At 42.8% G+C, this 219393-nt stretch overlaps 2 protein-coding genes across 7 annotated transcripts; both read left to right on the top strand.

The window, feature by feature from the left end:
- Window positions 1-2733: 2733 nt before the first annotated feature.
- LOC137320973 (zinc finger protein 474-like) lies at window positions 2734-26394 on the top strand. The gene is made up of 4 exons (XM_067983021.1): window positions 2734-4355; window positions 5456-6285; window positions 12296-12476; window positions 23047-26394. Exons 2-4 carry the CDS (start codon window positions 5932-5934, stop codon window positions 23187-23189), a joined length of 678 nt encoding a protein of 225 aa, XP_067839122.1. The 5' UTR covers window positions 2734-4355; window positions 5456-5931; the 3' UTR covers window positions 23190-26394.
- A 38479-nt stretch (window positions 26395-64873) lies between these two features.
- sncaip (synuclein, alpha interacting protein) lies at window positions 64874-205626 on the top strand. 6 transcript variants are annotated; one of them, XM_067983024.1, is made up of 12 exons: window positions 76255-76291; window positions 77984-78066; window positions 122258-122361; window positions 135410-135482; window positions 151242-152116; window positions 160332-160511; window positions 172145-172258; window positions 182666-182791; window positions 184511-184680; window positions 186116-186205; window positions 190474-191533; window positions 198313-205626. In XM_067983024.1, exons 3-12 carry the CDS (start codon window positions 122305-122307, stop codon window positions 198325-198327), a joined length of 2760 nt encoding a protein of 919 aa, XP_067839125.1. In that variant the 5' UTR covers window positions 76255-76291; window positions 77984-78066; window positions 122258-122304; the 3' UTR covers window positions 198328-205626. The 6 variants fall into 6 exon arrangements, with proteins under 6 accessions (XP_067839124.1, XP_067839123.1, XP_067839129.1 ...); XM_067983023.1 differs by lacking the exons at window positions 76255-76291; window positions 77984-78066 and adding an exon at window positions 64874-65006; XM_067983022.1 differs by lacking the exons at window positions 76255-76291; window positions 77984-78066 and adding an exon at window positions 65289-65475.
- The last annotated feature ends 13767 nt before the right edge of the window (window positions 205627-219393 follow it).

Consider the following 219393-nt stretch of genomic DNA (forward strand, 5'->3'; position numbering starts at 1 on the left):
TTTACTGCTTTATGAGCCCTGCCCTTGCAGTGCAATTGGCCATTCTGCCTCCCAAAACAATAATGTTAAAACATGCAGCATGCAACTAGGTGTTGGTGGAGTCTTTTATGGCGGTACCCCCCATCGCTGAAAGGTTTCCTTGAAATGTGGAAGGTGCATCATTCATAAATATGGGCTGCCTTGTGATAGTTTAAGATAGGCCAAAGGGCTCCCTATGAGGTGTCCCATGTGAGGTTGCAGGATGCTGAGGTGAAAGTGTGCAATGTTGCCATGCAATACCAGAGCACTGGAAAGACTTAAATTCAGCAGACACTAATGCTGTTAAACTTCTTTGAGGTGTTAAACATATTCTGCATTTGCAAAGGGGACTTCCTGAGTGCAGAAAATTGCATTTACCTGCCACCTTCTGAGGAGGATGCCTCTCCAACTCAAAAATAACAACCATCCTTTGCTTCATCTCTCTGAGCACAACCTTGACCATCCCTGTCCCTGGGCCGTTGCAGTCTCCTATGGCATCTTCCAAAAATCCAACAGAAACAACTGACAAACTGTTCACTTTTGTAACAAAGGAAGTGCATATGCCCCTTTACCAGATATTTTCCCCTCTTGGACACCACTCTCCCAGCACATTTTACAAGCAGTGCTGAGAACGTTGAATAGTTATTTAAATGAGATAACTCAGGTAATACCGGGAGGCCCTCTCCACGTACCTGAAATGCAAGATACTTCCAGTTGCACCACACCTATGCTTAAAACATAGCATTGGCCCTATAATCTTTTCAGTGTTTAGATGTCTTACTCTACGTAATCGTGATTAACAGATGGCAATTGGACATACGGAAGGTGCTAATTCCATTGTTGTAACGTTTCGGAGGGCTATCACTGAACATTTGAACACACAAATAAACCAACATATGAAAATAAAGGACACGGAAAGACCAGCTGGTCCACTGAGCGTGTCCTATATTGTCACCCCCATCCGTCTGCCACCAGCCACACAACCTCTTGGGAGAGGTAAAAACCAAAGCACAAATCTTTGGCCAATTTAGGAAATAACTCTGGGAAATTCCTCTTTGATTCCATAGGCGATCAAACCAGTACCAAAAGACAGTGCAGACTGGGAGACCGACCCCCACCCCTCTAATAACTACCTTCCATATGAGATTATGTTGGCCACATTCAGGAACCCATCCAGCTCCCTTTTGAATGCTTGCAGTGAATCTGCACTCAGTGCCTTTGGCAGAAGCTAGTTTCAGAGGATGACAGCCCTCTGTGAAAAGAAATACCTTCTAATATCTAATCCAGTTCAATATTTACATAACTTACACTCATGTCCCTGGTCCTCCCTAATCTGTATAGCTGAATAGCCTATCCACATGGACTAAGTCTAATCCTTTCATTATTTCAAGGACCTCAATCAAATCTCCTTGAAGTACACGCTTTTCTAGAGTAAAAAGCTCCAGCTCTCAGATGATAACTAAGGGCTTTTAAACTAGGTATAAATGCAGTGGCCCTCCTCTGAAACGTTTCCAAAGAATGGGAGTGTTTGAGCTCATTGCTGACAATCCAGTTGTAGGATCATTCCAGTTCAAAGACAGCACACAGTAAAACACCCAAATTTCTTCTGCAGCAATCTCGACCTATTTTACTTTGTTGAGCTCAAGTACTTCTAGATAGAAAGGAGGCAAGTGGAAAAGTTTAAGCAAGATGAGCAGGTTTATGAATAGTGACTGACTTTACTGCGTAATTTCTTTAAGCACTGCTGCCTTCAGTATAAACACTGACCACTGAGTAGCGCTATTGCCTTTTGATGTAGCATGAATATGCTGTGGATGTGGAAATTGTGTCCATTTAATTTAAGCATCGATCTATCTATCTATCTCTTGTTTTATAAGTAAAAGTTTTTGAAGTCACAGTGGTGTCATCAGCCAGAATATCATTCTGTGTGGAAAACATATGCTCACAGCCGGCAGAAAATATTTCCTATCCCCACTACAGCTATTTGGCCTTCTGGTGGTAAGTGTATTATTTTAGTATTTACTCTTGTGGTTTTCAGGCATGTTAACATGTAAATTGATGGATACCACAATCTTATAGGGTAGGAAAGAACATCTAAACCTACAATGAAGTATGGGTCCAATGAAAAAAGCTTTTTCTAAAACTTGCATTTGTTTGCCATATAAATAAATAGCTGGAGTGCTGCCCCACTGAGGCCATGACTCCTACTATAACCATGATGAAGAAAGTTGGTTACCACAGTTTTCTTCCCTTTAATCAGTATGCTTTTCTTTGTATTTTTAGCCAATTTTCTCTGTCTGCTAAAGAAGCTGATACTTGCTGAGTATGATTCTATCATTGCTGATAATCCCTTCTGTACTTCACTCGGTAGCCATTCTTCATGCGTGAGCCATAGGCATTGACATGTTGAGAGGCTGCTCATTCTGGGGGAGGTGGTCATCAGAACTAAGCCCAATTCTGTTCTTACCCAATGTCCACACATGTACACTTTCCAGTTTAAGTCATAAATGTTATAGGAAAGCAAACTACACTTGTGCATCTAATCAACATCACCTATGCAAGGAGTTAACATTCAGGACATTTTTGAGGGGTGACTTCAAAACCTTATACTGAACATCAAAGATTCAATGTTGTGCGGCCTCGCCAGCAGTGGGTGCAAGTTACAAATTCAGGCATACATAACCGATCTATCGCCCATTTCTCACCCGGCAGGAACAGTTCAAGTCAACCCCATTTGATGAGGACCATTTCAGTACGACAGGAGAGGTGGAAACCCATTTGGAGAGATTTCAGCAAGAGTTGCAGGAGAGATGGACATGGACCTTGGGGATGACTACACATTCAGTGCCTTCGGAGAGGAAAGGGAGGTTGGAGTTGGGACAGTTGTTGGCAAGGGCAGAGAAATCAACGGTGGGCTTTTTGAGAAGGGGTGTGATGACGGAAGTTTTGAAAGGGCAGTGGATAGTGCCTGAGGAGTACAGATTACGTTCCAATTAGCTTACAGTGTGTGCTAATAGAGTATATTTGGCTATATTCCTTCAGAAGTCCACCATGCTATGTAACATAAATTGACAAATTTCACCCCTACTTTGTCCAAACCTTCAACACTGGCTGGTATTGATAAGTTTGGTATCATTCAGTATAAGATAAATGAAGTCCATGGTGCCGAATAGTACGACCGTCCATGTAAAGCAGAAGAATGTTTACTATCCAAGACCCTAGTACTAGTCAGCACCAGGGACGTCTTTTGTCTGATCTTCTTGGTACTGAACTTCTCAATCAGATGCAAAATATCATGGATGCTGAAAATCTGAAATAAAAACAGAAGTTCTGACGAAAGGTCTTCGACCTGAAACGTTAACTCTGTTTCTTTCTCCACAGATGCTGCCTGACTTGCTGAGCTTGTCCAGCATTTTCTGTTCTTATTTTTCAATAAGAAGCCTTATCCTCTTAGTGTCGAACACATTAGCACCAAGTTAATGTGCTGTTTTTTTCCCAGCACTACGTGCAGTGCCAAAAAGCACCAAGGCTGTTTATAGCAAGCACCTGCTATAAAATTCAGGTCCACCCATAACAGCCACAGTTGATATCCTGTAACACACCTTTTCTACCACTAGCTTTCCCAAAATTTAACCTTTGCCCTGTAGTGACCAGAGGAACCTGCCCCTTTTGTGAAATATTGTCCTGGCAAGTAAAAAAAATTCTAGAATGGAATTCCACAATGAGTCACATTATTTGATACTGATTTCTACAGAGCCATGAGTACATGACCGCATTGTTATTTTAATTTTGATAGGCTCATCTAACCTTCCTAACATACATCAGAGAGTGCAATATGCTCTATTCACGCTACTTTCGGTATAGTTATGATTTGAACAGTTTGCCATTTCTGTCATGTACATGTGTTGCAATCGATAGCACCAAAAACCTGCACACATTTCCAGACACTAATCTGACTTTTTTGTAGAATTTTGAAATGTTTAAATACATTTTTGATGTAATGATTTGGCACAATTAAGATAAAATCTTTCAGTAAACAAGCACTACATCTTCCAGACTCATAGAGGAGGTGTCTTCCTTTCTCTTCGTGCTGCCCACACTGGATGTAACCATGGGGATCGACATTCTCTATTTTGTTGATTGTGCTGCTGGGGAACGGCCAATACATCGAACATTGCCCTGGAAGCCACAATCGTTGCCGTGGCTGCAATGGAACACTGACTCTTTGTGACAGGTGAACCCTGCTGATGTGATTCAGTGCCAGTCTTAACTCCAAATCCACCGTTAAAGTTATGGGCAACTTGGAGGGAGTGACAGGAGGATGACGGTTGTGTAAGGTCAGTAAACTTTGTAAATTATAAGTAAAACATTTACATTTGTGAATATGTGTACTAACTCCTAACCTTACCCTAACCACGAACCCTAAAACCAACCCGTAACCACTAACCCTAACCCCTAACCATTGACCCCTAACCAGTATCTCCTAACCATAACCATTATCCCTCACCCTAACCCAACACTAACCCTTAACCTTAACCACTAATCCCTAACCACAACCCCAACCCTAACAAGTAACCACTAACCCCAAACCCTAACCACTAATTCTAACCCTAAACTGAAACAAAGTTGCGCAGTTTCAATAGCATGATGCAGGGCCGGCTGCGGTGCTAATAGTCATTACGACGCCATTGATGATGCAGGTAGTCTGCATTGTCAATAGTCACTCCGATTTTGTTTTGCTTAGCTCAGACGTCTGATGTATGCAGAAACCTATCACCACGTTTAAGATTCTCTGAACCAAGCTAATCAGAAATCTGCACCTGTAGAATTTCACACCAGGGTAAAAATTAATTTAGGTCCATTTTCGGGCACAGAATGGCCAGCCCACTTCCAGCATGCATCAGAGGCCTGAGGCTCACCAAAAAATAAGCCTCAGGCTTCATTGAATTATTATCGACGCGCGCTGGGCGCCTGTCACATTTTCAGAAGTATCTCGCTGTTTTAAAGATTGCCAATTGATCTTCAGATAAATCGTGGGAGGGGGCTAGCACAGGCCATCAGCGGCCCTCGGGAGTGCTCCAACTAGAACATAAAATAACCTCAAAGGTGTTGGAATTTCAGACCTAACATTTCCTCAATCAATTGTGAGCAAGACCATAGAAAATTCAATAATATGAAAAATATATATAGCGAACTGTGGTATGAGACTGAATTTGAAATGTGTTTCCTGTTGATAATTAAAATGTTAATTACCTTTTTTTTATTTTCATCGGCTTATGTCAACATTATGTTGCATAGTTTTCTCAAAAATAATTATTTAAATATTGTACTTGAACAGTACTATAAATAGTAGATACCCTATATTTGATGATTTTATAAAATTATTATTTCCCAATGGTGCAACTATTTAATTGAATACAGACTGTCTCTTTCTCAGACATCTTCCTGTGAAGCCTCAGATTCTTCCATCTTTTTTACCCACTACAAATTCTGATACAGCAATGCTTGGTAAATTAGTCTAAGTGCAAAAGGTCAACTTACAGCATGTGCAAACTGCGAAAAAATATTCTTGCCAGATGCCCCTATCCATGAACACAGCTATAAAAGGAAGCAAACAATTGAAAAGAGGTTTATCCAAGATAAGCCATCGGAACATTCCAAATTTTTCATCAGGTGGATCCATAATTAACTCATTAAACTTATCTCCATATCCATTTACAAGGCTAACATCTAGAACTATTCATGTGTAAGCTCAAATCATATAGTTGTCATCCACTGGGCAGTCATTTGTCTAACATATTTGGTATCTACGGCAAATCTGATGTCAAATCGAGAATTGTACAACTGAAAAGAAAACACCACCTACAGCAGTAGTTCAATAACTTAAGATTAAAGGATTTGAAAAAGTTAGCTATGTCAAAACTCTTTAGAGTGTGCCATATCTGTGGTAAGCAATTTGGATTAAATTCAATTGTCATACATGAGCCTCAGTGTCTGGAGAAATGGCGCATTGAGAATGAGAACTTACCAAAGCACCAAAGAAGGCCAGAACCAAGAAAACCAGAGGCTGTTAAAACTCAAGGTTCGTACGACACTAATGCTTCAAATGCAGCAGCATTCGCAAGTGCAAATGCCCAGCTTATTTCCTGTGAAAACTGTGGTCCAACATTCCTACCTGATCGACTTTCTGTACACCAGGGAAGCGGTAAACCAAACGATGGAGGCACATCATCCAAAACACCTCAGTCAAGTACAGGTTACAGTTCTGTAAGTGTTTCAATACCTTTTCTAACACATACTTCATGTGTCCAGTCTAGTCAATGAGGGAGCAGTGCACAGAAAGCTAGAATCAGAGGAATGGATTGCATGAGAAGAGATTTAAATCTGGAGGAGATAGTAAATAGGGTAGGCCAAGGTCACAGACAGATTTGAAGATGAGTATTTTAAATTCAATGAGAATATTAACCCCCCCCCATAACGTGCAGGAGAGGTTCGGGGGTGGGGTGGAGGGGGGGGTTGCCGGGGGGGGTGGGTTACAATGCTAAAAATGTGAAACCCGACCCCAACCCGTCTATGTTTAACTGAGGCTGGTTGAGGGGCAGCTGACTAACCTGCTCTGGAGAGGCCGGTCAGTGATTATAATATTTAAATGAGGCTGGATTCCTCACTTTTTGACAGCCATTTAAATTTTACGCTGGCCGGCCGAGTTTATCAGGATTTTGGAAACCTGGCAGCTGAAGAGAGGCGAGAACTGCCGGATGCACTGGTTAAGTGCTTTTCCATCACTGTTTGTGGGCCAAGAGGAGTAGGAGTACTTCCCCTGGCCCCCCAAGCAAACCTTCTATGATCTCCCCCCCATGATATATCCCCTCGCGATCTCTCCCTCCTCTCTGCTGCACTCTGCGCCCCTCCCCCCAAGACCCCCGATCATCTTGAATGCTGGGGACCGTTGCTGGCTACAGTCTTCTACAGCAAACTTTGCTGCCATCCAGCCGGCCAGCCTCTCAGTCTGCCCAGCTGCCGAGCGCAAAACAGTGTAAAACAATGCTAATGAGGTTCTACTGTTAAATTCGCCAGGGCCTCCGCCTTCCTGGTATTTCCATGTTTGCCAGCCATTGACACGAGTCCCCGCTCCCTCCCTGCCTCCCCGTGAATATCATGACCAATGTGTTGATGGACAGGGTGCCAGTGTAGCTTGGCAAGGACAGGGGTAATGGGCAAATGGACTTAGTGTGGAACAGAATACAGGCAGTGGAGTTTTGGATGAATTGGAGTTTGTGGAGGGTGGAACTCCGGAATCTGGTGAAGCGAGCATTTGAGCAATTTTTATGTACTGATGTAAGTCAGTTCTAAATGATTAAGAACTGATGCAAACCCCACCAGGATGATAAAAGTGCAATTTTCCTTGCTACTTTTCACAGCACTGGATGCAGACTTGGATGAATTTTGGGAACACTTAAGTGGTGAGAATGGAAAATTGTATGTCAGTGAAATGTAAAAGGTTGGAAAAGCTAAAAGGAAGTGTTACAATAAGGGGTAAAAATTCTGCATGCAATTGAAGAGCTCTCAAAAAGTATTTCAACCCATTAGCAATCTTTTCCGAGGTTGATGGGGCAGGGGACTAAGAAACTAAGACAAAAATAAAGGGAATGGAAAGCTAATGGGCAGGCAAGTGATAGAACAGCCCAGCACACAACCTTGTGTTTGAAGCTACTGAAATCAAGGTAGTGTTGTATAAAGTGGTTTCAAAGGGGATCACCCTCTGTACCATTCCATAACACTATCCTCATAAGCCCCTATTGCAGCATGCCTGATGGAAAGTGGAAGCAGGCTTGATGCCACAACTGACCATTCCTGCCACTGGTTGTACCAGATCTAAGGTGCATGTTAGCAGCATATGTCAGATAGGACAGCTCTGCCTCTGGCTTTTTGCTGACTCAGACCCTGTAAACTCAGCTTCCCACGGTCATTGCCAGGTAGGTTCAGCAATCCCTGTAGATATGGTTGGTGACAGCTTGGTGCGGCAATCAACCAGGCTGGGAGATGGTCATCCTGACATGCCTTTCTTCATGCAGTACCACTTGGGAAAATCAGAGGTGACCACATTGAGGTGGAAGAAGATGTCATTGCTGGAAATCTACGAACTGTGTTGGGGAAGATTGCAGTAAAATTAAGGGTAATCCCACGGAGCTGAATTACAAGAGCGCTGATGGAGGCCAGTGGTAAGATCAATCATACTGAACATCACAGAAAGGTTGAGAGCCCCACAGTCACAATCACAGATTATATCGTTAGTGACTTTGACTAGGGTGGTCTCGGTGCTTTATGCAGGTCAGAAGTTGGACTGAAGAAATTTAAGGAAGGAGTTGTGAGGGAGATGGAAATGGATATGGAAGGCAAAGACACATTCAAAAACTTTAAAAGAAGAAAACTAGGATAATAATTAGACAGGGTGAGAAATGCTACTCCATGGGATGGACGGAGTGTTTATCAGAATATTGTGATATTTTTGTCAGTGTTATATTTTGTGTATAATCAATTCATACTATTAACATAAGTCTGATATGAACAATCCATTAAAATTGGGTGACAACAATTGCAACTGAAACAATTTCTCATTCCCCCATTACTTATTAAGTTGGACTGCAACAGTACCATATTTATGATTTTCTGCACAGAACTGAAGCCCTAGATGGAAGTTTTTTTATTTTGTTTCAATGTACTGATGAATTTGGAATTATATTTGATTGTTTTGTCTTTATGCTGAGTTACAGGGATTAACATTTACAGCTGTGTGATTTGATGATAAAGGAAGTAATTGTGAGGCTTGAGATTGCCCCACAATTGAATTTATGGCCATTTTCAGGATTTTCAAGATGGTGCCCATAATCTCTGTAGAGCGTAATGAGGTCATGTGATACAGTGGGGAAATGAAAATGTTTTTATTTTTAAAAATGGGGAAGGTTTGAGTAGAATATACAATGGGGAGCAGGAGATTTATTCTTTTTGTGAGAAAATCATTTATAACTCACTGAGGATTTTGTTATTTGTAAGTTATTAGTTCTTCTTTACTTGTGGAATAATCCTGACATCCTAATGTTTCCAATGGAAATAACCTCTATATATACAATCAAACTTTTATTATTAGAATAAAATGAAAATTGATGGAATTAATCTGGATTAGTACTTTTAAAAATAATAATACAAATTTTTCAATGTTATTGCATTAATAAATTGTGTTCCTCCAACTCTGGCTTCTTACGCATTCCCCACTCCTTTTGCCCCACCATTGGAAGCCGTGCCTTCAGCCATCTAGTCCCTATGCTCTGGAATTCCCTCCCTGAACCTCTCCACATCTCCATGTCTTGCTCTTTCTTTACGATCCTCCTTAAAACCCACCTTGTGGAACAAGTTGCCCCTCTCAATAGCTCCTTCTTTGGTTTTGTGCCAATTTTTGTCTGATTACACTCCTGTGAAGTGCCTTGGGATGTTTTCCTACGTTAAAAGCACTATATAAATGCAAAATAGTAAACATGATGGGCTGAAGAGCTAACAAATGCAGAAAAAAAGTGTTTTCATAAATTGATGTTTAACAGGAAATAATCTTTAGTATCATCAATGTGCACTAGAACATTATCTATTGAAGTCAAAAGCACAAGCCTACCCAAAACAGAAAATAGGATTTCTTCTTTTTAAGTAAATTTAGCTCGCCCAAGGGTATAATCAAACAAATACTGACTGCCTTTTTTACAGTGTATAATTGGTAAACCATTGACTTTGGCTTTATGCATCACACCATTCTCTGTCAGTTCTATAACTCGTAGGTCAATACTTTGTTGTTGTTGACCTCAACTACAGTTAATTTTGTTATAATTCAGAAGGCTTTAAGAAGCATGGAGTTGTTCCATAGGTCAAATTTTAAATACAGATTTCCATGTTTACAGTGGACTTATACATGTTTATGATGCAAAACAAAAGACCCACTACATGAATTTAGGCTTTTGTTAGACTATAACTACCAGACAGTTGGATTGTGATGTGCATCCCACAGATCAGAGTTATACTGCAGTCTGTATGTCACTGGGTGTTGCACTGAGTTCAGCCAGGATAAAGTTCTGCACTTGTGTGCTTACATGCTTGCAAAGATCTCTGCTTCTCAGCCAATAAATTTTAAATGTTTTTAGAGCACAATTCAGTCTCAGCCTTTCTGATGGAGACAAGTCTCCTCAGACACTGGCAGGTAAGTGTTAATGCCAGACCCTTAGGTGTAAGCGCACCTGCCTTTCGTCCCTTTGCATGAACTCCTCTTCCTGTTCCAAATCCAGGATAGCCATTGCAAGCCCAGTGAAATGCCTGTGCTGAATAGTGTGGTTGGAGCTGAGGTTGACAGCTGGTTGCAATGGGGGTCTGTGCAATATAAATCCTGTAATGCGAAACAATCAGCAGTGAACTGAAGAAAAATATTATTGCACATGTAGTAATGCAGAAACATTTTTATGGCAAGTCATAAAAGTAGTGAAATTCCCCAAAACTGGTCAGTTTTAGGAATGGATGTTCTACAGTAAGCAGTATGAAAACTCAGAAGGACCCAGTTTAAACAAGCTGGCAGCACACAAAAAGTGGACCAGTGAAGAAACACAGGGAATTTGACATTTGACTATTAAGATGTATTTACATAACTTTTGGAACGATAATGAGGCTCATGTACGTTTGCAGCATGCCCTCCAAAAAACTTCAAAAAGCTTGTGCTGAATCAGGCGTGTGGCACTGCCTGCGTTCAGGCCTACCAGCCCCCAGTGCTCACTAATTGGGTGCAAGGGATTACTCCCCGGGCTTGAAATTGGCCTTACTATGTCCATAATTGAGGTAAAGAAATCCTTTCCATGTCATTTGCGGCACAGCATTGTGCCCAGCACACCTAAAGTGAATAAAGACCCAATTAGTGGAAAGCCAGCAGTTCTGCAAAAGTGTATTGCCCTCTCATATTATTGCTGTTGGTCAATGGCATAGGTAATGGAGTTGCTGGCCATGTTGAATAATGTGCCTGTAACCTCCCTGGAACATCTGTGAGCGGGAAACTGGTTCACATTGCAGACATCCCAGTAGTAGCCTGGAAGTAATCCAACTCTGTCACGCTCACATTGACAACCACTAACAGTGCTGACCGAATGTTACATATTGTGTGGAGGTCTTTGTGTAGTCACTGCCTCCCCAGGTACTGTCATTAATAGATGGCTCTGCCTGCTACAGGAGACCCACTGCTTAGCTACCTGATATTATACACAACCCTTTCCTACTCTTGTTTGGCTAAAAACCTGGAAACTAGGAGAAAAATTAGTATCAATTTACTGTAAATGAAGACTCTACCTTTGGTCCTGCAGCCTCTCCCATAACACTTATTTCATCTATTGTAAACAATTTTACAACACCAAGTTATAGTCCAGCAATTTTATTTTAAATTCACAAGCTTTCGGAGGCTTCCTCCTTCGTCAGGTGAACGATGTGAAGGAGGAAGCCTCCGAAAGCTTGTGACGAAGGAGGAAGCCTCCGAAAGCTTGTGAATTTAAAATAAAATTGCTGGACTATAACTTGGTGTTGTAAAATTGTTTACAATTGTCAACCCCAGTCCATCACCGGCATCTCCACATCATCACTATTTCATCTATGGGAGAGGAATGCATTGCATCGAATGTGTTCCTACCACAATATTGATGAGTCCCCCTAAAGACACAATTAGACCACCCGATGACCTGAGCACATTCGTATTCTGGCTTTTTGTTTTACTCATTCATGCAATGTGGGCGTCGCTTACAAGGCCAGCATTTATTGCCCATCCCTAATTGCCCGTGAGAAGGTGGTGGTGAGCCGCCTTCTTGAACCGCTTCAGTCCGTGTGGTGAAGGTTCTCCCACAGTGCTGTTCCTGGATTTTGACCCAGAGACGCTGAAGGAACAGTGATATATTTCCAAATCAGGATGGTGTGTGACTTGGAGGGGAACGTGCAGGTGGTGTTGTTCTCATGTGCCTGCTGCCCTTGTCCTTCTAGGTGGTAGAGATCGCAGGTTTGGGAGGTGCTGTCGAGGCTTGGTTTTTGCCTTTCAGCTGTTTCGTTTAGGTTGGCAAACGTGAGGTATGGGTGTACAGTACTGCACTGTCAACATTGTTACCCAGCCTAGCTCAATTCTAGGCTAGTGTTTTAAAATGCCTTCTAACTAGTGCATTATGCAGTATCTTTTAGTGTTAGAATCGAATGACTAAAACTTAACAATTGTCTTCAGCCACCAGTAAGTAGACGCCCACGAACAATTATCTGCTATCTTTGTGGCCGAGAGTATGGAACTACATCTATAAGTATCCATGAGCCCCAGTGTTTGAAAAAATGGCACATTGAAAATGATAAGCTTCCAAGGCACCTCAGGAGGCCTGAACCCAGGAAGCCAGAAGTCAGGCTTATCAAGGGTAGGTGCATATTTGATGTAATTCCTTAATGTTTCATTTGTAACATAATTATAATGAGTTTATAGTAAAGCTTTACTATTTCAGGTTTGATTCTGGATGGTTTGTTTCAATAAGTCGCTCTATATTGTAAAAATGGTACATCCTGCCTGTCACACTTCAGCCATCACACTTCCTGTATCACATTTTGCTGCATTAGGCAGATTTCTATATCACATTTACAGATGATTGGTTCACATTTACATTTTCCCACCTCAAGTCAAATTTTTCCCGCCTGATTGGCTACATGCAAATTTATTAATTGTACATTTATTTGAGAGCAGAAGGCAAATCCAATCCTCCTCAGATATGGGAGTGGTGCCAGAGGACTGGAGGATTGCAAATGTTACATCCCTGTTCAAACAAAGGGAGAGGGATAAATCCAGCAACTACAGGCCAGTCAGCCTAACATCGGTGGTGGGGGAGTTTTTAGAGACAATAATCCAGGACAAAATTAATTGTCATTTGGAAAAATATGGGTTAATAAATGACAGACAGCACAGATTTGTTAAAGACAAATCGGGCTTGACTAACTTGATTGAGTTCTGTGATGAAGCAACAGAGAAGGTTGATAAGAGCAATGTGGATGATGTGTATGTGGACTTTCAAAAGGCATTTGATAAAGTACCACATAATAGACTTGTTAGCAAAATTGAAGCTCATGGGATTAAAGGGGCAGTGGCAGCGTGGATAGAAAATTGACGAGGGACAGAAAGCAGAGAGTAGTAGTGAACAGTTGTTTTTCAGACTGTGGAGGGGGAAGTATACAGTGGTGTTCTCCAGGGGTCGGTGTTGGGACCACTGCTCTTTTCGATATATATTAATGACCTAGATTTGTGTATACAGGACATAATTTCAAAGTTTCCAGATGACACGAAACTCGGAAATGTAGCAAACAGTGAGGAGGATCGTAACAGACTCCAGGAGGATGTAGACAGCCTGGTGGAATGGGCAGGCACATGGCAGATGAAAATTAATGCAGAGAAGTGTGAAGTGATTCATTTTGGTAGGAAGTAAGAAGAGAGGCAATATAAACTAAATGGTACAATTTTAAAGGAGGTGCAGGAACAGAGAGACCCAGAGGTGTACGTACACAAGTCTTTGAAGGTGGCAGGACAAGTTGAGAAGGCTGTTAAAAAGGCATATTGAATCCATGGGCTCGATATTACCATGGCCGCGGGTTCGTGGCGGGGGGGCTATTGGGCGCGTGGGTAACGCGCCCGGTGAAATCAGTCTGCCCCCCGCCCACGATCGCAGCCTAATTGGATCCACTTACCTGGTCTTCTGGGTTCCCCACTGCTGATCTGCGCGTCGGGCGGACTGAGCATGCGCAGTAAGGTCTGTCAGCTGGAGGAGCTCTATTTAAAGGGGCAGTCCTCCACTGACAGATGCTGCAACAAATAGAAAAAATTACAGCATGGAGCAGCCCAGGGGGAAGGCTGCTCCCAGTTTAATGATGCCTCACTCCAGGTATCATTAGATGGGGTGAGGAGGAGGGGGAGGACAGAGATCTTCCCCCCGGTGGGCGGGAGGAAGCGGCTTGCCTCTGCCACCAGGAAGGCCTGGCTCGAGGTGGCAGAGGAGGTCACCTGCACCACCAACATATCGCTAACCTGCATACAGTGCAGGAGGCGCTCCAATGACCTAAGTAGGTCAGCCAAAGTGAGTACACTTACTCATTCCCCTACACTCCATCTGCCACATCACCGCCCCCACCCCACATCTCCTTCTGCACTGCCAACACTACTCTGTCACATCACTCCTCACACCCACTCAAAGCTCACCCTCATCTTACCTGCACTTACTCACCTCGCCAGTACTCATCCCGCCACTACCACTCAACCCAATCCTCATACAATCTCATGGCTCTATCTCATACTCACCCTCTCATGCATCTTTTTCACAGTCAGCCTCACTCAACCTGCCACTACCTGTGCTGCAGCCACAGGGCATGCATCACATATGTGCAGTAGGCAGCGCAAGGCAAACGTGTCGTGAGCATGAAGGGGATGCACAAGGGTGTTTGAGGGTTTGTCATGGTTTTTACTTATATTTAATTTCTGACCAACTCACATTACAACTCACATTGGCACCACTACTGCCATGTCTTTGCGAATCCTGTCTGGTTTGTGCAATAATGCCCTTTCCTGAGGATCACAATGAAGACCCACAACTGATGACACTCATTGTGTCACTGCAGAGTGGTGTAGGTGTATTTGCAGGGCTCTTTTGTGCAGACGACTGAGAGACGTCGGCGATGTCCCCGGTGGCACCCTGGAAGGATGCGGAGGAGAAGTTGTTGAGGGCAGTGGTGACTTTGACAGCGACATGTAAAAAGATGGTGCTCGGGCCAACCGGGAGCAGCTCGGCAGATGTCCACGACTACATGTGGAGTGACTCTGAGCCTCCGTGTGCACTGCTGCTCAGAGAGGTCCAGGAAGCTGAGCCTCGGTCTGTGGACCCTGTGGCGAGGGTAGTGCCCTCTGCGACGCATCTCTCTCTGCGGTTGCCCTCCCTCCTGCTGTGCAGATGGATGTGTCACAGCACTCTGTTGTGGAGCTCCACGTGTCAGAGGTGGACGGCGTGGCTGGCGAGGCTAGTGAGGCTGGTGATGCTGTTCGCCCTCCGAGGAGGTCATGACTGCAGCTACGGCGCCCCCCATCCGGAAGATGTACATCTGAGGGGGTCTGCAAGGTAGGTACATGCCTCTGGACCCCGGGGTAAGTGTGCAAGTTGGTGAATTTTCTTGTCAGGAGGAGGGTGGTGGAGGCCAAACTTTGTCCCAAGTGACAGAGTGGCCTCCTGCAATGAGTGAAGGTCTCCCCCCCCAACCTGTCAAATGGACCTTTGCAGCTGCCACAGGCTGACAGCTGCAACACGTCCATTTGAACTGGGAGTGTTTCCCCCAGTATGGGAAACAGTCTCAGTTGTCTATAAAATCCCACCCGTCCTCACATAATCCCTTAATCAGGTCAGTTAATGACCTGAAATAGCATGATAAATACTTTCAAGTGGCATCCTGCTGGCTTTAATTGCCTGCGGGATTCCCACATGCGGGGGCTGCGCGTGCACGTCGGTGCGTCAGTGGGGAACCCGGATGTGGGCGGGTTGGAGCCGGGCTCCGGACCCGCTCCAGCATTCCCCCATTTTCGGAGCCCCCCCGCCAGGAACGCACCCGATAGCGGATGCTAAAATGAAGCCCCATGAATTTATAAATAGAAGCATAGTGTACAAAAGCAATGACGTTATGCGTTACCTTCATAAAGCACTGGTAAGGCCCCACCTGGAACATTGTGGCCAATTCTGGGCACCGCACTTTAGGAAGGATGTCAAGGCCATAGAGAGGGTGCAGAGGAGATTTACTCGAATGGTACCAGGGACGAATGACTTCAGTTACCTGGAGAGATTGGAGAAACTGGGATTGTTCTCCTTAGAGATGAGAAGGTTAAGGGGAGATTTGATAGAGGAGATTCATGAAGGGTTTTGATAGAATAAATAAGGAGAAATTATTTCCAGTGGCAGAAGGGTCGGTAACCAAAGGAAACAGCTTTAAGGTAATTGGCAAAAGAACCAGAGAGGCAACATGAGGAAATAAAAATTTACGCAGAGAGTTGTTATGATCTGGAATGCACTGCCTGAAAGGGTGGTGGAAGCAGATTCAATAATAACTTTCAAAAGGGAATTGGATAAATACTTAAAGGGGGGGAATTTGCAGGGCTATGGGGAAAGAGCAGAGGAGTGAGACTAATTGGATGGCTCTTTCAAAGAGCCAGCACAGGCACAATGGGCTGAATGGCCTTCTTTGTTGTATCATTCTACGATTCTATGAAATGAAATAAACCAATTTAATTGACCAAAATACTTCTTGGAAATGTTTTTTATCCTAATTTTTTCCTCAGCCTGCCAACTATAGGTTCAAAGTTTTTGAACTTGTTTGAGGTAAGATTTGATAGGAAAACCATTTTTAAGTCCTTATTTTTACTTCAGGGAGAAGAATTCCTTTGTGCACTACGCATCCTGACCCCCCCCTGCATTTACAGTGCTGCCAACAATCTTGCCCGGTCCTGCAAATTTCCTCTACCCCACACCACAAGGAACATTTACTGCACAACTACCAACAAAACCATCTCCCCTCAGATTCCAAACAACAAAGCTATTTTTAAAAGAATCTCTATCTTTCTTTGGGAGTCTAGGCCATGATGCAACCCTGGACCTCCAGGTGTGTCCCACATTTCTGCCATTTGGCAGTACCTGCGCTCGTGCTCTTTAGAGCCTGTGAAACGGTGGTAGATGTGATTTTACGCCTGTGGCATCAAACCGTTCTCTTCATCTCATGAAAGAGCACAAGGGGAAAAATAAGCTCAGCATACATGCTGCAGTGTACCCCTGGTCAAAGCAATATCATTGATGTAGAAGGGGGATCTACATGGCTTTGAAAGCTGACTAGGCCTACCATTCTTTTATTAGACACCATTGCTATACAAACAATAACTTACACTCATATAGCATCTTTAACATAACGGAATGCCCCAAAATACTTCACAGAGGCAAAAATTAGCCCTAACCAAGAAATAAAGGAAGAAGGGTTAGGGGACATAGGTTTTAAAAGAGGGGAGATGAACAGCAAGGTCAAGGAGCTTAGCAAGAGCATTTCAGAGTGTGGGGCTGAAATAGCTTCAGAGTCTGTAGCCAAAAGTGGAGCAAAGAAAAGGGGGATACAACAGAGGCCAGAATCAGAAGAGTGGGGGGTAAGTCGATCTCACAATCTAGAAGTGGAAGGTCTTCACCATTATGTTTGATGATCGCCCAACTTTAGGGGCCAACTCCAGTGAGTGTTGCAGCCCATGCTTAATGCAAAAGGGATCAAGGGATATGGGGAAAAAGCGGGAACAGGGTACTGAGTTAGACGATCAGCCATGATCATTTTGAAAGGCGGAGCAAGCCCAAAGGGCCAAATGGCCTACTCTTGCTCCTATTTTCTATGATTCTATAAAGTTAAACGTCTTCCCACAGGTGCAGGAGTTTCTCATGGTAACAGCCATCACCAGTTCTCCTGTCCATGCTCTTGAATTGTGTCATTGGCCTACAACAAGCAGAATGATGGCAAGATTATTTAATGAATATTATGGCCCATAGATTACATCTTGCATCTATTTAGTTACATGTCTGCTACTTTGTCTAAGTGTCCTGCAGCTTCTCACATGGTTCCATTTTACAACAAGCTTTACAAGAATATAAAGATTAGCTGTCCTTGCCCATTTTATCATTACATTGTGGTCCAGTATATGGACAAAATGTTTAGCTATTTCATGCTGCATACTTCCATAGTTCATGTACTCATCCATTCATAAGTGCTGAGCCCACATCTTTGTATGGTAAGTCTTGAAATGGCAGCTTCACTCATTTTTTTCACTTAAAGCATACTATATTTGCCAGCTGTGGCTGTAGCAACAGGATTTTTCTAACCATATTGGCTAACTTTGGTTGTTGTGTAACCTACTGACTCACAAATTTGTTGCTTGCTAGCCAAGACTTCATCGACAAACACAGTGATGGTGCAATCAGTGAAATGTGCTTTCCTGCCATATTGTCTCTGCTTCTAGGCTCCCAACAGCTGTTACAGCAGCCAAAGCTGCTTTTATCTCAGATATTAAGGCTTTTAAGGTACTTAATGTGTGCCTAACAGTCTTCACACTGATTAGCTTATTTGTCACTGCTAACATGAACGGCATAGGGAGTTAAATATCACCCAGTGGAAGGCTTGGGCCACATCTGTGTTGTGCCTGCAGCCGCTAATTATTTCCCTTATTAGCAGCATTACTGGCAACAACTCCAAAAGCAGAGGAATTAGCTTCAGATGTTTGTAGCTTTGAAGTTTTGAATTCCAGTGCAACCAGTAGAAGATCAAAATCATAGCTGACAGAGAACCAACATCACAGATGTTGGAAGCTGAGATCACAAGCAGTGGGAGACATAGTTATGGAGAATAGGCTTCATTGTTGGAAGAAGATCTGATTCACAACCAACCAACCAACAAGAATCTAGTGGTTGATGCTTTTTAAGCCCAGTAAATGATGGCTGAAAACTTGGTACTTGTACAGACTATGAAGATTTATTACATTCTTTATCAAAACCAAAAATATTCCACCACAAATCAATTTACATCCACATAAACATTCAGTGAAGTAATCCATTACCAAGGTTACAATCTACCACTAACAGTAAACATGGTAACATGTATAGCACTCTTTTGCTGATGCATCTTCCCCTCCCTCACTCATTTCACTCTCCACACTGACAAATTCACTCTGTTACAGAGTTGTTTGTATTCACAGATCCAAAACATAGTGCACATCAACATCTCAAAAATGAAATGTACTTAACAGTAACACAAAGAGTGTTGGATCCTCATCCTTCTATTAATCTTGTTGGTAATGCACAGAAATTGTTAGTCTTTTGATGGAACTTTAACTGTGTGTACATCAGGTCTGCTGTATTACCATAAAACTGAATATACACACCTAGACTGAAAATCAACACGTAGACTAAATAATTTACGTACATGGTCAAATGTAACCTGCTACACATGTGCATCTATACATTTTCAGCTCACCCCCTTCTCAGTTGGGAGAATCAGCAAGATATAGGGCTCAATTTTAAAACAGAGCTAGGAAGGGGGCGGGGAGTCAAATTGAGGTCGGGAAACCCATTAGTACGGGTTTCCCGGACATCTTTATGATTTTGACGTAAGGACGTTTTTATTTTTTTTTGTCAGTTTCCCGTCCGACTGACTGGCTGATTGACAGTCTGGTCTCAGTAGGATGGGAGACCAACCAGGGAGAGGACATCTTCAGTTAAGTCTGTAGGTAAGTCTTTGTTTGTATGGAGGGGGGGGCAAGGGTGGGCACAGGGGCATAGGTGGGCATAGGTTGGCGTAGGTGGGCACAGGGTCACGAGTCATGGGGGATGGGATCGGGGTCAGTTGCGGGGGGGGGGGGGGCGTTGGGAGCAGGGGTCATCGTGGGGGTCCGCGATCATTGAGGGGGAGGGTTGGGGGTCGGAGGATCGGAGTGGGGGTAGGATCGGGGTCAGGAGATCAGGATTGGAGGTCGGAGGGGGAGGATCGGGATCGGGGTGGGAGGATCGGAGTTGGGGGGAGGATTGGGGGAGGATTGGGGTCGGGGGTCTGCGATTGGGGAGGTCTGCGGTCGAGGGTCCACGATGGTGAGGGTCCGCAAGCGAGGGTCTGCAATTGGGGAGGGAGGTCCGCAATCGTGGTCGGGGGTCCACGATCGTTGAGGGGGTCGGTGCAGGTAGACTTGTTGGGCCTGGGGGAAGCATTCCTGCTCCTCTGAGCTGTAGGCACCTACCTGTTAGTCTCAGGCCTTTTCGCCTCCTTTCACAAGGCGTAAAACAGAAGGCATGGGAATCCCGGCCCCCCGGGTTGAAAATGGGAATTGGAGCATAATGGAGGCCTGAAGCCTTCTTGAAAGGTTTTAAGGCCCGACCCGCCTCCTGGGAGCGGGTTGGTCACCCGCCCCTCGTCCCGTCCCAGTGAAAACCGGAAATGGGCGGGTTGGAGGCGAGTTGGGGGCGGGTCTGTAATGGTGGCAATTTTCAATGCCCCCGCCCCCGCCCCCAACCCACCCATTTTTTACTTTGAAAATTGAGCCCATAGTGTGGAATGTACTAGGGATTCAGTAGAATCCCAGAACTTTAGCTGTCATGAATAATGCCCAACAGCTGGCACATATGACACTGATGCAGGCCAGATCCAGCAGGTCAGGCCTATTCATAACATTCCAGCAGATCGGAACAAGAAAAAAATCAGATATTACAGTAAGATCATTTTAAAAATGAGCCCTGTGGAGGGGATTCTCAGGGTGGAGAGATTTGAATAGTTAGTTGATATTCTACAACTGTTTCTACCAAGGGCACAGATTTTATTTGAAGATAAATTCAGTCAGGTTATAAAAAGGTTTGCTGTGAGACACATTTAACACAATATTTGCATAGAATGGAATGTTTTGCTTCTATTTTGACCTGGCCTTCTATCCTTAGGGCCTCTATGCTGGGGCCCTGCAATTGGCCTGCAACTGCCGCACATTTTAGGGTGGACTGTAGTGCTGAGAAGCCATCCATCATGATGCCACAGATATAGTTAGTGGACTTTTGCCTTGATATCTGTTGAACAATCTCCAATACCATCCCCAGTGTCTGCGTGTATGTGTAATGTTCTGCAAGCATCCTTTTAAGCATCAAAAACCTATGAAATCTGAATCTCAAGGTTCTTTAGCCCGAGGCGATATCTCTTCATCCTCCAGTCAACGATGTTTGCCTCCTCATCTTCCTCACCAGCTCCTGCTGGCTAGTCTGTGCATCACCCACATCCCACTGGCTCATTGTTTAATGCACTTGCTTGATATCTCTGGACTTGTGCTTTGCAGGGAGAGGGTGAATGATGTTGTGTGATGCAATGCTGGCAGTACCAGAAACAGAGTGGCATGACAGCTCTTGTTCCTCATCTGCTTCTTCTTGCTGTATGACACCTAGAGGAGGAGAAGAGGGATTAGAATTGGTTGCTGAGCAGCACAGTTTACTTCTGATTTGCAGTAGAAGAAGTCACATCACATTTTCATGACATAGCTTGCTGGCAGTCAAATGTGACCCAATAGTATGGGAAGGAACAGAAGCAGCACATCATCACTTACCTGCAGCTGGAACCTGTCCTCCAGCTTCCCGTGTAACTCCTTTTTCTGTCTGCCTTCCCAGCAAGTTGCACCAGACTTTCTGGCATGTTGGAGCAGGTGGGTGCCCTAGATGTGCCCCGAGTGGCACGGGCGGCCACCATTCACATGTAAAACAAGAGACCTTCCCCAATTTCACCAAAGCTTCCTCCTCATAGGGATGAGGACAGGGGTTGGGTGGGACTACTACCAGTGCTAACCTCATTCTGATGTTATGGGTTGTCTTTGCTAAGAAGAATAGAAAAAATGAGAATGATCTCATATGCAGTCCAGATGTCAGCAGGTAGACCATAATAGTGGTGATGACAGAAGGCATGAAACAAGCAATTACATATCACCCAGGACCCCTGCAGCTGACTCTGGCAATGTTTGCAGGGTTAGGAGAAGTCCCTTGTTCTTCAAGTGAATGATGGGCATCCGTGCCACTAGGGGGACCCTCCTGCCCTGAATTTAGTGCAACCTGATTCTGAGGGGTGCTGGGTTCCACCCCTTTGGAAAGAACTGAGATGCACCCCCTGTAGCTCCCTTTGTAAGAAGGACACTTTAGAATAATTTTTAAAAGGATCTCTATTTTTCTTTGGGGATCTAGACCATGAATCCAGTGTGCTGATCAACATTTATCACTCAACCAACACCGCCAAAGACAGATTAATTGGCCATTCATCTCATCGCTGTTTGTGGGATTTTGCTGCGTGTAAATTAGCTGCCATATCTGCCTACAAAACAACAGTGACTACACTTCAAAAGTAATTAAAGTATTATATAAATACAAGCTCGTTATAGACTCCCCTACAAAGGTAGTGGAGTCTATAACGAGGGGGCATAGATTTAAGGTGAGAGGGGAGAGATACAAAAGGGTCCAGAGGGGCAATTTTTTTCACTCAAAGGGTGGTGAGTGTCTGGAACGAGCTGCCAGAGGCAGTAGTAGAGGCGGGTACAATTTTGTCTTTTAAAAAGCATTTGGACAGTTACATGGGTAAGATGGGTATAGAGGGATATGGGCCAAGTGCAGGAAATTGGGAATAGCGTAGTGGTATAAACTGGGCGACATGGACATGTTGGGCCAAAGGGCCTGTTTCCATGTTGTAACTTCTATGATTCTATAAATACAAGCTCTTCTTCTTCAGATTGATACAAGAGAGGGTGCCAAATTGGAGCCGGCTGTCTCTTCTGTTGCAGACAAGCATCATGTAGGGATTCACTGATCTCATTGGACTATTAGATCTGTTTTTTTGCAAATCAATGCATTGTCATGGAAGCCTAGGCCCGGTAGTTAGTGGCATGGCAGGAAGTTGCACAGATAATGGCACTGCATCTTACACCGTACCCTCTCACCTATATACCTGCTGGGCTCTTTAAATTTATTCTCACTTTATTAGTAGCGTCAGCTGACTTAAGACATCCATTTTATTTGGGTGGGAAGATGAGTGGCCACCAGTGAGGTAGAAATGCCAGAAAATGGGGCAAATGGTGGCACCACCTCATTTCCATAGAACTGCCCCAATATCAGCAAATGCTTCCCTGACTGCTGAAAATGGATTAGCTGAAAATGTGGATGGAGTTGCAGTGGGGTGGGTTCTCTGCCCACTTTCTGCTCCTGCCTGCCTATTTTATGCTACCTCGACAGGCATCTTGGAGCAGAAAATATAGGCTGAGATTTTTTTTCAGTTAAAATGATTTGATTAAGATGTTCACTATTTGGGTATTTCCTGGATGGATTTTCCACAAAGCACTCTTATATTTTTGTCCAAAATAAAAATTTAGATCCCTTTCCCTCAATTTTCCAGGTAAAGGTGCTTATGATATCGATGCTATAAATGAGGCAGCATGGCAAAGTTCCCTGGATCAACTGGTGCCTTGCAACGTCTGTGGACGTACTTTCCTCCCAGACAGCCTGATTGTCCACCAGCGTTCATGTAAACCAAAGTAACCAAACTGATGGACCAAGTCAAACTGTTGTGGAATGAAATTTGACTGTAAAGAATAGTTCATAAACTCCAGTAAAATAACACAATGCAATAAAATAAAAATAACTCATTTTTTGTTTGTGGCTCTTTTGCAGTAGTTACGGGTCATGCCACTGCTTACTGTAAATTCAATGGAATAACGTACTTTAAAAATTAAATCCGCTACTCATTTATCGTTGCTTTGGAGGTTGGGGCTGAAATTCCACAACTTCTTCCAGTGCACTTCTGCAGCAACTTTACCCGCCCCAAACAAAGGCCACTGATGTGGAGGGGCAGGACCAGGGCAGAGATTCCCTACGCTGTACCCATGCCCTCTCATTTCAAGAGGCCAGTATTCTGAGAAGAAAGAGGCATACTGGCCTCAGAGATGGTAGAAGTGAGGTCCACATTGGGGGTCTCAGCCTTGTTCATGGCCTGGATTTCTAAAAAGGAGGTAAGGAAACAATTTATCATTTTTTTAGAGTAGTTCCCTGGGCACAGCCTGATAAACCCCCATCCCTCCCCTAAGCTCAGCCACCAATGCTGCATTTTGCAGCCTCGTGGCATAGATGGGCCCCAGTGGCACTGATGCCTTCGGGTCCCATGTAAATTAGGTGCCCTCCCCCTGACCTGACATTCTCTGATGGATCAGCACTGGAGGGTACCAGCGGGTGCATTCCGGTGTAAGTGTTGGGATTGTGCCCTGAGTAATTTTAGGGCTATCATGTTTTACATATTATTGAATATATCGGAAAATTGGAGAGATGGTAGAATTAATATGGTTTTACATTAAACAGTAATCAGTCATTAAAGAAGTATACTCTTCTGAATTGACACATCATCCTAAATGTTACAAAAGGCGTATCTGTATATTTATCAGTTTCTCAGTCACCTCTTGTTACATTTCTTACTCTTAGGATTAGAAGTAGCCTTGAAGAAGATATTTTGTACAGTCACGGGGATCCAATGATTTGCATGGAAGTATTTCGCATAAGGTTTTGGAGACATCTATGCAAATTATCAGGTTGGCCCAACTTTGTTGAACTTCAGGTGCTCTGCAACACAAATGCTGTCCATAAAAAATATACATTTCTTGGCTACCACAGTTCATTTCACAATGTCACTGGAGCATGTCTTAAGTTCCATAAAGAGCTTCTGTATAAAATGTTCAGATTGCATGTAATATAATTCTAAAGCATAAAATGCACATTTCATGCAATAGCTTCTTCTTCTGCGCTTCACAATCACCTTGAGTGTGTCCCAAGGCTCCATCTTTCCCAATGTGACATAATTTTTAGGCTTGGTATACTGATAGCATCTGACTCTATCTCTCTGCCACCACCCTGCTGACCACCACTGTGCTACCCAATTGATTAGTTCTAGATAAGCAATTCAATACACGTGCAAGACTGAATCTATCCTATTTGGCTTCCACTAATAACTCTGCATATTATCACCATACTCCTTCTCCTGAGTTGAGCTTCAAACCCTGGATCCTAACCTCCAACAAGATTGTCTATTTCCCCCTCCCCAGCATTGGCTGCCTCTGCCCCTACTGCCTCCCACTGCTGCTGAAACACTTATCCATGCCTTTGTCATCTTTAGACTTAATAATTGTAACACTTACCTTGCTGACTTCCCAAGTTTTGCCCCTCACAAATTGTACTTGTCCAAAACTCTGCTGCCCATATCCTATCCTGTTTCCCCATCACCTTGCCAACCTTCATCTCTCCTTCCCTTTCCCCAAATGCATTTATTTCAAAGTTCTTGCAATCATCTACATGTCAATCTGTGGCTTAACCCTACTTCTGCCATTACCGTCAGCCCCATGTTCCTGCACGTGCCACCTGCCTCTTCTGATTCTGATCTCTTTTGCATCCTCTCTTTCCTCCAGTCCCCCTATAGCCACAGATCCTTCAGCTGTCTCAGCCCTGCCATCTGGAACACTTCCTAAGCCCCTCTGCCTTCCTATGTCTGTCCCCTCCTTCAAAAGCCTTATCAAAATCTATCTTTTTGATCAAGCTTCAGCCGCCCTCTTCAATCCTTCTCACATGAGCGCTCAGGGTTAAGTTATTTTCACCTCCGTGAAGTGCAATTTGTCACCAGTAAGGGATTATGGACAATTTAGTCGATTTTATGAATGAGCATGATCAGGGGGAGCCTCACCTGTTGGGAGCACATACTGGGAAATCATGGGCGTGCCATCCACAACTTTCCACAGAAACTACAAGATGACACACGAACTAATAAAAGTTCTTGCTTGTATTCATATGAAAATTATCATTGCAATAATGAGCATATATGTTATTTTAAGAAGTGGTTGTAACAATTAAGAATCTGATGATATAGGGTAGAATTTCCACGGGGTTCTCCCGATCTCCCACCGTAACTTTGACAGAAGATCAGTGGAAACCCTGGAGAAATGCTGTAAACCCCTACAGATATTCTACTCCATAATCTCAATGTTAAAGAAAATGATTTTAAAATGTTCACTGTGATCAATTCCAGTACTGTCTGAATGATCAGTACTAAATTGTAATTGTTTGGAAATTTAAATTAAAATCATAAATTAGCAAAAACAAATTATAACAATTATTTGTATTTTGATTTTTTGGACCTTTTAATAATGAATGTATCCAAGTTTTATAAAATAAAATATTTTAAAGCCTATTTCATATCTGTCAAATATGAATGATTTTAAATGTATATAGCACATGGTGGATGGGGCAGATTTTCCACAGGAGTTTCCCCAAACTTCTGCTGTAAGTTTGGCAGAAGATTGGTGTATATCCTGGAGAAATGGCAAAAATGGTCATTTATGCCATTTGCTGAGGTTTCCATGAAGTTCCAGTGCAAGATCAGAAGAACTCCTGCGGAAGTTCTACCCCATTGTGTAGCTAACCAACATGTAAATTTTCTTTTTCCAAATGTTCTCTTCTTTCTTCCTCTTCTGCAAGTGGTAATTTATGCTGGGGTATGGTTTCACAGGCAATGACAGTCCTCCAATACCTCATCAAAATGAAGAGAAAACATGATATAATTTCATTTTATCTACTTTATAATTCTTATTGCTAAGAAGTTCAGCCTTGTTCTTCACTGAGCATTTTTATAAAAATACTGCTTGAATAACATTAAGTGCAGTTTATGGAAAATTTAAGTCATGGCATATAAATTTCATTTTACATTTTAATCCACACGATATAAGGTTTAATTCATATGAAGGTAATGTAAAGTTAATGATCACTTTTACAGTTATGAAAAATCAATATAATGCTCAGAATTATTGAAATAGAATAAGTAAGCAATGGACAATTCATATTGCTTTTTGTGCAATTAATTTTTTGAAATGTTGCTATTAAGCCATACCGTTCTTTCTGTTATGAGATAATCAGCTTTTAACTAATTTTTTATTTTCCTTTAATAATAAAATGTATGTTGAGTCATCGGTGAGTGTTATTATTTTGCACTTTATGAGACTCGGGGGGCTAAATTCAGCCGTGTAGCATCCATTTTGTAGGCACTACGCAGATACTTAAGCCCCGAAAATGGCGTGCGAGATGTGCGCGCATATTTCTGGCATGACGTGTGCAGGCGCCATATTGGTAAAGGTGGTTGTACCTAATGAATGCCGGAAGCTTGTAAAGTAGGGAGATTATGACGTAAATCAGTGTGCAATGCTGATTTGAAGCAGCCGGCGGCATTTTCAAACTCCCCGCTCCAGCCAATGCATTGTCCTAACCTCGCACAGCTGAACAGGAGTTAAAGGGCAAGGACCCCCCACCAGCGCTATTTAAAGGGATCAGGCACGAGTTACAGGTTAGTTGCTGGATTAGTTATTCACAATTGTGGGTGTTTGTGGAAGTTTCCTATACTTGGAGAAAGCTGCAATGTTCTGTAGAGAGTGGCCTGGGTGGTCTTGCAATACTGGTAGTGGCATTTAAAATAGTGTGCTGAAAAAAGTTGCTTCCCGACATGGGTGGCCTGCTGGAGCTTCCTCTGGGAATTGAACATGACTCGGAGCATGCAGTGAGGCCACGCAGAGCAGGACAAGCTGCGAGAAGAGGGAGGAGGAGGTGCAGGACACTCAGCAGGAGGCCATATCCAAGGAGGGTCTTCAGGGACCAATTCTCTTACCTCAAGTTCCGCAACGACCATCGGCGTCCTCAAGCAACGCTTCCGCTGCCTGGACCTCTCTGGAGGAGCCCTCCAGTACTCATCTGAGCAGGTATCAAGATTTGTCGTTGCATGCTGCATGCTGCACAACCTCGCCATTATGAGAGGGCAGCCCTTGCCACCGGCCATCCAGCGAGAACCTGACAAGAGGCAGAGGAAGAGGAAATGGAGGAGGAGTAGGAGGAAGTGGAGGAAGAGGCAGGGAGGCAACAAGGTAGATGGGCCCTTTCTGCCAGGGCTCTGCATGATCAGATTATTAATGAGCGATACCAGTAACCTCAACGACACCTCCCCATTCACCAACAGTCCCACGCTCCTTACCGTTCCTCTCCCTCATGACCATCAAATCGTCCTCCTTATGATTACACATTGCTTCCTCCCTCAGCTCATCGAAGAAACAAAAACCAACACCAAATACAAATTCATAACCACATTTATAGATTTACACATGAAATGATTCAAACAAACTGATGCTATTCACCATTGTGCATTCCCTTAGTGCCTGTCGCTCGTGTGCCTTTACCTATCCTAGTATTCCTACGAGGTGCATCACCTGTGGCTGGAGCATGGTTGGTGGGAGGCTGCTGGCCTTCAATGGAGGAGAGTGCAGATGGCCTTGGAGGATGACCTTGAGCAGCTCTGGGCCGGGAGGGCCCGGCTTCAGACTGCACCATCTCAGCCTGGGCAGCAGCAGTCTGGGCTGGCTGGCTGACAGGCAACAGCAAGGGTACTAGAGGAGAAAGTAAGATATGCGTGTTGACACCATCTGCAATGTGAGTCATAAATGATTGTGGGATGGGGGAGAAGTAGGAAGCAAGAAGGAGGATTAGGTATGCAGAGACCCTCATCATTGATACCTCCAGCACCGCCAGTGGCCACAGCCGCAGGGACGGCCCATCCAATGATAGACAGCACTGTCTCCTCCATGTGGGTGAGGACGTGTAGGGGGCCTGTCCTCCCTCAGTTCTTTCCTGCTGCCTACTGTTATGCGCCACCTTCTCCTGCAAGAGGGAAGTGCGTCAATGAGTGTCCTACAAGATGTTCGGGTGATGTGGCCATCATGGTTGAATAATTGCTAGTGTGTGTGACCTGTGAGTTGTGGGCGTGCGGCTTGCAAGAGTGGTAATGTGTGAGGGTAAGATGAAGCATCTGATTTGAAGAGTTGCATACTGATGGAAAGAGTTTATTGGTAGGTGGGTGACCGGGGGTGTAGTGTGTGGAACAGTGGATGAGGCTAGTGGTGCAGTTGGTAGGATATGCTACTTGACAGTTGAACTTACTCACCTTGACCACTTGTGTCAAATCATTGAACTTCTTCCTGCACTGCATCCATGTTCGTGGTGCAATGCTCCTGGCATTTACCTCATGCGTGACTTCCTCCCACTGCCTCTTGAGCATAAATCTGGAGGGCCCCCTGACCCCTGTAGATAAAGGATGCCCCTCCGTGTCTCCACCTCTTTACCAAGGCCTCTAGTGGACCGTGCGAGAAACTTGGTGCTCACTATCCTGCAGCACAGAGTTAGTTGCCAAACGAATTCCAGCTCTTTCTGCAGCCACAGTGCACCTCCCCTTCAAGAGATGCAGACTGCCTTTAAGTAGTGCTAGCTACTCCCGATATCGGGGCACCCTGCTGGTGTGTGCAACCAAAGCGCAGGTAGCATTGGCGGCACGCAGCAATCATTGAAGTCATCAGGCAGCACGAATGTTACATGATGCCTGCGTGCACCGTGCTCCCAGTGCTCGTTTTCGGGGGTTAACCAATTTAACCTCCATCCCCTGTAGAGAGTTTGATAGGCAAAATATACATCATTTCCAAACTTGATCATGGGCAGCTTTAATTTTTCAATTTTCCCTCCTCTCCTAAAGGTGGTGACTCACACTAGTGTATGATTCCACGGTAGTCAGCTGACCTCTAATACCTCTTCCAAAGTGGAAAAATTGTTATACTCGCTTTGGTAACAAAATTGTAAACATGTTTGTTTTGAAGGTATGAGCAACCAGAGCAATTCTTCTTTCCATGTAATCAGTTTTCATATGTAAGGCCAGTCAATGATTATTTGACCATGAGAAGCAACACAATTGAGTCCAATCCTGTCCTCACCCAACATCCACGAGCATGCACTTTTCAGCAGGATAGTAAGTAGGAGTTAGATTTTAACTTTCACTGCCAGGCAGTAAACTGGCGGTAGTGAATCATGTTCTACACCCCACTGGATTTTCCTTTCCATTAACTCCACTACTGCCCTGTTTACCGCCTTAGCGGTGAAAGTTAAAATATAACCCCGGGGTAAGAACCTAGCTGATTTCACCCCATCCTCCACCCCAAAGTCCAGGAGCATTGAGACTAATTTTATTGTCCCATCTCAACCTTAACTGGAATCACTTAACCAAGTACAGACTACAAATAAAACCTAGGACCTTCCTGGTTTGTATGGATTAATACCATATGGCAGGAAGTGCACAGGATGCCATCTTGATAAAGGTATTTGCATGCCACCTAACAACTGCCAGCAGCATGCAGAGCAGGGAGATGTTGACACGAATCAGTGTGCAATGCTGATTTGAAGATACCACTGCTATTTTGCAACTACACACTCCAGCCCAGTCTTAACCTTGCACAGCTAAACATGACATGAAGGATCCCTCACCAAAGCTATTTAAAGGGATCATGAAGTACTTACAGGTTAGTTGCTGGATTATTTCTTCTGGCTGCTGGTGCAATTGTACACGTTTTTGGAGGTTTCCTATACTTAGCTAAAATTTAAGTAATCTACAGGGAGTGGCTGGTCTTGCAGTACTTTTAGTGGTATTTAAAATATAGTGCTGAAAAAGTTGCTTCCAGACATGAGTGGCCTGGTAGGGTTCCTCTGGGAATTGAACAAGACTGGGAGAAGGTGACTGAGAGAGGCCACGCAGAGCAGGACAAGCTGCTAGAAGAGGGGGGAGGAGGAGGAGGACTGCACTCAGCAGGAGGTCATATCCATGGAGGGCCTTCAGGGAGCAATTCTCTTACCTCAACTTCAGTGACCACCAGTGCATCAGATGTCTTCAGTTCACAACAGAGGTCGTGACTGAAATTTGTCAACTGCTGCAGCCACAACTGCAACCTCAAAGCAGGGCAAGGACAACATTGCCTGTGGCTATCAAGGTGACTGTAACTCTTAATTCTTTTGTCTCTGGCTCCGTTCAGGCTGCTGCTGGAGATATAAGCAACATCTCGCAGTTTGCAGTGCACTGCAGTATGAGGGAGGTCACCGAGGTTCTCTATACAACAAGAAACACATTCATCTCATTCCCTCTTGCCAGAGACAAGGAGGAGCGAGCACAAGGTTTTGTACGGAATACAGGCTTCCCCATGGTGCAGGGTGCCAGTGACTGCATGCACATTGCCTTGCGTGCTCCTCATCTGAACTCGGACATATTCATGAACAGAAAGTGATTCCATTCCCTCAATGTGCGACCACAGGCAGTGCATCATGCAGGTCAATGCCCATTATCCTGGCAGCAATCATGATTTGTTAATTCTGTGGCAGTCCTCTGTTCCACCTGTATTTGAACCAGCACAGCAAGTCAAAGGTTGGCTACTGGACGACAAGGGTTATCCCCTCATGACATGGCTCATTACTACGGTCAGGAGTTCATGCACACGTGCATAGCAGACCTAAATTGAGAGCCATACTACCACAAGGAACATCATAGAGCACAGCATCGGTGTCCTCAAGCAAAGCTTCCACTGCCTGGACCACTCTGGAGGAGCCCTGCAGTAACCGGCTGAGTGGGTATCGAGATTTATGATAGTATGTTATATGTTGCACAACCTGGCTATTATGAGGAAACAGCCCTTGCCACTGCCTATCAGGCAAGAACTGAGCAGCATGAGCAAGAGGAGGAGGAGGAGGAGGAGCAGGAGGAAGTGCAAGAGGAAGTGGAGGAAGAGGAGGGGAGACTAAAATGTAGACAGGCCTTTTCTGCCAGGGCTCTACATGATCAGATTATTAAAAAGCAACACCAGGAACCTCAACTACACCTCCCCATTCACCAATAGTCCCACACTCCTTACCTCTCCTCTCCTCTCACGACCATCACATCATCCTCTTTATGATTACACATTGGTTCCTCTTTCAGTGCACCGCAGAAATAAAAACCACACCAAATGCAAATTCAAATCCACATTTATAAATTAACTCATTAAATTATGCAAACAAAATGAAACTATTCACCCTTGTGCATTCCCTTAGTGCCTGTCTTTTGTGTGCCTTTACATTTCCTGGTGCTCCTATGAGGTGCTTTCCCAGTTGCTGGAGCATGGGAGGTGGAAATCTGCTGACATTCACTTGAGGAGACTGCAGATGGCCTTGGAGGATGACCTCGAGCAGCTCTGGGCTGGGAGGGCCTGGCTTCAGACTACACCATCTCTGCCTGGGCTGGCTGATAGGCATCAGCAAGGGCATGGCAGAGTGACAGAGTTGGGAGCAAAAATGCTGTCATCCTGAAAGAAGACAGCAAGTTTGTCTTCCATGGCGCCACTGCCACTGTCCCAGGGCAGCGCCTCAGCAATCCTAGTGATCTGTTGGAGAACAGATTGCTGGACTGCTGTATTGCCCTAGAAGCCCCTTTCAACAGTGGCATCCACAGCCATGTTGGCAGCAGTCTGAGCTTCCAAGGCAGCAGTCAGACCTTGATGGAAGCTGTGACATAGGTCATCAGACGCTGCATCATGTTGGGTTTCACAGGTTGGGTGTGCTGATGGAGGTGATCACCCGGTCCATGTTGGAAAGGATGGGCTCCAAGCTCTGCGCAAAGCCAAGTGCCAAGTTGGAGTTGGACTCCTCCATGCCCCTTGACATTACGCGCAGGCTTTCTGGCAGGCTTTCCAGTGCACGAAGCATTTGGTTGTGTACGCCCATCAGCCTTCTTCTGTAACCTGGGCCATTGAAGTCATCATCTGACTTTTCTGCAGCAGAACTAATGTGTGACCTCTCCCTCCGGCGAGCTGGTGCCTGCCGTGTCTGCTCCCCCCGCCCTGTCTCCTGCGGACTTGTGCCCGGTGTCTCACCACTTGCAGATCTCTCCTCTATCCTAGCCTCTAAAATACGCACAGTGTCAGTCTCTGAGCTGGTGGCTGCGAGCTTAAGTTTGAGTGATGGTGTCTCTTCATCGTCACTGTCTTCTTCCTCTTCCTCCTCTGACTAGGAAGGTTCCAGTTCTTGGGTATCTGAAATGACAAAGGGACAAGGGTTGGGTTGTGGTGAGAGGTGTGGAGAAAGTAAGACGTGCATGCTTACACCATCTACAACTTGTGAGTCAGAAAAGATTGTGGCATGAGGGAAAAGTGGGAAGAGAGAAGGACGATTAGGCATGCAGAGACGCTCATCATCGATCCCTCCAGCACCGCCAGTGGCCATGGCCTCAGCGATGGCCATTCCCACGGTGGCCAGCAATGGCTCTTCCATGGGGGTTAAAACGTGCAGGCACACTTGTCCTTCTCCAGTTGTTCATTGCTGCCGCCTGTTAGGCACCACCTTCTCCTGCAAGAAAGAGGGAAGTGTGTCAGTGAGTGAACTGCAAGATATTTGGGTGATGTGCCTGTCATGGTTGAATAGCTGTCAATTTGTGTGTCAGCTGTGAGTTGTGGGTGTGAAGCTTGCAACAGTGCTAAGTGTGTGAGGGTGAGGTGAAGCATATGAATTGAAGAGTTCTGGAATTCCCTCCCTAAAGCACTCTGCCTCTCTACCTCTCTCCCCACCTTTAAGACGTTCCTTAAAACCTACCTCTTTGACCAAGCTTTTGGTCACCTGTCCTAATATCTCCTTATGTGGCTCGGTGTCAAATTTTGTTTGATAATTGCTCCTGTGAAGCAGCTTGGGATGTTTTACTATGTTGAAGGCACTATATAAATGCGAGGTGGTGTTGTTGTTGTTGTTGTTGTTGCCGTTGACGACCTTCTCCGCTATTTCCTCCCACTACCTCCTGAGCATATGTCTGGGGGCTTCCTGCCCTCCTGCGGATACAGGATGTCGCTCTTTCTCTCCACCTCTTACACCAAGGCATCCAGTGCAATATCAGAGAACCTTGGTGCACGCTCTCTCACAGGTTGAGCCATCTTCGCAAAATGACTTCCAAAGCAATCCACTTCCTGACACCAATTCCATCAGCCACAGTGTACCCCCCCTTTAAGAGGTGCAAGCTTCCTTTAAGTAATTCTCGCCACTCGCAATATCAGGCCCCCTGCTGATCTGTGCAGCCAGTCAACAGCTCAGGTAGTGCTGGCTGCACACAGCAATCAGGTAAAACGGCAGGCAGCACAAATTTAAGATGTTACCTGCAGCCCGATGAACGGGCACAAGTTAATCACATACCCCCATTCCCACGTCCTTTTTCGGGGATTATCCAATTAACCCCCTAAAATTATTTTTAAGTCATTAATTTTTATTTCTCTTACTTTACATAAATGTTTATCCAAGAACAATCACTTTTAATGTAAATATATCACAGTACACATTTTTGTCAAGTGATCAATTTTACTTCAGTTTAGATTTAAAACAATTAGTCCCCTTTTTGTTCTGATCTGTCAACATGGAATTTGTTGTTTACCTGAGTGTTCGAAAAAAGTCTTTTCATGAAATTATTTATTTGCTACTTTGAACAGATAACTATTCTGCATAAATCTTTTGAATGTTGCATTTTCATCATTAATCATTTGTGTCAACAATTTAAATGAACATTCTATTTCTATGTTTTATATTTAGAGCCTTGATTTGTCCTTTATACAGTTGCATTCCGAAACCTCAGAATGCTGTGTAATCTTAAAACTTTGGCCCAACTGTTTTTAATTTTCTTGTTTTCTTCAATCTATTTTACTAGTATTTACTTCAGTTACAAAATGAGGTTAAAAATAAGTTGTTATTTTTTTCTTATGGTTAAGGTGGTTAATTGTGCCTCTGCTTCTATTTTGCTAGGAATCGTTTAGTCAGTTTTTCATGATTTTGTTCCTTTCTAACAAGTTTGCACCAGATTTGATGACTATTTTCCACTCTTTCTACATTCTTTATGCCCCTTTCCTCTGTAAAACGATTGGCAGAAACAATCATGTTGACCTTTTCCTGTTTGGGGAGGTTCGCATATTTAGGGTCTGACTTGTTTGAATTTAAAAGTTTGTGCCAAATATGACAGGGTTGTAACATGAGTCTCTACACAAACAAAATAAAGCTTACATTTGAAGATTTTATTCCAGTGATGAATCATTTGAAATCTAGATGTTTTCCTATGTTCAGAACAGTATATTTAGGTATATATCACATCAAGAGAATGCAATTTAATTTTTCTTTTTTTCTGCTTAACTTGTCATTGTGAGTTAAAAGATTACAGATGGAAAATTAGTAAAATTATCTGCTTAGCATCAAAATGCTGTCCAATACCTTAAAAAGGACCAGCATTTGACATAGATTAATATTTTTCACGTGGAACCTTTTTTGCAGGCACACAAGTTAAAGGGAAAAGCTTACCACACATTTACCAGTTTATCATAGACACAGTAAGAAAAGTATAATGAAATAGGAAGCATGCCAATTATGGAGTGTAAAGCAAGAGCTTAAGATTTAGCAAGAAAGGTATATTTTTAATATGCAACTATGAGTGTGCATTTTCATTTCTTATGACAATCAGGCAACCATACTTATTCACTTTATTACAATATTCTGTTTAACTTTAAAAATAATGGGATTGATTTGATACTCTGGTACAAATTGAAATTTATATACATTTATGCCAATTGTCATATGAATATTTTTAGTGAATTTATAATTTAATTTCTGGCACACCTCTGTAGGATCAGGATGAATATTAGTTCACAGCATAAGTAAACCTGGGATTATTCTTTTCTCCTTCCTCTTTTCTATTGTATACTTAAAAGATTATTTTCTTCTATCATTCTTCTCCAGAAGAGAGTCCTCTATTGGCAGTTTTTGTTTAATTGTTAAAAATTAACTAATCCATGTGTACCATTGCTACACAATGCATTAGTCTTTTGTGTGTAATCATGAAAATACAATTGCAATGGCTTCAAAACAAAATACTGTCTATAGTAATGAAACACATCGGGGGCATATTTTTGCCGGGTTTTAAATGTAACCATCATAAGAGATGTGCCTTAAAAGACATACAAAACTAAGTAAAAACCAGTAATGGCCTACATAATGATTCACATTCTCCACCTGTTATAAAAAAAATGTGTGCTGCAATGAACAGAAAAGAAAGCATAAGTTTGAACCTGTTAGACTTATTAAGGCCTTATTGATGGACTAGCATGAAAAAATCAATGCAGAACAGCAATCAGCAAAGCCAATAGAATGTTGAACTACAAGAATATAATTCATAAGAAGTCATGATCAAACTGTGCAGTGCTTTGGTTAGACCACGCCTTGAAAACTGCATTCAGTTCTGGTTGCCAAGGCACAAGGGAGACATTCAAATACTGGAGGCAGTGCAGAGTCACAAAGCTAATCCCCAGTATTAGGGGTTTGAGTTATGAGAAAAAAATGGGTCAACTTGGCCTTTTCAGCCTGTAAAGGAGGCATCTGAGCAGTGATCGCAGAGAGATATATAAGGTAGTAAAATGGTATGGAAAAAGTTAATCTGGAATACTACTTTGAACGGCGGGAGTAGGAGAAGGAGGCACAAGTTCAAATTAATAAAAGGTAGATTTAAGACTGATATCAGGAGGTTGTTCTTCACACAGAGAGTGATCAATACGAGGATTGGACATCCAGGCAGACTGGTGGAGGCAAAACCCTGCAATCATTTAAGAAACAATTAGGCGCAGCAATGGGGGAAGTGGAGGGTTATTCTGGACGGATGAATTAAGATGGGCAGAATGGCCTTTCTCGTCCATAAGTATCTAATGATCTTGGGAACAACTGAACAACAGCAAGATCTGGAAATAATCAGTACAGAACTGACAGAAGGATTAATTGAGCTTCCCCAAGTATATGTAAGGCCTTCGTGGGCAGGAGAGGGCAACTCGGAAATGTGAACTGCATAGAAATCTTACCACTCACAGAACAAATTACACCAGGTAGTGGATATACCAGAACAGAATCAGGATTACTTCAGAAAGGAGCAGTGCATGATGAGACTGAGATTCTGCAGAAATGCCATGAATATGTTGTGCCTCTTTTGCATGAAAACCTGCAGAGAGAATCAACCAACCATACTGCACTACCAGTGGTAAAGATGATCACTACTGCACTCAACCTTTATGCCACAGAATCCTCCCAGGGACTCACAGGGGATATTTTGGCAGTCAGGCGCTATAATAGCCATCACTCTATTAAAAAGGCAACTGAAACCCTGTTGCACCAGGCAAGATCAACCTATACTTCAAATGTAGGAGTAGAAGTCAAAACAGTTACAGTTTTAGCACAATCCTTACTTTCCCAAGATACAGGTCGTAATTAACTGCACACATACAGCCATGCAATATTCATGAGGCATACCTAAATAAGAAGGGTTGTTACATATAATTACATATAAATTAGAACACGGCAATAGGCCGTTTGGCCCAACCAGTCCAGGAGGGATCAAACAGGAGGCAAATGCGAGATGCATGTGCATAAATGCATGTAGCATGGTAAATAAGGTTGGTGAACTGCAGGCTCAAGTCGCCACATGGGACTATGATATAGTGGCAATAACAGAGACCTGGTTCAAAGAATGGGAGGATTGGGTAATATATATTCCTGGCTACAATGGGCTCAATTTTAAAAGAGTGGTGGGATGGCAGCAGGGGGGGGGGGGGTCAACGGGCGCGCAGAAAACCCGGATAATAAAATCTTACCTTTCCCCACGTGATCGCAACTTAATTGGTGGCCCTTAATGTGGCTTCCGGGTTTGCCGTCCAAAAGCTGAGCAATGGGCGGACTGCACACCCGTATGACAAGCTGTCAGCTGCAGCGTCTAGATTTAAAGGTAGTCATGATGTGGAGATGCCGGTGATGGACTGGGGTTGACAATTGTAAACAATTTTACAACACCAAGTTATAGTCCAGCAATTTTATTTTAAATTCACAAGCTTTCGGAGATTTTCTCCTTCCTCAGGCAAATGTTTCATTTGCCTGAGGAAGGAGAAAATCTCCGAAAGCTTGTGAATTTAAAATAAAATTGCTGGACTATAACTTGGTGTTGTAAAATTGTTTACAATAGATTTAAAGGGCCTTTGCTCCAAAGGATTTTGCTGGAGCAAAGAGCAAGAAGACCCAATGGAGCACCACAGGGGCAAGGCTGCTCCAAGATTTAACGATGCCTCACTTCAGGTGCTACTGGCCAGGGTGAGGAGGAGGAGGGAGTTATTTTATCCGGCTGACGGGAGGAAGTGCCCTGCCTCTGCCACCAAGAAGACCTGGTTCGAGGTGGCAGAGGAGGTCACCAGCAGCAGCAGCATCTCCCGCACCTGGGTCCAGTGCAGGAAGCATTTAAATGACCTAACTGGGTCAGCAAAAGTGAGTACACTTACTGATTCTCCTGCATTCCGTGTTCCACATCACCGCCCTCCCCCCTGCCCCGCAACCAACTCATTCTACACTGCCAAAACTATCTATCACATCACTCCTCACACCCACTTAAGGCTCATCCTCAACTTACCTTCACTTCCTGAGCACTTCCTCACCTCCCCATTTGTGACCCCACCACTACCACTCACCTCAATTCTGATCCAATGTCTCATACTCACACTCTGATGCATCTCTTTCAGGGTCAACCTCACCCAAAGCAATGCATTCATCAGCTGACCACTTCACTCTCACTTCTGAACTTTCTCCCCTTCTAGAAGAGAGTGCAAAATGCACGTGAGAGGGCGAGGACTGGAGGGGGGCCACAACAAATAGTGGTCCTCACAGAGGTGGAGGAAGAGGCCCTGGAGATCAGCTGCAGCCTTGAGTATCTGTCTGTTGGGGACACCAAGACTGGCACACCACAAACGTCTGGTGACACAACTTTAACATTCATCACACACAACATGAATTGATGTTAACAATGATTGGCATGTTGAACACCTCAGTGTGCTCATCACAACATGACACATTTGTGATGATGGTTAATATTGCCTTCTGTTCTCTTACAGGCCCGCAGTGACGGGAGAGGGCGATTCCTCAGAGGAGCTCCAGGCTCCTGAGGGCGAACATCATAGCGAGCCATCCACCAGCGCAGATACTCATACCTTGGTGGGTCCTAGTAGTCGGTTAGTTGGGTTGGCACCTGGTGAGTCACCACACACAAGTGAGCACGAGCAGACACTGATGGCAGGGGCAGCTGTGGAGAGTCCGCGTCGGTGGGCGCACTCCTCTCCAGGCTCTGCTCAGCTGGATGCAGATGCTGGACCCCAGGGGCCATCCTTTAAAAGGAGAATGATCGAGGGACAGCAGCACATTTGTGAGGTACTGGAACAGGTGCCAAGCACACCCTCCACAATCGCGCAGAGGATGGAGGAGTCCAACTCCAGCATGAATGGAATGGTGGCACAGCTACGTGAGGGAATCTCTGAGATAGTGTTGCAGGGATGTGAGCATCTGCCTGAGATAGTGTCACAGGTAACTGCGGAAATGTCTGAGATAGTGTCGCAGGTAACTGTGGAAATGTGTGAGATAGTGTTGCAGGTAAGTGCGGGAATGTCTGCGATGGAGGGAAGGCTAGCCTCTGTTGAGCTTCAAGCACGGCTCACAAATGACTCCATTCAGGTCTTGACAACGGCCGTTCGGACTCAGGGTGAACAACATTCTGCCGCCTTAAACAGGCAGACAGAATCTTTATAATTGGGCTTCCAAGGCATCATACATGTCTGCCAAACTGTTGTCCAGCAGGGTGGTAGGAGAGATGTGGGCCTGGCCCAGAAGAGCGATGATGGCGAAAGGGGACATGGAAGTGGGGACACCATTCAAAGAGCTCCCACGTCTCACCAGTTTCCCCCCTCTCAACCAGTACCCGCAATGCTGCCTCCTCTCCAGGTGGCCAAGTCTGTCCCTGTACATGTGCAGGTGGAGCAGTCTTTGGAGGGCCCTCACGGTCCAAAACCCAGAGGGCGTAGGCCGAAAGCAACTAAGCAGTCCAGCCATGGACATGAGCAACCTGCCACTACCTTGGCTGCAGCCACAGGGGATGCACCAAGTAGAAGTGGTAGGAAGAGAAAGGCTAAGGATTTGTGATCACGAAGGGTATGCACAAGGGTGTCTGACAGACTGTCATGTTTTTCATTCATATTTGGTTTATGTTACAGTCACATTAAAAGTTATCATTCTCACCACTACTGCCACGTCTTTCCCATTCTTGGCTGGCTTTTGTGATAGGGCCCTTTCATGTGCTTCACCATGAATGGCGACACTTGATGCCACCCAGTGGGTCATTTTACAGTGGGTGTATGTGTAGTTGCAGGACTGTTTTGTGCAGGGGGTGGAGGGTGGTGTTGGTACTGCTCTTTCCAGGTGGTGTGAGGACTGGACTCTTCTCACTTTCTGATATTATGAGAACCGTTCATATATGAGTGACTCCCTGGCCTCACAAGCAACCAGGTGAGCCGCTGCTCTGCCCGTGGGTTTGTCCTCCTCCTCCTCAATGTGGATGGCAGATGTGGATGGTGGATGAGGGGATGGGGCCTCCTCAACTGGTTGTGCAGGGCACAACACAATACTATAATGCAACCCACTCTTGCTGGTGCGTATTGACGCGCTCCCCCAGAACGATCGAGGCACCGAAATCGCATCTTCAACAGTCCTATCGCATGTTCAATTATAGACCTGGTGGCGATGTGGCTGTTGTTGTATAGATGCTGTTGCTCTCTGATGGGGTTCCTCAGAGGTGTCATCAGCCATGTGTGCAGGAGGTATCCCTTGTCCCCGAGGAGCCAGCCCTTAAGGGTGTTTGATGTGTCGATGAGGCCCGGGATGTTGGATTCCCTCAGAATGAACGAAACGTGCCAGCTGCCAGGGAATTTGGCGCACACGTGAGGAAATCTTTTGCCGTGATCACAAACGAGCTGAGCATTGATGGAGTGATACCCCTTTCTGTTGATGAACAGTCCTGGCTTATGTGGAGGTGCTCAGATTGCTATATGGGTGCAATCAATTACATCCTGTACCCGTGGGAAGCCAGCAACAGAGTGGAATCCCACTACCCTCTCCGTCTGGCTGAGGTCGTCCATGGGGAAGTTGCGAGACCTTGCGAAACAATCCGTCGGTGACCTGCCTTATGCACTTGTATGCAGATGACTGAGAGATCCCAAAGATGTTACCAGTGGCATCCTGGAATGATCCAGAGGCGAAGAAGTTGAGGGCAGTGGTGACTTTAACGGTGGCAGGTAATGAGATGCCGCCTGGCCCAGCCAGGAGCAGCTCGGCATGAAGGAGGCTGCAGATGTCTGTGACCACCTGGCAACTCACACTCAGTCTCTCTATGCACTGCTCCTCAGAGAGGTCCAGGAAGCTGAGCCTCGGTCTGTAGACGCTCTGACGAGGTTAGTGTCTCCTGCGACGTCGCTCCCTCTGTTGTTCCCCTCTATGCTCTTGTGCAGCACCGTGTTGTGGAGCTCCAAGTGGCGGAAGTGCACGCCCTGCCTGGCGAGGATGGTGATGTTCCTCATCCTCGGATGTACTGGTGAATGCAGCCATCGTGCCCCCCATCCAGATGGTGTCAGTTTGAGGGGATCTGGAAAGTTGGTAAATATGTGTAAACAGGACAATTCTGAATGGAAACCAAGAATTCTCAGTCTAAACATAAAGATTGTCTGTGAGAACTGAGTGCCCTGCAGCAAGAACTCACCTTTTATCCCCCATCTGTCAAACAGGCATTTAAATGATCAAATGGTTGCTGGCTGAAACACGACTCCTTCACCATGGCGTGTTTCAGAGACCACTGAGGCAGCATTAAAATCCTTTCCATGTCTCAATCAACATAAAATTAAATGCTTTAACAAGTTCAATTCCCTTAATTATTGGTTGAAATACCTTCCCGCTGGCTTTAATTGCCAGCGGGATTTCCAGCTTCTTGAAGCGCACGCACCCAGATGTGTCTGGGTCAAACCCGGAAGTCGGTGGGTTGGAGCCGGGATTTGTTCCCGTTCCGGATTTCTCTGATTTTCTTTGACCCCCCCCCCGCCCCTACCCCCACCCCGCCCCCCATTTGCACCCGGACTTGGCTTTTAAAATCGAGTCCAATGTATTCAGGAAAGATAGGGAAGGAAAGAAAGAGGGGGGAGGTGCGGCAATATTAATCAAAGAAACTATTGTAGCACTGGAAAGGGATGATGTAGTTTTGGGGTCAAAGACAGAATCTATTTGGTTAGAATTAAGGAACAATAGAGGAGCTATTAAACTACTGGGTGTATACTATAGGCCACCAAATAGTGGGAAGGAGATAGAGGAGCAAATTTGCAGACAAATTACAGAAACATGCAAGAACTATAGAGTAGTGATAATGGAGGACTTCAATTATCCTAATATAGACAGGGACAATAACAGTGTGAAGGGTAAAGAGCGGGAGGAATTCCTGAAATGCGTACAATAGAACTTTCTGGAACAGTATGTTTCCAGCCCAACCAGGAAGGAAACAGTGCTGGATCTAGTTCTGGGAAATGAAATGGGGCAGGTGGAGCATGTTTCAGTGGGGGAGTATTTGGGGAACAGTGATCATAATATCATTAGGTTTAGATCGGTCATAGAAAAGGACAAGGAACAATCAAATGTGAAAATACTTAACTGGAGGAGGGCTAATTTCAGTGCGTTAAAAAGGGATCATGCCCAGGTGGATTGAAATCAAAAATTGGTAGGCAAAACAGTAATTGAACAATGGGAGGCCTTCAAGGAGGAGTTGGTTTGGAAACAGAGTAGACACATTCCTACGAGAGGGAAAAGAAGGGCATCCAAAGCTAGAGCTCCCTGGATGACTAGAGATAAAGAGATTAAATTGAAACAGGAGAAGGAGGCCCAGGACAAATGTAAGTTTCATAATACAGTGGAGAACTAGGCTGAATACAGAAAGTTCAGAGGAGATCTAAAAAAGGAAATCAAGGGCAAAGAGTATGAGAATAGATTACCGGCTAAAATAAAAGGGAACCCAAAAGTCTTTTATAAACATATAAAGAGTAAAAGGGTAGTCAAAGGAAGGGTGGGACCAATTAGGAACAAAAAAGGAAATCTTTTTTTTAATTCATTCATCGGACGTGGGCGTTGCTGGTAAGGCCAGCATTTATTGCCCATCCCTAATTGCCCTTGAGAAGATGGTTGTGAGCTGCCTTCTTGAACCACTGCAGTCCATGTGGTGAAGTTTCTCCCACAGTGCTGTTGGGTAGGGAGTTCCAGGATTTTGACCCAGCGATGATGAAGGAACGGCGATATATTTCCAAGTCAGGATGGTGTGTGACTTGGAGAGGAACTTGCAGGTGGTGGTGGTGTTCTCATGCGCCTGCTGCCCTTGTCCTTCTAGGTAGAGGTCACGGGTTTGGGAGGTGCTGTCGAAGAAGCCTTGACGAGATGCTGCAATACATCTTGTAGATGGTACACACTGCAGCCATGGTGGTGGAGGGAGTGAATGTTTAAGATGGTGGATGGGGTGCCAATCAAGTGGGCTGCTTTGTCCTGCATTGTGTTGAGCTTCTTGAGTGTTGTTGGAGCTGTACTCATCCAGGCAAGCGGATGGTATTCCATCACACTCCTGACTTGAGCCTTGTAGATAGTGGAAAGGCTTTGGGAAGTAAGGAGATGAGTCACTTGCTGCAGAATACCCAGCCTCTAACCTAGTCTTGCAGCCACAGTATTTATGTGGTTGGTCCAGTTAAGTTTGTGGTCAATGGTGACCCCCAGGATGTTGATGGTGGGGGATTTGGCGATGGTAATGCTGTTGAATATCAAGGGAAGGTGGTTAGACTCTGTTGGAGATGGTCGTTGCCTGGCACTTGTCTGGTGCGAATGTTACTTGCCACTTATCAGCCCAAGCCTGAATGTTGTCCAGGTCTTGCTGCATGTGGACATGGACTGCTACATTATCTGAGGGGCTGCGAATGGAGCTGAACGCTGTGCAATCATCAGCAAACATCCCCATTTCCGACCTTATGCTGGAGGGAAGATCATTGATGAAGGAGCTGAAAATGGTTGGGCCTAGGACACTGCCCTGAGGAACTCCTGCAATGATGCCCCGGGGCTGAGATGATTGGCCTCCAACAACGACTACTATCTTCCTTTGTGCTACATATGACTCTAGCCACTGGAGAGTTTTCCCCCTGATTCCCATTGACTTCAATTTTACTAGGGCTCCTTGATGCCACACTCGGTCAAATGCTGCCTTAACGTCAAGGGCAGTCACTCTCACCTCACCTCTGGAATTCAGTTCTTTTGTCCATGTTTGGACCAAGGCTGTAATGAGGTCTGGAGCAGAGTGGTGCTGGCAGAACCCAAACTGAGCGTCGGTGAGCAGTTTTTTGGTGAGTAAGTGCCGAATGATAGTACTGTCGGCGACACCTTCCATCACTTTGCTGATGATTGAGAGTTGACTGATGGGGCGGTAACTGGCCGGATTGGATTTGTCCTGCTTTTTGTGGTTACGGTAGCATAGTGGTTATGTTACTGGACTAGTAATCCAGAGGCCTGGACTAAAATCCAGAGTCATGAATTCAAATCCCGCCACGGCAGCTGGCGAATTTAAATTCAATTAATTAATTAAAATTCAATTAATTAAATAAAAATCTGGAATTAAAATACTAGTATCAGTAATGATGGCCATGAAACTACTGGATTGTCGTAAAAACCCATCTGGTTCACTAATGTCCTTTAGGGAAGGAAACCTGCCGTCTTTACCCGGTCTGGCCTATATGTGACTCCAGACCCACAGCAATGTGGTTGATTTTTAATTGCCCTCTGAAATGGCCTAGCAAGCCACTCAGTTGTAAAATCTCGCTACGAAAAGTCATAATAAGAATAAAACCGGACGGACCACCCGGCATCGGACCACTAAGCACCGGACACGACAACGGCAAACCAAGTCCAGTCGACCCTGCAAGGTCCTCCTTACTAACATCTGGGGACTTGTGCCAAAATTGGGAGAGCTGTCCCACAGACTAGTCAAGCAACAGCCTGACATAGCCATACTCACAGAATCATACCTTTCAGCCAACATCCCAGACTCTTCCATCACCATCCCTGGGTATGTCCTGTCCCACCGGCAGGACAGACCCACCAGAGGTGGCGGTACAGTGATATACAGTCCGGAGGGAGTGGCCCTGGGAGTCCTCAACATTGACTCTGCACCCCATGAAATCTCATGGCATCAGGTCAAACATGGGCAAGGAAACCTCCTGCTGATTACCACCTACCGTCCTCCCTCAGCTGATGAATCAGTCCTCCTCCATGTTGAGCACCACTTGGAGGAAGCACTGAGGGTAGCAAGGGCACAAAATGTACTCTGGGTGGGGGACTTCAGTGTCCATCACCAAGAGTGGCTCGGTAGCACCACTACTGACCGAGCTGGCCGAGTCCTGAAGGACATAGCTGCTAGACTGGGCCTGTGACAGGTGGTGAGCGAACCAACACGAGGGAAAAACGTACTTGACCTCGTCCTCACCAATCTACCTGTCGCAAATGCATCTGTCCATGACAGTATTGGTAGGAGCGACCACCGCACAGTCCTCGTGGAGATGAAGTCCCGTCTTCGCACTGAGGACACCATCCAACGTGTTGTGTGGCACTACCACCGTGCTAAATGGGATAGATTCAGAACAGATCTAGCAGCTCAAAACTGGGCATCCATGAGGCGCTGTGGGCCATCAGCAGCAGCAAAATTGTATTCCAGCACAATCTGTAACCTCATGGCCCGGCATATTCCTCACTCTACCATTACCAACAAGCCAGGGGATCAACCCTGGTTCAATGAGGAGTGTAGAAGAGCATGCCAGGAGCAGCACCAGGCGTACCTAATAATGAGGTGCCAACCTGGTGAAGCTACAACTCAGGACTACAAGCATGCCAAACAGCAGAAGCAACATGCTATAGACAGAGCTAAGCGATTCCACAACCAACAGATCAGATCAAAGCTCTGCAGTCCTAACACATCCAGTCGTGAATGGTGGTGGACAATTAAACAACTAACGGGAGGAGGAGGCTCTGCAAACATCCCCATCCTCAATGATGGCAGAGTCCAGCACGTGAGTGCAAAAGACAAGGCTGAAGCGTTTGCAACCATCTTCAGCCAGAAGTGCCGAGTGGATGATCCATCTCGGCCTCCTCCCGATATCCCCACCATCACAGAAGCCAGTCTTCAACCAATTCGATTCACCCCACGTGATATCAAGAAACGGCTGAGTGCACTGGATACAGCAAAGGCTATGGGCCCCGACAACATCCCGGCTGTAGTGCTGAAGACTTGTGCTCCAGAACTAGATGCGCCTCTAGCCAAGCTGTTCCAGTACAGCTACAACACTGGCATCTACCCGACAATGTGGAAAATTGCCCAGGTGTGTCCTGTACACAAAAAGCAGGACAAATCCAATCCGGCCAATTACCGCCCCATCAGTCTACTCTCAATCATCAGCAAAGTGATGGAAGGTGTCGTCGACAGTGCTATCAAGCGGCACTTACTCACCAATAACCTGCTCACCGATGCTCAGTTCGGGTTCCGCCAGGACCACTCGGCTCCAGACCTCATTACAGCCTTGGTCCAAACATGGACAAAAGAGCTGAATTCCAGAGGTGAGGTGAGAGTGACTGCTCTTGACATCAAGGCAGCATTTGACCGAGTGTGGCACCAAGGAGCCCTAGTAAAATTGGAGTCAATGGGAATCAGGGGGAAAACTCTCCAGTGGCTGGAGTCATACCCAGCACACAGGAAGATGGTAGTGGTTGTTGGAGGCCAATCATCTCAGCCCCAGGACATTGCTGCAGGAGTTCCTCAGGGCAGTGTCCTAGGCCCAACCATCTTCAGCTGTTTCATCAATGACCTTCCCTCCATCATAAAGTCAGAAATGGGAATGTTCGCTGATGACTGCACAGTGTTCAGTTCCATTCGCAACCCCTCAAATAATGAAGCAGTCCGAGCCCGCATGCAGCAAGACCTGGACAACATCCAGGCTTGGGCTCATAAGTGGCAAGTAACATTCGTGCCAGATAAGTGCCAGGCAATGACCATCTCCAACAAGAGAGAGTTTAACCACCTCCCCTTGACATTCAACGGCATTACCATTGCCGAATCCTCCGCCATCAACACCCTGGGGGTCACCATTGACCAGAAACTTAACTGGACCAGCCATATAAATACTGTGGCTACGAGAGCAGGTCAGAGGCTGGGTATTCTGCGGTGAGTGACTCACCTCCTGACTCCCCAAAGCCTTTCCACCATCTACAAGGCACAAGTCAGGAGTGTGATGGAATACTCTCCACTTGCTTGGATGAGTGCAGCTCCAACATCACTCAAGAAGCTCAACATCATCCAAGATAAAGCAGCCCACTTGATTGGCACCCTATCCACCACCCTAAACATTCACTCCCTTCACCACCGGCGCACTGTGGCTGCAGTGTGTACCATCCACAGGATGCACTGCATCAACTCGCCAAGGCTTCTTCGACAGCACCTCCCAAACCCGCGACCTCTACCACCTAGAAGGACAAGAGCAGCAGGCACATGGGAACAACACCACCTGCACGTTCCCCTCCAAGTCACACACCATCCCGACTTGGAAATATATCGCCGTTCCTTCATCGTCGCTGGGTCAAAATCCTGCAACTCGCTTCCTAACAACACTGTGGGAGAACCGTCACCACATGGACTGCAGTGGTTCAAGAAGGCGGCTCACCACCACCTTCTCGAGGGCAATTAGGGATGGGCAATAAATGCTGGCCTCGCCAGCGACGCCCACATCCCATGAACGAATAAAAAAAAAGACATACCTGGGCAATTTTCCACTTTGTCGGGTAGATGCCAGTGTTGTTGCTGTACTGGAACAGCTTGGCTGGAGGCACAGCTAGTTCTGGAGCACAAGTTTTCAGCACTACAGCCAGGATGTTGTCGGGGCCCATAGCCTTTGCTGTATCCAGTGCACTCAGTCATTTCTTGATATCACGTAGAGTGAATCGAATTGGCTGAAGACTGGCTTCTATGATGGTAGGGATCTCGGGAGGAGGCTGAGATGGATCATCCACTCGGCACTTCTGGCTGAAGATGGTTGCAAACGCTCACGTACTGGGCTCTGCCATCATTGAGGATGGGAATGTTCACGGAGCCTCCTCCTCCCATTAGTTGTTTAATTGTCCACCAGCTTTCATGACTGGATGTGGCAGTACTGCAGAACTTTGATCTGATCCATTGGTTGTGGGATCGCTTAGCTGTCTGTAGCATGCTGTTTCCGCTGTTTAGCATGCATGTAGTCCTGTGTCATAGCTTCACCAGGTTGACACCTCATTTTTCGGTCTCCTGGTGCTGCTCCTGGCATGCTCTTCTACATTCCTCACTGAACCAGGGCTGAACCCCTGGCTTGTTGGTAATGGTAGAGTGAGGAATATGCCGGGCCATGAGATTACAGATTGTAGTGGAATACAATTCTGCTGCTGCTGCTGATGGCCCACAGCGCCTCATGGATGCCGAGTTATGAACCGCTAGATCTGTTCTGAATCTATCCCATTTACATGGTGGTAGTGCCACACAACACGATGGACGGTGTCCTCACTGTGAAGATGGTACTTCACCTCCACAAGGACTGTGCGGTGGTCATTCCTACCAATACCATCATGGACAGATGCATCTGCAACAGGAAGTTTGGTGAGGACGAGGTCAAGTAGGTTTTTCCCTCGTATTGGTTCGCTCACCATCTGCTGCGGGCCCAGTCTGGCAGCTGTGTTCTTCAGGACTCGGCCAGCTCGGTCACTAGTGGTGCTACGAAGCCATCTTGGTGATGGACATTGAAGTCCCCCACCCAGAGTACAATCTGTGCCCTTGCTTCCTCAGTGCATCCTCCAAGTGGTGTTCAACATGGAGGAGTACTGAGGGAGGGCGGCAGGTGGTAATCAGCAGGAGGTTTCCTTGCCCATAATTGACCTGATGCCATGAGACTCCTTGTGGTCCAGAGTCAATATTGAGGACTCCAAAGGCCACTCCCTCCTGACTGTATGTCACTGGTGATAGTGGAGTCTGGGACATTGGCTATGTCAGGCGGTTTCTTGACTAGTTTATGGGACAGCTCTCCCAATTTTAGCACAAATGTTAATGAGGAGGACTTTGCAGGGTCGATTGGGCTTGGTTTGCCTTTGCTTTTGTCGTGTCCGGTGCCTGGTGTTCCGATGCCTGGTGGTCCGTCCGGTTTTATTCTTATTATGTCTTTTTGTATCGGGATTGTACAACTGAGTGGCTTGCTAGGCCATTGAAGAATCAACCACATTGCTGTGGATCTGGAGTTACATATAGGCCACACCGGGTAAGGACGGCCTTCCCTAAAGAGCATTAGTGAACCAGATGGGTTTTTATGACAATCCAGTAGTTTCATGGTCACCATTACTGATGCTAGCTTTTTCTTTAATTGCAAATGCTTTTTTTTATTAATTGAATTTAAATTCCCCAGCTACTGTGGTGGGATTTGGACTCATGACTCCGGATTATTAGTCCAGGCCTCTGGATTACTAGTCCAGTAACATAAGCACTATGCTACTGTACCCGTAGAGTACACCACTTGTGGAGGCAGAGGGCATGGTTGAGGTACTAAATGAATACTTCGCATTGGTCTTCACTAGAGGATAGTAACAGACTTCAGGAGGACATAGACAAACTGGTGAAATGGGCAGACACATGGCAGATTAAATTTAACACAGAGGAGTGTGAAGTGATGCATTTTGTAAGGAAGAATGAGGAGAGACAATATAAACTAAATGGTACAATTTTAGAAGGGGTGCAGGAGCAGATAGACCTGGAGGTGCACGTACACAAATCTTTGAAGGTGGCAGGACAAGTTGAGAAGGCTGTTAAAAAAAGCATATGGGATCCTGGGCTTTATAAGTAAAGGCATAGAGTACAAAAACAAGGAAGTTATACTAAACCTTTATAAACACTAGTTAGACCTCAGCTGGAGTATTTTGGTCAATTCTGGGCACCACACTTTAGGAAGGAAGTCCAGGCCTTAGAGAGGGTGCAGAAGAGATTTACCAGAATGGTACCAGGGATGAGGGACTTCAGTTATGTGGAGAGGCTGGAGAAGCTGGGGTTTTTCTCCTTAGAACAGAGAAGGTTAAGGGGAGATTTGATAGAGGCGTTCAAAATCATGAACGGTTTTGATAGAGTAAATAAGAAGAAACTGTTTCCAGTGGCAGAAAGGTTGGTAACCAGAGGACACAGATTTAAGGCGATCAGCAAAAGAATTAAAGGCGACATAAGGAAACATTTTTTTACGCAGCGAGTTATAATGATCTGGAATGCACTGCCTGAAACGGTGGTGGAAACAGATTCAATAGTAACTTTCAAAAGGGAATTAGATAAATACTTGAAGTGAAAAAAATTACAGGGCTATGGGGAAAGAGCAGGGGAATGGGACTAATTGGATAGCTCTTTCAAAGAACCAGCATAGGCACAATGGGCCGAATGGCCTCCTCCCGTGCTGTACCTACTATGATACTATGACTATCCTCCGCATAAGCAGTAGTCCTGATCCCATGTATCTGCCCAGTTCCAATATCCCTTAATTCCCCTTTCATTCCACAACCTATCTAATCTTAAATGTTGGCATAGTATCTGCTTCAATCACTAACTCCAGTAATACATTCCACAGCCTCAGAATCTTGTGTAAAAAAGGTTTCTCCTGCTTGAATGTAATCTTATATTCATGTCCCATTATTTTAGACCCCTCAATCACTGTAAACAGTCTTTTTCTATCAACTTTGTCCCATCTCTTCAAATTTTAAACACTTCTATCAAATCACCCTGTAATCTCCATTGTTCTTTAGAAAACAGACCTAATTTCCAACTCTTTCTTTGTATTTATATTTCCTGATATCAGGCGGCATCCTAGTAAATCTGTGCTGTGCCCTCTCTATTACTTCAACAGCCAGTGTGGAGCCCAAAAATGCACACAATACTTCAACTGTGGTCTTACTAAAGTTTTATATAGGTTCACCATTACATCTTGATTTTTATATTGTATAACTCTTGCAATAAAACCCAGTATTCTTTTAGTTTTTTTAACAGCCTTATTCACTTGAGGTGCTGCCTTTAATATCTTATGAACCTAAACTCCCAAATCCCTCTGCTCGTCCACATTGCCCAACCTTCCCCCATTCGAAGTATAAATATTATATTTATTTTTTTTTACCAAATATGTCTCACATTTACTGACATTGAATTCCATCTGCCACTAATTTTTGCCCAGTCCACCATCTTATCAATATTTATTTGTAACATCCTTTAGTCCTCAGAAACCCTATTTCCAAATCAATTATATATACAGTTAACATAAGCAGACTCAGAACAGAACCCTATGGGAGACAATTACCTGCTTCCAACCAATCTGAGAAACTGTCCTTAATTTATATTCTCTGTTTCCTCCCTTCTAACCAGTTTTTAATCCAATTTGCTACTTTCCCCCTAATTCCATACTCCTTGATGTTCTCCAATAGTGTCCTGTGTGGTATCTTGTCAAAGACTTGCTGAAAATCCAAGTCTATCACACCCTCCCCCATCTACTATATCTGTCACCTCCTTAAAGAACACTATCAGATTTGTGAAGCATGATATTCCTCTCTGAAATCAGTGTTGGCTACTTCTAATTATTTTTTCCTAATCTAGATATTTGATAATTTCATCTTTAATTAAACATTTATATATAGTCCCTACCACTGTTGTTAAACAAACTGGTCTGTAATTACCCGGATTAGCTCCGTCTCTATAAAAATGGATATTACATTGGCCACCCCAGTCCTCCAGCACACATCTACTCTCAATAGAACCCTGAAATATAATTTCTAGGATGTCCACTATTTCATCCACCATTTCCCTCAGCATCCTCAGATGTATCCCGTCATAACCCTGCACTTCTTCCTCCTTCAGCTTAACTAACTTCTCCAATACTTTCCTTTTATATACTGCAATATCTCTCATCTCACTTTTAACCAATTCATGATTTACCTCCTCCCGAAAACCCTTTTTTGTAAACATTGATGTGAAGAGCATGTTAAGTATTTCTGCCAATTTCCTTTAATCCTCCACAAACTCACTATTCTCTCCTCTCATCTCACCTTTAACAATTTTCTTTTTATTGATATATTAGCAGAATACTTTATTGCTCTTTTAACATTTTTGAGATTTTCTCCTCATACTCCCTCTTGGTTTTCCTTATCCTTCTTAACCTCTTTCATCATTTTTATCAATTTTACAACACCAAGTTATAGTCCAGCAATTTTATTTTAAATTCACAAGCTTTCGGAGGCTTCCTCCTTCCTCAGGTAAACATTTACCTGAGGAAGGAGGAAGCCTCCGAAAGCTTGTGAATTTAAAATAAAATTGCTGGACTATAACTTGGTGTTGTAAAATTGTTTACAATTGTCAACCCCAGTCCATCACCGGCATCTCCACATCATCATTTTTATCATACATATTGGCCCCATATGCCCTTCGTTTTCAATTTTAGTTTCATTCTAACCTCTACTTATTCACGGCATCCTGGAAGTTGAAGTAGTCTCTTTTCTTTAATTGTATATTTTTATTCTGCACCTTTGTAATCTTTTTAAAAATATCCCATTGTTGATTTACAGCCTTGTGTGTCCATCTTTCTTTCCACCTTACCACAGCTAGCTCGCTCCTCATCTTTCTAAAATCCCTGTTCTGGTGCCTTTGTTTTTATAGTAACTTTATCCTCATCTGCTTTGGACGGTAAACCTTAATCAAATTATAGTCACTAATCGTGAGGTGCTCAACCATATTTAACTCATCAACCAGATCTATTTCATTACTCATAACGAGATCTAGCAACGCCGCTCCCCACTATCACTTGGGGCTCGATTTTAGGGTCGGGTTACCTGCGGGTTTCCAGCGGGGGGGCCCCGAAAATCCCGATCTCCGATCACGTGACCGGATTCGGACGAAATCCCGGCCACTTCCGGGTACCGCGCTGACGTGTGGGGCTGCGCGCGCAAGCCCCGCTGGTGGGAATCCCGCAGGCAATTAAAGCCAACGGGGTTCCACTTGAGAGCACTTAACTTGCTCGTTGTGGTCAGTTAATGAGCTGAAGCAGCTGTCAAAAGAGGAAGTGTGGGATTTTACGTTCAAAGCAGTCAGTTTCCCACACTGGGGGAAACAGGACCCATCAAACCAGGCGTGTTGCAGCCAGCAGCCTGTGGCAGGTGCCAAGGTGCGCTCCACGGGGGAGCGCCCTCACCCACGCAGGAGGCCACCGCGTCACATAGGGCAACCCCTGCCCCCCACCACCCCCCGGCCAAGCCAGAGGACAGACCGACACGAAACCGCAGCCCCAGTCCGAGGACCCACACACCTACCCTGCACAACCCCTCAGACCAACACCTGCCAGTTGGGTGGTGTGTGGACACCCTCGGAGGACGAAGAGCATGACCACCACCAGCAGCCTCGCAGTCCACGCCGTCCGCCGCAGAGACGTGGATCCCCCCAACACGGTGTGGTTGCACGCCCACCTGCACAGCAGGAGGGAGGGCTACCGCAGAGAGAGACGCGTCGCAGAGGGCACTACCCTCGCCACAGGGTCCACAGACCGAGGCGCAGCTCCCCGGACCTCTCCGAGCAGCAGTGCACAGGGAGGCGCAGATTCGCTCGACATGTAGTCGTGGAGATCTGCAGCCTCTTTCATGCCGAGCTGCTCCTGGCTGGCCCCAGCACCAACTGCTTACCTGTCGCTGGCAAAGTCACCACTGTCCTCCACACCTTCTCCTCCGCATCCTTCCAGGGTGCAGCCGGCAACACCGCCGATGTCTCTCAGTTGTCTGCGCGGACGAGCCCTGCAAATACACCTGCACCTACTCTGCAGTAACACGATGGGTGGCATCAGTGGTGGGTCCTCATAGTGATACCCAGGAGCGGGCATTATTGGACACAATGGACAGGATTCGCGGAGACATGGCAGTGGTGGTGTCAATATAATGTGTGCTGTTTGTGGCTCTGAAATTCAATATGGGTAACACCCATGACAAACCCTCAGACACCCTTGTGCACCCCCTTCATGCTGACGAGACGTTTGCCTTACCCTGCCTACTGCACATATGTGATGCATGCCCTGTGGCTGCAGCACAGGTGGTGGCAGGTTGAATGAGGCTGGCCGTGAGGGAGATGCACGAGAGGGTGAGTATGGGATGGAGCCATGAGATTGTATGAGGATTGGGTCGCGTGTTAGTGGCAGGATGAGTACTGGCGAGGTGAGTAGGTGGAGGTAAGATGAGGATGCGGTGTGAGTGGGCATGAAGGGTGATGTGACAGAATAGTGTTGGCGGTGCCGAAGGAGATTTGGGGTGGGGGCAGTGTTGTGGCAGACGGAGTGTAGGGGAAAGACTTCGTGTTCTCACTGTGGCTGACCTACTGCGGTCATTGCAGCGCCTCCTGCACTGTATGCAGGTGGGCGATATGTTGGTGGCGCAGGTGACCCCCTCTGCCACCTCGAGCCAGGCCTTCTTGGTGGCAGAGGCAGGCCGCTTCCTCCCGCCCGCCGGGGGGAAGATCTGTGTCCTCCCCCTCCTCCTCACCCCATCTGATGATACCTGGGGTGAGGCATCATTAAACTGGGAGCAGCCTTCCCCCTGGGCTGCTCCATGCTGCAATTTGTCCCATTGGTTGCAGCATCTGTCAGTGGAGGACTGCCCCTTTAACTAGAGAGCCTCCAGCTGACAGATCGTACTGCGCATGCGCAGCCCGCCCGACGCGCAGGCCAGCGCCGTGGACCCCGGAGGAGCAGGTAATTGGATCCTATTAGTGGATTGCCTGCTACGATCGCGTGGGCAACCCACTAATTTCGCCGTTCGCGTTTTCGACGCTCCCGGAGGACCACCCGCTGGGAACCCGCAGGCCTGCTAAATTCGAGCCCTTGGAATTTCTATAGGGGTTCTCTGGCGAGAGATCAGCAGAACCCCCGGAGAAACAACATAAATGGCTAATAACGGGTCTTTGGCCCTGAATTTCCTAGGACTTTCTGCCACTGCGCTACTGTAAGTTTGTTGGAAGTGTGACGTAAATCCTGTTTATAAGTGTAAATGGGGTTTCCGCTGTACTTCCAAAGTTACAGTGGTGTAGCGACAGAAAATCTGAGGAAATTCAGGGCCTATGTTTCAGTTACCAGACTGCTGAGACACTAGGAATGTATTTTATCCCTTGGAAAGTAATTTGACCGCTTGGCAATCATGCACTTTGCTCATGTATGTGTTCTTTTTTAGAGCTTTTCTGGCATGCATCGCACAATTGCTTATTGAATTTCAATTCTTCTGTGCCATTTAATTCAGACTGGTAATACCTTGCAACAACTCTGAGCTTTTTGGAGTTATAACTTTCTTAGACATCATAATCCATCCATGTGTCCACCCTGCCATGTGAAAAGTGCTGATTTTATTTGAAAAAAGCATCTCTTTATTTAATAAACTGTTTCAAAAATAAAACAGTTTACGTTCTGTAAAACATAGTTGCCTTTTTAATTTGATCTTAATGTCTATTTTGCCATCTTTACTGTCACTAGCTTATGGAAGTCATATATTCTGATGAAATTTTGTTTTATCACCCGTACCTTATTGAAGGCAATATTACATAATTCAACTGGTGAATGGCAACTAAATAAAACTCAGCCAGAGCTGCTTTAGAAGTAAAACATGACTTCCTCTCCTTCTGTAACCAAACAGAATTTGAAGAACAGAATGATTCTGGCACAAGCGCTCTATGAGGCTGAATAGGATAAGTGAAGCAAAGATTTGCTGGGAAGTTTACTTGCAAGAAGAGTTTGCTTTCAAATTGGGGTCTTAAAATATATCACATATGTCAATGTTGGATAACACTTTTAGGAAATAAAAATAAACTACAAAAGTATCTCACATTTTTGAAACATGGGCCAAGAATTTACTCAGAGCTGGGTTTCTGCTGCATTTCCAGCGAAATGGGAGCAGCTTTGAGGAAATTGGTAACCGTTAGCTATCAACAAGGACTTCTACAATAACAGAAAGCCCAGTCTACTTAAATTTCAGTTAATCAATTGTAAGTTAAATTGAGTATCACAGTGGTATGCTGCACTGATGGTCCAGTGTTAGCACAGAGCACTGGAATGAGGGGTTTGTGGCCACAATATTTCACATGGTGAGTTCCCAATGTAGGTTGTGGTCTCATTGTGAGGCACAGAGCAGTTGTGAGGGAATGAGCATCAGCAAGCAAGTTACTCCAGGAACTCTTGGATACATTCCAAAGTTCAAGGGTGCGCTGGCTGAGGCCTGACAAGGTGAGACCGAAGGAAAGGAGAATTTTTTTAAGTTTTAGTTTCATTAATAAGTATAAATTGCTCACGGATTCTGCTAATACAGTCCAGCAGAGGGCAATACACTCGCTCAAAATCAGTCCTAGTCGGATGCAAATTTTATATTGTTTATAAAACAAGTTATGTCAACTTTAGTATCAATTGTGAAAATCAAATTATTTCTGTTTATGAATTTAAGTATCTTGCAGAAACAGTAAGGTAATCAATAATTTAAAGCAGGAAACTGCAATAAACCTCAGATTCGATCATCCTATTTGGTTTATTGTTATTGGTAATTAAAAAACAGCAACTTACATTTATATAACACTTTTAATATGGAAAAATGTTGCAACAGAAGTGTAAGGAAAAATGGACGCTGACCCAAACAAGCAAAGATTAGGAGCAATGACCAAAAGCTTAATCGAAGAGATGGGTTTTGAGGAGCATCTTAAGCACATTTTGAAGGCGGACGAGTTTAGGGAGACAATTCCAGAGCATGAGGCCAAGGGGGCTGATGGGTGCAACTGCCAATGGTGGATGGGGAGAGGAGAGATTCACAAGAGGTCAGAGTCAGAGGGATAGAGAGTATGGAGGAGACAGGTGTTGTAGAACTGGAAGAAATTTCAAAGAACAAGAAACAAGAATGAGAATATTAAAATTGAGGCATTTGGGGTCCAGGAGTCAAAGTAGCTCAGCGAGGACAAGGATGATGTGCTGTTGGCACTTGGATGAATTGAAATTTATAGATGATGGCCAGGAAGGCATTGGAGTGATTGGGCATGATTTTTACTCAGAGCCAGGTACCCTGTGGCAAGTCTGCGATCACAACTCAATTGAAGATGAGTATTTGAGCTTCTGGGTTTCCCATGCACTAGGCAGCCATATTGACAGGCTGGCTGTCTGTCGGCAGCGAAAGGAGCTGCAAACCAGAGAAGGGGTTGAGAGAGAGAGATCATCGGCACTGCAAAAAATCGGAGGTGGTGTGATGGGAAGTGGGGGGACATAGTCAACATTGGGCGGGTCCTGCCAGCATCGGGGATCGAGGGGGATCAGGCAGCATCGGGGATCAGAGGGTGGGGAGGCTCAGCCAGCATCGGAGATCAGGGGCGACAGCCAGCGACAACATCGGGGAGGATTAATCAGCATCGGGGATCAGAGGGGTGGGGGTCAGCCAGTATTGGAGATGGGGTGGGGGGTGGTCTAGCATCGGAGGGGGGTTCCATCATCTGGGGGGGGGGGGGGGGAGGGGGTTCAGTCGATCGCAGGGGTCCTGTCAGCCAGGTGAGCTTGTTGGGCCTGGATGAAGCACTCCTGCTCCTCCGGGCCCACAAGCAGTGCAATAAAGGCACTCACCTCATGGATCCAGCCCTCATGGGTGATGTTGCTGTCATTTTTTAAAAAATTCGTTCATGGGATGTGGCCGCCTCTGGCAAGGCCAGCATTTATTGCCCATCCCTAATTGCCCTTGAGATGGTGGTGGTGAGCCGCCTTCTTGAACCGCTGCATTCCGTGTGGTGAAGGTTCTTCCACAGTGCTGTCATGGTTGAATAGCTGCCAGTGTGTGTGACCTTTGAGTTGTGGGTGTGCGGCTTGTAACAGTGGTAATGTGTGAGCACTGATTGAAAGAGTTTGTTGGTAGGTGGATGATGGGGGGTGTAGTGCGTGGAGCAGTGCATGCGGTTAGTGGTGTAGTTGGTAGGAGATGCCACTTGACAGTTGACCTCACTCACCTTGACCACTCGTGTCAAAACATTGAACTTCTTCCTGCACTGCATCCATGTTTGTGGTGCTGTGCACCTGGCACTGACTTGGTCCCCTACTGCATCGGGAGCATATGTCTGGATGGCCTCTTGTGCCCTCCCCCCCACAGATAAAAGATGTCCCTCCTTCTGTCCACCTCTTGCATCAAGACCGCTAGTACATCATCAGAGAACCTTGGTGCACCCTCTCTCGCAGGCCTGGTACAAACTCAGATTGGCAGATTGGTGGGGTCTGGCGTGCAGATTGGAGGATGTGGGATTTAATAGTGTGCAACCTTTATTCAATGTTTTAAAATAACTCTTGTAAACAATTTTACAACACCAAGTTATAGTCCAGCAATTTTATTTTAAATTCACAAGCTTTCGGAGGCTTCCTCCTTCCTCAGGTAAATGTTCAGGAGCTCCTCGAAGCCTACGCATTTATACATATAGAACAATACATGGTGTTTACAGAATGCCCCTGCAACTGCCCGTTGCCAAGGCAATCACCGTGTTCAGACAGAGAGGTGTTAAAATAACTCAACAGTTTGTAAACATAGGGACGGGACCTGCATCTGCGTTTTCCATGTGCAATGTCTGATCTCCTTTCTCCGTGCGGACCCATATCTTATATTTTGAAAATATCAGAGTCCCACAAATGTTGAGCAGCCCAGTTGTTGCTCATTAAAAGTTCCATTGTTCCCATCATCACCATGCTGCACTATATTGCAGCACAGGTTCACTTCCCAATTGACTTCCACCACTTCGTGCGGCCACAATGCACTTTCCCTTTAAGAGGTGCAGGCTGCCTTTAAACGGTGCCAGCCGCTCGCGATATCTGGGCCCCTTGCTGGTATGCAGCCACTCAACAGCACAGGTAGGGCTGGCTGCAGGGAGCAATCATAGAAATCACCAGGCAGTACGAAAGTTACATGCATTTGTACACCACGCGCACTGTGACCCCTATGCCCGGTTTCGGGGGTTATCCAATATAACCCCTTAAGTACCTCAAATATTTCAATCTTTAAGAATCATCCTGCCAGCTTTAAGTGGGGGCGGGACTTCCTAGTGTCTGCTGTGCACACGCACATAAATCTGCCTGGATTGAACCCAGAAGTGGGCACGTTGGAGCCGGGATGCGGTCCCGCTCCAAGTATCTACTATTTTGACTGCCCACCTGCCCCAAACCCACCCGTTCTTGGGGGTTAGAATTACCCCCACTGAGTCTGGAGGTGACAAAGACATGAATAAAGGCTTTACTGGCACATAGGCTGAGCTAAGGGCAGAGGCGGGCAATATAATGGAGGTGGAAGTAGGCAGTCTTTGTGATGAAGGGGATATGAGGTCAGAAGCTCAGGTCAAAGTCACATAGAATGCTAAGGTTGTGAACAGACTGGTTCACCCTGAGGCAGTGGCCAGGATCGAAGATGGAGTTGGGGACGAGGATACCGAGTTTGTGTCGGGGGCCATTAACAATGGCATTAGTCTTCCCAATGTCTAGCTGGAAGAGATTATGTCTGATCCAACAGCAACAACTTGAATTTATATAGCGCCTTTAACATAGTAAAACGTCCCAAGGCACTTCACAGGAGCGTTATCAGACAAAATTTGACACCAAGCCACATAAGGAGATTTGAATATAATGGTCAAGGAGGAGAGGTAGAGAAGCACAGAAGTGTAGAGAGAGAATTCCAGAGCTTAGGGTCTAGACAGCAGAAGGGACAGTCGCCAACAGAGGAGCGAAGGAAATCGGGAATGCGCAAAAAGCCAGAATTGGAGAAACGCAAAGGTCTTGGAGGGTTGTAGGGCTGGAGAAGTTGCAGGGCTGGGAGGAGTGAGGCCATGGAAGGATTTGAAAACAAGGATGAGAATTTTAAATTTGAGGCATTGCCGAATCGGGAGCCAATGTAGTTCAGCAAACGCAGGACCCCCGGCCCAGTTTCAGCCGGGCCCCCCAAGTAGTCTGTCAGCACAAAGGCAATGGAGAGGTCAAGAGAAGTAGTGAAGAAGTAGGGTGGGATGTCAGGCTGAAAAGTCCGGCACCTGCTGCCATCCAGGGTGGAATGCTTGATCCACTTCCAAAAGACAAATTTATGATCCCTTCAGGACCTTTGTAGGGTAGAAATACTAACAACAATTTAAAAAAATAAGCTTATCTTTTCTTGGAGGTCTGGGACACTTACATGGAGTCCATTTGCATCCTTCAGTAGGCCAGTATGCCTCAGCTGACATTGTCCCAGCCTCCAATCTCACGTGGGATCCCTTTAAGGCTGAGGGCAGGAAATTCTACTGTAGGGAGAACCTGGCCTCAGCAACACTCAGCCGTGTCAAAAGCTTTGCTTGGGCCGGGAAGAGGGTCCACCTCCAGCAAGGCTTCTGGAAACTCCATCATAACGTTGGGAGTTATGGCAAGAGTCCACTGGAACAGCCGAGCATAGGGTTGCCAACTCTGGTCTGATGTATTCCTGGAAGTTTCATTACATGACCTACCTCCACCAACCTATCTGCCCAGTTAAGCAGTCCTTTTTTTTAATCCTTCTCCAATATTTTAATGACAAATAAACAGGAATGAAAAATACACACAACCTTTTTCATGCCCGTATGATTTTTCTCCCGGGTTGCTCGCAGCAGTGTCCTGGAGATTAATTTTTAATTCCTGGAGACCCCGGGACAATCCAAGAGGATTGACAATCCTAGCCGAACAATTTTGGGGGCACAGCCTTTATCTTATTTGCTGGTATATATAGAATTTTCAATATTAACTGCCATTTGCAGTTGTCTAGGTCTCTCCAGATCAGTTTGAATCCTGCTTACAAATACAACTTAATATCATCATGGGAGATTCTACTTTGAATAACTTAATTATGTTTATTTGTAAACATTATGAGTGGCAGAGGACTGCAACTCCATGGTAATCTGCTGGTCACAGCTGTCCAATCAGAGCCATTGATCCTATTATTATCCTTTGTTTCCTATTTTTATTTGGCCAATTTATTATCTAATTTTCAGCTTACTCCCTGATCCCAATAGCTTTCACTTTGGCTAAAGTTACATTATCAAATATTAACTGCTTTTTGAGAATCTACTTATGTTAATATCCAAAGAACTGTTTAATCTTCAGAAAATTCCAATAAATTTGTTAGCTATGATCGGTCTTTCATAGAGTAGCCAGGAATTTCCACAGAGCTACTTCTGCTCCGCCACCATAACAGAGTATCCACCGCACTTCCAGCAAAGTTACGGCAGTGGAATAGCAGCAGCTCTGAGGAAATTTCTGGCCCATGTTAGTGTAGAATGATCTTCTATCCTTCTGTTAAAAACTCTTGAATTGCTGCTTTTAGAACAGCCTCCAACATTTTCATACTATACATGTCAAAGTAAGGAGAGCTTTATTAAAGAAAAAGAAATGGAACAACATTAGTTTTTTTCTAATTATCTGGTTCTATCCCTGTATTTGAAATATATATAGTCATGGCTCCACTGTGTCAATATGCATTTGCTTCCTGAAGGTATTCCATCTCGGTCCTGTCATCCTAGATTATTCAAACATGTTTTTAATGACTATTTCATTCATCATTTTTATTTCTTCCATAAACTTGGCTAGATCTCCTATTTCTCTAATTATTGAAAAGGGAATAATTTTTTGTTGTGAAAACCATTGGTAAAAGCCACTGCTCTCATAATTTCTCTCTCCCACTTTCTTTCTTGTCTTATTTATTAATAAAAATCTCATTTTATTTAAATGTAATATTTATAATTTTCTAATGCATATAACATCATGTTCTAAAGCGGTGTGCTGAACCAGTTATTTACAAATAAAGTATACTTGAGAATCCTTGTTTCTCTTGACTCTCCATGACTATGTCCAAGGATTGTACAGGTTAATGCATGACGAGTCTCTTGAGTACTGAATAATGCGTTCAACTTTCCAAATATGCAGCTTTTCATGCAATGCATGCAAAAATAATTTTCTTCAAATGTCTAAAGATTAAAATCATAAAGACTGGAACTAGAAAAATGTAAAAGCTATAAAACATTCTTTGGATCTGAGCAAGTGTACTTTCTCTCTTTTTGGGTCTTTCTATACCATATACCTGAGTATGTGAGCAACTTGCTTCCATACTTCTCTCAATGTCATTCCAATACTGGTCACTAGAAGATGTGCGAGAATGGCCTATATGTTTAGCTACATGCTCAGACAGAAGTGAGAAATAATGAAAGATTCCTATTTGCCAACTGGTGATTATGAATGCTAAAGTTAGTCAATGATTCATTAGATTAATACTGATTTGGTGAGGAAATGGTTATGAGATGGCAGACACTGGGGTAGAAATTCGTATAGTCCCATTTTTGGGCCGAGAATTGGCACAGCGCCAGCAGTGTGTGCCTAATCACATGGGCAGGACAAGACTGTTAAATTGGTTGGGGACCCTAATTGTAATTAAATAGACGGGCTGCCAGAGTTGATTGGTAGCTTGCCTTCAATTTCTATGCTCCTGCTGCTATTTAAAGGCAGCATGCATCTCTTAAAGGGGAGGTGCATTTTGGCTGTAGGCAATTTGAAGGGAGCTCAAAAGATGGCAGGAGAAGTGGATGCTTCAAGGGCCTCTCACTTTTACAATACTGCAATGGAGGTCCTGGTGCAGGAGGTCGGTAGGAGGAGGGACGTCCTCTTCCCACCAAGTGGCAGGAAGATAGCCTGCCAAGCCACTCAGCAGCAGTGTGCACAGGTGATGGAGGGTGTTAGCGCCAGGAACACTGCCCCCCAGACCTGGCTCCAATGTAGGAAGACGTTTAATGACATGACCAATTTGCTAAGGTAAGACTCGTAACTCTGATCTTGCATCACTCTCTGCGCAACCTTGCACTACCTGAAGTCCCAGCACTCACTATCCTCCCCCCACCCCCACGAGTACCAGCAGTCTCCTCCATTCACTGCGGCATACTTTACTCCACCCCTTTCTGCTAATAATGCCACACTCTGCACCTCCTACTCTCTTTGCTAGTACTGCTTTCACCTCCTCACATCTCTGCCACCCTTCACACACCAGCACCACTATTCAACCTTGACGTGCACATTCTCAAACCATCTCAGTAGGTGACCACTAATACTCCCTCTTTTTTGTAGGTAAAGCTGCCGATCAATAATCGAGAGGATGAGGCAGAGCATCGATTCAGGTTCTCTCCCCACTCGAAGAGCAAGTCATGGAGATCGTGGGACTGGGTCGTGTTGGGGGCGTCGTGAGTGGCCAAGCTGGAGGACATATCCTGCGGGGTTCTTGACTATCTTACACTCAGTCCCTTCTCACACCCTCAGACACTAAGCGTGACAAAGTGCAGCTGCTTCTAGCAGCCACTCATCTGTCTCTGCTTATCCTTTACACTAAAACCTAATCCTTGTCCCTCTCTCCTCCTTCAGGTCACCAAAATGAAGAGCTGACAGAAAGCATCACAGAAGATGGCACTGCATCAGTCGACCTTATTTTGACAAGCAACAGCTCAGAGACTGCCACTACGCATACGTTAGAGGATAGGCTAGAGGGGTCTGCAGTGGGAGACTCACTGAGCAATGATGCGCATGAGTATGGGCAGAAGAATGGGATAGTCCAGGAAGCAGCTCGACGGAGGGACAGCTTGCATCCTAAGAGCTTGAGACCTTGAGTGCACAGCCTACATTCAAAGACTGATCCCTATACACCAGGGCCTTTTAAGTGCACTGGGCAGCCTGCCAGACAGCTTGCATACAATGGCACAGAGCATGGGGGAATGCTAGTGTGAAGTCGTCCAAAAAGGCATTCAGACCATGCAGTCAACCATGGAGCACGTGGTCAGCTCTATGAACACTGCAGTGGGGTCTAAATGATGAAGCCTTTGGTGACAGTTCTGGGAGCTCAGACTACTGCCATCGTGACTCTTGGGTCTCGCATCTCCTCAGCCTTTCAATCCATGAAGGAGAGCACAGGTTGGAATGTGGAGAGCATGGATAGGGCCTTCCAGAGCATCACAACACTCCTTCACTCTATTCTCACGCAGAGCAGATGGAGTGTAGAGACACAGTCCCATGACAGTGGCATTGGCTCCATGGGAGAGGCTTATGCTGTCCTCTCTTAGAAGGACAGCACACCTGCTCCCTTGCCAGCCTCTGACCCAGTGCCTTTATTGAGTGATGGAATGCAATTCACTCCAAAAATACAGTGTCTGAAAGATATTTAGTACTTGCATAATGAATTGTACCTGTTTTTGACTGGGATAGCCCTGGTCAGGATTTGCAGTTCCAGAGAGAAAACACTGAAGTGCATACACAGCTAAAAAGAAGACAATGCCATTCTTTTATTATTACCTCAGCATTCACAACCTAATTATAATACTATTATTCAGCATACATTGCTAACATCTTAGGCAATTCTTTTTAATATACAAAGTCAGAGAGAAAACACACTTTTTGTTAAAGTCAAAGGTCTGTTCTTTAAAGTCAAATTTCCAAAAATGAATTGAGTTGCTCTTTAAGAATCCTTGCTCATGATCAACATAATTAAGATATATCACTACAAAGTTATCTGGGGGAGGAAATGTGCATTTGAAAATATATTGTATATCTAAATACTCATATACAATGCATGCCTAGATGTTTGCAACTTTTTGCTCAGAGAAACTAATAGGCAATTACTGTATCAAAAACACACATTCTAAAGGAATACTCCAGGATAAGGCTCAATAATGACTTTACTCTCGTCTTCATCTGAAAAATACACTAATTGTATTTTAATATATATTTTAACAATTGTATAACCAATAATACAGGTAATAATATATGGCCAGATTTAACTGATATATGCTGATTTTGAAGTTGACCTGCTGTTCTGACTTTAGCGTTTTTTTTCATATGCTTGTAGACCTGCCGTGTAATTCCAACATTTTGTGGGATTAACACCTAAGCATATTTTGATGTACATGGTTTAAAGTTTAAAATACGTGCCATCAAAATAGAAAATGTTAATCCTTCTGATTGAGAAGTGTAAATAAAAAAAATAAACTAACCGCATTTCAGATTGAAGCTCTCTTCATTTTTATTTGTGGAAGCCAAAACTGCATTGAGCTCATTAGAAACGAAAATAAGTCAAAACGAGAAAAAAAATGCGTTATTTCAATATTCATGGAGCTAGGCATAACAGAATAAAGTGTCCCTGTTTTTAAAGTTCACAAGCCGAGAGGTTAGACAGCTACAAACTCTTCGCTTTTCCTGCAGGAACGCTGTCTTCTCTCTGGTGCGTGATCCGGGGCGGACTGCACCGGGGTTGGGTTGGGTTGGGCTGGCGCTCAGGGGAGGGGCGCAACGGAATAGCGAGTGGAAACCAAGAGCCGAGTGTGTTCGGATCGAGCGGGGGAAGAGAAATCTTACCGACGGAGGTAGGGAGCTTCTCGAATCACATTCACCTGAGACGGTAAGGATTTAACTTAATTCCGTTATCGAGGTCACGCAGAACCCTTTTTAAATTCGAATACAGAATCTCGTTCTTTCCGTTTATTGTTGGAACTGTTTACCGTTATGAACCGTAGAGGTAATCGCTTCGACTCAACCTAACTTGAAACAAAGGAGCGGGGCGGACCCTGTCACCCTTCTCTTCGCGCGCATTATGCGGTGATTGGCTATCGAGCGAATAATTCGGCCAGTGGTTGGCTAGGCTGCCTGTCAATCATCCACGGATCTGGACGACGACCTTTCCTCTGAGATTAGGTTGAGGCGGAGAGGGCAGATAGTGGCAGCAAGTGTTGATGCGTCGGGAAGGTGAAGCGCCCGGTGTTCGTGCGGCCATCTCCCCCTAATTGGGGCCGAAGGCGGCGGTGGCAAGGATTGTTGTAACGGTGAGCGGCTCCCCAGCGGAGAGGAGAGGGTGTTACTGCTGGAGACAGGTCTGAGCACACGGTCCCGCCTGGGGAGGTGGGGAGCGGAGTTTAAAGAGAGAGGACTGGGGGTGGGCGAGCCTGGCTGGGCCCCCGGCCCATCTCACGGTCCCTACAGCCCATCTCACGGTCCCTACAGCAGCCAGTAACCTGCCTCTGGCAATGGGTTGGGAGGTCAGGAGATAGACGGTAACGGGGAGGGCGAGGCAGATGTCGCCGTTCCCAATGTTCGGGGCTTCGGTTCCGTTCGCCCAGGGCGGCCCGTCCAATGTTAGTGGCTGGACTTGCGGGATCCGTTGTCTCGGACTACGGCCGCACCGAGATGGGAGAGGCAGAGTGTGAAACAGCACTGATTTCATCGGGCAAACCAGACTCGTGTATTAAAGTAGCGCGGGCTGGGTCGGGTCTGCGAGGAATGGAAAAGCCCCCAGTTAGAACTTCGGCTTCATCTGGCGGCTGGGACCACCGTCCTGGAGAGAGCGCCTGGACGGACTGACTGGTATTGGGACGTTTTTGATATTGGTGCTCGCCGATGTTTGTCACTTGATAGCCCTGCTCATATGCTGCATAAAAACCTCGCGCTGGTTCTGAGCTAGGAACAATGCAAGAAAGACTTGCACTTAAATTTACATTTACATAGCACTTGTTATTGTCCTCAGGACATCACGAAGCCAACAAATTAAAAATTTGGATATGGGGTTATCAGGCGTCCAAATATGCAAACAATACTAAAAATAGGAGGTGTGGTAAGAGGCATAGTAAGTAATTCTGGGGACTAAAGGAAGCTGCAACGGATATTGATACGATGATAGAATGCGCAAAAAACGTGGAATATGGGATTCAATAAATTTAAGGTATAGTTATAAAAAATAAAAGCGGTTATACTTCGGGGGAAAGCTGGGTGATGTGGAAGAGCAGAGAGATCTGAGGGTTTGCACTCATGACATTGAAAGCAGCACCTGAAGCGAATAAGGTCCTAAAAATGCTGTTGGAATACTGGGTTTTATGGCAGGAGATATACAATATAAACATCAAGATGTAGAGTTGAACCTATATAAAACTTTAGCAAGACCACAGTTGGAGTACTTTGTGCAGTTTTGGGTTCCACACATAGGAAAGATGTTGAGGTAACAGGGCACAGCAGAGATCTATGAGGATGTTGCCTGCTATCAGAAAATACAAGGAAAGACATTAAAAATTGGGACTGTTTTTGATTTGAACAGATATAGGATTAAATATACATAGAGCAGGAGAAACTTTTTTTTTACAGAGAGGATTGTGAGGCTGTAAAATGCACTACTTGGTGAAGCAGCAACCATGTCAACATTTAAGAATAGGTTAGGTAGGTGGTTGAAAGAAAGGGCAGTAATAGGACATGGGAACTGGGTGGGCACTTGGTATGAGGACTGCTGCTTGTGTGGAGGATAAATGTGAACATGGATTGGTTGGGGCAAATGGGCCTGTTTCTTGTCATTTCTATGTAATTCCATGTAAAGTATAGTCATTTTGGTTTTCTAGGTAAATATGACATTATATTTGCACATAGCAAGGTTCTACAAACAGCAGAGATAAACGTTTTGGTGGTGATGGTGGTTGAGAAAAAATGACGGCTAGGGCAAACTCTTGAAATTGAATGAATGAATTACTTGCGTTATATAGTGCCTTTCACAATCTCAGGACATCTCAAAATGCTTTACAGCCAATGAATTGTAGTCACTGTTGTAATGTAGGAAAGTGCCATGGGATCTTTTACATCCATCTGAACAGGCAGATAGGGCCTAAGTTTAATGTGCCATCCAAAAGATGGCACTTCTGACAATGTGGTACTCCTTTAATACTGCACTGAAACAGTAAAATTAATGGATGGAAAATCATGGTTTGATGGTGTGTCATTTTGTGATATGCGCTTCTGCATTTGCCAGGAGCGCAGGGCACAGTTTTAATCCTAATGTTCTTTTGCTCCACAGTGCTCAAACTTTGGTCTGGTCAGTGACTCTTATACTGTTATATCATATATAGATATATGTCTCAGTTATCAGTTTGCAGACAACATTACAATAAAGAGTGTGAATAACTGTGATGAGTCATAGACAAGTTAGTAAATTGGGCAAATACGTGTTGAGTGAAACATATGCTAAATGGAAATAAGAGCAGAGAAATTTACAGATTCAGATACATAAATCTTTAAAAGTGGGAAGGCCAGTTGAAGTTTTTTTTAAAAAATGGGTTCCTGAGTCTCAGACATAGAAGCATAGAGTATAAAAGCAAGGAGGTAATGCTAATCATAGGTTAAGCTGCAGTTAGAATATTAGGCTGAATTTTCCTCCTTCTGCCACAGATTCCACTGACTCATTTTCGTGGGTTGGCGTCAGTATCTGTGCAGAATGGGATCCCTGCCACAAAAAGGAGACTACCACTGCTGAAGAGGAACGTGTGGTAGCACTGCAGGGAACTCATTTAAAGGTGGCAGAAACGTTCTAGAGTATTTGGAAAGTTTTTGAATGGAGGCCTCAGACTAGACAAAATCTTTGGGAGATGAGTGGGACCTTTTATGGATGGCGGGATGGCCACTACTCGGCGCTGTCCTTCCAATCAACAAACTAGCAGACCATTTGCCACTTCCCTGGGATTGGTAGCAGCAGCGGCAGGCAGGGTTTACAGCCCTGTCTTCCTATTAAATTTGGGTGGCATAGTGGAGGAAAATTCAATGCATTGGGTCCAGTTTAAGAAGGATGTTTTGGAGATGGAGAGGGTATAGAAGAGATTTACCAAAATGATACCCGGGATGAGGCTTCAGTTATTACTAGAACAGAGAAGGTTATGAGGAAATCTGGCAGCAATTTTCAAAATCATGAAGAGTAAATAGGAAAAAAATTATTTTCACTGGTCAATGAATTGTTAACGAGGGCATAAATGTAAGGTCATCAAAAGAATGAAGGGAGCATTTTTTTTAGGCAGAGGGTTGTTAGAATGTGGATGCCCTACCAAAAACAATGGTGGAAGCAGAATCCGCAATAGGCTTTAAAAGTAAAGTGGATAATTATTTGAAAAAGAAAAATCTAAAATGGCTTGCAGAAAGGGCCAAGGAATGTGAGCCAACACAGGCGCAATGATCGAAAGGGCCCCCACCTTGTGTGTGTTGTTAAATTCCATGTAGTGGGCTGCATAGCGAATTTTTAAAATTGTTTGGTCAAAGTATTCCAGGTTGATCGATTGTAGCAACATGCGTTTTTTTCAGTCAGGTACTGTTAATTACTTGCAAACTGTTACATTGACTATTTTGTTTAAGCCATCACTGCTCAATACGTTACATTGACCAAAATTATACTTTGGCTGGCACTGAACACCAATACAGTGGCTACTTGGGGTTTTAATAAAGGATTAAACACTAATAAACTCTAAGAAATTTGCCAGACATTTATGGCCACTGGTGTATATGACCAGCACTTTTAATGTGCTTATCTTTCAAGTATCTTGCCACGTTTTGCCAGTCCATCTTTTTGGTTCAAAACTTCAGATGAAACACTAATCGGTGTCAGCAGTGTTGCATCAAAGAAAAGTCCTCTAATCAGTGTTGGTACTGTACCATATAGGATCTGCCTGGTACTGATTTGTCCTTTACCAGCTTGATTGATTACTCTGATAGCTTCAGACAAGGTTCCAGACATTGGTCCTCCTTTGTGCCTTACAGAATCATAGAATGGTTACGACACAGAAGGAGGCCATTTGGCCCGTCGAGCCTGTGCCGGCTCTCTGCAAGATCAATCCAGCCAGTTCCACTCCCCCGCTCTTTCCCCGTAGCCCTGAAAATTTTTCTCCTCAGGTACCTATCTAATTCCTTTTTGAAAGCCACAATTGACCCTGCTTCCACCACCCTTTCAGGCAGTGCATTCCAGATCCTAACCACTTGCTGCATAAAAAAGTTTTTCCTTATGTCGCTTTTGGTTCTTTTGCCAGTCACCTTAAACCTGTGTCCTCTGGTTCACGACCCTTCCGCCAGTGGGAATAGTTTTTCTTTATTTACTTTGTCTAGACCCTTCATGATTTTGAACTCCTCCTATCAAATCTCCTCTCAACCTTCTCTGCTCTAAGGACAATAGCCCCAGCTTCTTCAGTTTATCCATGTAACTGAGGTCCCTCATCCCTGGAACCATTCTGGTAATTCTTTTCTGCACCCTCTCTAAGGCCTTCAGCTCCTTTCTTCATAAAGTGCGGTGCCCAGAATTGAACACACTACTCCAATTGTGGCCGAACCAATGTTTTATAACGGCTCAACATAACCTCTTCGCTTTTTGTACTCTATGCCTCTATTTATAAAGCCCATGATCCCGTATGCTTTCTTAAACATTTTCTCAACTTGTTCTGCCACCTTCAACGACCTGCGTACACGTACCTCTAGATCTCTCTGTTCCTGCACCCCTTTAGAGTTGTACCCTTTAATTTATATTGCCTCTCCTCGTTCTTCCGACCAAAATGTATCATCTCACACTTCTCAGCGTTAAATTTCATGTGCCACGTGTCCGCACATTCCACCAGCCTGTCTATGTCCTGTTGAAGTCTATCATTATCCTCCTCACTGTTCGCTATGCTTCCAAGGTTTGTGTCATCTACAAATTTTGAAATCGTGCCCTGTACACCCAAGTCCAAGTCATTTAATATATATCACGAAAACCAGTCGTCCCAGTACTGACCCCTGGGGAACACCCCCGCATACCTTCTTCCAGTCTGAACAACAGCCATTCACCACTACCCTTGTTTCCTATTACTTAGCCAATTTCGTAACCATGTTGCTACTGCCCCTTTTTATTTTGTGGGCTTCAATTTTATTTGCAAACCTATTATGTGGCATGTGATCAAACATATTTTGCAAGTCCACATAGACAACATCAACCACATTGCCCTCATCGACCCTCTCTGTTACCTCATCAAAAAGCTCAATCAAGTTAGTCAAACACAATTTGCCTTTAACAAATCTGTGCTGGCTTTCCCTTATTAATCCATACTTGTCTAAGTGACTATTAATTTTGTCCTGGATTATTGTTTCTAAAAGCTTCCCACCACCGAGGTTAAACTGACTGGCCTGTAGTTGATGGGTTTATCTTTACATCTTTTTTTGAACAAGGTTGTAACATTTGCAATTCTCCAGTCCTCCGGCACCACCCCTGTGTCTAAGGAGGATTGGAAGATCATGGCCAGTACTTCCGCAATTTCCACCATTACTTCCCTTAGAACCTAGGATGCATCCCATCCGGACCTGGTGACTTATGTATTTTAAGTATAGCCTGCCTTTCTAGTATCTCCGCTTTATCAATTTTAGCCCATCCAGTATCTCAACTACCTCCTCTTACTGTGGCTTTGGCCTTATCTTCTTCCTTGGTAAAGCCAGATGCAAAGTATTCATTTAGTACCTCTGCCTCCATGCGTATATCCCCTTTTTGGTCCCTAATTGGCCCCACCCCTCCTCCTACTACCTGTTATTATTATGCCTGTAGAAGACTTTTGGATTCCCTTTTATGTTAGCTGCCAGTCTATTTTCATACTCTCTCTTTGCCCCTCTCTTATTTCCTTTTTTATTTCCCCTCTGAACTTTCCATACTCAGCCTGGTTCTCACTTGTATTAACAACCTGACATCTGACATACGTCCTCTTTTTCTGCTTCATCTTGCTCTGTCTCTTTCGCTATCCTGGTTGTCCTACCTTTCCCCCTCGTGGGAATGTACCTAGACTGTACCCGAACCATCTCTTTAAAGGCCGCCTATTGTTCAATTACTGTTTTGCCTGCCAATCTTTGAATCCAATTAACTCGGGCCAGATCTGTCTCAACCCACTGAAATTGGCCCTCCTCCAATTAAGTATCTTTACTCCAGATTGCTCCGTGTCCTTTTCCATAGCTGATCTAAACCTTATGATAGTATGATCACTGTTCCCTAAATATTCCTCCTTTGGGAATCCTATGTTGAGAAGAATTGATGTGGGCAGATTTTGACCACCATTATAGTTCTGGATCTCCCTTTGTCTGCCACCCTTCACTTCCTCAGCGCTACTTTCCATGTAATAGGAACAGGAGTAGGCCATTCAACCTCTCGCCTGCTCTGCCATTCAATTAGAGCGTGCCTGATCTGTACCTCAACTCCATTTACCCGCCGTAGCTCCATATCCCTTGATATCCTTACCGAACAAAAATCTAGCAAGCTGTGTTGAAAGCTTGGATTGTCTCGGCATCCACAGACTTCTGTGGGACAGTTTTGAATAATCTCTGGAATGTTCAACTAATGAGGGCTTCTCACCCAAAAGAGGCCACGATTCCTCCTAGGGCAATCCTATCTGATAGTTATAATTTCCTGTCAGTCAGATTTGATTCAAATCAGTCAAGAATATAAGATCCAGAGCAACAAAAGACCATTGGGCCTATCAAGCTTGCTTTACCTACAGTCTGTGTATGACTAATTCTATCATAGACTTCCTTTTGATACCATCTGTTGACCCATTACTTTAAGGACACTAAAATGTCCCTATTTGTGAACTCAGAATTAGTAGGGCCACACTTACTTTGCCAGTACAACCCAAGGAAACTGCCCCAGAGACAATCCATGTGAAAGGTTTTGAATCCTCTCCCCAGATGGGCAGCCTGTTATGGACCTTGAAGAATATATGTTTGATTAGAGTACTGAGTTCTTTGACACTTTCACTGCTACAGTGGCCAGACTTTGAGTCTTAAGGCGGAGCTCCTGTTGAAGATTTTGTAAAGGTCATATTCTTTGGCCTTTGTGGGGTTTGTCATGCCCACTGCCTTAAGAATCTGAGTTGACATGCGTAAACAATGCAGAGTTATAGGTCCTTCTTATTCTGCCTAATGGGTCCATTATGTCTCTGCAGACCTGTTTCATACCTCCCGGCCAGTGACTTGGTGATCAATTTCTTGGTGTGAAGGGTATGATAGTCTAGTGGTTACGGTATTGGACTAGCAACCCAGAGGTCATGTGTTCAAATGGCAAGTTGTAAAATTGAATGCAATAAATCTGATGATTCATGGGTTAGCATCAGGAAAAAATGACCATGTTTTTCATTTGAGAAACTGGGCAGGCACCTACCACCCTACCTGGTCTGGCTGACATGTAATTCCAATTCCACATTATGTTGACTCTTAATGTCTTCAGGGGAACTGGCAAAGGACATTTAAATACTGTCTTGTCGGTGTCGTCCACAACCTAAGAACAGATATAAAAAATAGGGCTGTTGACGACACAAATGTTGACCCTCCTAATGGGGAGTTCTAAATGTTTGGACTTATGGGGTAGATATCTGTTACAAGAGGCTCAGCAGAACTCCACATCATGTGCCTCTAATTGCCAACATGTATGTCTGTTTTGCACTGTGTCAAAGACTAGAGGACACAGAGTCTGCAAAGGGATATAGACAGATTAGGTGAGTGGGCAAGAAGGTGGCAGATGGATTATAATGTGGGGAAATGTGAGGTTATTCACTTTGGTAGGAAGAATAGAAAAACAGAATATATTTTAAATGGTGAGAAACTATTAAATGTTGGTATTCAGAGAGACTTGGGTGACCTCGTACAAGAAACACAAAAAGTTAGTATGCAGGTACAGCAGGCAATTAGGAAAGCAAATGGCATGTTGGCCTTTATTGCATGGGGGTTGTAGTACAAGAGTAAGGAAATCTTACTACAGTTGTACAGGGCTTTAGTGCGACATCACCTGGAGTACTGTGTACAGTTTTGGTCTCCTTATCTAAGGAAGGATATACTTGCCTTGGAGGCAGTGCAACGAAGGTTCACTAGATTAATTCCTGGGATGAGAGGTTGAGTGGAATGGGCCTATACTCTCTGGTGTTTAGAAGAATGAGAGGTGATCTCATTGAAACATATAAGATTGAGGGGGCTCGACAGGATAGAAGCTGAGAGATTGTTTCCCCTGGCTATAGAGTCTAGAACTAGGGGGCATAGTTGCAGGATAAGGGGCCGGCCATTCAAGATTGAGATGAGGAGGAATTTCTTCATGCAGAGAGTTGTGAATCATTGGAATTCTCTGCCCCAGAGGGCTGTGGATGCTGAGTCATTGAATATATTCAAGGCTGAGATGGATAGATTTTTGGTCTCTAGGGGAATCAACGGATATGGGGATCGGGCGGGAAAGTGGAGTTGAGGTCGAAGATCAGCCATAATCTGAATGAATGGCGGAGCAGGCTCGAGGGGCCATATGACCCCCTTCTGCTCCTATTTTTATGTTCTTAATCCTCAAATAGTGAAAAGCACTGGTTTTAACTCCGGACCATAATGCAGCTGCAGGAGCACCATGGTATAGATACATATTCCATGGCCCAAGGCATGCCTATTTGGCATTTTCTATGGAACTGCAGAAGATGCCCTTGACAGCATTGTGTTATTTGGGGAGAAATTGCTGAAAATCGTCAGTTGCCATGAACAAAGCTTTAAAGTTATTCTGGTTTTGGCACGTGGGCCAAGGGGTTCTGACAACCAGATATACAGGTCCAGATGAGGTCTACCATTTTATGCCTTTTATACTATCAGACTTCCATTCCCAGTCAGGGCCAAGCTCATGGGATTCTTGCTGGATCAGGACATCTAGCCCCACAGACCAAATCAACTCTGCTCCCTATAGCCATATGACCCTGGGTGGAAGGCCAAAATTGGGCATGGTAGCCTAGTGGTTATAATACTAGACTACCAACTCGAAGGTCGTGATTTCAAATCCCACCATTGGAATGTTGTGAAATTGAATTCACTGTGAGTTGGCACCAGAAAATGACCATGAAAGATGCTGAATTGTCCTAAAAACCCAACTAGCTCACTAATGTCCTTCAGGGAAGGGGACCTGCAACCACTACCCGTTCTGGCCTACATGTCACTCCAATCTCACATTACGTGATAGTTTCTTAATGCCCTCCATTGCCCCAACTAAGATGAGCAATAAATACTGCCTTGCCAGTGTTGCCCACATCTCGAGTAAATTTTAAAAAAAAGATTCCAAGCAACTTGGGAGTGATCAGCAGTGATGCTTGGATAACAGGTCATCAGCAAAGGGTACTCTATTTTCAGGCTCAACTGCAGTGACGTTTCAGCATGGTCCATTTAGACCATCAGAGATGGTCTTGTATCATCCATATCCTGACTTGGATCTCAGAACATTGAACTGATTCCTCAAGAGGAAGTTTTAGATAGTAATGCTGCATTGAGCCATTGAGACAGTGTGTCAGGAGACTGGCTTGTCAGAATTGATCTCCAGGATCCTGATACTTATGTACTTAATTTTTTTTTGAAAACATGAACAATACAAACATCTGTTCAGTGTCTTTCCCCATCGCAGTTTGGACATTACCTAAAGCATCTCCAAACTTTCGGAAGTTTAGGGAAGTCTTATTGGGTCTTGTGGTCACTGCAGATGAGTGTGATGTTCTCTGTCTCTCATTTTCCTGTTTGCTATTCATGAAAGACAGACTATCTGTACGGTCAAATATGTAGGTAGATGTCCTGTACTCTTTATGACCCTCTTAACAGCACTTTGCCGTTGATGCTTAGAGGCCATTCTGTGTTACTGTTGAATTGCAAAAGGGGTCAAGTGCACTAAAAGATTTTAATATAAGTTATAAGGTCAGTTGAGGATGCTTTGTGATTTGAGATTCGTCTTGAGCCTTCGTCGCATTATGCCTCAGTTCTGTTGAATATGACAGTCAAGGGACTGTACACTGAATTGCTGAGAAACTCTGCACTTAGTTTATAAGCCTAATGCATGTTTTTTTAACTCTTCCCAGCTGTAAAGATTAATGACAGCAAGCCTGTTTTTTTCTCCCGCCCACAGTCTTTTTGAGTCTGATGATACGGAGATAGCAAACATGAGTAAGAAAACAACAGAATACACACTTCCACCATAGAGACTGTGCTTTTCTTTTTAAGTTACTGTTGATTTGAGCAACAGCCACTACTATTAGGACCTGCATGCTACACTGGTAAACAGTGCTCCTGATTGGCCAGTAATACTGTGTTGATTTATCAGATGATTTAAGAATTTGCAGCTTTCTTTTCATTGTAGGAAATCCAAATGGTTACACATGGTCCAAGATAAAGGAATTTTATTGAGTTAGTTATTCCATATCATTATTTTACTTTTTGTAGCAATTCTTTATTGTTGCCCCTAATTTAGTTTTGCAAATTGAGTCAAGTACAATAAAAGTTTTTATAATGTCAGTTGGAGGGTCTCAGCAAGGGAAATAGAGCTTTCTATCATTTTTCTTTATAATTTGCTCTCTCTAAAATATTCAATTTTATGGTACATGCTTACAGCAGTCTGATAGGAATGGGTGCAGTATTGGTTTGAGCCAGGCAGTACGAAGTTTAAATTGTCTAACTTGAACTAAAATGCTCCTGCAAGTAAATGCATGTGTACAGAGCACGAATGGAAGCATATGCATTGTAAACATTTCAAATGAATTCTGGATGATTTCAAAAAATGCTCGGGGAATCCAAGGGAAACCCCCTTCACCATCCTTTAAACCAGATTTAACACCACATTAGAATTCTAGCTTGCAGTTCAGTGCACAAACCAATTTGCAGCAAAGCTAAAGTTGCAATGTAAATGCAGCTATAAATTCCTGATCCGCAATGCTTCTTTGGCCGTAGTGTAACATTTCTTTAGGCTCTCGAGACTCTTGTAGACGGTCTAGTGAGTCTGGCAACATTGTATCCTCTTACTGACCAACTCTTAAATAATTGTTTTATAGCTGTCCCCTGCAACTTTGCTGATATCTGCTAATGGAGCACAGAGTGGATGTTGAACGTGGGACCTTCTAGGTAAACTTAACTGAGTCATCAGGGGAAGCTTGGTACTTGTGTTTGTCAGTCATGATACTGGACCATAAATGGCCCAAAACCTTGCCTTTTCTCTGCCAGTTCTTAAAGCTCTCTGCCAGTTCTTAAAGCTCCCTACCAGTTGTTACTATTGCATTCAAACTTCATATACACAGTACTGCCATCTCAACTTTGGCCTACCAGGCAGTTTTGCCAGTTGGCATCCATTCCATCACCTTTTGTAGGTTACCAGTCTTCAGCCATATTGAATGACCTGCCCATTGCAACTTTCTTGTAATGCAATATATTATTGCACCCAGGCCACCTTCTCTGATTCTAGCTGCTGCCCATCATCCTCCTTGCACAACATGTTCTGTAGCATCCAGTCTCTCAGGAATTCGTCAGGGTGTGTATCTTTGTGTTGACGGGGTTCTCTTTCACATTTATTGACCTGTGGCTTTTCCAGAATGGGCCATTGTGTGTCAAAAACTCTTCCAGCCAGATCAACGGTTCTTTTTGCTGCTTTTTTGCATTACCATTGCCATACATAGAACTTTCCAGGTATATAAACTTGTCTGCTACTTTGCGGTCCTCATCATAAGTACCCAGGTTCGTCAGGCTTTCTTAATCTCTGGATTTAATCTTGATCTTTGGGAAACAGATGTTGAGCGCACATTTCGTATATCACTCAATTCATTAGCATGGCAGCAACCAAGAGTTTAGAATGGCACCATTATCCACATAATTTAGGTTCTTTACTGGGTTCTGGTCTATCCTTGTACCTTCATACTTACCCCATTGGTGTCTCAACTTCTCAGTATATTGCTTATGATTTGATCGTAATTGTATTGAATAAAATGGGAAATTTAAGATAGTGCCTTTGTGGACTCCTGGCTTAACACTTTTGACAGGTATTTTAAATCTGCAAGCATTGCTTCTGCTCAGCATTTATTAGATGCCTTTCTGTATGATTAAACTTGCTTTGCTTTGGTTGAATAATGAATTGCAGAGGTTATTTTCTTTCTGCAAAATACTGGTATGGAAAGTAAAACCAGTATTTTGTGTAGTTTTTTTTTTAGTTTAATTGTTACCTTCCTTCTGATCTTTGCAAATTCCAAAAGCCAGCTTAAAATGAAGCAATCAAATGTGTATGGCTAAATTTAGATATTTCCAAAAATGTATGATTTATGTTTGCAGATGTCAGGCTGTTATTTTGTACCTCATAAAATGCCATGTTCTTAAGGCTGTAGCACAATGTTGGCAAATGCACAATTTCCACAGGAAATGCTTACAGTACATTCCTAACTGCACCATACTTGAAGGTATTGCATGCATCTGCAACAAATATACTCTATGGAAAATGTTGCACGCTATGCAGTTGTTTTAATATAGTTAAGCATGATAAATAAGTTTCTTGGCAGAAAGATAAAGATTAAGCAAAATACAGTTATAGAAAGAACACTACATAAGAGAAACCAAACCCATTTACTGTTTGGAGTAACTAATTTTATATTTTTGGAGTAACTATTTTAAAACCACATTTTTATGGATGTCTGCTGTAAGGAAAGTTCTTTTGGTGATTTTGAAACAAAATGATTTGAAATATTGATATTCTTTGCATATGATTCTAAATTTCTGAGAACCGCAAATAAAAAGTAATTAAATTGGCCTTGTCTATCATTTTATGCACTATAGTCCTTCATGAAGATAATGACTCTTATTGGAAAGGAAATCCGTCTTGATGGTGCGGACAATCATTGAGGCTAAATTAGAGAGAGGTAAGTTCGTCTGGGGTCGACAGGCTAGTGCCATTCATGTTTCAGCTGTTCAGGAAATGAAGGTGCTGCTGCTTGTACCCATTGACAGTACTGAGTATCACTGCTTGTCAGCTTGTATGATCAGCCGGAAGATCTTCTCAGCACCTACTTTCATATTATATAACTTCAGGTTGTACTTGAGCAAATTGCATCTCTTTTGCTGCCCTCTCTGCTTCTGCTTGCCTTGTTCTAGAATATTTTTCTATTACTGTAATTTTTTTTGCTGAATGAACGGTTTTAAAATTAGGAAATGTTTTGTCTTAAATCTGTTATTTTCAAGCTGAAACTTAAAAATACCTTATTTTTATTAGTGGACTTATACTGCAGCAAATTATAAAAGTAAACTAAAGGCAATGAAGTATTTTTACATTGTTTCCTTTGCCAGCTGTTCTTAAAGTATTGTTCTCTAGGACAACATATCAAGGCCTACTGAAATCAAAAGTACAAAACAGATTTCCTGTAAATGGGCATATGTTTTTCACGAGTAATACACATTAACAGTGAATGTTGCTAATTTGCAAAGTGTCCTGTCCCTTTTTGTGTTTTAGGTTTTACCAGTATTTCTCATACTTTGTGCCAAGGACTGTCGCTTCTGTAAGCGAGCCCTCATTCCCTATGAATCGGTGTGACTTTGTATGTATATCTGATAATGCAGCATTGTCTAGATGTTGAACAGAAACCAGTGTTACTTTAAAAGCAAAGTGGATATGATACGACCCCTCTTGTGATTACCTAGACCTCAGATAGTTAACTAATAAACACACTTACTACACCGTGGTAAATAAGTAGTAACAAGAGTAAATACAGAAGCTTGCAGTATTTTTACAGAATCCTTAAGTTGAGTTTTTTTTCCTTGCAAAAATAAAATACATGACGCTTAGCTGACTCTACTGATACTAAAATGGACTAGGATGCATGCTATAACTCACATACATGTGGATTTGTATGACCCACAGAGCTCCATGAGGCCACCTCCTTTAGTTAAATTCTTTCATCTAATGTCAGGATAAAGGGAATCAAAGTGGTATTTATACAAACAAATACAGTTGTCACTCAAAGGCATAAAACCTGACTCTCTGATTCTTGTATTCAACTAAACAAGGTGACAAATTATCAGTCTTCCAGAGTCAAAGGCCTAATAAATATGCAGACTATCATGAAGTGCTTCTATTGAGATCATTGCTAATGTCTTTGCAATTAAAATACCGTAACACATTAAGGTCACAATATAATTGCAAGCGTTTATGTGATTATTAGGAGTTGAAAGATACCACCCTGGGATCACTTTCCCTCCTGAATCTGCTTATCCCGCTCTCTTTGCCAGAATGGAAAAGCTTCTTCACTTGGCATTTCCCACAATATTGCAGCTGAGATCAGTACTTTAACTGGGTACGTTAGTGTAGTGGTTATGTTACTGGGCTAGTATTCCAGAGGCCTGGACTAATTCAGATCCCACCATGACAGTTTGAAAATTTGAATTCACTTTATTTTTTTTAAAAACCTGGTATCTGTTTTTAAAAAAGCAAAGTGACCATGAACCTATTGGATTGTCGTAAAAATCCACCTAGCTCATTAATGTCCTTTTAGGAAAGGAAACCTGCCGTCTTCATCCAGTCAGGCTTATATGTGACTCCAGTCCAACATGGTTGACCCTTAACTTCCCTCTAGCAAACCTTTCCGTTGTATCAAACTGCTACCAGTGTTTCATGAAGGCGGGATTGTCAATAAATGCTGGCCTTGCCAGCGATGCCCACGACCTGAATTTAAAAAAAACACTAGGTGTTTATAATGACTTGTATGTTGATATTCTATTATAGCATAATACACTACCATGCTTCCATTATTTTTCTCTCCATTTAATTTCTAATGCTGCATATGTCATATTCTAAGCAATAAGTACAAACCAGCATTCATTCTTATGTAGTATATAATTTCTGCATTGATTCACTTTGAGAGCTTTTATGCACTTTTTTTCTGCTCAACCTTTTTGAAAAGGCTCGTCAAATGTTATGAGAATTTATCATTGTTTGGGGGACTAGTATGCTACAACTACAGTTTAGAGAACAGTACCTATTTAGAGTGACTGGGGCGCTCGCAGACCAGAATTATAGTTCTGGGTTATTGTTGCTCTTTATCTGGGAAAATGGGAACTCTATACAGGTGCATGACGTTAAGTTAGGAGGGACAGTAAGTAGTGCAGAAGGGAGCAGGAAGTTGCAAAGGGACACAGATTAAGTGAGTAGGCATATGGAGTTCAATGTGGGCAAGTGTGAGGTCATCCACTTTGGATCTGAGAAAGACAAATCCGAATATTTACTAAATAGTGAGAAACTAAGAACTATAGAGGAAGAGATTTGGGAGTCCCAAGTTCACAAATCATTAAAATCTAATAGACTGGTTCAAAAAGGCTGTTGGAATTCTGGCCTTTTATCACAAGGGGGCTGCAATACAAAGGGGAGGAAGCTATGCTTCAGTTGTATAGAGCCTTGGTCAGATCCCATCTGAAGTACTGTGTTCAGTTTTGAGCACCGCACCAAAGGAAGGATATATTGGTCTTTGAGGGGGTGCAGCGTAGATTCACCAGAATGATACTGGGGCTTAGAGGACAGGTTGCATAAACTTGGCTAGTATTCCCTCGAGTACAGAAAGTTAAGTGGTGATCGAATCAAGGTGTTTAAAATGATAAAGGGATTTGATAGGGTGGATACAGATAAACTATTTTTTCTGGTGGTGGTATTCCAGAACAAGAAGGCGCAATCTTAAAATTACAGTTAGGCCATTTAGGGTTAAATTTGGAAGCACTTTTTCACAAAGTGGAGTAGAAATCTGGAACTCTCCCAAAAGGTGGGGATACGATGTTAATTTAAATTTTCAAGACTGAGATCGATAGATTTTTGTTAGGCAAGGGTATCAAGGGATATGGAACAAAGGTGGGTAAATGGAGTTGATGTGCGGATCAGCCATGATCCAAATGAATGGCGGAGCAGGCTCGAAGGGCTGAATGTCCTGTCCTATGCTCTGTGCTTAGTTTCCTTTATGAGTATCCAAATGCTGGTTAAACTTAATGTTAACAAAGAGCTGATAGCAAAGTCGGTTCTCTAATGTTAAAAATAACAGCTTACATTTATACAGTGTTTTAAACATAGAAAAATGTCCCAATATGCATAACAGAAGGGGAATAAAATGGATGCCTGACCAAAGAAGGGCTGCTGACTAAAAGCTTGGTCAGGGGTGGGTTTTAAGGAGGGCCTTAAAGAAGGATAGAAAAGTGGAAGGGTTTAGGAAGAAAAGTTCAGAGTGTGGGGCCTAGCTAGTTGGAGGTATGGCTGCCAGTGGTGGGGGAAAAAGAAGGTGGGAGGCACAAGAGACTGGAGTCAGATAAACCAAGTTCTGGGAGGTTTTAGGGCTGGAAGAGATGGGGAGGGGCAGAGCCTTGGAGCGATTTAACGCAAGAATTACAAAGCTAATGAAGGTGGTAGATCCAAAGCTGAGGAGGATTTGAATATACTTGGGAATTGGGCAAACAGGTTGCAGATGAAATTCAGTGTAGAGCAATGCAAAATGCTTCTCATGGGGACAAAAAAATCCAGGAAGGGACTATTACTTAAATGGAAAGAAAATAATCTGCATGGAAAATGAAAGATCTGGAGGTTCTGATTGACAAAATATTGAAGCTATCGCAACAATTCTCAGTCGCAGTAAGTAAAGCAAATCAGATGTTAGGATGTATTAAAATGTCAATATTGAGCTGAAATAGTGAGGCAATCCTGCTACTTTGTAAATCATTGGTGCAACTGCACATAGAATATTGTGAATAGTATTTGTCACCGCAGTTCTGTCAGGATATAGCAGTCATTGAAAGGATACAGAAGAGAGCAATCAGAATGATTGAGGGGTTGGAGTGATTGGATTATGAGGAGCGATTATGTAAATTGAGCATGCTGTTGCTGAAAAAGAGGTTAAGAGATGATAGGATTGCTGTTTTTAGGATTCTAACAGGACGAGTTAATGTAGACCATGACAAGCATGTCACCTGGTCCAAAACAGTAGAACCAGAGAACACTACACTTGCTTGAAGGAGGGTAAATTCAAAACAAATCTGGAATCATTATTTCAGTGAACAAGTGGTAAATCTATGAAACAGGCTCCCTAAGGAGACGGTGGAAGCAGATTGTACTGATTTTATTCAAATGCAAATTAGATAAATTTCCTTTGGAGAATAATATTTTAAGATACAGTATATGAGTAAATTGAGACATGAAGTATGTCAAGTGTAGCATGCTTGGGAGGAAAGGGTGACTTTGGATCTATGGTTCCCAAAGTTTTTCAATACTGGAGGGTTTCCTTGCCTCAAGTCTGAGTCTGTCGTAGACTAATTGATAAAAGATTGATTGCCATGATTAGTCAACAACTTCATTATTGTTGTATCATGTGACTGTCGGGATGGACCTTGGTCTTTTATCGTCTAGCAATTCCTATGTTCCTAATGTAAAATTTAAGGTGAGGACAGGGGTGACAGGGCGAGCGGGACTTGGTGTGAGATAGGATATATGCAACCGAATTTTGGATGAACTGAAGTTTGTAGAGGATGAAGGTTGATCAGAAGAGCTTTTGAATAAATTGAGTCTGGAGGTGACACAGACGCAAACAAGGGTTTTTGGTGGTAAATGGGAGGTGGTTAGACTCTCTTGTTGGAGATGGTCGTTGCCTGGCACTTATCTGGCGGTGAATGTTACTTGCCATTTATGAGCCCAAGCCTGGATGTTGTCCAGGTCTTGCTGCATGCGGGCTCGGACTGCTTCATTATTTGAGGGGTTGCGAATGGAACTGAACACTGTGCAGTCATCAGCGAACATCCCCATTTCTGACTTTATGATGGAGGGAAGGTCATTGATGAAGCAGCTGAAGATGGTTGGGCCTAGGACACTGCCCTGAGGAACTCCTGCAGCAGAGTCCTGGGGCTGAGATGATTGGCCTCCAACAGCCACTACCATCTTCCTTTGTGCTGGGTATGACTCCAGCCACTGGAGAGTTTTCCCCCTGATTCCCATTGACTTCAATTTTACGAGGGCTCCTTGGTGCCACACTCGGTCAAATGCTGCCTTGATGTCAAGGGCAGTCACTCTCACCTCACCTCTGGAATTCAGCTCTTTTGTCCATATTTGGACCAAGGCTGTAATGAGATCTGGAGCCGAGTGGTCCTGGCGGAACCCAAACTGAGCATCGGTGAGCAGGTTATTGGTGAGTAAGTGCCGCTTGATGGCACTGTCGACGACACCTTCCATCACTTTGCTGATGATTGAGAGTAGACTGATGGGGCGGTAATTTAGCATTGTGGTAGTGCCACACAACACTAGGCACCGGACACAACAACGGCAAACCAAGCCCAGTCGACCCTACAAGGTCCTCCTTACTAACATCTGGGGACTTGTGCCAAAATTGGGAGAGCTGTCCCACAGACTAGTCAAGCAACAGCCTGACATAGCCATACTCACAGAATCATACCTTTCAGCCAACGTCCCAGACTCTTCCATTACCATCCCTGGCTATGTCCTGTCCCACCGGCAGGACAGACCCACCAGAGGTGGCGGTAGTGATATACAGTCAGGAGGGAGTGGCCCAGGGAGTCCTCAACATTGACTCTGGACCCCATGAAATCTCATGGCATCAGGTCAAACATGGGCAAGGAAACCTCCTGCTGATTACCACCTACCGTCCTCCCTCAGCTGATGAATCAGTCCTCCTCCATGTTGAGCACCACTTGGAGGAAGCACTGAGGGTAGCAAGGGCACAAAATGTACTCTGGGTGGGGGACTTCAGTGTCCATCACCAAGAGTGGCCGTTGTTGTGTCCGGTGCCTAGTGGTCCGATGCCGGGTGGTCCGTCCGGTTTTATTCTTATTATGACTTTGCTGACTATACAAAGTTGGTGGGAAAGTAAGCTGTGAGGAGGCTGCGAAGGGATATTGGCAGGTTAAGTGAGTGGGCAGGAAGGTGGCAGATGGAGTATAATGTGGAGAAATGTGAGGTTTTTCACTTTGGTAGGAAAAATAAAAAACTGAATATTTTTCAAATGGTGAGAAACTATTAAACGTTGGTGTTCAGAAGGATTTGGGTGTCCTTGTACACTAAGCACAGAGTTAGCATGTAGGTACAGCAAGTAATAGGAAGGCAAATGGTATGTTGGCCCTTATTGCAAGGGGGTTGGAGTACAGGAGTAAGGAAGTCTTGCTGCAATTGTACAGGGCTTTGGTGAGACCACACCTGTGGTACTGTGTGCAGTTTTGGTCTCCTTACCTAAGGAAGGATATACTTGTCTTAGAGGTGGTGCCTCGAAGGTTCACTCGATTAATTCCTGGAATGAATGGGTTGTCCTATGAGGAAAGATTGAGTGGAATGGGCCTGTACTCCCTGGAGTTTAGAAGAATGAGGGGTGATCTCATTGAAACATGTAAGATTCTAAGAGGGATTGACATGGTAGATGCTGAGAGGATGTAACCCCTGGCTGGAGAGTCGAGAACTAGGGGGCATAGTCTCAGGATAAGGGGTCGGCCATTTAAGACAGATGAGAAATTTCTTCACTGAGGGTGGTGAATGTTTAGAGTTCTCTACCCCAGAGGGCTGTGGATGCTCAGTTGTTGAGTATATTCAAGACTGAGATTGATAGATTTTTGGACTCTAAGGGAATCAAGGAATATGAGGATCAGGCAGGAAAGTGGAGTTGAGGTCAAAGATCAGCCATGATCTTATTGAATGGCAGAGCAGGCTCAAAGTGCCGTATGGCCGACTGCTACTGTTTCTTATGTTCTGTGATCCCAAAATGGTCTGAGGTGACTTTATCGTCATCTTACATTGGTAGTCTCAATTTGATTCAGGAAACTGCACAAGCAGAAAATGCTGGAAACGCAAAATAGGTCAGCCAGTATCTGTGGAGAGAACGGACAAGTCAATGTTGTGGGTTCAGACCCTTCTTCAGAACTTTATCACAAGGCTTGTTTCTCCAATGCCCTCCTAGCTGGCAATTATGCCTCCACTCTCCACAAATTACAACATGCTCAGAATGCTGCAGCCCATATTCTCGCCTGCACAAATTCCTGAATTCCATCACCTTGTCCTTGCCAGACTCATGTGGCTCTCCATGCCCTATTGCAGTGGCTTCAAAATCCCTCTATTGGTTTCAGATCCCTCTGACATTGGCAGCAGTCTGTTCTAACTGTATGTCCTCGAATGCATCCTCCACTCTGGTTTACTTATTGATTTTAGCTCCCTCTTTGCCATTTTTCAGACACTGTCTAACTTCCTTCCCATATTCACTGGGGTGCCAATCAAGCGGTCTGCTTTGTCCTGGACGGTGTCAAGCTTCGAGTGTTGTTGGAGCTGCACTCATCCAAGCAAGTGGAGAGTATTCCATCACACTCCTGACTTGTGCCTTGTAGTAGGTGGAAAGGCTTTAGGGAGTCAGGAGGTGAGCTACTCGCCACAGAATACCCAGCCGCTGACCTGCTCTTGTAGCCACAGTATTTATGTGGCTGGTCCAGTTTAGTTTCTGGTCAATGGTGACCCCCAGGATGTCGATGGTGGGGGATTCGGCGATGGTAATGCCGTTAAATGTCATGGGGATATGGTTAGACTCGCTCTTGTTGGAGGTGGTCATTGTCTGGCACGAATGTTACTGACTAGTTCTCAGATGTTGGCGAGGAGGACTTTGCAGTTTCAACCCAGGTCAGGATTGCCTCAATCTTGTCTTAATCCAACATCTGGGTCTGATAGATCCAAAGACTTTCTCTTATTGTTCTGTTTAGTAGTAGTTGTTTTACAATTGTGAGAGTTGCTGGGCCATTTCAGGGGCATTGAGAGTCAATCCCCTTATCTATTGCTTTCTGCTTCCTCCTTGTGTTTTTTTCCTCCCACTGTCATTTAATTTAAACTCTTCAATTTAACCAAGTAAAAATGGCCTTATTTGAGAATCTATAACATTAAGTAAATAAAGTGGGGCATGGAAATTAATTTAATAGGCAGGTTCTAGGATTTAAAAGTGGGCATACGGAGATTGGGTTGGGGGCGGGGGAATATCAATGATTAATGGAAGTGTCAACTGGAAAGCTGTCTTGCACAGATTCTGGATCAGAAAAAATGAATTGAATAGTTGACAATTACATTCAAAGATGGAATGCAGTAAAATGAATTACATAAAGATATGGGATTCACGAAAACTGAAGAAAATGGTCGTGAGGATAGTACTGAGACACACAGTATCAGGGGCGCATGAGATGTAGAAGGAAAAACAATAAAAATGCAATCTAGTATATTGGAAAATTAAATGGGAAATATGGGCATAGAGATTTACAATGAGAAAAGTCAACACAAAAATGTGACAATACTTCAAAAGTACGAACCTGCATGCAGTAAGACCTGGACCACATCCAGGCTTGGGCTCATAAGTGGCAAGTAACATTCGTGCCAGATAAGTGCCAGGCAACGACCATCTCCAACAAGAGAGAGTGGGAGAACCGTCACCACACAGACTGCAGCGGTTCAAGAAGGCAGCTCACCACCACCTTCTCGAGGGCAATTAGGGATGGGCAATAAATGCCGGCCTCGCCAGCGACGCCCACATCCCATGAACGAATTAAAAAAAACTTCTTTGTACATTTCAGCCAATGTCCCAGACTCCTCCATCACCATCACGGGTATGTCCTGTCCCACCGGCATATTTTGTAACCTGTCTTGCCCTAAGCTATGTCTCTGCTAATGATATTGTATCATAAACCACCCCATAGCTCACCAATTTTATTCAGAATACTTTGTGCATTAACAATTCAAACTGTGGTCCGTCTGTTCAGCAATCTTACACTATTTATCATTCCTACTTGTGTTAACCTTTTTGCTTTGCTCTCCGCTTCTGCACCAGCACAAATCTGTAAAAGCGCACGTTTTGTCTGCAAGGGATTTTGTGTAAATGGAATCTCAAAAGATGTTTGATAAGGTACTGTGCAGGATGCTGGTTAAAATTAAGGTGCATGGATTTAAAGGGAATGTGGCAGCAAGAATTGAAAGTTGGCTAAAAGATTGAAAACAAAGTAATGATTAATGGCTGTTTTTTGGATTGCAGGGATCTAAACAGTGATGTTTCCTAGGGGTCTGTGTTATAACCATTGCTTTTAATCTAGAAACATGATTTGGACTCAGGAATGAGGACACAATATCTATGTTTGCAAACAAAACAAAAATAAAATGAAGAGGACTGTAAGTGACTTCAGGAGGACGCTTACAGGTTAGCAGATTGGGCAGATAGATACTGGATGAGATTCGATGTGCAAAAATGTCACATATAATTCATTTGGGAGGAAGAATGAGAGGAAATAGTCAAAAAAATGGTAGGGAGTAGTAGAAGAGCAGAGACACTTGGGGTTTCAGATACATAAATCTTTCAAAGTAAGACGAGTGAATAAAGTTGTAAAAAAAAACAGGTTTTATAAACAGGAGCACAGAGTACAAAAGCAAAGATGATGTGCAGTATAGGACAGGTTTGATGCACCAGCTGGTCTTTACTTGTCCCTTTTTGTATGTTCGTAAGTAATGCTAAACCTATGCAAATCATAGGTTAGGCCGCAGTTAGAATATAGTGTTCAATTTTGGATGCCCTACTTTAGGAAAGATATCAAGATCATGGAGAAGATACTAAAGAGATTTATTAAGATGACTGCAGGGATAAGTAGCTTCAGATATAAGAGACCAGAGAGGGCTCTTTTCACTAACAGATAACGTTACAACATCTGAGGGGTTTTGGTAACATTGCTAAGGAAAAACTAATTCAACTGGCTAGTAAGTTAGTATCTAGAGGGCGTACATTTAAGATCACCACCAAAAGAATGAACGGAGAGATCAGCAGAATTATTTTGTTTTGTATTGTATTTATTGCTGTTTTCTTTGGAACAAAGGAGGCTGAGGGGAGATTTAATTGAGGCATATAAAATTATGACTGGACTGGATAGAGTGGATATGGAGGACCTATTGCCCTTAGCAGAGGGGTCAGTGACCAGGGGGCATAGATTTAAAGTAATTGGTAGAAGGATTAGATGGGAGCTGAGGAGACATTTTTTCACCCCGAGGGTGGTGGGGGTCCAGAACTCACTGCCTGAAAGGCTGGTAGAGGCAGAAACCCTCAACTCATTTAAAAAGTACTTTGATGCGCACTTGAAGTTCCATAACCTACAAGGCTACGGACCAAGTGCTGGAAAGTGGGATTAAGCTGGATAGCTCTTTTTCGGCCGGCATGGACACAATGGGCCGAATGGCCTCCTTCTATGCCGTGACTTTCTACGATTCTATATATTTTTTTACACAGAAGGCTTTAAAACATGGAATACCCTACTAGAAACAGGTGGAAGCAGAATCCATAATAGCTTTTAAAATGAAAGTGGCTAAATATTTGAGAAGGAAAACTTTTTTAAAAAAGGGTATGGGGAAAAGGGCTTTCAGATCGTCAGCGTAGGCGCAATTGACATTCTTTTGTTCGACACGATTCTGTAATTCTATACTTTGTGAAAGAAAACACTGGTCCCAGTACCAATCCCTGTGGCACACCACTAGTGACCCCTTACCATGTCAACACAGTTCCATTCACATCCACTTTGCTTTAGCCAATTCTCAGAAGCCTATCTTCTGTTCCATGCCTTTGTGATCTAATTGCTTGCTTCCTAAAATCTAAATAATCACATCTACAAAATTGCCATTGGCAACAAGGTCTGTCATTTTCTCAAAGAACTTCAGTGAATTTGTTAGGCAAGACCTCCCTCCCATAAATCCATGCTGACTTACTCTTGCTATACCAATCTAGGTTTCATTACCCACCTTCAGGATGCTTTCTAATACTTTATCCACAAAAGTCTCCTGGGTTGTCCCTACGCCCATTTTCAAAAATTGATGTTATTTTAGATATTTCCAATCTTTGGGCACTTTTTTAAAAATAGAATTACATAGAATGTACAGCACAGAAACAGGCCACTCAGCCCAACAGGTCAATGACTGTGTTTATGCTCCACACGAGCCTCCTCCCACCCTATCAACATATCCTTCTTTTCTCCCTCACGTACTTATCTAGCTTCATTTCTAATAACCCTCTAACGACAGTGGTAAGGACCTAACCAATTTTGCTAGCCATTTCTTTTAACTACCGTCGTATAAAATCAATCTGGGCCCAGTCCACTGTCTTCTTTTAACTTCCTCAGTCTAGTGATAACCTTATCTGAAATTTCTATCTCTCTTAGTTACTTCTTTCGTCCAACCCTGTTTTGTACTTTTTATATATAATTCTAAACATGACCCACTTTTATTCCATGCTTTTCCCTACCAACAGTACTGTCCAGTCTCCTTACCTCACTTCTCATCCCTTCAAATTCTGCCTTTCTAAAGTTGAATGTTTCTATTGTACTTTTACATCATAAACCTAACCTTAAACTTGACCATATTTTGGTCACTGTTGCCACTGTTCTCTAACTCTGACCTGCTCTACCATCTCCAGGTCGTCACCTAATAAGTGGTCCATTAGCAGCCCTGCTTAAATGGGTTCCTTGACCAATTGTTATTTACCTGTTAAAAACACATAAAATAATAGGTAATGCTCTTTCCTTGCAATACCTTTGCCTTTGTAACATTCGCAACAGAACTTTCAAGCAGTTGTCATCACACGAACACGGACAAGAATGACATCCATCATTTGGACTTATATAAAATTTAATTGTTTAAATGTTTTTTTTTTAAGTACATGCAAACAAATCTTCATATTAACAGAAAACAAAAATCACTAAGTTTCATAATTTGCAGCCTCTCCTTCAACTCTACTGTCCCAATGCCTTTACACCCCAAGTTACTAACGCACAGGGATGTAGGCTAGGAGGCAGGTGGGGGGGGGGGGGGGGTTATTCAAAGACCCCATGAAATTTCTATGATTTTTTTTTAATATCAGACCTCTCACTGTTTCGACAGAATGTGCTTTAGATCACTTGATTGAACATCCATTTTTTTCAGTGTTCTTCCACAGCTAGTCAGTTAATCAATTAAACCAGTGAAAACCAATTAGCTGGGTTTGCACTTCTGAAATATTCACTGGGATATTTCAGTGAATAGCAGCAAAGTTACTGATAGCACTGGTTATGTTTAACGAGCCATTAACTTTGTGCTTTATATTTTTTGTCCACGGCTGTTTTTCTTTTAAGTTAAATTATTAAATAAATGGAAGTAATAATGTTTCTATTTGAACTTTATTGTGAAATTCCTATTTGAAAAACAGACCTTTTAAGGCAGTTTTGTTCAGTCTAGCAGGCTCATATCCAAACACCTCTACCTCCCCTCCACACTCCGAGAAAAGTCCTGCTAACAAATGCATGCATAATGTTTTTATTGATTCTCTGGATGTGGGCAACACTGGCAAGGCTGCATTTATTACCCATCTCTATTTGCCCTGAGGTGGTGATGGACTTTCTCGAACTGCTACAGTCCTTGTGGTGATGATGCTCCCATGATGGGGTTAAGGTAGCGAATTCCAGAATATTAACCTAGTACGATGAAGGAATGTGTGTCCAAGTCAGGATGGTGAGAGTTGGATGGGGCACTTGTAGGTTACGGTGTTCCCATGATATTGCAGCTCCAGTCCTTCTCAGTGGTACAGGTCGCAGGGCTGAGAGATGCTGTTGAACTAAGCTTGGGTTGTTGCTGCAGTGCATTCCATAAATATAGACAATAGCCACAGTGCAGTGTTGTAGGGGGTGAACACTTTAGTTCAGTGGCAGGAATACCGATCAAGCAGACTGCTCAGTGCTGGATGGTTTTGTGCTTTTTGAATGTTATTGTGGCTGCATGCATCCAGACGAGTTGTGTATTCCATCATGTTCTTGACTTGAGCCTTGTAGACAGTGGAGCCATTCAGTGATAAGGAGATGAGCACTTGTCGCAGAGTACCCAGTCTCTGCTTTGCTCTTGTAGTGCTGATATGGCTGGTCTAGTTCAGCTTCTGATCAATTGTGTCACCCAGAACGTTGATGGTGGTGCCACAGAAGGTCAGGGAGCCTTTTCATGTTGTAGATGCTCAATGCCTGGCCCTTACATGACACAAATGTTACCTGCTTGTTGTAGGCTGGCATGGGCTGCTTTATCAGAGGACATAAGAACATAAAAACTAGGAGCAGGAGTAGGTCATATGGCCCCTTGAGCCTGCTCTGCCATTCAGTTATATCATGGCTGATCATCTACCTCAAATCCACTTTCCCACCCTATCCTCCCATATCCCTGGATTCCCTGAGTGTCCAAAAATCTATCAATCTCAGTTTTGAGCATATGCAACGACTGAGCAACCACAGCCCTCCGGGCTAGAGAATTCCAAAGATTCACAACCTTCTGAGTGAAGAAATTTCTCCTCCTCCTCAGTCCTAAATGGCCGACCCCTTATCCTGAGTCTGAGCCCTGGTTCCAGACTCTCCCGCCAGGGGAAACACCCTGTCAAGCCCATTGAATCTTGTGTTTCAATGAGATCACTTCTCATTCTTCTAAACTCCAAAGAATACAGGCCCATTCTACTCAATCTCTTTATAGGAGATTTGAAGGGAGCTGAATATAGTGGAATTGTCAGCAAACATCCACATTGCTGACCTTATGATAGAGGGAAGGTCAGCAATGAAGTAGCTGAGGATGGTTTAGACCAAGGATACTGCCCTGAAAAACTCCAGCAGGGATGTTTTGGGGTTGTGATGATTGGCCTCTGACAACCATGACCACCTTTCTATGCATTAGGTGTGACTGCAGCCACTGAAGAATTACCCTATTGACCCCCACTGACCTCAGTTTTACTTGGGTTCCTTGGTGCCATATTCAGTTGATTGCTGCCTTGATATCGAAGACTGCTACTCTCTCATCTCCTCTGTCATTCAGTCTTTAGATCATATCTGCAACAAGGTTCTGACAAGTGCAGAATTGGTTCGGGCAGAATCTGGACCGAGCTTCAGTGAGCATGGTATTGTTGCTTGATGGCATTATTGAGAGCGGGGGGTGGGGGGAAGCTTGCTCTGGTGCACAGGTATTCAGCAGTACAGCTAAAATGTTATCTGGGCTCATCACCATGGTGTCCAACACCTTCAAGTTGCTTCTTATTGGCACATGAAGTAAACCAAATTGACTGGCCATTGGTATATATGATGATGGGGCCTTCAGAAAGGGGCTGATTGGATCATCCATTTGGTTGAAGATGCCTGCAAACAATTCAGCCTAGTCCCTTGCCATGCTTGATAATGGCGATGTTCCCATCTGTTGACCAATTGTCCATCACCACGGTTGTGGTAGGGCTAGAGCTTTGCTAGATCGATTGGTTATAGGACTGCTTAGCTGTCTATAGCAACTGCTTTTGGTTTATAGCACACAGGGACCCTAGTGTAGTAGCTTTCCTAGGTTTGTGCCTCATTCTACGTTTCCTTCTGCACCTGGCAGGCCCTTCTACACGCCTCATTGAACCAAGGGAAACAAGGGAAGGTGCTGGAGGAAACTGGGATGTTGGTAGAAAGATATGACACTGAGTATAACTGTCAGGTTGTTACTTGACTTTTTTTTAATATTCATTCATGGAATGTGGGAGGCGCTGGCTAGGCCAGCATTTATTGCCCATCCCTAATTGCCCTTGAGAAGGTGGTGGTGAGCCGCCTTCTTGAACTGCTGCAGTCAGTGTGGTGAAGGTTCTCCCACAGTGCTGTCAGGTAGGGAGTTCCAGGGTTTTGACCCAGCGACGATGAAGAAAGGGCAATATATTTCCAAGTCGGGATGGTGTGTGACTTGGAGGGGAAGGTGCAGGTGGTGGTGTTCCCACGTGCCTGCTGCCTTTGTCCTTCTAGGTGGTAGAGGTCGCGGGTTTGGGAGGTGCTGTCTAAGAAGCCTTGGCAAGTTGCTGCAGTGCAGCTAGTAGATGGTACACACTGCAGCTACGGTGCACCGGTGGTGAAGGGAGTGAATGTTTCGGGTGGTGGATGGGGTGCCAATGAAGCGGGCTGCTTTGTCCTGGACGGTGTCAAGCTTCGGGTGTTGTTGGAGTTGCACTCATCCAGGCAAGTGGAGAGTATTCCATCACACTCCTGACTTGTGCCTTGTAGATGGTGGAAAGGCTTTAGGGAGTCGGGAGGTGAGCTACTCGCTGATGAATACCCAGCCGCTGACCTGCTCTTGTAGCCACAGTATTTATGTGGCTGGTCCAGTTTAGTTTCTGGTCCCAGGATGTTGATGGTGTGGGATTCGGCGATGGTAATGCCATTAAATGTCAAGGGGATATGGTTAGACTCGCTCTTGTTGGATGTCGTCATTGCCTGGCACGAATGTTACTGACTAGTTCGTAGATGTTGGCGAGGAGGACTTTGCAGTTTCGACCCAGATTAGGATTGCCTCAATCTTGTCTTAATCCAACGTCTGGGTCTGATAGGTCCAAAAGACTTTCTCTCATTGTTCTGTTTAGTAGCTGTTGTTTTACAATTGAGTGAGTTGCTAGGCCATTTCAGGGGCATTAAGAGTCAATCCCATATTGTAGGACTGAAATCAGATGTAGGTCAGACTGGGTTGGGGTGCCCTTCCCTGAACCAGTGAATAATCCAGCAGCTTTCATGCTCATTTTTCTGGTGCATATTTATTGATTTCAATTTCATAATTTGCCATGTTGGGATTTTGAACCAAGGGCCTCCAGGTTACTGGTCCATTCCAAAGCCACTATTGTCATAACAGCTGTGGATTTGACCACTGCAAGAGGCTGAGAACTACCCAAAACAATAAAGCAGTGCTACCAGCACTGCAGTTTTAAAACCAATTCATCACTTCAGACAAATTATTAGAAATTTTTATTAGAGTAGTTTATAGTGGCAGGCAGTTTCTTCACAGCTTAATAACAGGAAGGTACACATCTAAATTAACTATTGTGATCTTGCCATCACACATTTACTAGCAGATTTTTTTCCCCTCACCGAGGAAATAAAAACAAAACCATGGAGGATTTAGACTCGACAGCAATGATGCAGATGTAGCATGTGTGAATTTCACAATTATTTGACCTTGCATTCTTCTGTGATAAAGTGAATGTACTCACCAATGACTGTATGGAGCAGGCCAGCCACCTACAAGTAATCTCTAGGGCACAATCATAATCACAACCTTTGGCTTCATGCACAACACATTCCTGTTTTTTTTTAAACAAACAGTCTAGAGGGGATTTTGCATTCATAAAAACAGAACAGTTGTAATAGTGCTATGCAATCATGCTGGCTACTGAATTTACTTCTGTAACTATAACTGCAGATTGAATTAAATATGTTATTTCACTTTGTTCTTAGTGAGCAGAAGTAGCAATATATAGTGCTATGACTAAGTAGCAGTAAATTATTCTTGAAGAAAAAGGCTTTCTCCATTCCATAAAATGCGCATTTGCTATAATACATAGCAGAGAGATGGGGGACATATTTGCCATATTTCAGGTCAAGTATACTGATAGGCAAACCCCAAAGTTGAGTTATAGTGTGCTCTGCATCACATTATATTTCAGGATGCTTATCAGAGAATGACTTTACCCAGCTTACATTAAACTGATACAGAAGATACCCTACAAATGCAATGAAAGAAATAGAAAGATGTTTTATCACTTAATAAATTCTGATGGAAAAAGCCAGATAAGATTCAGGAAAGTATCAACCTAATATTAGGCAATGTCTCAAACAATTACTGACATCAAGCTAAGAACCTTGCAGGCATAATTTAATGGGCAGTTACAGTACAAGTTTGTGCCGATGCAAAGCCAAAATCACTTCAGTTCAAAGCAAACTACGTAATGTAATGCAATGCAAACACCACGATCAACTTAACTTTCTAACCACTGCTAATAAACATCTTAAAACATTTTACAGGAAGGAGGGAAACTGAACATCAAGCAGGAAGAAAAACAAAACAAAAAAATTAGGACTGGGAACTAAAACCCATGTTGAAGAGAAGGGTTTTGAAAGCAAATGGTGAGGTGGCAAGACAGTGAATGTGGGAAGGAAGTTAGACAGTGTTTGAAAAATGGCAGAGAAGAGGGAGCAAAAAACAATGAGTAAACTAGAGTGGAGGATGCATTCGAGGACATACAGTTAGAACAGATTGCTGCCAATGTCATAGAGGGATCTGAAACCAATAGAGGGATTTTGAAGCCACTGCAATAGGGCATGGAGAGCCACGTGAGTCTGGCAAGGACAGGGTGATGGAATTCAGGAATTTGTGCAGGCGAGAATATGAGCTGCAGCATTCTGAGCGTGTTGTAACTTGTGGAGAGTGGAGGCATAATTGCCAGCTAGGAGGACATTGGAGAAACAAGCCTTGTGATAAAGTTCTGAAGAAGGATCTGAACCCACAACATTGACTTGTCCGTTCTCTCCACAGATATTGGCTGACCTGTTTTGTGTTTCCAGCATTTTCTGCTTGTGCAGTTTCCTGAATCAAATTGAGACTACCAATGTAAGATGACGATAAAGTCACCTCAGACCATTTTGGGTTCACAGAAACAGGAACAGGAACAGGAGCAGGAGTAGGCCATTTGGCCCCTCGAGCTAGCTATGCCATTTGATAAGATCATGGCTGACCTGATTGTGACCTCAACCCTACTTTCCCGTCTACCTACTATAACCTTTGACTCCCTTGTTAATCAGGAATCTTTCTAACTCAGCCTTAACAATATTCAATGACCCTGCCTCCACCATCCTCTAGGGAAAGGAGTTCCACAGACTCACGAACCTCTGAAAGAAAAAAATTCTCCTCATCTCTGTCTTAAATGGGAGACCCCTTATTTTTAAACTGTGGCCCCTAGTTCTAGTATCTCCCACAAAGGACAACATCCTCTCAGCACCTACCCCTTCAAGTCCCCTCAGAATCTTATGTTTCAATAAGATCACCTCTCATTCTCCCAAACTCCAATGTATACAGGCCCAACTTGTCCAACCTTTCCTCATAAGATAACCCCCTCATCCCAGGAATCAGTCACGTGAACCTTCTCTGAACCGCCTCTAAAGCAATTATGTCCTTAAATAAGGAGACCAAAACTGCGCACAGTATTCTAGATGTGGTCTCACCAATGCCCTGTACAACTGTAGCAAAACATCTCTACTTTTATATTCCATTCCCCTTGCAATAAGTGACAACATTCCATTTGCTTTCCTAATCACTTGCTGTACCTGCATACTAACATTTTGTGATTCATGTACTAGGGCACCCAGGTCCCCCTGTACCTCAGAGTTCTGCAATCTCTCTCCATTTAAATAATATATTGCTTTTCTATTCCTTCTGCTAAAGTGGACAAGTTCACATTTTCCCACATTATACTCCATCTGCCAAATTTTTGCTCACTCACTTAACCTATCTCTCTCCCTTAGCAGACCCGTTATGTCCTCTTCACAACTTACTTTCCTACCTATCTTTGTGTCATCAGCAAATTTAGCAACCATACATTCAGTCCCTTCATCCAAATCATTGATACCACTGATCCCTGTGGCACTCCACTTGTTACATCTTGCCAATCTGAAAATGACCCATTTATGCCTACTCTGTTTCCTGTTAGCTGACCAATCCTTTATCCATGCTAATACCCCCTACACCATGAGTTCTTATTTTGTGTAGTAGCCTTTGATGTGGCACCTTGTCAAATGCCTTCTGGAAATCCAAGTACACCACATCCACAGGATCTCCTTTGCCCACGTTGCTTGTTACTTCCTCAAAGAACTCCAATAAATTAGTCAAACACGATGATTTCCCTTTCACAAAGCCATGTTAACTCTGCCTGATTGCATTGAGATTTTCTAAGTGCCCTCCTATAACCTCCTTAATAATATATTCTAGCATTTTCCCGATGACAGATGTTAAGCCAACTGGTCTGTAGCTTCCTGCTTTCTGTCTCCCATCTTTCTTGAATCGTGGAGTTATATTTGCTATTTTCTAATCTGATGGGACTCTTCCAGAATCTAGGGAATTTTGGAAAATTAATACCAATGCATCTAGTATCTCTGCAGCCACTTCTTTTAAGGCCCTAGGATGAAGTCCGTCAGGACTTGGGGACTTGTCAGCTTTTAGTTCTAATTTTTTTCAGAACCCTTTCCCTGGTGATTGTAAATGTTTTAAGTTCCTCCCTCTCTTTCACCTCCTTGATTCACAATTATTTCTGGCATGTTATTTGTATCCTCTACAGTGAAGACAGATGCAAAATATCTGTTCAATTCATCCGCCACTTCCTTGTTCTCCATTATTAATTCCCCAGACACACTCTAGAGGACCATCGCTCACTTTACTTATTCTTTTCCTTTTTAAATACCTGTAGAAACTCTTCCTATCTGTTTTTATATTTCTAGCTAGCGTTCTCTTGCACTCCAATTACTCCCTCATTATTCTTTGTCATTCTTTGCTGTTTTTTATATTCTGTCCAATCTTCTGACCTGCCACTAATTTTCGTGAATTGTATGCTTTTTCTTTCAGTTTGATGCTATCTTTAACTTCCTTAGTTAGCCACAAATGGTAACTCCTTCCCCTAGAGTCTTTCTTTCTCATTTTTTGCTGAGTGTCGTGAAATGTCTCATTAAATGTCTGCCACTGCATCTCTACTGACCTATCCCTTAAACTAATTTCCCAGTTCACTTTAGCCAGCTTTGTCCTCATGCCCTCACTATTGCCCTTATTTATGTTCAAAACACTAGTCTTAGACCTACTGTTCTCTCCCTCAAACTGAATGCGAAATTCAGTCATATAGTGATCACTGCTACCTAAGAAACTGTCCCGATGATTCTCTCCTTTCCTAAGCATTCACATTCCAAATGGCAGTCTGATGACCTGGTAGTTCTTCATAACAGTGGCTAATGCACATATGCTCTGTGGGAAATGACATGTGCCAATGCATATGATGCAGCATATTAGAAATCCTCCATGCTACGCTCCCATGCTGTTCAATAAAGCATTGAAACTTTTGCACAGCTACATAAAGTAATCAGAAAGGCTAATGGAATGTTAGGCTTTATCGCAAGGGGGTTGGAATTGAAAAGTGAAGAGTTGATGCTTAAGTTGTACAGAGCCTTGGTCGGACTCCATCTGGAGTACTGCGTTCAGTTTTGGGCACCACACCTCAGGAAAGATATATTGATCTTGAAGGGGTACAGCACAGACTGATCAGAATGATACCAGGATTTGTGCTATATTATGAAGACAGTTTTCATAAATTTGGTTTTTATTCCCATAAGTGTAGAATGCTGAGGGGTGATCTAATTGAGATGTTTAAAATAATAAATGGATTCAATAGGGTAGATACAGAGAAACTATTTCCTCTGGTGGGGGAATTGAGAACAAGAGGACATAATAAAATAAAAGCTAGGTCAAAAGCAAAATACTGCGGAAGCTGGAAATCTGAAATAAAAGCAGAAAATGCTGGAGAAGTTCAGCAAGTCAGGCAGCATCTGTGGAGAAAGAAACACAGTTAACGTTTCAAACTAATGAAGACCTTTCATCAGAACTGGAAGATGTTAAGAGTTAAAGTTTTTGAGCAAGTACAGAGCCAGGGAAAGCAGGGGGAGGGTGGTGGTGGTAGGGGAGGAAAGAACAAAAGAGAAGGTCTGTGATAGGGTGGAGGGCACGAGTGATTAAATGACAAAAGGGATGAAGGTGCAAGGTAAGGAAGATGGCAATGGGGCAAGTTAAGAAACAAAAGATTCATCAGGCGTAGCTGTAAATGGCAACAGCTGACCAAAAAAATGGGAGCAGTGATTATAATCTGAAGTTATTGAAATCAATGTTGAGTCCGGAAAGTTGTAAAGTGCCTAAGGGAAAGATGAGGTGCTGTTCCTCGAGCTTACGTTGAGCTTCATTGGAACAATTGTAAACAATTTTACAACACCAAGTTATAGTCCAGCAATTTTATTTTAAATTCACAAGCTTTCGGACCTGACGAAGGAGGAAGCCTCCGAAAGCTTGTGAATTTAAAATAAAATTGCTGGACTATAACTTGGTGTTGTAAAATTGTTTACAATTGTCAACCCCAGTCCATCACCGGCATCTCCACATCATTGGAACAGTGTAAGAGACTGAAGTCAGAGTGGGAAGGGGAATTAAAATGGCAAGCGACCGGCAGGTTGGGGTCACATTTGTGGACAGAGCGTTCAGTAAAGCGATCACCCAGTCTGCGTTTGGTCTCCCCAGTGTAGAGGAGATCGCATTGTGAGCAGCGGATACAGTATACTAAATTGAAAGAAGTAAAAGTACAAGCTGTTTTACCTGGAAGGAGTGTTTGGGGCCCTGGAAGGGAGGAAGTGAAGGAGCAGGTGTTGCATCTCCTGTGCTCACACGAGAAGGTGCTGTGGAGAGGAGAGCGGGTGTTGGGGTGATGGAAGAGTAGACTGAGGTGTCGCGGAGGGAGCGGCCCCTTCGGACTGCTGAAAGGGGAGTGGAAGGAAAGATGTATTTGTTGATGGGATCACGCTGGAGGTGGCAGAAATGGCAGAGGATGATACGTTGAATGTGGATGCTGGTGGGATGGAAGGTGAGGACAAGGGGGACCCTATCATGGTTCTGGGAGGGAAGGGAAGGGGTGGGGGCAGAAGTGTGGGAAATAGGACGGATATGTTTGAGGGCCCTGTCAACTACAGTGGAGGGGAAACCTCGGTTGAGGAAAAAGGAAGACATATCGGAAGCACTGAAGTGGAAGGTGGTATCGTCGGAACAGATGAGACGGAGAAACTGGGAGAAGGGAATAGAGTCCTTACAGGAAGCGGGGTGGGAGGAAGTGTAATCACGGCAGCTGTGGGAGTTGGTGGCCTTATAATAGACATTAGTTGACAGCCGAGCCCCAGAAATGGAGATAGAGAAGTCGAGGAAGGGAAGAGTGGGAGATGGACCATGTGAAGGCAAGGGTAGGGTGGAAATTGGAAGCAAAGTCGATGAAATTTTCCAGTTCGGGGCAAGAGCAGGCAACGGCACCGATACAGTCATTAATGTATGGGAAAAAGAGGTGAGGGAGGTGACCTGAGTAGGACTGGAACAAGGAATGTTCCACATAGCCCACAAAAAGGCAGACATAGCTGGGACCCTTACGGGTTTCCATAGCGACACCTTTTATTTGGAGGAAGTGAGTGGAGTTAAAGGAGAAGTTGTTCAACGTAAGAACAAGTTCAGCTAGGAGGAGGAGGAGGAGGAGGAGGAGGAGGGTGGTGGTGGATGGGGACTGGTTGGGCCTCCGTTCAAAGAAGAAGCGTAGGCTGTACTGGTGGGGGATGGAGGTGTAGAAGGACTGGACATCCATGGTGAAAAGGAGATGGTTAGGGCCGGGGAACTGGAAACTGTTAAAGTAGCGGAGAACGTCAGAAGAATTGCGGATGTAGGTTGGAAGAGACTGGACAAGGGAAGAAAAAATAGTAAAGATAGGAGGAAATAAGTTCCTTGGGGCAAGAACAGGCTGAAACGATGGGCCTCCCAGGGCAGTCCTGTTTGTGGATCTTGGGAAGGAGGTAGAAGCGGGGTTGGGGGAATGAGGTTGGAGGCCGTGGAGGGAAAATCTCCAGAGGAGATGAGGTCAGTGACGGTCTGGGAAACTATGGCTTGATGTTCGGCGGTGGGGTCACGGTCCAGGGAGAGGTAGGAGGAAGTGTCGGAGAGTTGGCATTCAACCTCCGCAAGGAGAGGTCTGTTCACCACACAACAACGCCGCCGCCCTTGTCAGCAGGTTTAATGACTGTCAGGGTTGGACCTGAGAGAACGGAGTGCTGCGAGTTCAGAGGGAGGTAGGCTAGAGTGAGTGAGGAGAGTAGAGAAATTGAGCTGGCCAATGTCATGCCAGCAGTTCGCAATGAAAAGATCAAGAGGGGATAAGAGGCCAGAGGGAGGGGTTCAGGTGGAATGAGAATTCTGAAGATGGGAGAAAGGGTCTGCTGGCAGGGCGGGGGAAGACTTCTGGCCAAAGAAGTGGGCGTGGAGGCATAGGGGACGGAAGAAGAGCTCAGCGCCCTGTCAAGCTCGAAATTCATTGAGGTGGGGGTGTTAGGGGATGAAGCTAAGGCCTTTGCTGAGGACTGATCGTTCAGGGTCAGAGAGGGGAAGGTCAGAGGAGATGGTGAAAACAAAGGGTGAGATTGGAGGGATAGGGTCAGGAAAGTGAAGGAGAAGAAGGATCAGGAGGGGTGTTGGTATCGAAGAGTTGTTGAAGCTTGTGGTCCTTGACACCTGAAAGGAAGACAAAAAGGTTTTTGGTTAATGCGCCGGATGAGGCGAAGGATGAAATGGAACTGCGGACTAGGACAGCTCTGAAATAGTGATTCGGTACTGCTGAAGAGAGAGTTTGAGAGCATGCATGCAGTGGCGCATGGCGTTGAGCTCAGCCATTTAGGAATGAAATCAGGAAGCGTTTTTTACACAAAGGGTAGTGGAAATCTGGATCTCTCTTTTACCCCCCCCCCCCCCCCCCCCCAAAAGAATGTTACTGGGTCAGTTGAAATTTTCAAGATTGAGATTGATATATTTTTGTTGGATAATAGATATGGATCAAAGGAGGATAAATGGAGTTGAGGTGCAGCTCAGCCATGATCTAATTGTAAACAATTTTACAACACCAAATTATAGTCCAGCAATTTTATTTTAAATTCACAAGCTTTCGGAGGCTTCCTCCTTCGTCAGGTGAACGATGTGAAAATGAAATCCTCGAAATGAAATCGCATTTATAATTCACAGAACAATGCTTGGTGAGTACAGACAGTTTTTTCAACTGCCCGTTGCCAAGGCAATCAGTGTGCAGACAGACAGGTGTTACCTGCCAGGTCTCACAGAATATACAAATCACCAAAAAAAAAACAACAAACAAAAAAAAAACAGATAGAGAGGTAGAAACATAGAAAAGACAGCAACTGACCCGTTATATTAAAAACAGATAACATTTGTTCGCTGGTGGGGTAACGTGTAGCGTGACATGAACCCAAGATCCCGGTTGAGGCCGTCCTCATGGGTGCGGAACTTGGCTATCAATTTCTGCTCGACGATTTTGCGTTGTCGTGTGTCTCGAAGGCCGCCTTGGAGTACGCTTACCCGAAGGTCGGTGGATGAATGTCCATGACTGCTGAAGTGTTCCCCGACTGGGAGGGAACCAGCAACGGGCCACAGCAAAAAATCGCATAGACCTCCTCAGGAGACTAACACGGGACGCAACCAACAGAGTACCCTTTGTCGTCCAGTACTTCCCCGGAGCGGAGAAACTACGCCATGTTCTCCGCAGCCTTCAACATGTCATCAATGAGGACAAACACCTCGCTATGGCCATCCCCACACCTCCACTACTCGCCTTTAAACAGCCACCCAACCTCAAACAGACCATCGTTCGCAGCAAATTACCTAGCTTTCAAGAGAACAGCGTCCACGACACCACACAACCCTGCCACGGTAACCTCTGCAAGACATGCCAGATCATCGACACAGATACCACCATCACACGAGAGGACACCACCCACCAGGTGCATGGTTCATACTCCTGTGACTCGGCCAACGTTGTCTACCTCATACGTTGCAGGAAAGGATGCCCCAGAGCATGGTACATTGGCGAGACCATGCAGACGCTGCGACAACGGATGAACGGACACCGCGCAACAATCGCCAAACAGGAGGGTTCCCTCCCAGTCGGGGAACACTTCAGCAGTCATGGACATTCATCCACCGACCTTCGGGTAAGCGTACTCCAAGGCGGCCTTCGAGACACACGACAACGCAAAATCGTCGAGCAGAAATTGATAGCCAAGTTCCGCACCCATGAGGACGGCCTCAACCGGGATCTTGGGTTCATGTCACGCTACACGTTACCCCACCAGCGAACAAATGTTATCTGTTTTTAATATAACGGGTCAGTTGCTGTCTTTTCTATGTTTCTACCTCTCTATCTCTGTTTTTTTTTTGTTTGTTGTTTTTTTTTGGTGATTTGTATATTCTGTGAGACCTGGCAGGTAACACCTGTCTGTCTGCACACTGATTGCCTTGGCAACGGGCAGTTGAAAAAACTGTCTGTACTCACCAAGCATTGTTCTGTGAATTATAAATGCGATTTCATTTCGAGGATTTCATTTTCACATCGTTCACCTGACGAAGGAGGAAGCCTCCGAAAGCTTGTGAATTTAAAATAAAATTGCTGGACTATAACTTGGTGTTGTAAAATTGTTTACAATTGTCAACCCCAGTCCATCACCGGCATCTCCACATCATGATCTAATTGAATGGCAGAACAGGCTCGAGGGGCTGAATGACCTATTCCTCTTCCTAGATAAAACATGGATGACGAGTCAAATGGAAGATTAACCAGTAAGTAAACAAAAGCAAAATACATACATACTGACCTTGCTATATTTGATTCATAGTAAATGGCATTAATGGCCAAATACTTCTGTGATTCACTGTATTCATTGAGGATAGATACTATTTGCAAAATAAGCAAAAATATGTGTACAGATACCTTATAGGGGGATGCAAGAAAAGTTCATTTATACTGCTGAGCTCTATACCTACTACCCTAATTATACTGATGGTTAAGAAAATAGATGGTTAAAACAGTTATGTAATTTTAAAAGGAAAGAAATTGGCGATACTTCAAACTTATACAAAAGTGATCAGATACCAGCAATCAATTATCATGTATCTCTTTTTGATATATATTGCATAGAGCCATTGTTGTACAAAATTGTGAAGTATATTTCCAAAATATGAAGGTTAGCAAATGTTGCTCAGTGATGGCACTCATGCCTGAGTCAGAAGGTTGTGGTTTAAGTCCCACTCCAGAGTCTTGAACACAAAATCAAGGCTGACACTCCAATGCAGTACTGAGGGAGTGCTGCACTGTGGTAAGGTGTCGTCTTTCAGATAAGACATTAAACCTAGGCCTTGTCTGCCCTCTCAGGTGTACATAAAAGATCCCATGACACTATTTTGAAGAGGAGCATGGGGGTTCAACTTTAGGACTGGTAATCAGGAAGTTCTTTACGGAGTGACCAACACTTGGAATGGACTTTCCAGTAGAGTGGTGAAGGCAAAAGCCTTGGATGCATTTAAGAAATAATTAGATTTTGCATTGGGAGGACTGTAGGGTGCTTCAGAATGGGTGAACTAATATATGCTGGGTAGTCCTCCTTATTCATAATTATCTTGTGTTCGCTAAGATATTGTGGATCATAACTGAAATTACACTTGCCATGAAAAGCCAAATCAAAAAGTAATCTTTTTTGTATTAAAAGTGCAGGGCGATATTTTAGATGCTTTGGATGTAAGCAGACAATTAATGAAAGCAGATCGGGGTTTAAATAGTTGCAAAATATTCCATAAATGCATGTGGTATGAGTTACTATTAAATTGGGCATAACAGAAGCATTTAACTTTGCCGTCCAGAGTTCTTAGCTCATCAAGCTTTTCTTATTAGTTGAGCACCCATTTCATACTGCTGTAATCACCTTTTTTGAGCTGTGGCAGTCCACAGCCATTGTATTAATTAATTACAGCCACATACTTGCCAACGTTAGGGCAAAGTTATGAAAGTGGGGTATAAATTCACTTTCCCCCCCCCCCCCCCGGACAGAGTAAAATTTATTCAGTTGGTAACAGGAATATAAAACACCATGAATTGGAGTGCAAAAATGTGTTCTAGCTTTCTTTTATAGTTCCAGTACAGAACACTTACTATGACGTATTCTCTTTAGGTGTAAAGTATTCGCCTGCTGTGAAGTTCTATTGGGCCAAGTTTCCAAAGTGTGCTGCTCCTGTTGAGGCCAGGGATAGTTGTAGTTAAATTGCCTGTTCTGGGGTCTTGGGAGCTCCAACAATATAGGCCTCCCTCAGCTAGGCCCAGTGCAGTAAAACAGGGCATGATAAATTAGCACTGCTGCCAGTCTGGGAGGTCAGCAGTTGTGTTCCTGGTCATTGGTTTTGAGACCTTTTGAAGATCCCATGGCCTAAATATCTGTTGGAAAAGTTTGAAAAAAAAATTAAACTGATCTTGGGGCTTCTCTCCAGCTTGCTGCTGGGCCATTAGACACCCTTCAATTTGAGGTTGGCCCTGGCCCAAGCCCCCAATGCCAGCTTCTTGGAGTGCCCAATGGCTACAGGAACTAGAAATTGAGGAAAGGGCTTGGTGCACCCCTTCCTCATTAGGGTGCCCTACTCTGTCCTTCCTGGAAATCTGAGGGCCCCCCTTTTCTTGACCTCTGTACCCAGGGAATAAATGTTCCCTGGGGGCAACGGTGAAGAAAATTGGCTCCATAAAATGTTTCATATTGCATTTTAAAAAAAAGTTTCTCTATATTTGGAAAAAAATGTACTGTTGGTTGTAAAATATATTACAGTAGGAACTTGTTGCTTTGCAATAATCAGAGAGATTGCATAACTCATCAGATTTCATTAGCTATATTTCATGGCTGCATTATATTCATAAATTGAAAGGAATTCATCTCCACTTATTTTTCCTTTAAATTTAACAAAACACCTTCCTGCTCATAATGGTCACACTTAAATGTTCCAGTAATACCAAACTATTTTCTTAACTCCAAGATTGCCAAAATAAAATGGCTGGATAATAGTTTTATTTTCTTCAGTACCTTAACATTGACCGGCACAGGATAAAAGGAGACTATTAAACGTCTATATAAAGCAAACTTTCCTTCTGCATTTGTTTCCTTCTAGGAAGATATTGCCTAACCAGTTCTCCTCCTTCCCCCCCCCCCCCCCCAAACTCCATGTTGCCTGGCTAGGTTAGTGTTTTGAGATTCAATTTGTGGATTTGCACTCATACTGATTGTTTTGGGTAAATATGGAGCAGGCGTGTTCTGAATCTTTCTTGTCCACCGTGCCATTTATTTCCAATTCTGTGGTGTTGCCTTCAATGCAGATTTATTCACCAATTGGCACCACGTTGCAAAGGTAGAGGAATGCCTGTGGTGAATCTTGTGCTTCTACATCTATATCAATTTGCCACTGTGGCAGAATCCATTGCTGGAAGTCAGCCACATCTGTTTGTGGCGGGATTATGGAGAAACATGAAAATTTATTTTTCATTTAGGTATACTATTATGTTTAAGACTTGTCCTTTGGTTGTGAGGTGATCCTGAAGAGGATCAAGTCTATAATTGTAGAGACACTGGGCTCACAAGTGTTTTCAGAGTACTGGTGCAAATTATGCATAGGGAGACTGATCAGTTTTTTTTATTTAGCCAGATGGTGTACACTAATCCTATGGCACCAGACAGCCTTCTCAAACAAGGCTGCCTACATCCAGAGGTTGTAGCAAATTGCATGTTTAGAGTGACTTGTGTTTGGTGTGCCTCAAGTTGAGAAATTCCTGAAGATACAGCTCCATTACATGTGGCACTATTCTGGAGGTGATCCACTTTTCCTGTTTTGACTGATTTACCATGGTATAATTACAGAATTGAAATGTTTTTTTCTCTCTGCCCTTGTTTCTTTGGATCTATATCTGAATCCTTTATTCCTGTGAGGATCAGACAGTAATATGTACTGATTTTAACACTGACTGACCTCAGCCTTATGCCAATTACATTGACAGATTGGGAAGGTTTTTTTTTACCTTGGTTAAATCACTTTCATTTATAAAGTGTACTCATGATGAACGTGTAAAGTTTTCTTCATTTATCAGTGTACATTGCTGTAATTTTCATATTTTAAGATAAAAACTTTTACTTTGAGGATGTGACATGAAGAAATATCGTATTGATGCTGATGCCTGAACTTTGAATCTTAAAAAATAAAGCATCAAGCTAAAAATAGCAAACATCCCATTATATTACATTACATGAAGTAAATTTATGTCCTGAACAAATGTTGTGGTCCTTAAAGTAAATGTAGTGCTGGGGTCTATATTTAAAATAATAGCATTTTTAAATATCTTAAGATGTGTTTGGTCAATTCTGAACAGTCAGCTAATGTTTTTGGCTGATGGATCTCTGATGTGGAGGGCAGGGTATCCTATAAAGAAAGGAAGTAGTAGCCATAGACCCACCTGGAGGAAGCACATTTAGTAAACTAAGTTTTTTACTTATTTGGACTTTCAATTACAAACAAGGTTAGTGATAATTCCAGCTGATGTTTAGGTTTGGCACTGAGTTTTAAGATCTGCGTCTGTGTGCAAATGAATATGACCATACAAGCAATCTTGCTAGCTTAACAATGACTCAATGTGACATTGTTTTCCTACCTAACAGTCACTGCACTCAAAAAAAAAGTAATGTGTGATGTGAAGCATTTTCAGAGATTTCGATCAGGGTTGGCTGGGGGACACCGTTATTGAGCCACAAATCTTGCACAGCTCTGATTTATCTTTTTTCAATTTTGCTAAGTTGCTAAATAAGCATAGCTGTTCAGGGGCTGGGAAATGGAGGAGCGTCTTATACAGTATATTAATAAGTTGCTCAAGGGGAGCAGAGTTGGGAGAGGTTGTTGAAGGAAAAGATAGCAGCAGTTGAGAGATATCTCGAGTAACGCAGAAACCATCAGGAGCAGTCAGAGTAACAAGATATGGACACTGAGAAAAACAGTTAGTGTAACAGAGAGGTTTGCTACAATGAGCAAAAACTGGCACATCAGTCCTATGGAAAGAGTAACAGAAAGAGGAAGAGTAACAGATACTTCTAATGACCCCACAAAAAACATAATTGAGCAAGTTTCCCAACCAGACCCTAATGATTGAATGAGTTAGGTGGACCTGCTCTCAATATAATTGCAGAACTCCTATTTTAATGTGTTATGTTGTGCACTGGAATAAAGATCAATAAATAGAATAGGGGAATACATAGGAACAGGAGTAGGCTATTAAGCCCCTTGTTCCTGCTCCGCCATTTGATAAGATCATGGCTGATCTGTGATCTAGCTCCATATACCTGCCTTTGGCCCATGTCCCTTAATACCTTTGGTTGCCAAAAAGCTATCTATCTCTCATTTAAATTTAGCAATTGAGCTAGGATCAATTGCTGTTTGCGGAAGAGAGTTCCAAACTTCTACCACCTTTTGTGTGTAGAAATGTTTTCTAATCTCACTTCTGAAAGGTCTGGCTCTAATTTTTAGACTGTGCCCCCTACTCCTAAAATCCCCAACATCAGAGTGCGCAATTTTAGATATAAAGTTCAAAAAGTTGCCCTGGGCTCACCTGGAATAATACCTCTCTCCCGTGAAGAGATTGAAGAGCAGGTCATGCGTGGGCTCCCTGAACTTCTTGAACTCACCTGATGCACTGTATAACTTTTTTTTTAAAGAGGTGTAATAAACTCTAACAACTCTGGGTAGATTAATATGATTATGTTAGAACTATTCACCAGTACAGTTTACTTTAGTATACACTACAGGATTATATCATGGTGAGACCCAAGTCAGCAGTTGCATTGGCTATCTGTTTTAAACCTATGCTGTATATAGCAATATCCAACATGTACTGAAGTTCACAATCTCTGATGCATCCTGTTTAACATCCTTGATTGCTTATCAGTGATAACTTTGAGAAGTAGTTACTAATGGAATCATGGCTGATGTCAGTTAAGTGGATTGTCAGAACTGAGGAATGGTCTTTTGACCTGAAACATTGACTGATTAACTTCTACATCTCCACAGATACTGCCTGACCTACTGAGTATTTTCAGATTTCCAGCATTTGCGGTATTTTGCTTTTGTTTATAATGTGGAAATTACTTTGGACCCACTGCCTGCTTTGTCTTAAAGATCTATTTAGGTTTATTGTTGGTTAACTGATAGGTTGGCAAGACAACTGCACTTACTATTCAGTTGTTCAGGAATCTAAATGCCTTGGCTCAGTGGTGCCACTCTCACCTCTGAGTCAAAAGGTTGTGGGTTCAAACACCACTCCAGCAACTAGAGCACATAATCTAGGCTGACATTTCAATGTAGTAATGCAGTGAGAGCGCTGCACTGTCTTTTGGATGAGATGTTAACCTGAGGTCCCATCTGCCTCCTCAGATGGATGTGAAAGATCTTATGACCCTATTAGAAGAACATGGGAGTTCTCCCAGTGACCTCAAGCGACATAACTAAAACAGATTATCTGGTCATTAATCTCATAGCTGTTTGTGGAACCCTGCTGTGTGCAAATTGGCTGCCGCATTTTTTTTATTCGTTCATGGGATGTGGGCGTCGCTGGCGAGGCCGGCATTTATTGCCCATTCCTAATTGCCCTTGAGAAGGTGGTGGTGAGCTGCCTTCTTGAACCGCTACAGCCTGTGTGGTGAAGGTTCTCCCACAGTGCTGTTAGAAAGGGAGTTCCAGGATTTTGACCCAGCGACGATGAAGGAACGGGGATATATTTCCAAGTCGGGATGGTGTGTGACTTGGAGGGGAACGTGCAGGTGGTGGTGTTCCCATATTTGAAAATATTACAACAGGTAGAAATAAATAACTTGCATTTATGTAGTGCCTTTCATGACATAGGAACAGGAGTAGGCCATTCAGCCCCTCATGCCTGCTCTGCCATTTGATCAGATCATGGCTGATCTGTGATCTAACTCCATATACTTGCCTTTGGCCCATACCCCTCAATACCTTTGGTTGGCAAAAAGCTGTCTGACCTCAGGACATCCCAAAGCACTTTACAGCCAAGATGAAAGAATAGAAAAACAGAATATTTTTTAAATGGTGAGAAACTATTAAATGTTAGTGTTCAGAGATTTGGGTGTCCTCGTACAAGAAACACAAAAAGTTAGCATGCAGGTTCAGCAAGCAGTTAGGAAGGCAAATAGCATGTTAGCCTATATTGCAAGGGGGTTGGAGTACGGAAGTCTTACTACAATTGTACAGGGCTTTGGTGAGACCTCACCTGGGGTATTGTACACAGTTTTGGTCTCTTTTTATCTAAGGAAGGATATACGTAGAGGCGATGCAACGAAGGTTCACTAGAACTGTTCTAGATTCACTATTCCTGGGATGAGAGAGTTGTCCTTTGAGGAGAGAATGGGCCTATACTCTGGAGTTTAGAAGAACGAGAGGTACTCTCATTGAAACATACAAGATTCTGAGGGGGCTTGACAGGGTAGATAGTGAGAGGTTGTTTCCCCTAGCTGGAGAGTCTAGATCTAGGGGGCATAGCCTCAGGAAAGGGGTTGGCCATTTAAGACTGAGATGAGGAAGAATTTCTTCACTCAGGGTTGTGGATCTTTGGACTTCTCAATCCCAGAGGGCTACGGATGCTGAGCCGTTGAATATGTTCAAGGCTGAGCTACATAGATTTTTGGGGTATCAAGGGATATGGGGATCAGGCGGGAAAGTGAAGTTGAGATCGAAGATCAGCCATGATCTGATTGAATGGCGGAGCAGGCTTGAGGGGCCGTATGGCCTTCTGCTCCTATTTCTTATGTTTAGTTACGTATTTTTGAAGTGTAGTCGCCTTTGTAATGTAGGAAATTGGTATTGGAGGGATGGTTCAGATTTCTGGGATATTGAGATCAGTTCTGGAACAGAAGTTGCTTGTAAAGGAAAGATGGGCTTCATCTGAACAGGGTAGCGACCATTGTCCTCACTGGAAGAATAAATGTGCTGTGGGCTAAGAGTTTAAATTAAATGACACGGAAAGGAAGAAAAACAAGATGAGGAAATACAGCCAATAAATGACTTTTAAAGTTTAGTCACTGTTGTAATTTCTTGTTGTCATACTTCTGTGTTGACTTATCCCATTGTGAATTCCTATGCCCATATTTCCCATTTAATTTTCCAATATATTAAATTGTATTTTTATTGAATCCCCTTCTAGGTCTCAATCTCCCCTGATACTGTGTGTGCCAGTACTATCCTCCCTACCCTTTTCAGCTTTCATGAATCCCGCACCTTTATTTAATTCATTTTACTGAGTTCCATCTTTGAATGCAATTGTCAACGATTCAATTAATTTCTTCTGATCCAGATTCTGTGTAAGGCAGCTTTCCTGTCTTCTTTTCCATTTTTCTTTATTCATTGGCATTCTTTCCCCGCACCCCCCCCCCCTTCCCCATTCTCTGTAGGCCCATTTTTTTAGCTCCTGAAACTTGTCTATTAAATTAATTTCCGTGCCCCACTTTATTTACATCATTTCATTGATTCTCAAATAAGACCATTTTCTACTGGTAACTCCCACCTATTTGTTTAAATCAAAAATTTAGACTTCGGCCCCTCATTTTCTTTTCTTAATTTTACTGATTCTCTGAGGAAACCAATTTTAATTGATGAAGCTTTCACATTTATTTCATTAATTTATTCATATTTATAATATCAGCCATTTATGGTTTTCACAATAATGGACAAAATTCTGAAATTTAATCTTCAAAACACCTGTATTACTGTGCTTACAAAAAAAAGCAATTTCAGTTATTCAATACTGTTGATCAATGACCCGACTATAGCATGATATGGCATAACTCCCCTCTGGTTATAAAATAGCGTATCCTTCAACTCCGAGAGAAATGCCACAGAAATCTAATACAATTTCAATTTTGTAACAACAGCATTTGATTAAAGAGAATGTAGAAAGGTGTATGACATACACTTATTCTTTAGCCTATTATAGACACAAGCAAAATGGAAGGAGTTACATTTAAATAAAAATGTAGAAATCCTAACTTAGATGCAGTTTTCTGGGACAGCATTATGTCAAAAGAAATAGAATTACACCTTTGGTGATATTTGTTTTTAAAAAGATGACATTTTTGGGTAAGCTTGCAATTTTGGCTTCTTCATTTTACAGTTATTTTTAACTTTTTTCTCTTCTCCTTGCCTTTTTTCTTTTCCTTAAGGCATTGATAGCTTGCTGAGGTAATGTTTTACATGCACTAATCTCTCTCTGGTACCACGCTCACATCGCTGTTAGTTATGTGTGAGCGTGGACAGTCTCAGTAGGTTATTGCTGTGCATGGGACATTGCAGCCAAATGTAAATCTATTCTTAGCTGTTTTCCACATCCGTGCACTTTCAGCAGGGATCACTGAATAGTAATCAGGAGAAGGACTCCTGACCAATTCCTGCTACTGTCACTCAGCAGAGACTAGGGATGAAACCGGAGACTGACCTGGTCAGTATGACTTGATCAAGTTTCCCTCCACCATCCTGATTTGGATATGTACTGCCATTCCTTCATGAGTACTGGTCAAAATCCTGGAATTTCCTTCCTAACACCATCGTGGAGGCACCATCAACACAAGGATAGCAGCGGTTCAAGGTGATGTTCCATTGCTACAGCCCAAACGGATGAGTTATAAATTCAATTTTGCCATTATCCTCCATGTGAATTTTTTTTTTAAAAAGCCATTCACCAGCTAGACTCTCCAAGTTATTGGGAGAGCCACAAATGCCTTAATTTCTTAAATTGTATCTTTATAATTTGGATGGTGATGCAATTTTACTTGTCTTAGATTTCCTGAATAAATCCTTGTTAACACTCTTCCAAATTATATACTCGTATCCCTCATAAATTGAACTTTTAGATGATTAAAAGCAGCATTGTGCTGCTTGAAAATATCAGACTAGGCTATTTCAAGTCGAGCTAATATAAACTTACTGTTTTTTCTGCTTGCTGACTTGTCGTTTGAATCAAGTTTAATTTCTGATAATACAAATTCCTGCTCAAATTGATTCTCTCGCAGATCACGGTACCATATTTATTATGAAGTGAGCTGCCTGTAAATGCATAAACATAATAAAACAAATTCTTTGGCTAATTCAAGTGAAGCGGCACAAATGAGGTTTGTTTTCATTATGAAACTGCCAAAATTAACTATACGGTGTCCCAAACACACCACGACAGGTCTTAATATTATCCATCTGTTCGATTTAGACAGCTTGTGATTTAGTTATTGAAAAGCTAGTGCAAGTATGCTAGGAATAGATGATGCTTTGGTAAGCCAAAGTTTGAAGAGTAATTATGAGCTGGTGAAAGGTTATATATTCCGTTAAATTGATCCCGTGAAAGTACTTTGACCATAAAATTAATGTGATCATAATCAGGCTATTATCTTTGATCATTAATCTGTTGTGTTGTAAAAAATCTACTTTTCGCTAAGAACTTCGTTCTGTTAAAAGCCACATATTAAATTCAGATGGATCATTATTAAAGTGTTTTATATATGCATAACTTTTTTTTAAAAAGAAAACTTTCTTTTTACCTGAGTTACCAGCTCCATTGACCACTGCAATATAACTTTCATATTGGAACTCCAATGTTAAAATGTCCACACTTAACTGTTACACTTGTCTATTACATTTCCCTGTAACTTCAGCTGATGCCGCACCAGTAGTATTTCAACTGATAACTGACTTGACATGGCTCGCTGTCACAGATTCTTGTCAAAAGCAGCATCCCCTCATTGATTTCTCCTACGTTTATCTGGCCGCCTTGGGGTCCACAGCTAGCGTCCCTCTCCTTCTCTGTTCCTGATCCAATCCCGACTCTTCTCGCTGGCTATTGCCAGCTCCAAATCTTTGTGGCCTTCCACTGCTGTTTCTGGGCAACCCCAGCACAATTTGCAATTTGGTTGGAGCTTCACTCCCCTCTTCAGGTTCTATGGCCTGTAGATCTTTTCCTCCCACAGGCTCCATTTTAAAGACCTGTTCCTGGTCTTCATCAGGAACGGACTTTTGTACGCCGGTGACCTGGATTCTCTAAAAGGAAGGCCCTATTATTTAACTCCTTTCATTTTGAAAGCAGGGATTTTCCTTTGGGAATTCTCTCCCTCTAGTCCAAAAGCCAGTTTCTGGTTAAGGCCTAGAGCTGGCTTTTGAACTTGGGAGTTCCTGCCTCCTCCACCCGTTCCTTACCATCTTTCATCCTTTCACACTGCTTCCTATGCCTCCTGTCTTGAATACCTCAGGCACTCATTCCTTCTTTGCCCTCATCCTTTCAGTCTCCCTGTTACCTCATCTCTCCTCTGGCCGTCTCCCTCCCCATCCAGCCCCCTGCATTTGCCACTGGAAAATACAACCTTCCTCCCTCACCTGCCACCCAAGACCTGCAGCCCAAAAGGCAGCAGTGACCCACTAAAACCCTACCCAGATCACTTCCCACCCAGCAATCCCATACCCTTTCCCCCTCTCTCCAACCACGCCCAGCCTGAGCACCCATTACTTCCTACTCTTCGCTTTTTCATTTCCATTCTAATGCCTTCCACCCCCAGCACCCCTGTCATCCTCTCCCTTCCCCTCTCAATCCTACTGCCTCTCTGAATTGGCTGGTTGCTTCACTCATTCCCGGTAACGAGAGGACACAGATTTAAGGTAATTGGCAAAAGAACCAGAGGCGACATGAGGGGAAAAAAAAAGTTTAGGCAGAGTATTGGTCTGGAATGCACTGCCTGAAAGGGTGGTGGAAGCAGATTCAATAACTTCGAAAAGGGAATTGGATAAATACTTGAAGGGGAGGAAAAGTTTTCGGGGCTATGGGGAAAGAGCAGGGAGTGGGACTAATTGGATAGCTCTTTCAAAGAGCTGACACAGGCATGATTGGCCAAACGGCTGCCTCCTGTGCGGTAAGATCATATTAATGAATCTTTAACTGACTTGTTCCTTTTCGTTTTGAACATTAATACAGGTAGTACAATCCACTTTATAGTTGGGCCTTACAATTCAGATTGTTGTCAGTTTATGTCATCTTGATGAGGTGGAATAAATACAGTAAATGAAGCAAACATCACCACCGTCCACCAATTATGTTATTTGCAGCAAATCTATTAAGCTAGGTCACTGTTGGCGTTTGTCATAAATTGCAGACCCAGCACAGGCTTCCTGTGTTGTATCATTCTATGAGAGACAGCAGGAGCAATTTAAAAAAAGAAAGATTAAAGGAAAAGAGCAGAAATAAACAGAACAAAAAGGGGGGAGGACTAGGTAAAAAGAGAGACAATCAGAAGAGCAGATAAAGAAGGAACTTGCAGCAGGTGGGAAACCCTTTGCTCTGACTTTCCATTGGTAACTCCATGGGAGATGCACTTTTTAAAAGAAAAGTTTGCTTGAAGAAACTGCCAGTATCAAGAGTAGTTTGTTTTTGCATCCTAATAATACTATGGTCATAAATATCTGGTATTTACAAATTAACTGGTAAGCTTTTCTGCTTCTTATCTCTTCCTGTCGGGGCATTGGTTTGCATGGTTATTTCGAATAATGTAGAATCAAGTTGGAAAAATTCCAGCTCCTGGTAACAAGTCTACCCCTCCAGCTCTTGTTACTGAATCAGGCTGGATGATTTCATCAACTGTGCTCGAGCGTACTATAAGTTTGCCTGGCTCAATTATTGGATTACCAAGTTTGCCATAGAGAATTGGCTCTGTCTTCCATAGCTAGGCACGATCATTTGGCGCCATCTCCACCCTGAAGATATTCCAGTTATCTCCTCCCAATGAGGATAGTCACTAGTTGATCGTCGGACAACTGAGAAATGTGGGTTTGAGATCTTAAGTATCATGGTGAACAGCACAATTTGCTGTAAAACATACAAGTGCATTGTCACCATTCTGCTGATCACACTGTACCTCATTAAATAGCATTTCCATCAGGTGGAGGTGTAGAGTTCAGCAGCAGCTGCTCATCTCAATATTAGGTCACATTTGTATTTTGAAATGAACAATGGGAAGGAGGAAGTGTCAGAATTTCATTTATTTTTCCACAAATTATTTCCTGGTCTATGGGAACAAATTACCCAACACCCCTCCACTGGGGAAGATATATGGCACAGAGAGACCCTAGAAATGGAAAAAGACAAAAATATCTTCTGTTTTCACCAAAGCTCAGAATTTTAATTTTTAAATTTCCTGTTGAATAATTACAGCATATGAGATCTTTTAAGTTATACAGGCACTATACAATCATCCGCGGCCCCCCCCCCCGCTTCCTCCACCCGTTCCTCCCTCCCAGCGCCTCCGCCTCCCTCCCTCGTCCAAAGGGATCTGTACCCCAGATCCCTTTGCTTCTCTATCCTGTTTAAACTCTTATTATCCAAGCTGTATGTGGCCTCCTTATTCTTCCTACCAAAATGTACCACCTCACACTCGCCTATATTAAAATTCATTTAAAAACATAGAAAATAGGAGCAGGAGTAAGCCATTCGGCCCTTCGAACTTGCTCTGCCATTCGGTATGATCATGGCTGATCCTCTATCTCAATACCATATTCCCACTCTCTCCCCATACCCCTTGATGCCTTTTGTGTCTAGAAATCTATCCAGCTCCTTCTTAAATATATTCAGTGACTTGGCTTCCACAGGTTCACCACCCTCTGAGTGAAGAAATTTCTCCTCATCTCAGTCCTAAATGTCCCACCCCATATCCTGAGACTGTGACCCCTCATTCTGGACTCTGCAGCCAGGGGAAACATCCTCCCTGCATCCAGTCTGTCTAGCCCTGTCAGAATTTTATATGTTTCAATGGGATCCCCTTTCATTCTTCTAAACTCTAATGAATACAGGCCAAGTCGACCCAATCTCTCCTCATATGACAGTCCTGCTATCCCAGTCTGGTGAACCTTCGCTGCACTCCCTCTATGGCAAGTATATCCTTTCTTGGGTAAGGAGACCAAAACTGCACAGTACTCTAGGTGTGGTCTCATCAAGATCCTGTATAACTGCAGTAACACATCCTTGCTCCTATCCTCAAATCCCCTTGCAATGAAGACCAACATACCATTTGCCTTCCTAACTGCTTGCTGCACCTGCATGTTTGCTTTCAGTGGCTGGTGTATAAAGACATCCAGGTCTCTTTGTACATCAACATTCTCCAATCTATCATCATTTAAATAATACTCTGCCTTTCCGTTTTTCCTCCCGAAGCGGATAACTTCACATTTATCCACATTATAATGCATCTGCCATGTATTTGCCCACTCACTCAACTTGTCTAAATCGCCTTGAAGCCTCTTTGCATCTCCTCACAACTCACGATCCCACCTAGTTTTGTGCTGTCAGCAAACTTAGAAATATTAAATTTGGTTCCCTCATCCAAATCATTGATATATATTGTGAATAGCTGGGACCCAAGCACTGATCCCTGCGGTACCCCGCTAGTCACTGCCTGCCACCCGAAAAAGACCCATTTATTCCTACTCTGCTTCCTGTCTGTAAACCAATTTTCAATCCATGCCAGTATATTACCACCAATCCCATGCGCTTTAATTTTGCACACTAACCTCTTATGTGGGACATCCACTGGTTCTTCTTTATCTATTCTACCAGTTACATCCTCAAAAAACTCCAGTAGGTTTGTCAAACACTATTTCCCTTTCACAAATCCATGTTGACTTTGTCTAATCCCGTTTATATTTTCTAATTGTCCTGTTATCACATCATTTATAATAGATTTTAGCATTTTCCCTGCTACTGACATTAGGCTAACCGGTCTGTAGTTCCCTGTTTTCTCTATCCCTCTTTTAAATAGTGGGGTTACATTTGCCACCTTCCAATCTGCAGGAAATGTTCCATAATCTATTGAATTTTGGAAGATGATAACCAATGCATCCACTATTTCCATGGCTACCTCTTTTAGAACTCTGGGATGCAGATTATCAGGTCCTGGGGATTTATCGGCTTTCAGTTCCATTAATTTCTCCAGCACTTTTACTAACAATTTCTTTTAATTCCTCCTCCTTGGTTCCCTAGCATTTCTGGGAAGTTATTTGTGTCCTCTTCCGCAAAGACAGAACCAAAGTATTTGTTTAATTGCTCTGCCATTTCCCTGTTCCCCATTATAAATTCTCCTGTTTCTGACTGTAGGGGACCTATATTTGTCTTCACTAATCTTTTTCTTTTTACATACTTTATAGAAGCTTTTACAGTCCACTTTTATGTTCTTTGCAAGTTTACACTCATACTCTATTTTTCCCCTTTTAATCAATCTCTTGGTCCTTTTTTGCTGAATTCTAAACTGCTCCCAATCCTCAGGCTTGCTACTTTTCCTGGCAACTTTACATGACTCCTCTTTGGATCTAATACTATCCTTAATTTTGTTTGTTAGCCATGGTTGGGCCGCATTTCCTTTTTGTGTTTTTGCACCAGAAAGGAATGTATAACTGTTGCAATTCATACATTCGTTCCTTAAATGTTAGCCATTGCCTATCCACCGTCATGCCTTTTAATGAAGCTTCCCAATCTATCATAGCCAACTCACTCCTCATACCTTCGTAATTTCCTTTATTTAGATTTAGGACCCTAGTTTCGGATTGGACAACTTCACTTTCCATCTTAATGAAGAATTCTATCATGTTATAGTCACTCTTCCCTAAAGGACCCCGCACAACAAGATTATTAATTAACCCCTTTTCATTGCACAATACCCAATCTAGGATAGCCTGTTCCCTGGTTGGCTCCTCAAAGTACTGGTCTAAAAACCATCTCGTGCACACTCCAGGAATTCATCCTCCACAATATTATTGCTAATTTGGTTTGGCTAGTCTATATATGCAGATTAAAATCACCCATGATTACTGTAGTACCCTTGTTACATGCTTCTCTAATTTCCTGTTTGATGCCATCCCCTACATTACCACTACTGTTTGGAGGCCTATAAACAACTCCCACCAGTGTTTTCTGCCCCTTGGTGCTTCTTAACTCCAACCAGACTGATTCTACAATTGCAATTACAATTTGCCAATTACATGCAAGTTTATTAATGTCCTCTTGCATTTTGACAAATTTTGAAATTGTACTTCCGATTCCCGAATCCAGCTCGTTAATGTAAATTGTGAACAACACCACTTCCCATCTTTTGCCAGTCTGAGTAGCTACCCTTAATCCCTACTTTCTGTGTTGTAGCCAACTTACTATCCATTCTGCTACTTGTCCCTGACTCCACATGCTCTGACCTTAGTTATGAGTGTACAATGCGGTATCTTATCGCAGGCCTTTTGAAAATCCAAATATATTACATCTACTGTATACGGTATACATGGAGAATTTTTTCTTGAATTTGTAGTTACTCCTTGTAACAGTCAGGAACCCTAGTTTGGTACATTACTGAAATGTCAAATCTAATGGTTTGTTCTGAATATTTTGCAGTCTATTGGTGTTTTTACAGCAGTTACTGTGTAGATTTAGCTTCATGTAAACTTGTGAAACCTAGTCAATCAAAGTTGGTCAATTAAAAATAAAACAAAGGATGATACATACATGGAAGCCATGTAATGACCATCTCGAACCAGAGAAAGCCCAGAGATCTTCCCCTGACCTTAGTGGCACCACCTCTGAAGCCTCCACTGTCAATATCTTGGATGTCACCATTGATAAGAAGTTGAACTAGACCAGCCGGATCAACATTGTTGTTACATGAGTGGTTCACCTTCTGACCCCTCAAAAGCCTCTCTGCCGTCTACAAGACTCAAGTGAGAAGCTTGATGAAATATTCACCATTCATCTGGATGGGTGCAGCTGCACAACATTCAAGACAGAGGAATTTGCTTGATTTTTGTCCCCAGGGACTGGACTCAAAATCCATCCCCTCCATTATGGCTGCATTATATATAATCTACAGAATACACTGCAGCAACTCACTGAGGTTACTTTCATAGCACCTCCCTCTCCTGCAATCTTTACGACTGAGAAAGAGCAACAATGTGCGAATACCATCATCTCTATCTCCAAGTTGTGCAATATCCTAACTTGAATGTATATCGCCATTCCTTTATCATCTCTGGATCAATATCCTAGAATTCCCTACCTAATACCATTGGACACTAAGGGAATCAAGGGATATGGGGATAGGGTGGGACAGTGGAATTGAGGTAGAATATCAGCCATGATCTTATTGAATGGTGGAGCAGCCTCAAGGGGCTGTATGGCTTACTCCTGCTTCTATTTCTTATGTAATTGTGGGAGCACCATCACCATAAGGACTATAGTGGTTCAAGGAACAGGCTCATCTCACTACCAACTTCTGAAGGCACCTGGGGATGAGCAATAAATGTGGCCATGCTAACTTCACTCATATCCTGAGAACAAATATAGTTTTAAAAAAACATGGAAGTAAAAATTTCTTGGGAATTTTATTCCTTGCTTATATGTTCTTTCATCGCTCCCCACAATTTGTTTTCTCCTTTAATTGATTTTTATTATTTGTACATGGGATCTGGATGTTGCTGGCAAGGCCAGCATTTATTGCCCATTTCTAATTGCCCTTGAGAAGGTGGTGGTGAGCAGCCTTCTTGAACCGCTGCAGACCGTATGGTGAAGGTTCTCCCACAGTGCTGTTAGGTAGGGAGTTCCAGGATTTTGACCCAGCGACGATGAAGGAACGGCGATATATTTCCAAGTTGGGATGGTGCGTGACTTGGAGGGGAACATGCAGGTGGTGTTGTTCCCATGTGCCTGCTGTCCTTCTCCTTCTAGGTGGTAGTGGTCGCGGGTTTGGGAGGTGCTGTCGAAGAAGCCTTGGCGAATTGCTGTAGTGCAACCTGTGGCTGGTACACTCTGCAGCCATGGTGCGCCGGTAGTGAAGGGAGTGAATGTTTAGGGTGGTGGATAAGGTACCAATCAAGGGGGCTGCTTTGTCCTGGATGGTGTCGAGCTTCTCCAGTTGGAGCTGCACTCATCCAGGCGAATGGAGAGTATTCCATCACACTCCTGATTTGTGCCTTGTAGATGGTGGAAAGACTTTGGAGAGTCAGGAGGTGAGTCACTCACCGCAGAATACCCAGCCTCTGACCTGCTCTTGTAGCGACAGTATTTATGTAGCTGGTCCAGTTAAGTTTCTGGTCAATGGGGATTTGGCGATGGTAATGGCGTTGAATATCAAGGGGAGGTGGTTAGATTCTCTCTTGTTGGAGATAGTCATTGCCTGGCACTTGTCTGGCGTGAATGTTACTTATGAGCCCAAGCCTGGATGTTGTCCAGGTCTTGCTGCAGGCGGGCATGGACTGCTTCATTATCTGAGGGGTTGCGAATGGAACTGAACACTGTGCAATCATCAGCGCACATCCCCATTTCTGACCTTATGATGGAGGGAAGGTCATTGATGAAGCAGCTGAAGATGGTTGGGCCTAGGATACTGCCCTGAGGAACTCCTGCAGCAATGTCCTGGGGCTGAGATGTTTGGCCTCCAACAACCACTACCATCTTCCTTTGTGCTGGGTATGACTCCAGCCACTGGAGAGTTTTCCCCCTGATTCCCATTGGCATCAATTTTAATAGGGCTCCTTGGTGCTACACAGGGTCAAATGCTGCCTTGATGTGTAGGGCAGTCACTCTCACCTCACCTCTGGAATTCAGCTCTTTTATCCTTAGGCAACACACTGTTTCTAGAAATCGATCTAACATCATTCTTGAGCCATGAGCTACAATATGTGCATGAGTTGTCCCAGCTCACCCACCAGTTTGTCCCTTTTACCTGTGGAAGAGTACCTGCCCTCTGGAAAACGCTCCCTACCCTCCAAAGTACTCTGTCACACATTGTGTTAGAATTGCAGTGTATCTTGTCAGTGTGACATTGCAGAATATTTTATATCTTAACATAGAATTGACTCAGTTGGTCATTAACTATTAAAATTACTAACCACATAAACATAATTTGAAGTGCGAATTTATTTTCCAAAGGAGGAAAGTTGAGTTTGTCTTCATTTACTAAAATTTTATAGCCATCTTTTAAGCTTCAATAAACACAGCTCTTATTCAACAACAGATGTACAATGTCTTTGGAAGAGACATTAAACCCAGCCCCTGTTCATGTGGATGTAAAGGGTCCAATTACACTTTTTTGAAGAGCAGGGAAGTTCACCGTGTCCTCGCCAATGTTCATCCCTCAACTCACACCAAACCATATCAACTGATTATTCATCTCACTGCTGCTAGTGGGAGCTTGCAGTACACAAATTGGCTGCTGTATTCATCTATAAAAGAACAGTAATTACATTTCAAAAGAAGTTATTTTGGGACATCCTGAGGTCGTGAAATGTGTTATATAAATGCAATTTATTTCTTTGCATTAAATACAATAATGTTGAGGGAAACCTGGAATTCCTTCATTCTTGGAACGAGGTTTAGGATTGTCTACAGTTTCTCGCTTTTAACTTCATTCAAGTGTAATTATATTTTTGGGTTGCGCAAAATCTTGGAAAGAGTAAAAAGATCAGTCGTGTGTCTGCAATTGTGTGTGTTTTACAGTGTGATTTCATCTTTCCAGGATATCGTACTTGGTATGCAGTTACCCAAAATGTGCCTTGACAAACAATGGATACTCCTGAGTACTTAGATTTGGATGCAATAGATTTTAGTGATGATGTTACTGTAAGTAATGTTTATTATTCTTTGTCATTTTTACCTTGTTTTAAGAAAATTCTGGACTTTGACATTAAGGCTAGACTTGCAAACTCATTTACTGTGGCTTTTTTCTAATTTTGGTAGAGAAAATGGTGTATCATTATTTGCATCCAACTTTATCTTTACCTCAAATTTATTTCAAACCTGCAGAATTCATTCATAATTCACAACTTCTAAATGTTAGTTTAAATAGAACTGCCAAACGAACAAAGTACGTCTTAAAGTCTTAATATTTAAAAATCCACAAAAGACATTAATGACAGCTTCAACTTTTAAACTAGTTTTGTTTTATTTATTTATCTCTTCAGAGCGTATCCACTGGGAAACTCAACACAAATCAGGTGGTTTACAAACTTTATTCCCCAAAGCGTCATTGTTTTACAGACCATGCATGATCTTTTAAATGTGAATTTTTCATCTGTATCCATGTGTATAAGATGTTTGTTAAATGTCAAATTTTCATGGAATATTTGTGCAATTTAAATAATCAATGTATGTTCTGTTCCTTTCATAAAAGCTGGAAGAGCAATTTTATTTTAATTGTCTCTACTGAGGTTATTTTAGACTTCCAAATATAGTCATTTGGTAATCAAAGGGCAAATTTGCTGGGGGCTTTCTGATTAGTAACTTCAATTTATTGATTTTATGCTCTTGATTGTGCTAATAAGGAACAAATGACTGCCCTTTTTCTGAACTTTAAAAGATTTCTTATCTTAACTTTCATAAACAAAAGATGATTTCTGCCTAGAGTATTAAGCCTAGACATATGTACCTAGATTATTATGCTAATAGCTGCTCCAATACAATAAAAATAAAACCAGTTTCCTTCTGAGGGCAACTATACCCTAGTGATGAAATTATTCCTCTCATTTGTGCATTGCTTGTTTTTTTTTTAATTGTTGAGGTCTTTTTGCAGCTGGTCTTGCATTACTGTGCTCAGAGCATTCTGTTAACCTAAGTAGGTCTCTTTGGCTTGTGATTGTTCTGTGTATGTACTGTAATTTATTTTCTTGTCTTGGGTAAATGTCATCATGGATTTTATCTTAACCAGTTCAGATGGTAGCTTAAGACAAAAGGGATAGGATTTACATAAGGAATAAATAATGGGAGAAAGTGTCGCTACAGTAAACTGCTGAAGTGATTCTGGGACTGCAAAGTCTTCCAAGCCCACTCGATAGTTTATTCACTTTTCACCATACATCTGTGCCATTTCATCGTGAATCTCTCTCTGCAAAATTACTTCAAATAGTCTTTTGGGTAAACCAGAAAATGTGCAATGCAAACAGAAACTAAGGGCTCAATTTTGAAATGGTGGTGGATTGGGAGCGGGGTGGTTGAAGGTACGTGTGGCAAACCCGAATAAACAAACCTTATGGTTTCCGATGCGATTGCATCGTAATTGATGGTGAGTGACGTGCCCGGGTTTTGTGCCCGGCAGCCAGCCCGATTGAAAGGCAGGCTGCCATCAGGAGCTGCAACGTGGAGGAGGGGGAGGTCGAGAAGGAGAGAGAGTGAGACGTCATCCGGCGCTGGAATGGAAGGTCGGGGGGCTGGAGGAGCGGTGAAGGTGGGGGGGGGAAGAGAGGGGAAGATTGTGGCGGGGGTGGGGTGGGGGGGGGGTGGGGAGAGAGAGAGGGGAAGATCGGGACGGTGAAGTAGGGGAGATCGGGGTGGGGGGGGGGGAGGGCACAGACATCAGACATCGGAGCAGGGTGGAAAGGTAGGTTGATTTTGTGTTTTAACTTCACGCAATGGTTTTTCATATAATTTATTTTGTTTCCTTTCGCCTGATCCGGCCCTTCATGCCTGGTTTCACCAGGCGTGAATCAGAAGCCGTGGGAAAGCCGCCCAGGTAATTTAAAAAAATTGTTGTAAGTACGTAATCTGTCACAAGTAAAGTGCCTTAAGTACCTCAATGAGGTACATTTGGCTCTTAAACTATCATCCCGCCGGCTTTAATTGTTGGAGGGACTTCCAGATTCGGGACGCCTGCACGCACGCATATACGTCGGTGTGGAACTCTGAAGTCGGCGGGTTGGAGCCAGGCTCCGAACCCGAATGGGATTTCTGCGATTTTCGGAGCCCCCAACGCACCGGCATTTTCCGGGAAAATCGAGCCCCAAGACTCCTAAATTCCACAATTTACCAGCAATCTTTAGCAACTGCAAGATGTATTGACCCAGGTGGCTTAAATAAGTTGATACAGAGAGTTGTGAGCAGAGACCAAGAGTGAGCTGTGAAACAGTCCTAACATGGGTCGTGGTATGGAATTGCATTTAAACAGTGAGTGGACCCGAGCATGTAATGCATCAGTGACAAAGTTATACGTGTACATGTCTGGCCTTGTCCACAGACTGTCTGATTTGATACCTGCGTATTCTTTTTGCACATTGGATAAGTAATGTTGGGATTTCATATGTTTTAAATAAAGGTACTCATTCCCAGTGCCACAAGTCTCTTGTAGCTAAAGAATTCTAGTAAATTGTTCAGGAATTACTTGCCTTTCATAAATCTGTCTTGACTTGAATTTATTGGCTTTACTTGTCTTAAATGCGCTTGAATGGCTTCCTTCATAAGAATCCAGTATTTACCTACTGTGGATGTTGAGCTTCGGGTTCTGTAATTCTGCTTCTGATCCTTTTTTATATTTGGAACATTAGCTAATTTCTGATAGTCTGCCGCAACCCTTGTTTTTAATGAATTGCATGAGATTTCAGCAACAACTTGTACCCTAATTTCCTCCAAGTATTCTTGCATGTATTCAATCTGATCCTGTTGTCTTTTTTGAATGTCCAGGCACTCCAATTTTCTTTAAACTACCATTTTATTGCTAATCTAATTTTTTGCATGAATTCTGCATCTCCCAATACTGTTTTATTTTGTGAAAACTGGTGAGGATAGAGAATTTAAAATTTTCATATTTTTGGTCATCTTTATCTTTATAACTTTTATGTCAAGTCTAGTTTATAATTTCTAAAATGTATTGACTTAATGGGCAGCTGACCTGCCTAACCAAAAAAACCTTCTAACCAGTAAGTCATTAGATTTGCCAGTGCTGCCATTTATATTTTACAGCTCAGTGGAAGGGTCAGTATTGTTAAGTGTGTTGCTTTTACTGCACTAAATCAACAGCTGCAAATTTTGTTGGTTGCTAGGCCTTTGCACAATAAAGAGACTGGAATCAACCATTACATTTTTGTGTACTAGGAAAAATATATTGCATTTTAAGCAGGAATGGCAGCTAAATACAGCAGGAAACATAAGGGAATTATATAGATTACCCATGTATTGAGATTCTGAATGAGAGTCTCATATTTTTAATGGGGAATGGCCCTAGCTAAAGCCACAAATGACATTCCTTATGACAGTCTGGAGTGCATTATTCCTCCATGACCTCTCTGCTGTGTTTGGCACAGTTGACCATGCCATCCTCTTCCATTGTCGCTCCTCCATTGCCCAACTTTAGGAACTGCCCTTGTGTGGTTCCATTCTTACCTGATTGAAAGAAGCCAACAATCTCCAGCAATAATATCTGCCATCCCCTGCACAGTTACCTCTAGTGTTCCTCCAAAGATATGTCCTTGGCCCCTTCTTTTCTTTATCCAAATGCTGTATCTTGGCAACATCAAACACAGGCACTTGGTCAGCTTCCATCTGCATGCTGACGACATCCACTTATCTCGACCCCAGAATCCTGTCCATGCTCTGACTGCCTGTCTGACATCTGGTCTTGGATGAGTTGCAACTTCCTTCACTTGAATATTGGGAAGAGTGAGCCATTGTTTTCAGTGCCTGCTATAAACTCTGCTCCCATGCCACTGATACCATCCCCATCTCTGCTCACCTGCTTAGGTTGAAAACTGTGCAACCTTGGCATTAAGTTTGCCTTTCACAAGCACCACTGCAAAATTGCTGATCTCAGCCCTCAACTCAGCCTCCCACTGCCAGTGAAACCCTGATTCACACTTTTTTGTCTAACTCGATTATTCCAGTGCTTACCTCACTGGTCTTCCATTGTCTATCCTTCTGAAACTCCAGCTTGTCCAAAATGTAGTCACCTGCATCCTGTCCTGTATGAAACCCGGCTTGCCCATCACTCTATTCTTGGTCAAATGTCCCTACTTTCAGTTTAAAACTGACTAAATATATATTAATTGCCATATTTAGACAACCCCTTTCCCAGTAGTTTTGTAGTTCCTTTATTATTTTAACTCCTACATTGATTGGGGGATGGGCTCTTGTTTCAGATACTAATAGGTGGGCCACTATAGAGATTGTGTACCTCAGTATATATTTTCAGATACTGGAGTATTAAGAATGTGCTGGCTTTTCTGGATCATAATTTTTAAGTGACCGGGATCCCTGTGCTGAGTATTGAATGACTTTCATCTTGGGGAATTCATTGTTTACAGGGTTTGTGACTTTACAATGCATTTGCTTGATTTTTTTTGTATATATCATAATGCACTGTTTTTCGTAGTGTACTACTACATTAAGTTACATTGAAACTACAGCACAGAATCAGGCCATTCGGCCCAACTGGTCTATGCCGGCATTTATGCTCCACACGAGCCTCCTCCCTCCCTATTTCTTCTAACCCAATCTGGATACCCTTCTATTCATTTCTCCCCCATGTGCTTATCTGTCTTCCCCTTAAATGCATATATGCTATTTGCCTCAAGTACTCCTTGTGGTAGTGCGTTCCACATTCTTAACATTCTTTGGGTAAAGAAGCTTCTCCTGAATTCCCTATTGGATTTATTAGAGACTATTTTATATTTATGACCTCTAGTTTTGGATTCCCCCACAAGTAGAAACATTTTCTCTACGTCTACCCTATCAGGTCACCCCTCAGCCATCTCTTTTCTAGATAAAAGAGCCCCCACCTGTTCAGCCTTTCCTGTTAAGGATATTTTCTCAGTTCTGGTATCATCCTTGTGAATCTGTTTTGCACTGTCTCCAATGTCTCTACATCCTTCTATAATATGGAGATCATACTCTGTGTGGTCTAACCAATGTTCTGTACAAGTTTAACATAAGCTCTTTGCTTTTCAATTCTGTCCCTCCAGAAATGAACCCTTATTAACCTCCGTCGCTCCTTCTAGTGACTTGTGTATCTGTACCCCTAGATCTCTTTGCTCCTCTATCCCGTTTAGACTCTTATTATCCAAGCAGCATGTGGCCTTCTTACTCTTCCTACCAAAATGCATCACCACACACATATCTATATTGAAATTCATTTGCTAATTACATGCCCATTTTGCAAGTTTATTAATGCCCTCTTGCATTTTGACACATTCTTCCTTTTGTATTAACTACATCCCCCCAATTTGGTGTCGTCCGCAAATTTTGAAATTCTACTTCCGATTCCCGAATCCAAATTGCTAATGTTAGTTGTGAACAACAGTGGCCTCAGCACTGATCCTTGTGGAACACCACTTCCCACCTTTTGCTAGTCTGAGTAGCTACCCTTACCCCTACTCTGTGTGCTTTCTGTTTTGTAGCCAACTTACTATCCATTCTGCTACCTGTCTCATGACTCCACATGCTCTGACCTTAGCCATGAGTCTATATTGTAGTACCTTTATTGAAGGCCTTTTGAAAATCCAAATATATTCTATCTACTGTTACCCTCGGCTAGTCTTTCTGTTACTTCTAAGAATTCAGTAAAGTTGATCAAGCTTGACTTTCCCTTCTGAAATCCATGCTGACTATTTAATATATTTACGTTCTCTAGATGTCTTTCTATTGCACCTTTTTGATAAAGATTCAGTTATATTTCCTACCATCGACATTAAGTTAACTGGTCTATTGTTCCCTGGACTTATTCAATCTCCCTTTTTAAATATAGTAATAACATTAACTGTCTGTCTGTCAGTCCTCTGGCACTTTTCCCTTTTCTAGTGAATTATTATATATATATCTCTGCTATCTCCTCCCTAACTTCTTATAATATTCACGGATGCAATCCATCCGGACCAGGGGTTATCCTCCCTTAGTTTGTTTAGTTTATCAATTATCTCCCCCTTTGCTATCTTAAATGTTTTAATATCTTTTTCTTGCTTGGATTGTTATTTCTATTTTTGGATCATTTCCATTTTTGCTAAAAGAAATTACAAATATAAAGTCTAAAAAATGAATACAGCTCCATATATTAATACATTGGTTGCATAGTCTTTTTTTGGAATATTCCTTTCTCTGTTCCATTTTAATTTAGAATAATTAGAGCAGTATAAATTGATAACTAAAAGCTGTTACAATTATCACCCTCCCCTTTATTGTACTTTTTTGTAGTCAATCCAAATCTTGCCCTGATGGCCTATGATACTTTCAAATGATTACTTTTTCAGTTACAAAGCTGTAGCTTAGTTAAGGGGTGCTAATTAGACAAAGGATGAGAGGGCATTCATATACCAGGTTTTTACCATATCAGTGTTTCTTCCATTGTGACCTATCCCTCAGTTCCTTTTCATTCCAGAAACACATCTACTTCCCCTTCAAACCATTTATAGTGCTGCCCTGGTAACTTCAATCTATTATCCTCTTATTTTTTAAAAGATCTTCCTGACTTTCCTTTTACTTCTGACTTATTAATTTTTAATTTGTCTTGTGTTATTTGAACGCTAAACCATAATGATTAATTCGCCAGGATTGTAGAATCATAGGATTTGGCCCAGCATGCCTGTGCCAGCTCTTTGAAAAAGATATCCACTTAGTCCCATTACCCTGCAGTTTCTCAGTACCCTTTTAACTTTTTTTTGCAAATATTTATCAAAATAATATTTTGTCAATCCTCTTCATAATTTTAAATCTTCAACTGCCTCACCTTGATGTTTCCTCTAACTTTTTCTCACAACTCATTCCTAACATGGGATTAACAACAGTGGAGGGCAGCTTAATACTCTTGTAATCATGAGATTTTTTTTTCTAATTAGAGAATTTTGGCCACCACTGTAAATCCCCTAAGTGGACCTTTTGAAAGTTGCATTCTCTCTTGGCTTTGCTTGGATTAGATCTGTAATTATCTAGAGAATTCAAACTTACTTTAAATTCACTCCTATAGGTTTCTTGAACCAACAAATGCAAACAAACATATTGTATACAAAACTGTTTGGACATTAGTACCCAAACTTAAAATGTTATCTAATTATTCAGTGTTTGATTTTATTTACTATTAAATCAACTGTAATCGTTCAACTACAAGCATCCAGAAATTTATATTGTTCCTAGTGCAAAGCTCCTTTTGGAAGCGACTCTAAGTCCACTGAGCTGGATAAATATAGGGAAGTAAGTAGCTTTATAAAACACTCCAGCCGCAACAGCGCACACATGCAGTTTGCTGATGTGTGCGTTTAGTTTATATAAAAAAATACTTTTCCTAGATTAGACAGTTTGTGTAGAAGCTACGGCACCAGTAAATTGCCCTAAAACCACTTCAATTGCAGTGTGGGGAGAAGTATGATACAGTTTGTGTATCACTAACTTTACTTTCAGTGCCACAGCAGTTTATGGTAGCGAGAAAATAAAATCAAGAGGTCACATCTGGTGCCTTCAAAATTTCAAAACAGGATTTTGTTTAAGTCGGCTCCTTTGCATTTTCAACATTCATGGTGTGAAGCAGAAACCAAGTCATGTGTTCATTCAGCTCCAGTTTAGTACAATGAACAAGGTAATGGATACCTAAACACTTTGTGTAAAATATGTTTTTATTTAATATGGATTGCTGAATGAATGGTAAATGGATTCTAATGCAAAGGCTTAAAATGTATTTTTTTGTCTGTGGTTTATAGAAATCCTAATCTAAACATGTCTTTGCAAATTAGTGCAATTATATGTTTGGGTTTCAATTATTAAAGAATATAAAACTTATACTCTACAGTCAGAGTGCACAAAAATTTGTGTGTAGCCAGATGTCCATTATTTAAATGGGCACTAAAATTTATACAAAAGTTGAAAACTTTTTCTGTGCCAACACAATAACTTAAGTTATGTCAAATGGTTCAGTGTATTAACTCTTCATGGGTTGCAAATGAATTATCTCATCTGAGACAATCATGATACAGGTATAACAAAACAACTCTTTCCACATTAGGCTTTCTGATACTTTAAAATTGATCAAAGATTACAAGACTAGGTCAGTCTTTGTGTTTTGGTAGTGGACTAGCCTTTGGACCCAGTTTTCAGTCAGTTAGTGGCTAGTGTTTCCAAAGTTGCTTCCCCCTCCCTTTCAGAAAGGCAGTTAGGACCCAGGAGGCCTAGAAAATCAGGTGAAAGTGTTTTGAACTTAAAACATGTTTAAAGGAGCTAATATAAGTTATATTAGTTAGAAATGTACAGAAAAACAATGGGAGTTGAAAAGTTAAGACAGTGCAAGCAGAAGCAAGATGTTAATTCAATTTTTTAATTAAAAATTGTTTATTTGTGTAAAAGGTTAATAGAACATAAGAATGGACCACTTTTGGCATTTGAAAAACTAACTAATACTAACAGATCTCCCATGGCATTGGTAACAAATGACAAATTGAAGTTACCAACTTCATCTCCCTGGGTGAGATTGGTCACTGCACAGTCTTATTTGACAAAGAAAGCATTAAAAAAAAAACAAATTCTATAAGTAGAAGCTTGAATTGACTTAGGACGGGTTGCATTGCTCAGTGTTGGAGAGGAACCGAGACCGGTGCCCTTTGCCACACTGTGTGCTATTGCTCCAGACGCTATTCCAAATACTCAGGCAGTGTGAGTAGAACTAATTACCGTATAGCAGACACAACACCACCCCCACCCAGACTGAACAAATGGGAGCTGGAATGGATAGTGGGAGGGATGGCAGTGAGGTTGCTAAACACTGGAGGTCACACAGGCATAAAGGTCTGAAAGATCACATGTGAGGGGCCTGAAAAATATTGGGTGAGTAGATCCAGTTCAAGAAAGAAACAATACTAACAATACAACCCAGGTAGACAGGCCTCTGGGTCAAAACTTACATCGATTTCAATCAGGATTTGGGAAACTCTACGGCCAATTTTGAACACCTATATAGTAAATTAAAAATGTTGTCTGCATGCACTTCCTGTCTACAAACCTTGCTTCCTGTAGTCACTTTTTGTCACACTTTTGTGTCAACTTTTTCCATTCTAAATTCCTGTTTATAATTCACATTTGTAATGGAAACTGCTTATGTGAACTTGTCAAACTGTAATTAAACCCTCCTGCCAGTGGTGTTGCTGTAGCGCCTCAGTTTTGCATCTCAGCTCTGCACTGCTATATGTTCCAACCAACTTTACTCCTCTTTCCCAACTTGCCATCAATTTTACTATTTAACTATAAATAATACAAAATCAAATATATAAAAATAAGGGCAGAATATCTGACATTAAAATAGGGGCTGATACATCTGTGCACTCTGGTACAATTATACCCAATTCTAACCCCATTTCACCTGAAGACTACACTTTGTCTTAACTCACTGTGTGCAGTGCCACAGTAGATCGATGAGTTTTTTGCGAATTGTTTAAATGCCTAAGCTGTATTATAAATTGTACTTTTTTATGTGTATATATTTGGCTAGCTGAAGAAATAGCATGAGCAGATTCAATAATAACTTACAAAAGGGAATTGGATAAATACTTGAAGGGAAAAAAATTGCAGCGATTATGGAGAAAGAGCGGGGATGTGAGACTAATTGGATAGCTCGACCGAAGAGCCAGCAAAGGCACAATGGACCGAATGGCTTCCTCCTGTGCTGTATGATACTACTATCCGAAGAAATGCAGAATTTTTTTTTGAATGATTGGTTAGTTTGTGGAAGTTGCTGGCTTCTAATAACCTTACCTTTTGAAAAAAAATAAGCGACTAGTTGATTTCTTCTGGCATTACACACTGTATCAAGATCAGTTGTAGTCTTTAGGTGAGGCAGGATGAAAAGCCAGGACATAATTCGACCAGGATGTAAATGTAATTCAGTCTCCATTTTAAAGTCATATTTTGTCATTTTTATAATTGTATTAACAGGGATGCAGGGACCGGACAATGGCTCAGCCTTCCCAATATTTAGTTGGAGGAAATTCCTGCTCATCCAAAAGTGGAGGGGTAGAGAGTTGGCAGTGAGGTGGGGCTAGGTGTCATCAGCGAACATCAGGAACCTGACGTGTTTTCGTATGATGTCACCGAGGAGGGCCAAGGATAGATCCTTGGGGGACTCCAAAGGTAGCCGTGTGGGAGCAAGAAGAGAAGCCATTGCAGCTGATTCTCTGGCTACGACTGAATAGATAGGAATGGAACCATGCAAGAGCAGTCTCACCCAGCTGGACAACGGACGAGAGGCGTTGGAGGAGGATGGTGTGGTCAACTGTTTAAAAGGCTGCAGACAGGTCGAGAAAAATGTGGAAGGATAGTTTCCCATGGTCACGTAGGATGCCATTTGTGACTTTGATAAGGGCCGTTTCAGCACTGTGGCAATGGTGGAAACCTGATTGGAGGGATTTAAACATAGAGTTGCGGGAAGGATGGGATTTTTTTTTTTCGTTAATGGGGTGTGGGCATCGCTGGCGAGGCCAGCATTTATTGCCCATCCCTAATTGCCCTTGAGAAGGTGATGGTGAGCTGCCTTCTTGAACCGCTGCAGTCCGTGTGGTGAAGGTTCTCCCACAGTGCTGTTAGGAAGGGAGTTCCAGGATTTTGACCCAGCGACGATGAAGGAACGGCAATATATTTCCAAGTCGGGATGGTATGTGACTTGGAGGGGAACATGCAGGTGAGTGTTGTTCCCATGTGCCTGCTGCCCTTGTCCTTCTAAGTGGTAGAGAGCGCGGGTTTGGGAGGTGCTGTCGAAGAAGCCTTGGCGAGTTGCTGCAGTGCATCCTGTGGATGGTACACACTGCAGCCAAGTGCACCGGTGGTGAAGGGAGTGAATGTTTAGGGTGGTGGATAGGGTACCAATCAAGCGGGGTGCTTTGTCCTGGATGGTGTGGAGCTTCTCGAGTGTTGGAGCTGCACTCATCCAAGCAAGCAGAGAGTATTCCATCACACTCCTGACTTGTGCCTTGTAGATGGTGGAAAGACTTTGGGGAGTCAGGAGGTGAGTCACTCGGTGCAGAATACCCAGTCTCTGACCTGCTTTTGTAGCCACAATATTTATGTGGCTGGTCCAGTTAATTTTCTGGTCAATGGTGACCCCCAGGATGTTGATGGTGGGGGATTCGGTGATGGTAATGCTGTTGAATGTCAGGAGGAGGTGGTTAGACTCTCTTGTTGGAGATGGTCATTGCCTGGCACTTGTCTGGCACAAATGTTACTTGCCACTTATGAGCCCAAGCCTGGATGTTGTCCAGGTCTTGTTGCATGCGGGTATGGACTGCTTCATTATCTGAGGGGTTGCGAATGGAACTGAACACTGTGCAATCATCAGCGAACATCCCCATTTCTGACCTTATGATGGAGGGAAGGTCATTGATGAAGCAGCTGAAGATGGTTGGGCCCAGGACACTGCCCTGAGGAACTCCTGCAGCAGTGTCCTGGAGCTGAGATGATTGGCCTCCAATAACCACTACCATCTTCCTTTGTGCTAGGTATGACTCCAGCCACTGGAGAGCTTTCCCCCTGATTCCCATTGACTTCAATTTTACTAGGGCTCCTTGGTGCCACACTCGGTCAAATGCTGCCTTGATGTCAAGGGCAGTCACTCTCACCTCATCTCTGGAATTCAGCTCTTTTGTCCATGTTTGGACCAAGGTTGTAATGAGATCTGGAACCGAGTGGTCCTGGCGGAACCCAAACTGAGCATTGGTGAGCAGATTATTGGTGAGTAAGTGCTGCTTGATAGCACTGTCGACGACACCTTCCATCACTTTGCTGATGATTGAGAGTAGGCTGATGGGGCGGTAATTGGCCGGATTGGATTTGTCCTGCTTTTTGTGGACTTGACATACCTGGGCAATTTTCCACATTGTCTGGTAGATGCCAGTGTTGTAGCTGTACTGGAACAGTTTGGCTGGAGGTGCGGCTAGTTCTGGAGCACAAGTCTTCAGCACTACAGCCGGGATGCTGTCGGGGCCCATAGCTTTTGCTGTATCCAGTGCACTTAGCCGTTTCTTGATATCACGTGGAGTGAATCGAATTGGCTGAAGACTGGCTTCTGTGATGGTGGGGATATCGGGAGGAGGCCGAGATGGATCATCCACTCGGCACTTCTGGCTGAAGATGGTTGCATAGTTAACTTTGGGAGGATTTGGGAGGCATAGTTAACTTAACAGATAATTATTTGAGACAAATCAGGCAAATGGTGCAACTAGTTTGGAACTGTGACAAACACACACTTTGAAATGTGGTGGACAATTTCCCAAACATAATGGACGTGCTAGAAGCAAGGTGTTTAGCTCTATAAGTTTGTGTTTGTGTTACAATGTCTAATCTCAGTTTTATCTCGAGGCTGGCCTGTGTGATTGTAATTTACCAGCAACTATCAGTAGTCTAAGGGTTAAAACACGATTGCAACAAATAACTTGCAGCTCTACTGGTTTTCTGGAAACAATATTGGGACTTGGTTGCAATTTCATTGTATTGCCATCAACTGTGTGCGTATGCAAGCATGCTCACAATTACAATCTTTACCCATTGGTAAAGCATTAAAAGGATACATATGACTTCTCAACATTTTGCAAACAGCTTATTTTAACCAGTTGGGAAGGTGATGTTGGGAAGGCACTTTAGTTAAGACAACTCAACTAGTGCTGCTGCTCAAGTAAGTGGTACTTGGAAAATTATGTAAAAGATTGAAAGGTTTTGTTTGATGTTTTTGTTTTCAGCGATTGTTGAAGTATGACTTACTGCAAAAAGTTTCTATCTCCTGTCTTGTCGTGGAACCTGAAAAAGCTAAATTCTACGTTCTGGGATATGTGGCATCACACATAGCTTATAATGTGCAAGTTTCTTTACTTTTGCAGAAGGGTGGAGAAAGGTGGTGTATATGGTGTGTGCTCCTGTGTGTAATTTTTCTCCACATTTTGTGTCTGTCTAGTTTGGAAATTCTTCAGCAAAAGCCCTTCCTGAACTGTACAAGAGATCTGATATGCAAAATGAAGACCGAATAGGTAATTCATATATTTAACATATTTTCATCTTTGTCTAGTTTGCATTGTGTGCATGTAGTCGATTGGAATTAAAAAACTAGTTAAGTAGGTGAAGTATGTTGTCAATTATCCCATGTATTGCACCAAAAGTAAAGAACTAATTGCATTCAAAACTCCGAACAGGACGTGGATCAATCCTGCTGAATGATTGTGAAGACAGCAGAAAGAAAAAGACAGAGGGGGTGAAATTGGATAGTGCTGCTGGTGTAAACTTGGCACAGGGAACAATTCTTGCTCTGGACAGTTCAGGCTCAAAGCACAGTTGATCTAGGGCCTCAATTAAATTAGTCCGGTGAGCTAAGGACACCTGCTATGTGCCCCAGGTAGCTCGCTGGTGAATGGGATTTAAATTTCAGACTGATTCCTTACCGGCAGCGGCCCCGGATGGTAATCGGGAGGGAGCTGGCAAGGGTCTTTATGACATCGATCGCTCCTGCTCCTCCTGGCTCCACATTCAAGTAAGTATTTTCTAAAAAAAATAGTACCTTTTTGGTGGCGGCCTCCAGCAGTCCCCTTACGGTCACATGTAGACTTGGTTATCCTGAATGTAGCAGGCCCAGCACTGGCAGCGATCAGGGCAGCCAATTTCGGGAAGGGGTTTTGAAACAGGCGTTAGCCTCCCCATGGGCCTGATGCCTGTTTCAGGCGTGTGCCCTGGATGGCTATACTTCAGCCTCTACCAATATGGTGGGCAGTGAACTTTTGGTGCGGAATGTGATTACGCATGCCTGCTTGCCATATTGGACGCTCAGGCGCCTGTTTTCTGCTAGGGGCACTTCACAAATAAGTTTTTAATCTTAAAAAAAAGAGATTTTGCATTAACAACAAACTTGCAAAAAGTTGCCTCAAAAGTCACTTTCCTATGTTCTGTTTCCACCCCCGCCCCCCCCCCCCCCCCAACCCAGTATACAGACCATTCTACTTCCTTGGACCGAGTTCAGAGACACTGCCCCCATCCAACTTCCCTTTCACCGAGAAACACTCTCCTCCTTAACCCTTCCCGTTTCACACTGGCACTCTTCTCTCTTTCCTCTGCCCCCCCTCCCCCCAATTCAACTTTCCCCTATCAAGCCAGTCATAGAATGGTTACAGCACAGAAGGAGGCCATTCAGCCCATCAAGCCCGTGCCGAGCCAGTGTTCCTCTTCTGTTCCCTGCCTCTCAATTAAACTGGTACTCTGCTCTACTTCTTCCTGCCCCTTTCAGGCACTGTTTTTCCCCCTCCCTGCAGTTAATACTATCAGTCTTTCTCTTTCTCCCCTCACAGTAAACACTGGTGCTCCCTTCCCAACCCAAATCACTGCTTGCACCTGCCCTTTTCCCCCTCTTCCCTCCACATTCGCTTCAGTGCTGCTGCTTCTTGAGATTCTGGCTACTGAATACTGAAGGTGGGTTCCTGTTATCACATGAAACCCCACGTACCATAGCGAGAGGTTGGAAATACTTCTATTAGCGGAGTTGAGTAGAGAGGGGCCCAGTCCACGCTGATTTTTGTTAGCAAATGCTGACGTAGATTGTGCTCCCAAAATGCTGACAGCATGAATTGCTTATTGTTGACACGAATAAATTCATAGAATCACACAGCACAGAAAGAGGCCATTCGGCCCATCGTGCCTGTGCGTACTCTTTGAAAGAGCTATCCAATTAGTCCCACTCCTTGTCTTTCCCCATAGCCCAGCAAATTTTTCCTTTTCAAGTGTTTATCCAATTCCCTTTGGAAGTTACAATTGAATCTGCCTCCACCACCATTTCAGGTAGTGCATTCCAGATCATCATAACTCACTGCGCAAAAAAACTTTCTCTTCATTTCCCCCGATTGTTTTGCCAATTATCTTAAATCTGTGTCCTCTGGTTACCGACACTCCTGCCAGAGGAAACAGTTTTTCCCTATGTACTCTATCAAAACCCTTCATAATTTTGAACACCTCGATCAAATCTCCCCTTAACCTTCTCTGCTTTAAGGAGAACAACCCCAGCTTCTCTCGTCTCCACATAACTGAAGTTCCTTATCCCTTGTGCCATTCTAGTAAATCTCTTCTGCACCCTCTCCAAGGCCTTGACATCCTTTCGAAAGTGTGGTGCCCAGAATTGGACACAGTACTCCAGCTAAGGCCTAACCATTGATTTACAAAGGTTTAGCATAACTTTCCTTGCTTTTGTACTCTATGCCTCTATTGCTAAAGCCAAGGATTCTGAATGCATTTTTTAACAGCCGTATCAATTTTTCCTGCCATCTTCAAAGATTTGAGTTTGAGAGCCCCCAGGTCTCTCTGTTCCTGCAGCCCCTTTAAAATTGTACCATTTCGTTTTTACAGTCCCCACCACTTAATGTCCACTTTTAAAACGGACAGGCGCTTATAGCGGCCAAAAAGTAATAACCATTATCCATTTGCCTTAATGTCAATCTCAAAGTTGCCAATTATAACGTCTTAAGTACTCAGTTGATTTTGGGCAGAAACAGCTGTGCTTCCTCACTTGTTCGTTCAACCAGGCGATAATCAGCCCACTAGACTGGCACTAGCCAGTGTTACCACATTAGATGAAACTAGAACAGGAGTGTTAGCTGCTCAGTGATTATTATTCATTCTTCAATCAGTATTAAAGTGCGGTAGCTACTTACACAAACAAAATAAACTACGAGTTTTCATAACGTGCATGAAATATAGAGCCTCCAAGATGCCAAGTGTTCTGTGCAATCAAAGATTAGCACAGCCCAAGACTAAGACCAATAGCCAAATGACTGCATGAGCGAATCATAGAATGGTTACAGCACAGAAGGAGGCCATTCGGCCCATCAAGCCCATGCCGGCTCTTTTGCAAGAGCAACCCAGTTAGTCCCATTCACCCCTCTCTTTCCCCGTAGCCCTGCAATTTTTTTCCTTTCAAGTATTTATCCAATTCCTTTTTGAAAGCCACAATTGACCCTGCTTCCACCACCTTTCAGGCAGCGCATTCCAGATCATAACTACTCGCTTTTTCCTCATACCACCTTTGGTTCTTTTGCCAGTCACTTTAAATCTGTGCCCTCTGGTCCTCTACCCTTCTGCCAATGGGTACAGTTCTCTTTGTTTACTTTTTATCTAAACCCGTCATGATTTTGAATACTTCTTTCAAATCTCCTATCAACCTTCTTTGCTCTAAGGAGCACAGTAACTGAAGTCCCTTATCCCTGGAACCATTCTAGTAAATCTTTTCTGCACCCTCTCTAAGGCCGTCACGTCCTTCCCAAAGTGCGGTGCCCAGAATTGGACACTATACTCCAGTTGTGGCCGAACCAGTGTTTTATAAAGGTTCAACATAACTTCCTTGCTTTTGTACTCTATGCCTCTATTTATAATGCCCAGGACCGCTTTCTCAACCTGTCCAGCCACCTTCAAAGGTTTGTGCACATATACCTCCAGCTCTCTCTGTTCCTGCACCCCCTTTAGAATTGTACCATTTAGTTTGTATTGCCTCTCCTTGTTCTCCTGCCAAAATGTATCACTTTGCACTTCTCTGCATTAAATTTCATCTGCCATGTGTCCACCCATTCCTCTAGCCTGTCTATGTCCTCTTGACACGAATAAATTCATAGAATCCTCTTGAAGTCTATCACTATCCTCCTCACTGTTTACGATACTTCCAAGTTTTGTGTCAACTGCAAATTTTGAAATTGTGCCCTGTGCACCCAAGTCCAAATCATTAATATAGATCATTAAGAGAGGTCCTAGTATTGACCCCTGGGGAACACCACTGTATACCTTCCTCCAGTCCGAAAAACAACTGTTTGTTTAATTTAATTTTTTTTTGTTTAATTTAATTGTTTTCACCTTTTGGTCAGACTACTGCTCCTACAGAAATGTTTCATACTATTTTGCGTTTTCTCATTTTGTTATAAATATTTCAGTTTTAATTTCACGGCTATTCAGTATTCAACGGTTATGCTCACCATAAAGTCTGTCAAACGTTGTACCGGCTATCACGTCTAGCGGGCAAATCACGTTTGCACAAACGCACCTGCTATAAGTGGGGGAGACTGTATTGCCTCTCCTCATTCTTCCTTCCAAAATGCATCACTTCACATTTCTCTGCATTGAATTTCATCTGCCACGTGACTGCTCATTTCAGCAGTCTGCTAGTGTCCTCCTGAAGTCTGCTAATATCCTCCTCACTGTTTACTACATTTCCAAGTTATGTGTCATCTGCAAACTTGGAAATTATGCCGTCTATACCCAAGTACAGGTCAATAGTAAATATATACCTACCAATTCCACGGGCTTCAATTTTGTTAATGAGTCTGTTATGTAGCACTTTATCTAACACCTTTTGAAAGTCCACTTACATATCAACTGCACTACCCTCATCAGTACTTCATCAAAGAACTCGATCAAGTTTGTCAGACACGATTTGCCTTTAACAAATCTGTTTAATTTATTAATGCATGTTTCTTCAAGTGACAATTTTGGCCCGGATTATGGGCCTGGATTTTAACTTTGAGCGGGGAACTCGGTGGGTGGATTTGCACATGGGGAAGCCAAGTGTGCGCGTTTAAATCTGCGATCGCAACTCGTTAGTAGGCAATTAACTTTGCTTCCGGGTTTCACGTCTCCAAGCTGCACAGTGGGCCTACTGTGCACCCAAATGACGCGATCAAAACTGCAGTATTTAAAGGGCCAGTTCAAAAATGGATTTTGGAGGAGAAATGGAGTCCAGGAGAGCAAAGTCAGTGCCTAGATTTACTAATGCCCCCCTAGAAGAACTACTGGCTGTAGTGAGAGCCAGGAGGCAGGTTCTTTATCCAAGGGACGGCACGAAGAAATCTGGTTCTGTCACCTGAAAGGCTTGGCTGGAAGTAGCACAAGAGGTGATAAGCAGAAGCATGGTGTCCAGGTCTTGGCTGCAGTGCAGGAAGTGCTTCAGTGATCTGACCAGGTCTGGAAAAGTGAGTAGATTAGCTGATTCACCCATATCCTGTTGTGTACAACCCCCCACCCTGCTTCATCACTCTGTCTTGGCAAGCCTACTCCATCACATGACTCCTCACATCCACATAAGGATCACCAGCAACCATCCTTCACTTTCTATCCACTGGATTACCTCTCCATTTATGCAACAAACGGTGTCACTCACCCCGATGCAATGTGATGCATCTGTGTGGCAGTGGCCCTCTGATGCATCTGTATGATAGTCATCCTCACCCAATGCACAGGTGAATATGGCACCCTCAGTTACTCACAGGTCTGTTCTGTCACCACTTGTAGGAGAAAGGAACACAAAACACAAGAGAGAGGGCAAGGACTGACGGTGGACCTTCACGAATTGTGGAACTAACTAATGCAGAGGAGGACTCAATGGAAATAAGTGGGATATCTGCGGTCCTCTCAATCAAAGATGGAGAGACTGGGAGCTAACAGATGGTTGGTGACCCAATTTAAAACATCTTTCACAAAGATGCTGACTTCATATAATCAGTGACTGAAGTATGAAAATTGTCAAGATTGTTATTGTGCCAAGACTAAGTGTTTTGCTTTCTTTTGTCTTCCAGGGCCTTCACACAAACAGGAATAGTCTGCAGATAGGGATGATGTCAATTCCTCAGACGACCCCATTCCTTCTGAGATTGCAGCGTCACAGGATACGCAGCCATGCACCAGCACACGGTGGGTCCTCTCATGCAGATAGTTGGGTTTTCACCTGGTGATTCACAAGTCACAAGTGAGCATGAATAGACATTGGTGGCAGGGGCAGCTGTGGAGAGTCCGTGTCAGAAGGCGCACTCCAAGTTCTGCTCAGCTGGACACAGATGCTGAACCCTGGGGGCAATCATTGAGAAGGAGAATGATTGAGGTACAGCTGCACCTTTGTGAGGTACTGGAAAATGTGCCACGCACACTCTACAATAGCAGAGAGGATGGAGACGTCCTACTCCAGCATTAGTGGATTGTTGTCACAGGTTAATGCACGAATGTCTGCAATGGAGAGAGTGGTCATCTCCACTGACCTTCAAGCACAGCTCAAAAATGAGTCTGTGCACAGCATTAGCACGACCGTGCAGACTTTGGAAGACAGCATGTCTGCCACCTTAAACAGGATGACAGATACCTTATTAGCGGCCTTTCAATGAGTCACTGATCTTCACCAAGCTGCTCTCCAGCAGAGTGGTGGGAGTGATGATGTGCTGGCTCAGGAGAGGGATGATGGCGAAAAGGGACATGGAAGTGGGACCTCCACTCAGTGCTCCTACATCTCACCCGTTGCCGCACCCCCCCCCCAGCTATTACCCAAAATAGTGCCTCCTCTCCCGATGGCCGAGTCTGCCCCTCACGGGCTCCAAAACCCAGAGGTTGTAGGCCAAAAGCATCCAAGCAGCCTGCCTCTACCTCTGCTGAAGCCACAGGGGATGCACCACATAGAAGTGTTAGAAAGCGTAAGTCTAAGCACTTGTGGTTTACCAAGGGTGTGTACAAGGGTGATAGTGGCTCGGTGTCAAATTTTGTTTGAAAATCGTTCCTGTGAAGTGCGTTGGGACGTTTTACCACATTAAAGGTGCTATATATTGCAAGTTGTTGTTATGTTGTGATTTCTATTCCTTTTTATGTTGGCACATAAAATTTATTCATTATTAACACTTACATCCGTGGTGGTGATTGTGCCAGATGGCATGAGTATCTCAAATATCTTGATTTTTGGACAATCAATATGAGAACCTGTGAGAGATGAGGGCATCCTGGGCATCAATGTGGGCGACTGGTCTAGTGACTGATGCACCATTTTCATATTTCTCCTCCTCACCACTTGCTCATCCGCTTCCTCTTCCTCAATGTTGCCGCCAACAGAGGATGATTGACGAGCACCTTTGTCTGCGACCACCTCTAAACCTCTCTGCAGCGCTCTGCAAGTCTGTCTCCTGTCTGGAAGAGGTCTGGAATGTTTAGTGCAAAATGAAGGCATCATGATAGCTGCCAGGGAATCTGGCGCACACCTGCAGAAATCTCTTGTGGTCGCACACCAGCTGTGCAGGATGCAGCACACCACGATTACCTTGGAGACCCTTGCTGGCGAATACTGAAGGGGTCCCCCAGACTTGTCAAGGCATCTGAAGCGTACCTTTAACATGCCTGCGGCTTGCTGAATGACACAACTGGTGGTCATGTGGCTCTGGTTGTATCTTTCTTGCGCCTCGTTGGTGGGGATCCTCACAGGTGTAATGATCCACATTTGCAGGGAGCATCCGTTGTTTCCAGGGTGCAAGCCTGTAAGTCTGTCTCCTGTCTGGAATGTTTAGTGCAAAATTAAGGCATCATGTTAGCTGCCAGGGAATCTGGCGCACACCTGCAGAAATCTCTTGTGGTCGCACACCAGCTGTGCATTGATGGAGCGATCACCCTTTTGGTTAATGAATACTCCTGGTTCATGTGGAGGTCCTCGGATTGCCATGTGTGCACAGTTGATTGTGCCCTGCACCCATGGGAAGCCAGCCAGAGTGTCAAAATCCAGCGCCCGTTCCGTCTGACTGTTGTCGTTGCTGGGGAAGTTCACGTAATCGGATGCCCTGGCAAACAACCCATCCGATACCTGCCTTATACACTTACATGTAGATGATTGACACACCCTGGAAATGTCACCGGTGGCTCCCTAGAAGGATCTAGAGGTCAAGAAATTGTGGGCCATGTTTAATTTTACTGCAACGGACGATGCGTGGCCACCAGGTCCAGCAGGGAGCAACTCTTCCTCAAGGAAACTATACATGCCTGTGACCACTTGCTGACTCAACCTGAGCCTGCGTAGGCACTGCTCAGAGAGGTCCAGGAAGCTCAGCCACTGCCTGTATACCGTCACACGTGGGTAGTGCCTCCTGCAACCTCTGCCCTGCTGTTGGTCCCCTCTCTGCTGTTCTTCAGATCTTCGTTGCGCACCTCTGTCTTGTGCAACTGCAGATCCCAGAACTGCACGACGTGTCTGCCGTGGATGGTGATTTTCCTCCTCCTCAGATGTACTGTGGAATAGATCCATTGTGCCCCCCCATCCTGATCTTGTCAAATTGAGAGGCTCCAAAACATTGGTAAATTTGTCTGAACACAAGAATTCTCAGTCTAAACGCAAAGAACTCCCAGCCAAACGTTTGCGTGAGAGACCAGTTACAATATCTGACCTTTTATTGAGATGTATCAATCACTGGTTTAAAGGGCCAAATAAGCTTCAGCTGCATCTCGCCTCTGTTTCAATGGTGGGTTTCAGAAGCTATGGGAAACGCGTGCAGGAGAAGTTACATCCGTTTCTGTTCCAGAATCCACAAAAAATTGAGTACCTCAACTGTTTAAATGACCTAAATTGCCCCTTTATCAATCCGGCTGCCAGCATTAAGTGGGAACAGGACTTCCAGGTTTCCGCGCATTCAAACGCGTCTGCGTTTAATGTGGATCTGGGCACATTGAAGCCGGGAAACGGTCCCTCTTCCAACATCTATTATTTTAAACTCCCACCCCACCACAACCCACCCGTTCTTTGGGGTTAAAATTCACCCATGGTCTCTAGAAGTTTCCCCACCACTGACGTTCGGCTGATTGACCTATAGTTACTGAGTTTATGCTCTCCCCTTTTTTGAACAGGGTTGTAACATTTGCAACCTTCCAGTCCTCTGGCACCACTCTCATATCTAAGGAGGATTTGCTTCTACCTTTACTTCCCTCAGCAACCTACAATGCATCCCATCTGGACCAGGTGACTTTTCTACTTGGAGTGCTGCCCTATCCTATTTCTCTACCCCCTCCTCCTTTCCTGTGACACTGGCAGCATCTGCTTCCTTTGTGTAGACAGATGCAAAGTACTCATTTAGTACCTCAGCCATGCCCTCTGCTTCCATAAGAAGATTTCCTTTCTGGTCTCTAATCGGCCCCATCCTTCTTTTGACTATACTTTTACTCTTTTTATATGTTTAGAAAAGACTTTAGTGTATCCTTTTATGTTACCCGCTAATCTTTTCTTATACATTCTCTTGGCTTGGTTTAATAATATCTTTCCATCTTATCCAGTTAGATGGTACTAAAATCAACAGGAAGCCACCCTCAACTGTAATCACTTAATGACCTTCGTAGTAGCCATGCACGGAGGCTTCCCTGACCAGTTGTTGGCGAGACTGTGGTGTATCACATGTCGAGACCTAAAGTGGGGAGGAAGAAATGCAAAAAGCTGTAATGGGCTGTGATTTACTATAGCGGGGCACTTAACAGCGTCAGGTGTTAGTTAGATTTGCCCTAGGTTTTTAAATTTTTTGCATAGCAAGTTGCTAAAAGTGCGAGCTGATAACATCGCAGCAAGGGAAAAGGGGCATCTGGGACCTGAATGAACAGGGTATGCAACTGAGTATCTCCTTAACCAATCACATTGAAGGATTGTGAAATTAACAGCACGAGGACTGAGAAGGAAGTGTAAATTAGAGTGAAACATAGAAAATAGGAGCAAGAGTAGGCCATTCGGCCCTTTGGGCCTGCTCCGCCATTCAATGTGATGATGGCTGATTGTCTAACTCAGTACCCTGTTCCCGCATTTTCCCCATATCCCTTGATTCCTTTAGCATTAAGAAACATATCTATCTTCTTCTTGAATACATCTAATGACTTGACCTCCACTGCCTTCTGTGGTAGAGAATTCCACAGGTTCACCACCCTCTGAGTGAGTGAAGAAATTTCTCCTCATCTCTGTTTTAAATGGCATACCTCGTTTCCTGAGACTGTGACCCCTGGTTATGGATTCCCCATCCATCGGGAACATCCTCCCTGCATCTAGTCTGTCTAGTCCTGTTAGAATTTTATATGTTTTGATGAGATCACCTCTCATTCTTCTAAACTCTAGTGAATATAGACCTAGTCGACCCAATCTCTCTTCAAACGTCAGTCCTGCCATCCCAGGAATCAGTCTGGTAAACCTTCGTTGCACTCCCTCCATGGCAAGGACATCCTTCCTCAGATAAGGAGACCGAAACTGCACACAATACACCAGATGTGGTCTCACCAAGGCCCTGTACAACTGCAGTAAGACATCCCTGTTCCTGTACTCAAATCCTCTTGCAATGAACGCCAACATTCCATTCGCCTTCCTAACTGCTTGCTGCACCTGAATGCTCGCTTTCAGCGACTGGTGTACAAAGACACCCAGGTCTCGTTGCACCTCCCCTTTTCCCAATCTATCACCTGTTCAGATATTAATCTGCCTTTTCTGTTTTTACAACCAGAGTGGATAACCTCACATTTATCCATGTTATACTGCATCTGCCATGTTCTTGCCCACTCACCCAACTTGTCTAAATCACATTGGAGCCTCTGTATCCTCCTCACAGCTCACATTCCACCCCAGCTTTGTGTCGTCTGCAGACTTGGAAATGTTACATTCCGTTCCCTCATCCAAATCATTGATATATATTGTGACTAGCTGGGGCCCAAGCACTGATCCCTGCGGTATCCCACTAGTCACTGCCTGCTACCCGGAAAAAAACCCGTTTATTCCTACTCTCTGTTTCCTGTCCGTCAACCAATTCTCAATCCATGCAAGTATATTCCCCCCCAATCCCATGTGCTTTAATTTTGTACACTAACCTCTTGTGTGGGACCTTATCAAAAGCCTTCTGAAAATTCAAATACACCACATCCACTGGTTCTCCCATATCTATTCTATTAGTTACATCCTCAAAAAACTCCAATAGATTTGTTAAGCATGATTTCCCTTTCATAAACCCATGCTGACTTTGTCCAATCCCATTAATGCCTTCCAAGTGTTCTGTTATCACATCCTTTATAATAGACTCTAGCATTTTCCCCACTGCTGATGTTAGGCTAACTGATCTGTAATTCCCTGTTTTTTCTCTCCCTCCTTTTTTAAATAGTGGGGTTACATTTGCCACCCTCCAATCTGTAGGAACTGTTCCAGAGTCTATAGAATTTTGGACGATGACCACCAATGCATCCACTATTTCCAGGGCCATTTCCTTTTGTACTCTGGGATGTAGATTATCAGGTCCTGGGGATTTATCAGCCTTTAGCCCCATTAATTTCCCCAACACTTTTTTTTACTAATACTGATTTCCTTCAGTTCCTCTCTCTCACTAGACCCTTGGTTCCCTAACATTCCCGGGAGGTTATTTGGGTCCCCCTTTGTGAAGACAGGACCAAAGTATGTGTTTAATTGTTCTGCCACTTCTTTGTTCCCCATTATAATTTCCCCCATTTCTGACTGTAAGGGACTTACATTTGTCTTCAATAATCTTTTTTTCTCGACATATTTATAGAAGCTTTTACAGTCAGTTTTTATGTTTCCTGCTAGTTTACTCTCATACTCTATTTTTCCCCTCTTAATCAATCTCTTTGTCCTCCTTTGTTGAATTCTAAACTGCTCCCAATCCTCAGGCTTGCTGCTTTTTCTGGCAATTTTATATGTCTCCTCTTTGGATCTAACACTATCCCTAATTTCTTTTGTAAGCCACAGTTGAGCCACCTTTCCTGTTTTATTTTTGCACCAGACAGGAATGAATAATTGTTGTAATTCCTGCACACGTTCTTTAAATATTAGCCATTGCCTATCCACCGTCATCCCTTTTAGTACAGTTCCCCAATCTATCATAGCCAACTCGCACCTCATACTTTCGTAATTTCCTTTATTTAGATTCAGGACCCTAGTTTCGGATTCGACTACTTCACTCTTCATCTTAATGAGGAATTCTCGTGTTATGGTTGCTCTTCCCTAAGGGACCCCACACAACAAGATTGTTAATTAATCCTTTCACATTGCCCAGTCTAGGATCGCCTGTTCTCTGGTTGGTTCCTCAATGTATTGGTCTAGAAATCCATCACGTGCACACTCAGGAATTCCTCCCCCACAGTATTATTGCTAATTTGGTTTGACCAATCTATATGTAAATTAAAGTCACCCATGATTATAGTTGTACCCTTCTTGCATGCGTCTCTAATTTTCTGTTTAATGCCCTCCCCTACATCTCCACTACTGTTTGGGGGCCGATAGACAACCCCCACCAACGTTTTCTGCCCCTGGGTGTTTCTTAGCTCCACCCATACAGATTCCACATCGTGATTTTCCGAGCCAATATCCTTCTTCATTATTGCATTGATTTCCTTCTTTACTAGCAACGCTACCCCACCTCCTTTCCCTTTTTGCCTGTCCTTCCTAAATATTGAATACCCCTGGATGTTCAGTTCCCATCCTTGGTCACCCTGCAGCCATGTCTCCGTAATTGCAACTATACCATACCCGTTAATATCTATCTGCACTGTTAATTCATCTACCTTGTTGCGAATGCTCCGTGCATTAAGACACAATGCCTTTAGACTTGTCTTTTTAAGATTGCTAGTCGTCATAGTATTATTTTGCACTCTGGCCCTATTTGTTTTTCGCCCTTGTTTTCTCTGCCTTCCACTATTGCTTCTTCCCTTTCTGTCTGAGTGGGTGAATTCAATGTCAAATCAGGTACAGAAAGAGAAATAGAAAGGGACAGAAAGATTGGATTAAAAGAAAGGAAAAGTTTAAAAAGAAATTTTTTTAATTTTAAATTTTTTAATTTCCAACAATAATTCAATCCTGAAGGAATGTGACTCGACACTTGTGATAGTTAACTTTCAGTGCCTGAGAGGTTGACTGGCAATAATTAACATTTATCACGTCATTAAAGGGGTACTTAGACTGAAATTGACAAGACTTAACTTTCTGTGGCAAGTTTAGTTCATATCTGCTGCACAAATATAGCAACTTCATGCCTTTCAATGGTGAGGCAGACAGTGAGGTGCCGTTTTTGTGAAGCTGACAGCGGAGAAGCACATCTCGGTCAGCGACTTTTGGATATCCCCTTGCCTGAAGTTGCTGCACCATTAGCCTCACCGTTATTTTGATAGCAAATTCTGGCCCATTAAAGAAGAACTTTAGTCTTCCAGTTATGCTTTCCAGAAAGATGATCATAACCCTCATGTAGAGCTTCTAAGTTGTGGTTCTTTCTCACTGCTGCTGAAACTTCTGGTGGGACACCTTGCACATTTCTCACCAATTAACATTATCTACTTGGAACAAAAAAGTAAAATGCCACACTGCATGACCTTTTGAAAGAACATTGAGAACTTTTATGAAGATATTTTTGGAATCAGATACTTGTGTGACAAATGTGTACATTTTTTCTCTTGCTAAAAGATAGTGCTGTGATCAATAGGCAGTAGTTCACTTTAACTTTAAAATAAGTTGCATGGTTATTTTAATTCATGTATTTAAAGAAGCTTGTGCAATGACACCACCTTCTGTCCAATCTGAAATGTTCTCATGTGGCATTTAAAGACCGGTGTTCATTTCTACAATAATTTACATGCTGACAGGCAAATGAAGTTAATCAGTTTAAAATACATGAGTAATCAAAAGCCAGACTTTTCATTGGTTTTAGTTGCATGTAGAGTTCTTCCCATATTGTTAAAGATCAGTGCAATTCAATAATAATTAACCTTAAAGGGAGTTTGATCTCAAATAAGCTTTTTTTTTGGTGTTAAACTTTAAAGTACTTGTCTACAAAACTATCGAGCTACTTTATCTGTTTTGAAGGTTTAAAGATGGTTATCTGACAGCTGCAAAAACTTGACTGTGGAGAATAAGAGGTAGAAGGAAATTTGAATTCATAGCATTACTCCTGTTCAAATTCTGAAATACAAGTAATGCCATGCATCAAGAAGCACAACATTGCTATTGTAAAGTACTGTATGTATCAATTTAATACTTCGGTAACTCCATGAACTAGTATCCCTTTTTACACTCTTGATCTGTAGAAATAAGAGTGACCCTTTTCAACACACACACATGGGGGAGATGGAGAATTTTTTTTTACACGGTGAGTTGTTATGATTTGGAATGCACAAGCTAAGGTTGAATTTTCTTTAGATGGAGAGAAAAAAGGCCTTTTGTGCTTTTAGTTATTATTTACATTTTCAGTTTAAGAACAGAAGAATACAGGAGCAAGGAGGCGTACCCAGCGCTTCCAGTTAAATTTGTCATACTGGTCCCATTTCATGACCGTTTTGTTTTGCAATATCTAAAACCCTAAAATCTTATTCAAGTAATAAAAAGTGTCACACTAATTAATGATTGCAAACCAGTTTTTTACTGAACATGATTTCTTAACTGTATTCTACCACAGAAGGAATGTTTTAAAGATTTTCTTTGAACATTTGGTGTAGGGTAGGGTAAAAAATGATAGCATAATAGAAAGTCCAAAATGTTGGCAACTTTTGAAGGTCTGGACCTGCCTTTGCAAGGGATTGTTTTCATAAACCCTGGACAGGATTTGTCTGCATCAAGGTCTTTAATGGTTCCTGTCAGTATAAAACAGCTGGGAAACATCTGGCATCCATTTTTCAATATCACTTGGAAAGAATTTCACATGTAAATAAAACCAACATAAAAGCACAGCCCTGTGAACCCTAGCTCTTATACACTGTAGATCTAAAAAGCACAATGGATTCCTTGTGTTAAGAGTCTGATACTAAGCTATAACTTTTCTAGGTGTTTGGTAAACTGCAAGTTATTTTTCTAGTTTTAAAGAAATTATAAGCTATTAATGAGGGTGTAAGAAAGTTTTTATATCTGATAACATATTGTCTATATCCTGATTAACAAGTTTTCTTCAATAGGCTAGTGCCTATTGATACATTCATTACAGTATTTAGATTTGGCTTCAAGTTGAAAACTGCTGATAAAAATGGGAGGCTAAGTTAAAAAGACAATTCATTCGGTCTTGTATCTGCTGTAAAACTGAAGTACAATACTGTATTTTTATTCATCTGTAAGTGGCTAAATATGTGTGTTCCATTAGGGCTTAGAATTGTGGTTATTGCTCCCTTGTTCATATGTGAGAAATCTGTTGAAGTATTCTCTCTACCACTAATTTGTTCATGCTACATGCATTAAAGTTCATGCAACATTTGTATTTTAGTCACAAACTATTTTTCAAAAGCTAATTATATCATTGTACCTTGTAGAATTTTAGCATAATAGGTCCAGGACAATATTCTGTGGTAAACAAAGTCGACATAAGTTCAGAACTAGTGTAGTGTGTTCGTTATTAACCTCGCTACATCATTACCCTAACATACAGAATGGGTTGTAAGAGCAAAGATCTGTTGATTTTTTTTTAAATACCATTAACCCATAAAGCAGACTGGGTTGACCCTTTTCTTTTAAAGCTCACAGTGACCCCAAAAATCTTTAAAATTAATTCTATCATTTTTTTAAATCCAAAATTTTATTTGTTTTCCTCTTTCTTTTGGAAGTGAAACGCCGATTGGAAATCATTTCTGAAAACTTTTTTTTTCATCCAGTTGAGACCCAAAAGTCAAAGGACTGACATGGTCATATCATAAATGCAACCAAGTCAACTTTTGATGCAGTTTGAAAGTATTATTGCTGGTCAAGTTACTTTGTTGGTGACACCACAAACCTGGATAAGCGAACTCACTTTCTGTGGTTTTCTAAGTGTTTAAATATTTCACATATGTAATGTATTAAATAGTCCACATATGTAATGTATTTGGTCTCTATCAGCACAGGCATGGTAGGCTGAATGATCTCAGTGCTGTAAATTCAGTGATTCTTGTATATAAAAAGGGGGGGGGGAAGCTTGATTAATGTTTTTTGTGTGGGAATGGATTTGTTCGAAGAACAGTTTCTGAGCTGTTCTGTTTACTAATGTTTTTGATCAAATGTTAAGTTTCTAGTTCAAACTGGCCTTCTGGAGGTACAGCATCAGTTAGCAGTGGAATAAAAGTTAAAGGCACCACAGATGTGTACAGTAAATTCAGACCTGTGAAAAGAGTTTCTCCTCTCAAGCACCAACCGGAAAACCCTGAAAATGACACAGATACTGAACAGCATGCACTCAAGGGTGACTACAAAAAGCAAGATGATGCTGAAAATCCAAATCAGTGTAATACCTTGTGCCACAGCAATGAGCAGTGCTTTAAGATCAAAGACACTGGCCCCAGCAGTTTGCTTGACGAACTTGAGCATTATGATTTGGATATGGATGAAATTTTGGATGTGCCTTATATCAAATTAAGCCACTTTCCTTCCCAGAGATGTAGTCCTTTCACAAAGGTTGCCTCAGAGAACCGCTCAGACATGGGTATGCGAGATGATGGCAGCAGGAGCTGTTCAGCAGTGAAACCTGAGAACTCGCCAACCAACTTGACACAGTTTTGTATTCTGTCACCAGTAAATAGCTTAGAGCTGAGGAAAGCAAATGCAGTTGTCACAGACCAGCGCAGGCATGCAGCCGGAAGCTTAGAGAGTTCCCAATCATCAGATAACTGCAATGCAGTGCATGATGCTGATGCCCAGGCTAAAGACTTGACCAGCAGAACTTCAAGTTTGTTTGTTGATTCACATGTACACAAGGTTGGCAGTACAATGCCAAACTCTCGACCAAGGACTTTGTCTCTGCAAACCTCAACAGGGAGCAAACTAGAAGAAGGAAACAGTAATAAAAACGGGATTAACATGGGAGGACCTGGAGAGAGGAGTGAGGAAGCAAAAAATGTTAAAAGCATTTTAAATATAGTCAGAGAAGGACAGATTTCATTGCTGGTAAGTGTTTGAACTATTGCCATTGCCTATAAATGTTTTAAAAATGGAGAGTAGCGTAAAAGAAAAACGGGTTCTTTTACTTAATACCTTAGAATGAAACTTTATTTATTCTGGCTTTTTTTTGTGTGTATGTATTCTAGCAATAAAATTGCAATTCAGCACTTGCTGTAGGACAAAACTATTGCTTTTTTTTAAAAGCTGAAAAACTGCCTAGCAATTGTATATGGAAATGCAGCACCATTGTCATTTTCACTAACTCCAGTTGAGAAAGCAGCATTTTTTGGTTAGTCTGTAAAGCTTTTCCATTGTTACAAAGTTAACTGAAGTTTGTGATATGTTGACATGCAGATTTTAAAAATTTATAAATGAACTTTGGCCTTTTAGGGAGAGCAGTGAATTTCTTCAGAGTTCTGTAATATTTTTGGAAGATCACACCAGACCATGTGAGAGCTGTAGGTGTCATTGTGGTTCATTTATCCACAGTTATTCCCAAATTAAAAAGCAGTTGTGAATCTGATTGAACTCATTGAGAACACTGGGGCCTCTGTGATGCTTTAATTAGTATTCACGAGTTTGTGGTGTTGCAACTGAATCACAGCTTGAAGTTTGTGTGACAGTGCCTTAGTTATTTGACCTTTATCCAAAGTTCTAGTTAGTTCCAGCTATGTGATCAAGCATCATGCTAATCTGTTTCCAAATAAATCTGTTTTGAATGAATATACAGTACAAATGTGAAATGGGATAATAACTTAGATAAAAATAATTGTACTATAGATTCTGGGGCAGCATATTGAGTCCTGTCATGCACCATTTTATGTTTCATGTCACATTTTTAGTTTTGTTTTTGGAGAACTTGTAATTACAGATACAATCACTTCAAAATATGCATTATAAATATTGGTCAAGTGAGTCACCTATACAGCATTGAAGATAAAGAACAAAGTCCTCTCTTTCCCCCATCTCTGCGGCTACTAATAAAACATATTGCTTAGCATGGCCTGGAATTCCCTCCTTGGGTGCAACCTGGAAGTTAGACCCGAAAATGCACCCATTCTGCAGATGTTAAGTTGCGCTCAAATTTCCTGAATTTCATTAGAATACAGCTGAATGTAAAATGGGACTCCCACCATATATTCCTTCAAGTATGAACATTAAAGTTTCAACTCATTTAATCATCATTCATACATAGCATGAACCTACAATCAGGGAATCTTTTCTGTTTTTAATGTGATTTATACTTATGCCATAAAAATGCAATCAAAGAAATAGTCTCAGTGAAAATTTTTTTTTAAAATGCTCATAAAATGTCAGTGAGACACCAGAAAAATTACTTTGTATCGTGCTGTGCCTGAAAATCTGGTCGTAATTTGGAGAAAACCTCAGAGCGCAATTGTAGGAAACTCACATACAAGGCCTTGTAACTTGGGCGGCGATGTGTTTGGACAGAGGGATCAATAGACGCTTGTAAAAAAAAATTGAGATATGGGCGTTTTGTACCTGCATCATAACACTCATGCCCAAAATTCCACAATCTTTTAGGCCACCTCTTTGATTAATGCCCAGATTGCATGAATCTGGGCACAGGGGTACGGTAGCATAGTGGTTATGTTACTGGACTAGTAATCCAGAGGCCTGGACTAAAATCCGGAGTCATGAGTTCAAATCCCGCTACGGCAGCTGGCAAATTTAAATTAAATTCAATTAAATAAAAATCTGGAATTAAAATACTAGTATCAGTAATGGTGGCCATGAAACTACCGGATTGTTGTAAAAACCCATCTGGTTCACTAATGCCCTTTAGGGAAGGAAACCTGCCGTCCTTACCTGGTCTGGCCTATATGTGACTCCAGACCCACAGCAATGTGGTTGATTCTTAATTGCCCTCTGAAATGGCCTAGCAAGCCAGTCAGTTGTAAAATCTTGCTACGAAAAGTAACTCCCTTCTTAACAGCACTGCGGAAGAACCGTCCCCACACGGACTGCAGCGGTTCAAGGCGGCAGCTCACCACCACCTTCTCAAGGGCAATTAGGGATGGGCAATAAATGCCGGCCTCACCAGCGATGCCCACATCCAATGAATAAAAAAACAAATATCCACGAAATTCCAGTCCCGTGTTACTTACTGGGCTTACTGGGCTGTCATTGTGGCATAACTCCAGTTATTTTCAAAGAGTCCTAGTTTAGTTGGTATAGAAAAATGTATTGTCTTCTATACTGTTACAATGTCTCCTTAAGCCTTGTTGTATGTCAGAAAATTACATTGTCACATGTATGTTAGATTCATTAATAGAAAAGCGAAAATGCAATAATATGTTCCGTCGTTTAGATGTCATAATACATTGACAGCCTGAGGGATCTTGCATAAATTTTCAATATATCCTATCATTAATACAATTTAGTTCACTAAATGCTTGTAAGTTGGGTCTCCAATTATTTTTATTTCCTAATAGTAATCTGTATTTACAGTATTAGTGTATACTGATTTGTTGCATGGAGGGCTGCTATTGTGATTTCAGATGTAGAATCAACTTTTTTGTTTAATCAGTCATATGGCAAGAAAATAAAAATGTATCCTGATACATCTGTGATTAGATAAATTCAGTTTTCCCATACACCCAACAGTGTTGTAACCCACCTCTCACTCGCGCTCCTGGAGAGTGTACTGATTGTGATTCATTTGTGTTATAAAGAATAGTATTTGCCATTCATTTATCAAATAAAATGGCCGAAGATTGAAAGAGTTGCTGGAACATTCATAGGAAACTTCATTTAAAACAAAGACCTCGGGTAGAGCCAGGAAGCACCTTGTATTTTTTCCCATGATTCATCTTAGTCCCAAAATGACAGCTCGGCATTGGCAGCTTGACTTCCTTTCTTATTTCTGACTTCCTTTTTTATTTCTAACTTCCTAACTTTTAACTTGTGCCCACAAATATTTGAACCCTTTACAACGGTGAATAATTGGCTAGGATCCACTTTCCTAATCCCTTTCATTATCTTGAATACTTCAATCAGGTCATCTCAAAATCTCTTTACAAAGAAAACAAGTCCAACTCCCTTAACTTTCCTCGTAACTTAGATTCTGTTGCCACAATCATCTGGTTGCTTGCCTCTGTACCCCCTTGAAGGCAATAATACATTTTTAATTAGGTAGCCAGATCTACTCCAGATGGGGGTCTGACTAATGACTTCTGTGGAAACAATATTATCTCTTGATTTGTTTTCCATCATTCTGCTAAGCTACTCATTACCTTTGCCTTTTTTCACTCAAGGCAACCAATGGCCAGAAGGTTACATAAATTTATCTGCAGTTTATCCAAGATCTCTTTCCAATCAACAGGCTGTTCACCCATTTCATTTAATACCTACTCCTTGCTCCCATGCTAATTATTTTTTACTGATCCATATTGAACTGCATCTGCCATCTACTGGCCCAAATACCAAATAACTATTGCTTTTTTAAAAAACATAACCTGCAGACTTGCATTTTGTTTATAGAATCCTTAGACAGGGCAAACATATTTCACTTAAGATAATAATCAGAAAATAATCAGTAAGGTTAATGGAATGCTGGCCTTTATATCGAGAGTACAAGGGGGCAGAAGTTATGCTGCAGCTATACAAAACCCTAGTTAGACCGTACCTGGAGTACTGAGAGCAGTTCTGGGCACCGCACCTTCGGAAGGACATACTGGCCTTGGAGGGAGTGCAACGTAGGTTTACTAAAATGATACCCGGACTTCAAGGGTTAAGTTACGAGGAGAGATTACACAAATTGGGGTTGTATTCTCTGGAGTTTCGAAGATTAAGGGGTGATCTGATCGAAGTTTATAAGATATTAAGGGGAACGGATAGGGTGGATAGAGAGAAGCTATTTCCGCTGGTTGGGGATCCTAGGAGTAGGGGGTACAGTCTAAAAATTAGAGCCAGACCTTTCAGGAGTGAGATTAGAAAACATTTCTACACACACACGGTGGTAGAAGTTTAGAACTCTCTTCCGCAAATGGCAATTGATGCTAGCTCAATTGCTAAATTTAAATCTAAGATAGATAGCTTTTTGGCAACCAAAGGTATTAAGGGATATGGGCCAAAGGCGGGTATATGGAGTTAGATCACAGATCAGCCATGATCTTATCAAATGGCAGAGCAGGCACGAGGGGCTGAATGGCCTAGTCCTGCTCTTATATTCCTATGTTAAGGTCCTAACTTTGATAGAGGAGAGCTTTTAAGTTTTTTGCACTGGATTGAAGTTCTAGTTACAAAGATAAAAGGCTATTGTTTGAACATATTTTGCCTTTTAATTCATGGAATACTGAGTAGAAAATTTCCTGAAAAAATGGACTTTTATTTAAAAAGAAATTGGTACATTGATAGATGCTCTCTCTCATGTGCTAATTCAGAACTAACCAGGTGGTGCATCATATCATGCATGTTTTAATCAAAACCAACTGAAAACTGTATGTGTCTCTGTAAGGCATATTCTCAATTATCTGAAACATTCAACACTTCCTGAAAGTGCCTATTCACAGGACACAATTTGACAAAGAAGTGTGCTTAAAAATAATTCAACTAATACCCAGGCGATTTAATTTTGTTATACTTTGCTACATTAATCAACAAGCTCTCTGCATGTAATCAGAGTTAAATTATATTGAAAATACAAACTGCATGACATCAGATAGTACTTTAAAGGCCTGACAATCTGGAGTTGCAATTTAAGTATGTGATCTTTTGCCAACCAATTTCATTATTTAACACTCTAGTCCCAGTTTTGGTGAAATTTTGTATTATATGGACTCCTAAATCCTGTATTGTGTATAGATTCATTATAATAAAATGTTGCTGATATGATACTGACTAAAGTCAGGGCTGGATACTGCAGAGGAAATGTTAGCTACAATCTGAAAGCCATATAAGTCAGTAGAGAGTTTGGTATGGCAGACTCAGGATAGCAGAGAAAATTGATTAATATTTGAAAAGCATGCTAAAAGGACACTGACAACAGGAACTTCTGGATTAATGTAACCAGTCCTCAAGATATTTGGTGTAATAGATTGGAAAAAGCTAATTTTGAGGGGATAAGAATGGAACTAGGGATGGTAAACTGGAATTTTTTTTTGACAGAGATAGGACAGCAGTGGGAAATATTTAAAACGGTGATCAATAGAGTTCACAAGAAATATATTCTTTTTAAAGAAAAGAACAAACTAGCAAAAAATGAAACACTATGGATGAATAAAGAGATAAGGATAAAACTGAAACTTAAAAGGCAGACTCTAAATACATAGACAATAAAGGAGAGGATGACAAAAGGGAATATTAAGAGGTTAGGAAGGATGTCAAAAAAATAATTAGCAAAGCAAAGAGGAACTACAAAATTAAATTATCAAGGAATATAAAAAGAAATAGTAAAGTATTTTGTAGACACATAAATAACAAAAGAAAAATCAGTATCGGGCCACTAAGGGATGCACAAGCTAAACTCACAGGAAATGACAGCAAAATAGCAGAAATACTGAATAGTTACTTTGCCTCAGTATTTATCAGGGAGACTAACAAGGTGGGTATGACATTAGGAGATCAAAAAAGATATGAAGCCATTTTAAGATAGAAAGGGGGGAGATAATTGATGAACTAATCAAACTTAGGATAAAACCCCTGGTCCGGATGGTTGCATCCGCGCATATTAACAGAAGTTAGGGTACAGATAGAGGTGCTATTACACATATATAAGTATTCATTAGAGAAGGGAATAGTGCCAGAGGACTGGCAGACAGCTAATGTTATATTTTAAAAGGGAGATAGAATAAGTCCTGGGAACTAAAGACCAGTTAGCTTAATGTTGGTGGTAGGAAAAATAATGGAATCTTGATCCAAAGATGTAATAGACAAGCATCTAGAAAACAAAAATATAATAGAGTAGTTAGCATGGATTTCAGAAGGGAACGCCATGGTTGACCAACCTTATTGAATTCTTTGAAGAAGTAACAGACAGAGTAGACAAGGGTAATATATTTGGATTTTCAAAAGGCCTTTGATAAGGTACCGCATTGTAGACTTATGACTAAGGCCAGAGCATGTGGAGTCGGGACAGGTAGCAGAATGGATAGCAAACTGGCTACAAAACAGAAAACAGAGTAGGGGTTAAGGGTAGCTACTCAGAGTGGCAAAAGGTGGGAAGTGGCGTTCCACAAGGATCGATATTGGGACCACTGTTGTTCACCATTTACTTCAACAATTTGGACTTGGGAATTGGAAGTACGATTTAAAATTTGCGGACGACACCAAATTGAGGGATGTAGTTAATACAGAGGAAGAATGCTTTATAATGCAAGAAAACATTAATAAACTTGCAGAATGGGCATGTAATTGGCAAATTAATTTCATTATAGGTAAGTGTGAGGTGGTGCATTTTGGAGCGAAAAATGAGGCCACATATTAATTGGATAACAAGAGTCTAAATGGGGTAGAGAAGCAAAGTGATCCCTGGGTACAGATGCACAAATCACTGGAAGTAGCAACGCAGGTTCATAAGGCCATAAAAAAGGCAAATCAAGCACGGGTTCTTCTAGAGGGATAGAATTGAAAAGCAGAGAAGTTATGTTAAACTTATATAGAACCTGGGTTATACCACACTTGGTGTACTGTGCATAGTTCTGGTCTCCATATTATAAAAGGAATAAAGAGGCATTGGAGAAGGTGCAAAAATGATTCACAAGGATGATACCTGAACTGAGAGGATATACTTATCAGACTGGGCCTCTTTTCTCTAGAAAAGAGAAGGCTGAAGGTGACCTGATAGACGTCTTTAAGATTTTGATAGGGTAAACGTAGAGAAAACGTTTCCATTTGTGGGGGAGTCCAACTCTAGAGGTCATCAATATAAGATAGTAACTAATAAATCCAATAGGGGATTCAGGAGAAACTTCTTTACCCAAAGTGTGGTAAGAATGTGGAACGTGCTACCACAAGGAATAGTTGAGGCAAATAGGATAGATGTATTTAAAGGGAAGCTAGATAAGCACATGAAGGGTATGTTGATAGAGGTAGATGAAGTAGGGAGGGAGGAGGCTCGTGTGGAGCATAGACCAGTTGGGTCAAATGACCTGTTTCTGTGCTGTGGAATTAATGTCAATTGCAGTAAGTCAATGTCACTGAGTCTTTCCTTTGTAGACAATGCTGCATTTTCAAAATACAAAATGTGACTCCTCAATATGTGTTTATATACTATATGTAATACAGTCAGCTCTGGATTGTGTGCAAAGCAAAAGGCAGTCTTGACATGGCAAATTGTGGCAGTAAACTGTTTAATGCTGGCATAATTTACAACAATAAATAAAGTAGTTTATAAGTGATGCAAAAATAAATAGTATCTAATAGGAGGTCTATTCATGTCAAAGGAAAGCTGAGAGGCTAGAAATTGATGTATTTAAAACAGCAGTTTTAGGAAAGATGGGGGTTACTAGAAATAGAAGTCTTTCTCCCAGCCCTCAACTTTACATTGCTTCAAAGGTGAAGAATTAAATGATAGTCATCAAATAATTTGAAACAGCAGTTTTATCGTTTATCTGGATGTTATATTCAGTTTAAATGCACAGCTTAATATGTTAATCTTTACATTTGTCATATCAGGGCGTTATTGGCTTTCTTACAAAGTTAGGTTTGAGTAAAAGAAACTATAACTCATCAGTACTACAAACATGAATAAATTGTGTTGGTGTTCAAATGAAAGAGCACCTAGAACTCACTGTTACCATCGTGTATTGTGTTTATTTCACGGGAGAAACTAGCTCCAATAATTTTATGAGCCATTAGATTTTTGTGTTCACAATGGCAATTCTTACTCATTTTTTATATATATTTATTATACACCCACCAGTCAATTATCCCTCCAACGTATTGTCTCTACACTAGGTAGTAAAATCTGTCATCTTTGACTTGTGCTGTTTGATTCAATTTCAAACTAATTTGAGGTTTAATTCTATCCTGGCCAATGTAAGAGAGCTCCTTTTTAAGCAGTTGCTAAATAATTTCTAAATGTGAAGTCAAATCAATTTACATGAGTTTCTGAACTTTAAAGCCTGTAAAATGAATGATTGGTAGCACAAAACTATGAAGCTTAACTGAAAAGTTATGAGCAGAAGAAGTTATAAAATCATCAGTTTCACATCTGTGTAACTTGGTATCCTTTCTCTCTTGCCCATATAATAATTAGCCACATTTAACCGTTGACAATCTGGAGAAGATTCATGATGAAAAAGGAAATAATCTACTGCACATTGCAGCTTCACAAGGACACCTTGAGTGTTTACAGCATCTGACTACCTTAATGGCAGAGGAATGCTTGACAGAACGTAATAATGAGAAACTTACACCATCTTCGTTAGCGGTAAAGGTAGGTCGCATGAGAATTAACTAATGAGTGCTGTGTGTAAATAATGCACCTTAATTTTGAAGAGGGGGGGGCGATACTATACTAGAAAAATATTTTAAAATAGTTTGATTTTTCCTAATGGGTAGAACAAGTTTCAATGCTGTGTCATAACCAGAAGAGCATACCTTTGCAGGTGCGTGTGGTGGATTTGTTAATAAACAATGTTGGATACTGATCTTGAAAACCCGATGTGTAGTGTTGTTTCTCCTGTCCCTCAACCCCTTTAGAGTATGGTTTAATTTTCTCCTTTTTTTTATTCCCTGATCTTGCCAGGACATTTACCACCTGTTGTTCAGGCCTTCACCATTTGGAGCTGTCCAATAAATCATTATTTTCCCTCTTTCCCTGTGAGGAGCTACCTGGTTTCTTCTCCGTACTTCCCTGCATTGACATTGCTGAGATTAAAAGCTCAACATAGTAGAGGATACAAGTTTGCCATTTTGTTACTCTGTGACTGCTCTATATTGTTCCCAATACTGTTGCACTATCCTGATCACCTGATCCAATGCCTTTTTAATAATACACTACCAGCCTGAAGTCAGCATTTAAATGGATGAGTTTTTCATGGATCTCATTTGAGTGCGTGGTGGGGAACTTTACTGTTGTCATTAAATGAAATATATCTCCTAGAAAATATAGCCCAATTGATCAGTTTGTGGCTTGTATATATTTAAATCTACAGTTTCACAAAATGGACATAAGTGCTATCAAACATAAATGCTGAGATACATATTGCAAGTTTAGGGTTTGCCCTAGATATTCTCTCGGGTACAGCGGCACTGGTCACTCCTGCACAGATGTGAGGAGGAGGCAGAGCACTGGGATTGATTCCTATTTCCTTATTCAATGTTGTGGCTTTCACTAGGCCCAGAACAGGACCTAAGCCTGCTGTCAGCAGACATAGAGCATGCTGGGCCTATTAATGGTGCTTTAGATGGAATTCCAGTGGAAGACTCTGAATGCCCCCTAACATACCTCAAAGTGCGAGAGCTGCATAAGTGGGTTGGCAGAGGTATCCCCCTTACCCCCCTCCAGAGTGAAATTTAACATTAATATAAGAATGGGGCAGAAACTCAGCAATCCAGATTCTGCCCTAAAATACAGTTCCCCTGCTGGATGCACCGCAGAATTTTGCTCTTTCATCTCATGCAATTTCTGGGCCAAGGTGTTTCCTGACCGGGAGAGAGGAAAATGTGGAAGAATTTCCCTGGACTGTACTTCCAGCAGCCAGTTTCATAATGGTATCACAAGATAGTTTTGGATGAAGGCCCTTGAGCCCATTTGATCTCATCCTCCAGAGTACAAATTCTGGATGAGTTATGACTATGTATCTCTTAAATGAGTTCAGTATTCTGGCCCTAACCACTCTTCTTGGCATCCTGATAGCTGTTACTCACCCTCAGTATAAAGAAATGTTTCCTGACACATGTCCAAATTTGTTCTACGTCTATGCCTTCTTATCCTATTGCCCTTAAGTATCTCTTTTATTCGTTCAAGGAATGTGGGCGTCGCTGGCAAGGCCAGCATTTATTGCCCATCCCTAATTGCCCTTGAGAAGGTGGTGGTGAGCCGCTTTCTTGAACCGCTGCAGTCCGTGTGGTGAAGGTTCTCCCACAGAGCTGTTAGGAAGGGAGTTCCAGGATTTTGACCCAGCGACGATGAAGGAACGGCGATATATTTCCAAGTCGGGATGGTGTGTGACTTGGAGGGGAACGTGCAGGTGGTGGTGTTCCCGTGTGCCTGCTGCCCTTGTCCTCCTAGGTGGTAGAGGTCGCGGGTTTGGGAGGTGCTGTCGAAGAAGCCTTGGCGAGTTGCTGCAGTGCATCCTGTGGATAGTACACACTGCAGCCACAGTGCGCCGGTGGTGAAGGGAGTGAATGTTTAGGGTGGTGGATGGGGTGCCAATCAAGCGGGCTGCTTTGTCCTGGATGGTGTCGAGCTTCTTGAGTGTTGTTGGAGTTGCACTCATCCAGGCAAGTGGAGAGTATTCCATCACACTCCTGACTTGTGCCTTGTAGATGGTGGAAAGGCTTTGGAGAGTCAGGAGGTGAGTCACTCACCGCAGAATACCTAGCCTCTGACTTGCTCTTGTAGCCACAGTATTTATGTGGCTGGTCCAGTTAAGTTTCTGGTCAATGGTGAGCCCCCAGGATGTTGATGGTGGGGGATTCGGCGATAGTAACGCCGTTGAATGTCAAGGGGAGGTGATCAGACTCTCTCTTGTTGGAGATGATCATTGCCTGGCACTTGTCTGGCGCGAATATTACTTGCCACTTATCAGCCCAAGCCTGGATGTTACTGCATCCGGGCATGGACTGCTTCATTATCTGAGGGGTTGCGAATGGAACTGAACACTGTGCAATCATCAGCGAACATCCCCATTTCTGACCTTATGATGGAGGGAAGGTCATTGATGAAGCAGCTGAAGATGGTTGGGCCAAGGACACTGCCCTGAGGAACTCCTGCAGCAGAGTCCTGGGGCTGAGATGATTGGCCTCCAACAACCACTACCATCTTCCTTTGTGCTAGGTATGACTCCAGCCACTGGAGAGTTTTCCCCCTGATTCCCATTGACTTCAATTTTACGAGGGCTCCTTGGTGCCACACTCGGCCAAATGCTGTCTTGATGTCAAGGGCAGTCACTCTCACCTCACCTCAAGTATTAAGTATCTCAAAGTATTCGTTTAAGATTTGCTTTCTGTATCCCATTAAGTATCTTGAATATTTCTGTTAAGGACATCTGACACATCTGTTTTCAAGGGTGAAGATCCTAAGCTTATCAAGTAGTTCCTCATAGCTCTTGCCTCAGACTCTGGGGACCAGTGTTTTTGCTCTCCTCTGTATTGCCTCTAGCCCCCTTATTTTGCTGCGACTAGAATTATACACTAGATGAAGGGCACTGTATAGCCTCAGCTGATTTGGCTATGTATCTCTGCATCCTATCTGCTTAGTTTTATTGTCATCTGTTTAGATGCAAGAGGTAATTTTCCAAATTTACACTTCTGGCGGGGAGCCTCACCCACTAAGGGGCCGATTTTCGGATGGCTGAGTGGGTGCATTGGGGACGGGGGGGCTCCTAAAATGGCAGAATCCCAGAGCTGGTTCGGAGCCCAGCTCCAACCCGCTGACTTCCGGGTTCCCCAATGACGCGATCGGGTGCACACGCAGCTCCCGCATGCGGGACTCCCACCAGCAATTAAAGCCGGTGGGATGCTACTTTACATAGTTATTTAGATAGTTGCAGTACTTGACAGACCTCATTGACTGGAGATTTTGGTAGGGATGCAATTTTGAAGGATCCTCAGCGTGTTTCCCATGCTGTGGGAAACACTCCCTGTTGGAGCAGACATGTTTCAGCCAGCAGCCAGTGGGAGATGCAAAGGATTATTTGAAAGGTGGGGGGAAATCCTCATTTATTACAGCAGGGCAGTCTGTCACTTCAGACAACGTTTTGGCTGCAACACCTTTGTCTTTCCACTTAAAATTCTTAATTTATACTCTAAACTAACACATTTACCTACTTTGTGGACCTCCTCAAACTCAAACAGTCAGGATGGGGAGCGCCATAGCTGCATTCATCACTTCATCCGAGGACGAGCAACATAGCCAGGCATGCCATCCACCCACGCCACGTGGAGCTTCACAACACCGTGCTGCGCCACAGGCACCTGCACAACAGCAGGGAGGGCAACAACAGAGAGCGGTGTCGCAGGAGGCACTACCCTCGCCACAAGTTCTACACACCGAGGCTCAGCTTCCTGGACCTCTCTGAGGAGCAGTGCATACAGAGGCTCAGAGTCAATCACCAGGTAGTCGCAGACATCTGCAGCCTCCTTCGTGCAGAGCTGCTCCCGGCTGACCCGAGCAGCATCATCTCGCGTTTCGCTGTAAAAGTCACCACTGCCCTCAACTTCTTCGCCTCCGGATTGTTCCAGGGACATCGCTGGGGTGTCTCAGTTGTCTGCATAAGGCAGGTCACCGACTGTTTGTTTCGCAGGGCCTCGCACTACTTAAACTTCTCCATGGATGACCTCAGCCTGGTGGAGAGGGCAGTGGGATCCCACGGGTGCAGGGTGTAATCGATTGCACCCACATAGCAATACAAGCACCTCCACACGAGCCAGGGCTGTTCATCAACAGGAAGGGCGATCACTCCAGCAACACTCAGCTCATCTGTGACCACCGCAAGAGGTTCTTTCACGAGTGCGCCAGATACCCTGGCAGCTGCCACGATTCCTTCGTCCTCCGGGAGTCCAATATCCCGTCCCTCTTCCACGCACAGAGTACCCGCAAGGGCTGGCTCCTCGGGGACGAGGGATACCCCCTGCACATGTGGCTCATGACACCTCTGAGGAACCCCACCACCAGGCAACAGCGTTGATATAACAGCCACATCGCTACCAGGTGTACAATTCAGCATGCTGTAGGGCTGCTCAAGATGCGCTTTAGGTGCCTCGATCGTTCTGGGGGAGGGCTTCAATACGCACCAGACAGAATGGGACGCATTATAGTCATCTGTTGTGCCCTGCACAACATGGCACAACAGAGAGGGGTGCTGCTGGAGGAGGCCACATCCACATCTCCCATATTGAGGAGGAGCAACCCCTGGGCAGAACAGTGGCTCACCTGGCTGCTCGTGAGACCAGGGAGTCACTGATATGTGAACGGTTCTCCTAACATCAGACAGTGTGAAGAGTCCAGTCCTCACCACCTGGACAGACAAGTGGCCACACCAGCCCCCTCCCCCACCCCCTGCACAAAATAGCCGTGCAACTACACATACACCCACTGTAGAGTGATCCAATGGGTGGCATCAAGTGTGGGTGTTCATGGTGAACCTCATGAAAGGGACTTAGTACACAAGCCAGTCAAGAATGGCCAAGACATGGCAGTAGTGGTGACACTAATACTATTTAATGTGCCATTAACAAAAAATCAAATATAAATAAAGAACATGACAGACCGTCAAACACCCTTGTGCTTCCCTTTTGTGCTCACAAAACCTTTGCCTTACGCTTATGAGTACTCCGACGTGGTGCTTCCCCTGTGGCTGCAGCAGAGGTAATGGCAGGTTGCTCTTGTTCATGCCCTGACCAATCAGATGCTTTGGGCCTATGCCCCTGAGAGCCTCTCCAAAGACTGCTCCACTTGCACCTGTGCAGGGGCAGACTCGACCACCTGGAGAGGAGGCAGCATTGCGGGTACTGGTTGAGAGAGGGGCAATGGGTGAGACGTGGGAACGCTTTGAGTAGCGTCCCCACTTCCATGTCCCCTTTCGTCATCATCCCTCTCCTGGGCCAGGCCCACATCACGCCTACCACCCTGCTGGACAACAGTTTGGAGGACATATGTGAAGCCTTGTAAGGCCAGTGCTAGTGTATCTGCCTGCCTGTTTAAGGCAGCAGAAAGTTGCTCACCCTGAGCCCGAAGGGCCGTTGTCAGGGCCTCAATGGACTCGTTGGTGAGCCGTGCTTGAAGCTCGATAGAGGCTAGTCTTCCCTCCATCGCAGACGTTTCCACGCTTACCCGCGGCGCTATCTCAGAGATGCCTTTATGTCCCTGTGACAGTATCTGAGATTTCCTCCTGTACCTGTGCCACCATTCCACTCATGCAGGAGTTGGACTCCTCCAAACTCTGCGCGATTGTAGAGAGTGCGCGTGGCATCTGTTCCAGAACCTATCAAAAATGCTGCTGCCCCTCAATCATTCTCCTTTTAAAGGATGGCCCCCAGGGTTCAGCATCTGCGTCCAGCTGAGCACAGCCTCGAGAAGAGTGCTCCCACCAACGCCGACTCTCCACAGCTGCCCCTGCCACCAGTGTCTGCTCGTGCTGACGTGTGTGGTGACTCACCATGTGCGACCCCAACTTAGTTTGGACGGGGACCTACCGAGGTGTGTGTATCTGCGCTGGTGGATGGCTCGCTCAGATGTGATGATGCCCCCTCAGAGGCCGGCAGGTCCTCTGAGGAATCGACCTCCGCAGTCGCTGAAGGCACTGTAAGAGAACAGAAGGCCATATTAAGCATGATGACAGATGTTGAGGTGCTGAAATGGCAAGGCATGTTCACATAATTTGCTATTGTGAGTGCTGAATGTTAAAGTTCTGTCACTAGCCATTTGTCAGGTGGCAGTATCGACGTCCCCAATGGACAGGCACTCGAGGGTGCGGCTTAGTTCAAGAGCCTCCTGTGCCGCGTCCGTGTGGACGACCTTATGTTGTGGCCTCCCTCCGGTCTTCGCCCTCTCCCGTGCATTCTAGGCTCTCTTCTCCTATTAGGGGAGAAAGTAGAGGCATGAATGAGGGATGGTGACGTGGCCAGCTGCTGAATGCATTGGTTTGGGTGAGGCTGACTGTGAAAGAGATGCATTAGAGGATGAGTACGAGACAGAGCCGTGACATTGTATGAGGATTGGGTTGAGTGGTCGTGGGGGGGTGAGTAAGTGCAGGTAAGTTGAGGATGAGGTTTGAGGTGGTGTGAGGAGTGATGTGAGAGAGTAGTGTTGGCAGTGCATAAGGAGTTGTGGGGTAGGGGCAGTGATGTAGAAGATTGAGTGTAGGAGAATGAGTAAGTGTACTCACTTTGGCTGACCTAGTTAGGTCATTGAAGCGCTTCCTGCACTGGATCCATGTGCAGGAGACGTTGCTGGTGACCTCCTCTGCCACCTCGAGCCAGGCCTTGGTGGCAGAGGCAGGCCACTTCCTCCCGTCCGCTGGGTAGAAAATATCCCTCCTCCTCCTCCTCACCCTCATGCCATCCTGGAGTGAGGCATCGTTAAATCTGGAAGCAGCCTTTCCCCTGGTCTGCTCCATTCTGTGCTTCTGGTAGTTTGCTGCAGGAGCAGCATTGGAGGACTGCCCCTTTAAATAGGGTTCCTCCAGCTGACAGCCTGTGATGCGAGTGCGCAGTCCGCCTGCTGCGCAGGTTGACAACGGGAAACCCGGAAGCCACGGTGAGTGCCTTCAATTTAACCGCGATCGCGTGGGGAATGGACCGATTTCACTGTGCAGGTTACCCACGCGCCCAGTGGCCCACCCCCAGCTGCCATCCTGCCTCCCTGGTAATATCGGGGCCTAAGAGTGCATATTGGAAATTCCAGCCTGCACTGGGCACGATTTTCCAACTACAATTTTTGGAATTGCGCCACTTGGCATGTGAGACACCCTGCTGAGAGCACAAGAAGTCAACTAACACCTCCTAGGTCTCTTAGCTTCTGCCTTGGCAAGTTCTCAGCCAGAGTATGTGCTTTTTTTACTTCCAATCTGTATTATCTTATTGAACTTCATTTACCACTAATCAGCTCAGGCACAGACCTTGTTGAACTCCAAGATCTTGGTTGGTCCTTCTGAAGCCACAGCTTGCTGTCATCTACAAATTTAACTACTTTGCATTGCGCTGTGATTCCAGATCACTTTTATGTATACCAGGAACAGGGAGGATTCCAGCACGTATCCCTGTGCACCCTGCTTAATACCCATTTCCCCATCCACGTTGCTGCCTATCTGAGTGTAGATTCAGATGGGATAGAATTAGAACTGGAGATAGAAGGCAGAAAATTAGTAATGACTTAGGAAAGCAGAGGAAACAAAGGTTAGAAAATGAACAGCAAGGGAGTTTGGCAGTGCTTAAAAGTATATACCTCAATGCAAGTAGTATAGTGAATAAGGCAGATGAGCTGAGGGCACAGATAGAAACGTGGCAGTACGATATCTTAGCTATTACAGAAACATGGCTTAAAGAGGGGCAGGATTGGCAGCTCAACATTCCTGGTTACAGGGTTTTTAGAGAAGGGGATTAAAAAAAGGAGGGGGGGGTGGCAATTTTGGTTAAAGAAACAAATACGGCTGTGAGGAAGGATGATATGTTAGAAGGATCATCAAATGAGGCCATATGGGTTGAGCTAAGGAACAAAAATGGCACAGTCACACTACTGGGAGTGTGCAAAAGACCGCCAAACAGACAGAGGGAAATAGAAGAGCAAATATGTAGGCAAATTTCTGAAAAGTGCAAAAACAGTAGGGCAGTAATAGGGGATTTCAACTACCCTAATATTAACTCGGACACCAACAGTATAAAGGGCATAAAATTCTGAAGTTGCATTCAGGAGAACTTTTTTAGCCCAACAAGAGAGGGGGCAGTTCTGGATTTAGTTTTAGGAAATGAGGCTGGGCAGGTGGAAGGAGTATCAGTGGGAGAGCATTTTGGTGGCGCTGATCATAATTCAGTTAGTTTTAGCATAGTTATGGAAAAGGACAAAAATAGAACAGGAGTTCAAGTTCTCAATTGGGGAAAGGCCAGTTTTACTAAGCTAAGAAGTGATTTAGCAAAAGTGGACTGGACACAGCTACTTTAAAGGTAAATCAAAAACAGAGCAGTGGGAGGCATTCAAGGGGTGCTGAGTAAATATGTTCCCACAAAGAAAAAGGGTAGGGCCGCCAAATCTAGAGCCCTCTGGATGTCAAGGAGCATACAGGGTAAGATAAGGCAGAAAAGGAAAGCTTATGTCCAGCACCAAGAACGCAATACTACAGAAAGCCTAGAAGAGTATAGAAAGTGCAGGGGTGAAATTAAAAAGGAAATTAGGAAAGCAAAGAGAGGGCATGAAAAAATATTGGCAAGTGAAATCAAGGAAAATCCAAAGATGTTTTATAAATGCATTAAGAGCAAGAGGATAACTAAGGAAAGAGTAGAGCCTATTAGAAACCAAAAAGGTAACCTATGCATGGAGGCGGAAAATGTTGGTATGGTTCTTAATGAATACTTTGCGTCTGTCTTCACAAAAGAGAGGGACAATGCAGACATTGTAGTTAAGGAGGAAAAGTATGAAATATTGGATGGGATAAATATAGTGAGAGAGGAAGTATTAAGGGGATTAGCATCCTTGAAAGTAGGTAAATCACCAGGGCTGGATGAAATGTATCCCAGGCTGTTAAAAGAAGCAAGAGAGGAAATAGCAGAGGCTCTGACCATCATTTTCCAATCCTCACTGGATATAGGCGTCGTGCCGGAGGATTGGAGGACTGCTAATGTTGTACCATTGTTTAAAAAGGGAGCAAGGGATAGACCGAGTAATTACAGGCCAGTCAGTCTAACCTCAGTGGTGGGCAAATTATTCGAATCAATTCTGAGGGATGGGATGAACAGTCACTTAGAAAGGCACGGAGTAATCAAGGACAGTCAGCATGGATTTGTTAAGGGAAGGTCATGTTTGAGGAGGTAACCAGGAAGGTCGATGAGGGTAGTGCTTTTGATGTAGTCTACATGGATTTTAGCGCGGCTTTTGACAAGGTCCCACATGGCAGACTGGTCAAAAAAGTAAAAGCCCATGGGATCCAAGGGAGAATGGCAAGTTGGATCCAAAATTGGCTCAGTGGCAGGAAGCAAAGGGTAATGGTTGACGGGTGTTTTTGTTTCCAGTGGGGGTCCGCAGGACTCAGTACTAGGTCCCTTGCTTTTTGTGATATATATTAACAATTTGGACTTAAATGTAAGGGGCATAATTAAGAAGTTTGCAGATGATACAAAAATTGGCTGTGTGGTTAATAGTGAGGAGGAAAGCTGTAGACTGCAGGAAGATATCAATGGACTGATCAGGTGGGCAGAATTCAATCCGGAGAAGTGTGAGGTAATGCATTTGGGGAGGGCAAATGAGGCAAGGGAGTACACAATAAATGGGAGGACACTGAAAGGTGTAGAGGAAGTGAGGGACTTTGGAGTGCATGTCCACAGATCCCTGAAGGTAGCAGAACAGATGCAGAAGCTGGGTGAGAATATGGAATACTTTCCTTTATTAGCCGAGGCATAGAATATAAGAGCAGGGAGTTTATGCTAGAACTGTATAAAACACTAGTTAGGCCATAGCTTGAGTACTATGTACAGTTCTGGTCACCACATTACAGGAAGGTTGTAATTGCACTAGAGAAGGTACAGAGGAGATTTATGAGCATTTTAGCTATGAGGAAAGATTGGACAGGCTGGGGTTGTTCTCTGGAACAGGCGTGGCTGAGAGGTGATTTAATTGAGGTGTACAAAATTATGAGGGGCCTTGATAGAGTGGATAGGAAGGACCTATTTCCCTTAGCAGAGAGGTCAATAACCAGGGGGCATAGATTTAAAGTGATTGGTAGAAGGATTAGAGGGGAGGTGAGGAGGAAACTTTTTCACCCAGAGGGTAGGGATCTGGAACTCACTGCCTGAAAGGGTGGTAGAGGCAGAAACCCTCAACTCATTTTAAAAAGTATCTGGATGTGCACCTGAAGTGCCGTGACCTACAAGGCTATGGACCAAGTGCTGGAAAGTGGGATTAGGCTGGGTGGCTCATTGTCGGCTGGCCGCGGACACGATGGGCTAAATGGCCTCCTTCTGTGCTGTATATTTTTCTATGATCCTATCACCTCTTGCAGCTACCCTCTGGTGTTTTCCATTTGGCCAGTTAGTAATCTATTTCCATGCCTTACTTTGATATCTATTTATCTTGGTCAGAAAAGGAGGATGTTATGCCTTTTGGAAGTCAAGGTACACTGCCAAATAATTCCACCCCATCAAAAATGTCTCAGGTTGGTGAGACAAGGTCTAGTCTTTCTCTTAAACTGTGTTTGATGCCCTTCTATTATTCATGATTATTGAGTCCATTAGTTTTCTAATTATTGAGGCCAGATTAATGGGTCTGCATTTGCTAGGTGTGGCTATAGCCCCTTTTTTGAATGAGAAATACACTTGCCTGTTTCCACCCTATTGGAACCTCAACCCCCTCAGTTCTTCACAAATCTCTCCATGTCTCCCTACACATTCTGTGGTATATTTCATACCTCTTAGAGAACTTATTGTTTGTCAATCTCCTGAATCGATCTTGAACCTTAGCTTTGCTAATGCCAAAATCTTACACTGCATACCATGTATCTTTGATGTCGGATGGTACATTGACTTTTCCCTCCCTGGTGAAAACTTCGAAGCAGTAATCATTTAGCATGTTAACTATCTGCTGTTCATCCTCTTATTTCAACTCTATTTTGGGTTCCTTAGGGTCTTCTGACTATTTCGTTACTGTTAGAATACTGGAAGTATATTTTGGTTTTATGTTTTGCATCTGCTGCCATGTCCCTTTCCAATATTCTCTTGGCATGACTAACCTCTTTTTGTCGCGCTTCTGTATAATCTTGTACTCAGCCCAATGGTCACCCTGTTACTTGTCCATACACTGGTAGAGGCTAAGCAGGGCACCTTTTTGGCCAGGAAAGATGTTTGGCACAGTAAGATGATTTGAGAAGGAGCAAATACATTTTTTTTTAAAAAAGCAGACTCCAAATATTCTCTTCCATTAGTGTGGGGTGGAGAAAACCATAAGCTATATCCCTCCATTCCTTGAAGTAATTTGCAAGTGCACCAATGTTAGAGCCTCTAAGGCCATAAGTCCTGAGCATCAACAAAAATCTAAATTCAGTTATGCTAAGGGACTTTTGCTAATGTAACAGCATTTCTTGTATTGAAATTAATTTTAGAGCTGCCACATGTCTTTAGTTGCAGAAAAAATATTGTATATCTACAGAATGTTTAAAAGTGAAAAACTAATCTCTTTCATTGGTTGTGTGACCACAGGAAGGACAGCTTGAATGCCTGCGTTGGCTGATGAGTGAGACTGAAGCCATTGCTGAGCTGAGCCCTTCAGACGGTTACCCTGCCCTTATACATTATGCAGCGTGCTATGGACAGGTAAGTCTAAGCCTATACAGGAAATAGAATGTAATCATTCATGTTTGTTTCATACCATTAGCGATCTTATCATCATAGGTTGGGTTATACATATATTTTACATGAATGAATAATTTTCCCAACTTTTATCTTTACTCCTACCTAAGTACCCTGCAGCAGCAAAAAGTATTAATGTGTTTATGCCATAGGGAAGCTTTCAGAATAAAGCTATTGATAGGCCTGTAATAGCAAAAGATAATAAATATGAAACAAAAGATTATTTGGCCTTTTGGAGCCTGACCCTTTCCACAGACCATGGAAATTTCGGTGGCTCTTCATTACTTAACCTCCCCAGAGAGGTGAATAACAGGCAAAGCTTCCAAGCTAAAATCGAAACTTCTGTTGACTACTCCCCCTCCCTCTCCTGTACAAAAGATAAGGGAACTTAGGGACATGTTCCTGATAGTGGGCAAATTTATCTGCAATCATAGACATCCTATGTCTACCTGCACTAATGAGATGGCATGCTGAACTTGACAGATTCATTGGGGGCAGCTAAATAATTTTAAAATGCACCCTTTGTAGATTCAACTTTGTGCTGGGACCAACACCAAATTGGGACCATGCACCCCTTAAAGGACTACAGCTCAGAATTAAAGGCATGAGGCCACTTACAGATGAGTAGCTGTTTGAGGGCAGCAAAATTATTTCAGCCCTTAGTAAGTCTGAAATAGTTTTTTAATCGTTATCATCATTTGCAAAGGCTGTATTGGGAGAGGGAAAGAAATAGGCCAAAAGGAAAATGAAGGCAACTCCAAGGTTGAGGGATAAAATTGAACTTATTGGCAAGTGACAGAGTGGCACAGCTACTAATCCCCAGTTTGCTGGCTGCAAAGTGAATATGCTGTTGCAAGAGGAAGCTTTCTCTGGCACTCCAGGACACCCTGCCCAGAGCAACATGCCTGCAGTACCTAAAAGCAGATCTGGGTGAAGATGGTACACTTTTTTTAATCAGTCTGGCAAGGTTAATACCATGTACCAGGTAGATGGCACATGCCATAAAGAGTAGCCTATAAATCTGATCCATGTTTATTGCTCATCTGTGCCAAGCCTTCATACAACTGTAGTGATCTAGCTCAGCAGAGCACATCATCCAGATGCAACATACAATATAAGTCTTACCACGCAGTCATATTGCCAAAAGCTTCAGGTTGGACACATGGCAGCAATCAGTGACCCCTTGCACCAATGTGGTGACATTGGAACATAGGAACAGGAGTAGGCCATTCAGCCCCTCGAGCCCACTCCACCATATGATAAAATCATGGCTGATCTGTGATCTAACTCCATATACCTGCCTTTGACCCATATCCCTTAATACCTTTGGTTGCCAAAAAGCTATCTATCTCAGATTTAAAATTAGCAATTGAGCTAGCATCAATTGCCATTTGCGGAAGAGAGTTCCAAACTTCTACCACCCTTTGTGTGTAGAAATGTTTTCTAATCTCACTTCTGAAAGGCCTGTCTCTAGTTTTTAGACTGTGCCCCCTACTCCTAGAATCCCCAACCAGCGGAAATAGTTTCTCTCTATCCACCCTACCTGTTCCCCTTAATATCTTATAAACTTCGATCAGATCACCCCTTAGCCTTCGAAACTCCAGAGAATACAACTCCAATTTGTGTAATCTCTCCTCGTAACTTAACCCTTGAAGTCCGGGCATCATTCTAGTAAACCTACGCTGCACTCCCTCAAAGGCCAATATGTCCTTCCGAAGGTGCGGTGCCCAGAACTGCTCACAGTACTCCAGGTACGGTCTAACCAGGGTTTTGTAAAGCTGCAGCATAACTTCTGCCCCCTTGTACTCTAGTCCTCTAGATATAAAGGCCAGCATTCCATTAGCCTTATTGATTATTTTCTGCACCTGTTCATGACACTTCAATGATCTATGTACCTCAACCCCTAAGTCCCTTTGGACATCCACTGTTTTTAACTTTTTACCATTTAGAAAGTACCTTGTTCTATCCTTTTTTGATCCAAAGTTGATGACCTCACATTTGCCTACATTGAATTCCATTTGCCACAGTTTTGCCCATTCACCTAATCTATCAATATCCCTTTGTAATTTAATGTTTTCATCCACACTGCTTACAATGCCCACCAGTCTTTGTGTCATCAGCAAACTTAGATATGAGACTTTCTATGCCTTCATCTAAGTCGTTAATAAATATTGTGAATAATTGAGGCCCCAAGACAGATCCCTGCGGGACTCCACTAGTCACATCCTGCCAATGTGAGTACCTACCCATTATCCCGACTCTCTGTCGCCTTTCGCTCAGGCAACTTCCTAACCAAGTCCGTACTTTTCCCTCGATTCCATGGGCTTCTATCTTAGCTAACAGTCTCTTGTGTGGGACCTTATCAAATGCCTTCTGGAAGTCCATATAAATAACATCCATTGACATTCCCCTGTCCATTACTTCAGTCACCTTTTCAAAAAATTCAATCAGGTTTGTCAGGCACGACCTAACTGTCACAAATCCATGCTGGCTCTCTCTGATCAACTGCAAATTTTTGAGGTGTTCAGTCACCCTATTCTTAATTATAGACGCCAGCAATTTCCCCACAACAGATGTTAGGCTAACTGGTCTATAATTCCCTGGTTTCCCTCTCTTTCCTTTCTTAAAAAGCGGAGTGACATGTGCAATTTTCCAATCTAGAGGGACGGTTCCTGAATCTGGAGAACTTTGAAAGATTATAGTTAGGGCAACTGCAATGTGCTCACTTACTTCCTTTAGAACCATGGGATGGAAACCATCTGGTCCTGAGGATTTGTCACTCTTTAGAGCTATTATTTTCTTCATTACTGTTGTTTTACTTATGTTAATTTTATTGAATCCCTGTCCCCGATTCAATATTAGTTTTCTTGGGATTTCCGGCATGCTATCCTCTTTTTCTACTGTAAATACTGGCGCAAAGTAATTATTCAACATGTCTGCCATTTCCCTGTTGTCAGTGACAATATCCCCACTTTCAGTTTGTAAGGGGCCAACACTGCTCCTGACCACCCTCTTTTTCCTAATATAAACTATAAAAATTCTTCATATTGGTTTTGATATCCCTTGCAAGTTTCTTTTCATACACTCTTTTTGTAGCTCTTACTGTCTGTTTTGTGACCCTTTGTTGATCTTTGTATCTTTCCCATTCGCCAGGATCTGTGCCATTTTTTGCCTTTTTGTATGCCCTTTCCTTATGTCTTATACTGTCCCTTACCTCTTTAGTTGTCCATGGCTGTTTTTTTTGGCAAGTAGAGTTCTTGCCCCTCGGGTATAAACCGATTCTGTATCACATTAAATGTTTCTTTAAACGATTGCCACTGATCATCAGTCGTTTTACCCATTAACAGATTTGCCCAGTTTACTGTGGACAGTCTCTGTCTCATCCCATTGAAGTCGGCCTTACCCAAGTCTAGAATCTTAGCTGCTGATTCACTTTTTTCCCTTTCAAACACTACCTTGAACTCGATCATGTTATGATCGCTATTGGATAGATGTTCATGCACAGTTAAGCTGTTAACTAAATCTGGTTCATTACTCATTAATAAATCTAGTATGGCTTGCCCCCTTGGACATACTGCTGTAGAAAACTATCCCGGACACACTCAAGAATTTCACTACCTTTCTGACTGTCGCTAGTCTGCTTTTCCCAATCTATGTTATGCTTAAAGTCCCCTATTAAGACCACTATGCCTTTGTTACACGCTTGTCTAATCTCTGCATTTATACAATCTAGCACTTCAGAGCTGCTGCCAGGGGTCCTATACACAATTCCCACAATAGTCTTAGATCCTTTCCTATTTCTCAATTCAACCCATAAGGCCTCTGTTGGCTGCTTACCTCTCGTTATATCCTCCTTTACCATTGAAGTGATTTCATCTCTAATCACTAAGGCTACTCCAACCCCTCTTCCATTTTCCCTATCTCTCCTGTAGACCTTATAACCCGGTATATTTAGTTCCCAATCCTGACCATCCTGCAGCCATGTCTCAGTAATAGCTATCATGTCATAGCCTCCAGTTTGAATTTGTGCCTGTAGTTCATTTAATTTATTCCTTATATTCCATGCGTTTGTATATAGAACTCTTAGTTGGGCCACACCCCCTAGCCTGTCCTTCGGCTTTGATGCTGGGTTAATCGCTTTACACCTTCTCGTTTTCACTTTATCTGTAGTGCCTAAAGTACACACTCTTGCTGCTGCTCTACGCTTTTCCCTTTCACTTGCTCTTGAACTACTATTTGTATTGTAAATTTCCCCTGGGTTCTGCCTTCGCTTGCTGCTTTCAACTTTATTCTCTTCTGACTCTCCGCTCAGGTTCCCATCCCCCGCCACTCTAAGTTTAAACCCTCCCCAACGGCAGTAGCAAACCCCCCCCTGTGAGGATATCAGTCCCGGATCTGTTGAGGTGCAACCCGTCCGGCTTGTACAGTTCCCACCTTCGCCAGAATCGGTCCCAATTCCTCAGGAATCTAAATCCCTCCCTCCTGCACCAACCCTCCAGCCACGCATTCATCTGGTCTATTTTCCTATTCCTATACTCACTAGCACGTGGCACTGGGAGTAATCCTGAGATGTCTTGCTTTTTAACTTATTTCCTAACTCCTTATATTCTGCTTGCAGGACCTCATCCCTCTTTTTACCTATGTCGTTGGTACCGATATAGGTAAAAAGAGGGATGAGGTCCTGCAAGCACAGCCTCTGGCTGTTCACCCTCCCCCTTCAGAATGTTCTGCAGCCACTCAGTAACATCCATGACCCTGGCACCAGGGAGGCAACATACCATCCTGGAATCACGTTTGCGGCTGCAGAAACGCCTGTCCGCTCCCCTAACTATAGAATCCCCTATCACAATTGCTCTCTCGACCTTTTTCCTCTCCCCCTCGTACAGCTGAGCCACCCATGGTGCTCTGGTCTTGGATCTGGTTGCACTCCCCAGAGGAACCCTCTTCCCCCACCAGTACCCAGAACTGAATACTGATTGGAAAGTGAGATGCCCTCAGGGGACTCCTGCACTACCAGCCTGGTCATCCTTGTCTGTCTGGTAGTCACCCATTCCCTCCCTGCCTGCACTCTCTTAATCTGCGGGGTGACCACCTCCTGAAACGTGCTGTCCACAAAACTCTCAGCCTCGCGGATGCACTGCAGTGACGCCAGCTGCTGCTCAAGGTCCGAAACCCGGACCTCGAGCTCCACCAGCTGATGACAATTCCTGCACATGTAGTTGTCCAAGACACTGGAAGCGTCCTCTAGTTCCCACATGGCACAGGTCATGCATTCCACGGGTCTGAGCTGCCCTGCCATGCCTTCATTTATTAGATTAACTTAAACCAAGCAATAACAAATTAAGCCTTAAATACATTTATTTTTGGTTTTGTTACTCTAGTTAAGTAGTTTAAGTTTTTAATTTTAATGAGCTACCAGTAGTTTTATGCTTCTAGCTTTTAATTCAATTTTACCCAATTCTCTAACTCAAAAAAAATCTGATACTCACCAGCCAATCACCTACCTGCTGTCCTGTCACTCCTTGTTTTTTCACCGATTGCCTCTCTGCTGGGATGAAGCCTGTAGCTCCGCTCTGAGTGTAGGTAGGCCTTCGAGCCTGGGCCTTTAGGAGTGCTGAGAGTCCTGCGTTCTCTCCCAGGTCCGCTCCCGCCTGTAGCTCCGCTCCGAGTGTATCATGGATTTCAGTAGAAAAAGAGATAAATGTACTGACCATGCTAACCTATCCATCACCTACCTTTTTTATGCACATATGGGCAGCACAGTACCTGGTTTTGCCATGCTAAATGGGAATGAGCCATAGGCACAACAATTGAAGGCAGCTGTGATCTTGCTAACTATTGACGATGCCAAGTTCAATATTGCAAGACAGCTGCAGGTGCCCATCTTGCCAATGATAAAACTTTGTCTTGCTGACTTAGTAAACTGAGGCAAAACAGAAAATGCTGGAAACATTCAGCAGGTCTGGCAGCACCTATGGAGAGAGGGGTTAACATTTCAGATCGATGATCTGAGAGAAAGTAATCGAACTGAAATGTTAACCCCACTTTCCTCTCCCCACAGATGCCACCTGACCTGCTGAATGTTTCCAGCATTTTCTGTTTTATTTCGGATTTCCAACATCTGCAGTATTTTTCTTTTTTGTAAACTGAGATAATTGTCCTGAGTCATTTGCAATTAAGTATACCAAGATTTTCAAATAGTCTGGGACCTGTTGATCTCTTCTGTATGCATATGTTACCACTTCTACCATGAAATTGAGGTGCTTTACAAAGAAGCTTATATTAATGAATGAGAAATAAGTTGACAGTCAAATTTCCCCCCAAAAATTAATACTGTAATTTTAGAAATATGGAAAAATATAACAATATACTCAGCTATTAAGAATGTTATTTTTAAAAATTGTTTAAGAGCTCCTGCACTGGACCTTTTACTCCCACAGGAACGGGAGTAACTTATTCAGCCCCTTGAGCTTGTTCTGTCATTCTATTAGATCATAGCTGATCTGTACCTCAACTCCATTTATCCCTTGATACCCTTATCTAATAAAAATCTGTCGATTTCAGTCTTGAAAATTTCAATTGACCCAGCATTTTGAGGTTGGGGGAGGGGGGTGGGAGTTCCAGATTTCCACTACCCTTTGTGTGAAAAAGTGCTTCCTGATTTTACTCCTAAATGACCTAGCTCTAATTTTAAGATTATGTCCTCTTGCTCTGGATTCCCCACCAGAGAAAATAATTTCTCTGTATCTACCCTATCGAATCCCTTTATCATTTTAAACATCTCAATTAGATCACCCCTCAACCTTCTAAACTCGAGGGAATAGAAGCCAAGTTTATGCAACCTGTACTCATAATTTAACCCTTTAAGCATCGGTATCATTCGGATGAATTTATCTTTCCTGAGGTGCAGTGCCCAAAACTGAATGTAGTACTCCAGATGGGGTCTGACCAAGGTTCTGTACAACTGGAGCTTCACTTCCTCCCCTTTGTATTCCAGTCCTCTTGAGATAAAGGCCAATCTTCCATTAGCCTTTTTGATTACTTTTTCCAAATGGGCTCTCAATGGGGAAAAAAAGAGCAAGCACACACATACCAGGAATTGTGCTTGGTGTTCATTTAAATATTTTTGCATTAAATTTGAGACTTTAATGAGGGTCGTGCAGGAAATTGACACAAGCACCAGATCACAAATAGAGCAAGGGACTGCAGTCCAAAAAGAATTTGGTGCGGGGGTTCCTGTCCCAATTCTCTGCCCCCTCTGTGCCACCTGCTTTCCTGGCACACAGGATTATGGATTCAATCCTTAAAATTTCAAACTCATGTCGCAATCTAAAATATTCAGCTTTGACTGCAAATAACATTTTATATCATACCAATCAAGATCTTAAGTATAGGGATATGTGATAGTCTTTGATAGCTTCCATTGTTCTCAAATCTATCCTTATAACGTGCAATTATGTTCTTAACCACAAGTCCTTCTAAGAGCTAATCAGTGTGGCTTTAACTATTTTTTAATGAGTAAAACATCACACCTTAACATTGCCCGTCTCCGCCCCTGCTTCAGCTCATCTGCTGAAACTCTCATCCATGCTTTTGGTACCTCTAAACTCAACTATTCCGATGCTCTCCTGGCCAACCTCCCACTTTGCACCTTCTGTAAACTTGAGCTCTTCCAAAACTCTGCTGCCCGTATCCTAACTCGTATCAAGTCCCATTCACCCATCACCCCTGTGCTCTCTGATCTACATTGGGTCCCGGTCCGGCAACACCTCGATTTTAAAATTCTCTCCTTTAAAGATGCTCCTTAAAACCTACCACTTCGACCAAGCTTTTGGTCACCTGTCCTAATGCCTCCTTATGTGGCTCGGTGTCAAATTTTGTTTGATAATGCTCCTGTGAAGTGCCTTGGGACGTTTTACTACGTTAAAGGGGCTATATAAATATAAGTTGTTGTTGTGAAGGAAAAATATTCTTGCATTGCTTGAGGTTTCTAATTGATTCCAAAGTTGAATATGTAAGTGCAACACAGTTCAAATTAAATAATCTGTACATGTCCACATTATCCATGTCTTGAGTATTTTAAAGATCTGCATTGTGTCCCTTCTTTTATCTTTATTCCAATGCAAGCATTTTAAATTCTATTATCACAGCTCATGCCTTAGTTTTCAGATCCAGAATCATCCTTTCTGAACCCTTTCCAATGCATTCATATTCTTTCAAGGCTATTGTTGCAAAAATTGTACATAATTTTCAACATGTAGCATGATGAATTATAAAATGTTAAAATAAACTGTTTATAATGAAATGCTCACAAGATGCAGCCCAGTATTTGATTAGTTTTATTGATAACAGCTTTGCATCAGGTGGATGTTTGAAGTGAATGGTCAGCAATCATACCGTCATTTGGTTAGTAATAAAGTATCTGATTCATGTTTTCTGTTCCAATTTGCATTATCTTATAAGTCATATTAATTTCACCTGCTTACTTATTTCATTTTTTTCAGGGCAATGTAAATGCTTTCATTCTTCCCTGCACTTGACCAATAGTTTGGAATCCTCAGAAAATTTAGCAGTATAATTAGTGGTAGTTTCTTCAAATTGTTTAAAATTTTTACAAGTAACTTTGGGGATCCAAGACAGACCACTGTGGAAGTCCACAAGCAACTGCTTTTCAGACATGGTCTTGTCCACATTGTCATCCTCTGCTTTCTATTGTCAAGTCAAATTTCAATCTATCTGTTTAGTTTAACACTAATTCTAGACTTCTTGGGGGTAATTTTAGCCCCAAAGAACGGGTGTGTTGGGGGTGGGTGGGAGGTCAAAATTACAAGTTTTTTTTTGAAGTGGGACCACAACCCGGCTCCAACACGTCCACTTTCGGGGTTAACCCAGGTGTGTTTGGATGCACGTGGCCATCCGAAACCTGGAGGTCCCATCCCCACTTAATGCTGGCGGGCAGCTTGTTAAAGCGGCAATGTACGTTATTGCGATAGTTGAGGCACTTAATTTTTTGTGTATTAAAAAGGTAAAATGAATTTAACCGTACCTGCATGGGTTTCCCATCACTTCCAATTCTCGTCAGGCGAAAGCAGGCGAGAAGGGCTGGATCCACGGGGTGAGTGCCTTTATTGTACTGCTTGTGGGCCAGGAGGAGCAGGAGTGCTTCATCCAGGCAAAACAAACTTACCTATTGCGATTGGCCGACATTCCCCCCCCCCCCCCCCCCCCGCCCCCCAGGATGGGCGAGAGCCCCTCCCGACCTCAGATCTTCTGGAGACCCAATCACCTCCCAGGCCGCGATCTCTCTCTCCCTCCTCTCCAGTTCCCGCCCGACAGCCAGCCTGGCTGTCAATCAGGCTGTCTGCCAGATGCGAAACCCGGAAGTAAAATTTATTGCCCTCAAATAGGTTGCGATCGCAAATTGCGACCCGCCAACTTTACTTCCGGGTTTCACGTCTGATTATCTCCTCGCTCCCTTCCCGGCTCCATGCTAAAATCGTGCTCCTTATCGTTTAACCAGTCACCTGACTTCTTGTCAAATATCTAGAAATGTATAAAAATGATCAAGACTGATCATTTCCACTTTCATAACATCCATTGCTTCTTTTACTACCTCACATCCAGTGATGTTGAAGTTCTTATCTACACTTTTCTAAGCTCTGCGCTCAACTTCTACAATGCTCTACTTGCCAGCCTCTTGAGCTCTATACTATGCAAACTTCAACTTGCTCACAGCTCCGACTTGTGCATCCTATCCCATACTAAGCCGTATTTACCAATGAACCATTACCCTGTCCTCTCCAATTTTGATTGACTCCCTGTTCCCTAAGTTGCCTTACATTTTCACCATCTATGAAAAGAAACTTTGCTTCTTAAGATTATTGATTCTTTTTTGATATTCAGTAAACTTAAAACTATATTTGCACACATCATGAACCAAGAAGCTAATTTATCTACAAAAAGATAGACTTCATTGCACTTAATCTAACTTATTAGTATCTTCCTCTCATCAGATGCAAGTTAAATCTTTTTTAAAAATATGTGATGCAAACCTTTCAAGTATGATTACTGAAGTCCTTAATTATTGGTACCCCAAAACTGCCCAAACATTGGTTTTTTGTGCTATTCCAGTGGTTTTGCAGTATAATTGAAAATGCATTTTACATTAACTTAGTATGCTAATACTATGGCAGAATTTCATTTTGAAGATTAAGCCATTCAGTATACATTGATTCACATTTTATGTCTGTATGGAAAATATGCCACTTTCACAGCTGAAATATTTGATATTCTTCAGGGGTGGATCTGGTATTGTGGTCATTGGAATTTCTAGCTTGTATTCCAAAATTGCTAAAATGGTCTTTTTCCTAGGAAAAAGTTCTTTTATGGCTTCTACAATATATGCAGGAACAAGGAATATCTTTGGATGAGGTTGATCAGTATGGAAATACAGCAGCTCATGTTGCTACCCAACATGGTCATCTGAGTTGCCTTCAGGTATGGTTCACTGATTTATAATAAACACTGTTTTGCCAGAGTTCTTTTTGGTAGTGACTTGAGTAAGAGATGCACATTTTCCACACATTATTTTGTTTACTTGTATCTTAAGTAAAAAATTTGAAGGTGTCAGAATGAGGTCCTTTCACTGTAGGATCTTGGGATCCCAAGATCAATGGCATAAAAATCTTCTTTCTGCCAGCTGTAAGTGCCCTACATGAAATGACTTTGGGTAGTCTCAATGCAATCCCTCATGGCTTCTGACCTACAGCATAAAATTGCCAAAAATCAAGCCCAAAATGTCTTTAAATTGGCCATATTACAGGATGTGGGAAATGCAGATGTCAGACTGCTGCCCATATCCTAACTCGCACAAAGTCCAGTTCACCCATCACCCCGTGCTCACTTACCCACATTGGCTCCCGGTCCACCAACGCCTCAATTTTAAAATTCTCATCCTTGTGTTCAAATCCCTCCATGGCCTCACCCCTCCCTAACTCTATAACCTCCTCCAGCCATTCAACTCTGAGAACTCTGCATTCCTCCAATTCTGGCCTCTTGTGCACCCTACCCTTCTTTCACACGACCATTGGCAGGCGTGCCTTTGGCTGTCTAGGCCCTAACCTCTGGAATTTCCTCGCCAAACCCCACCACACTCTCCCTCTCTCTTCCTTTAAAATGCTCCTTAAAACCTACCTCTTTTACCAAGCCTTGGTCACCTGTCGTAATGACTCCTTCTTTGGCAGGTTGTAAATTTTTGTCTGATTATGCTCCTGTGAAGTGCCCTGGGACATTTTACTATGTTAATGGCGCTATATAAATTCAAGTTGTTGTTGGGTATAGCTTGCTTGTGGTTGGGGTTCAGAAATATGGGAAAGATTTGCACTATGTCTAACAAAGTTATAAATGTGTTTATAAACCCATTCTGTGTAATCATTTCATTACAATATCGCACAGAGGAAATCTTCTCCAATTTTTGGGCTGGAGTGGAGTGTGCATCGAGCCAAGCTGTACCTGATGTGGAAGTGTTTGTTCCTGACACTTGAGGGCTGATTTTAACTTGCTCTGCCTGGTGTAAACAGGGTGGTAACGGCCTGAAAATGTTGTCAGGTCAATTACTACCCCGTTTATACTGGTGCGCTGGCCATCTTGAGTAGGGTCCAGAGATAGGCGATCGGAGTGCCTACCACCTTCAGGTGGGAGGCTACTTGTAATATGTAAATCAAAATGGTTTGTGCCTCACGACAGGCAGGCAACTGACACACTCCACCCACTCTGGTGTTCAAATCGGACGTTCCCTTTCCCAGCATCAGTACCCCTCATCTTGCGGAGTACAAAAATCAAGAGGTATATATTTTTCACAACACAGAATAGTCCAGTGCAGCTATACAGTACTGATCTCCAGTTATACAGTACTTCTACCAGTCATATAATTAGTGTGTCTGTATATTACAAAGAAAGACACAAATGGACAATCAGAAATCTGAAAATCACATCTATTTTGTGTATCTACTTTTTTAAAAAGGGGTTTTTAAGTTGTATTTGATCTGTTGAAATTATTAAATCATATAAATGATAATGGACCTTCGTTATCTAATTTTTTTTTCATCTTTCTTCAGAATGCTAGTCAGACAGAAGCTTAAATGACTGTTGGTGTTCAAAATTGGATTTTTTATTCTGTTTTTGATTTTTGATTTTTATTTAAATTTGCTTCCTTAGACCTTGGTAGAATATGGAGCAAATGTGACAATACAGAATCAAGATGGAGAGAAGCCTTCCCAGAGTGCAGAACGGCATGGACACACTACTTGTTCACGTTACCTGGTGGTTGTGGAAACCTGCATGTCTCTAGCATCACAAGTGGTGAAATTAACAAAACAACTAAAAGAGTAAGTCACAGTGCTATATAAAGGACAAATATAGATTTTCTTTTTTAAAAAAAAAACAAAAGTATAACATATTCAATTAATCACCTATATGGTAGGATATATATATATAGAGCAGTAGAAAGTGGTATCCTCAATTTAGAGTTTCTTTGATACCATACTCACAGATTAACCATAACCAGGGTCACAGTCTCAGGATACAGGGTATGCCATTTAGAACCGAGATGAAGAGAAATTTCTTCACTCAGAGGGTGGTGAACCTGTGGAATTCTCTACCACAGAAGGCAGTGGAGGCCAAGTCATTAGATGTATTCAAGAAGGAGATAGATATATTTCTTAATGCTAAAGGGATCAAGGAATATGGGGAAAAAGCGGGAACAGGGTACTGAGTTAGACGATCAGCCATGATCATTTTGAATGGCGGAGCAGGCCCGAAGGGCTGAATGGCCTACTCTTGCTTCTATTTTCTCTGATTCTATGATTTTAAGTAGACTTGGAGCTACGTAGTCACCTTAGCTTATGTTCCTTTAATCCTGTATGTTATAGATTCTAAATTTGTATATTACTTGTTTCTATTTTGCAGCAAATTGACTGATAGAAATATAAATAAAATCAGTATAAAGTTATGCCTGTCTGAAATGTATGTAAGTCTGTTGTTTACATTTTGGTCAGTACTTGCATAATTGCATGCAAGCTGGTGTATTATTACATAAGTATCTGTAACATTGTAAATATAAAGCACTTTTATGTTTCTTCGTGGCAGTGATAAATACCTGGTAAAATTATAGTCAGTTATTTGTTACTAACAGTAGTCCAAGGTAATGTGTTTATTTTTCATTTTCATTTAGCTGACATATGCAACGTCCTAGTGGGACTACAATGTTGTGCAACCAATTTTTGATGCATCAGAATTTGAAAGGGGAAGAATTCATGATTATTTACTGGTCTTGAATATTGCCACTAATATTGTAAAGCTGACATGTCTTACAGGGGTTATAATTCATCTGTATAGACGATCTGTGTAGTTTCTATGGGAGATAGACACTTCAGACAGGTGCAGCAACCATATATGTAATGCTTGGCAAATGAGTAATAGCTTTTCAATCCCAGAATGTCGTCCTCTTCATTGTAGGCTCATCTTGTGTAGTGGGCCAACTTAGACCATACATGTATGGAAATCCAGAAGTCTTACAGTACCAGATGTGAGCATGTTTGCAGCTTTTGCCAGATGTATACTGAATTTTCATATATGTCAAAAAATATTACAGCAGGATGTGAGGCAGTTATCCATCTGGAAATAGAAACTTTTCATATGCACATCTGTATTCATTATGATGCAGCAATCATTCATTATTTGTATTTTGTTCTGCTGTAAATAAAATTCTTTCTTCAAATCATTAAGTATAATGTGTGTTTGTATCTGTGTCTCTCCTTGCAGGCAAACAGCAGAGCGGGTCAGCTTGCAAAACCAAATTCAGCATTTCCTACAAGACCAGACAACAGAAGGATCAGGACCTCTATCTCCTAGGTACCTAAAATGTGTTTATAAACGAGGTTTCTATTTTTTTTAGAAAGAGATACTTCTAATGTTTCTGTATTTTACACAAAGTACTATATATTTAAATACTGGAACATAACCAACACTCCATGTTCAATAACAGTATTAAAAATTGATATTTAAACTGAACCCCACATGATGATTAAAGCTAAAAGTCTTGGCACCCATGAACTGTATGAATAATATAATCCCAGAGTACTAGGTAAACAGCATGACAACCCCCAATTTGTTGGTGTTAACTTCTAAGTTCAGCATTAGCCACTAATGTATTTTTTTAAAAATAACTTGGTGTAAATTTGGCCTTGTTCCTCCAGATATTAAAGAAAGACCTAGAGCATTATTCTTTCATCAAACATTGCTTTGGCTTTACATGTACCCATTACTGTAATTTTTTTTGTAAGTTCTACTGTCCCTTTTGACATTTTATACAATAGGAGTGGGCTCAGAAGCAATTTGACATATTTTCATCTAACCACTTTCAATTGTCACAAGCTTGATCACATAACTAGGCCATCAGCCTGTTGTCCACTTTCTTTCAAATTTCCCTAAACATCCAGTCCAAAAAAACTGAAGGAAGTACAGCTTGACAATTCTGAAATAAAGCATCTGAAAAAAAGCCTGACAAATAAAGATGAATCAAAGTATTTAGCCTTGGAGTAGGGAGGAGAGAAATCAGCTCTGTTTCTCACTCCTGACTGCCTGCTGGAAAGTACATGTGTATAAGGTGAGACCAGCATAACAGCTAAGTAGTAATGCTGCCCGACCAACACTCACTATTTGGAGTCACATGAGAATTGCCGCTTGTGCGAAGCTTTGGAAGGCAGTAAGTGCCTATAAACTGCCCAGCAGGACAGGAAGGCAAACATTTTGGGCAAAGTAATTTCTATTGTCCCCCTATCCTTTTTGTAACTTAAACCAAGATTTTCCCCTGTTGGTACAGTATAAATATAAATGGCTATTGGCATGTTTTAGATAAAATCAAGTGGAAGTGTGCTGTTTGCACCCAATCTTCCCAGGTCAACTCGTGAGCATAATTTCAGGTGTAGATTTGGACTGATCCAGAGAGCACTGAAGTGGTTGGAACGTAACAATGTGTATAAGTGAAATTTAAAATGATAGAGGCAATTAAAGGGGAATGTGACAAAGTTGCAAAAATTTTTCAAAGCTTTTGAAGAGTCTTATAATGTAACTCAATTCTTCAGCATTTGCAAAGCCTGAAGAGACGGGTTACTAAGAGACAGATTAAAAAATGAAGGGAAAGGAAATCATGCTGTAGGCATAATTCTGCAGGCAAGTAAGAAAGAACCCCAGGAGCTGAAGGGACAGACGAGGGATATATTACAAAAAAATTTGGGCTTCCACTCTCGCTTCTCAAATGCTCCCGTTTCATTATGAGGAGACACCCTAATTTAAATTTTTCTCAGGGCCTTAATTAACTTTATGCACAGACTTCTGGGACATCCTCATTTACCAGACACAATAAGACAGGTTTCAGGCCTCATGCATCCATGCTCAATAATATGGCCATCAGATACCTGATGCACTACAGCATATTGGGCTCCTGCCATTGCATTATCAACCCCAAAGTATGGGAGACTATTCATCCATGAGTGGGGGAGGAACATCACAATTAAGCCTGATCATGTCCTTGCCTGATATTGATATACAGGCACTTTCCAGCAGATGTCACTGGATATCAGTAGGGGTAGGGAACACTGGCTGAATTTCCTTTTATTAGTCCATGGATGCACCCCTATATGTTGCTTTTACTAATTAAGTGATTGGGATAGTTTTCTCTTGTCTTTTCATTCTCAGTCTTCTGTTTCTTCTGGTTTTGCCCTTTACCCATCACTGTGCTACATTTCTCTTTTTTTACTGCTTGTTCATTTGCCCCAATCATTAGGGATAGAAACATGGCACACATCTGTGCAATTACTGTGAGCTGTAATCCGGACCTAATGCTAGTGAAAAAGAAAGAACTTGCACTTATATAGCACTTTACACAACCTCAGGACGTCCCAAAGCAGTTCAGTCAATGAAGTACTTTTGAAGTGTAGTCACTGTTGTAGGGAAACATTTGTAAACAATTTTACAACATGGCAGCCAATTTGCACACAGCAAATTCCTACAAACAGCAATGAGATAATTTATCAGATTTGTTTTAGTCTAATTGATTGAGGGATAAATGTAGGCCAGGACACCAGGAGAACTCCTCTTTGAATAGTGCTATGGGATCTTTTATGCCTACCTGAGAGGGCAGATGGGTCCTCGGTTTAACACTTCATCTTGAAAGACTGTACCTGCAACAGTGCAGCACTCCCTCAGTACTGCACTGAAGTGTCAGCCAACGTTACATGCTCAAATCTCTAAAGTGAGGTTTGAACCCACAATCTTCTGACCAACGTGAGAGTGCTACCACTGAGCCAAGGTTGACACCTAAATGGTAAATGAGAAAGCAGTAAGAACATATGTAACAAATTTTAAATTTTAAATTCAAAAAGGATTTCCAGTTGCATGCAAGAATTTAAGGAATCGGCACAAGTAAATTATTTAATTTTAGAGTTGCAAATGATCTATTTAAATTCCACGTAGAGGTGTTCTGGCTCAACTGGCTACAGTAGTGAGTAGCTCAGCCACATAGACCAGGAAATTCCTAAGTTTGATCGCCTTTTGCTCTGAATTTGCTCATCTCATTGGGGCAGCAGTAGGGGCAATAAATTAGACTCCGGCACCTGGCTAAAAAAAATAACTGTTGTAGTTACTCTAATCTATCTGGATGCCTCATACTGCAATGCCCTAGCCTCCATTTGAGCTTGGAATGAAGTGAAAATGGCAGCTGTCAATATGAGAGCACTGCAGATGAATGTTCTTGTATATTTTTAAATCAATTTCATAGTACAAAATAGGTAAAATATATCTTTTTAAAAAAGGGAGAGCACTGTTGAAACAATTTCTGAGACGAGGTTATTATGGATATTTATCCTGGAGTATTCATTAAGTCAAAACTCTGGTAAAGTTTTTCAAAAGACACTTTTTTATAAACCTCCTCCAGTATTTTTACTTGGAGCTGCTAACTATCATCTTGACTCCTTCAACAGTAGGGATAGTGCAGCCAGAACCATGACATCTCCACAACTCATTCACTTTCAGCAGGTCTGTTGTACACCCCAGCCGTAATGCATTTACACTATATACTGGCAGAAAACTGAATAAACTAATTGCCAAGTAAACAGAGAGCCACCTTTGGACTCAACCACATTAATATCTGGCTGAGAGGCATGCTTTACCGTCCTCCAGCTTTCGTCCATTAGCTTTCACATTTCTTTTTATAATCCTGTATCTTCTAACTACATAGAAGTTATTCTCAGTTGCATATCAGTGTCCTAGATTAAATCTGTGTTTTTTAAATAGGTTACTTTCATAATAAGCAGTTTCAATCTTTAACTCTGTTGCTTGGTATGCAAGATATGTACCAAGCCACTAATACTGGTGGGAAATAAAAATCCATGACAGCTTAAAAAAATTGGCGTACCTTAAGTGCCAGAGCGCTGTGTTCTAAAATTATTTGCTCAGCCAGATTAATGAGACATGGACTTCCTTGTAACTTTCCAGCTATTGTTTTCTTTTGTTACAACATCTGTACAAATAACTTTATGCAGTTTTGAATGGTGAGACTATTATACTGTATAATCAAGGGAGTTAGGAAACATTTATTCTCTGAATAAATTGAAAAAGTAAACAATTTTTAAAAATACTCTTGAGGACCACTCAACGCCATCTGTTATCCTTGAGGTGGGAGGCAGGGACAATCTGGAGCACTGGATTTTCTGTAACAGACATCAGTGCTGCTCTGTAATTAGCCAGCAAAAACTGCAAGTTACACTGTTTTGATTGTACTTCTCACCCACTCCATCTAGCAGGCTGCCCACGAATTCTTAAAATTCACCCAACTGAAACAGGTGGAAAATAGTGTTGGAAAACTGACTCAAACTTATGGCTGTCTGATTGTGAGAAATAAGCTCTGATAGGCTAATTAGCTTTTTCTATTAGTGGTGTAATTTTAAAAAATCATTAGCCTTTTTAAAAATTAAAATGGTGAAACCTGACTAATCTCCTCAGCGCAACAAAGTAGTTAGAAAAAGATAGCTTTTGGAAATGTCTAGTACAGCACTAAGAACCGATTTTTAATTTATTCTCATGTATCTTGTGTTTTTTTGTTCGTTTTCTACCACAACCAGTTCCTCTATACCATCCGAAACCAGTAAGAAGAAAGCTCATATGTCATGTGATCAAAAGATGACCGGTGTAAATACAAATGGGAGTGCAACTACTTACAGCACTGAAACAAAACCAAAGACTACCACAAGAGGGATGCTGAAACAGAAAGGTGAAGAAGCAGACAAAATTCTCCGCCAACTCTTGGGAGAAGAGATTTCTGGAAATGTGTGCACACAAGAAAAACTTACTTTGGAATTTCAAGATGGGCAGGAGGCAAGTGTTGTAACAGGGTCTGCAAGGAAAGTCCTGAGAGACAAAAGGGAACTGAAACTGACCAGACTGAGATATTCTCAGAGATCCTCTAGTGAGTCAGACACTGACTCCCATATCAGTGAAGATCAGAAGAACTCTCCCATTAAAAGAGCTGACAAGCCACGACCACAGCCCATTGTTGAAAAAGAGGAATACACTGCAAAAGTACACTTCATGATTAAAAAGCACACCTCAGCAGTAGGCAGAATGTTCCCTTTTGCCCCTAAAGCCTCTGGTACATCAGAGGAACAAAGTCATTCTCCTGCTGCTGAAAGCTATGATAAAGTTCCTGAATGTCAGCATCAGATAAGTCGTCCAGTCAGGACCCTGTCTACCGAGGAATCATTTCTGCCTTGTGCTGACAATACTACCACACAAAAAACTACAAACAGTCCTAAAAGTGCTCTTAAGTCACCATCTTCAAAAAGTAGAACTTCTCAGAATTTAAAACTAAGAGTGACCTTTGAGGAACCTGTTGTGGAAATTGAACAAACAGTTTGTGAAATAGATAACAGGAAGGGCACAGAAAGTGAAGGAACGTTGCCAAAGTCTCCATCTAGTTTAGAAATGGGTGAGCCATTGAACAGATATGTTGGACATTTTCGATCACCAGTGGAATCTATAAACAGTAACCAGAACAACAATAACTCAAAAGCTATCCATTTAACCATGACATCCACCCCCAATTTACCACTGAAATCCACAGGAAAGAAAGCTGGAGGTTCAAAAGCAAGTCTTGTAACTCCCACAAAAGTTAATACCAAGACAGTGAGTGTGGTAAAATCTACTAAACAATCAATTTTTTAGTCTTTTGTCACATACTAAAAAATTTAAACTAACTTTTTAAAAATACAAAATAGTGCCAAATATTTTGTGTACATTTGTATAGAAGAAACTTAGTTGAACAAATCTAAAAATATTTTTCACCGTTCTTTCTACATTTTTTTTAAAATGTAAAATAAAAAGATATAGGTAGTTTTTAAAAAGGTACAAATATGTTGATTGTTTCTACATTATAAATTTTCAGTATTTTCTAATATAAATGGTATAGAGTAGGGGAGTGGGAGATGAATGGTTATAAGTTTGATGTTCTGCACTTAAATCAATTGCTGTTATTAAAATAGACGAATCAGAAAATCTATATTCATTTTGTTCCTTTATGCCAATTTTCTTCCCTCTCTCTCCTGATGGCATTGATACCTTGGCCAAGTAACCATTCTTTTTGTAAGCCTAGAGAGTGAGTGTCTGCAAACTATAAGGGCTATTGCAGCTGAGTGTGACTGTGTCCTTACCCACATCCAGTTGCTGGATAGCAATCAGGAGCAGGAACTCAAGATGATTTTGTTCCCTCACCAACCGAACATGGTAATTCTGAGGACAATTGTAGGGCCCCAGTTGCACCTTGGCTAATATCAACTAACTCAGCATAGATTAATAATCAAATCTAGGGTTGCATGGTCTGTATGGCTCAGTTATCCAATGCCGTAACCAGCTGAGCCGAGCTCAGAAAATATACCTTTTGAGGAACTGTGTAGGACAGTGGGTTAGAGAACACTGTTATTTTTACTTCTGGGAACTAGGTTTGAATTCTCCCCCAGACTGATATTATGAAGCGTTTTATTCTCTGGCAGGTATAAGGATCTTGAGTAAAATAAGCTTCTATTGGCTATGGATCACCAGTACAGAACTGCCTATTTTTGGTACCAATTTGTACTCTGGCCAAAAGAACAGTTGGTGTTCTTCTGAGGTATGGGTTAAGTCATATTTAAGCAATGTAGAAGGAGGTTTACTTAGCACCTGACCTGAGAGTATGTGATGCTATCAGTAGGTGGAAAAAGTGGAAAGGTTTGCCATTTCCCCGACAGTGACGTCCTCATCATAAAAAGCATAAAATTATTATTTTTTAAATGTTCCAATCTTTCATTGGACTTAGTTCTATTGCAACACAATTCAGTGCCTGCAATCTTCACTAAAACCTCAGTAGCTTCCTCTTCTCTGAATTCACCACCGTCTTGTCTACTTTCAATTTCACTCTTCACATAAGCTCCCCTTGACCCGTATCATTGGCATGCCTCGTGGCCTTTCTTCACCCATGGTCTCAATTTCTACATCATCATCTCCCCTACCACCCACCCACAATCCCTCATTATCTTACCATGGAGAGAAAACACTACCCCAGGACCCTTACAACCTGGTGCTCAAATTCCCAAATTCACCCACTTTGGTCTGCCACTTGCCACAACTCTTTCTACTATCAATTGCTTAACTGCGCTCTCACTTCAATCTTTGATCCCCTGGTTCCCAGCAAAACTATCACTGTCTCCGAGTCCAGGCATTCCCCCTGGGACAACCCCATCTTCACTCCCTCAAGTCTGGGTGTAAATTTGAGTGTACCTGATGCACAACTGGCCTAGACATCTATCACTAGATGTGGTTTAACATGTCAAGTGCCAACATGCTGCACTCTCTTCTGCCAAAACCACCCATTGTTCCAGAATCATCCTAGAGAGAAAGTATAATGCCAGGCTCTTTATTTTTCTTAGACCAACTACCTCCTCGAACCCCTCGACCCCTCCACCACCACTTCAAACACCAAGTGTGAGGAGCTTATGAGTTTATTTGTCACCAAGATTGCTCCTCTCTGCTTCAAAACCACTATTATCAACTCCTCAAATTTCCACCATCTACCCTTCCATCCGTACCAATTATCACCCTATCTCTAACATCCCTTTCCTCAGTAATGTCCTTGAACTTGTTGTCTATCTGCACCTTGTCTGCCTCTCCTGTTATCCCTGTTCAAATCCTTCTACTCTGATTTGCACCTTTTGATACCACCATCAAAACTATCATTTTCAAAGTCATGAATGACATCTTCTGTAACCATGGTCCTTTATCCCTCCTTGAGCTCTCTGAATGGCCAATCATGTCCCTTCTCCAACCCCTCTCTTCTATCGTCCAGCTTGGTGGGACTGTTTACTCGAGGCTCTTTCCCTGTTTATCCAAATGTAGCCACTGATTCCCCAGCATTAGGTACTCTTCCCTTCCCACACTATCACTTCCAGAGTACCCCGTGCATCTTTCCGTGCCCCCCCCTCCCCCCCATTTATCATCTACATGCTACCCCTCAGTTGCATCATCCCCAGGCATTGCTGATGACACCCAGCTCTACTGCTCCACCACCTCCCTTGATCCCTCAACTGCCTCAGTGCTGTCAGATTGCTTTTCTGACACTGAGTTGCGTGGGTCACATTGGGAAGATTAAAGCCAACATCTTTGGTCCCACCACCGTCTCCATTGATTCCATTCCCCTGCCTGACCAATATTTCAGGTTGAACCAGATTGTTTATAACCATGGCATCCTGTTCAACCATGAGTTCAGTTTCAGATCCCATATACTTACCAATCACAAAGGCTATTTATTTCCTCCTCTGTCCTTACCTCAGCTCCTGAATGCTGAAACCCCCAAACTTGAATATAACAACACTCACATTGCTGGTCTTCCTTCCTCCACCCTCCATAAACTCCCAACTTGTTTAAAGCCCAGCTATATGCATCCAGTCCTACACTAAGTCCCGTTCGCCCATCACTCCTGTCCTTGCCGACCTACATTGGCTCTCTGTCTCTCAAAGCATTAAAGTTTAAATACTTGTTTTTAAATCTCTCCATTGTCTTATTCCATCCTAACTTTGTAATCTCTTCCAGCTCTATATTCTCCCCCCACCCCTTAGCCCCTGAACACTCCTTTGTCCTAACTGTGGCATTTAGTGCATTTCCCACTCCCTTTGCCCCACCGTTGAAGGCAGAGCTTTCAGTTGCCTGAGTCCTACTCTCTGTGATTCCTTCCCTAAACCCCTCTGTCTCTCAACCTCTCTCCTGTTATTTACAAACCACCTCAAAACCCACTTCTTTGACCAGGCATTTGGTCAACCCTAATAATATATCTTTCTTTGGCTCAGCATCCATTTTTTTCCTTATGCCTCTGAAGTGCCATGGGACATTCTTAATGTTAAAGGTGTATATAAATGCAAGTTGTTGTGTACAAACATTTTATTTTCCTTTTTTATTTGTGAATTTATGAAATTATAATAATGGAACTTTAACAACTACATAAGACAGTTGCTTGGTAACATTTATCACTGAAGGGAGATTTGAAAACTTCATATATACTATAAAGTTTTCTCTACTATTAAAGTTTATGATTTTACTTTTGTCATAAAAATGTTTTTGAAGCAGATTTGCAATAACCTGAAAGTTTGTTTTCTTTGGATTAATTATTTAATGCAAGAACAGCAATCAAATGTTAACCATTTCATCAGAACATTTTTATTTTACTGAAATGTCTTCTATATGATTTGGGCAACATTAGTCATGTTTGAAGTTTTATTTTGCTTATTGTTTGATTGGAATTTTAATTTGAATCCTGTTAAAACTTTGATTTGCACTTGTTTAGTTTTTGTTTTTCTTTAGAATCCCATGGCACTATCGTTTGTACAAATAAAATTGCAATGCAATCCTAAATATTGGGTGAACACCTCCTGTTAAAAGCAAATGCTGTAGAAGTTAACACCCTGGTTAATTTTTTTTGGAGAGGGGTTGTGTCATCTGGAACACATTTTTTAAAAATGCTGTTTTTTTCAATTTCTCCTGATTTCTTAATTTTTTTTTGTATTACTACTGACATCATCCAGGGATGGTGCAGTTGAAATGCAAGGGTGGTTGTTCTCAGCCTTATGAAGTTGTTGATTTAACTCAAGCAGATAGGAAAAAATAATCCAGGATGCTGTATTCAGTGATATTTTATTCAGCACTCTCATGGAATCAAGTCACAAAATATAAAACTGAAATACAAGATCACTGAAGTGCCTTCAGTTAATGGCCATCATTATACAGTTGGAATAGTAATAGCTCCAGGGATGAAGTCCTCAGCGCACTTAGTTTAAACAAAAGTACTCTAATAAATCAACCAAAATAAACAAAGGAACTGTTAAAGTAATTGATTGTACTTTCAAAGGACTTACAACCCTTTAAAGGGAGTATTTGCTTATGTATTAATTACCTGTATATTCCACAGTGTTTGCTTAATAGGAACTACTGGATAAAGGGAACATTTACTCATGAGGGTATTCCTGTTCAGCTTTCACTGTGTTTATGATGAAAGGATTCAAACACTGTGTGATTGATAGGAATGCATGATCCATTAAGTAAAGCTGTAGAAATCCACATGGAAATGTGCTAACAGTATTAATGCATTAAGATGTTTTCTGCAGATCCGCCTTTCATGGTTCTGCCCGTTGAAAAATTACGATGCTTAAAGTGACATTTGTAAGATTTCATCTTTACAAAAACATTGGCGGCACTGTAAATCCAGTTCTTCAATAGGGTATGCTAGAAAGTTTGTTTATATTACCATACATACCAGCTGGGATTTTGGTGCTATAGAATCATCTATTATTTGATCCTCAACACATCTTAACCCTTTATTCAAAGGATTCCCTCTTTTTTTAGGCCATTGATAATTGAAAACATCAACAATGGCTACTCCTATTTCCCACAATGGCTTCTCAACAAAATTGTTGCTATGACTGAGTTTAAAGAATAGCCATGTCTAGTAAATTAGCAGTCATAGTACTGAGGGTCAGAGTGACTGGCAGACAGAGCTGCTCATTGTATAAATTAACTCTACCTTGTTAAAATTGAAGGAGAGCAAACTTTGAATATAAACGGGTGAGAAACAGAATTGTAATTTATTTCACAAGAAACTTTTGGTTGTGATTATATTTTGATATTTTAGATTATATTTTGGAATTTGAAAAGAAAGCCATATGGGGTACTGCAGTTTTAATTACTCCAAGTACAAATACTTTGTAAAGTAGCTGCAACAGCTGCTGGACAAGGGACAAGATCTTATTCATACAACTGAAAGTTAGTGCCATGGCATTCTTGTTGCTACTTGATGTATAAGAAAGAAACCATTTGTTTGTCCAGTTTCTAGATTAAGAAAGCAATTATTTTACATGCTTAATGTTTTTTTGATGGTTTTCTAATTAATTTGCACAAACATAGCATACTCTTAAGTTGCATGTAATCATCTTTTGGTGGTTTTACATGATCTGGCTGTTATTGCACACCTATCTGAATAAGCATTCACCTCTTTTAGGGTTATTGCAACAGCGATATTACTTCTGCATGCTTACTGATCAAGGGAAGTGGAGCATGGTATGTTTGAAAACTACCAAAGGGAGTTCATGTATTATTGGCTGTTGGCATAAATGTGTAGAACATTATGTATTAACTTCATCTTTTGTGTCACCACCTAACCAGTATAGAACTAACTCCTGTTTATTCATTGTTAACTCTATAAATTTCACTAAATAATGCCCATTCCTGTCTTCAATTAGACTTGACTTAATTTGTTTCTAAAGTACAAATTGTAGTTACTAAAACTTCTCCTGCATTATCCATTCTACAGATCAATTGAGTATTTAATCAGAAGTTGCAGCTAATGATTACTTTCACCTTAAAATAAAATGCTCCTTCATGCATTCAGTTTCTCAGTTGAATGTTTTTTTCAGTAATTTTAAACAAAAGAAAAACATGTAATGTGCTTAAAATCAAAGTATACTGTGGGAAACTAATTATATTTAATTTTTTAACTAACAATCTTTTTAACCCATTCTAAAATTTACATTGATTTAGATATTTATAATGAATCCTGGCAATGGAATAATTATAAAGTTTGCTAATTTTCCACATGATGAGTTGCATATTATTAGTAGAAGTCATCACTCCAATCATTCTGTGACACGTTTGTCCTAGCAAAAGTTTTAATTGAATTATGTTTTAAGATTTCTGACCGAGATCGTTTCTCAATTAAGGAAGTATTCATTGATTAATATTATCTGTAATGTTACAAAAGAGACTCCCTAAATGATTCTTTTAAATTAATGAAGTGACTGTTCCAAACAGTATATTTGAATCTGCTGCCTTCCAACAGGGTGGGATTTATTTCTACTGGAAAAAAAGATATGTATTAGCTTGATAGTTTTAAAAACCTATACTCTATGATTAATATGGCACATCTTCATTTACAAGCTTCTCTCTTAAATCCCAAAGAAAATTATTATTGGTGGAAAAATTAATAAAAGCTTAATTTTAGTAAGTCAAGAGCAAATGACATAGTCAAAATGAAATAGGTCTGTTTATTTTTCAGAAAAGGTGAAAGGCAAAGTAATCCAATAGGCAGGTCAACTTCTTATCCTCAGACCATTAGCTCAGCCTGTCTCAAAATATGGGCAACTTTGCATTTTGTCTTTGTGTTGGATTACTGTTGATCAAGAATTTTCAGAGAGAAGGGGGCAGGGAGAGTAAAGGGGGAGAAAGGAAAGAAAAATCATAAATTCTGTGAAACAACCAATGTCTGATATTGATGCAAGATGTTTTTTATTGTTAGCAATGCTGTGATAATAGTGAATCTTACAAAGATTTTTGTTGCCCAATAATTAAAAATGTAGATATCTAACTATGTTTTAATCATTTTGTTGTTGTAGGCACAGCCACTTTAGTGACCAGCTCAAGAATTCTATGCTGAAGAATGTGTTTGATAAAAACATGGAGGAGACAGAGTTACGAGAATTCTTCCTGTAAATTATGGTAGCTATAACACAGATTCTATTCAGTGGAGGGACATCTGCATTCTGAAGCGTATGATTCAGCCTCGTGATCCAAACCAGAACTTACAAATTGTATGAAAATGGTTTTTAATCAAAATCTGGAACAATAACCATATCGTCAAACTGTACCCTAGGGAAGGGGGTTGAAAAAGGGAAACAATGGATCAGACTGAAGACACTAGACTAGTGCTGCCTTCCCAAATACAAACACTGGTTAATAAATCCAGTGACCTGAATAAGATCAACTTGTGTTGCTGTGCATACTTTGACAAGTGCAACCAAGTGTGGACAGCTGCCTTATGACTAAAAAACACCAAGTAGTAGACACTGATCAAGCCATTAGTAGCATAATGTATTTAGAACAGTGGTCAGCAATTTGCACCAGATAAAAAGTCTTCGTAGTTTTCATTATCCCGATACAGTTTTTAAAAAAATTTGAACATATTGCTCAGAATTTTATGAACGGCATAACCAGGAAGTCATACCGAAATTTACACCCATCTTGCTATCAGTCAGCTACGTCAAAATTTCCTGAGACTCATTAGTATACGCTGGAACATAAAAACCGACGCAAGACAATTAGAAACCACGTAAACAATTGCGGGTGGAGCAAAGCACTGAACTTGGGCATATTTCTTCAAGACCCTCAATGCATAAAAATTAAAATTTGAAGCCATCAAACTGTCACTTATGCACATTACATACAGAATGCTTAAGAAAATGCAATCGGAAAGTTTTTCAATTTTTAATGTGAATCATTCTGATTCCATAAAGATGTATTAAAAGATACAGAAAATACATTTTATGTCTCATTGAGGAGAAATATTTTTAAAAATGGAGAAAAAGAATCATCATAAAACACCAGAAATTTGACTTTGGATCCTGTTGCACCTAAAGTTTTAGGCATAAGTTTACAGCCTGTTCAGAACTGGCATAAATTCAGGAAATTCGCATGAGTTGCACTTTCACAAGAGGGCAGAGCTATGTTAATGAGCAGCAGAATGTTTCTGCAAAGGTTTCGCAGAATCGGCGTAAAAGATGAATGAAATTAGAGTGTAGCATTACATGACAATTGGATTTTACTTTTTTTGTTTTTCATTCCCACTTAGAATTGGCACAAGAACAGCAGAGGCAGTTGTCAGAATTCAAGAACAAACCTTAAGTCAGTTGCAGCCAGAAGCTTTTATGTTTGACCACAGAAGTAGGGGTGAGAAGTGGTTGACAACCCAGGCATGCAGAGGACATTGTAAGAGGTTGCACCGGACCTCTCACTACCCCAGGTTCTGGATTTACTGTTGCAGGGTCAACTACCTGAGCCTTATCAGTTGACAGGATTTATGAACAAAGTCCACCATTAGAACTGCCTCTGGTATTCAAAGTCACCACTGCCTTAAATTATTATGCAAGAATGTCTTTGCAGGCACCATCACGAATTTCTCACTGATGATGCACGAATTAAGCATAACTTATAAATGGTACCTTAGGGAATTACTCGCTTTAATTCATTGCATTTTTTCTGCATTTTTTTTCCCTGTCCAAATTAAGTTTTTATTAAAGACTTTAATACTTCATTATTTTGCCTTTTTCTTTACCTCACTTAGGAGTTGGCCAGTTTGCAATGCACAAACTTCATATAATTGCTCTTGGGGCAGTAAAGGATTTTTTCAACAGTTGTGCCATACAAAGTATCATATTGTACACACCTCCTCCAGTCCTACAACCCTCCAAGAACTCTGTTCCTCCAATTCTGGGCTCTTGTGCATCCCCTACTTCCTTTGCCCCACCATTGGTGGCTGTGCTTTCAGCCATCTAGACCCTGAGCTCTGAAATTCCCCCTAAAACCCCTCCACCTCTCTCTCCTTTAAGACCCTTTTAAAAACCTACCTATTTGGTCACATAGGAACAGGAGTAGGCCATTCAGCCCCTCGAGCCTGCTCCGCCATTTGATAAGATCATGGCTGATCTGTGATCTAACTCCATATACCTGCCTTTGGCCCATATCCCTTAATACCTTTGGTCACCTGTCCCATTGTCATCATCTTTGGCTCGCTGTCAATTTTTGTCTGATTACACTCCTGTGAAGCACCTTGGGATATTTTATTATGTTAATAGTGCTTTATAAATGTAAGTTGTTGTATGTAACCTTGTGTACAGCAACAACTTGCATTTATATGGATCCTTTAACATAGAATAATGTCCCACAGTGCTTCACAAAGGCATAAAAGGATGCCAAGCGTAATAGATAGGGTGACCCAAAGCTTGGTCAAAGAGGTGAGTTTTAAGGAGAGGGAGGTAAGAGGCAGAGAAGTTTAGGAAGGGATTTCCAGAGCATGGAGCAATGGTGGCTAGAGGCACGGCTTCCAATGGTGGGGCAAAGGGAGGGGAAATATACATCTATAAACTATGTTGTGGCATACATGAACAAGAGGGATATTTTTCAGTGACCATGCAGAAGATATCTAATTTTATTAATTTTCATGCATGTAAATGCCTGTTTTGAGGATTTCTCACGCCACATATATCTTGAGGCAGTCTGGTATGCCAACGACCTTTGAGGGAGAACAAAGATTGTATAGTTGGCTTAAGGAAGACAACTATCCACTACAGCACTGGTTACTGCATGCAATGGCTGGTCTTTTCCACAGCCTCCAATGCATCACCTTTCTCACCAGCGCTTAGTGTACCATCCTGTGATCCCATCTGTATCTTGCTATCCACAACCTCTGGGGTATGTGGCTTTGGCTAGTGCTTGCTTGATGTGTTGTGGATGCTGTAGTGTGGATGCTGTAGTGTGGCTCTTTCTGTGCTGGCGCATCACTAAGTTCCAGCATCTCTGTGGAAGGGTGACTACAGCATGTAATGAGTAAATAAACTATTATCAACATGTCTGTGACAGAAACAGTGCTTTAAATTTTTATCAGTGGGTGTTCAACATATGCGTGTTCCCATTGTAAGCTAACAGTTCTACATACAAGTTGTATACTGTATCCAATGGTCTAAACCAAGTACTCTGACACCAATGTTCACTATGCCTCATTACCACCAAATCCTTCCTATTTATTTCCATGATTGTCTTAGCGTGAGATTCAGGATTTGCAGTTGGAGTATGTTATCTCCAGCTTAGGCGCGCTTCCCCCTCTTGAAAGTCAGCTTCTCCTGAAAGGAGGGAAAGAACACGCCTTGATAAGTTTTTCACTCAATCCTGAGCATAGCTTTAGCCTTGTCTGTGCCAATATGGCTGCTTATCCTGACCTTTATACTTATTTAGTAGCAAGATCTTCTGTGTTCTTTTGGTCAGCCTGTCCATTGTTCTTTGAAAAAGCCATTTGTACCATTTAAAGTCAACCATCTTTCATTACATGATAGTCTTATTTTAGCAATGTAGTTTTGTTTAAATTGGAGAACTCATCTCACTTTGAACCAGATACAATGGACCTTGGATTCAGCAACTACAAATTCCACTGCCACTTTCTAGGCCTGCCACCTGTACTAAAGTGTGCTTATTTCACTGCATCCTGAAGATATCTAGTCGGTGCACCATTTTTCCTGCCACAAGGACTTGAAGGGCACTGTTGAGAAATAGAAAACGCTACTAACTTACATTGTACACATGTTATAAAGATCTGTTAAATACTATTTTAAAGTGTCTCATTAGTTGTAAGTACTTTCTGGTCATTACTGCAAGTATGTTCCAATTTGCTACTGAGAGTTTCATTACACTTGATGATAAAGGTCTCATAGGAATCACGTGGGAAGTGTTTCAAGGAGATTTAATGAAGTGATTCACTATAGTAAATGTTTAGTAAAATAGAAAGCATCTTAATAAACGATTAAACAAACTTAACATATAAAAAACATTGACCAAGCCTGTACCTCAACTAAACTACTAAAACAGACCATAAGTGAATTGATTTTTTATATATCATACAGGCATTTATATGTAACATATTAAATATCGGCCAGGAATTTGCTGCAATGGCATTATTGGCAATGATAGCAATAAGTAAGACCCTTGTCCGCCCCGATTCTCTAGCGCCGATCCAAAGATAAAATTTGCCAGGAAAGTCATTATCATATACCACATCGATAATAGTGGTGCTACAAGGTCTGAAGCGTCATTTTCTCAATTTTTAATAGCAAGGCATGTCCAGAAAAAAGACTTGGAGATTACAGCCGCAATTTAAAAGGAAACACTGTACTCAATACTTCATTTATGAATTTCACACTTAGAGACCCAATGTATATGTGGCATGATCCGATTTAAAAACACTTCATTTTGAGATTTCATTAATGGGTCTGCTAAACAAACGAGAAATGCGGGTGCCTGTTTAATGGAAAATTATCAGTTTCCTGTATATATTTGTAATAATCACCTGAAATATTGTGGCAATTTACTGTCTTTAGCATTTTATTAATTACTTTTTCAGCTCATATTTTTAACTATCACAAAGCAAATTCTGTTCTTAATACCCTTCCACCCTTTAAATTCTGTGCTCAGAACTAAGCTGTGCAGTTATTTGAGCCATCTGCTGAGCAGTCTAATCACAATCATAATTAGGCGTTTCGTGGGCAATCCTGGGAGCGACTCACCTGCGCCTTTCTGCGTTCCTGCGAGTGCCAATTAAAGTAGTGCGATCAGTAAATTCACAATCACCGCTGTTTTGATTGGGCCGGGGTGGGTGCAAAACGTGCGTAATCAATTTTGTAGGGTTTTGGTGATAGTTCCAGCAAAGTGGCGCAAATAGCCCAGGAAATGTTGCTGCTGCATAAGACACTCGTGCCAAAATTTCCTGGAACTTCTGAACTAGAATAATGGCGTTCGCCATAGATGGTGCAGGTTTTCAAGAAATTCCTACCCATTATGTAACAAATGACAGGAAAATGTTACCCGTGGTACACTGGAGCCCCAACATGCATCATAGAATAGTAGGATGTAAGTTTCTTATCTTGGCCACCATGGGAGGGTATTAGGCACTTCTCCATCTAGGTAGCTGATTTCAGAGTAGCAATGGTAGAGGTTTGGCATCAAGTTCCCAAAACCCTAATCTCCCAGCTAAGGTTTGTACACAACACAGAGAAATCCATGAAGTGGAAGAAAATTCTTTTGAAAGATACCTAATGAAGCAGAAATATAAAAATGTCAACAATACTAAACCTAGAGATATGTGCAGTGCAGCTACCCTTCACCCATGGCCCTTGGTGGACTTGGTCCTTCAAGTGCCATTGGGCCTCCGTTCACAGTCTGTGCTGTCACAGGATCTTGATTGAAGTGTTCCTTCTCTTCTTGCTCTTCAGCAAATGGAGGCAAAAGACTTCTATTAGGAAGTTGGATTTCCCAAGTGAAGGCACAGCAAGTGAAAAAGCCCTCTCAAATTAACAACTGTTGATCCTAAAGATTTTCTTCTCCTCCTGTAGGGTAATGCTAACCTCCATTTGGCAACTCCCAACAGTGGCAGAGGAGAGTATTCTGTCACTTCATTGTGTAGGTGCAGTGTGATATAGCAAGACACTAGATGGGATTATAGCCTGTGAGAAAAGGTTAATGATTAAGGTAATATCATTCTTTGGTAAAGTAAATGTATAGCAGGGCTTGCTCTCCTCCCCCACTTAAACTGAATTACAAGCCCCATCATTCAGTAGACAGAAAAATAAATTCAGGAGGAAAGGGAAAATTATGTGAAAACTAATATTTAAGAAGTAACTTGAGGGTTTTGAATTAATGAACTCTGGAATTTTAATTAGGGGCTCATTACCTATGACATTGTTCCCAGTCATTTCACTTTAGGTCTTATCTGAAGCAGTGATTTGCTAGTTTAAATGAAGTATAACTTTATATCTTCGTTAGCTTTTAAAGATCTAAAGGTGAGCTAAATTATCTTCTGTCAAATGACGATTGTAGTGTTACACTGCTGAAATGTCCATTAATTAATTTTATAACCTTAATTTTGTACATGTGTACCATTAAAATTGCACACAGTTGTATAGCTGTGGTCCAGACTGATCCAGCAATCGCCTTTTTACCAACTGTAGATGACTACAAAGATAACGCACTACTTAGCTAGGAGGACAATTGTAACATTCATAATTCATGGGAGGCAGCATTTTGACTGAAAAATAATTGTATGACTACTGGTATCTTCTTGAACAGAGCTATCCTTCATAAACAAGTAAATATTCCATGTATATGGCTAACAAGATACCAACCAAAGTTGCCAGATCTGTTATGGTTTTGTCATTGTTAAAACAGTTTTACATTGCACTTTCCATTATCAAATAGTAGGATGTAGGATGAGGCTGCCCAAATCCATTATATGTAGGACCAGCAATGAAACCAGAATTTCATCCCATCAGTCTGGGCTGGATTCAAACAGAGATGCAAGTAAGTGTTGTAAATTACTCCATTTGTTCTACAACACTTTTTTTTCCCCTTCATATTGAACCATCATCTATTTCTCACTATCTGTATAAAAATTTCAGTATAACTAATGCAATTTTGTTTTTGGAAAATCACAGTATTACTTCACTTTACGTATTGTATTCTTTACTTTCAATTACATATGCATTGGGAAACTAAAGGCAAACTTGAACTCACATTATCTGCAATTGTTTATTGATATTGTTCATGGATATTTGAGTTGGCTAGGGTTCAGGCAACTCCTGGAATTTGCAATGCATTTTAATACTTTGTTGTACAGCTATACTTATGATTTGTTTTGTTCACAATTTTTGTCTTAGATGAATTTTTATACATTTTTATGAAACACTTCCTAGTAGTAGTTTATTATATAAGTTATTCATTAACTAATAACCAACAAACAGTTGATTTTTTAAAAAATTCTCTACTACTGCATCATAAATTCCTGGCTACTGCAGCAAAAGTAACTTGTAATGTTTCACTGAGGATATATCACCTTACTCCTTAATCTACAATGAGACCAATATAAAGAAAATGACTGTACTGATATATTAAAAAATTGTTACCCTAACTAATCTATTGGGTATTATCTGAATGTTTTTCTGTTAAATGAACTGAAACCAGAATGGGTATCAATATTGTCAACCAAGTTTTTTTAATTAAATGATCTTTTATATCTTTTTGATATTTTATCGATAAAATTGCTGTTCTGTTTTGTAAATATACTTGAAGCCACAGTAACTACAGAATAGAGCTTATCCATTCAAATGTTTGTACAGTACACTTCAATAAAAATGACTGTTCAAAACAGTTCAGAATTTTTGTTTTAATTTTAGTATTATTCCTAATGTATTCTGTGCCTTATATATCTTATCAGTCCACTGATGGTACCAAAATTATGAACTTTACAATATTTTCTTAAACCAAGTTAGAATTTTACCGCAGAAAAGGAAGCTCTGAAAAGCTGTCCACTTATTTATGTTCGTATACATACAAGCCTGGATTTTTCGACAACATTATTTTAATACTAGTATTAACCCATTTCTTTCAAATGAGTTAGCAACAGTGTTAAAAATGTAAACAATAGATAATCTAAGCCACAGACTCAGAACTGTGAAAAATATGGAATGGTTCCCTTCATTAAAAAGAAGTTCCTATACTTTTCTTACGATTTTTTTTATTTGTTCATGGGATGTGGGCGTCGCTGGCAAGGCCAGCATTTACTGCCCATCCCTAATTGCCCTTGAGAAGGTGGTGGTGAGCCGCCTTCTTGAACCGTGTGGTGAAGGTTCTCCCACAGTGCTGTTAGGAAGGGAGTTGCAGGATTTTGACCCAGCGACGATGAAGGAACGGCGATATATTTCCAAGTCGGGATGGTGTGTGACTTGGAGGGGAACGTGCAGGTGGTGTTGTTCCCATGTGCCTGCTGCCCTTCTCCTAGGTCATAGAGGTCGCGGGTTTGGGAGGTGCTGTCGAAGAAGCCTTGGCGAGTTACTGCAGTGCATCCTGTGGATGGTGCACACTGCAGTCACAGTGCGCCAGTGGTGAAGGGAGTGAATGTTTAGGGTGGGGGATGGGGTGCCAATCATGTGGGCTGCATTGTCCTGGATGGTGTCGAGCTTCTTGTGGTGTTGCAGCTACAGTCATCCAGGCAAGTGGAGAGTATTCCATCACACTCCTGACTTGGGCCTTGTAGATGGTGGAAAGGCTTTGGGGAGTCAGAAGGTGAATTACTCGCCGCAGAATACCCAGCCTCTGACCTGTTCTTGTCGCCACAGTATTTATATGGCTGGTCCAGTTAAATTTCTGGTCAATGGTGACCCCCAGGATGTTGATGGTGGGGGATTCAGCGATGGTAATGCCGTTGAATGTCAAGGGGAGGTGGTTAGACTCTCTCTTGTTAGAGATGGTCCTTGTCTGGCGCGAATGTTACTTGCCACTTATTAGCCCAAGCCTGGATGTTGTCCAGGTCTTGCTGCCTGCGGCTAGGACTGCTTCATTATCTGAAGGGTTGCGAATGGAACTGAACACTGTGCAATCATCGGCGAACATCCCCATTTCTGACCTTATAATGGAGAGAAGGTCATTGCTGAAGCTGCTGAAGATGGTTGGGCCTAGGACACTGCCCTGAGGAACTCCTACAACAATGTCCTGGGGCTGAGATGATTGGCCTCTAACAACCACTACCATCCTCCTTTGTGCTAGGTATGACTCCAGCCACTGTTCACGACTGGATGTGGCAGGACTGCAAAGCTTTGATCTGATCTGTTGGTTGTGGAATCGCTTAGCTCTGTCTGTAGCATGCTGCTTCCGCTGTTTGGCATGCCTGTGGTCCTCAGTTGTAGCTTCACCAAGTTGGCACCTCATTTTTAGGTACGGCTGGTGCTGCTCCTGGCATGCTCTTCTACACTCCTCATTGAACCAGGGTTGATCCCCTGGCTTGTTGGTAATGGTAGAGTGAGGAATATGCCGGGCCATGAGGTTACAGATTGTGCTGGAATACAATTTTGCTGCTCCTAATGGCCCACAGTGCCTCATGGATGCCCAGTTTTGAGCTGCCAGATCTGTTCTGAATCTATCCCATTCAGCACAGTGATAGTGCCACACAACACATTGGATAGTGTCCTCAGTGCGAAGACGGGACTTCATCTCCACGAGGACTGTGCAGTGGTCACTCCTACCAATACTGTCATGGACAGATGCATTTGCGACAGGTAGATTGGTGAGGACGAGGTCAAGTAAGTTTTTCCCTCGTGATGGTTCGCTCACCACCTGCTGCAGGCCCAGTCTGGCAGCTATGTCCTTCAGGACTCGGCCAGCTTGGTTGGTAGTGGTGCTACCGAGCCACTCTTGGTGATGGACATTGAAGTCCCCCACCCAGAGTACATTCTGTGCCCTTGCTACTCTCTGCTTCTTCCAAGTGGTGTTCAACATGGAGGAGGACTGATTCATCAGCTGAGGGAGGATGGTTGGTGGTAATCAGCAGGAGGTTTCCTTGCCCATGTTTGACCTGATTTCAAGGGGTCCAGAGTCAATGTTGAGGACCCCCAGGGCCACTCCCTCCTGATTGTTTATCACTGCACCGCCAACTCTGGTCGGTCTGTCCTGCCGGTGGGACAGGACATACCCAGGGATGATGATGGAAGAGTCTGGGACGTTGGCTGAAAGGTATGATTCTGTGAGTATGGCTATGTCAGGCTGTTGCTTGACTAGTCTGTGGGACAGCTCTCCCAATTTTGGCACAAATCCCCAGATGTTAGTGAGGAGGACTTTGCAGGGTCGACTTTGGCGTGTCCGGTGCCGGGTGATCTGTCCGGTTTTATTCTTCTTATGACTTTTTTAGCGAGATTGGATATGTAAGAGTGGAACCAATCAAGGCGGTGGAGTCAAAGTGTTGGAATATACTGTGGTCAACCATGTCAGTGGCTGCTGAGAGGTCGTGGAGGATGAGTAGGGATAATGCATGATGATCACAGTCACAGAGAATATCGTTTGTGACTTTGGATAGAGCTGTATTAAAGCTGTGGCTGAGGTGGAAACCTGATTAGAGAGGTTTGAATTAGGAATTGTAGGAACAATGGGCACAGATTTAGGATGTGACAACATATTCATGGACTTTGGACAGGAAAGAGATTGGAGGTGGATTTTTTGAAGGGAGGGGAATGATGGCTTTGAAATCGAGGGGAACAATACCGAGTAGAGCTTACCATTTACAGTGTTAGCTATCAAGAAAAAAGTTGGGCGGTCATTTTTTTTATATTCATTCATGGGATGTGGGCGAGGCCGGCATTTATTGCCCATCCCTAATTGCCCTCGAGAAGGTGATGGTGAGCCGCCTTCTTGAACCGCTGCAGTCCGTGTGGTGAAGGTTCTCCCACAGTGCTGTTAGGAAGGGAGTTGCAGGATTTTGACCCAGCGACGATGAAGGAACGGCGATATATTTCCAAGTCGGGATGGTGTGTGACTTGGAGGGGAACTTGCAGGTGGTGTTGTTCCCAAGTACCTGCTGCTCTTGTCCTTCTAGGTGGTAGAGATCGTGGGTTTGGGAGGTGCTGCCAAAGAAGCCTTGGCGAGTTACTGCAGTGCATCCTGTGGATGGTACACACTGCAGCCACTTTGTGCCGGTGGTGAAGGAAGTGAATGTTTAGGGTGGTGGATGGGGTGCCAATCAAGCAGGCTGCTTTGTCCTGGATGGTGTTGAGCTTCTTGAGTGTTGTTGGAGCTGCACTCATCCAGGCAAGTGGAGAGTATTCCATCACACTCCTGACTTATGCCTTGTAGATGGTGGAAAGGCTTTGGGGAGTCAGGAGGTGAGTTACTCGCCGCAGAATACCCAGCCTCTGACCTGCTTTTGTAGCCACAGTACTTATATGGCTGGTCCAGTTAAGTTTGGTAGTAATGGTCACAGGAGCAGGAAATGGGTCTCCTGGCCAAAATGAGCTCAGAGAGGGTCTGGGGAGAGAAGCTAGATCGAGATGCGGGTTCAGGGCTAGGGTAGCGCGAGCTTTGGTGGAGGTGTGGCATGGTGGGTAAGTGGAAGGCAGGATGCAGCAGAGGCAACTGAACAGATGGACTCAACTTTAGTGACAAAAGTAGTCCAGGTGCTCCTCACATTTGTTCTTGAAGGTAAGAGTGGAGGGGAGAGGGGTTTAAAGAGTCAGTTGATAGTGGAAAAAGAAACCTAGGGCCCTTGGTCTCCAGGATGATCTTGGAGTAGTGGGTAGTTTTGGCAGAGAATAGTGAGGCCTGATCGTGCTTGATGTAGTCAAGCCAATTCTGGTGATGGATGGCTACACCAGTTGTGCGCCAGATGCAATTGTTTGTGCCCCTCGGACTTGAGGGGATGAAGATAGAGGCCATATCAAGGGAATGACTGAGATGGGAGAGTGTTTTACTGGGAACAAGGACTTCAAAGGTGAGGGAATAATGGAGCATATCAACAGTTGCAGAAGTATCATGGCAAATGGAAGGCTTGAAATTGCAGTTTTAAGTGACTTTTTTCATAGGCAGATGCAGAAGGAAGTTGAGTTGGAAAGGAGTAAGGGGATGTGGGTGGTGACAGATACAAGAAAGTGGTCAGAGATGGTTTTGTCTGTAATCGTGACCTCTGGAGTAGACACGCCACATGAGATGGCAAGGTCTAAGGAGAGGGTGAACATGGGTAGGAGAGTTTATATGAAGGGAGTGGTTTGGGGAGGATAGTGAAATCAGGTGAGAGTAAGGTAAGTTGAGATGGTGATTGAAATCATTGAGGATGAGGAGACACTCAGTACAAAAGCTAAAGGAGGTGTGTGGAATCTCAGTGACAAACACAGTGTGGGGCTTGAGAGGATGGTAGAATAGGAGAATTTTAAAGGAGAGGTAGAATCATAGAATCATAGAAGTTACAACATGGAAACAGGCCCTTCGGCCCAACATGTCCATGTCGCCCAGTTTATACCACTAAGCTAGTCCCAATTGCCTGCACTTGGCCCATATCCCTCTATACCCATCTTACCCATGTAACTGTCCAAATGCTTTTTAAAAGACAAAATTGTACCCGCCTCTACTACTGCCTCTGGCAGCTCGTTCCAGACACTCACCACCCTTTGAGTGAAAAAATTGCCCCTCTGGACCCTTTTGTATCTCTCCCCTCTCACCTTAAATCTATGCCCCCTCGTTATAGACTCCCCTACCTTTGGGAAAAGATTTTGACTATCGACCTTATCTATGCCCCTCATTATTTTATAGACTTCTATAAGATCACCCCTTAACCTCCTACTCTCCAGGGAAAAAAGTCCCAGTCTGTCTAACCTCTCCCTGTAAGTCAAACCATCAAGTCCCGGTAGCATCCTAGTAAATCTTTTCTGCACTCTTTTTAGTTTAATAATATCCTTTCTATAATAGGGTGACCAGAACTGTACACAGTACTCCAAGTGTGGCCTCACCAATGTCCTGTACAACTTCAACAAGACATCCCAACTCCTGCATTCAATGTTCTGACCAATGAAACCAAGCATGCCGAATGCCTTCTTCACCACCCTATCCACCTGTGACTCCACTTTCAAGGAGCTATGAATCTGTACTCCTAGATCTCTTTGTTCTATAACTCTCCCCAACGCCCTACCATTAACGGAGTAGGTCCTGGCCCGATTCGATCTACCAAAATGCATCACCTCACATTTATCTAAATTAAACTCCATCTGCCATTCATCGGCCCACTGGCCCAATTTATCAAGATCCCGTTGCAATCCTAGATAACCTTCTTCACTGTCCACGATGCCACCAATCTTGGTGTCATCTGCAAACTTACTAACCATGCCTCCTAAATTCTCATCCAAATCATTAATATAAATAACAAATAACAGCGGACCCAGCACCGATCCCTGAGGCACACCGCTGGACACAGGCATCCAGTTTGAAAAACAACCCTCTACAACCACCCTCTGTCTTCTGTCGTCAAGTCAATTTTGTATCCAATTGGCTACCTCACCTTGGATCCCATGAGATTTAACCTTATGTAACAACCTACCATGCGGTACCTTGTCAAATGCTTTGCTGAAGTCCATGCAGACCACGTCGACTGCACAGCCCTCATCTATCTTCTTGGTTACCCCTTCAAAAAACTCAATCAAATTCGTGAGACATGATTTTCCTCTCACAAAACCATGCTGACTGTTCCTAATTAGTCCCTGCCTCTCCAAATGCCTGTAGATCCTGTCCCTCAGAATACCCTCTAACAACTTACCCACTACAGATGTCAGGCTCACTGGTCTGTAGTTCCCAGGCTTTTCCCTGCCGCCCTTCTTAATCAAAGGCACAACATTTGCTACCCTCCAATCTTCAGGCACCTCACCTGTAGCGGTGGATGATTCAAATATCTCTGCTAGGGGACCCGCAATTTCCTCCCTAACCTCCCATAACGTCCTGGGATACATTTCATCAGGTCCCGGAGATTTATCTACCTTGATGCGCGTTAAGACTTCCAGCACCTCCCTCTCTGTAATATGTACACTCCTCAAGACATCACTATTTATTTCCCCAAGTTCCCTAACATCCATGCCTTTCTCAACCGTAAATACCGATGTGAAATATTCATTCAGGATCTCACCCATCTCTTGTGGTTCCGCACATAGATGACCTTGTTGATCCTTAAGAGGCCCTACTCTCTCCCTAGTTACCCTTTTGCCCTTTATGTATTTGTAGAAGCTCTTTGGATTCACCTTTGCCTGATCTGCCAAAGCAATCTCATATCCCCTTTTTGCCCTCCTGATTTCTCTCTTAACTCTACTCCGGCAATCTCTATACTCTTCAAGGGATCCACTTGATCCCAGCTGCCTATGCATGTCATATGCCTCCTTCTTCTTTTTGACTAGTGCCTCAATCTCCCGAGTCATCCAAGGTTCCCTACTTCTACCAGCCTTGCCCTTCACTTTATAAGGAATGTGCTTACCCTGAACCCAGGTTAACACACTTTTGAAAGCCTCCCACTTACCAGACGTCCCTTTGCCTGCCAACAGACTGTCCCAATCAACTTCTGAAAGTTCCTGTCTAATACCATCAAAATTGGCCTTTCCCCAATTTAGAATTTTAACTTTTGGGCCAGACCTATCCTTCTCCATAGCTATCTTAAAACTAATGGAATTATGATCACTGGTCCCAAAGTGATCCCTCACTAACACTTCTGTCACCTGCCCTTCCTTATTTCCCAAGAGGAGGTCAAGTTTTGCCCCCTCTCTCGTCGGGCCATCCACATACTGAATGAGAAATTCCTCCTGAATACACTCAACAAATTTCTCTCCATCCAAGCCCCTAATGCTATGGCTGTCCCAGTCAATGTTGGGAAAGTTAAAGTCCCCTACTATTACCACCCTATTTTTCTTGCAGCTGTCTGTAATCTCCTTACATATTTGCTCCTCAATTTCCCGTTGACTATTTGGGGGTCTGTAGTACAATCCTATCAAAGTGATCTCTCCCTTCTTATTTTTCAGTTCTACCCATATAGACTCAGTGGACGAACCCTTGGATATATCCCCTCTCACTACTGCCGTGATGTTCTCCCTAATCAAGAACGCAACTCCCCCTCCTCTCTTACCTCCTGCTCTATCTTTCCTATAGCATCTGTACCCTGGAACATTGAGCTGCCAGTCCTGCCCCTCCCTTAGCCATGTTTCAGTAATAGCTATAACATCCCAGTCCCATGTACCCATCCATGCCCTGAGTTCATCTGCCTTGCCCATCAGACTTCTTGCATTGAAATAAATGCAGTTTAATCTAGACTTCCCTTGGTCTTTGCCCTGCTTTCTCAGACCATCTGTCCGGTCATGTTCTGTACACTCTCCCTTACTGCCTTTTGTTTCTGTCACCACTTTATTTCCCACTGACTTCCTGCATCGGTTCCCATCCCCCTGCCACATTAGTTAAAACCCTCCCCAACAGCACTGGCAAACACTCCCCCTAGGACATTGGTTCCAGTCCTGCCCAGATGCAGACCGTCCAATTTGTACTGGTCCCACCTCCCCCAGAACCGGTTCCAATGGCCCAGGAATTTGAATCCCTCCCTCTTGCACCATCTCTCAAGCCACGTATTCATCTTAGCTATCCTGTCATTCCTACTCTGACTAACCCGTGGCACTGGTAGCAATCCTGAGATTACTACCTTTGAGGTCCTACTCTTTCGTTTAACTCCTAACTCCCTAAATTCAGCTTGTAGGACCTCATCCTGTTTTTTACCTATATCGTTGGTGCCTATATGCACCACGACAACTGGCTGTTCACCCTCCCCCTCCAGAATGTCCTGCAGCCGCTCCGAGACATCCTTGACCCTTGCACCAGGGAGGCAACATACCATCCTGGAGTCTCGGTTGCGTCCGCAGAAACGCCTGTCTATTCCCCTTACAATCGAGTCCCCTATCACTATAGCTCTGCCACTCTTTTTCCTGCCCTCCTGTGCAGCAGAGCCAGCCACGGTGCCATGAACCTGGCCACTGCCACCTTCCCCTGGTGAGCCATCTCCCCCAACAGTATCCAAAACGGTATACCTGTTTTGGAGGGAGATGACCGCAGGGGACCCCTGCACTGCCTTCCTACTCTTCCTCTGTCTGTTGGTCACCCATTCACTATCTCCCTCAGTAATTTTTATCTGCGGTGTGACCAACTCACTGAACGTGCTATCCACGACTTTCTCAGCATCGCGGATGCTCCAAAGTGAGTCCATCCGCAGCTCCAGAGCCGTCAAGCGGTCAAACAATAGCTGCAGCTGGACACACTTCCCGCAGGTGAAGGAATCAGGGATACAGGAAGGAGCCCTGAATTCCCACATCCCACAAGAGGAACATGACACGGCCCTGGGATCTCCTGCCATGACTTAACCCTTAAATTAGCTTAACAACAACTACAATGTCAAGAGAAAAAAAAAGGAAAGAAAAACTACTTACCACTCCCTTTAAGGAGTTTACTCCTTTAAATTGTTCTCAATTTAGAGAATGTTAACTACACTAGGGACCTTGATTCACTAAAAAATAAACGCTACTTCCTATAAGACCTGCAGACCTTCCCTTTCCTTTTACTTTAGTTACTGCAGATAAGTAGAAATACTCACCTGAACCTACTCACCAATCAGGTGCCTCCCCTGTGTCGCGTCCCGATCTGATTCCTGACGTCACTTCGAACTCGGTCGCAGCTCCGCTCCGCTCGGCTTCTCTCAGCGCTCTGAAATCCCGCCTTTTATCGGACGCTCCCTCCGCTCGGCTCGGCTCCTCTCAGCTGTTCTCAGCGCTCTGAAATCCCGCCTTTTATCGGACGCTCCCTCCGCTCGGCTCGGCTCCTCTCAGCTGTTCTCAGCGCTCTGAAATCCCGCCTTTTATCGGACGCTCCCTCCGCTCGGCTCGGCTCCTCTCAGCTGTTCTCAGCGCTCTGAAATCCCGTCTTTTATCGGACGCTCCCTCCGCTCGGCTCGGCTCCTCTCTGCTGTTCTCAGCGCTCTGAAATCCCGCCTTTTATCGGACGCTCCCTCCACTCGGCTCGGCTCCTCTCAGCTGTTCTCAGCGCTCTGAAATCCCGCCTTTTATCGGACGCTCCCTCCGCTCGGCTCGGCTCCTCTCAGCTGTTCTCAGCGCTCTGAAATCCCGCCTTTTATCGGACGCTCCCTCCGCTCGGCTCGGCTCCTCTCAGGTGAGATGGTTTGCAACAGGCCGATGTGTTCGAAGGCAGAGCGTGTACCAGAGGAGGAAGAAGAGAGACCAAAGTGTGAATTGATAATAAGGAACAATTTACATTGTCAACTAGGATGGGAATTTAGGTGGTAGGCAGTTTAGTGGGACTGGGATCAAGAAATGGGTCTCGTGGACAAGATTAGCTTGGGGAGGTCATGAACGGTGATAGGAGAAAAACTAGAGAAAGATGCGGGTTTAGAGCTTGGAGGGGAGTGGAGCTTGGGGGTTGGTTTGGCTTGCTTGGCAAAAGGAAGCAGCAGAGGCAGCTGAAAGGATGTTCTCAGTCTTGGTGAAAAAGAAATCCATGAGCTCCTTGCACATGTTGGAGGTGAGGATGGAGGGACCAGGGAGAAGGGTTTTAGGAGGTGGTTGGTGGTGAGAAAAAAAAGCTCTCCAGAATAATTCTAGATGAGCGGTTTTGCCAGGGGAATGTGAAGCCAACTGTAGTTTGATAGTGAATTTACACTGTACTCCTTCCAAGGCCAATATATTCTTTGAGATGCAGCGCTCAAAACTGAACGCAATACTCCAGATGGGGTCTGACCAAGGCTCTGTACAACTGATGCATAACTTTCTCCCTTTTGTAATCCAGCCCCCTTGAGATAAAGGCCAACATTGCATCTCATTTCCCTATTCCTTGTTTAACTCTCACTTTTCATCATCTATTTGTGGTCTTTGCTGCTTCTATCTCGTCATGTTTTTTTTCACTGACTTTTATCTTCTCTCTATCTTTGTCCCATCTTGTCCACTGCACATGTTTGGTGCTTCTGTCCCTCTTTCCCAATCCACATCTCGTCAGCTGTCCTTCCTACTGCACCTATCTATGCTCCCCCCTTCTACCTCTTCCAAAGTCAGATTAAGAATTCTTGGGGCCCTGGGCACCTTGAACATTTGGGAGCCCTCTGCACCCTCCCCCGACTCCCTTTACTGCCATTCATTAAAACACAAATGTCATTCCATAACAATGAACATCAGTTCCCTGAACCCAGCAACACTTGGACAATATTCTAAGAAAAAATTAGCAAGTTGATTGAGGAGAATGTGAAGAATTTTAAAACATTCTAAATGACTAAGGAACTGTAAAAAAAAAATTCATGTCATAAGTGCTGATAAATCTTAACACATTTTGTTGCTAATGAACAGTATCATAATTATTGATGGAGTTAGAGAATTAAAAAAAACACACCACCAAAATAGCTCAGGTCTAATCTAATAGGTTAGTATCAAAACTTTTTTTTTTAAACTTAGATTTGAGACGTACTGACTATTGACAGTATAAACATTTCTGCATTTTTTTCTATTCAGTAAATTTACTGAACACATTTTATCCATAACTGTATTGTCCCACTTTTAATAAAAGATACCTAAATGTATGCTAAAGCCTTTGTTTCACATAGATATCTCACGAGTGTTGATTTACTGCAAAATGGACTTTGAAATCTTTGCATAAAAGCCTTTGTGTATCGAAGGCAGCTGCTACGGGCTTCAGAAAATCCATGAATTGTAAAGATGTTCAATTCATTCACATACTTCCAACAATACTTAACAGGTATTTATTTTAATGTCCTTTAGCTGTTATGCAGAGAGAATATATTCAACTAAGTATCATATTTGCAAATTGTAAATTCAAAATAAGATAAATTTGATTAATATGACTGGAAGGTAATGCTTTCCCAGTTTCATATGCATAAATCGTGTAGCATTACATCCTTGAATAGTCATGTGTAGGCTATTGTCTATTCTATTCAGATTTAAGAACATAAGAAATAGGAGCAGGAGTAGGCCATATGGGCCCTCGAGCCTGCTCTGCCATTCAATAAGATCATGGTTGACCTTCTACCTCAACTTCACTTTCCCGCCCTATCCCAAAATCCTTTGATTCCCTTAGTGTCCAAAAATCTATTGATCTCAGTTTTGAATATACTCAACGGCTGAGCATCCACAGTCCTCTGGGATAGAGAATTCCAAAGATTCACAACCCTCTGAGTGAAGAAATTCCTCCTCTTCTCGGTCCTAAATGGTTGACTCCTTATCCTGCGACTTTGCCCCCTAGTTCCAGACTCTCCAGCCAGGGGAAACAGCCTCTCAGCATCTACCCTGTCAAGCCCTCTAAGAATTTTATATGTTTCAATGAGATCACCTCTCATTCTTTTAAACTCCAGAGTATAGGCCCGTTCTACTCAATCTCTCCTCATAGGACAACCTTCTCATCCCAGGAATCAATCTAGTGAACCTTCGTTGCACCCCCCCTCTAAGGCAAGTATATCCTTCCTTAGATAAGGAGACCAAAACTGTGCACAGTACTCCAGGTATGGTCTGACCAGAGGCCTGTATAACTGCAACAAGACCTCCTTACTATCATACTCCAACCCCCCTGCAATAAAGGCTAACATACTATTTGCATAGCATTTTATCTTATTGATGAGTTGATTTGATAATCTCAGTTCATGAAGTGAATATATTGCAGACGGTAACCTAACATATGCATATTTATCATTAACATATTTGTAATGAATAGTTTCAGATAAAAGGTTCATCCACCTCATTTGAACTATATTGTATTTTTACAAACACGGAAAATACTGCAGAAATTGCACATTATATACGGTTATTAAATCATCACATGTATTCAACAAATGCATTGTAATTTGTGAACTAAAGTACTCATTCACTCTAATATATGAAATAATAAAAGCTGTGATCTAGCATGTCAGTTCCTGCTTTTACCATTCAGGAAAAGTTTACAAGGTAAGGCTCTGACGTCAAACAAAGACTGGGCACTGAGTTACTGAATTATATTTAATGAAACCTTGTCAAAAATATTTAGACCAGCTCAACCTCGATGCACAGTAACTATAAACAGCCGGCCTGCTCCTCTGTTTATGCGCAGTTTTTGATAATTTTTGTCAAAATCTATTAATTGCCAAATTCTTACTTGTTTTCAGACACATGTTGTCTTGGTTTTTGCAAATTGCAATAAAACCATCCTGTATCACTTTCCTGTTTCTTTACACTTCCATCCCAGATTATATCAAATATATTCTCAGTAAAACACTTTTCCCTAGTGTTGCTGTATATTTAGAACCATAGAACCATAGAAAAGATACAGCACAGAAGGGGGCCATTCGACCCATCGTGTCCATGCCAGCTCGAAGAACAACCAGGTGCCCATTCTAATCCCACCTTCCAGCACCCAGTCCGTAGCCCTGCATCCTTCAGCACTTTAGGTGCAGGTCCAGGTACTTTTTAAAAGAGTTGAGGGTCCCTGCCTCTACCACAATTCGGGCAGAAAATTCCATACACCCACCACCCTCTGGGTAAAAAAGTTTTTCCTCATGTCCCCTCTAATCCTTCCGTCAATCAGCTTAAATCTATGTCTTCTAGTTCTTGAACTCTCCGCTAGGGGAAACAGGTACTTCCTGTCTACTCTATCTGGGCCCCTCATAATTTTGTACACCTCAATCAAGTCTCCCCTCAGCCTCCTCTGCTCCAAGGAAAACAACCCCAGCCTATCCAATCTCTCCTCGTAGCTGCAATTTTCAAGCCCTGGCAACATTCTTTTAAATCTTCTCTGCACTCTCTCCAGAGCAATTACGTCCCCAGAAGTGCGCACAATACTCCAGCTGTGGCCTTACCAGTGTTTTATACAGTTCCATCATTACATCCCTGCTTTTGTATCCTATACCTCAGCTAATAAGAATGGAGAGCATTTCGTATGCCTTCTTCACAACCTTATCTACCTGTACTGCCACCTTCAGGGACCTGTGCACATGCACTCCAAGGTCTCTCACTTTCTCTACCCATCTCAATATATTCCCGTTTACTGCGTATTCCCTTTTACTGTTTGCCCTCCCTAAGTGCATTACCTCACACTTCTCTGGGTTGAACTCCATTTGCCACTTTTCCGCCCACTCTACCAACCCATTGATATCTTCTTGGAGTCTACAGCTGTCCTCTTCACTATCAACTACACGGCCAATTTTTGTGTCGTCTGGAAATTTGCCAATCATGCCCCCTACGTTCAAGTCCAAATCATTAATATATACCACAAACAGCAAGGGACCCAACACTGAGCCCTGTGGCACACCACTGGAAACAGATTTCCATTCGCAAAGACATCCATCGACTTTTACCCTTTGTTTCCTGTTACTGAGCCAATTTTGGATCCAATTCGCCACATTTCCCTGTATCCCATGGGCTTTTACCTTTCTGAACAGTCTGCCATGTGGGACCTTGCCAAATGCCTTACTAAAATCCATGTAGACAACATCCACTGCACTACCCTCATCAATCCTCCTTGTCACTTCTTCAAAGAATTTAATCAGATTTGTAAGGCATGACCTTCCCTGA

The sequence above is a fragment of the Heptranchias perlo genome, chromosome 4 (genome assembly GCF_035084215.1).
Source record: "Heptranchias perlo isolate sHepPer1 chromosome 4, sHepPer1.hap1, whole genome shotgun sequence".
Classification (NCBI taxonomy): domain Eukaryota; kingdom Metazoa; phylum Chordata; class Chondrichthyes; order Hexanchiformes; family Hexanchidae; genus Heptranchias; species Heptranchias perlo.

Bases quoted from the DNA above. Each gene is read 5' to 3' on its own strand.
- LOC137320973 (XM_067983021.1), top strand. From the start codon at position 5,932: ATGTCAAAACTCTTTAGAGTGTGCCATATCTGTGGTAAGCAATTTGGA. The intron at 6,286-12,295 runs GTAAGTGTTTCA...AATTGTCTTCAG, and splicing joins CAAGTACAGGTTACAGTTCT to CCACCAGTAAGTAGACGCCC. The intron at 12,477-23,046 runs GTAGGTGCATAT...TCAATTTTCCAG, and splicing joins AGAAGTCAGGCTTATCAAGG to GTAAAGGTGCTTATGATATC.
- sncaip (XM_067983023.1), top strand. From the start codon at position 122,305: ATGGATACTCCTGAGTACTTAGATTTGGATGCAATAGATTTTAGTGAT. The intron at 122,362-135,409 runs GTAAGTAATGTT...GTGTCTGTCTAG, and splicing joins ATTTTAGTGATGATGTTACT to TTTGGAAATTCTTCAGCAAA. The intron at 135,483-151,241 runs GTAATTCATATA...TCAAATGTTAAG, and splicing joins GCAAAATGAAGACCGAATAG to TTTCTAGTTCAAACTGGCCT.